The sequence below is a fragment of the Astatotilapia calliptera genome, chromosome 19 (genome assembly GCF_964374335.1).
Source record: "Astatotilapia calliptera chromosome 19, fAstCal68.1, whole genome shotgun sequence".
NCBI classification, from domain to species: domain Eukaryota; kingdom Metazoa; phylum Chordata; class Actinopteri; order Cichliformes; family Cichlidae; genus Astatotilapia; species Astatotilapia calliptera.
The window spans coordinates 23,958,130-24,224,819 of record NC_137440.1 but is presented as its reverse complement, the minus strand read 5'-3'; the positions used below and the strand labels follow the sequence as shown (position 1 = coordinate 24,224,819).

The window sequence follows — 266,690 nt, the reverse complement described above, 5'->3', positions numbered from 1 at the left end:
TTTAGAGTGATGAAATATGCCGACAGCTTCTGTTGATTATGTCACAAACTTGTGACAGGGTGAAAAGTACATTTACTCAAGCATTGAGAAACATTTTCTGCGGTTTCCCCCTTCATTCAGCACAAGCTGAAATACTATTCCCCTGAAATACGATTCCCCTGAACAGCTACCCTGAGGTACCCCTGAGCAAGGTACCGTCCCTACACACTGCTCCCCGGGCGCCCAGTGGCTGCCCACTGCTTCACTGAGTGAATGGGTTAAATGCAGAGAGGGATTTTCCCCACGGGGACCAATAAAGTACACTTTCTTCTTCTTCTTCTTCTATACTTTACGCCACTTACATACGTATTTATTTTGACACATTGCAGACATAATTACAAACCAGATCAGTTTACTATGTGTAACCTGATGTAACCTTTACTTTGTTTGTTTTTTGAATCAGTAATAATGTAGCAAGTCTATACAGGGGTGGCTGCTTACACATCTACATTGGGTGGATGCGTCTCTAACAGCATCACCATCAACACAGGAGCACCTCAGGGATGTGTCCTCTCGCCACTGCTCTACTCCCTCTACACTTCAGACTGTGTGGCCACCCATGGCTCCAACACCATTGTGAAGTTTGCTGACGACACAGTGGTGTTGGGTGCCATCTCCAACAACGATGAGGCGGCCTACATGGATGAAGTGAAGAATCTGGCATCATAGTGCCAGGACAACCACCTCCAGCTGAACGTCGGCAAGACCAAAGAGCTGGTGGTGGACTTCAGAAGGGGTCAGCACAGAGACTACAAGCCCATTATCATCATCAAGTGGAGAGGGTGCAGTCCTTCAAGTATCTTAAAGGACTGCACATCTCCTCAGACTTGACATGGGCTGCCCACATTCAGGTCCAGACCAAAAAGGCTAGGCAGCGCCTGTATCACCTACGACAACTGAGGAAGTTCAGGGTCTCTCCAAAGATCCTCAGGATTTTCTATACAGGCGCTGTGGAGAGCATCCTCACACAGAACATGACATCGTGGTTTGGGAACAGCTGTGTGAAGGACCAAAAAGCTCTCCAGAGAGTGATCCGTAAAGCAGAACGCTGCTGCAGGATTGCTCTCCCCCCGCTCCAGGACACCTACACCAGGAGATGCCGGACTAGAGCAGCGCAGATACTGAAGGACCCGTCCCATCCTGGCAACAAACTTCTGCAATCTGGTAGAAGTTTCCGCATCATCCAGGCAAGGACAGAGAGACTCAAGAGGAGCTTCTATCCCCAAGCCATCCGGGCCCTAAACACACACACACCCGCCCTCTCACATCATCTATAATTGACTGAGACAAGATTCTCTTCCAGACACTCTAAACCAAGGAACAATGTACATTCCAAATTCCTTTAATTTTAAATATGTTTATATTGTCTATCCTGTAAAATAGTCAGATGTCTATTCATATTAATGTACAAAATTCGCCTGCTTGCTGCTACTACTGCACATTCACCCAATGTATATACTATATATATATATATATATATATATATAATGTTCTTCCTCTACCCCCCCCCCCCCATTTTTGCACATGTCGAGGAGCGTGTCAGGCTACATTTCACTGTGTGTTATACTTGTATAACTATGCATGTGACAAATAAAGAACCTTGAACCTTGAACATGCTACTGTACCTTTCATACTTTTCGTACGTTTTTAGATTTCATCCCAATTCCTATTTAAACAATTGTAATTTTATTAATATTTTTGTATAGTTATAGTAGATGGTGGGCTGTATATAAAGGAGGTAAAAAATAAAAAATAAAGTGGATTATTCACTAATCTGCTCCCTGGTCAAGGTCTTTGGCAACCGGTTTGTGAGCAACAACCCCCCCTGGTGTCGGCTGGGGGAACTGAAGCGGCCAACACTGTACGTACAACAGCAGTGTGAAGATGGCGGAGGGTGAATTGAACGTGGATAGCCTCATCTCTCGGCTGTTGGAAGGTGAACAATTTGAGTTATATTTACTGTGTGTTTTGTGGGGAACAGGTGAAGGGTTCGGTGTTCAAAAAATGGGGTTTAAATAATATCCGGTAACTGTCGCGGTTGCCTCGCAAAATGCAGGAAAGTGTTAGCTGGTAGGGCTAACGTCAGTCCATTTTAACGCTATGCCCGGCTAGCTTCGGCCAACGTTACCGTTAGCTGGTCGTGTTTATAAACACTGCAAGCGCTGAAAGCCTAGCGTGTGTTTGCGCAGCAATAATCTGCGGTTACGTTTGGCAGATAACGTATCGTGTCGTGGCCTTTACTTTAGTGTGTAATTAAACTTTCGGTCTGCTGTGTTTGCGGCATTTTTCGTTTTACCCCATTTGCCAAATTATGTGGGGCTGATGTCAAGAAGGAGGGGCGGGGACGTTTTCTTTCCTCCTCGTCCTGCGTGCATAGTATAAAGTCATTGTTACTGTTGTAGGTTGAATCGTTGTACTGTTACGCAGTAGTATTGCAGCTCCCTTTGGTTTAAACGCGTTTGCCCCACATCCGCGGTGCTGACGGTTGTCATTATTTTATTTGCTGCCCCCACAAATTTTTGTGTATTAGTGACCTGGTTATTAGGTGTGCTCTATAAATAAGTGGAAAAGAATAATAATAATAAAACACAAATAGCTTTAATGGGTGTCGTTTATCACTAGATCCTGAATGAATCATAGCTGGTTAACTATTGGGTTGTTTTTTTAAATAAAGTTACCTTTTTTGGAGTGACTTGGTTTGGAGGTGTCTTTTTTAGTGGGTAGGTTGGTGTGATTCAGGACACTCATGCTCACATATTACCTTTATATATCTTTGTTCGCACTAAAGGTACATCAGAATTAAGAAACACACATGTGATAAAAGAATATTAGTGAAATATGTGTTTCTTTGGCTCATCTACAGGGATGTTTAAGTCATACTGTGTTCACAATGACGTTGTTTGCTTTTATACTTTGGGGAATTTTGGTGATGTCTAAGAATGAGGATATTTGGGCCAAGCAGAAAGAAGGATGATGGCTGACCAGCTGCTTCATAGAAGACCGTGAGTTTTCTGTTCCCCTGAGATATCCTTTGAGTCATAGCAGACCACTACAGCGAATTCAGCTGTCCTTGGCATACTTTCCACTGCTGTCTTTGACTCTGGGGGAGGATGCTAGGATAATTCTTGGTGGTAACTGCATCTCCCTGGGTTTCTTACCAGTTCAGATTTAAAGAGTTGTTTTGAATACAGAAAGGTGACTTTGAGACAGCTGTGTGTGTGACTTTTGGCCAACCATTTATCTCTGCTCAAAAGTCCTCCGCTGACGCACTTTTCCTTGGCACTCAGCTCCAACTGTGACTTGTTGATTACATTGCTCATATTTGTAATGCCAGTTGAACTTGGCATTTGACGTCTTTCGTAAGTGATTAGTTTGGTAATAATCTTTGCGGTCTACAAAAGTTTTTTATTTTATTATTATGTTATTGTCTCATAGATAAGTATTTGGTTACCCTTTCAGTTACTGATGTGAGCATCATAAATAGTTATAACTGAGTATTAATTAAGCAATAAATACATGACACATCTTCTTTAATCAAAGGTTTTGCCTCAGAGCTGATTAGAATACTAAAGTAATACAAAACACAAACTCTGTTTTCCCAGTGTTTACCACAGATTCCCAGTTATATATCAAGAGACTCATAATGGTCTTGTGTCAAGTTTCTGAAGAAAGCCCTTTGAAATGCCTTTATTCTGCATTCCAGCATAACAAAGTAGCTTACTGTTTGTTTTTCTGTGTGAGAAAAAGTGTCATTGAGACTGCTTATTCATTCTTATAAAACATGTGAACGCTCGCACAGTTTTGCAAGACAAACAAACAATGATTCTGATTCTGATTGTTGCAAAATCCTTGTCATTGCTTCAGTTTGGCCTTTGCCCCCTCAGTAGTATTAAGTACATAATCTCTTTTAAAAGTGCCAGCCTGCAGAGTGCAAGTGCGAACAGTAAAAGGTTCACTGTTAAAGCTGAGCAGGCTAAACATCCAAGCTTAACTTGCTCTGCTCTGATGAGGCTGGGCTGTTGAGGAAAGAGCCTTACTTCTGCGATTTCATGCTCCGCACTCTGAGAAGCAGATGGGAAATGTAGCAGTGCTGATTCAGTAGATGGAGAATAAGAAATATTAACGGAGGAGCCGTTGAACAGTTTTTGACACTGTGGATTTGGTTTATATTCCTGTGATTTACTCGCTTAAACTCAGATTTGGTTGGATTTCTTAGCTAATGAAACACTGAGAGTCAGGGAGTTTTACTCTCAGTGTAAACAGAATGCATATAAATGTTTATATATGTACAGAAACATCAGGCACTAAGCTTTAGGAATTCCACACAAACACATCAATTTGAACTGCTCCCTTGTGGGGTCATTCTGTGGTCATTCTGTAATGGTATCCATTAAATACAACAGAAAAAGCTACATTGAAAAAGGGTATAGAAACTCATTCTCTGACTAACATGCATTCGCTTCACTAGGCTCAGCTACCCTTTATTGGGCTCTTTTGTGGGCGTCTAGCTTAAAGGCAATAACAAAACACTTTTGTTTCCATGCAGAGAATATGCCTTCATGCCTTGCTTTGATTTGCTTTTTGTAATGTCAACCTAGGAGTTAAAAGAGAGTATTATGAGATCATTATTGAGTCTGTTATCCATTTATATTCATTTCAGCTTTTGTTCACAGTTACTACCATAACAAGTGGTTTTTCCTGCGTAAAGAAATGTTTGCCTCGCCTACAGGGTTTTTAGCCAATGCCAAAGGAACATGACTAGCGCCAGAATGATAAGAACTGAGAATAAAAATAGCAGTTGAAACCCTCTTTGCATGAGCTGTATAGCAGTTCAGCAAATTACCATTTAACAAGCAGAACGTACACTTAAATACTTTGTATCTTGACTTTCATCAACTCTCATTTAACCATAGCTGCCTCCCTCAAACGCATTCTTATGCTCTCTTCCACTGTTGCAAAGAAATAATTTTAACTACTTTTGTTAAATTAAGTTTCATTTTTATCAGATTGTCAGTAATAATAAGAAAATGCATAGATTTCTGTCAAATAGGACATTACAGTCCAATTGCCTTTACTTTACATAGACTAGTCACGCTTACTGTCGTGCGTAGTCATCTCCCAAAGGCTGATTCTATTACTGGTATGATTTTGCATAGCTATAATGCTGTGTGACTGATAATGTGCTCTTTATAGACAATCTTTAAGAAATATTCAGAAATATTACATTTTTTTTCAGACCTGAAATTGAAAATGTCAAATATATCAGGCACAGACTATTTCAAACAATATAAAACTTAACTTTTGTCTATTCCAGCCTCCAGATAAGATGGCAAGCAAGTAGTTCTTAAGTTATAATCTCACTTTTCATATCTTTGTCTGTTTCAGCTGCTGACTATAACCAGCGTTTGCATTTCTCACTCCCCTTTTTTATCGTTATAAGATAAATCTTCACCCAGAGCTGTGGCGGAACGCCAGAAAGTAGGCTTAAGCTACTGCAGCTACACAGCCAATAAACCCACACCAGTGCTCAGATGCAAGCTGCTCTCACAGAATAAGCAGCGTGTTTCTAAAGTATGGCTGAGAATAAGCAGCTATAGGCTACAGAATCATTACGCCCTCAGTTTATTGGCTTTTGTGATACTGCCACAAGTATTTTTCCCTTAGGTGAAGCATTATTCTGTCATGGCCTAATTTTGATGAAGTTTGTGTTGCTGGTGTTGTTTTGTTTTTTGGGAGTTTTTTTACACACTGATTGTTGATAACTCACTCACTTGACAATAGCACTGACTGTGTAGTTTGTCTCCTCCTTAGTGCGGGGATGTCGCCCGGGGAAGATAGTCCAGATGACAGAGGCGGAGGTGCGGGGTCTTTGCATCAAATCCAGGGAGATCTTCCTCAGCCAACCCATCCTGCTGGAGCTGGAAGCGCCCCTGAAGATCTGTGGTCAGTGTTTTCTGCCCTGACCTAACTCTCAATTAAATTGTTTACGAACACAGAAAATTAAAGGAACCTAAAAACATGGGCACCATTGATATTTTCTCTGTTTGTTTTCCCTTTGGTCCAATAATTGGTTTAACACGTACTCTATAGGTTTTGATTATTTTTCTGCGGCCTTTTGAAATGTCAAACAACAACATAATCTGAATTTTTAATGCTATAGTCTGGCTGCAAAGGGTTGGGTGCACTGATGGCAAACCCCCACTCTGCAAAGCACAGACCACAAACTTTGCATAGCCCACAGCAGCAATCTATTTCTTTGATGCAGCTCAGACTTATGTAACCAGACCGGGTAACACTGTCTTATCCTGGGTCATATAGTAAGTCACTGTTACTCTCTTGACTCAGCTGCTCCATGTATGTAACAGAGAATACATTCACACATATGCACAGATTACACACATACTATAGATAAATGAAAAACAAGCAGAGAAATACACTTTTACAAGTGAGCTTCTTCTTTCTGCATTTGAAATAGCCATCACTGTTGCTGTGCCTAACTGGCTCCTGCATATCTCTGCACACTCCCACATGCTTTATCTCATTCCTCCAGTGTATTGCAGCAACTTCAAACAACTCTGAACTGTCTATTACATGTGTCTGCCCTTGAAAGTAATACTGTATACCACCTAAACACTCAGCCTCAGATAGCGCTATTTATATTGTAAGTGAAGCAGTAAGGAATTTTAATTGAATGCTGACGTTGGTGGTGTCTATATGTCTAACATCTCAGTGATCAGTACAGCTAGCTTTACAAAGGCCATGTCTGCCTTTCTCCATACAGGTCTAACTTTGATGAGTTCTAGATGGTGCTGTTTGTAATTGTAACTTTATATGTTTAGTTCTTGAACCTATAACCTCAGGCTAATTAGCTGCCTTTAACCCACAGCTGTGATGGCAGGCAAGCACTGACTATAAAGACCAAACAGTGAATGTCTTCAATTATTTACTTAGGTCACATGGATCAGGTTCTGAACTTACTTGCACACGATCTCATCTGCTTATCGTAATTCTACTAGTGAATGTTTCCCAAGCTTGCAGCTTTGCCACTGTGTAAACTTAAACACAGACTTCTAATAACCATCATTATGAGGGTGAGGATTTTTATTTTTTTTTGCTACAAAAAATAATCTATGATTTAAAAAAAAAAACAAAAAAAACCCCCACCATCTTGTAATTAGAGTTGTCTGCAAAATAACCAAAGGGTTAGATTTGTTAATCAGTTGAATTAGTTGAAGAAAGACCACAAACATCAATGCTGTGTGCTCTGTGTATGAGCAGGCCTGAGGTAAATCGTAAATGTGAAACAATTCTCCAAATCCTTGGTTTATATTATGAGCCTCAGTTTCAGAATTATTATACCCCTAGCAAATAAGATACCTTTTATTACTTCTTGACTACAAGGAGTGATTGAGAAGCAGCACAAACAGTTCACAAATTGAAGAGAATAATATGAAAGTATTATGATATGAACTATGAAACAGAAATTGCTTACGATAATTATCTCTCTTTTCCATACTTGCCCAAAGACATGCTATCCTTGTGTGTTTTTAATGAGAGTGATAGAGGATACTTGAGCCCCTGTTTAGTTTAGTTATAGAGTAAGTTTATTATCCTTTTGCTGCAGCTAGAATAAACTCTCACACTATCCATGGAAACATAAAGAGGACCTAAAGCTATTGGAACTGCAAAACATCACTAAGATTTTACAAATTCTGCCAAGGTGCAATATAAACTTCACTTTAATTTGGTGCAATTTTGCTCTTAACGAGACTGTGGTGTTTGTCCCAAGTAGGGAGCACATTAGGCGGGTGTGTGTTGATAGTTAGTTAGAACAGAACACAAGATTGCACCACAAATCAGTTTCAATTGTAGACTTTTTCCTTTAATTAAGACGTCTCTAGTTTTCTTGATTAAAGACCCTGGATTAAGTTGATTGCAAGTCTGTCTGCGATGCTAAAATAGATTCTTTTCTTGCATTTACCATCATTATCGTTAAATCACAGAATTCGGCAAGGTCAGTCTTTAACCAGACAGCTGTTTATTTTGTTTTTGTTGAAGGAAAGTGGTAAAGGACAAACTTAAGGAAGAAGGGAAAAAAACATGTGACAGGGTTTGGCCTCAGCCAGTGGAGCAAGAGTGTTTCTAGAAGCAGGAGGAAACATTGCTGTATTAGGCTACTGTAATATTTTAAAGATCACGAAAACTTGATCTGTGTACTGTACCTGTTTTATTTACATTTGTTGTTTTTCTTTAAATTTGACGTGTGCGTCATGATCCCCAAGGTGATATTCTTACCTGAACACACTATACTATCGTTCGAGACAATAACCCTGTTAGCTTAGTGTTTACAAATATACTCTGAGCGGTATTATTCAGTATTCCTAAAACACCTGTACTCTAATGCTTGTACCACAAATGGACAACATAGCCCATGCTGTTGTGCACTGTTGTTTTTCTAAAAATGTTTTATGAACTTTTATATTGCGTTCTCTTGGAAGATAAATCCTGCTAATTTGTGGTTCTGCATTGTGTTTTGTTTTGTTTTTAGCTTTCCTTTTTCTGCACTGGTTTTGAACCCATAATCTCTGTGCTTCTACTGTCTGTTTGTTTTGACGGAACAGAAACAGGCCAAGTAAATAATTCACTCACTGACAACCTACAGTTTCTTGTAAGAGTGCAGGCAGAGGCTGCCCTTTTTTTTAAAAAAAACAAACAAACCAAAAAAAATCCTGCAAATTCACATTCATATCAGTATGTTTCATTTCATTTTTTTTTTCTTTTTTTTCATGTTAGTCATACAGTAGCTCTTAGTGTGGAATTGATCATACCGAGTGTAAAATGAACCTGGCAGACCTTTGTGAGCAAAACAAATACTGTATGTGACTTGTACTAATAGTAATTTAAAATATATTAAACTTGTACAGGTAAAATCTGGATATTCAGCATCATCAGTGGAGAAGGGAGAAATAAAAAGTTGCCATAGTATCACACCTCAGCTAAAGTTAACATAATAGTAAGCTATAGTTGACCTCCATCAGACATCCATCCATTTTTCTTCTTCTTATCCAGTCCAAGGTCATGAGCCTATCCCTGTCATAGGGCAAGAAAGAGGTAACACCCTAAACAGACACAACAGAGACAAACAGCCGTTCATGCCTATGGCCAATTTAGAATCAGCAGTTAACCTAGGATGCATGTGTTTGGGAACTTCAGAAAACTCAGTTATAAACCATCCAGGCACAGGGAGAACATGCAATTTCCATCCAGAAAGGCAGTGCTAACCACCATGTCACTATGCCACCCTCCACAACTCAAAATGGGAAAATAACAAACAAAAAAAATGCTGATCCCTCTCTTACACCCCAGCCCACCCACCAACTCCTCATGTCTCTCTGATGAGCAGGTTAAACTCCAGATATCACTTTAAAAACAGCAATTAAAGTGGTAGTTTGGACTTTTAAGAAGCTTTGCTGATTTCATACTGACAGCTTGTGACCTGGATTTTGTGCATTAATGTCTGCATTAATATGTAATTCGCTCACGTTTCAATATTGTAATATTAATGTGAAGGATTATGAAGTTGTTACTACAGTGTAAATGCCTTAGATCTTGACCAGTGGGCTGCATGTCTGGAGCAAAACTTTAAATAAATAGATAAAGTAGGAGGCTGTGAAACACAAGCCAGCCAGCTAAGAACACCAAAAACAGAAAATAACATACTTCCAGACTTAAAGCTATTCCATAAATTATTTATTTGCATGGAAGAATGTGCCTTTGCATGCTGTCCTAAGTGTAGGCCTGTAGCCATATACGATTTGGTGCCAGCCTTGGTTTGGGTTTTGGTGCATGGATGCCTGATGGGCACCGTGAAATAGGGGAAAAAATCATGCCAGCCAACCTCAATATGACTTCAATATAAAATTTACTTTTTCATTGGTCATTTTATTTTAAGGCCAGACAGCTGGACTGCTTAACAAGGGCTGTCATTTCATTGTAATTTGTGCCATGTTGTAATGAGTGTGGTGCATGAATTGGCTTTCCGTTTTGGTCATAATAAAGCCTGTTATTATGCAAACGCTTTTCTGGTAGGCCTCTCTGTAGTCATCTGTGTCTGGAGCACTTAGCCCAAATTAGAGCATCTCTTTAGCTGGTGCAAGAGGATATAAAAGGAAGCAGGTCTTGGCTAGGTGATGAAGTGAGTCTCCTCTGCAGAGACCCTGTGCTCTGGTGAGAGCGACTACCGCTCATCACTGCCTGTCTAAATGTCAAAGAGGAAGGAGATTGAGCGTTAATCCTCAGAGAGTGGTTAAAATTAAAGCAAGTTTGTGTAGATATGTGTGTGTGTGTGGATTTTTGGATGGATGTCCTTTTGTAATTAATGTGGATTGCGAGCGTTCTTTGCCTCAGTAGCTTACTTTGCGTGCTCTGGTGACAGTTTTAATGGTTTTTGTGTGTGTGTGTGTGTGTGTGTGTGTGTGTGTGTGTGTGTGTGTGTGTGTGTGTGTGTGTGTGTGTTGTTTGGCTTGCTCACGCAGTCCTAATATAGGCTCAGTCTTATGTCCCAACCAAACTACATGTCTTGCAGATCTTATCTTAAAATCCAAACAACTTCAGTGAGTTGTGCATGTAGGAGCCAGGAGGTAGAAAAACACAGCATTAAAAATATTTCTACACTTTTTTTCCCTCTAGGCAGACTTCTCCTCCTGCCTGTCTCTGTTTAACTACAACATCCTGCCTTTAAACTGTCAAATTAACACCCTTACTTGCCTGTCCCCTCATCCCTTTTACCTCTGTTTCAGGTGATATTCATGGGCAGTACACAGACCTATTGAGGCTGTTTGAATATGGTGGCTTCCCTCCAGAGGCAAATTACCTTTTCCTGGGTGATTATGTAGACAGAGGGAAACAATCCCTGGAAACCATTTGCCTTCTGCTTGCCTACAAGATCAAATACCCAGAGAACTTTTTCCTGCTCAGGGGCAACCATGAGTGTGCTTCCATCAACCGCATCTATGGGTTCTACGACGAGTGTAAGTACTAATAAACTGAGGCTTTACACAGGTGCAGTTCAGTTCTGAGAATATCTTTTGATTTCTTTCACCAGGCAAGCGCAGGTTCAACATCAAGTTGTGGAAGACTTTCACTGACTGCTTTAACTGCCTCCCCATTGCTGCTATTATTGATGAGAAAATCTTCTGCTGCCATGGAGGTGAGGGAGCTACCGTCGACACTCGCTGCCCTGAATCTGAACTGCAGCTTTTTATTAACCCGTGTTTGAAATAGCTCTATAGTTTCTTTAATCAAAAGCAATCTTTTTGCCTTTTTGTTCCAGGGCTGTCACCGGACTTGCAGTCGATGGAGCAAATCCGCAGGATCATGAGGCCCACAGACGTGCCCGACACAGGTACTGTGTGTACCTGCATGTTCTTAGATGTATGCTCGTACTTGACACTGAACATGTTCACTTCCTCTGGATTCCTCCCAGGAATTTAAGTTTATTTTTAAATAGAAAAAACAGCCTCGCTCTTCCTGAGTGTATGACTGTTTCATCAGTAGATCATCTTTGTTACATCAGCCAAGGTTTTAGCAGATTTTTCCATTTGTCTGTTTATTCTCTCCTTTCCACTTTTTTCCCCGCTTTGTGTTCCTCGGGTCCATCTATCTTCTACCTGTGTGTATCCCAGGTCTGCTGTGTGACCTGTTGTGGTCAGATCCAGACAAGGATGTACAAGGCTGGGGAGAGAACGACCGCGGGGTCTCCTTCACCTTCGGAGCAGATGTGGTCAGTAAGTTCCTAAACCGGCATGACCTGGACCTCATCTGCAGAGCCCACCAGGTAATTGGGAGTGGAATTGGGTACGAGTCTGATTGTGAAGTGAAAGTTCCTGTAGGCACAAAGCTAGGATATTGATTAGCCTTTTTCTTTCTTTTTTTCTGTGATTTAAAATTGTTTATCCATTTGCTTCAGTTATGTCCATCCTCAATTTTAATTAATGTTGTTGATGAGAGGACACAGAAAACAGAGCAGAAAACATCTATTAATAGAAGCTTTCTAATTTCCTGCTCCCATTCGTTCTCTGTATTCCTCCCATGTATTGTACATACAGGCACTCAGTTTATAATATTTTTTCTTGTTTGAAATATTATTATGCAAACTATGACGAGGCACTTTATTCATTTACGGCCTGGAGATAGAATAGATGTCTCTTGCTTAACTTGATCTCCTACCAGTGGAGTGGAGTGCATGGAGAAAGGTAAACAGGAGCAACACTTGTAGTATAAAGAGTCATCCACTTATGACACTGTTGCCTGTTGATTGTCACAAATAAGACTTTCTCAAAGTACTGATCATACAACTGAACAATCAGGAGACTGGTTCCTAAGTTACCCACGGTTATTTCAGCTCTGCATTTGGTTTTTCTTATTGATTTCAGATGTAGGTGGTTACGTACACTCAACCTTGATAGCAAACTTGGATTGTGAAACTAGCTGAAGGCCTGTTTCTTGGTATTGATTTTTTTGTAGGCGCTGGAATAATGTCATCTTTCTTTTAACAGGTTGTGGAGGATGGATACGAGTTCTTTGCCAAACGCCAACTGGTCACACTTTTCTCTGCTCCAAACTACTGCGGGGAGTTTGATAATGCAGGCGGTATGATGAGTGTTGATGAATCCCTCATGTGCTCCTTCCAGGTAGTGTGAAAACCATTTGCCTTTTTCGGGTGTTTGTGTGTGTGTGTGTGTGTGTGTGTGTGTGTGTGTGTGTGAACTGACAGTGACACATTTCTCTGTGTTTGTGTTTTAAAGATCCTAAAGCCCTCAGAGAAGAAGGCCAAGTATCAGTACGGTGGTGTAAATTCTGGCCGGCCCGTCACCCCACCCCGCACCACCCAAGCCCCCAAGAAGAGGTGAACATACAACCGTGGCTCTCCCTCCTCCTTCTCACCTCATACAACCCCCGTCTGCCGTCATGGCACCCCTCTGTAACTCCCCTGTATAGTGAAGATACAGGGCTTATCTAATTGCCCGAATCTTTTTTTCTCCTCCTTCCCCACTCAACCAACCCCCCGTCAACTCCACTGACAGCTCTTTTCTTAATGTGTACGTGTACATAAATTTGCTGTGACCAATCTTTTTCTCTTTTTTTGCCTGTTTGTTGGTATTTTTGATATTATTAACAAATAATCTTTTTTGGTGGTTTTATTTCTAATGCTTTGTTTTCTTTCTTCTCTGGTTTTCTGGGCTTCTGTGTTGTGTAAAGGAATGGCTACTCTGTTTAGAGCGGCAACATGACCAAGTCACCATAAATCTTTTTCAAAACAAAATGAAGGTTCAACGTTATTTTGCCTTGACCTCTGAAAAAGCCGAGAGAATCTTTTCCGTGTGTTTCAGTTCAGACTGCGGTTTCTGTGCAATGATAGTTCCCTAGACACAAATAACATTTCTTTTAATCCAGTTTAACATCTTAAACTCGTTACAGCATGTGCAGTGCACTTTGTGGTTGTTGTGCACAAGCCCATTTTATATATTTAACCAATGAGAAAGCGCAACTCCCAATGAGTAGCAGAGAATGTGAACAGACCGACTTGAATGAAATATAGAGGCTAAATCAGATGCTGCTGGCAGTGACACGCTCTACCCGAAAACAACGCCCTCTGGGCATCGATTTCTCCACTCTGTTAATGCCTCCCTGCGCCACAGCTCCACTCCCACACAAAAACATGCCGCTCTCCACAGAAAGCTGGCATTAACCTTTTCTTTGGTGTATTTAATATTTGTTCTGATTAGGATAATTTGCCTTCATTAAAAAAAAAAAAAAGATCTTGATTTATAGTGAAAGGTGAGCGAGAGAGACTTTTTGAATGTTTGAATGTCTGTGGTGGGTTAAGTTCTTGCAGAAGCATTTATGACAGTGGTGGGTTTTAAATGGGAGCAGCTAATATAAGGAGATTGTGCTCTGCAAAGCTGGATCTTTGTATGGAGAGAATAAAGATAAGAAATGTTAAACCACTGGCTGCAATTTCACAGGATTCTAAATAAGCTCTTACATTGTTTAAAAAAAAAAAAAGCTTGACAAAATGCCCCACAATATTACAAGTGTTTAGTTCAACGTGCATGTAGCACAGTGAAAACAAACACAAAGCTTTTTAGAAGCTTTGTGGGAAAATGCCAGCCGTCCAGGATAAACTGATCGAGTTGGGAGTGGGTGGCGGAGCAGGCAGTTTTAGCATCACTGTACGATTGTGTTGCCACCTGGTGTGTAAATACAGTACTACAGTTAAAAAAATGATAAGATTTCAAATTAGACACTTCAGGATGGAGCTTCATCATATTAGCAGTCCACACATGGGGTGTCCTTTGCTACAAGAAGGTACTTAGACACTGGCCAGCAATAAGCTTGGTTGGTGAGTCAGCTTTAGTGTGCTGCACATAAGGTGCAGTTGAAATTTTGTGAAAAACAGTTGCCTCTTTTCTTTCATTCTTTCTACTTTGTTTTGCTCTTTGTTGTATTTTTATGTTGTCTGTTCACATTGTTTACTTTCATTTCACTTAATTTATTTCCTAATAATGATAATAAGAATAAAATGAGGTGTTACCAAAATCTGTTTTGCAATTTGTACAAGTTTGTTTGAAAGTCTTTAAATTCAATAAAATGGATGGAACCTAAACGCTGTTTTTAAATTATTGACTGTAATGTGTGGGCAGCTTTTACACACTGTACACTTATTTGTCACAATATATAGTTAAAGTTTTATATTCTCCTGGCTTAAATAAGAGAGGGTCCACATTTGCGTGGTCATTTTGTCTCCTCCTCCATCACCCTATATCTAATATCCTCTGTCACACCAACCCTCTCATGCCCTCCTTCACTACATCCATGAATCTTGTCTGTGCCCTTCCTCTTTTACTCCTCCTGCCTGGCAGGTCAATATTCAACATCCTTTGTGCAGTATATCTTTTTTTTTTTTTTGTCAAGGGCACTGTTTCCAAACCATGCATCATAGCAGGCCTCACTACCCTCTTGTAAACCTTTCCTCTTACTCCTGCTGCTATCCTTCTGTCACCAATCACCCCTGGCACTCATCTTTACCCACTCCACCTTAGCTGCACTGTATTTCACTTCTCTGGTCTAATATCTATTGCTTTGGACATTTGACCCCCAAGTATTTAAACTCGTCCACCTTCACTACCTCTGCTCTTTGTATCTATATTGTTACACCTGCCTCCTTGTCATTCACACACATAATCTGTTTTGCATCTACTGACTTTCCTTTCTCTTCTCCAGAGCATACCTTCACCTCTCTAGTCTCTCTTAGACCTACTCTCTCCTCTCACTGCAGATCACAATGTTGTCTGCAAACATTAATATTTGTCCACTCTTGCCTGACCTCATCTTTCAGCCTATCCATCACTGCTGCAAACCAGAAAACCTCCAGAGCCAATCCCAGATGTCATCCCAACCCTACTTTGAACTCAAAGGTCACACCTTCCACATACCTCACCCCTGTCTCACTGTACTCCACCACCCTCAGATACTTCACTGCCACTCCCGAATTCCTATTGGCACCCTATCAAATGCTTTCTCTAGATCTACAAAAATACACAGTGCAACTCCTGAGCTTCTCTGTAATTCTCCATCAGCACTGTCATAGTAAACATCACATCTGTGGTGCTCTTTCTCAGCATGAGGCCATGCTACTGCTCATTGATCACCACCTCTGCTTAACAAAGCTTCATCAACTCTTTCCCATGGCTTCATGATATAGCTTATCATCCCTCTGTAGTTACTACAGGTCTGAACATTGTGCTTCTTCTTGAAAGTCCGTGCTAACACACTTCTCCATCCCAAACAAAAAACAATCTGGAAAAAAAGTCCACGGCTCTCTCTCCAAGTCTCTCCAAGACATCTTCATACCTCCACAAGTATGTCATCTGAATCAACCATCATTCCTACTCTTCATCTTCTTCATAGCTGGCCTCGCTTCCCTTCACTCATCCTATGCACTAACTAACTTTCCTTAATTTGTCCTCCTCTCACTCTCATTTCCCTCATTCAACAGCTCTTCAAAGTGCTCTACTCCTTTCATATTTTCAACACACCCTCTTCACTCATTCATACATTTCCATCTCCATCCTTTTGTATGCAGCAGAAGTGAACCAGTGTGGCAGTTTAGGCAGCTAAAAATGCCAAACAACTCTAAGGCCATTTCAGAGCCCTCTGGAAAAAAAGGCCTGAACACAATGAGGTCAGTGACAGAGAAAACAGTGAGGGTCCAAGTGGAGATGAGATGAGAGCCAAGCAACAATGAGCCATAGTACCACTTTCAGAACAATAAAGAAATAGCAATGGGGTTTTTATTTATTTGTAAACATGTGCACAAAATAATCTTCTTTCATAACCTGTGGAAACACTGCTGGAGGCTATCATCATCACTGGATATATTCACTGTCCACAGACTTCACATAGGAAAAGGTCAGATAAGGAGGAGTCCTCTGTTTCTCCTTTGGTTGTGTCACTGGTTTTTCCATTCAAAATGTCACTACCCAGATAATTCTGGAATAACATTTGATTGAATAATCACTCCAAACTAATTATTGTACATATTAAATGTTAAGATTATTCACTGAAACAAATCTGATCTTTGAAGTTAAACCACTGTTTCAAATGAGGTTTGTTGGTTTGAATAGTGATGTTGCATTCACAGAAATGCTTTGATTTACACAACATTACAATATGATATATAATTAACAATGAATATGCAAGGAGTGGAGTCAGTGAAGGTAAATGAGTTTAAACCTGTCAACCATCTAAAGCAATGGACAGTACACATGAGGACTAAGGGAGTGCAGGCAGCGCGGTGTGGATGAAGACAAGACGATAGACCTGCTGTGATGTTTGGTTTGTAGACAGCAGCCATCATGGGGTGTATCTGGGATGATCAGGAAGAGGAGTACAGAAGTCTGGTGAGGAACTTTGTCGCATGGAGTCACACAAACCACCTGCAACTCAACACCTCAAAGACTAAGGAACTGGTTGTGGACTTCGGGAGGTCCAGAGAAGGTCCACTGCCGGTTCAGATAGAGGGGGAGGAGGTGGAGGTGGTCAACAAGTACAAGTACCTCGGGCTGTGGGTGGACAATAAACTGGACTGGTCATGCAACACAGAGCACCTGTATAAAAAAGCCCAAAGCCGACTGTACTTCCTCAGGAGGCTGAGGTCTTTTAACATCTGCAGGAAGCTCCTGAGGATGTTTTACCAGTCAGTGGTTGCTGGAGTACTTTTCTATGCTGTGGTGTGCTGGGGGAGCAGCACAGCAAAGAAGGACTCATGCAGGCTAGAGAAACTGATCAGGAAGGCTAGCTCTGTGGTCGGCATGAAGCTGGACACTCTGGTGACAGTGGCAGAGAAAAGGACACTAAAAAAGCTGCTGGACATTATGAACAATGCTGGGCATCCTCTGCACACGGCCATAAACAACCAGAAGAGTCTGTTCAGTGACAGGTTGCTTCTCCCCAAGACAAGAACTAACAGACTTAAAAACTCCTTTGTCCCACACACCATCAAACTGTTTAACTCCTCTCTGGAGGGGAGAGGGAGGGGAAACAGGAGGACAAAGGAGGGGGGAACAACTAAGCTGTAGTGCCTCTTCACCTCACTGTACAATACCTTGTGCAATACTTTTTGTAAATAGTCAATGGTGCAAATAGACCTCAATACTTGAAATGTGCAATTCACTTGTATTTTTATTTTTATTCCTATTTATTCTATTTATCCCCTTCGTATATTTTATTTATATTTGTCTCTGTATTTATATATGTGTGTGTGTGTGTGTGTGTGTGTATATATATATATATATATATATATATATATATATATATATATATATATATATATATATATATATATATATATATAATATTCTGTAACTGTAACTTCTGTCGGTGCTGTGCTTTTTGGAAATCGAATTTCCCAGAGGAACCCACCCGAGGGATTAATAAAGTTCTATCTTATCTTATCTTATCTTATCTTATCTTATCTTATCTTATCTTATCTTATCTTATCTTATCTTATCTTATCTTATCATTCATTCCTGTGGTATTAATTTTATTATTTTCTGTAATGAACCCTCCACGGCGATGGGGGCGCTGTCACTCATTGTCATTCAGTTAAACCGCCTCTATGACTGTTGTTAGCTAAAGAGGAGGCAGCTTCCTATACCGCATGGATGGGTAACAGTGCAGTAGCAGTCTCAGGTCAGTGTGTTTGTAGATCTGTGACGTTTTCCAGGACAGGCAATAAACCAGAAGTGCAGGTTGTGTCTCGTCCTCTGCATCCCAGCAGCGAAAATAATTTATGAGGACTGGGTCGAGCCATTGGACTGGGTGTGTTTCATGTGAGATATGAAAATGTTTTAGTTTTAGTGCAAGAAGAAGCTAACTGTTAGGCTGTAGACGAATAAAACGGATGTCGTGTCAGCCCTGTGGTGCCTGTGTGGTGTTGACAAGTCTGAAGTTCAGTGCAGGTAGAGTTCATGTGGCTAATGCTGCTAGCTTTTTAACTGTGTGGTGCTAAGCTGCAGTAATGGACGTACTGTAACCAGCTATTGTATTTATAGTGTAAATAAAACTTGGTATTTCCACTTTTTTATTTGCTTTATTAATTAATAGATGGGAAATTACTTAGCTTTACATTATTGCAAAAATAACTAAAGCTGCAATTTTGTCTATTATTTAATGACTGGGCACTTCTGGGAAGATCAACAGACGTACTCACATCTCTTATATCATTCAATTTCTAGGCTGGGTAAACACTCTCCGGCTGAGCTTTACTGGCTCCCCATCCAACCACAGTCACTCACTGGTGTCTCAACAATGAACTATGGAAAGCCTCAAGCACTAACTGAAGAATGGCAAGATTTAAGCGCAAGCCTTGCATCACATTAATTGCTCTGGTGTTGCTTATACTCGCCATAACTGTGTTCTTAAGTGAGCTAATATCACGGGACTCTCCATTCAGCAGCCCAGCCGATATAAAGGGGTTTCCCAAACCAGAGAGCCAGGAAAACCGCAACAAAAAACCAGAGGAGATCAAAATGAGCAGCGCAGCTCAGTCAGACAAGGATGCAGAACTGGAAGCGACACTGAGGAAGTTCCCTCCTCCAAATTACTACCTCCATGCCTTCTACTACACGTGGTATGGAAACCCAAAGATTGATGGAAAATACATACACTGGGACCATCCACAGCTGCCACACTGGGACGTTAAGGTAGCTCAGGGATATCCACAAGGGAGACACAGCCCACCTGATGACATTGGAGCCAACTTTTACCCTGCTTTAGGGGTTTACAGTTCTAGAGACCCCTCTGTTATAGAGGCTCATATGCAGCAGCTGCGTACAGCAGCCATCGGTAAGACATCAAGTCACTTTTAATTATATACCACATTTAAAACAACAGGAGCTGAGCCAGAGTGCTTTCCAGGCAGGCAATGCAATGATGGCAAAATATGAATAAAAAGAAGTCATAAATAAAGTATAACAATAGAAATAACACTAGAAATAAAAGACCAGTAAGAAAAATTTAAACGCGTACGTGACTAAAAGCTAGTGAAAATATATACAGTGCTGTATAAAAAATATTGCTCCCTTCCTGATGTCTTAATTTTTTTCACACTGTACACATTTCTTAGAAAACATCTTGATCCCCAAAACCTTCAGGAAAATATTTTTGGAAGGTTTGAGTCCAGTTACATCTGGCATGAAACTAACACATTATTTTATTTTAAAAAAATCATGCCAACAGTCAAACACGGCGGTGGTAGTGTGGTGGTCTCGGGCGGCTGGATGACTTGCTGTAATTGTCGAAACCATGAACTCTGCTCTCTACTAGAAAATCCTAAAGCAAAATGCCCGGCCATCCTTTTTTTCCCTGAGGCTCAAAGAACCTTGGGTTTTGCAGCTGGAAAATAATCTTAAACACATCAGCAAGTCCACCTCTGAATGAAACAAAAACAAAATGAAGGTTTTGAAGTGGTCTAGTCAAATCCTTAAACAGGCCGTCCATGCGGGAAAACCCTCTAATGTGTCTGAATTTTTTTTTAAAAATGCAAAGAAGAGTGGGCCAAATTCCTCCACAGGGATGTGAAAGACTCATTCCTAGTTATTGCAAAAGCTTGATTGCAGTTATTGCTGCCAAGGTTGGCACAACCAGTTATTAGAATTAGGAGATAATAACATTTTTCACACAGGGCCAGTTAGGTTTGGATAGCTTTTTTTATTATTATTTCACCCTTTTAATAAATGAAATCATTTTTTAAAAAACAGATTTTTGCATTTATCCTGGTGTGGAAATGTATTTGAAGTCTGAAGCATATAAGGGAGCCAATACTTTTTCACCACACTGTATGTCTTTAGAAGTGGTTTATTGTCAGTTAGACATGTGCTTATGTGGGTTCACGGAAAATTCCAGCTGTTGTTGCCCTGGTGGCAGTAACAGCTGGAAAAGCCTGTTCGCCTTTGGCTTTTAGGCGAAAAGGTGGCGCTGAGATAAGCTGATGGAGGATGACCTCAGAGACCAGGAGGCCAAATAAATCAATGCAGTTAAGCTCAAACAGGAATGACATGTTGCCTATTCTTTGGATCATTCTGAATCTATGTAGTGAGCTGCAGACATTTATAGGTTAGTGTTTAGTTTTTCACACAAAATAAACATATTGTTCCCAACTATCAAACAAAAACTCTTCTAATTGAATTGTGTCGGCAGCTATGATAATAGTGACACACTGATACAAGGAAAGCCTAATAATATTGCTCCAGGCACACATTTAATACAGATTTATTACACATTTACATTAAATGAATCCAGTTCTCTTTATGAATGTCCATCTGGGTGTTTTTCTTTTAGATTTCATATTGATACTGTAACTGTTTATTTTAAGGTGTCATTGCTGTTTCCTGGTATCCTCCCAATATGAAGGATGACAACGGGGACTCAACAGACGACATTGTGCCTTTGCTGTTTGAGGTGGCTCATAAATACCACATTAAGGTGTGTGTGTAGAGATTGCAGCAGTTGCTTGAATGAAACGTCATTATATTCCTAATGAAAGGATTTGTGATTGTGATCCCCGGTGTGTGTGTGTGTGTGTGTGTGTGTGTGTGTGTGTGTGTGTTATAGGTAGCTTTTCACATTGAGCCATACAAAGGAAGGGATGAAGTCAACATGTTTACTAATGTTAAATACATCATTGAGAAGTGAGTAGTGATTTCGTCCACAGAGTCATTCAGATGTCATCATTAATGTTATCTGCATATTTAGATTCATCTTTCTATTCCTTTGACATCTGGTTGTTTTTCCCATCCCATCCTCCACAGATACGGAGAGCACCCGGCTTTTTTCAAGTACTTGACAAACACTGGCAAACTTCTTCCGCTCTTCTATGTGTATGACTCATATCTGTTGAACTCGGAGCAGTGGGCCAAGCTGCTAAAGCACACGGAGACCAACAGCATCAGGGATACCCCGTATGACGCCATCTTCATCGCGCTGCTGGTGGAGGAGAAAGACAAGAGAGATATCCTGACAGCAGGGTTCGACGGCGTTTACACCTACTTTGCCACTAATGGTTTTTCCTACGGTTCCACGCAGCGTAACTGGGCCTCTATAAAAGCTTTCTGTGAAGATAACAACCTGATGTTCATTCCAAGTGTAGGCCCGGGATATATCGACACGAGCATTCGACCCTGGAATTTCCAAAACACTCGAAACCGCATCAATGGCAAATACTACGAAACCTCGCTGAGTGCAGCACTGGAAGCCAGGCCTGATTTTATCTCTATCACATCCTTTAACGAGTGGCACGAGGGGACTCAGATTGAAATGGCAATTCCAAAAACAAGCCAGACGGTGTATCTGGACTATCTGCCCAACAAACCATCAATCTACCTGGAAATAACTCGCAAATGGGCGGCGATATTTGGTGGTGAGAGACGAAAGTGGCAGGAATGAAAATGACTAAAAGCCATAGCAGATGTTTATTCATGGGGGTATAAACAAAATGAAAGCTAAATGGAGTTCTGCTTGCTGAACGCAGAGCAAAATGCAAATGAAGACCAACTTTATGAGAAAAGCCAAATGATTTGCAAAGCCGTAGGCAAGTGAACCACTTAATTATCCTAATTTTGGCTGCGCTGATGTATGTCGTTTTGTTGCACTTGAACGAATTATTGTGAATTTAACTGATGTCTTATTAACGCTTGTTTGCACACCCTTGTGCATTTTTGCTATTCCTGGATTTTCACCAGCCGAAACAGCATAGGCATGTTTTGCAGTTCTGTGATCTGTGACTATATTAGACCCGAATAGAAATAAAGTGCACTCTGGAACGAGGCAGAGACACGAGTAAACAAAGCAGTCTGGTGGAATAAAGCTGTTGCCTCATTCTGCTTTCAACTCGGCTTCAGCCCAAAATACAGTACAAGAAAATAAAAAAACCCTGCAACATAGATTTTGACATTTCAAAGACATGTCAGTTTAAAATCTGAGATGAGTCATAATGATGCAAACAGCGGCGGGATGGAAGGATAGCAGTTCAGTTGTTGAAACAGATTTGTAGCTGAGGGAATGGAGGGCAAAAACAAAATTGGTTTTTATCTGTGCAGTAGATTGCCTTCTTATTTATGAGCTGTTGCCATGGTACAGTACAAGTCTAACAGATACTTCTCTTACTAGACGTGCTATCAGTGCATACAGCTGCGTGGCCACAGCTGTTTGGCTGCATCTGCACAAATCACGCATTATGTTAAAACTGCCCCCGCAGCAAAGCCATCTCTCCACTGAAAACATACAGTGGTCTTTTTATTCTTGCCTCTTAATTTTCAGCCCAGTCCTTCTTCCAGATCACTTGAACTTGTGAGAATTTTTGTTGGTGGTGTTTCGGCTTCCGCAGCCATGCAGCATGTTTACCCACAGGTTTATAAGCAAGCATGGCTGTGAAAGCCATTCAGCTTCAGCTTGGATTCCTGGAGCAGTTCACAGCAAGTTTTAAGGACTGCTATAGATCACTGTCTAATTGTACAACCCAGCATCTTCTCAGTTGTACGTCCTTGGCTGGCTGCGGAACATTTGCATCCAGAATTTGCTGACTTCTATTGGAATTTATTTTTGCCTCGATCCAGGCAATTTTCCCGACGCTCCCAAATCAGAATATTACTGCAACAGCTTTCATGCTTAAAAGTTGGCAAGTTATGTGTGTGTGTGTTTGCTTTATTTTTCAATTAAATGCTTTTTACTAGTTTTTCTTAAACGGTACCTTTGGTGATTGTGGCCAAAAAAGCCAAATGAGCTTCACCTGCACACAGCACTTGTTTTCCAATTGGCTCTGGCTCATCCAGGTGTTGCTTTGCCTACTGAAGTCAAACTCAAAGATCTCGTCTTCATGTCCTCTTGCCTTGCTGTTGTGCAAGGCTGCCTTTAATCCGACGCTGTGTAAGAAAAGTTTTTTGGAGTTTGACCCATGCAAAATCGTGTTGATGCACTTCTGAAATTTAGTCGTTAATTTTGAAATGAACCCTGTGATGATGACTCCAACTGTTTTGAATTACAACATTAAACCACTAGAGCAACCCCGTAAATGATTAATTGACTGGCTAAAAGAAATCACAGGGCATGCTCAAGGTTTAATGGGGCAAACTGCATCTGTGAGCCTCTGTATAGATAATTGAACCTACTTTTTTTGTAAGTTGTTTTTGCATGTGATTTAAGAATGCGAAAAATATTAAATAAACTCGCTGAAAATTAACAGAATTGTGTTTTTGGGCCTCTGAAGGTGGCTGTGGTGCATTATCCTCGCTAACTGGCAATCAGACTTCAGCTTTTACATCACTGAAAGATTAATTTGTACAGACCAATTGAGGTGAATCCTTCAGAGATGACTGACCTGTTTATTCAAATGAGAACCTTAAACAAACGATTAAAGTGTAATATGGTACTAAAGCGGAATCGCAGCATCCCACTCAAACTAGCGCTCCGCCACAGCCTGCAGCTGCATCCACGGTAAACAGAGCAAGGTAGCGCATGGGCAGCCAGCAGGGAATTATTCCACATCGCATCACATCCCTGAGCATACATGGCGCCCTCGCACACCGAGATATGAATTTAGTGTGCAAGCGAACGAGGTAGTCGCGATTTCCCCCTCTTTCTTTCTTTCTTCCCCCCTTTTTTTCACTTGCAGCCATCATTCTCTGCGTCGGTGTGCAGTAGCGGAGAAGATTCAGCGCACATTACTACAGTAGGTATCATCATTTTTTCGGGATCAAGACGATGGATGCGGGCTCTATTGCTGCAAACACGGCGTGCGGGCTCGATTTTTTATTCCAAACGCATCCACATCTTCCGTATGTTCCTATGTGTCTTTGAAAGTGAGGAGGAGGAAATGAGAAGAAAGCTTTATTTTGACTCACGCCTGTCGCGATGGTGAGTAAAATGCTTGGCTGAGTCTTTCTCCCCCCCATTCTTGCATCCTATGTCTGATCTTCTACCTGATTTTAAAGGCAAATCATCTGTAGCTAATTGCAAACGCCAAAAAGAAAATGCGCAAAACAAATGTGACAAATATAGACCGCTTCTCGTTTTCCCCGGGGTGTTTGATTGTACACTGCATTTTTAAATGTTTAATGCACTAGACAGTTCACACACTGCAGGGGACATGGATGTTTTTCTCCCGTGAATGTGACTTGTATTTCAAACCTTGCCCTCATAGCTGCAAATATTATGCCCACGGCGCGCTATTATCTAGGTTCTGTTAGTCAGCACTGGAAAATATTCCAGTGTATCTTTATTATTCCCATCAACTTCAATGCAGTGTCACGCCAAAAGACAACCATTTTAAAGAGTGGCTCCACTACAGCGTCACGTTTTGAAATGACCTTCAGTGCTCGGTGGCTGGAAATTAATTCTCACCTGAGATGGAGTGTCCGTTTTCAGCCAGTGCGGAGCTCCTTCCAGAAATTATGAGTTGCAATCTAAAGACAACAATTTTGGTGTACATGTGCAGCTTTAGCCTTTGCATACCCGTTACAAAACGCTGTTTGGGATTTGAGATTTCTGTGACTGATATTGCCACAGAAAATGTGTGACTGCGTTTTTTTCCTCCCCTTACTGCTCTCCAGCCACTTCAAACGTGGCCTCGCTGCAGACTACTCACCCATGCGGTGCTCTTTCTGTGTCCCAAATACATCACAATGCATTTAACAAAATCACAGCTATGCTTTTTTTAAAATGTGAATGAGCTGCAGGAGTCTCCCCTTAGTCTCATTTTGGTGGTTTAGAGATAGAAAGACATATCTAAATAAATAAATAAAACATTGTGCACCTTCTTTAAATAATCACATTGGAGACACTGGAACTTCAAAGGCCTGACCTGATCACTGCAATACAGGTCAACCTCCATCCTATGGGGTGTTTTATATAATTGACACCAGCACATCATGGCATGCATGGGATGCATCCTGTTAACCACAGAGCTTATCACTGCAGCTCACAGGAGGCATGGTTGAGTGCTGTAAGAGGATTGTCCCTACATGAAAATGTATTGATACCATAAGCCTTTAAAATGAGTGGCACTCATTTGGCTCTTATCTCAATCCATCTCTGACTTGTGTGTCCGCTTGGTGCATATCTGTGTAACAAAGTCAAAGATTTGGATGAAGCATGGATGCATGTTACCCTTTCCTTTGATTTTACTGATTCAGATATGCTTCAGGGATGCATGGAAGAAAAATCGTCTCTCAAGCTTTGATTCTGCACTTGGCATGTCAGGCTTGTGTGGCCTCTGTGCCAAATGCAGGTGTGCTGAGCCCCAGAGAGCTCTTCTATTCTTCTCAGCCTTAAGATGGCAGCATTCTCTTACAACACACAGTGGATACCCAAAATAACAACCTACATCCATGCCTAACTGGAAACTTTTAAAAGATATCTAGGACTATCTAGGACTACCTGACTATTTGTGTGAGAAGTTTTGTTTTGCCTTATACACTTGTTTGTAGAGATTAAGCTCATCTCTGCATGCATGCTGGAAATACAAGCTTTCTCTGTGGCGCTATGAAGTAGCTCAGTGGGCACAGAACATAGGGAAACCCACAAAGTAATGGAGTTTGAAAGAACCACAATTGAATTAAGAACTGTACAATGCCTAGCTCAGTCATGGTGAGTGTGTGGATGCAGGTATTTGACAGTTAGCCAAGCGATGACAGATATGCTTCTTTTTTACAAAAAGCCATTTCTCTGGCACTTGTCATGTTAAAGATTATAGACTGACAAATACTATAGGCCTATTAAAAAGTTTTATATCAACTCTGCTAGTACTGTCAGCTACTCTTTCTACAGTCTTGATACTTCTAGGAGCATTTTTAAGAGAACAGAACAGACCAAGACAGAGGAGGAATAACTAGAAAGCAAACAGTGACATGCTAGGTAGCTTAACTGGACAGTCATATCCCAAACCTCCATATGGTTCCACATGTGAAAAAAGCTATTTTCAAACCGGAAGTGCAACATGGCGAAAAGTCAAGGACATTCAGTGACTATGGGTGAAATTATCACTGCATGAAGTTAGTGGAGCCTGGAGTAAACATTTTTCAAATCCCAGGCAACTGACTGAAGTGACTACTAATGAGAATGCAGGATATCACTAATTAACATATGATCTGGTGGTAAATATGGCAACCAGAATTTGAAACATCCGCAAGCCACCAGCTGCCAGCTTTAAAGCGACACGCAACAGGAGAATCAGTTCCAGTGTGTACACAGCTTAAGGATGACAAAGTTTCTATGCTGGACACAGACAATAGTAAGATATCCAGAACAAAAGAGCATAACAGCCAAAACCCAAGTTACAACCAAAAGCAGCAACAAATAATCCTAACCAAACGCGATATGTTGTCGCAATATTAAGGTCCTACACCACAACAAGTTACTAACAAAGTGTTCTACAGTTTATAAGACAAAAGCCTTTGGGCACTGATTCAGTGACTCTAATGAAGGAGCCGATTACAAGTCAGGGACAAGCCAAGGAAGCTGGAGAACAGTCCTCCTACTCTCGCAACCAAAACCATCTAACTTAACCCTAGCCTTTAGGCAGTTAAAAGTAGGGGTTAAGTGAGTGGCAACTGGTTAAACCAGTGATCTCATCAAAACCACTGAGGTGTTCCCAAGCATATATCTCTACCCACATTAATGTAACAGGTGACTCAGTGGATTCCCTACACATAACCTAGTGTCTTAAACCTAGTAAGTGAGTTCAAGAACCACCACTGCACTAATGAACTCAAAGTTCATGAGCTAACAAGAATTGGCTAACGAAGCTCTCTCTGTCCAAGCTTAAAACCTGTTTGTATCCCCGAGAAAGATTTTTTTACACTACTGATAAAAAATAAACTTTCATAGGAGCCAACTAACAGGAAAGTCCAAAATAAATTCATATCACTACTAACTAGGAAAAAAGCCACTAAACTAATTTGTTATGCCAAGACTGATTATAGCATACCTGTGGTCAAGTATGGAGAGAGTAGGCAAAATGGGAGGGGTCATCAAAGTGCTTGCTTTTTGTCTCTTTTTCTGGCTTAATAGATTCTCTCTCATTTTCTCTTTTTGCTTGTATAAAGGAGGCATCATTAAGAAGACCAGTAAATTCAAGATCAAACACACTTCATTCAGTCATTAAGGATCGTTATTATTCAGCCTAAGAGCAAAGAAGCATCTTCTAGCTCCATCCTGCAATTTGTTTTCCTATGAGCACCGAATCACAGAGGAGGTTAACCCAAGCTTCGATCCGATGTAGGAGCTGTTCCCTCAAATTCCCACAACCTCTACTCTTGCTTGGATTTCAGCATTCAGTAAAATCCGCCAGGTTTGTATTGCAATATGTTGTAGGAGGCATCACAGTTTTATTTAGCAGTTTTATTTGAGCACCGATGCAAACTATTGCCTTACACACCACACAGTATATATTCATACCACTAAGTATTTAAAGGCACAGATTCTGTTCAGAGTCAATGATCCAGTAGACATTATTACATGTTGGTAGTATGTAAAGCCCGATAAGATGATCAGTCCTGATGTTGTGTCCTGCTGACTGTGTGGTATTTTTCTCTTTGGTTTGCCCTTTTTAGGACAGAGTATGCCATCTGCACCTTTTCACAGAATTCTGCGACCCCTTCTGCTTGGTACTTTTATACTGGGATGCTTTGTGACTCTGTTTTTGATGTATTTTAAACCATCTACAAGCTGGTTATCAGGTCCTGTAGAGTCAACAGTATCCACAGACCGGGTCAAGAACCTCTTCTCCACCAAGAGCGATAAAAACGTGACCACTCTGCTGATCTGGCTCTGGCCCTTCGGACAAACGTACGACCTGAGCGTCTGCAGCTCTCTCTTTAACATTGATGGCTGCTTCATCACAGCAGACAGGAACTTCTACAATAAGTCTGATGGAGTCGTCATCCATCACCGGGACATCAGCACTGACCTGTCCAATCTGCCGCCGCTGCAGCGACCGTCGTTCCAGAAGTGGATATGGATGAACTTTGAGTCGCCATCCCATTCGTCCCAGCTGCCTGGGATAGAGAACCTGTTTAATCTGACTCTCAATTACCGTCAGGATGCTGACATTGAAGTGCCTTATGGGTCCATCGTAGCAGCAGAAGGGGAAGAGGATTTTGTACCACCCAGCAAAAACAAGCTGATTTGCTGGATTGTAAGCAACTGGAACCAGGATCACGTGCGGGTGAAATATTATAATGAACTCTACAAACACATTGAGGTTCATGCATATGGACAGGCCTTTGGGGAGTACATCTCTGACCAAGACTACTTCCCCACCATCGCCAGCTGCAAATTCTATCTGGCGTTTGAGAACTCCATCCACAAAGATTACATTACTGAGAAACTGTACAACCCACTCTCAGTGGGGACAGTGCCAGTGGTTCTCGGCCCACCCAGGCAGAATTACGAGAACTTTATCCAGGGAGACTCCTTCATTCATGTTGACGACTTCAGCTCGCCCAAGGAATTGGCTGATTACCTGCTGCTCCTGGACAAAAATGAGGAAATGTACCTCAGGTACTTTGAGTGGCGGCGACACTTTAAAGTAAAGAAGGCCTATTTTTGGGCAGAGCACACATGCCTGGCTTGTGATTACTTGCGAAGGCACAAGGAATACAAGGCATTCAATAGCCTTGATAAGTGGTACTGGGGCGGTTAGAGATTTGAAGGGCTGTGTGTGAGGGGCTAAGCAGCCAAGAACACAGGTAAAAAAATTTCTTCAAAAAGGGTTTTCTTTATTTTAACCCTCAAAAAGTTCAAAAAAGACTAAATTCAAAAACATAAGTAGCAAGCCCATAAAAGAGGTCAACTAAATGTAACTCTACAAAAAGTAATTTTCAGAAGCTTAAACAAACAAAGTGGACATAACTTAACTCACAAACCACCCTAATTACAAAGACACAAGAGAGTAGCTTTTATAGTGGTTTGGCCGTTTACACACAATAGGGGGAAAACAAAAACACACTCTAATATTAACTAAGCACAGAATAACCTAAGTAAACCTAAAACATCCCTGTTCCTGATGAGCACATGGTTGGTCCTTCTGAGCAGGCCTATTGTTCTCAGAGTCCTCAGCCATGCCTTTTGCCCCCACAACCAGTTGGCCAACAATAAAAATTTAGAAGAAGAAGGTCCCTTTTTCCCAGACAGGAAACAGCCACCGCCCAAACCCAGGTAACTCAAAAAAAAACAAAAACATAATTAATATAACAGAAAACATTTTTAGAAAAACCACACAACGCTATTATGTGCGCGCCTCATAATATCAGTGTTAGGTTTAACCAAATGATTAATGAATTATATTAATGAAGAAAACTGCAAAACAAACTAATAAAGTGAACAAATGGACTGATTTACCCATGTGTGGCTGATGCCATCACACTGTGTGATTTTTGTTATGTTGTTGAAGGCAGTACTGTAAAATTTTTGTCCTTCAGTTAACACAAAGGTTCGTTGCTGTTCTGTCGTGAGCAGCTGAATGGTGTCTTTCTATTGGTTCAGAGGCCCAGTGACACATCTAGCTTGTTCTTTTTTTGTCCTTTGAATTTTAGTTAAGCCTTACTTTGCCTTTTGAGTTTTTAATTTATAATTTTTAATTTATTTTTTATGATTTACAAGTGCACAGTTTTTTTAAATTATTTCTGACCATGTTTTACTTAACATAACCTCATCTGCTGCTATTTTTTTAAATGATTTTGTCCTATTTTTTAGTGTGATTGCATGATTGTATAAATGTTCTGATAACATTCATGATGCAAGTTTTTGTTTTTTATTATCCCCTGCTTATGAAGTGGCACAAGCTGAAATTGGGGAAAGTGTTAGCTGGAGAAGAGGGGCTGACATAAAAGTGAAAATATTTATGTAATATTTATTCAAATGAGGCATTATATGATAAAAAACAATCTCATCTGTGCTAGTGATGAATTCACCTATGCATTGTTTACTAAACTCCAATGTGAAAATGGTTCAATAGGGTCATGTACATATTGTGTATTTTTGGAATTATGTAGCTGTAATTTTTTTCCCATATTTTTATAAGTTTGCATTTGCACTGCTAATCAAACTGTTATTTTCACATACTTACACTAAGGCAGATGGTCAATGTATTTGTAGATTGGATTTGGCGATCTTTACCTTGGTATCCGACAGAAGATGTCACTGTTATGTGAGAGGGAGGTTGCTAATTAATATTGCTGTGAATTGTTCATTGTCTTTTGTAATTTTGTCACGGTGTTTTGGATTCCATGTGGATGATGATGATAGAACAGCACAGAGCCATTGTACTGCAATATGAAACTCCCACACACACCTCCTCACATTGCATCTTAATTTGGAAAGTCTGTCATTTTTGACTGACTGCATTAAGCAGAAAGAGCACAAAATGAGCACGTAGTACAAGCATTTGCTTAAGCTCTTCACTTAGGTGCTGTACTCTCATCACACATTATAACTTAAGATGTGAAAGATGTGATCTTTATGGCTGCTGCAAGGTTACCCGTATTTTTGTATGAATCATCATACCTCAGTGTTGTCTGGGAGCGAGTGTTTCCATGTGATTCTGATTGTTTTAGCACTGCACCACACCCTTGAGACCACACTACAAAAAGACAGCTCGGTATCTGCATATATCGCAGATATTGCATCACATTCAGATGTTGTTGGAACGGCTAATTCATTGAACAATGCATTGCAACAGCACTCAGCAGCTATTAACAGAGATTTATGTTTTTTACAGAAAGTACTGTACAAATTCTTGTCAACATTTTATGCAAGATGAGCTTCTGTGTCAAAGTATAAAAACAGTGAGGTTAACATTTCTTCAATTTCAAAGGGACCATTGATGTAAAATAGGATGAAACCAATTATTTTTCTTATGGAGTACGGTTCCAAATGCCATAGTGGACTCTGTACATAAACACTGTAGTGAACTGAAGCAGGAATTGGATCAAACCAGCCCAAAACACAGATCATTCCTTTATGTCTAGCAGACAGTGGGAACTCCAGCAGCATTGTATATATTTTTCATGGTAAATCTCTTTATATCATGCAGTTGTTGTCTGGAAGTGACTGTGACTGCGCTGTACATTTGTAAGTAATGCCCGGTGCTTTGAGTGGCTGTGAATTAAGTTAAAGGGAGAGACACTTGAAAAAGAATTAAGAGCATCTGAAATGATGCTTTTAACGGTTTTGAGGTGGAAATTTTCATCAAGGCAGGCACTTTTACATTTGAGGAGTGATTTTTTTTTCTTCTTTGTTTATATTTGGTGGCAATCCTGTTGGCATGACCTAATTGAAAAAGTTGTGCCAAAATGCAGCAGAAATACAGCACTTTTATTCATTTCGAGTAGTGTGACTCACTGTGCCAGTTGTCGTCTTAGATGAAGCTATTGTGAGTTTATAAACTGTCCTCCAAGACCTTGGCACGTCCCACAGGATAACTATGAAGCTGCCAGTCATGGTTTCATATTGTACAGTCCAATCTCATGTATGAAAACAAAGCTTTCTTGTCCAATGTGGTTGGTGACTTTAAGAAAAAAAGTTTTTTTCATTTTATCTTTTTGGGCCGCATAAGTCTTCTTTATCTTCTCTCTCTTTTTTTTGCACAAAAACAAAGAAAAGGAGCTGCGGCTTCTCTGTTGTCCAGTTTGAATCTGTGAGAGGTTCACTGATGCACCCAGAAGTGATTCTCTGGATGCTATATGACTGGGTATCCCAAAAAAATTTGATTTTAATGCCAGTTCACTGAAATAATCTGTTAGTCAATCAATACTTTTTTTTTGCCAAATCATTGTATTTTGCCAAATGTTGTGTTTTACTGTATATGTCTGATAGTGTCAAAATGAAAATAAAGATATGGACAAATGAGCAAACATTTGTAAAGTGTACTGTAGTATTTCTTTATTTTTGTTTTTTAAAGAGATGCCTGATGTGTATTACATAACATAGGCTGGATTATGCTGAAACTGTCTGGAAAAAACATGTATGATGCTTGCTTTTAAACATTTTAAACAAGTTTATATATAAGTGGATTTATATATAAACTTGGCTAGCCAACATAGCTTAGCATAATGGCTGAAAACAGGACAACTCTGAGCTGAGCTGTACAAAAAGCAGAACAGCCATTTTAAAATGGCTGTTTAATAACCATACATTGGTTTCCCCTGTAACTATGCTATGCTATGCTAAGCTGAGCTAAGCTAAGCTAAGCTAAGCCAAGCTAAGCTAAGCTAAGCTAAACTAAACTAAGCCAAGCTAATGTAAGCTAAACAGCTGCTGACTGTAGGTTCATTTTTTTGGACAGAAATCACATTGGTATCAGTTGCATAATTCTTTAATTGCAGGATAGCAAAAAAAAATATTTCCTATTACAGTAAAGGGGCAATAAAGGGGTTCCTTTAGATCAACTTCAATGCAGTGTCAAAGGCAACCATTTTAATGAGTGGCTCTACTATAGCATCACATTTTGAAATGACCTTCAGTAGCTGGAAAGTAATTCTTACCAGAGATGGAGTGAAATGGAAGACTATTCATGCATCGCTCTTTCTGTGTCCAAAAAGTCATCACAATGCATTCAATATTTTAATTCTAAAATGTTAATGAGCTACATGTAGTCACAGTTTGGTGGTTTAGAGATAAAAAGGCAGATCAAAATAAAATGCAAAAAAAGTGCTCCCTCTTATGATAATCACAGTGGAGCCACACATTATAACTTAACAGGCTTGATCTGATCACTGCAGCTAAACCTCCCACATATACATATATTATTTTGTAATCTACTAAAAGTTCCAGTTTTAGCCAAATAATGAAACAGCCAAAATATCAAAAAGGGTCACATTAAACCTTGTAGATTGAAAGACACAGTAGACTTATTAAAAAGTTTTTATCTTACCTCTACTAGTACTGTCAGTTATCCTTTCTGCACACTTGATATTTCTAGGAGCGTATGTCCACACTGGAAGCAATTTACTGCAATGTGGCAACCAGAACCCACAGAAAGTCAAGGATATTCAGTGACTATGAGTGAAATGATCACTGTGTGGGATCCGAGATAAAATTTTTTGACTACCAGTGAGAACACAGGATATCTCTGATTGACATACAAATACAGTTACTTAAAATGGTGAGCTGATCTTGACAACACCATGGTGGATCCTTGGCGGATCCTCGGCTGGTTCTTGACCAATGAGATCCCCTGCCTGTGATATGTATAAAGCCACCACAAGTGTTAATGCCCCTAAACAGCACTGAGGAAAACCAGTGCTAATATCTTATGTATACACCAGTAGAGGTAGTGACAATGGAAGCTCATTCATTTACATCTTTCTACACTGCTTATTAATCCATTCTATGTTAAAGGGTTCTATAATTCAAAACACTGATATAGGCTAATTGGCAGCATACAATTTAGAGGATGTACACACTGAACAAGCGACATACAGCAGAAGACAAAAAGTGATGTCTAACGAGTTTTTGGAAAGAAAAGCATCTGGACTTCTTTAAGTTGCTTGAAGATGTTTCACCTCTCATCCAAACAGCTTCTTCAGTTCTAAGGTCAAATGGTGGACAGTCCCAGATTTAAGTCCTAGGGGAGTGTCCCCCAAGTCAGTCAAGAACCCCCTGTTGATCCTCTACATTAATCAGACGAGCCCAGGTGTGAAAACAGGTGTAGGCCACAATCAGCCTATGGCTGTATCCCAATTCAGGGTCTGCAGCCTTAAAGTACTCATTTCAAGGCCGATTATGTCACAGCGGCGCGCCGAAGGCTGTCCCAATTCAAAGCCTGCTCGAAATGCGGCCCTGAAATGTGTCCTACATTTCCCTGAATTTTAAGGCTGTGGCAGTGTAGACTTCGTGGCCCAACATATCCCAGAATGCATAGCGCGGCGGTGGGTGTGGATAATTTTGCTGAAAAAAAACGGCGGATGAGGGGCGGCCGAAGAGTAAACTTTAAGTAAGTACTGAATATTATGTCACTTATTTATGTGCAAATGTTTAATAACGAAGAACATTAAACATTACTGTTGGCCACATGTCGGCAAAGTTATGTGACATTAGTGACGTTTGTACTAACTTGATTTTAAAGCCTTTACTTTAAAATATACGCCGTTCAATAGCTGAGCTTAATCTTACAGAGAATGATCAAAGCTCATGTAGAAACAAACAAACAAATGAACCAAAGATTTTCTCCTTCATTTCTGTCAAACAAAGCTGTATGACACGTTATCAGCTGTTAGTATCATGGTTGCTAGGCAACCCGGGCAGCGCAACGGAGGCTAGACCGTCCCATTTCACAAGCCTCGCACTTCCGGCCTTAGCGGTCTTTGAGTACGCGGCCCTTGAGGATCGTTGAGGCTGCGTACTTTAAGGCTGCAGACCCTGAATTGGGATACAGCCAAGGTTTCGGGTGAACCCGCAGTGAAACCTAGCCCCACCCTATCATGTGATTTCCTGAGGTCAAATGGCCCAGGATGTGAGTGGGCGTTAAGGGGCCTGGGAAAGGATCTCAAAACTGGCCTTAATGCCCACTATTTAACTTCACTGTCACATGTTTCTATACAAAAAGTGTAGTCAAAATTTAAACTTGAATTGTCAGTGACAGGTGTATTTTAGATGTGACGCAAGGGCAAGTGAGAAAAAGAGCACTCAAACTGCGCACCAATAATGTATGTGTTTGTATTCTGTTCTAAATAAATATAAAAGAAATATGTGGGGGGTCTGTTCTAAAATTTTAATAAGATTTCAATTCATACAGCGTCAAAACACAACCCCAAGGTGCCTCAAGGGGCTTTTTATTGTGACGTAAAATATTACAGAGAAAACAAATAAACCGTTCCTCTGAAAATGATCAGTTAGCTGTTTAATAACTATTCTTTCAGGAATGTTAGAGAAAAGGGAAGTTTAAAGAGCAGTCCATGCAGGTGGGTTGTGATGGCTTTTTAAGTAATGGTTTAATTACTGGCACCTTAATGGATGTAGCCTATTATTAGAGATAGGTGACATTTGGGATTAAAGCATTTGTAGTTATTGAAGTTAACTCAGAAGAATTAATCAGAGTGCAAGAGTCCAAAAAATATTAATAGTGTTTAAAGCAGCTGTACGTAATGATGAGTCTGTGAGATGGTTACTAGTAATTTTTCTCTAATGGTTGAATTTTTATTTGTGAATAAATTCATAGAGCTCTGAATTTTTGTCAGTGCTGAAAAGAGAACTAGAGGGTTTTTTTTTCCTTTTTTTAAAAAAAAGGGGCAAAAAGCTCTTTTCCAGGTCTTCTAAACTACTGACATGCCAATTTGACTCCAGCTTATCTACTTTAAGGTGAACCTTTGACAGTTAAACCAGGGAGTACAGTGACTTTCAAGAGTTTAGGTAGCTGCTCTGCACTGTGTTGGCACATGGCATTGAAGAAGATAAAAGTGGAGGAATTATATCCTTCAACTTAGTCACAGCACTTTCAGAACGACATCTACTAATGAAATTTATTTCTCACCTTAGGGAAATCTATTATTGTAAAATTTAGATGTTAATAAAAATGATCAGATAAAGAGAAGCCAATTCATCTAATAACAGATTAAATGCAGAGTTGAGGCTGTCATTTTCAGCATCTAAATGGATATTAAAATCACACACTATAATTATTTTATCAGAACTAAGCACTAAATCAAATAAAACCTCTAAAGTCTAAAAATAAATCTGGGGTGAGGTGAGGCATTATAGTAGAGAGAACCAGAGCTTTGCACTTGCAACTAAAGGCAATCCTCTCATGTATGGAATCAGAACGATTAAAAGTCCTAGGAGCATCAGTCACAGTCAACATGCTTGCTTTAGAGATTCGATGCAGTTGTCTGCCACTAATATTAGTGTATCACCTCAGTGTGATACATTTTAATACTTATATGCTTTAAAAGGTATACTCCAAACACAACAACATATATTTGCTGCACAAAAAGTGCCCAATCTTTCAGTCACTAAATTAATACCGCAGTAGTTATGGATATATAAATGTGTCTATATATGTATGTACTGTATGTATTATATAAATATCTTTATAAGTGCAAAAACAGCACATTCTGACAGTTTAGACAGTTAACACATTGCATTTTAAAATGCAACAACTGGCTGAGGCCCTTCCCTGCTTTCCTAAGATTGACGATAAATAAATTAATAAATAAACACATTACTCATACAATTCATAAAAAGTATCACAAACAGTAGTTGTCTTGACACTAATTCTGACAGTTCAGAAATCATAAAAAGATCAGAAAAATCATGTATAATTAATCCAGTGGGGAAAAGTTAAAGTGTGATTGAAATTATTTTGAGTTTGAATCAACCATCAGCTATATTATTGAGGAATTATCTGCAGACACTATGCACTAAAGCACATTGTTTCCACATTTCTCTTATTTCATAAACAAAGTCTTGTTTAGCATTAACACATGAAATGAATGAATGAAAAGTAGTGATGTGCGATACCACTGATTTCCTTTCCGATTCGATACCAAATAAAATTCAGGGTGGTATCGACGATACTGATCCGATACCGATACTCTGTACAAAAACTTTTATTTATGGTATCTCAAATTATAGCATCATAATGATTACAGGACATCAGATTACTTGTTCTTATCACTTAATAATGCAGAGTTCATCATGTAGAAATAAAAAACCTGAAGTTGTGCTATTTGAACTGCTTGCCTGCTTGCAGCACTAAAGGACTCCGTGAGAGACGTCTGTCTCGCCCTAGCAGCACCTGTCCCTCTCCTCCTCTTCAGTTCGCCTCAACATACGCTCGTCATATTCTGTGATATGATTTACTCTGAAGTGTTTGACAAGGTCAGTGGTGTTGCGGCAACACCTCACTTTTTTGCCACATGTATCGCAAACCACGTCTCAGCTGTTTGTGGAGGTAAAATACGTCTGCACATGACTCCAATTATGCTCAGCCATTGTTATGAGTGCGCACGCCAAGGGCTGCCACACATTTATACAGCCGTATTTCGCACATGACTATGAAAGGCGGAAGAAGAAGTAGTTCCTTCGAATGTAGACAATCCGAATGTTATAGTTCCTTTCCACTGTGTTCCTGTTAATGATAAACTACAGATTTACCCTAAATTACTAAAATATCGATATTTTAATGTGAGAATCGATTCTAGAACATAAATGACTGGTATTGGAGGAATCGATATTTCAGGATCGATCCACACATCACTAATGAAAAGAATGGGCTAGTTTTGGATTTGCAGTGAAAACAGGGTGGAAGGTCACTACATAAGTCATAAGTCAGGTCAATTATATTTCTACTATTGACAATATTTCACCATAAAATGCTATCAAAACTTTTGGAAGCTAGAGAAATCAAACCTTGTGTGAAGAAAGTGCGCTCACTTAGAGGCACTCTACAACTAAGTGAAACGGGCGTGTTTATTGTGGAAAGTAGATACATCCCAAGAGAAAAAAAGGAGGAATCCAAGAAACTGGGAAACCAGTTCGATAGCGTATCTGTCAAACAGGGTTGATAGCATACCTGTAGCCAAATAAGGTGAGATTACGCAGTGTGGGAAGAGTCATCAAAGTGCTTTGTGTCCACCAGGTTTGTATTGTGATAGTGCGTAAAAGGCTTCACATTTTTATTTATGATATTCATACCACTAAGTGTTTAAAGCCATCGATTCTGTTCAGAGTCAGAGGTCCAGCAGACATTATTACATGTTGGTAATATGTAATAATGTCTCAAGATCACATATCGGGATCGCGTTACCAATGAAGAAGTATATTGCCGTGCGGGAGTAGAGCCGCTCCATGTCCAAGTCACCAAGCGTCGGTTCAGATTTGCTGGTCACATCCTTCGGCTACCGGACCCGAGACCTGCCCGTGTTGCAGTTCTGTGGAACCCGAAGAATGGAAAGAGATGGCGAGGAAGACCTAAAATAACACGGAGGAGGATTTTCCTTGAAGATTTACGTTCAGTCGAACTGTCATGGGATGAAGCAACAACTGCCGCGATAGACCGAGTTCAATGGCGTTCTCTTGTCGCCTGATGGGAGGATCTAAGTCTAAGTCTAAGTAAGGTAATATGTAAAACCTTAATATGATATGATGGTTAATCTTGATGTTGTGTCCTGCTGTCCATGAGATCATGTTCTTTCTCTTTGGTTTTCTCTTTTTAGGACATAATATGGCATCTACAACTTTTTACAGAATCCTGCAATTCCTTCTGCTTGGTACTTTTATACTGGGATGCTTTGTGACTCTGTTTTTTTGGATGTATGGTAAACCCTCTACAAGCTGGTTATCAGGTCCTGTAGAGTCAACAGTATCCACAGACTGGGTCAAGAACTTCTTCTCCACCAAGAGCAATAAAAACGTGACCACTCTGCTGATCTGGCTCTGGCCCTTCGGACAAACGTACGACCCATGCCTCGGCAGCTCTCTCTTTAACATTGATGGCTTCTTCATCACAGCAGACAGGAAGCACTACATAAAGTCTGATGGGGTCGTCATCCATCACTGTGACATCAGCCCTGACCTGTCCAATCTGCCACCGTTCAAGCGACCGTCGTTCCAGAAGTGGATATGGATGAACTTTGAGTCACCGACACATTCGTCCCAGCTGCCTGGGATAGAGAACCTGTTTAATCTGACTCTCAATCGAGATGCTGACATTGTAGTGCCTTATGGGTCCATCGTAGCAGCAGAAGGGGAAGAGGATTTTGTACCACCCAGCAAAAACAAGCTGATTTGCTGGATTGTAAACAACTGGAACCAGCAACACATACGGGTGAAATATTATAATGAACTCTACAAACACATTGAGGTTCATGCATATGGACAGGCCTTCGGAAAATACATCTCTGACCAAGACTACTTCCCCACCATCACCAGTTGCAAATTCTATCTGGCGTTTGAGAACTCCATCCACAAAGATTATATTACAGAGAAACTTTACAACCCACTCAATGTGGGGACAGTGCCAGTGGTGTTTGGCCCACCCAGGAAGAACTATGAGAACTATGAGAACCACGAGACTCCTTCATTCATGTTGACGACTTCAGCTCGCCCAAGGAATTGGCTGATTACCTGCTGCTCCTGGACAAAAATGAGGAAATGTACCTCAGGTACTTTGAGTGGCAGCAACACTTTAAAGTAAAGAAGGCCACAAGAAGGCACACATGCCTGGCTTGTGATTACTTGCAAAGGCACAAAGAATACAAGGCATTCAATAGCCTTGATAAGTGGTACTGGGTTAACCAGAGATTTGAAGGTCTACGTGGACCTTGTTATATTGTTGAAGGCAGAGCTAGTGTGTACTAATGATGAATTCACCTATGCATTGTTTACAAAAGTCCAATCTGAAAGGGGTTTAACAGGGTCATGTACTTACTGAGTCTTTTTGAAAATATGTAGTTTTCATTTGCAATGCTAATCAAACTGTTATTTATCTTTACATACTTACACTAATGCGAAATCAGGAGTGACTTCACTCCCAAGTTAGTGTGTACGAAAAACAGCATTTGTTTTTGTCCATAGCAAGGTAGAGTCATTCAGGTATCACAGGCAATATAACATAATAATTGCTTTTTGTGCTTAAAAAAGACATTCATGGCTTATTTAGTAAGTCGCAAATATACAATAGTGGCAGTACAGATTAAAAGTTTAAAATTTTATTACTGTGTACATTTAATGCAGCCATCATGGACCCTTAGTTTCGGTCTACACGGGCTGCTCCAACTATCTGAGAGGGAAATTCCACTTGAGGAGGTGTTCCAGATTCAAATTCCGACTGGGAACTCTAAAATTCGGATTTCCAACCTCTCCAGGCACGCACCATCAGACAGATGGTCATTATGCATTTGTAGATTTGAATTGGAGATCTTTACCCTGGTGGAATCTGACAGAAGGTGTCACTGTTATGTGAGAGGGAGGTTGCTAATTAATATTGCTGTGAATTGTTTATTGTCTCTTGTATTTTTGTCACAGTGTTTTGGATTCCATGTGGATGATGATGATAGCACAGCACAGAGCCATTGTACTGCAATATGAAACTCCCACACAAATTTGTCATTTCTGACTGACTGCATTAAGCAGAAAGAGCATTTAATGAGCACATAGTATATCGACTTGATTAGGCTATTTATTTGAGTGATGCACTCTCATCCCACTTTATGACTTCAGATATATAGACTGATATTGTTTCATGGTTTCGGGCAGACTTTGACATATGGGTAAAGTAAGTATTAACTAAGATCTAATGAAATTGGCTGCCATGTGAAGAAAACAGTGAAAGATGTGATCTGTTTTCATGCTTGCTGCAAGGTTATCTATGTTGTTGTATAATCATCATACCACAGTGTTGTTTGGGAGTAAGTGTCTGCATATGGAAAATGTGATTCTCGATTATTTTATTTATTTATTTTTTTAAAATATAGCGTTACACCTCATCCTTGATGTGTCCACTGATGCAAAATAGAATAAAAACAGTTGTTTTCTTATGGAGTATGGTTCCAAATGTCATAGTGGACCCTGCATTCAAACAATGTAGTGAACTGAAACAGGAATTGGTTTTTTATCTGTTTTTTGGGTGTCTTCTGTCTCCTTCATGTTCTCTCTCTTTGCTTTTTTTTTTTTTTTTTTTTTTGCACAAAAACAAAGAAAAGGAGCTTTAGCTTGTCTATCCTCCTGTTTAAATTTGTTCGTGGATCGCTGCTGCACCGGAGAGTAATTCTCTAGATGATATATGACCTGGTTTCCCTAAAAAAAACGCTGTAGTTTTAGGGGTTAGGTGGGATGTTGTTTCTCCAGAAGGTACCATTTGAGGCCAGTTCACTGAAATAATCCATTAGAAGTCAGTTAATTTTTTTTCGCCATCGTTGTATCTTGCCAGCTGCTGTGTTTTACTGTATATGTCTGATAGTGTCAAAAAGAAAATAAAGATTTGGACAAACTAATGATTTTTTCTTCTTTTTTCCAATGATGCTCGTTCATAATGTATTACATGACAAAGGATGGCTGGATTATGCTAAAACTATCTGGAAAAAAACATAATGCTTGCTTTTACACATTTGGAAATCCACTTCTATATGAGCAAGGTACCTACACACTGCTCCCTGGGCGCTGGATTGGTGGCTGCCCACTGCTTCACTGAGTGAATGGGTTAAATGCAGAGGAATAATTTCCCTAAGGGATTAATAAAGTATACATTATTATTATTATTATTATTGTTATAAACCCAGCTAGCCAGCATAACTTAGCATAAAAATTGAAAACAAACAAACTCTTGTAGTGAAGCTGAGCTCTATAAAAGCAGCACAACCATTTTAAATGGGGTTAAACAAATACCTGTTTAATCCCCATACAGCTGTTTCCCCTGTAACTATGCTAAGCTAAGCTAAGCTAGGCTAAACAGCTGCTGCCGTAGTGTCATAGCGTTTACACAGACATGACATTTGTATCAGTTGCATCTTGGCAGGAAAGCAAATAAGCTTATTTCCTAACTATTCCTTTAAATTTGTCTTATAAATATTATGTCAACATTCTCATTTTTCAAGTTAAAAATGAGAATTGGCTTGAAATATTTTGCAGGATGCTGCCTAATGTGCATTCTTGCATCTATATCAAATGTCATTTCCACACTCAATGCCCACACTGTTCTACATTGCCATGTAATGCAGGCAGCGGTATAAATAGCCATCCAAAAGCCTTGATAACTGATTGATGAGAGGGACGAGAGAGTGTTGTGGTGGTTACAAATCAATCTTCCGGCTGTTGTTAGTTACCCCATATCCTCACTGGTACTTTGGTATTTCCAGTCATCCAATACACCACGCAGAGATGACACAGTTTTGTCAAGTACCTCCACTCAACGCCACAGGTCAACATGGGTGTTGCTGAGATCAGTGGCAGAAATAATCCATCCATGTCAATTGGGGATTAATGTGAAAGTTCAGACGGTGGTGGGGAGATTGTCCGTGCCACAGACAAGGGTCACTGTCCCTAACTGTAGATTTCACATTTGCTCTGTTGCACACAATACAGAACATTTCACAATGGTCATATCAGAGATGACTTGTACCGATGAACCTGGAGGTAATTATCACTCACTTTGCACTTTGCATTTCCTTTCATCTTCCTTCTAGCCTCTATCCTAGTTTTTTTTTTTTTTAACAACCCCATTTCCAAAAAAGGAAGCTGCCTAAACTGTAAATAAAAACAGAATATAGTGATTAGGAAATCTCACAAATCCACATTTTTCACTGTATAAAACACAGAAAACTGAAAATGTTTAATCTGAGAATTTCTCCATAAGATTCTCCCAGAATATTTTGATGATATTATGCAGTCTAGACGATAACTGTTATGTTAGATGTAGTTTTTTGTAGACTGGTGAACCTCTGCCCACTTTTGAAAAACTATGCCTCTCTAAGATACCCAATACCAACACCCAAAACCAACACTGATGTGTTGCCAATTAACCTAATTAGTTCCAAAATTTCCCACCAGCTATTTTTTTAAACATTTAAATTCCTACCACACTAATGAGTGTGTGGGGTTTTTTTTTTATAATTGTCTAAGAATCTGAAGCATGTTTACATTACACTTGTTTATTTATGCTTCACTGCTTGTCTTTCAGTAAGCATGAAGCTACCATTACAGGACGGTGTTGCCGAACACAGAAGAAAGAAGAGAAGCTTTCTAGAAGGCATGTTAGAATTTAAATACTTCCAAATGCCTACAAAAATTCTAACATTCAGCACTACACTGTCATTCGAAGTGAAACGCTAACTTTACCTACAGCTGATCCAAATACCACAAAATAAGGCAAGTCACCAGAGAACATTTCAGTGGGTTGTATCAAAGTCCTTCTTCTACAAAGTCTCCGGGTCTACATGCCTAAGAGGTGACAATTCTGTCTCCTCTTTAGTAATGCGATCAGATTTCTGGCTCTGTAGCACATCTTGTCACTTGCTCATACCATGACTCACTTTGGTGAGAACTAGAGTGTGGATTGAGGAGCAGAGTTGGTGAAGGCATTACCCCGGCATTCACGGGGCCTCCCTGAAGGGGTGTAATGTTTTGTGAGATTGTAGACTTAGTAGATTGTATCTTCCTCCCCCCAGCGACCCCCCAGTGTGGCTATCCTGTTCAGTTAGAAATATTGTGTTGAAAGCAGACTCTCCACATGGCAGAAAAGCACAGAGGCCTGCTCAAAGGGCAGCTTTCTGTGAGTCCACTTATTAACTACTGGGGCAGCTCCTCATCTCAATCTAATGGATCCCACTTATGCTGTCATCACCATGCCAACCAGCTGTCAGCTTTGGTGCAGTGAGGCTTTTGTGCTTCAGAGAGATGCAACTGTGTCGTGTTGATCTGTCTCAGTCTACAACAAGTCACCACCTCAAAGGAGCCACCAAAGTAAATGCTTCTCTTCTTCTCTGCGATCATTTGATTATTGTAAAGCCTGAATACATTAAGATAAGAGGACACCTGAGTCCAGGTCAAATAAAGGCCTATTTATTGGGGCTTGACAGGCCACATAAGAAATCTGTTGGCACTTGCCCACTTGCTGACTTCAGAGGATTATGCGGGCAAAAAGGAATATGCAAGATCAGCAAGCTCTTTGCTTGGCAGAGTTGGCGCTGTCTGCTCTAGAAGTTAATAATCCAAGAGACAACAACCAGCACCTGCTTCCCATCAGATACAAATCAAAGCCACGATAATAAAATCACAACCATGCCTGCACAGATTATCAGATAGAGCTGCAATAAACAATAATCTCCGCTTTAATATCCAATGAATAACACTGGCGGTTGACATGCAATTTATTTCTCATGGTTTTCGTATTATGGCAACACACTCAGGGAGAGGAGTAAGAGTTTTTGTTTGGTGGAGAATATAGGTCACCTCCTCCCTGCCTGCGTGTCACATGACGACAGACATACAGAGAAGCAATGCAACAAAGATTAGAAGTTTTCGCAAGGCAGTGGCCGCACTGGTCCTACAGTTGGGTTGCTTGGTTTGTTTACATTTTGTGTGGCTTTTTGATTTGCAGCCACTGGTACTGTATGAAGAGCAGCGGGAGACAAGGATTCAATACAGTGATAACTTAATCCAGAGCACCAGACAATTTGGTGTAATCCAGTGGATCTGCTTAGAATTAAGAAGAACCTGAAGGATGCTATGACTTGAAATCAGAAATATATATACAGTGGGGCAAAAAAGTATTTAGTCAGCCACCGATTGTGCAAGTTCCCCCACCTAAAATGATGACAGAGGTCAGTAATTTGCACCAGAGGTACACTTCAACTGTGAGAGACAGAATGTGAAAAAAAAATCCATGAATCCACATGGTAGGATTTGTAAAGAATTTATTCGTAAATCAGGGTGGAAAATTAGTATTTGGTCACCTCAAACAAGGAAAATCTCTGGCTCTCACAGACCTGTAACGTCTTCTGTAAGAAGCTTTTCTGTCCCCCACTCGTTACCTGTATGAATGGCACCTGTTTGAACTCATCATCTGTATAAAAGACACCTGTCCACAGCCTCAAACAGTCAGACTCCAAACTCCGCCATGGCCAAGACCAAAGAGCTTTCGAAGGACACCAGGAAAAGTATTGTAGACCTGCACCAGACTGGGAAGAGTGAATCTACAATAGGCAAGCAGCTTGGTGTGAAAAAATCAACTGTGGGAGCAATCATCAGAAAATGGAAGACATACAAGACCACTGATAATCTCCCTCGATCTGGGGCTCCACGCAAGATCTCATCCCGTGGGGTCAAAATGATCATGAGAACGGTGAGCAAAGATCCCAGAACCACACGGGGGGGCCTGGTGAATGACCTGCAGAGAGCTGGGACCAAAGTAACAAAGGTCACCATCAGTAACACACTACAACGGCAGGGAATCAAATCCCGCAGTGCCAGACGTGTTCCGCTGCTGAAGCCAGTGCATGTCCAGGCCCGTCTGAAGTTTGCCAGAGAGCACATGGATGATACAGCAGAGGATTGGGAGAATGTCATGTGGTCAGATGAAACCAAAGTAGAACTTTTTGGTATAAACTCAACTCGTCGTGTTTGGAGGAAGGAGAATACTGAGTTGCATCCCAAGAACACCATACCTACTGTGAAGCATGGGGGTGGAAACATCATGCTATGGGGCTGTTTTCCTGCCAAGGGGACAGGACGACTGATCCGTGTTAAGGACAGAATGAATGGGGCCATGTATCGTGAGATTTTGAGCCAAAACCTCCTTCCATCAGTGAGAACTTTGAAGATGAAACGAGGCTGGGTCTTCCAACATGACAATGATCCAAAACACACCGCCCGGGCAACAAAGGAGTGGCTCCGTAAGAAGCATTTGAAAGTCCTGGAGTGGCCTAGCCAGTCTCCAGACCTCAACCCCATAGAAAATCTGTGGCGGGAGTTGAAAGTCCGTGTTGCTCAGCGACAGCCCCAAAACATCACTGCTCTCGAGAAGATCTGCATGGAGGAATGGGCCAAAATACCAGCTACTGTGTGTGCAAACCTGGTAAAGACCTATAGTAAACGTTATTGCCAACAAAGGTTATGTTACAAAGTATTGGGTTGTATTTTTGTTATTGACCAAATACTTATTTTCCACCCTGATTTACGAATAAATTCTTTACAAATCCTACCATGTGGATTCATGGATTTTATTTTCACATTCTGTCTCTCACAGTTGAAGTGTACCTCTGGTGCAAATTACTGACCTCTGTCATCATTTTAGGTGGGGGAACTTGCACAATCGGTGGCTGACTAAATACTTTTTTGCCCCACTGTACATATTTAAATGTATTACAAAAAACCTGCCTGAATTACTGACATGAAATTGTTATTTTGTGCTTAAAGCCTAACATAACACATATAGCGTAGGTAAAAAAAAATAGCATGGTGTTACATTATCCCTCAGAGGTTTGTAGATACCGCCTACATACACTGCAAAACCATGTACCAGCATCATCTGCTGATCCCAAAATGGATTTAGTACCAGAGTGTAATTCTAGATGAATTTCTTCACAAGGAGTGCTACTGGAGTTAATGTAGGGAGAAGACAAAGGGGAATAGAGTTCATCTACACAAAACTGCATTCCTGTCAGCCTCATCACTGTCACTGACCTTCCTGTGTGTGTGTGTGTGTGTGTGTGTGTGTGTGTGTGTGTGTGTGTGTGTGTGTGTGTGTGTGTGTGTGTGTGTGTGTGTGTGTGAGGGATTAAACCAGTGGGTCGGGCTGGTGGTCTTCCCAGGCTATTTTTATGAAGATGTCTGCTCCCCTGATCCTTTGGAAAACTGATCGGAGCATATGTTCCATGATTCAAATACAATTAGTCAACCGTCAATCAAAGACGTAGGTGAATTTAAATGTTTAAACAGGTAGGAAAGAACGAGAGGAGTAACAAGAGTATCGCTATTAGCAGGATGGTCACCATTTAAACTGTCATTACTGCTCCTCCTCTCTTATTTTGCTGGGGATGGATTGAAGGCCCACAAGCACGCAGCTTCACCCTTCTGAAGTGCTGCCAAGGTGCTCTCAATAGCCACTGAGAGGTCCTGGCAATATAGTTCAGTACCTGGCAGTCACAAAGCTGCTGGCACCTACTTCTCATAAGCCATCTGCAACTGCTTGTGTGTGTAGGAGGCACTGACAAAGGCCACAAGTGTGTCCAGACATGTTACAGCATCCAAATGACTAACTATCTCTGCTGTGGTACCACTGTCCAAGCTGATAATAGTGTGTAGAAAAGATTTAACATTTTCAAGCTCAAATCTTCTCTTTTAATGTACTGTCTGTATACATGTGAAACTGATTTGGAAGCCTTACATTATTTATATGGTGGTCAGTCATGTTTCCCAACAGTAATCTTCTTGTGCTAAAGTTGCAAATCTCTGCTTTTTTGCATTCGGGGGATGAGACAACAAAGAATAAATCAGTCCAAAGGCTTAGAGATCAGCACACCATCAACTCCCTTAAAAGGTGCAGAACGATGCAGTGAAGTATGCCCATTCTCCCCGGAGATCACTGCTAATAAGAGGGCCTGTATTTATAGAAGAGCCCCCCAGTGGATACCCCATAATCCTGCCTGACCCCTTTTCATCCCTGCCCCATCCCTGTGCCTCTGCAGTCTCTGGCTTCAGTCTCATCCTCACCCTGAATCAACTGAGGTAGAGAACTCTTTAATACAACACTGTTGTTTTTTTCCCCTTTAAATTATTTTTGAAAGAAGGGGAAATTGCTTGTCCTCTTTACTTGCTTGATGAGAAAGAGGATAAATTGCCTGGACTATTATTACTTTTCCCTATCTCTCCTGTTCTTCCTTATTGTTCATTTTTTTATCCTTCTGCTCTCTTTGACCTGCAGCTAAGAAAAGCAAATAAGATGCCCACCAGCGAGCGTTTAGACTGCCATTACTGCAAAGACTCCCTGCTGGGGAAGAAGTACATAATGAAAGATGACACGCAGTACTGCACTAAGTGCTACGAGAACTTGTTCGCTAACAACTGCGAGGCATGCTCCTTACCAATCGGCTGTAACTGCAAGGTAAGGAAGCAACAGTGTAGACAGTGAGAATAGTGTAGTGCGAGATGAGAATGTGAGGTTAGTGGTTTGAGTCTGTAGATGAGAAATGTGGAAGGATTTCAGTTTTAGAGCTGTTAAATGAACCATTAGCCTTACAGAACATCAATAATAATCACATGCAAAATATTTGCAGGATCTCTCCTATAAGGATCGTCACTGGCACGAGCAGTGCTTCAAGTGTGGCAAGTGCAGCCGCTCTCTAGTGGAAAAGGCCTTTGCCGCCAAGGATGATTTGTTGCTCTGCACTGAGTGCCATGCACAGGATTACTCCTCCAAGTGTACCACCTGCAAGAAAACCATCATGCCAGGTACATGCAGTGATGATGGTACTGGATAATGTCACCTGAAAGCTAGATCATAATATAGTGTTAAATATATATTCAGAGGTTATGGCTAAAATTTAAGGATAAGGCAGCAATGAATTGGTGAAACCTCTTAAAGTATCGACTTTGAAGCTACAATGAACAAAAAGATATGCCTGGGAAAATCTAAATTCAACAAGTTTTTATTACACACATTTATTACACACATTTATTTCTTATTGGGGAAAAAAAAGAGTTCAAAAGACTAGAATTTCTTCCTTTGCCTAAAATTCTTTCCAAGATTATTTCAGTTGCATCATCCCCTCCCTGCAGACAAAGCAGGCCAGCTTTGGGCCGCGGTGTGTTTCTGTCATAGAGGGACCATATGCTGACTAAGCTGCTCTCGTCCCGTGTGCCAGGTTCCCGCAAAATGGAATACAAGGGGAACAGCTGGCATGAGACCTGCTTCCTGTGTCACCGCTGCCAGCAGCCAATAGGAACCAAGTCCTTCATCCCTAAAGACACCGGTTACTTCTGTGTGGCCTGCTTCGAGAAGCAGTTTGCATACCAGTGCTCCGCTTGTAAGAAGGTAGGGTTACAGCTGAGTGGATTACGTGTATTGAGTGCTACAGTAAATCCCCCTGACTCTGGCATTTTTGTGTTAGTCACACTGCAGGGAGGAGAATAAAGAGAAGAAATGGGAATAGCACTGTATGTCTCTTTTTGCTAAGCGCTCTATTTCTCTTGCTTGTGCTTCTTCTAGGCCATCACAACAGGTGGGGTGACCTACCAAGAGAAGCCCTGGCACCGCGAGTGTTTTCTGTGCATTGGATGCAGAAAGCAGCTGTCAGGCCAGCGCTTCACCACCAGAGAAAATTACCCCTACTGCCTGGAGTGCTTCAGCAACCTATACGCAAAGAAGTGTGTGGGCTGCACCAAGCCCATTACTAGTGAGTTTTCATTCTACTCACATTTAAGCTTTTAAGTTTGTGTTGTCGAGGGAGTGTTAGCAACACAAGGTGATGATTTTACATTGACATAAATGCATGGCTCTCTGATGCATGCAGGTCTGGCAGGAGCCAAGTACATCTCCTTTGAGGAACGCCAGTGGCACAGTGAGTGTTTCACCTGCATGCAGTGCTCTGTGTCACTGGTGGGGCGTGGCTTCCTCACCCAGCGTGACAACATTTTGTGCACTGACTGCGGGAGGGACAAATGACCTTTACATGCCAGGATCACAGCTCTACCCAAATGACAACAACGCCTGCTGTCTGATAGAAATACTGTGGATCTACGAAAGTCTCGCACAAGAATGCCTTGCACATAAAAAGCCTTCAAGTGTCATTATTTTAGTGTGTTTGTTTTTTTTTAAAAAGAAGACATTATCTCTTGTATGTCACTCACACACACCCACACACAGATTTTAAAGTTAATCTGGCATGTATGTTTTTCTTGATGACAAAGCAATCATTAGCTGTCTGATGCAGTTTATTGTACATCTGTTGTGCCTAGATATAAACGTATCCACACTAAAGAAACAATAAATGATGCATGATTTTTGGATTTGCCTCAGGTGAAATATGTCTTGCCATATAGATCTTTTTTAGTACTGCTTTTGTTCATCTCATCATAACTTAATCTGCTCCGGGCCTTTTGTATATTTAACTCAAATTCCATAGTGAGGACAGAGGGCACAAAGTTCACTGTAACAGATATAGCTGCGGTGGTAGGTTTTTTTTCTGTTTTTATGACCACAGTGTCTTCTCTTAGTCATCCTTGGGGCAATCATCGCTATAAAACAATCCCCCTTGCTGTGTTTCTGTTGCCTCTTGACCTCATCACACCCATCTCACGGACATTGTAAACAAACTCAAACAAACCACGATCAGCAGATCGCTTCTGCTTGTCCATTATCCACTGACCAAAGTGACCGCTTCAGCCCTACGCGCATACCAAGAACACAAGAAGCCGTAACTGTGGCCACCTCAAAAATATCCATCTTCTTCACCATGAACTTGTAAAAGTTGGTTTTCTTGGTGAGGCTGTTGGATGAGTTGTGTAAGTGTCCTCACATGGCAGGATGAGCGGTAAAAAATGCTGACATAGATTTCCTGTCAGGATATAGTCACATGGGGGGAGTTGTAACTTTTTTACACTTCATAAACTTGTAGAGGAATTAGAGGAAGGTTGGACAACAGAGAGGTAGGAACATCTTACTGTGTTTAGCTTTGATTTAAGCATATATCAGTGACTTTTGAAAGAACTCCTTTTTCTTCTGCTTGAACTGCATCCCATTATTCAACATTAATACTTTTTTGCAATGGCTTTTAGTGCCTTCAGACAAGCTCACATATATGAAAAACGAGCAGTCTCGAAAGAGGACAAATCCTGCCTCCAGTGCCTTGAGTGCTATGACCAAAATGTTTACATAGGGACTAAAGATGCAACAGTCCAACACCTCATTCTGACAAGCAGCACAAATGGAGACAAGAGCCCTGGCCTGACCAAAATCAGAGAAGGTAGGGCAAGAAAACTAGGCTCAAGCAACTCTGTAAATCAACTGAGGGCAGTCCCACTTTTCAACCATCTGCTGGTCCTGTGGGACCGGAGCGTTACTGCCCTCAACATGTTTTCCTTAGAGCCTGTTCCTGCTCTGAAGAAGATCCAGCATGTGTCTTTGTTTGAGGTGTGCGACTCATTGCTCGCATCGGAGGGGACGTGTGTGCAGATGGTGACGTCTTCCAGCCGCAGGAAAGTGCTCCGGATCCATGTGGTGGGAGTGGACAGGTGGGAGGTTGTAAAGGAAGTCTCTGTGCTCCAAGACCCTGTGGCCTTGGCGGTGGATGGTGCAACTCTGTGTCTTGCCACCAGTGACAGGTACCTCCTCTGTGATATTCAGACTGGCAGCTGTGAGGAGCTCTTTCCTCATAATCACAGCAGGCAGCATGTTATCGTTACCTCACTGGGAGAAGGAGAATTCCTCTTGAATGGGCCCGAATTTTTAGGTAAGAGCTGCCAAAATATCCAACAGGCTTTACATTCATGTGCCATTATGCTTAGCTTCTAAAACAGCTCATTTCATATCACTCATAAGTCATTAATCCATCTAGCCAGAGGATATTTATTTTGCCAAGATATCATTTCTCCATTCTCATCCCTCAGGCATGTTTGTGATGAAGACAGGGATATGCCAGCGCCCTCCCCTTCAGTGGCCTCAGGAGGTGCTGGCAGCCGGGGCATGTTTCCCTTACGTCCTAAGCCTGCAGCCCGAACTGTTGTCTGTTTACAGCATGTTGGATCAGCAACGCAAACAGACTGTGAGTCTCACTGGAGCAAGGGGTCTACTTTCCACTTCAGGTAAATCCAGCGACATCAGTTTCTCATCTGATCCAGGTCAGATTAATCGCAAAGAGCCTGCTTTTGTTTTTAAAAGACGTAGTCATGTTTGTCTCAGTTTGCTCAGATATAGTCAGTCGTTCTTGCGCCTTCTGAGAGTTTCTAAAAACCAAAAGCAAATGTCCCCTCAGATGGTGTGTTAGTGTTCACAGAGAGAGACATTTTCAGCCTGAGCCTGGTGCCATTCGAAGAGCAGATCCAGGCACTTGTAAGGCACCAAAGGGTTGAGGAGGCCTTATTGCTGCTGGAAGGGGCTCAAAGCCGTCATACACTCGACTCATACAAGGTGAAACAGAATTTATAGGCACACTGAAGGATGCAAACTCACATCACACTGATTTTAAAATATAGCTTTGGCGTTATCAGGTAGCCTCCAAATCTTTTACTTTTGCTGCCTGCTTGTGTGCTGCTGTAGCTCCGGCTGCTTTGTACAATCATATTGACTTTCAGATTCATGCATTACAAACCCAACTAGCAATGCATAATATGGTTTGAATTTACCATTGATCAGACTGTCAAAGCATAGACTTGTTACCTTACAGAGAGTATACGCAGGTATATTCGATATCGATGAATGCAACTGAAGGCAGCAGATGGCGTTTGACTTTTAGCGTAATCTGTGCCACATCTCAGCTTACAGGTTAAAGATGAAGAGGCTAATTAACACAATCATGAATCATAGACATTTCCCATTTTTCTGCTACTTGTTTTTCTTGAAGTGTAACATTTTAGCCTCAAGAGAGTCACAGTGTCTTCTGCCTCAGTTATTTCAGTTCACATATTGGTGCGTTAAATATGCTCATACAATATGTGCCTGGTTTAAAAATAAGACTATTTTCCCCTCGCAGGAGCTACAGAAGGCCATCACTTGCCTGGCTGGATTTGCTCATTTTTACCAGGAGGGTTTTTCCCAAGCCAAAGATCTATTCATGTGAGACCAAACTCCCTCTCCCATAACAAAACACTCCAAAATACATGCTAAATAAATCTCAGAACACTGCTTTAAAGATGTGTACTTTCTGCTTCTTCCATATGTAAAAATGTATACTTATTACCCACTTGAACAGTAAAGGTGAGCTGGACCCGAGAGAAATCATCCGCCTCTACCCGGATATGTGTCTCAGCGAGGACTTTCAATCTCATCTTGATCAAATAAACAAGGGCAGAGATCTCCAGGTGCTCAAGAAGGAGGACAGAAACAAATTTCATCATTACCTGGCCTTCCTGGGAGATTTTCTCAGAGCAGTAAGGGGGACAGAGAGAGGCCTGAAGTGCAGTAAGGAAGTGGACAGCACCCTCCTGAGGCTGTATGTAGAAATGAACGATGATGAAAAACTCCAACAGCTTGTTGCTTTTCCCAGTAAGTGCAGTCTGGACCTCTGTGTCCCTGTTCTGGAGCAACACCACAGGTGAAAATGAATCATTATTAGTTATACAAATGATCTGAAATCACACCTATAAATCTGAATATTTTGCTTAGGACACAACCATGCTTTTGATTTTAGATTATTTATTTCAGATAATTTACTTTTTGAGAATCGTTTTGACTTCTTTTCTTTTTTTCTTTGTCTTTTACAGATTTTTTGCTTTAGGTTCCCTCTACGAAAGCCACGGGCTGCACACTGATGCAGTAAAGGTACACCCCCCCCCCCCCCCCCCCCAACCCCCAATCCAAAAAAACATCACATATGTTCACACAAACTTGATGTATGAAAGCAGTGTATTTTAACTGGTTGCATTCTTCCAGACTTGGGTGAAGATTACAGATGGCTTGTGTAAAGATTCTTCCTGCTCAGATGTATATGGACACATCGTGGCGACTCTCAGTCAGCTCAGAGACAAAGACACCGTGTGGGCATTTGCAGATTGGACTTTACAAAGAAACCAAGAGGTGCCTTTTTCATTTTTCACACTCACTACCAAACTGCAGAGGGCAGAGTTGTACAATACAACTATGTATTGCAGACATAGAAAAGTGACAAATTAAAGGAAAATCTGAATTGCTTTGTCTGATTGGTGGAATGGCTTCTTCCAGGACGTTGATACCCTCATCTGCAGTAGAGTCACTCAATGGTTAAATACATATGAAACTGTCTGAATCACCTGCAGTGACCTTTAAGGTTTGGTAGTGCATTGAACCACTATCATCAAAACACCAAATGAGGGGTTATCTTTAGAAAGAATCATATTCCATCCCTCCATCAGAGTCTGAGAAATGCTAAATAAATAAATGGTAAAGTGCATTAAAGCTGCTAAAGTGATTCATGGTCCCACTCCCATGCTTTACTAAGAAACAGTGAGGTGTTTTTTTTCCCTTTAATCTGTCTCTGGTCTACATAAACCATATACTGTATATGTGGACATCAACCAGTGATTTATGTACTCCTGTTTTGAAGCCTTGAGCTGATCATTTTGGCTGTCATCGTCTTGTTTTAAAGAAACTGAAGTTGATGACGGGTGTGGCAGATATGATTGAAAAACCAAGGGCCACTTTGTGCTCATATGGTAGCAATTTGTCAAACATAAAGTCAGTGGCAGAGCCAGAGGTTTTTTTATGTTTAAATTCTTGTTTTAAATGCCGATAAATCCCATAAGATTATTGGAATATAAATGTATCTGTGACTGTATACGTCAACAGCTCTAAATGGCACCACCTTTTTTGTAGAAATTGCCTTATAAACCAATTTGTAGTGATTAAATACATTTTACTTTATTTGATAAAGACAGGTGTGCAGATTTTCATCAAGCGCCCACCAGATGGTCAATTTGAAACACAAGATGTCCTCACATTCTTGGAGACGTTTCCACTGGCATTGATTTTCTATCTTGAGTACTTAATCCATGATTTAAATAGCGAGGTGGGTACACCAACAGCTCCTTAATCTAATAACCTAAATTAAATGCGCAGACATGATTGATGTAATCTGCCCCCAGGAAGAGAGCCATCACAACTGTCTGGCCCTGGCATATGTTACTCAGATGCTGCAAAAGGAAGATGAAAGAGTGAGGGTGACCAGAGGGAAGCTGCAGCAGCTGCTATGGGAGTCCAAATTCTATAACATCTCCACAGTGTATGGTGTGTGAATTAGTTTGCGTATTAAAATAAATCATTGTGGAATTAGCAGCAAGTTAAAGTAAACGTCATGATTTTTAACTCATTGCAGACAGAGTAAAGTCAACAACCCTACACCCAGAAAAGGCCATTCTCCTTGGTAGGTCTGGTGAACACTACCAAGCACTGCAGATGCTTGTACATGAGGAGAAAGACCTCCAGGCTGCAGAGGCCTACTGCTGCAGGGCAGCCCAGGACCAGGACTCACAATTCAGGGAGGTCCTCCTGCTCACTCTTCTCCAAATCTACCTGAGCTCCAAGGATCTCACAGGCGCAGCTGTGGATCTTCTTAACAGCCAACCTCATGTTTTTGCACTGGAGAAGGTACTCCAGCTCCTTCCTGAGTCCTGGTCTGTTCAACTGGTCTCTCAGTTTTTAGTCGTATCCCTCAGGGAAACCTTCCACCAGAGGCAGATGGTGAGATTGCAACAGGCTTTGGCCCAGGCGGAACTCCTGAGGCACAAGGTCACTTGGGTGAGTTTAATGATACAGTTCACATTTTTACTGCAGTGAACACTGAATTTCTCCTTTTTCTTTATGAGCCCTGTTGCACTTTTACTCTCTCGTCTGCAGATGCAGGTCTCAAAAACAAAGTTCAGAGTGGACAAGGAGCAGAAATGTAGAGTTTGCCAGAGAGAACTTACAGAACCACACTTTGTCCGTAACCTGCGAGGTGAGGTGGTGCACATAAGCTGCATGGGCTACTCTGCATTATAACAACAGACTTTTTTTTCTCACTGGACTTTTAAGAATCTCATTCATTTTTTACATTTCTGCTTCCAACCTGATGATTGGTCTGATCATAGAGCCAGACTCTACCAGAATCAAAGTCAAGGACAACTTTGCTACTAAGATTTTAAAAAAAAAAGTTTAAACAAAGGGATTCATCCATCCATCCATTCGCTTCCGCTTATCCTTTTCAGGGGTCGCGGGGGGCGCTGGAGCCTATCCCAGCTGTCATAGGGCGAGAGGCGGGGTACACCCTGGACAGGTCGCCAGTCTGTCACAGGGCCAACACACAGGGACAGACAACCATTCGCACTCACATTCACACCTAATGGCAATTTGGATTTTCCAATTAACCTATCCCCACTAACTGCATGTTTTTGGACGGTGGGAGGAAGCCGGAGTACCCGGAGGGAACCCACGCAAACACGGGGAGAACATGCAAACTCCACACAGAAAGACTCCGGCCTGATGGTGGAATTGAACTCAGGATCTTCTTGCTGTGCGGCAACAGTGCTAACCACCGTGCCACCGTGCTGCCTTAAACAAAGGGATTCAAACTGGAAAAGAACAAGCAATGCAGTTTTTGCAGGCAACCATTTTTAGACAGATTGTAGACATCAAGAGCAATAAAGTCAGTTGAGAAAAACCCTCAGGGGTGTATATTCACTGATCAGACAGTGGTATTTTACATGGAAACCACCTGTGGTCACCCTGATGACCAGAAGGAATATGGCCGTCCTCCACTGCTGTATATATACATCCCTGCCATCATGGTTTCCACTGTGTATATTTGTGTACACAGAGCTGGAAATAGACAGTCAACAACCGAGAGGCTGCACGTGAGAGACTTTTTTTATTCAGCACAAGCATTAATAAACGTTTATTACACCCTGAAATAGAAATCACAATTGCAGGTTTAAAACTGGAACGTAAACACTGTGGTCAAAGTTTTGAGTCACTTTAATTTAATAAACTAATTTTACGAGCAAGCAAATGACATGTCTGCACCATCTATAGAATATTTTTTCCCCAGCATCATTCCTGTATCATTAGAGAGCTTCCAAAAACTATCACACAAACTCCAGTGCGTCCACATGTACAGCATGGAAATCATCTGAACACTTAAACATATATCATTAAAGTCATAAAGTATTTGTCTGTTTGTGCTGTAATTTTGTCATTAAGGCTAACCATAGCAATTTCTTTATTCTGATGCATTTTGAGATAAGCGCTCAGGAGACGCCTAAAGCAGCAGCACTAACTCGGGCATGTGGTTGGACTGTTTAAGGTTTCAGCTGGAGCTGAGTGACTAATTGTAGTACAGATAAATGGGGAGGGGGGGGGGGGGTGGGGGGGATTTCGTTGTTCTCACTGCAGGTCTTAAAGTTCATTTGATGTTCCACAATGTTGGTCTTAAGAAGCGTTTTGGGAGCGTAGCTAGGATTAAAGGCTACACGAATAATACACTTGACTTAAGCTTTAACTTGAAAAGTGTCACCCTGGATGGATATATTTAACTTCAGGCTCTTATAAAAATGACGTGACTCACAAGACCCCAAAAAACTGTATTTTTAATTTCTTGCTTTCATGTGGATGCAGGAAAATTGCCACATCTCCTCTATCGGCTCCTTATAATTTTAACAATCTACGCATTTAGTTTTATATCATAAGCAATCTTGGATGGACAGCTGAAAGATATGAGTGTCCCCCCTCCCTTGATTCTTACTTGTTCCTCTCAGCTTATATAGACAGACAGGGAGGGCTGCTTCCATGTCATTGGCTGATCTTTGGGTTGTGCTGATGACCAGTAACCACTGGGTGGATCTGGGCCCGTGATTACGTCCACTTCTTTCCTTCTCACGGATATCCTCAGGGACCGTTAATGCTGTTTTGAGCACTTGTGGTGATGCTGTACCTCAAAAAATGTTTTTCCCACTTTGATTGTGTTGACCAATAGCCATAAGTAACCACAAGGTAAAAATACACAGGTACAAGTATGAATACGTCTTCTTCCACATAAACTAAGGCTGCAGAAAGAACATTTTGTGCATTAAAATGAGTTAAATTATTGTAATATTTCCAATTTGGTGCAAGCCTGGATCGTCCAGGATGGCACTGATGATCATTTTACATAAAAGAGGAATGGATTGGATGCAAACATCAGCAGTTATGGAGGAAAGAGTGGTAGGCATCCAGACGTTGGTCTCCCATTATAAATATCCATGTCACCACAAAGTCAGCAAGAGAGAGGAAAACAGGAACATTTTCTGCTTTTGCTTTTCTAAATTTAAGGAGGAAAAGAACTGTCTGATGTCTGGATTTTTGCATGTAGCTGTGTACATTGTTTTGGACTTTTTCTCTCCAACACTGTTTTTAGCAAATTAAAAATATACTTGACATTGTTTTGCCCCCTTGCTATATGAGAATCCTATGTTAAGGTGACAAAAAAAACCCTTTAAAAAATGTCTGTCCTCACACACGAAGTTTGAGGTCACGCAAAAAATGTAGCATATGACATAAATATTAATCAGAAATGTTGAAACTGACAGTAATTAAAGAGATCGTTCTTCATAAACCATTTAAGAATTTGCGCAGACATACACAGGCCCATTTTCAGAAGTCGTCACGCCAAAAACTGCTGATTAAAGACGCAATAAATTCTGCTAGCGGAGCATCTGGTGCACCATTCTGTTTGAGTTTAATCATAGTCTCAATGTATCTCAAAAGAAGGGGAAACTGCCAAAGGTTTTCACACAACAATATCAACCACTCTGCACACCAACACAATTGTGCCATAATGGGTACCATTTAATGAAACTGCCAGTTAAGGACCTGTGAGGCATCTCTGTCTCGACCTAGAGACTGATTTACTTACCCTCTGTCTCATTTGTGCAGCGGGGCCTCCCACTTTGTTCTTTTTTGGTAGGAGCCAAACTTTGCTGCTGTGTAACCTTGTAGGAGTATGAAATCCATCGTTTCAGAATAAAGTACTTTTTGGGGGGCGTTTTGATTATCCACTAGGCTGATGCTCCAGACACTCAACTAGCCAAACACATGATCAGTTTTAAGCTCTGCTAACATGACTAGAAAAGAGTTTAGCCTTTTATCGTGCTGAACTGCATTGCAGTTTGGCATTGGAACATAGGAGCATTACTTCTGCATTTATCTCTGTATGCCGTGATAAATGCTGATCTATTTATTTGATAAGTTCTGTATTTGCTTCCTAAGACTAATAATTTCTTTGAGTGATCTCGGTAGAAACTTACATAAATGACAATAAAAAGATTAAGCTGTTGTCTTAATACTAAATTAGTTACTTGTCCGCCCCTCACCCCAAACCAGTCATGGCAGTTGGCTGCCCTACGCTGAGCCTGGTTCTGCTGGGGGTCTCTTACTTTTAAGGGGTTTTTCCTTCCTACTGTTGCCAAGTGCTTGCTCATAGGGGGGTCTTCTGATTGCCGGGGATTTCTCTGTATTATAGTAGGGTTATACATTTACCTTACACTTTAAAGCGCCTTGAGGCAACTGAGCCCTTTGTCAGATTGGCCTCCTGTCTAGGGTGCACCCTGTCTCACACCCTATGAACCAAAATCAGAATACTTTATTAATCCCTGAGGAAATTATGTGGCCACAGTTGCTCCAAGACAGTAAGAACAGTAACTAAACTAAATTAAATAATACAATAAATAATACAACTAAATATATATGATTGAAATGGCAGCTGACAGGTTGATCCCTGAAGGATAAGTGGAATAAAATGGATGGATTGATGGAAACAACTGTTGTTGTAATATGTTGCTATATAATAAAAAGCTGAAATGAAGTGAATTGTTTATCCAGCTATCTATTTTCTTAATTACTTCAGTATTTAAGAAACTTAGTTGTTAATTACCTTAAAAGTTATGACGATATCTCTGTGTACTCCTCATTTTGGCAACACCTCTAAAAAGAGACTCTGTGGAACATTATATATTTAAAGTTATGAAAATTGCAGCAGGTACCTCACTTAACAAAGCCTCTGGGGAAAATGAATTTACTGTGTTTCTCTATGTATCATGCATCATATTTATAGCCAAAACCACAAATTACTGTATCATGTCCCTTATGACGTATTTTTCAGGCTTGGTGGTTGACAAGAGACAAGGAGAATCTCAATTTGCAACCTTTTTGGTAGCAATAATGGTAAGGTAGCAGAAAACCTAAACGATTGCACTTAAAGTCCCATTTTAACCAGCAATACTAATTCTGTAGATATAGCTGAACAAGCATGGGAATAAACAGCCAAAGAGGATGATCAAAGCATAACTTTTTTTAACTCCTAAGGCAACACTCTCATTTTCATTGCGTGCTACCTTGGGGGTTTGGCAGAAAGCCACTGGGTTAAATGTGCAGGGGGGCCCACTGGAGACACTGAGAGCAGAGACAGTGACCACAAGCACCCACCCTGCCCTGCTGCTCCAAGGCATGGGTTATATGCATCATACTGTGTCATATAGAGCGTTTACAAGGTCCATGCTGTTTCTCTTTACCTCACTCAGCATTTAAGTATTTTTATAAGGGAGCTATGATATATCTCAATTTTGTTAATAACTTTCATAATAATCATGTTTGCTGCTAAACTCTGAGCTATTTGCCTCAAGATAATTAGTTTATCTAAGAACTAAATAAAAATATAAGCAACTGGTAAAGGGACTGCACCAATATTTTGCAGGGGTACAAAAATTGAGAGGGAACAGTGAGTTTATTATCATCATTATAATTATTATTTTAGGGAAAATGGGGAAGAACTGAATGTGTTTTATATATCAAACACCTGCATTCTGCATGCATACTTTTGAGTCCATAAGCAATTTAAGCTCACCCGCTTTTATACGCCCACCATTAACTAAAGCAAACCACCATGTAAAATGTAAACAAATATTTTGTTCTTTATACAACCAGGTGATACAGAGCAAATATGCAGTACTATGTCTTGAACCATTCCTCATTTCTTCTTATTTTGTTTCCAATGACCATTTTCAGATGAATGTTTTTATTTTTTTTTATTTGTTTCTTTTGTTGTTGTTGTTTTCTTTTGTTTTTATTCCCATTTCTCTAGTTGAGTCTGAAAAATCCCAATGATGATATAGTTTGATAGACATAAAACAGTGATTGATTCCAAAAGAGCTATTAGCCGAAAACTTATCTCAGCATTGAATGCAGTGTGACCTTAAAAAAATCTCAAGACACTGAACAGTGTCTGAAAGTCATCACTTAGAAATAGGCCTTTTCTTGACACGGGATGTGAGAGATACATCTGGCTTTTCAATTGATCCACCTACTGAAGCTTCATCAGAAATGGTCTGGAGAGTGGCTGTCAAGAAGCCATTTTTAATGAATGGAAAGAGGGTGAAAAGGCCGAGGTATTACAAATTTAATAAGAACTGGACTGAAAATCAGGGCGAAACAAGTCTTATGCAGTGACGAATTGAAATTTGACATTTTTGTTTCAAATTGTCATCGACATCTACGGATGAGGTCAGACACGTGCAATAGTGAGCGTCACACCAGCTGCTGAGGGGATGGTCTGGCTCTCATGGTGCAAACTGTCATTTCATGCATCAAAACTATTAATAATACTTTGAAGCCTTGCTTGTGGATATTGCTGCAAATAAAAAATAACATATAAACGAGTAAAATATTTGGTTAAACACTTCAGCAAATCAGTTTCATGGTCTGCTTTATACTGCTTTGCCCCCATAACATAAATGTAAATCAACAAAGACAAGATAAAAACATAAAGATATCTTTCAATCCACCTTCCCACCCCACTTTCAAATAAACAGAAAGCCTTTTCAAACACTTCTTTCATTAACCTGAAGTCAGCCATAAATAGATAAATTCCGAAACAACTTAATTGGCATTAACTTAATGATGTGCACTTTGCGAGCCTAATGGCTCAATTTTGGATGAAGAATGAGAGTTGGGTTTGGAAAGTGTAAGCTGTTTGGCAGCTGCATGTGTTTACACTGCTCTTTTCTAATGAGAGAACTTCAGGTGGAGAGTTAAGTACTCAGCTCATGGGGTCAAGCTGTGCCCTTCCACCTGGTTTGTGGAATTTAGAAGCTCGTGTCTCACATCCAGGTCTATCAACTTTCATGTGTGGCCAGTTTGGCGCTCTGGGAACAGAGGCAAAAGGATCTGCTGAGTACTCTAAAAGCTGGCGAGAAACTGCAGTTTGGGCCAACTGCTTTATTGTTAAAAACTGAGTCATATAAATTAACTTTATCACATATAAGCTGAACAAGCTGGAGGTGATCAATTTAGTCCCACAAAAATGGCCTTTACTGTGTGAAAGAAACATAATTAAAGCCCTCAACAAAAGAGGGGACGTGCATACTGCACCAAATTAAAGATTTATCTGTGAGAGTGTGCCTTATGTGGTCTTTGACATTACTGATTACAGAGCACGTGCTACATCAAGTTACTGTTACTGTACCCTGGGAACGCTGAAACGTAAGGCCATACATAATTAGACAGTTAGCACCAATCCTCCCCTACATATAAACACTCCCTTCACCACAACAGATAGGCCAAGCAGTTAAAATTGTCCCAACAGCCCCAATATCGTCTCTTGGAGTCTGAAACACTCTGCCTGTGCTATCAAGGACTGAACTTACTGTAACCCACACAATAAAATCCCAAGGGGAGAATGAAATACAATACTCACCTCAAAAGACCTCATTTAATCGACTGAAAAGTCTCCACAGCGCTACAGCAGAAAAAAAATCCAGTGACCTATCATAAACTTATATTTAGCAATCAAAGCTCCAATCAGAGCACTGACAAATTAGGGGTATATTGTACTTAAGCATAGAATTACAATTCTATTTCTACAGATCGAACATCTCCGCAGGCATCGAGAGAAGGTTATTTCAAAGCTTTCATTAAGTCTTTCACGACCCAATTCTCTGCTGATGTGAAACAGCACAAAATCTCTGCAGTTTGTGGTCGCATGCACCAACACATACCCATACTTGAGAGTATTTCAAGAGTGACCAAGCATCACTTTGCATCTAAAAAAACGCAAAGAATTCTCAAAGAGTACAACATGTACTCAGACAAAAAATAAATAAATAAATAAACGCACACATAAAAAGTGTTTTTTTAAATCATTAATTTGGGTTGTAGTGTCCAATTTTCCTTTTCATTTAGTTGTTAACGTGACGTTTTCAGCAAACAGTAGCTTCTATTGTGTTATCAAAGTCTGCTTATTGGTCTTGGAAAGCAATATGCTTTTTAAAATGTGGTATAAATCAGATAAATTTCAAATTTCACTTGAGCAGTTTTATTTCAGTCTAAAGCCAATGTGTTAAATAAAGATATTTAAAAAAAAATATTACAGAAGTGCCAACTTTTCTACATAATAACTTCACCTTACACAGTCTGAAATTGAGACGAACGTTCTGGGATGTTTATTTGCCTAACTTTAAAACTCAATAAAGACCAGGTGATTTTTTTAAAATAACGTACTATACTGACTAGTAAAACCTTTCTTTTTGCCATGATTTTATCTATTACTCCACATAATGCAAAAACGAACTGGAACACTATTAATTTGAATACCAGAAATGTATTTATCCCTAATTTTTTTAGATTAGGGATTTGATTTTCTCAAAAAAAGCAAAGACGCTAAATTATCTTAACTAATGCCTTATTTCATCACTACATTTTTAGGTGAACTTTTTAAAAGGTTTGTAGATTTAGTTACTTGAGTATAACACTACTTAATTACTTCCTTCAGCTTTTTCTGGTCTATCGTCTGGTCATCGATGTCCTCTGTCAGTGATGGATTATTTGGTGAATGATGTATCCACTATAGCTTTCAGCATCTGCTCAAACTCCGTGGGTCCAGATGTAAATCAAAGAGCGGCCGTCATTGCGGGAAAAGCACAGTGAATCACAGCATCCTAAATAAAGCTCTCTAGCTTTCCTTTGTCTAAACACCAAAACCAACTTTCAGCTCTATAACATAACATTGTGTATGCTTAACATGTTGCTTAACGAAGCAACAAAACCATGGCAACAGCCACTATTATATGTATGAGTAAACCAGAGCGGGCTTGTTGTTAAAGCCCATAAAATCTAGGGTAGTGCATTTGCACGCTGTGTTTATAACCTGTGGCATAAACTGCTTTATATATTTTCAACCCTTTGTCTTGAAACTTTAGTGAATGTTAGATTAGACGAGAAAAAAGCCAAACTGGTCTGTGTTGTATCGTCTAAGCTTCCTTCTTATGGCTTATGTTGAGTCGCCTAATCTTACATAGAGCACATGCACAGAGTGCCAACTCTGATTAATAATTGAATTATGAATTAAAGACACTGCTTACATTATTACAAAGTAATAGATACATCTTTTTTTAAATCTCAAATCATGAATAAAACCAGAAACCGCCAACTTTTAAAAAGAATACTTTGTGTGAATGATGAACAAACTGAGTTTTCTGTAGTGGCTGTGATTTGAAAAAGCTGAGCACACCTTCCAGCTAGGACCTGATTTGAAAATATTTTTGACAAATAGTCTGTGCACCTCTGTATGACTACACATAACAGTCTCTTTTCTTTATCCCCAGGTGATTACTGACATTTAGAGTCTATCGCTGCATTTCATCACAGGGCAGAAATCCCAAAATGTCTGTGGAAGCACATTTCAGCTCTCCCGCTCTATCTGCACAAGCAGAAGGGAAAAAACAGATTTTCATAGTCTGCAGCTTAAGCTAAGCTCTCAGTTGGCGGCTGATGTCAAACTGGTGCAGACTGACAGACTGGAGCGACTGGGCAGCTTTTAATTCTCAAAAAAAAACCTGCTTATAATGTAAGGTTCTGGCACATTTCCGACCTTTAATTTGGAAGAGGGTGTTTCACAGTCATGAAACACTAAAGAGATAATGGCTAGTGAAAGTACAGCTTAGAGTAAATGCGTGTGTTGAGGTGTGGAATATAATTAGTCTAATTTCAATGAAGCAAACCGCTTGTCTGTGAGGTTACAGAGGGGATCAAACTCAACAGAGGGGTTTCGCACTGTGATAAAGTGAAAGTGAAGGGCTTTGAAATAAGAACACAAACATGAAACCTATCTCATTTAGGCTTTTAATCTGTCATTTCAGCAAGGAAAAGAGCAAATGTATGCAATTTTTGCATGACAAGGCGACAAAAGAGGCCAATCCAGTCATGAGAAATGCAATGTAATCACCGATAACAGACGTTTTCCAGTCACTCATAAATCACCCCTCACTTTTATGTCAAACATATAATGTATTTAGGCATACTGAAGTTCAAACTGAGCATCAGGACGGGGAGGAAAGGTGATTTAAGTGACTTTGAATGCTGGATGGTTGGTGGTGCTAGACAGGCTGGTTTCTAGCAACTAATCTACTGGGATTTGACCATGCAACTATCTTAAGGGTTTACAGAGAATGGTCCACAGAAAGGAAAATATCCAGTGAGCTGCAGTTCTCAGGAAAAATGTTGATGGGAGAGATAAAAGGAGGGCGGCCACACTGCTTCAAGCTGACAGGAAGGCAGTAACTCAAATAACGACTTGTTACAACCAAGGTATGCAGAAGAGCATCTCTGAATGCAAAACAAAAGCATAATGGAGTTTCAGTGGTGTGAGTGGGGGATATATTGTTGGCAAACGATGAGCATTTAAACACCATGGTCTACCTGAGCATTGCTGCTGACCATGCCCATTCCTTTGTGACCAGTGTGCCATCTTCTGATGGCTGCTGGAGCCTGCCACAAAGCTCAAATCATCTCAGAGTGGGTTCTTGAATTTAACAATGAGCTCAGTGTGTTTAAATGGCCTCCACAGTCACAAGTTCTCAATTCAATAGAGCACCTTTGGGATGTGGTAGAATGTTCTCATTATGGTTGAGTAGCTGACAAATCGGCAACAACAGTGTGTGATACTATCATCATGAACCGAATGGCCAGCAGGGATTGACCTCAGTTGTTAAAAAGAATTCTGATTGTATAGAAGTCTACAGGAAAGTAACTGCATGGTCCCAGCTGTTAGTTTTAAGACTCCTTCAATACAGCATCATACGTAAATTATTGTGCCACTGAGAGCAAACCAGACAATAAAGCAGGACAGGCTTTATGGTGTGGCTCCTCGATGACTGACAAATCACTACCAAATGAGCGTGCAGTGGTCTCAGGTTGTCAGTCAAATCCACCACCCACCACCTACTCATGGCATCGAGTTGCAAAACATCAAAACGGTGAAGGCCAAAATGCCAAATTAAAGGCTTCAAAACAACAAGCCCAAGAAACAGATGATCTCATGATGCCTTTGTTCATTTTTTATGACGACATCACTCTTATCGACTTGTTTCCAGTTTCAACAAACGCTGTAAAAACTTGGAAAAAGCTGTTCACACTGTTGTTCTGCATCAGACAGACAACGACATCTAATAACTCCTGAGCACAGGAAAGTATTGAGCAGAAATACTGTTAGTTTTTAGGAGTTAGCAGTAAGGCCAGAAACACTGCACTAAATAAAATGCTAATATTACACTGTATATTATGCAAAAATGCAAAAGTTTACTAATCATTACTGGCATTAATTTATTTAGGATATGTTTAAAGTCTGTGCTTGAGCACAGCACAGATGCACACTGCGACTAGCTTTCTTTGGTGATCCTGTGAAATTAAGTACAGTATATACCAATATACCCCAAATTATTAGAAAGTAATCTGTGTTTATATAAATCCACAAATTGACCTTATAAAAACCAGTCAGACGGCTGAAAATAAAATAAACATTCACTGCCCGAGTACTTACCACCTAAAAATGGCCAGTTTTGGCACACTGAGTGACATGCACGTGGCAGCACAATCTGCTAGTGAGGGGGTTTTCCATTTACGGGAAAACATGTCTGATCAAATGTTCTATCCCTTTATTAGAAAGCCACTTGAGAAAGCTGTTGCCATCTAAATGCGACTGCAAGAGTTTCCAGACAGAGTCCACCTGTCTGTCTGGAATAAGATGGGTTTCAAACAGCAGCGGCAGCAACAACCACAGTTTTACTCAACCACATGCTGTTGCAAACCAGAAAGTGACTAGACCAATGTAAACACTGTAGCAGAAAAAGCGCAGCAGTATTAAGACTGTAATTCTCTCTTCCTTCACCACAGGACCTCAGACTTCCACATTTGGAGATTTTGTTTGAAATACAGAACCGTAAATAGCTGAGAAAAAGACAAATTGGAAAGTCTTTTAAGTCTTATGTGTCCCATTCAGCCGAGTTAGCAGTTCACCTTGTGCCACTTGACTGTCCAGCTCCAACTCACTGCCATAGAGGAAGACATATATTTACAGGGTTTAAGAGAAAAGCCCATAACCTTGGAAAATAGTATTTACAGTAGATGCATTATCCAGAAAAAAGATTATAGAAGAGATTAACAGAGGCTCTTTGTCGGGAAAGAAGGTCAGAAACCCAAAATAGTCATCAGGCCTGTCCTAGAAAGATCCTGCAGCAAGCTGTCATTGCAGTTAAAGCTATACATGCTGCAATTGAGGGAGAGAGCTGGAAGTGACATTATAATTATTACGTTAACAGGAAAGGAAAGTCTTACATGTGGATCGGGCCGGTTAACAGGTCTCCAGTCGTGGTCACTTAAGACAGCTGCAGTGTGCCTAAATTACAGAGCACAATGACTCACACTCTTTCTGTGTTTAAGACCACTTGGCTCTGCTCGTGAGGGGACAAGCCCTCACAGTGAACTCGACTCTCCAAAGCGAAACTGATGGTTCAACAAAATGACAAACTCCTTGTTCTGCTTTGCAATGCTGGATGTATTACTGGCTGTAGGAAAAATAAATCATCTAGACCCTCCAAGAAGATTATAAAATCCTGTTTCCTTAGCTTCAATCCGCTGGATGTCACAGAAGCTCGGCTACAAGTCCTCCCAGCAGGCACCTAAGGTTTAGTCACGCAAGTAAGAATTTTATGTACAAGCGCACAAAAAATGTTATATGCCTCTAAGTTCTAAGCGTGCATATTCCTTGTACAGCATCTTGAACTCCAAGTTACCTGCAAAGCATTTGGTGTTTCAACAGCTCATTTCATGTAAATTTGGGTCTAATAGCTCCTTTAAAGATGTACTAAACCATGTTTTTTGTCAGGAAAAAAAGTTTAAATTGCTTGTAATTTCACAGCATCATGCAGAACTGCAGACACGGGCACTACATCATACAATTCTGACTAAATGTGGACATTTAGTCAGAATTGTCTATTTTAGGCTACAAGTTCTCTTACAGTTTCACTACAGATTTGTTTTGTCTAAATGTCAGGGACGGTCTCACATGACCTGTGGTTAGGCAAGTTTAATGCACTATATTTTCCTTTATAGTAGGCGATCAAACGATACACTGAAGAAGAAATACCTCGGACCCTTGCTGTGTCAGACAGCTTTCCATTTCCACAGTCCCGGCCAGAGATGGGCAGTAACGCGTTACTTGTAACGCGTTACTGTAATCGGATTACTTTTTTCAAGTAACGAGTAATGTAAGGGATTACTATTGCAAAAACGGTAATTAGATTACCTTTACTTTCCCGTAGGAACGCTGCGTTACTGCGTTACTAAAACCGTGAACTTTTTGCGAGAATGTCTCATGACAATGACGCAAGCGAGTGCGACGGCTATGGTAGCTCGTGTGTCAACAATAGAAAACATGGAGCGAGGGATAGAGTACGATCGTGCAGCATTTACTACTTGGAAATACCGACATTATTTTGAATTTGACTCTTTAAAAAGCGACAAAAACATAAGCGTACGTTGTACACTCTGCATCGGAAGAAAACTTCTTTCTACGTCGAAAAATTCCACTTCCAACCTGAGCAAGCACCTAGCACGCTGCCACAAGAATGTTAAATTGACAGAAAACCCCCAGGATCCCCTCACTGACGTGACCGCTGTGGCTACCACATCTACTTCCACCGGGCAAACCTCAGATGGACCCACTCCTGCTAAACAGGTTAAACTAGACGTAAGAGCGACAGGACTTAGTGCCGCTGAACTGAAGAAGCTTGTCGCTGCCTATATCGTCGAGGACATGTTGCCGATTTCCACTGTTGACTCTGAATCATTCCGACGCATCGTAGAAAAAATACCAACTAAAAGTGGTGTCAAGCTGCCCCAGAGAAAGTCATTTGTAGGATACCTTGAGAGAGAATATGACAAAATGAACTCTAACTTGAAGGCTACACTCGAAGAGGCAGAGTTTGTTTCCACCACTGCTGACATCTGGACGGTAAATAATAAAAGTTTTATGGGTGTAACAGTTCACTGGATTAATTCCACATTACAACACAACAAGGCCGCTCTAGCATGCAAGAGAATTAGAGGCAGCCATACCTATGATGTAATTGGAGCAGAGATTGAAGAAATCCATTCATCATATGGACTACAAGGCAAAGTTGTTGCCACTGTAACGGATAATGCATCCAATTTTGCCAAAGCATTCAGAGTATGTCAGCCCTGTCATTTGGAGTCTGAATCTGAAAATGAAGAAGGTGATGACGAGGAACCGACCTTTACTGATGTCATAGAAGCTCTTTCAGCTGCATCTGGTGATGCACAGTTCAGCCTCCCTCCACACTACAGATGTGCATCGCACACAATTAACTTGATTTCAACAAGCGATGTTGACAAACATCTAAATTCCTGTGCAGACACCAAGGCTGTATATAGGAGTAGCATTGCAAAATGTTCTGCTCTTTGGACTAAAGCAAGTCGATCAACATTAGCCTCTGAACAGGTGGAGGAAGTCAGTCGGAGGAAACTAATGGTACCGACATCCACAAGGTGGAATTCCCTGTATGAGGCCATTTCTAGAATCATCACAATTCCCTTGAATGAACTTAATCCCCTGTGTGTAAAACTGGGAATCAAGTGCCTTAATGAAAGGGAGTACCAGTTCTTGAAAGAGTACTGTACTGTGATGAAGCCCCTGACAGTGGCTCTGGACATCTTACAAGGGGATGAGTGCACCTACGGGGCTTTACTGCCAACACTCACAAGCCTGATGTCAAAGACCCTTGCCCTGAAAGATGACCTCTCTAGAATGACAGCCAGCCTTCCAGATGTCATTGTAAAGGTAAGATTATTATTAATTGCTTTGGGTGGATTTGTTAAATTTATTATACCATTCACAGTGGGTGGATGTTATACTTTGTTTTAAGCAGTGGGTACAATTATTAAAATGATAGAATAAAAGACCAAGTATTCACCCCTTGTTAAATATCAGGGACATTGATCATCATTAATCATGAATATTAATCATAATATCAACAAAAGCCTCAGCCAAAATTAAATCTCATACAGTATTGATAATAGAAAATATAGATGGTTTAGAGCTGTAAAGCCCACAAAATATTGACAATAGGTAATTATACAGTAAAATAATTTTATTCTTAGTTGCATCATATTGTATGTTACAGGCCATCAAGACTCGTTTTGATGCTGTTCTGGACAGCCAAGAAGGACTTCTCGCAGCGGCCACTTGTCCCAAGTTTAAACTTCGTTGGCTGAGAGATGAGCGTAGGAGAGAGTATGTGAAGGAGCTCCTGATAACAGAGTGTCGTAAAGCTGCTCCTGCAACTGAGAACACTAATGTGTCCCAAATCCCAGCCAGCCCAGCCGAAATGGACTTTTTTGAATTTCAGAATCAGCCCACAGAAAGCTTCTCAGCAGAAAAAGAAATAACTGACTTTTTAAGGTCAGGCTATGAGCTTGAGATTCTGAATCAGTTCCCAAATCTCAAAAAGATGTACATGAAATACAACAGTCCAACTCCATCCAGTGCACCAGTGGAACGGCTGTTCAGTTTAGGTGGATTGGTGCTTTCCCCAAAAAGGAACAGAATGTCTGATAGAAGGTTTGAGAAGCTTCTGCTGATGCGATATAACCACTGTTTCAGTCCAAAAGAAAACAATAAAACATAGGTCTTTTTCAGGGTTGCCACAAACTGAGACTGGATTAACAGCCTGAATGTAGCATGCAATAGCATTTTCTGTTTTTGTAATCTCAATATTATGCCTCTCTGCACTTTACCAACTGTTAAAAGATGTTTTTGTTAATTTTATTAATTTTATTTATTTATTTTTTGCTTTATTTATATGAAAAGATGTGTGTATACACAAAAATAATTTATGTTATATGCTGGAGTATGCAGAAATACAGTTTAAGCCTTTATTTTCTTAAAATATGGTGTAATGTGCAGAAATATGTTCAAATGTTAAACAAATTTATTAAAGTCAAAGACTGTTGAATTTAATTTAATTTTTGTTTGATGCACTGTTTATAAAGTTAAGATTAAAAGTAATAAACAATTTTTTAAAAAGACACTTTTCCATTTGATTCACTTTTATATGATGGATTATGCAGAAAAAATAGCATTGGCCCAAAAGGTCTATTGCTTTATCAAGCATTCAGGTAGTGTATCATGTTTTTTAAAAGTAACTAAGTAACTAAGTAATTAATTACTTTTGAAAACAAGTAATCAGTAAAGTAACGGGATTACTTTTTTTGAGAAGTAATCAGTAATCAGTAACTAATTACTTTTTTCAAGTAACTTGACCAACACTGGTCCCGGCCCATGTAAAGCTCTGGACAAACTCACTCAATACAAATGTTTTTGGATCCACCTTTGGCCCGTCTCTTCGAAATATTCTGCAAATATAAAGTCTGGTCCCAAAACCCCCTTAAACAAACACAATGAGACGCCAACTGCCAGCTTGTGTGTTCTCCTCCTGACTTATTCTGGGATGTTCTTGTGTTTGTGGATTACCAACAACAAACTCCAAAACATCTGCAGCGAGCCATTCGTCTGAATAACTGTTTTTCAAATAGCCAGCCAACTGAATACTTTCACATTGGTTTTTTATGGCAACGCTTCAGATTTTTGGTCACATCTGAGTTCAGTTTACAAACCAGCTGCATATTTGTCGTTTTTATAATATTTTGCAGAGGTTAGTGTGTGTCTTTCATTACTGGTTTTTCTGATGTGTCAGTTTCCGTTTGGTGATCGGACTTTATTTTTTTCTTTTCCAATTACAAACAATAAAACTCAATAAAATAAACAAAGCACAATGACATAACTCGGATCCAATGCTGCACTGACTCAGAGCAACTAAGGGGGTGAAGCCGTTACAAAAGACTGTGTATAAAAAAACTGGAATAACCAGTTTAATAAGTTTGAGCCTACAGTACAAAACAATATAAAACTCATTTGCAAATCACTATCCAGTGTGCCCCCAGTCCTGGTCTCAAGCAAGGATAAATGGTGCTGCTGGCCAAGACGGTGATGGTGGAAACTATGCTACTGTTGGCCGAATACAGAGGAGGAGAAGAAGGGAAGGTATGTTGTAAGGCAGCATGAGGGAAGGAAAGGTAGGAGTATGTTAGTGAGAATAGAAACTTTAAATGTTGGGACGATAGAGCTGCCGGACAGAAGGAAAAGAGGAAGAACAGAAAACATTCAAGGATGTAGTGAAGGAACAGGAGAAGCTTGTGTGACAGAGGAGGATGCTGGGATAGGGTGAGATGGAAGCAGATGACCCGCTGTGGCGACCTCTAAAGGGAACAGTCGAATCCATCCATACATCACTCAGGTTCACCATGAGGCTGAAACCTATCCCTGCAGACACTGTGTCAGGTCAATACTTCATCACGAATCAACCAAACCAAATAACAAACTTAAACCTTATAAGGAGAAAACTCTGTGTGCACTATTATTTTTACTGCAACTATATTTTATAGAAAGTAGACAGCACACTATTGTTTGTTAGTGTTTTATAATGTGGACTCGTTCCCATTTAGACACAGTTAGGGTTACTGTTTCAGGCCCAGTCAAAGTATCAACCCACACAGGGTTCATCAGCCAGCAAAACAAACCTCAAAACCACAGCGATGGAGCCACGGCCCCGGCATTGTTCTGGACACGCTGTACATTAAACTCTAGCTAACTTCCTGTGGCTGTGTCTTTATATAAGGTTTGTGAATTGTGTGGGTGCTAACTCACAGGTTAGCCCCAACACTTATTTTGAGACAGACATGGCTCTTCCCAAATATAGTGTACAGAAACAACACTTGTCTTGTCTCTCCAGCGGTCATAATGGCGCAGTGCTAACAATCTGCTCCAGCAAGTGAGGTGACATTGTGTTGTGTAAACATGGTTCTTGGTTGTCACTCTGGATTTGAAGCACACAAAGTGTCATTCCCCCACCACACGTTCAACTCAGATGTGATTATGAACAGACAAGACAAATAAATAATAAATCCACCTCTGCTCCTCCTGCCTTTCACAAGCACTTTCCTACACACACACACACACACACACACACACACTCTAACAGATTCTCTTGCATTCACTGATACAGACGGTGAAACCCTAAATTTTCACAGGCACGATGTAGCGGATTAGTCATTATCCTTAAATACAGGACTCTGCCACCTATGCTTAAGCGCTGAAAATCCCATTAAGGTCGTTTTATTTCGCTTTGATATCTTTAAATGATCCCACAGTAAACAGATAGTCTCAGCAGTCTGTCCTCTGTTTCACCGTTTGTTTGTTTCAATCCCCCAAAAAACAACCTCATGATAAAAACGATAACGAGCAAAGATCGCCTCCTCGCTTGAGGACACAACAAGCATGCGAAAAATATCTGTATGTTCTTATGACCTTTTTACCTTTGAAGTAAATTGGGTGCCCTGTAGCACCCCATAAACTGTCTGGCTGAGTACTCATTCAATTAGTTTCTGGCTGCTGCACTTCTGAAGGCCTGATTTCCTCTGCAAAACTAAAGAAAGCTGCCCGAAAATGACAGCTGAGTCAGACCTTTCTATAAGTAAACATACAGCATACTGAACTATGGAAACAGAAGCAATCAAATCAAGTAGCATTCGACTCGCTTCACTGGCAATAAGCAAGTCCTCATTTTCAGAAGTGCGTCTCACCAGCTTCAACAGCCAGAACGGCGATACCTTCACAAGCAGGCAGTGAGCACAAATTTCAAACTATTTCCAACTTATCGGCTTAATTACACAGCAAATGTAGTGTGTTTACGGGGGTAAAACACCCTAAAGTCAAAAGAATTTACGTTAGATTACCATGCGGTGTCTGGCTGAGGAAAGCTTTCATGTTAACACGTGCATGCGTTTACACCTGGCATCTGTCAAAGAACACCCAACAGGCGCTTTCTCATTCATCCCCCCAGTTTTTCTGCCTTTCTGGATTTCAAACTGGTGACCTCCCAGACACCAGCTCTCGTCTCTAAAGCTACCGCTGCCATTTTTCAGTTACTTTTACGCTTCCGGCACCATTTGGGTCCCTGTTTGTTTTCAGGACCCTATAATTTCCCCACCAATCACTCACATAGGCCCCTGTCAAGGCTGCCATTCATAAAGTTTAAAGTAGTTTTTAGTGGTCCGTGGAGTTTATTGAAACATTAAATTTGTATCCCAGCAGTGATGGTGTATCTTTAGCCTTTAACTCACGTGCTCGGCCCGGGCCCCCTTACATCAACCACCAATTATGTGCCTCTGCTGGGTGTGGGTTGAGCCTCGGCCAGAATGTCGAAGAAACCAAAAACATCGATTCCTAGGCAGTGGAGCGCACAGAAAGAGAAACAAAATGCGAAAAGCTTTCCCTCAAATACTGTTATCATTGCAGAGTACAGGCACAAACATCACCAGCATTGCCAGTAATGCTGTCCAGCTACTCTCTGGGGATTTTAGTGAAATCCACAGGCTGTTGTTAGATACGGATGAAGGCCTGAAGAACATGCAAGGCCTCAAAATGCCAGTTCATGTCCTCTGCAGAAGGGTCAGGCAAGAAACTTTGCCCTGTCATGGCTTCCCATGCTTGTTTTTATCCTTATTTCAGCCCATGTTTGTTTTGTGGGGCATATGAAGAATCTACAAAGAGTTATGCTCCAAAATAAGAGTTTCTGATTGGACACTAGCAGCAATAAAAAAAAGTATATATGAATCCCTGTGTTATGCAATAAAAAAGCATTGACATATGACTCCATTAATAATCTGAAACTGCAAAGCTACTAACAAGAGTTGTGAGACAAATATAGTGAAATAAATACTGCAATAATTATTGGATAGTGAAGTACCAAAAAAGCAAATACTCAAGAAGTACCTCAAATGACTCCTTAAATGACTGCTGTCACTAAACTACATGAAAAACAGCCATAAAATCTGTGCGATCTTAAAACAAGGAGCGATTCAGCTTTCACTTGCTCCCAGTGACTTTGGGCGTGTGCATAATTAGCTGTTTTCTCTGTTTTCTAAATTCAGTAAAAAAAATATTTGATGTCACATATCAAGGGTACAAAGTGACACAAAACTGAAAGCATGTGTGTGTTTTACAGTGGGGGGCTCACAAGGAATATAAGCACGAAGCGACGTCACTACCTCAAGTTTGAAGGCCGTTAACCTAATTCCTAATGGTTATTACAATGAGGCTTGCCAGCCACATCAAGCTGCTGCGGCGAAGTAATGAGAAGAGCAGATAGAGCTCTGCCATGTACTTTTCACAGCCTTCAATTCAGCTGCTAGAAGGCACAAGGACACTGCGTCCTTCTCGAATAAGTGCAGTGGCGTGTTAAGAAAAGCAAAAAAAATATATGCTGCAAGGTTATAAACAACATCAAAATTGCACTGTCAATTCAAGTCTTCCTCAAGCCAAAATGAGCTCTGGTTCCAAAGCGCAGCATGAGCCTTCCTGTCGCTTCACATGCAAATGCATGATGGGAGTTTTTTTTCATGCATAAAGAGATGAATCATTGTTTTCAGAACAACAGACTAAAAACAGAGAGCCTCTTTCGCATTGGCTTTGCCTTGTTTGAAAAAACATAAACTGAAATGATCTGAACCTAAACATACAAAATCCTAACTCCACCCTCCTTTGCTCTGTTCTTTCATCTAAATCTGACTAAAGCCGGAAAGCCTCGGCCTCCTCCTAGGGCACAAGCATAAAGAGATTTTAAAATAATAGAGCATAACTTAAAAAAAAATACATAGAACAAAACTGGTGGCACACTGATGTGGCGTTGGTGTGGCATTCACCAGTAATTTCATCAAAATAGAAACCTTCTGCTGTATATTTGCAGGAGAAACCTGATTTTCCAAAGCTGATGAAGCAAGACTAAACATGCACATTCAAAAGGAAAACTTCCAGTAGTGATAACTGGCTTAAGTGCTCTGCTCCTTCCAACTGAGACACACTTCAAGTAAATGCAATGTAACTTCTCTCTATCATTTTACTGCCTCTGGTAGTCAGTCTACACCTTTGCCGCGAGCTATCACTCCCAACTCTTTCATGAGCAAAATTTCAAATATTTGAAAATGAAGATCGCAAATTATATTACGTTTTATTTGACAGCAAGAGTGAACTTAAACAATACTTGCCAAACGTGATTAAGTGATATGAGCCGGGTGAAGGTAGCACTTTGGAAAATTGCAGATAATTTGGTCTAATTTACTAAAAAGGGGGTTCCAACAACCCATGTTGTAGAATCTTTAATTATATATGTGGTGGAAGATGCCAGTCACGGTCACATGTAGTATAGACGCCTTATGTAGAAACATTTTGAAGCCCTCAATCACGCAGTTCATCATCATTTCTGCAAATATACACATGTTGTCAGCAGTATGTATATACATTATAAGAACACAGGAAGAACATGTGCCATAACTGGCTGCGCCATTCACCAAGGAGATTTTGGGATGGGCCATGGACTACCCTACACATCGTTTATGGCTACTTGTGTGTTTGAGAACATGTGATTATTTGGGTGTATGCATTTCCTATGTGGCTGGGGTGAAACTGAGAAATTACAGTTGGAACATCTCAAAGTAAGCAACACAAGGTGGAGGGTGAGGGCGAGGGAGGATAATACTGGAGGACAGGAGTGAGGAAATACAACATTTTGACAGGAACTAGCTTTTATTGTAGGGATAGGACTGAAACCTCTGATGATGCACTGAGGCGGCCAAAAATAACAAGTGACCACAGGAGCATGGCCCCTTCTCTACAGCAGCGGTACCTCACTCCAGGGATAGGTGCTGTACCTCAGTAAAACCTGCCCTCTGGTGTTTAAACAGGAGTAGTGAACTCTAGTGTAGCAAACACTGCTACACTAGAGTGCATTTACAAGACTGCACAGAAACAAGCCCAAATGCCTTTCCCAGTGGCTCTTTATATAGATTTATTAGCTGTTTTGAGGGTGAAACACATACAAAAATATCCAAGTTAAGAAAAAGTGTTCATCTTGAAATAGAGGCTGAAATGAAATCTACTTTGTCCTCTATTAGTCACATAACAAGCTGACCAAATAATAATACCCAGGAAATGTACTGAACTAAATATACGAATCTCTTAAATGACGCCTTCACATCAGTGAAAAAAATATTTTTAGGTCATTTCAGTCAAACTCCACAAAAGCTACTGTACCTTTCATGAAGGCAAGCTTTCCCCACCACTTCCCTTGTTTATGTTATCATGCAGGCATAGAGGTGTCCAGACAGACGGCACAGGTAAAGACAAGTTTCACCAGTCGGCTGGACAAGATGTAAATTTGGAGATGAGACATATAGTGCACTATACATCCTCAAAGCACGCTTTGTGAAGCTATACAGGTGCCGTTACAGACCTACAGTAGCTGTCTGTTTTGACTACCTTAAGATATTTTCATATTTAGAAAGAGGAATTTTAACATAAACATGTCCAGAGCAGATTTTTAAATGCCTCCTGTAAAATGCCATATGCATGTAACCAAGATGAAAATGAAAGGTGTCCTTGTTGCTCTCGTTGAGATTGTTTTTGTCCATTGCAAAAGTATACTTTTTTATTGTTTTATAGTTCAGGAGAAGACAGAAATAAGTGATAATCATGTGTCTGGATATTCAAGACATGGAGGAACCCTGATGTGACATGCCCGCTTTGGGCAGATCTTTCTGCTAATTACAGCCTAGCTGGAGGAGGGAGGTACTTGAGTGGTGGGGGCTTTTTTTTTTTTTTTTAATGATGCGCAGGGTAGATATGGTATAAATACCCACATCATTGTACTGGAGGGCAGCATATCCTCAGTTGTGCTCCTACCCTAAGGATATACAGCAGCACCGGGAGCTCACTGGTGCTGAGGAGTTTGGTTCTTCTCGTTGGATGCTGGTATGTGAAATTTCCTCTCTATCTCTAGGGGAGTGCTGTCAACATCTGGGCTTTGTGTGGGCCTTCAGTCATTCCTGTGACTGGTTGGAGAAAAATAGAGCAACTTCTGCTGCCTTTTACCTTCATTTGTAATACATGAGCCTGAAGTGTGGAAATAGAAAATTGTGCTTTCTGTTCTTATTTGTTGTCTAGTATTGTTTCTGTAAGAAAGATTAAAGCATGTTCTTGTACCAGAAAAGTTTTCAGGCTCTCTAAAATTCACACTAATACAAACACTAAAGCTTGATGGCACTTTTTATACCTTGAAAACAGATGTACTGACTTTCTTCTTCTTCTCCTCCTCCATTGCAGGTTTGACCTTGCAAGATGGACATACGTGTAGCGACCATCCTCCTCCTTGTGGTGGCCTCTGCAGCAGCCCACGGAAAGGGTTACGTAGTGAGGAAGGTGATGCCTGTGAAGAGCCATGGTAAGAATACGCATCATTTCGCCCTGTGTTCAATCAGTTTGCGAGCTTCACAAACAGCCTATCAACTTTATGGGAGATCTTCTTCCATAAAGTTGGTCTTATTTGAGCAACACTGTATGGCAGGATTTCCTTACCTTCAGTGAGGGGGATAGCTATTTTGACCAATAGAGGTACCGTAAGCAGCCTGACAGATGATAGGCACAGCTGCACTTTACTTTGAAAGCTGAACTCCACCTTGCTCTGGGCCAGTGTTGCTCTCTGATTGGCTACAACAGGTTGCATGCCTCTCCAATCACGCAGTGAGGCCGGAAATTGCAGGTTATTTGCACGAAGCAGAGCTTGCAGGTTTTTGTTTTCCTCTAAATCACCAGATTAAATCTCCCTCTGTAGTTTTTGTAGCATTTCCTGTATATTTGTATCCTTATATTCACCCAAAGCGCTAGCTCCGTAGTGTAGTGGTTTAAACATTCCCCAAACAAGCAAAAGATCCCTGGAGGAGATAAAAAAAAAATCCTGTTAAGAAGGGAATCGAACAGGCGGAGCTTTTCTCTGTGGCGACCCCTTATGACTAAGTGAGCCGAGTTATTCACATTAGCAACAGTTTTATTACTTTATTTTATTCTATTTTGCGCACGTTTCACAGGAAGGCACTTTAATTCTGTTTACAATCTGGCAGAGTTATTCGCTCTATTTGTTAAGCAAGCGATTTATTTAATTGTTAACATGAGTTACGTTTGATTTTCTTTTCTTTTTATTATTTTGCCAAACACAAAAAGAGAGGTTGTGTGTTTCCCAAACGCAGTGCAAAATGTGAAGTGTCGCTTTTGTGTCATCAGCTCATTGCTGTTTCTATTTGAGAAAGTAGCTGTTATGGGGTTATTTTTAGTTTCACACTGACAATTAAAGTCCAGTCACCCAGTAGTGTGGTTTGTTTGGGTGCGCCTGTTTAACGCAAAAGTAGAAACATCTGTTTGGCTTTATCCAAACTAAATCAGAATAAGCCAAGGAGTGAGCCTTTTACACTCAAACCCATGTGACCACATTAAGGCAGCAAATAAAAAAGAGCTCCCTCTTATTTTGCTTGAGTAGCTCCTAAACAAATCATAAGGCTCTCATTAAAATCTGAAACCTGTACTTTGTATTAAAAATAGTCATTCAGCAGGTTACATGCAGCCATATTTCTTTACGTTATGCTTTTTCTGTATTAAAATTAATTATTAGAATAATACTAAACATGCATCTGTTTATAAGGGGTTGCTTCAAAATAAAATATGCATGTAACATCTTATAATATCTGTACATCAATAGGTGAGTTGTATGTGGGCGTATCTCACAAGTTAGACCATTGCTTCATTAGAGTTAAACATGCCCCGCCTTCTGGATCAATTAGTCGATCATGTTTCAGCCATTTTAAAAAATGAAGAACATTATGTAGAGAGGTTTTCTTAAAAGCTAAAATTCAGCTCATATTTGATTGCTGAAAGTCATATTGCTTGTGAACGCTGCAAAACTGATGCACACTCAAACACACTAAGCACTGAGAGCTGGCCAGAACATCCATGACCCAGCACTTGTCCCTTGAATGGGATGCAGTCAGAGTTACTGAACATCCTAAACAGACCCTAATTTGAAATAAGTGGTTGAATTTTATGCACAGACTTAAGGTATCCTGAACATACACACAGAGATTTCTTTCACTTTGTTACTTTGTGTCCATTTTTGTTTTTTGTTTTTGTTTTTTTGTTGTTTGCTAATGGAACTAATGATGGTTTCTCTTTAACTCTTCACAGTGGTGTCAGTGGCAGGTGAGCCTGGTCCTCCAGGTGAGCCAGGCCCCGAGGGACCTTCTGGCCCTCCTGGCCCACCAGGTGAAAATGGTGTAGGCTATGCTGGACCTCAAGGACCTCCCGGACCCCCTGGATCTCCTGGCCGCTCCATTGCTGGTAAACCTGGATCTCCAGGTGGTCCTGGCAAACCTGGCAGGCCTGGAGACTCTGGTGAGAAGGGAGATACTGGAGCCACTGGCCCTCAAGGACCTAGGGGAGTCCCTGGATCACCAGGAAGCCCTGGACCTGCTGGCCTCTCTGCTACTGGCAAGCCTGGACCATCAGGTCTTCCTGGAGCAATGGGACCTAGAGGAGAGCCTGGTCTGAAAGGACATCCAGGTATCCCTGGACTGCCAGGTTCTAAGGGTGATAGAGGGGTGGGAGCACCTGGACCTCAGGGTGAGACAGGACCTGAAGGGCCTATGGGTCCACCTGGAGCTACAGGTTCATCTGGAGTTGGAAAGCCAGGAAAACCAGGTTCCCCAGGTGAGCCAGGAAAATCAGGTAGCCCAGGTAGCGATGGTGCCCCTGGTCCCATGGGACCTCAGGGACCTAAAGGACACACCGGTGCCCCAGGTGTTGGTATTCCAGGTAAACCAGGTGAGAATGGTGCCCCCGGTCTGCCTGGTCCAAGTGGCCCTAAAGGCAACCAGGGACCTACTGGATCCACTGGTGCCCCTGGAGTGCCTGGATATGGAAAGCCAGGTGCAAATGGAGAGAAAGGAGAAAGGGGAGCTACAGGTAGCACTGGTGCTACAGGCCCAAAGGGTGAGCAAGGTCCAACTGGATATACTGGTGCTACTGGTGCAACTGGCCCAACTGGTCCTACTGGACCTCAGGGTGAAAGAGGTTTCACAGGTGCACCTGGTGCTGTTGGCTCTAAAGGTGACACAGGAGCAACTGGTCCTCAGGGACCTAAGGGAAACAAGGGAGATCAGGGAGCACAGGGTTTCCAAGGTAAGCAGGGTTACCCAGGACCAGCTGGTCCTGCTGGGGCCAGAGGGGAAACTGGACCCACAGGTGAAAAAGGAAATGGAGGTGCCCCAGGTACCCCAGGAGCCCCAGGTATCCCAGGCCCTGCTGGACCCAAAGGTCATCCTGGTCGCCCAGGTGAGCAAGGTCCCTCTGGATCAGATGGTGCACCAGGTTCAAGAGGACCTACTGGGCCTCAAGGTCCCGCTGGTGCTCCAGGCCTCAAGGGACACCCAGGTCTCCCTGGTGCCCCTGGCCCCGCTGGTTTGGCTGCTAAGGGTCTCACTGGACCTGAGGGTCCTCCTGGTCAACCTGGTGAGCCCGGCTCTGATGGAGAACCTGGCCCAGCTGGCCCTCCTGGTCCCCCTGGCCCTCCAGGTGAGGTTGCATTTGAGAAGGGCAAGGGCATGGAAGTGAGCGAGATTATGGTGAAGTCCCCCATGTCTGCTTTCACTGCAGCTCTGACCACCCCCTACCCTCCTGCTGGCAGCCCCATTAAATTTGACCACATAGTGTATAATGCTGAGAATCACTATGACCCTGAGTCAGGCATTTTCACTTGCCAGGTTCCTGGAGTGTACTTCTTCTCTTATAGCATCCATGTCAATGGAGCTCATGCCCTGGTGGCTCTGTACAAGAATGGCCAGCCTGTTATGTTCACTTATGATGAGTACAACAAGGGTTTCCTTGACCAGATGTCTGGTAGTGCTGTCCTCTTGCTCGATGAGCAGGATACAGTTTACGTCCAGATCCCTGACGATGAGGCCAATGGCGTCTTTGCTGCAGAGAATGTCCACTGCTCTTTCTCTGGGTTCCTCATCGCTTCAACGTGATACGTTGATTCAGTAGTTTCCGAAAGCCAACCAACTAAATTTGCCATTTCTCAAACTAAACTCCCTGTTCGTTTTTCCTCAACCTAACAGACAGGCAGTTCACCATTTTTGAGAAATAGTTGCATCTCGACTTGAAAACTACAAGAAATAGGTGCTTAGAAGAAGGAAAACTAATTTATGAACACAGGTGATCAGGGGTGGGGTAAGCAATCCACAATGTTACCAGTGAGATTTTAATGGAGACAGCATGTGAAATTGAGATGTTAAACTGTGTTATGTCCTGACTTTTTCTTTTCCATTCTGTTCCTTTTACTGACTTCAACTGGTGACTCTTAATTTAGTGTTTGTCTGCTTTTGTTTGTTTTTATACAACCTTGTTTTTTTTTTCTTTCAGTTTTTTTGTTTGGGTTACCAATAATCTTATTAAAAGTACCCTAATACTTTTTTCTGTGCAACCTGTTGTACTAAATGTGACTTGAATATATTGTGAAATGGTAATGGTCAAATTGACCGTTATGACGAAATAAGTCACCAAAATGCTGTCATGGAAACACAAACTGTTTTAACAGCAACATCGTTGTATCCCTGGACATACATTGTGTCATGTAAACCATAATGACCAAAATAAATGATGTCTTAATGAATGTTCTGTATCAGAAGGTTTTTTTTTATTTAGCAGCTCATTTAATTTGAAAACTAAAAAAGAACTCAGTTAGAGGCACATAAAACAACACAAAAACTGCTTAAGAAGACACACAGTCATAAGAGTCAACTCACTTTGAGTATTTTGTGAGCACTGGTTGAGTTCTGTAAAAAAAATAAAACCCTAATCCAATTTAGTTTTCCTGCAGATTCATAAATTAAAACAAGAAATCAAGTTATAATTGTGATCTGTGACAGGTTCAACACAAGATTAAGTTATTGTGAAAAAATACAAAAGTAATTTAATATAAATATTATTAATACTAAAGTTACCTAAGATGAAGCATCTTAAGTCAGCAACATGCATTCATCTACTTAATGGAAGCTTATTCCAGCTGACTACCACAGAAAGGCGGGGCGTACCATGGACAGGTATGCCCACAGAGACACAGGGATAAGATGAACAATCCACAGCGAGGCTCTAATCACCCAGCAGGTTCAAACCAAGCACTGGACTACCATGCCATTATTTGTTAGTAACAAGACGTTTTAATTTTAAGCACTCATATGGGTTTTGTAAGCAAAATTTTGGCTGACAAATGTGAAGTGGAAGTATCAGGTACTATAAAATGGATCTTCCTACCAACGTTACTGTTGGACTTACTGTCCTCAGTGTAATGTAACTTATATAATTATATATAATGTACATAATGATGTATTTCTATTCATTTGTGGTCATTTTGTTAAATGTATCACCATAAATTGGTATCCTGTGCACAGTATTAACTACATGCAGCACTGTGCAAAAGCCGCCCCTCATTTCTCTATATTTTGCTGAGAAAATGGGAAATAGGTGCAGCAGACATGTGCAAACATACATGGATATACAGTTTATAAGGGGAAAACAGAGTTTGAACATTTCTAACAAGCTTAAAAGTCAATATATGGTATGACCACCTTTATTCTTCAACACAGTCTTAACTCTTAGGCAATAATAGTAATTATTATTATGTAAGACCAACCATTGCTAATTTAGTCTACCCTTGAAGTTGAGATTCTCTCACAAATTTGCCATTGATCATATCAATTTAACCAGCTTGTAGTCAGTATATGTGTTTAAAAAGTGCTTAAAATTCACACATACTTCAGTGCAGTACATGGTCCTAAACAGAGGCTAAAATAGATTAAATAAAAAATCTCTCTCCACATGATGGCTACCAGTTGCCTGCTTGGCAGCCAAAGTTTACAAAGGCTACTCTACCATGCAAGCCTCAATATGAGAGTGCTGAATATAGTTTGGGTGTGGAATGAGGGACAGGGATGGTCCTTTGGCAGGGAGGCAGCTGTTTGATCTCGCTTGGGGGAAAGAGCGTGACAGTGGTTAGGTGAGGGGCCCAAGGGAAAGAAAAGAGAGGAAGCTGGCTGAAGTAAACTGCTGGGGATTGCCATCTGAGGGTACTTCCATTTGGAGATGGCCTGTGGTTGTTGCAATGAGGTGGGACAGCGCAGATGGAGAGCTGCCTCTGGCTGACTCCACAAGCCGCACTCTAAAATTATCTGCTGGGACTACGAAGAATAATTTACTTTGATATATTTTTGTTAGTAGGTTCACCTTGTATGTCTATCTATACAGTTGTGCATCTGTTTGGAAAGAAAGAAGCAACGCAAAGAGGAACCAGATGTTCTTGAGTAGGATGCAGAGAGATGTGTGTATGGCAGCATGTGAGGAACACTGGGTGTTACAAGAAGCAGCACGTCTCTCAACAACCTGACCAAAATGGACAAGCAGTTTAAGAAGCAGAAATAGAAGTATTATGTGTAAAACACACTCTTTTTGCGGTGGCCAGAGCTACGGTGTCCAAGGTTAGAGTGGGTGCAAAGGAAATAGAGGGTTTGAAATGTGCACGGGTAGAGCTGTGTGCTGCCAAAAAAACACCCTGCAGGAGTGTTTTGCTTTCTCCTCCACTCTTAAAAACATTCTGGTGTTTATGGGGTTTCATGGAAGGAATCTCGCACAGGCATCAATTCAGTCTATGCTGTTTGCGAAAGACACTAAACCTCCAGACGTCGTAAAAATGTTTGTTTCAAACACTATCATTTATGGTCCAAAACCAGAAACTCTGAGTTCGGATGCAACGCCACTGACCCTGAATCATGTGGCACAATTATGTTGTGTAGTTCCTTCATTGGTAAATCACTAAAAATACTATTGGGCAGCAATCATATCTCACTTTAGGTTCACTCCAGATTAAGTTTGTTTTAGGGAAAGAAATGTGCCTGTCTTAAACGCAACAAGGTCCTCAAAGGCCAACTTCACCAGCTAATTTATCATTACTTTTGCTCTAATTTAGTAAATGAGGTGAATATTTAAATAAGTGACCGTTGCCTCTTCATTACAAGGACTGCAGTTTTCTTCTAACATCTTGGAGTATTACCTCAAAGACTTTTGTCAAATTTAGTTTATGTTGATGTTGTGTAATGTATGTATGGTCGGAAGGGTAAGATGGCACTGGCAAAAGGTCAGCAGCCTTAACCTAATTTCCTTCGGGTCAACCTTCAGGATCAATAAAGTTTTATTGAACTGAGTTGAATTGAAAATCATTCCCCTCAAGGCTTCTAAAAGTAGGATAGGGGGCAGATCTAGACCCCTCTCCTGAGGAACTAGCTTACAGTTTGGATTTAGCAGACAAATACTTAGAATCCTAAATACAACTCATTGCATTAACAAAAAAGAAAAAAAAAAAAAAAAAAAGCCTTCTGTATGTGTGAAATCTTTCAGTGCACCACACGATGGTGCTGTGAAACAAAGAATCTGTATATCTGTGGCTACAGCAGCCGACCTCAGCTCTGAATACCAGTCTAAACTCTCCCACTCCCTCTCCAGATTTATGATGGGTATTATAAAAGGGCAGCAGTGGTGTTTTTATGCTTTTTAAACATAAATAAAGGAGCTCAAGAGTGCCAATCCACATTTTGTTGCTTTATTCTTCAGCAGTACTCACATATAAACTGAACACCTTAATACCAGTTTGCAGATATTGTTACATTTCATGTTGAATAAGGTGAGTTTCATATACAAAACAAAAAGAGAAAAAAAAAACAAAAAAAAAACCCCAATGCTGTTTAAAGACAGTACCCCCAACCACAGATTTATGTGCTTTCTTGTGTAGATTTTTAGGTATTGTAGGCATTGTAGTCATCACAGCTTGATGCGAAACTTGCTTAAAACATCTCCCAATTTTATTCAATCTTACAAATGGTGAAAAAACAAGAAAACTTCATTTACAATGGGTAATCTGTTAAAAACTTCAGTCATTTAGGTACATCTCAGTCATAAAACCAGTAATATCAAAGTCTATACAACGTGCATTACTACAGAGTTTGGAAACAGTGGAATCTAATGGAAAGTGATGAGCACCTACTGTTTTAACAGTTGACTAAATCTAGTTCATTCAGGAATGGTTTGTGTTCACAGGAGTGTTGAGCTTCAAGAGTTGTAAACAACTGTGCACTGCAATGACAACATTTAAGACTTGGACTTTCCCTTTAAATACCACAATGTGTCAGATCTTGCAGACACAGCTTTAGCTGCTACATCCAATTGCCCAGCACCAAACACTTTTGATTAAATATGTGTCAAATTCAGCAACGTGTTGACAGTCACGGTTTCATGTAGAAAAAAAAAAAAAATAGGGGGGAAAAAAAAGTAAAAAATTCCCACTCACATTTGCACTCTCACACTCACCCATATCACAAATGCAAGCACCAATAAGCAGTGAGGAAGCAGCACACTCTCCATTACACCTCCTGTCCATCACTGCCAGGGACATTGCAGTTATGGATGAGATGGTTGCAGAGTAGTAAACAAACACTAAAGCAAAAAAAACAAAAACAAAAAAAATCCCTGGTTTTAGACAAAGTCCTCGCATTCCTTCAGATGGGCTACATTGTCTCCTTCATTCTGTTGTCTGGTTCAGCAGGATTACTCGGCGGCAGCAGCGGCTTCTGGACTGGCTGCCGTTTCTGGCTCAGTAGGTGAAGCTTCAGCTGGCTTTTCCTCTCCTGCGGTTTCCTCTGCCTTCCCCTCCTCGGCCTTTGGCTCCTCAGCTGCAGCTTCCTTGGCTTCCTCGCCGGCCTCATCTGGCTTGGCCTCTTCAGTAGGTGCCTCAGATGTCGCCTTCTCCCCTTCGGCTGGTTCTGCTGCTGCTCCCGCACCGTCCTCTGTCGCCTCTTCGGACTCTTTCTTGGTCTTCTTGAAAGAGAAGCCACTGAGCTTGAAGGACGGTTTCTTGAAAGAGAAACGCTTTTTCTTCTGCTTGCCATCCTCGCTAGTAGACGGAGTGCCTTCCTCAGGTTTGGCAGAAGCTTCTCCATTTGTGGCGGCAGGCTCCTTCTCTCCATTGGCTTCGGCACCCTCTACCTTTTCACCTTCTTCTTTTGGTGCCTCCTCAGTAGGAGTGCTTCCATTGGCCTGCACTTCGGCTTTGTTGACTTCCTCTGTAGCAGGAGAGGTATCCCCATTGGTCTTGGCATGGCCATTTTCCTGGAAGAAAACAGAATAAAAATGAAATTACTGAACATGCACTTATTTAAGTTCATTAGGTCAAACACACTCATAAGTGTGTGCAGGGCTATCCCCTGCAAAGCCTGGTGTCCTGTGATATTTAATTATACTCACAGACTAGCAGTAACCAATAAGAAAAAGCTCCTTAAACTGCAACAACATCTGTTACCAGGAGAGTGACGACAGATCTGTGGCTTACAGCAGTAGGCTAGTTGCTTAGACGGTAGTACAACCGGGATCCACGAGGTGGCGTTCAGATTGAAGCCAGTGGAAACAACATAGGAATTCGCAACCCCCCCCCCATCATCTCATCCCTTCCTTTAAATGCCCCGTGTAGTCCACCAATGTGCACCATTTTTAAAATTTTCATGCACTTAGCTCATCCTACTCTTTTCTGCTTTTTATAGTTTGCGGATTCTGCGGCCCGTGTCTGCAACAAAAAAAAGAAAGAAAAAAAAAACCGTGGCTCATTTCGTCAATCTGGCAACAAAGGCGTGGTACCGTTTTTTAAAATGGCCATGCCACATTGAGAGCGGCCACAAACCCCTGCTGCACACATTTCAACCAAATGAATAAGCACAGGCGCAATGTTTAGACACAGGAGCCGCAGAACAGCTGCGATTATTTTACAAACAATTTAAAAAGAAAACGATTTTTAAATAATTCTGCGATCATCACTCACTGGAATAGTTGTGCAGCAACATTCAGGCATTTTTTTTGTAGGATGAATTAAAAAAAATACATTTGTGTATCAATTTAAATGATTTCACTTAAAAGTTTTAATATATAGTTTAAATGCGTTAGAGAAAATAACCTGAAACTGTGCATTTGCCGGTGAAAAACGTGCAGGCCTACATGTGGCCACTTTCCCTGAAAGCCGGTGAGCGTGGAGATGCGCTACAGGGAACATTGAGCACACCATTGACGCAACACATTGCTAAATTGAGGCAAAATTCCGCGTGCGCAATTAAGATCTGAATCATTCTTTTCAACAACAAAAAAGCCCACAAAACTACCTGTCCGTTCGTTTTTGCTGCAACGGCTGCACCTTCTGCTGGCTGTTCCACGGCGGCTTCCTCTTTTCCAGCGGTTTTGGAGATTTGTGCTCCCATGCTTTTGTTCCAACAAAGGGACCCAACCGATGAAATGAATGAACAAAGACCGCAAGCTTCCTCCCCAGAAAAATCAAGTCAAAAGCCGACTCCCCCTTCTGCAACCGAGGAATCAGCACGGAATCACGATGACCACAAAGGGACGTGCGAGCGCTTGCACAAGGAAAAAGTAGCTAAGGTGCGAAAGACGCGAATTCTTTCGATTTTTTTTCCCCGAACGGAGTTCCTTAATGGAGAAATTGGCCCCGCCGCAAATGAGATGCGGAGTACAACGCCCAAGTCCGCTGATGAATGGGCAATGGGGCTATGACGACAAAGCAATCCGGTCTCCACCAATCAAAAGTCCGAAATCCCAAAGAGTGGGGAGGTCATGGAGTGGCTGGCGGGGAGGGGCGGGGGGCACGGACAATAGGAGAGACACAACAACATGGCTTACAACTTGTTTTTTCTTTTCTTTTCTTTTCCCAGAAACTTGATGTTCCATGTTTTGCTTTATATTGAGCACAAGGTTTAGATTAGACATATCTGATGATTCTCCCCTGGAAAAGTGCAAAATATTTGCTTGCACATAAACATGGCCACTGATTTGCACTGAAAAACGTCTGTTCTCTGTACCGGTAAATATTTTGTTTTGTCTAATTTCTAAGTGCATGATAACGGCGATTGTGTGCAACACAGCAATCATGTATATTTTTTACATATGTGTAATATTTTATAGAAAACACGGCTTACACTTTAGCCTAATTTGGCTGCAACAAAGAGCCCTAAAACTGTTCATCACAGCTTGTAAATGAATGCAAGCCCTCCAAACAACAGTATGTTCTGAAGGCTGGGTTGACTAAGCATCACTCAGCTGGTCTCACCTTATGTCATCATGGCACCCTACTGACATACGCCCCACTCAGTAAACAGACATCCCCTGTTACTATAAGACCATGTGCCCAAAACTTCTCTTATCCCTCTTCTTGCATAATAGTGTCTTGTCTGCTCCTTGCAGCGGGAGCATCCCAGTGACCCAGATATAATGAGAGTTTATGGCTCTCTGCTGCTGTCTGCTCCAGCAGCCTGCAGTGCTCTAACTCCACCAGCAGCCACAAGTCTCCTCTCTCTGCTAGAGCTGCATGACCCACATCTCCATGGTTACTGTTAGTCCAAAATGGCTGCAAGGAAGAGGCAGTGCATTTGCTGAATAGGGCTTTAGAGATGGTGACTCTGGGAGGTGGAGAAGCAGGGTGAGAGTGGAGTGAAGACAGCCCGGCAAAGCACTCAGCAGTTTGTGGATTAGGGTGCCTTCTTTAACCCACCCTCAGCAGCCTAACTAGGCCACACTCATTGTTGTTATATTTTGATTAAATGCAAAGCTGTAGCATAATTATGATGAGCTGCCATAAATATGATAACATGGGGAGAAAGCATAAAGATGTTTGTTTAACTTTCATTCTTTTTAACAGGCCACATTTTTAAGTCAACATCTACATTTATCAGTATCACAGTTTATTGTGATCATTTGTTTGCTTTTGTCAAATTCATAGAGTAGTTACACTATCCTAGTTAAATAAAAATAAATACAAAATATAGAGTTTTAGTATAAAAGCACTTATTTCTTTTTATTGTTAATAGCCATGCTAAAACCCAAGGGAGTATACAGCTCACATACAGAACCATGAAGCATTTTAAGCTCATTTCCAGTAACAACTATTGCTATCCTGAGTTTTTTTTTTTAATGAATATTTCTGGTCAGACACATATAACAGACAAAATGTGAGTTTCTTCATATCCTATTAAAGCTGAAGAGCTGAACCAATTAGCCAGCTGCCACAAAATATGGATGAAATTTGAAGTCTGTATAATTACGGCGAGCTGTTCTTTTGTTTTTTTCTTTATTTTCTTAATTTTATTGTCTTTTATTTTTATTCATTTGGCAGTGGCAGGTTTGGTTTTTAGCTCCTGTCTTTATGTCAGAGTGTATATGAGCAAGTCATTATTTGTGACTACTGTGAATAAAAATGTTATCATTTTTTATAGATAGCTGATAAATACTAACAGCTGAAAAACTGAATGAATGTTAAGTGAATGGAGGAAATTTATGAAATTTATTTATGAAAATATCCAAATCATTTGTCATTAGTAAGAGTGACATGAGGGTGCTTATACATTGCTTACCTGGGCAAACGATGGTAACAGGATGAGGAGAAGGCAAGCAAATGGAGGCAGTTTTGTGCTCCTGCCAATGTTGTACTGGGAAATCCTGCGATCTGACTTTCATGTGGACGTTGCTTTGACATGTACTGCCCACCTTCTCTTCACAGCAGCAGCATTTCTTGATAGCAGTGCACCCACACAGTGGTTTGAAGGCTATGGAAAAGAGTTCAAGGTGTTGATTTGGCCTCCAAAATCCCCAGAAGTCCAGTCTGTAGTCAAGTTCACAGACCACAGGACAACTTCAGAGCTCTTGTGGATTCTGTACCTCAGCGGGTCAGGGCTTGAAAGCACAAGGGGACTTACACAGATGATTGATGGATGCACACTGAAACACTCTTACTTTAGTGCAGTACGCATGGAAACAAAAGTACTGTAACTTTATTGGACTTCCCTTCAAGTGCAATATTCAGTGTAACATTGTCACTGTGATCATTTTAAAACCTTTTATAGAAGTCATGTGATTGATTTAGACTATAGGTGTCAAACATAGGACCTGTTGGCCAGACCTGCCTTGGCAAAGGGCTGAACAGCACTTGTACTTAAAGAAAAGGGAGCATGGTGTATGTGTAGATAAAATTATTTAGGGGAATCGTTTTTCTGTTATCATCCACTTGGATTGTACAGATTGGATTGTATTTGGACAAGGAACTAAAAGGAATTTCACACATCTTGATTAGATTGTATATAAGGGTAAAACTTATGGCAGAGGTAGCCTGAAGATAGCCTGAAGTTTCACAACCCAGTGGATGAATATCTGATTTCCCAAAAAGCTCATTCTGTTCATCTGGACATACAGTTGTTTGTATGTGTGTGTTTTGGATGAATAAGTGTTTTAATCTGTCTTTTGTATAGACCTAATTTCCATTTTTAGGTAGCGTACAGAATGTTTTTTTCTTTCTGTTAAAAGGGAGTTTTCCTTCCCACTCTCGCCAAGTGCTTCCTCATAGAGTGTTGGGACTGAATGGGTTAACAAGTCTGAAACTGAAGGAATGCAAAGTAAATGGAGGTTAGAGGTCAGCATTGGGATTCATTACTAAAGCATAAGTGGTCAATTCTGAATGACTACTGTCTTCATTGCATGTTTAATTTTCACAAAACATTCCCAATCAATGCTGAAATTTTGCTGGTGTGTCATTATCGCAACAGAAGAGAAACACATTTTCATGTGTGTACTGTATACTCTCTGTCTGATATTCATCAAAATAATAATAAAAAAATATCAACAATTATTTAAAATATTTTTAAGTCTTTCAAACAAAAAACTCATGCAAACTATATATAATTGTATTTATATAATATAATTGCACTGATCCCTTTAATTATTTCAATAAATAAAAACGCTACAGATGTGTTGAATTTCATTTTGCATCATATCTGTGCATCTGTGTTTTACTCGCACTAAAAGGCGAAAGAAGCTACTAAATAGAGCTCTACGTTACTTGAACAAAAACAGAGAATTTGCCAACCTTGCCCCGTTTTTCAGTCATACTCCAAAGAGGAGGAGGTGCCCGGCCACACATTGTAATCTCTCATTGGAGGAAAGCGGTGTCAGTCGAAGCTACTGGTCGGTGTGGATCCGCATCAAGCGTACGCAATAACATCTGCGTCAAGACAACCAGAGACAGACCCAACAATAAAACACCATATGCTGCCCAAAATAAAACCACCCTAGCAGTTTACTTTTCTAAATAAGTATTTTAGTGGCTTATTATTGTTTGAAAGCGATAAGAAGTAGTGGAACTACTAAATCTTGAAATACCTTGAATTAATTTTGGTTCCACAAACATGCCTTTTAGCGTTGCTTTCGTGCAATATCGATTTTTACAAAAAGCTTTGCCAACCAGGAGATTTATTTTGATAGTACTTGGCGGAAGCTGCAGTTTTACTGTGGTGAACTTGACCCCCTGCGCCTTCGTCATCATCCGTACACACGGCGGCGACAGGAGCTCCTGTATCGGCAGGGACGGGTCTCCCACCGCTATTCTCTGTCTGTGCGGAGGAAAAACACTGACAGAGAAGAAAGACGACCGCGAATTTCCTCCACGAAGCTCCCTCTGGAAACTCCGATGGATTAATTTGATTTTTCTGCGGTGAGCGCGCTTTTCTTTTTCTTCTGTTGAATTTCAATTGGTGCGCCAGCCTTGTCCCCTATTTTGCGCTGTGGAAAGCGAGTTGAATTCATCTCGAGAGGGAGAGAGGCAGAGAGAGCAGATGAGATAAATAACACATTTTGAGTGGCTGCAGTCACGCCAATCTTTACTCCGAGTCTTCCTCGGAGGGTTGGCTTTGTGTGGTTTGCGTAAACATTGCCCTCGTTGAGGAAAAGACTGGGAGAGCGGTGATGGTGACTGTGGATGATGTTTTGCAGTGATTCTGGAGAGGGGGCTCTTGTGTTGCAGCAGGGATGGATGCGCTGCAGAACAGAGCTGACCACTGAGGCCATGCACACACACACACCTAATAAACGCCAGGCTGGCCTTCGGACAGCCTCTTAATTGTTTAACTCCACAGGAATTATCATATGCTTTGAGTTAATTGCATTGCCACGCTGCTAAATATCCAATTAAAGCTGTTCCAGTCGGGTTATCTCATGTGTCTGGAGGTGCAGCCATCCATCTTGTGAGCAAACACTGGGGATGATATGTGTGAGCTAACCCCACTGTTACCCATGTGCAATAAGTTAGTCAGCAGTTATTGTTTTGGTTGTTAAATTGTTCAGTCAGCTCCCTGAAGGCCTGAGTTCAGCCTGCCTATGAATGAGTGCACAATTGGTGTGCATGGTATGTATTAAATTTGAATGAAAGGAGTTGGATGTTGTGCTTCGTGGACCGTGCACTTTTCCCCCTTCAGGCTCGCTCTCCCTTATACAGTTCAACCTGCTGGCGCATAATCTGCCAAACCTGAAATAAGTTATAAAGAAATGCAGATGCTTTTCAAAATAAGGCTCAGTTGATAACTTTAGTTTAAGACCATTTTGTTGGTTTTTAAGATTTTTGGAAGGTGTTGGTTTGTTTTGACATCTACTGTGATGATTATCATTGTAAAATTAATCTGTCAAGCAGCAGAAAATAAATTAGCACTTAACTGTAAAATCATCATTAAGCCACATTTGAAGATATTTTTCTAGTTTCTAAAATGCATTTTCCATTATTCTAAATATTTAGGAAGACTTAGTTGTTTGGGGGTCTGAAAAAAATCAGGTTTCATTGATGGAAATTGCAGTGGGTATATTTTTTTGTATTCTGATGTTTTGGGCACTAAACTAATGAGAAGTGTAAAACAGCCACACATTTTTAGCATTTTTTTTATTAATAATATAAATAAATCAAACAAGTTGCAATTTATTTCTTTTTTTTTGGGGGGGGGGGGGGGGGTTGCATCTGCTAATTGGCTTATCGTTGTAGATCTGCGTCCAGCACTTGTGCGCCATGTGGCTCGTGCCAGTGTTTTACACTTTCCATCAACTCAAGTGCGATTTTTAGTTCTGCCAGAAACCTTCCATCCTCCGTTCCTGTAAACCCACCTCATCATGATTTCCACTGGATTCTTGCATCGACCATTACCCTCCACTGGCACAAGATTTGGAAAGAATAATTTAAACCCTCAGTTCAGACTGTCAGGCAGAAGCAGCAAGAATCTGCTCTGGTATCTGGATAACACTTTTTTCCTGTTTGGAAAGTGTTCACCTAGTCTGCACTGGTCTCGCTGACTGAATAGACATACACAATGGGATCGGTGATTTAACAACATGACTCAAGAAGCTCAAGTATAGACACTGTGACACTAAAACACAGCTAGGCTTAAACCCACACGCACGTACTGTATGAATCTCAGCTGCGTGTTTTATAACTAGCTCTGTTCATTCAGCACACGAAGAATGCTTTGAAAGCTTTAACAGTGTTTCATTGTGCTCATAATCTTGTAGCAGAGTGAAAAGTGGCCATTGTCTCGTTGTTGATACACTGAATGAACTCGGTTGTCTGACACAAGCAAATGTTGTAACTATTCAGAGAATGGCAGCCATAAGGAGGAGATTGTCAGCGTTGTACCAAATCCAGCAAACATAACAGTGGGTTTCACGTGCATTCAAATGTCACACAGCTTTTCTTAAAAAGGAAAAAAAAGATCCTCTGTTGGTTCGTTGGTCTCGTCTTTGTTCCATGATCAGAACGTTGAATTATGGAGTTGAATAAGGTCACAGTGAGTGCGATGCCAGTGGGAGGCATGTGGGAAGTTTGACCTTGTTTTGTGCCTTGTCAGTGATCTGAGTGTAAAAGGACCCCCACACTTCAACTTAAACAGGATACCTTTTAAGAAGATGTGTTGAATTGCAAAATAGACTGAGGAAAGACTGTATTCTGGAGGGATTTGTTAGTTCGTAGAGGTTAAATTATCACAACATTGCCAGATGTAATGCTCAATTGACCATAATTTCCACAGTTTATTAGTCAAAGCCACGTTTCAATTTGTTTTTCTAAGCTGAAATAATATCTTGTAAACTTGTTACCATTAGGTTCACATGTAGCAATTACTCTGCAGACTTGTATGATTATTTTATATTGTAGCATTAAGACTTTATTGATCTCCAGAGAGTGAGAGATTAATAAGGTTACAGCATTTTAAGGAAAATCTAAAAACATAAAAATTACTTAAAATGATGAAATGATTGAAGGACTTGCTGAAGTCAGTCAGTTGCACGTAATGTTACATACTTTCCCTGAGCTCAAAGTTATGCACAGATAGATACATATTTCATAATCTTGTAACACTTAGGAAATCGTCAGATGTTCCCTTTTTAGAAGCTGCAGATGTTACACTCATTCTTACGTAATTCTTAATAAAATAATTGTTGCTGTTTAGGGAATTTCAGTCTTTTTTTTTTTTTTTTTTTTTTTAGTCTTACACATCCAATTATCTTTTTTGTTCTTGCTCGTAACACAAATCAAACTGCAGATATATTTGTTTTTCAGGCCTGACTGAGTCTCTCCTGGTAAATCCATCAGTTAGTCTGTGCGACCCTGACATGTCTGTCCTTTTAATATAGTATATTGATTGCAGCTTTACTCCAAATGACCCACTATCTCATTATGGCCTCCAGCGCTATGACTGTTGTTATGGATGATTAACACTCGAGCTTGTGCGGCATCAAAATAAAGGCTTTCATTTGGGTAAATTAATTTCCAGTTGAGCCGAGCGGTTGTGACAGATAAAGTAAAGCTGACCCCGTTGCTGTGTGTTCGGTACCCATTCAAAAAAAACTGCTTGTTCAGTGGTGCATTTGATAAAATAGTGTGAAAGCCGATAGTTACTAAAAACAGGTTGTGGATTTACCTGTGGTGGTAGGCGTGATGGAAGTCACTGCAGAGGGTGTCCTGCAGCGATATTCACAGATATTCCTAAATTTCCTCACATTTTTTGATGTTTCAGTTTACATATGTTCCATGAACACCTCATTTATGGTCAGCTTCTTTAAAAAAAAAAAAAACCTCAACATTTTAACACAGATTTTGTGAAAATTAAAAAATTAAACCAAAAACACCAACAGCAGAAAACTGTAATTTATTGTCCACTTGAGGCTTGCTCTAAAAGGAGTTGGTTTCAGTCCAATTTACAGCTGATGGTAAATGGTAAGTAGCAAAAACGTTTTAACACGTTTTTGGTGAAAAACTTGAGGCCTCTCACCTTTTCCTTCTCTTTGGCTTTTGAATTAACTCTTACAGCACATTGCAATCTTGTCCCCGAAGGACCCTCCTGATCACGCCATTGTCACTCTCTCTACAGCAAGCTGCTCATTTGGGTCTGAAAATAGCGTGATGATTGCTATTGCAGAGGCTGAGGTGGTCATGCAATACCCAGGCTGTGCCATGAAAGGGAACAAGCCCCGAGGCTTTGACGCCATCATCTGCTGGTTTGGTGTGGGGGGTTTGAGTAGACTTGCGTGTGTCTGTGTCCATCTCCACCATGATGAAATGCAGCGAGAGCACCAATCTAAAACTTATGTTGTGATCTCATACGTAGTGTTGACTCATGTGTAACCGGAGAGCAGAAATGTATCTATGATGAACGCTCGTGAAACTCTTATTAAATTACCGTGTAAATGTGAAAAGCTGCTGATTCACCGACTCATCTAAAGGATTCTTTATCTTGTAAATATGAGATTATTAATTGGAATCGCAACACAGACATGATTTAATGTTTACAAATACACACTGTGCAATAAAAAGACCACACAGGGAACATGTATGAATACTATATTAAGGCAAAATGTTATAGATTCTGTGCAGCTGAATGGTAAATGTATGCTAAAGCTACAGTAGTCCCTAGTCTTTTTAACTTGAAGAGCAAGATTTTCATAATCCCCACAGGCAGCACAACGACATGAGATTTCCCCTCATTTACTCTGATCCCTGCAGGAGTGGAGGCAGTGCTATTTCAATCACTTGAGTTGAAGAGAAAATCCACCAGAAATCAGACTTCACCTGCTCAGTTAATATATTCTGGTGCTACGTTAGTCTTATTAACGCCACGTTTAGAGGTTTTTGTATCGACGGGGAAGGTGAGTAAAGAAATGCAGTAACTATGGGAAGTTAACATTCGTGGCCTTGATATTGTTTTTCTCTCTGTTGTGTATTCATAAGAATTTATTTTTATTTTCAATGCCTGACTACCTCAGGTCACCTCTGTCATTCGCGTGGACTTCGGGCACGGTCTTGTTAAATACAGTCATGTGATAGTTCCAAGTTCTAAAACGAAGTACCCTCATGATTCAGTAGTTTGTAGTAGAACAACCTTTAGAAGTTATAACTTGAAGCAGACGTTTTCTGTATGACTCACTTTCTTACATCATTGCGGTGGAATTTTTGCTCAATTTTCTTTTCAAAGATGGTTCAGTTCATTGAGGTTTTTAGACATTTGTTTATGCTCAGCTGCCTTAAGGTCCCACCACGGCATTTCAGTCAGACTGAGGTCTGGACTTCGACTGGGCCGTTACAACACTTTAACCCAAATGGCCAAGCTTTAGCTGTCAGACAGATGGCCTCACATTTAACTTTAGAATACTTTCATATGCAGAGAAGTTCATGGTCGAGTCAGTGACTGCAAGGTGCCCAGGTCCTCTGGCTGCAAAACAAGCCCAAATCACTCCCCCTCCCCCACCGTGCTTGACAGTTGGTGTTTGTGCTGGTACGCCTCGTATCTCCAAACATGGCTCTGTGTGTTATAGCCAAACATCTCTACTGTCCTTTAGACAGATGAGACCACTTCTGAGGCCACTTCTGTTTTAGACATTTTGTAGTTTGTTCAGATTCAACTTTGCAAACGTAAGCTGTGCTGTCATGTCCTTTTTAGAGAGAAGAGGCTTTTTCCTGGCAACCCTTCCAAACAAGCCATACTCATTCAGTCTTTTTCTAACTTTACAGTCATGAACTTTAATATTTAATAGCTAACTGAGGCCTGCAGAGTTTTTTGGGGTTTTTTTGCAGTTTCTCCGACCATTGAAGAGTCTGACCTTGGGCTGAATTTACTGGGACGTCCACTGTGGCATTGCATTACCCACACACCTGAATGCTTCAGTTATATGGACAAAACGTTTTCACATAACTGTACATTCATAGCTTTCCTGGCCAAATAAATACTGTAATGTCCCAAGCCGAGTGACAGTACTGGATATGTGGTTTTCTTTGTTTTTGTTTTTTTTATTTTAAATTATTTGAATTGGACTGAAATCACGACGTGTCCCAGTCCTCCTTTTTTCTTTCTCCATACAATTTTGAGCCCTGATGAATTCACACTCATCGCCACCCAGTGTTAACTTGGTTTGGAGGCCGTCTTTGGTTACTGTCAGCTGTCCCGATACTAATGAAATCACTGCAACATGTTGAAAAGACACGTTTTGAACTCAACTGTGGAAAATCAATTCATTCTGCTGTGTTTGTAGTACTGCTGCTTCTTCTCCTCAGTGAATTGTTAGAGCGGATCCCCTTTTTGTTTTATATCAGTTCTCAGATGTCGATTAAAAAGTCAGAAAATACCCATCACAACATCCTGAAGTCTTCATTTACTTGCTTTGTCCAGCAAAAAAAGATAAAACAAACAGCAAAATAGGGCTGCCACGATTAGTCGACTAGTCACGATTATGTCGACTATTAAAATCGTCGACGACTAATTTAATAGTCGACGCATCGTTTGAGGCTTTGTAAGATCACAAAGGACGCAGGAATGAGTAGTAGGATTTAAGAGTGTAATAACGGACTGAAACAGAAGATGGCAGCACTGCATGTACAAGGATGCCAGCTGCCGTTAAACCCCGAAGAAGAAGAAGCTGTGTCCCAGAATTCATAGCAGCCCAGCGCAGTTGTCAATAATGGCGGCAGCTAGTTAGTTTTAACTTTACTCTTATTATTCTTTCTTGGTCACAAAATAAACGTTTAACATATTTTCAGGCGAGAATGTAGCTGTGTAAACCTCAAATATCTGCTCAGTTTATCAAGACACCACATATTTTCAAAAGCGCTCCGACGTTTTCGGAGACGTCTGTTACCCACTAGCTCGTTAGCTAGGCGGGGGCAAGGCTAACTAGAGCCGTGAGAACACCGGACTCCCGGCAAATCGTTTTCAAACCCACTGCCGTCTTTCGCTAGTCAGGTTAAACATATATATAAGTCACTTAGATAACTTAAAAATGTTAGTGTTTGGCTTTCTTTAGTATTTTATTTGTTCCTGAGTAAATCGGTTTGGCTGAGATTAAAGTTATAGTTTTTGCACAGCTAAAACTGTCAAGCAGACAGCTGATTATCAGAAGTGTGAGACGCTGGAGAATATACTCCGGTGTCCTGTTATATTTTAGAAAGCAAGGAGTTTATTAAACTTCACCGAAACAATCTGCAAATTTCATTAAAAATTAATAAACTACCATCTTGTCTTTATTTTTAGTTAGCACAAACACTTCAAGCTGTAAGCTAATGATAGTTATATAAGACCAGATGCTGCTGGTGCAATAAGCTGTACGCTGTACATCCAATGGATGATGATCTGATTAGTCGACTAATCGCAAAAATAATCGGTGACTAGTCGACTATCAAAATTATCGTTTGTGGCAGCCCTACAGCAAAACCAAGTGTGGAAGCACTGAAAAGTCCACGTATTCGCTTTGAATATTGCTTCATTGCCATATTGCCATTCATATATAGGATTTTTACATTTAAATATATCAGCTGTACTTTAGAGCAACGTGCTGTAAATACCAGAAGATTGGAGATATAAATATAGATGTCAAAACAGATTATTTTATATCTGAAGGATTATTGGAGACGCAACAGCAGCCGTGCTTCTTGTATTTCTGTCTGCGGTCTCTGCTTTGGTCAGAGCTTATACTGTAATGCTGCTGGGCTCGTTTCTTCTTCTGCGTATTTTATGGGGTTTTATTGGCAGTAATGAATCACAGTGATGTCGGTCTCTCTGCAGCAGTTACGTCCTTTTGTTACTTAAGCAAACTGGAGCTAAGCTGTATAGTGTGGCAATAATGAAATCCTGTATACAGAAGGAAAACTCAGTTTTTGGTGTCAGAGTCCCTCTTGGTACTTTTTCCATGCAGGCAACACAGCAAGGATTTTTCTTGTCGAATGAATGAATGAATACAATTTTATGCAGCAGAATTCGTTTTTCTAGCTGGTTAATCATCAGCTGTAACGTGATCTTTCAGAGAAATCTGACCTCAGACTTAGCTTCTTCTGGACCAAACTGCTCTCTCTGAAGTATAATAGATAAGCATTGATGGGTTTACAACAACTTGCACTTGAAAACCACTTTTGGTGTTTTGCAACTTTGCAACAACAATAATCATTTCAAGATTTTGACACTGCACCATCATGTGACCTCTTCTCAAAGAGGGCATTATTTCCCGTTCATCTGATACGTTCATGCATTTTCTCCTCATCTACATATAGTGCTTGACTTGTTACATTCTGCAGCATTTTCTCCCACTGTGCAGCAAGTGACACATCTGTTTGCACTTTTTGCCTGTGCAGGCATTAAAGTTTCTTGCTAGTAAATGTAAAACAGGCCTGAAGGGTTTGATCTTATACTGTGTAGCTTTGCTTGTAAGCATTAAGCACCAGTCCTTCAAAAACAAGCCTGTGGTTCCTGCTTGTTTTCTGCTTGGAAAATAGTTTCCTTAGAAAGACGTGCTTATTTTCCAATATTAGCAACATTACCTGCTGTATAAAGGCAGATTGTGCTTTTTGGGGGGTTATACAGCTGGGGTAAAGAGCACTGGGATGATTTCCCTTGTCCTCGATCTGTTGCAGTGTTGACTTTTGTTCCGAACACCACCTCTCTCCGTTCACCGACACTGTAAACAAGTATGTTTCCAATTAGCTGCCTCTGAAGTCAGCTGCCTGCTTATGCCATTGAAAGACAGCGCTGCTGCCGGGGCCCTCTTCTTAGACATGCTGAACCGGTTTCACGAGCTTCCAGGGCTTAAAGGGGGGGTTGGGGAGTGGGACACGGCGAGCCGAAATGTTCATTAACTTAACTGGGTCTGCAAAGACGGTAAGGCTCTTTTTAATTGACAAAGCAGAAAGCAGGCTGTCTCCCTCATTTCAAAAACTGGTTTATCTTTGCTTTAGTGAGGACAAATGTTCCATCAGCGCGCGTGTGCGTGGCTCCTTGTAAAGCAAACAAAAATAAAGTAAATGCTCTCTTGTAAAGTCAGTGGCTCGGTGTAGACTCTTCTCCTCAGTGTGGTCATGCAATCAGATGGAAAAGTAAACTGTGATAAGTAGGGCCATTAAATTGTTTTACGGCCAGTTTAACTGGATATTCTCAGCATAAAGCATTAATGCGAGCGTACATATGCAGCGGTCATATTTACCGAGCACATACAGCTGTGGTGCATTGTGTTCCTCCATTTAATTAGTAATGCATCTTTTAAAGCGTCGTGTTTAATTTCAGCCTAATTGAAAGATTTTTCAGAAGACTCTGTGGAGCTCTCAAAGGAAGCTCTGAAATAATGGGAATATTGAATCATAATTTCCCCAGTGGAGACGGCTTTTGAGCTATTATTTTACCTAAGTGCTAATTCCATCTCGCTCTCTTTCTCTCTCCACCCACAGACAGTAGAGAATGGGCTGTGTCCAATGTAAGGATAAAGAAGCAGCAAAACTCACTGATGACCGGGAGACCAGCCTTTCGCACAACTCGGGCTACCGCTATGGGTCCGACCCCACTCCGCAGCACTACCCCAGCTTTGGGGTCACCACCATTCCCAACTACAACAACTTCCACAGCGCAGCCTCGCAGGGAGTCACTGTGTTCGGAGGAGTCCACACGTCCTCGCAGTCTGGGACCCTGCGATCTCGGGGAGGCACAGGTAATATTAGACTGTGAATGAATGTGAGCTACTTTACATGTCTTAAAAATATTTGTCACCTTTTAAAGGGCTAATGTGCATAAAAACTGCAAATAAACGGAACATTTGCATAATTTGAACCTGAAAAATACATCCACGGGGAGAACATGCAAACTCCTCACAGAAAGACCCCGGCCTGATGGTGGAATTGAACTCAGGACCTTCTTGCTGTGCGGCAACAGTGCTAACCACCGTGCCACCGTGCTGCCCTGAAAAATACATGAATAGAAAATATCACATTTTAAAAATGATATGAATTTGGTTGCCCGGAATAAATTCACTGAGTACCCTGTTGGAAGATAAACTTACACGCTGTTAAGTAATGGGTCAAATTACAAATAAAATGTCTAATTTAAACTGTCTAAAAATGTCTCTGAAGGCTGCTAGCTGCCGGGTAGGATGGATCCATTCTTTCATGTTGTTGTGTGCTTACAGAGCCAGGTGGCTTTATGAGTTAGTGTTGTTTTCTCGTCAGCTCAAAGCAGTCTGGCTATTCTCCTCTGACCTCTGGCATCATCAAGACATTTTCACCCCAAGAACTGACACTCACTGTATATTTTCTCTTTTCCGGGCCATTCTCTGCAAACCCTAGAGATGGTTGTGTGGGGAAAATCCCATCAGGTCAGCTGTTTCTGAAACACTGTGACCAGCCCATCTGGCGCCAACCACCTTTAAGTATTCAAAGTCACTTAAAGTCAAAGTCACTTAAATGACCCTTCAGTTTGAACTTCAGCAGGTCATCTTGACCATGCGTACAGGCCTAAATGCACAGACTTACTGCCAAGTGACTGGCTGATTATAGATTTGCATTAACAAGTGTATGGCCTGTGAATATAGATGTTTAACAAAAAAAACAGCTTATGTTGGCTTGTCAGCTTTCTGTTCTCAGAATTACAGGCTCAACTTAAATAACGGGTGAAGTTCGTGGCTTGTGTGCCATTTACTAAATGAATAAGTGAGCCTTCTCTTGTGTGTAGTAGAGCCTCAAAATGAATAGAAATGCCCTAAATTATGACCAGTTCTCTGTGAAGAACAATGACAGAGAGCAGACTTTTTGCTGAAGAGCGCTTCAAATGGGGAGAAATAAGCTTTACACTCTTTTGCTCGAAATTTGAAAGCTTCGTATCATCAGATTTATAAATCGCCACCATCCTTGCTTTGATGTCTGTGACGTACTTTGAACCCTTTTTGCGGTTGAATAAAACCAACATCTTTGAAATTGCCGTCGCCAGCTCGCATGAACAAGAAACTACTCTAAGAGGGGGAATGAGAAATAAAATGCATGTCTAATTTGTACAGTGAAGACTTGAGGCATAAGAAACTGAAACTATAACAGATGTAGAGCCGAAACTTGATCTGATCTGCAATGACCTCAACGGACAGTGTGCAGATTTGGTCGACATTAGGATTGCAGCTTGGAGGATTTAGATCAACTCAGAAAATGAACACTTACAGTTTTAGGCTTATTAACAGATACTGGCAGATTTTTGATTGGCTTCCCTCATCTAGACCATGATAGCACCAAGTAGTATCTATATTTGCTCGTTAGGTCTGCAGTTTTATGTTAGTTAAGTAGGCATCACAAGTCAGTTAATAACAAAAGTTGTTTTTGTGAAATCTTTTTTACCCCATCAACTTTTTTTTATTATATTTTTTGCCTTTTTAGAGTCTAAGTGCTCCTTTCTTGTTAAACTGAGATCATACAGCTGTCATTAAGGTATCAGGACATAAATCCAAATCAGTTAGTGGCAAAGAGTTTGCTTCTGTAAGCTAAGCTTTGTGTCACACCTGTAGCAATTAGCTTTTTAATATGAATGTTTTACTTTATTTGAAAAAATAAAATGTCCCACACAAGTCCTTAAAAGTAAAACATCACCATAAATCACAAACTGCGCTGAAACATCTCAAGAGTCTCCAAATTGTTGCTTTTATTTAAAATTTCTATAAGCGAAAAACTCCCACAATTCTTTTTAAGTTAGCGCTGCTAGTGAGATGTTTGGAAAGATAAAAGAGTAGAAATTTGTTTTGTTTCTAAGGTGAAAATAATGCAGCAGATGGGGTGTAAAGAATAAACAAAGAAGGCAGTAATATTTATTGCCGTTACATAAGCCCCATGTGTTAGACAGATGAACGAACCCTACAGTAAAAATGGAATGAAAAACCCACCGCCATAATATTTCAGCCACATAACCGCCACATGCAACATTTTTGTTTTGCGGCAGGGGTGACTCTCTTTGTGGCCCTTTATGATTATGAAGCCAGGACCGAGGATGACCTCAGCTTCAGAAAAGGGGAGAGGTTCCAGATCCTCAACAGCACGTAAGTGTGAAAACATCTGCATGACAGCACCAAAAGGGTGGTGGTTGTGTTTTCCTTCTCTGGTCCGGCTGTAACAAACGTTACACCGGCACCAATCTGACAGACTTAACCGGGTCTGTGAGGTTCTTGGATTCTCCTCACTTTTTGTGTAACTACAGTGATTTGTGTTGCTTTATCGCATCTTTATAGGAGAATTAAACAGTCAGACCATACTTGCGGGCTGTGCGTGGGCGTTTCCCATGGTAAATGCTGACTGACATCTGAGAGCCTCTGTTCTGTCTCCCTGTCATTTTGTGTTTTCTCTTTCGCTGAATCCAAACCAAGCATTTCCCCTAAATCCAACCAGTTATCTCAGCTACTCATGACAGTCAAACTTCAGTCCCTAACTCCAAACGGAATGGGAGGTCCTGCTGGAAACATACACTCACCAGCCACTTCATTAGGTGCACCTTCAGAACTGCCTTAATTCATTGTGACATAGATTCATCAAAGTGCTGCAGAGAATTTGGTCCATATTGACATGACAGCACGACACAGTTCTTGCAGATTTGTTGGCTGCACATCCATGATGGGAATTTCCTGTTATACCACATCCCAAAGGTGCTATATTGGACTGAGATGTGGTGACCGTGGAGGCCATTTGAGTACAGTGAACTCGTGTTCGAGAGCCAGTTTGAGGTAATATGAGCTTTGTGACACCAGACATTATCCTGCTAAAAGCAGCATGTCAAATATGGCGCTTAAACAATGCGCATTTAGTGTTTAGGAGCCCACCACTAACCTAAAGTAGATCCGCGTTGTTTACACCAGATGTCTGTCCCTTCTCTTCTGACCTCTGGCATCAACAAGGCATTTTCCCGTTCAAACCATTCTCTGTAAATCCTGGTTGTGCGGGAAACTGACACCAACAACCATGCCTCGTTCAGCGTCACTTAAATCCCCTTTCCTCCCCATTCTGATGCTCAGTTTGAGCATCAACAGGTCGTCAAGACCACGTCTACATGCCTAAATGCACCGAGTTGCTGCAACGTGATTCGCTGATTAAATATGTGTGATAGAAAGCAGTTGAAAGGTGTATCTAATAAAGTGGCAACGAGTGTAATTCTTTTTTTAAACCAGGAAATGGTCTATAACAAAGGGGAACCAACAAGCTATTGCTAGAACATTTACATATAAATAATATATATTTGCACAAGGTTGGAGGTGATTCCCACTGGATATTATTTGGGATATAAGAAGCGCATTTGTAAATGGCCTGTATTTATATAGCGCTTTACTAGTCCTTAAGGACCCCAAAGCGCTTTACATATCCAGTCATCCACCCATTCACACACAGGTGATGGCAAGCTACAGTGTAGCCACAGCCACCCTGGGGCGCACTGACAGAGGCGAGGCTGCCGGACACTGGCGCCACCGGGCCCTCTGACCACCATCAGTAGGCAATGGGTGAAGTGTCTTGCCCAAGGACACAACGACCGAGACTGTCCAAGCCGGGGCTCGAACCGGCAACCTTCCGATTACAAGGCGAACTCCCAACTCTTGAGCCACGATCGCCCCGTGGCGACAAATGAGCAGACTGTCCGAACATTGTCCTGAAAATTATAAAGCACTCAAATCATAGTTGCGACTGAAGAGCTTCAGCTGTAGTCAAATTTATGAATTCAAAAACTGAGTTTATAATTTTAATTTCAGAATGGTTAAATCACATAAGGGTGGTCATGCACGGGGGTCTCTACATTACAACTGCTTTGTCTTAGATTTGCACTAAAACAACAGCATTCAGAGTATTAAGAAGAGTGCGTTTATTTCCTTAAATGTAGTGCATCCACTCTGTTTACACGATGAGTAAATGGTGATCTAGCTCTGTTAAATCCACCCTCTCATTTTTCAGCGAGGGAGACTGGTGGGAGGCTCGTTCTCTCACTACAGGTGGAACTGGATACATTCCCAGCAATTACGTAGCTCCTGTGGACTCCATCCAAGCCGAGGAGTGAGTGAAACTTTTTCATTTGAGCACACGCTCTCACACACAGCCTCCACGGGTCTCCGAGGCACGGCAGCTTCATCACCAGAGAGCATAAATATTTCAGAAGTCAGCTCATTGCCTTTGTTAGATGTGACATGGTTGCACGCACAGTACAAATAGAATATTTAGGAAAGCACTGAAAACAAATTTCCCACATCTTTTTTTCCATTTCTCCTCCTTCCTTCAGCTGGTATTTTGGTAAATTGGGTCGAAAGGACGCAGAGAGGCAACTGCTCTCCAACAGCAACGCCAGAGGCACTTTCCTGATCCGTGAGAGCGAAACAACTAAAGGTACTCAAAACGAGATGGTGACTGTTTGAACGCTTTTAAACTTTAGGAAAACTGACAGGTGTTTGTACATAAGTAAAGGAGCACATTAAAGTGAAAGTAAGTAGAAGCAAATTATTTATGGATAAACCTAGAATAAGCCGTGAGACTAAAGATTGAATAACTTAAAATAACATCACAACCAATCTGTTCTAGGAGCCTACTCTCTCTCCATCCAGGACTGGGATGACGTGAAGGGAGATCACGTTAAACACTATAAAATCCGCAAACTGGATAATGGAGGCTACTACATCACCACCAGAGCCCAGTTTGAGACACTCCAGCAGCTAGTGCAGCACTACTCGGGTGAGACTCTGCTGCTCAGTGTGTACAAAAACATCTTAATGGTATATTGTGTGTGGGATTTTTTTTTCTTCTTCTTTTACACTTCCACATTTCTCATGTGACCCCAAATTGCACGGTCATTTCAGCCAGGGCTGCAGGCCTGTGCTGCAGACTGATCGTGCCGTGCCACAAAGGCATGCCTCGTCTGACCGACCTGTCTGTCAAAACCAAAGACGTGTGGGAGATCCCGCGGGAGTCGCTGCAGCTTATTAAACGCCTCGGCAATGGGCAGTTCGGAGAAGTCTGGATGGGTGTGTATCTTATTCCTCAAATTCCAAAAATTCCATTTTGACTAGAATGCCATTTTTGAACTTGTTGTGATTTCTGAGTGGATTTAAGATTTTGGGGAGGGCTTGGGTTGTTGAACCCTGGGAAAAACAAAAGCAAGTTATTAGAATATTTCTAGCTTTATCTAATTCATCAGCATTAAAATAACATTTTGATTCATTTCTCCCATTAAAAAAAAAATGTATCCATCTGTGCACGCTCTTAACCGCTTAACCAAATCAGGTTAACGGGGAAGCTTGGAGTCTGTCCCAGCTGTGACTGGGTGATAGGCAGTGTGCACTCTTGGTACAGAGAGAGACAGCCAATGCATGTATTTGGACTGTTGGAGCTCCTGAAGCAAACCCAGAAAATACATGCAAACCTCAGTTTTAATTACAATCTGTTATGTCATACTCTGATACACTTAATGCAACTTTCAGGGAGTATTTGTTTCTAGTTATGTGTTCTACAGATTAAGTTAAAAGAAGCATGGCCTGTTTGTTTTTTCTTTTAATTAGACTGAATGTCACATTTTGGGGTTTTTCTTCTCAGGTACGTGGAATGGCACCACCAAGGTGGCAGTGAAGACTCTTAAGCCCGGCACGATGTCACCTGAGTCCTTCCTGGAGGAAGCTCAGATAATGAAGAAGCTCCGACACGATAAGCTGGTGCAGCTCTATGCTGTGGTGTCCGAGGAACCCATCTATATAGTCACAGAGTACATGAGCAAAGGTAGAGGCTGTTTTAACAGTGTCATCATTGCATACATGCATTCATGCATGCACCTAAATAATGTTGCATTTTATATATATATATATATATATATATATATATATATATATATAAAAATAAATAAATAAATATAAAAACGATCTATCTGCATAGGATGTAGAGTATGTCTCCCAGTTTGCTGTATAGCAAATGAAGTTTATTTCACATTGTGACTGTTGGGCAGGATGCATTTGCGATGGAAAAACAGATTTTCAGTTACCACAGCAATACCTAACAAACATCTCACTAAGATGTAACATTCTAGGCAGAAATCCCAGAACTGATGCAACATTAGCACAACGTGATGCTTGTAATGATGTGGCAGCCGAAGAAAACAAAAGCCTGATATCCTGACTGTATTTTTTTTTCTTATCTTTTCAGGGAGTTTGCTTGATTTCCTGAAGGACGGCGAAGGTCGAGGCCTCAAACTGCCAAATCTAGTGGACATGGCGGCTCAGGTGTGAAAATCTTGATGCTCAGAAAACATGTTCCCAGGGAAGGATGTTTCCTTTAAGAGCTTAACTGACTTTAATCATCTCCAACTGTTCCCAGTTTAGTCATTTAATCTCAGCACTGCTCATTTAAAGTCTTTTGTTTTGGTGATTTCCCAATTTTTCACACACTTTGCACAAATTCCACGTGATTTATGTTGTTTACTGAGAAAGTAAATGTATATAAAGCAAATCTGTGGGCTTTCAGTTTAGAGAGATGCTTCACTTTTGCTGTCCCACTTTTTTAGGGTGATAACATTTGTGTAAATCTTGCTTAGCACAGATTTAATGACCTTGAAGCTATACATTGAGATGATGTTCAGTAGGAAAAAAACCCCTCAATTTCCCAGGTGGCGGCGGGCATGGCTTATATCGAGAGGATGAACTACATCCACAGAGACCTAAGATCTGCCAACATCCTAGTCGGAGACAGCCTGGTGTGCAAGATTGCTGACTTTGGTCTGGCTAGACTCATCGAGGACAACGAATACACAGCAAGACAAGGTAGGCTTCACTCCAACACATTTTCATGAATCCATTGCTAATGCCTTCCTGCTTGTTTAAACCACAAATGAATTAAAATGACGTTGCAACAACACACAGTACAGAAACTGCAACATAGGTTCCAAACTTCAAAACTGAAAAAACTTCCTGTCCCTGTAAATGTAGAATTTATTGTATTTGTGCGTACTTTCAAAGATGAGCAGCAGATTTTGTGTCAGAATTGAGTAATAATTCAGTCACTTTTGAAAATGCTGACATAGTACACACACCTGTGATCTATGTGCTGATGAACTAAGATGAGATCTATGGATCACCTGGTGTGAGTACACACTTAAACTTTCTTTGTGTTTATGTTGCTTAGACATTGTAATAAAGACAATATATGACTACAGACCGTGCTTGAGAAATGTCTGTTCAGTAGCAAAGTTGTCCAGTGGTGGTTTTCTACTAGATTTCTTATGTTTCAGTGAGTCAGGTCAATTATTGACTACTACTGGGAAAAAGATTAGAAGCTTGCACATGTTTTGTCTAACTCTGTTTCTGTAGGATTCATTAAGTTCCCTGTAAACTGCCATCAGAGGAAAAATGTTGGTGGCTTGGCAAAAGGGCTTATTCCATCCAGTTTCACACACGAACACACACACATTTGTGTTTCTGTAACTTCAGAGGACATTGCTTTAACCAAAATGAATTTCATGGATACAAAACTTAAACTTTCCTGATGTTGACCCCTGACCTCTTCACCTTAAAATGCTGTTACTGACAGACTCATGTCACAACATGAGCACTTAGAGCATGCTGCTTTTCTTTTTGAGCAAGAATTTGTCTTGATGGAACCACTGGAAAGCGGATGCACGTGTGGTTAGCGCAAAGACAACCAAAGATGTGTTTATACAGGGGTACGGTGCCGGACTTGAGACCTCTTAAAAGGGCACTTGTTTTACACGAAAATATGCCGCTGCGATTATTGTTTGAAGGATGACGAGGAAGCAGCCAAAACCTGATTCACTCCAGTGTTGTTTCCCCCCTGAGTCAGACGTGAACCACACCAGGAGGACTTCAAGCTCTGTTAGTCACTCTGTCAACATGTTCAGTCACTCATTTGGTAGAAATGAAATGTTTACTTGCTCGACTCGGGCCAAGTGCAAACTGACACGGAGATGGATAATGGAATGGTTCCGTTATTTCCCTGGTGGGATGTAATGATGTCCTTATGTGCCTGCACTAATCAAATCAGTGAAGGGAAAAAAATCAGTACAGTGAAGACTGACCTACTTTAGTCTAGGTTTTGGTGGAAGCCGCTGCTGTGTATCTTTGTGTATATCTGGAGGGATGCAGAAGCAAAATAATAAAAGTTTGAGACTGTTTGTGAAATTAATATCACCTGAATTTATTTTAGGTGCGAAGTTTCCCATAAAGTGGACCGCTCCTGAGGCTGCCCTCTACGGGAAATTCACCATCAAGTCAGACGTGTGGTCATTTGGTATCCTGCTGACAGAGCTGGTGACCAAGGGCAGAGTGCCCTATCCAGGTGAGAGTGCTGAGCTTGAGGGTTATGTAATCACCTCTCAAAACCAATCAAACGGCTGCATTCAGTTAATGCAGGCTGTGACACGAGACTTTGCATGATTTAAAAGGAAAAAAAGCAGTAGTTAGTTGCATAATGCATTATACATAGAAATGTTCCAAGCTAATGAATGTGAATTGTTCCAGTTTCACTGACATTATAATTCCATTTTAACCTTTATATAAGCTGTCTAGTGTCTATGCGATGATTGCTGCGATGTTTTCAGTTTCCAGTGTAAGGCTTAAGGCGACACCACTTCTATGCAAAGCACTATTTCTTCAGTTCAGATCAAAACGGAAGGCTCTTTCCCGCCTTGACTGTTCACATTTTTATGCTAATCGACTATTACCCCCATCTTAATGTCACATTGCAACCAATAGTAGGTGCAGGAAGTCATCTACTAATCTGTTCCACGATACTGAAACTCAAAAGCAAAGTCTAGAGTAATGCAACTTATGGAAACGGCACAGAAAGACTGCTTACAAACTTGGTGATTTGATGGCAGCACAGCCCTAAACTCTCACTCTATGTGCACCTTTGTTCAGGCATGAACAACCGTGAGGTGCTGGAGCAAGTGGAGCGAGGCTACCGGATGCCGTGCCCCCAGGACTGCCCCTCGTCCCTGCATGAGCTAATGCTACAGTGCTGGAAGAAAGACCCAGAGGAGAGGCCCACCTTTGAGTACTTGCAAGCCTTTTTGGAGGACTACTTCACTGCCACTGAGCCTCAGTATCAGCCAGGGGATAACCTCTGAGCGCCGCGGCCCTCGTCTCATGTCGTTTCACCAAAATTCCACCAGAGGGAGCCAGACACCACGCGTTCTTTCTCATTCTGCGGCTCTAATGGTTTTAAAAGCTGGCAGACTCGCTTTCCAACCTTCAGACGTCATACAAACAGGACAGAGGGGTGCAAACACAGCAACGTGACTATCAGAATTAGAAGTGACTGTCATGGATGAACGACATGAGTTCTGTTGCGTAACGTGTATGTAATGTAAATACAAATTGCTTGTTTACTTATTATCTTTTTTCTGTTTTGTATTCCTTTTGATAATTTGGAAATGTGTGATTTTTTTTTTTTTTCTTCTTCTTTTTTTCCATTTTTAAATGTAAGGTTACATTTGTTATGGCTCATAGAGAAGTGTGTGAGGCTCACAAGCTGGTTACAGATGTAGGAATAATAATTGTTGGGAATAGTTAGACACTGTGGACCAAAGTGTATCTGAAAATTAGTTTTTTTTCCTTTTTCTGGGAGTCCACTGACTTTTTTCTTCTTTTTTTATAAGGTTAATGTAACAATACTTTTCTCCTCTTCTCAAGGACTTTAGATGTACTATAACACCTGTTCTTGCCTTTTCTTGTTTAGTAATATTCTTATAATGTAAGGGAATGCCTTCATGCTTTACACACACTAACTCAGTGCATCATGGGCTCTTCCTCCCAAAACTGTATGCCATCTGCACTAATATTGTGCATTCATTGCATTCCAGCTTCTGCCAGTGATCTTTTTTTTAGGACTGGCTTAAAGTGACTTTTAAGTTGAGCTTTACGTAATTCAAATGAGGACTGAACTCCTCTCTAACTGCAATCTTCGTTCAGCTGACTGCTTAGTATACTGACAGTATTTTTAAATGTATGTTGCAGATGGCAGCAGGCTGTGTAAGACTTCCACACTGTCTTTATGCTTCAACAGCCAAACAAACTGCCACTTACATGATATGAATGAAGGATGTGTACCTGTGTTTGTCCCTCCATAATGTGTATTTGAATATAACAGTTTGTGAGACCAAATACCTTTTAATTTCATTTTAAGAACATTTCAGCCAGTTAAGAGACGCGAATAATTGATTATTTCCAGGCATTAGGCTTTGGATAGCATTTCATCTTCCTTTACTATCAATCTCCTCTCACTCTTGGTGTGTAATCACATGACAATGTGCCATTTATGTGTATTTATGTTGCTCTCCACGGGTGTAAAAGTCAGCAGAAACTTTTGTATCACTCCGTTTGCCCTGAGTTTAGTAGGTATTCAAAACTTTTGGTCTCTATTTATTGTCTCTGTCTGTTCTGCGTGCACAGCTGTTTTTGAAATAAAGAATCCTGCCATTACGACGCACTATTTAACACTGTTTGTGAAGCTCGTCTGACTGCTCCCATTCTCAAGAAATTTCAGGTTCTCAGCAACAGGCATGGTGAATAAGCAGACATGACTATTGAAAATGACAGAGTACAAATGAGCCTGTGGTTTTGTTTTTTTTCCCTCGGGATGAATTTCACGCAGATGACAAGGCTGAATATGCAAATCATCGGATACATGTATGCCCTGAAGCCAAATATCAATCAGATGCATAACCTAAGCCTGTTTTATCCCACGCTTTGTTTTTTTGTTTTTTTAAAGTTCTAATGTGGACTGCTTATAAAAAAACAGTTTCACAATTAAAAAAAAAGAGTTTAAAAACAACTAAATTCCTTACTCATGCAGGCTTTCCTGTCCAATCTGGCACAGGCATACAGACTGCATTCTTGGCTCTGATTGGACGCGCAAAGGCGTGAGATATTTGCATATAGTAGGTTCCAGTGCAAGTCTGTGCATCCACAGGAGTCCTGAAACCAGACTTTTAACAGGAGGGTGATGCCTCTCTCTGGTACTTAACCATAGACATGTTTATGAGCATGAACTTTCGTGTTGTTGTTTTTAATACCTGCAAGTAAATTAAGCTCGATCTATTGATTTTAACACAAGGAAATGTTTGTTTTACACATCATCTAATTTGATGTGGTACAGGATGTGTCTCAAGCTGAGATAAAATGGAGAAATCTGGAAAGGAGCCAAAGCTAGAAAACAGCTTTCAACTTATGAACGCTGGAGTAAGAGAAAATGAAATGGATCGACCGAGATGCTGCATGAATGCAGATTATTTCTACCGAAGCCCAAACAGATGCAGAGAAATGAATCAAGAGTTTTGCGAGCAGAAACTTCATTTTATGCAGCATGTGGAGATGATCCAACCCAGAGTACCAGAAGATGGAAGAGAAATATCTTCCAGGATGAATCTACATCATCAGTCTTCTGATGACTGCTTTTCTCAAGGAGCGATGCCGAATGGCACAAAAAGAGAGTGCGGCTGCTGGGAATGTGGAGCAAAGCGTTGTGGAACAACTGAGCCTGCAAATGGAAACACAGCGAGGTAACCATGTTACACTTTTAGGGAGTAAAATACCAGCACACATTTGATTAGTTAAAGCATTCATTTTCAGAGGGGAGGATGAATGCGACGCTCAACCTCAGAGTGATTTAGAAGAGGAACTCGAGGCTCCTTTGCCGCTGAAAGATGACAACGAGTGGCAACACTGTACTCCCTTTTTACTTCCCCACCACGACGTGCATAGCTGCGGTAAGGAAAGCAGTTCTGTGATCTGTTGTGATTCTTTTATTTGTGTAATTAGATAAAAGAAACCTTGAAAGAGGCTGTGAATACTCTGTATGTTTGTAATACATATAGCTATGACACACCTGTAGGGTAACACTTCATAATGTGGCCTGCGACTAAGAGCACTGTTCCCCTGTAATGAAATGGAGTTTTAACGTATTTAATTTGAAATTACCAACATATACTTAAAGGTAAGTACACTAGAATAAGGGGCTAGCAAGTATGCTGTACTTCGGGGCATGTGGCTGTATTATGGAATGACTTAACCTTGCCTAACTTCTGAGTACTTTACAGGAAAGGTGTCAAACTTTATGCAGTAAGTAATTTTAAGTACAATGCAGGTAAAGTAAAGCAATTGAAAAATAGAAAAAACAGAAAAATGTAAAAGAAGTTTTAAATATTAGGATGAAACCTGTTGTGAATTTAAGGGTTGTGATTAGTATTTACTGTTTGAGGTAAAGAAAAAAGATGCTTATTTACTCTTGATTTTGAAAAAACTGCTTTTACTGAAACACTTTCAACAGACACTCCCATAGAAATGTTTAAACTGTACACAATGACCTTCGTCATATTATGAACTTAATACTCTGCAGGAGAATGGCTGTGTAATCTCAACCGATACCATCCTCAGTCACGTCACCTCTCTGCTCCTTTCCAGCACTGGACACCTCGGAATCAACCCCAAAATGGGTAAACACAGCTGACGATGTATTCAGAAAACAACATTTTTTACATGTATGGTATATTGATAAAGGTTGGCAAGATTATGTGAAAGATGTTGGTCTTCGTATATTTTTCTTTCTTGCTGCTTCAGGCTCCAGTTTCATGACCACTTTAAGAATAACATCATGGGAAGTGTCTCAGTTAACGTCCCTCACTTCTCACTTCCCACTGTGGAGGATGTTTCACGGGTCAGCATGCTGAATGTGGGCTCAGCAGGAGCAGAGGAGTCCGCTTCACATCCACACGGGAAAAGGAAGGGCATCCGTTTGCCCGATGAGTGCCGTGAGTCACTTTTTTTGGCACTTTATTGTCTCTGTAACAAGGAATGCACATTTAAGTGTTAACGGAACAGATTAATTAGTATCTTAGAGACATTTCGTCGCTAGCGCAGAAACTATCTACTTAGCACGTAAACTGAAGTAATATTTATTTGTATTGTCTTTATAGATTCACATTTAAAATAAAAAGCAAGCTCAAAATATTGTAAGAAAGCTAGCTTTAGGCTATATTTTTGATTAATTTTTCAAATTTATAATATAGGAATGAGTTACTTAGAATAATGATGAAGATATTTTTGCTGACCACATTTTTTATATACATTTTTTTTTTGTTTATTTTTAGAAATCGGTGACCCAAACCCAGTGGTAGCTTAATTATTTTCTCAAAATGTAATTTGATACCAAAGGCAGTCAGGATAAAGGTACTTCACCTATCTGATCATTTTTATTTGCTGCTGTTTCTTCTTTTTTGAAACGTTTTAAGTCACAGTTTGGCTTTGAACACTTGCACTAAATGAAGCATCAACAGCCAAACCAGTATGTAACAGTATAGCAGAAAATACAAGTACGCTTATATTAAGCTGACACTGAACATAAAGCTTTAAGATTCTGATTGTTTGGGTTTTATTATCTTGCCTCTTCTCAGGAAACGTTTTCATCACTTACTCTTCGGACGTGTCCTCAGAGATGGTCCCCTTTGTGGATTTCCTCACAAAGCAAGGTTTTCGACCGGCTGTAAGTTTCCACCCTGTGTACACTATCATTCTGTAATATCATTAAACACTTTGCTCACAGCACTAACCTAAATTTCACAGATTGACTTATATGACAGCTCCATTAGATGTATGGACGTCAACAAGTGGACAGACAGTTACCTTAAAGATGTAAGTAATTATGAGAATTGTGTGCGAAGTTATATTGTTACCATAAATTGCTGCAAGTATCTCTACAAGTCTACCTTTTTAATACTCCTTACTAGGCTACACTATTATTTGCACAGGTCTTGTAACATATGTTTTTCTATCTTATTTTTAAACTATGACTCTAGCTTGATAGTAAGTCTGCTTTCTGTTAGTGTTTATGTAGTTATGTGGTTGTGTGAGCTCCGGAGAATCTCAGATTCCCCCTGGGATTAATAAAGTACCCATCATCAAGATCAGCAAGTGTGTTACCCTCTATAACAGATAAAATGATATTTCATATTCCATGTTTTTGCTGTATCTGTGTTTATTTCAAGTTACTTTTGTATGAACACTGTCTTTTTATTCAGTGTCTGAAATTTCTGTCTGTTTTTTTTTTTTAACAGCCGTTAACCCTTATTATTATCGCCATCAGTCCAAAGTACAAGGAGGATATTGAAGGACCTGCAGTTGACAGCCATGGTCTACACACCAGATATATCCACTCAATAGTGAGGATAAATCAGCAATGGAGGAAATACTCAAATACTGTATTTTAGCAGAGGAGTTAATTCTACACTGAATTAGAAAATGCTATTAAAATATTAGAGTTGTGATACTGCGCAAAAGTCTTGAGCCACCCTTAAATTATTTCATTTAATTTCTTTAGAGGGCCTTGAGCAATAATTCTCCAGGCTTTCTGAATGGCTTTTTTCTTTGGACATTCAAGCATAAAAATGCATTTAACTTGAAGGATGAACCAGCGTTATGTCTACACACGACAGAGAGCTTAGCAAAGAAACAATTTAAAATTGTATCTTTAGACACTTTGTTACAAACACTATGTCAAAACATAAGGACTAGGCTTAAAAACAGATCTATAGCAGACTCAAGGATTTATAATCCTTATATACATAAAAAAAAAAACGTTTTCACGTTTCAATGAATTGCTGCAGCAATTTCCAGTCGTCCTAGCAAAATATAAATAAATGGAGCTGACTCCAGACTTTTTCCACAGTATTGTTATTTAGAAGTGTTCAGTATGTAAAAGAACATTTATTCATTTTTTTCTTAACAGTAAGTTTTATGATTAAGTTCTTCATTCCTTTAATGTTTATTAATGTTTATGAACACAAAAAAATAATGTCATATTTCTTTACATAAATAATATGCAATAATGCTGACAGGTAAACTTAGAGTATTTTATTGTATATTTAATTTTGCCAGATGCAGAATGAGTTCATCCAGCAGGGGAGCTTGAATTTTAGATTCATCCCGGTTCTCTTCCTTTGTGCATCCCAGGTCAGAAAACATTTCCCATATTTATCCCTTTGCATTTATCTTATCTTTATTATATATATATTTTTTAAAAACTGTGGAAAATCTCGACAGAAACATGTCCCAAGCTGGCTCCAGAATACTCGCGTGTACCGCTGGCCGCAGGACACTGAGGATTTGTTACTGCGACTGCTGAGGGAGGAGAGATACGTGGCTCCTCCTGTACCTGTGGAGCTCAGCTTATTCATCAGGCCTGTTACCATGAGCGACGCAGCTACACTGTAAACAAACAAACTGGTGTTCGGGCATGTGTCTGGGTTTAATGTTTCTGCTTTAAAAGCTACATTTTGCAGTAAGTTTATTTTACAAATCCACAGTTTGATCCAGTTTAAGTTGAGATATAAGCTCATGTTCCAAGTTCTATTTTATGTTAAGTGCTGTTTTTCAGATGACTCAATAAAGTTTTTTCCATGTATTTAGACACATTTCTCTGGTACATTTACTATGTAAACATACGCAGAATATATTATATAATAACTCTGAATGGCATTCCTACCAATGGTGTGGCTTATTTGCACAGGTGTCACCTTTTGGAGGTATTGGCCTGTGGGAGACTTTCTTGGAACCACCCACATACTTGTAAATGTCCAGATTACCTTCTCTCTCTTTGCAGCATCCCCCCCTCCCCCTCCTTCTCATTATTCACTCCACAGCAGTGTTTGCTAATCACAGTGTTATACACAGCGCTTTTGTTGCTATTATTTTTAATATTTTCATGGTTGTTTATCATGAAAGCAATGTTCTTAGTTTAGCATCAGGATTAAGAGGGTGGCCTTTTTGTTGTTGTTGTGGTTTGGATTGGATTGCTCTTTTTACTGTGTGAAACTATCTAACTTTAATGAAATTATATTAAGACTGGCCAAACCGACCAATCTAAAATATATTTGAATAAAACAGAACAGACTTTATCCAGAACTTTGGGGTGCAAATCAGTCACCCTCCATCACTTTAGCTGCTACTCGGGTTTTTCAGATGTCCAATGTCAGTGGGATTTTCATTGTGGTGGTTTTTTCTCAGATGGAAAACATACTTAAAGTCATATCAATCATTTTGTCAGTATTTTATACAAAATGTCAATGCTAGCAGAGACCACTGAATTTAAGTAACTACCGATGATTAATTTATTATGTTCATGTGAAAAAAAACCAATACTGGAAATAGGAATTTTAAATAAGAAATGAACTTTAAGCTCTGTTGCCTTGAAGACACAAACCATGGATCCCGCGTTGCAGGTATTAAAATAAATTAAAATAAAAACCTGAACAACTGGAAGAAGCAGTTATGGAAAAGATTTAGGCCACCGGGGGGGAAACAATTCTGACTTCTTTTTTCTTTCGATGGCCCTAATCCTTTTCCATAAGCAGTTGCAGTTTTGGCTCCTGTTAACTTTTGTCAAACCAGGATCAGGCTACATTTATCCATGATTCCTATTAATGACCTCTTGCAGAAAAACATGCACTTATGGACCTTTTTATGGACTTTTTTTTAATCAACTAGTACTAGTTCTGAAATTACTCAAAAGAAGCTGTTTTAACCTAACTTGAAGGTAGAAGGGGGGGATTTGAAGGTAGTTTTCATCTGAATTGCCATTAATCGTGGGCCTGTGATTTGTTTTTAGTGGACAGAGTGCTGCAGCAGCCAGTAGGGGTGCTCAATTCAGCCAGCTGATCTTGCACACCCTTGAACGTCCAAAAAAGGTCTGCCAGAGCGGCTGGTGAGCAGAGCTCCAGCTAAGAATAACCTGTATTTTCTGGGCGGATAGAGTTACCTTGCAGCCTTCCTGCTCTCTGCACTGGCCTATACCCATGTGAGCCCCCAGAAACACTGGGTGAGATATTGTGCATTTCCCCTCACCCTGCCCAGCCCTGTGCTTAGCTTGGCTGATTCTTCCCCTGTGTCGCTTTACTTTGCCCCACTGTCCCCAGACCCCCTTTTTTAATGCTGCCTCACAGGCAGCTCCAAATTCCCCAACATATGTAGGCTTTCAATTCATGCTTAATTTTCCATTTTCTACTTTTTAAAACCTTGGACAAGTTCCACCTGTGGATGTTATGGGTAAGAAGACAAGGCTGTGACGGTCCAAGTGACAATGGAATAATTTACCACCTGGGACACTTTTTTTTTTTCCTGAGAAAGTGGATTCAAACTGGATTTACTGGAGCCGTCACCAGTTAATTCTTCATGAGGAGGCTTTGTCTCCAATTTAAAGTATCCTACCTGAGATAGTCTACACGTCACAATGGCTGAAGGTAGGGTTGTTACACCTGGGTCTTCAAGCACAACTGTTCAAATAAAACCTTTACTACAGCACAAAAATCCACAGTAATAAATTCTGCATAACAAATAAACGGCAGTGTTTTGATAAGTTGTGTCCTCTGACGATGATGTGTCGAAAGTTGGTTGCTATAAATATAAGCTATCAAGTCACCAGAGTATTCGCATTGCTCTCCTGTGACAGACTGCAGCTGCAGCTGACCTCAGCCAGGGTGGTAGACCTCAAGCACGTCAAAAGGAATATACATAAATAAATAAAAGTGTGAAAAAACACCTGCAAGTCCTGCATTCACAGTACTGTGTAAATGTAAGACACTCTTAGATCATGCTTAAATGTGCAAAAGTGGTGTTAGTGGAGGAAAAAAATCGTCTTCGTCTGATATATTAATGCAGAAGACTGCTGCTACTGATCCACCAGTGTCTATAAAGAGCATTTCCTTGTGACACTGTAGACCTGCTTTTCACTTATATATGTACAGTTTCTTATTGCAGTCAGCAAGTTTAGACAAGTGTTCCCTATTCTGTATGCCTTTGTGCTACTCTTTGAATCGTTAGCCGTTATTGTAAAGGCATCAAAAGCACTGTAGAAAGCTGATAACAATAAATAACCTGTAAAGCTTTATAATGCGCTCCAGCACATAGTCTTTTCTTATGAAGTGTATAGTGCATATTGGCTACTCTGTAAACAAAGCCAATGCTCATAATTACTTAATGTTATTACTTCAGTTATCACCAGTTTTAAAAAGCACATTTTAAGATCGAATGTTTTTGGGTTTGGGGTTTTTTAACAGCGAGTGAACTTGTTGTGTTTTCACAAAAAATGTAATAACACGATAGTTACTTAGAAAAATTGCACAGCTCTAAACGATGCTGTTGATTGAAGAGTTGAGTTTGCGTTTGAGAGGTTTTTTTCCCCCGTGTCCTACACGCTGGAAGCAAGTCGTCATGCATCGAACATTTTCAGAGTTCATTCAACTTGGACCTTGAGTGAAGGTCTCCCTGACGCCTGACATTACAGTAAATCAGTACAGATAATCTTACACTCTGTGCACAGCATTTAATGATGATAACACTGTTACTAAATGCTGCCTTGGGCATTTTTCACTGTGCTAAGCCAGTCTAAAGTGTGTCAGTACATTTGGAAAATGTCACTGCTAAAATTGGAGTGCCCTATCACACCATGACTTTTCTGATGACGTTTAACATTTCAGATTAATATAAATAATAAGGAAATAAAGAGACAGTATAGGGTCATGGTAAAGATGAAAAATTATATATATACAACTAATAATGCACTATGTGCGCAAAATGTCTTCCTGTCATGGTTTGTCTTCATTGTGTAGATGAAAAGACTTGAAAGGTTTAAGAAAATGGGCTTTTATTAAGACGCCAGGGCAAAATCATTGTTACGATAGTGAAATTACTGAAAGATGGCGATAATATGACCGAAAAAGACTTACGCAACAATTGACAGATCTGATAAAACATACATAGTTTGCACACTTTGTAACAGAGGAACAAAACACGGAGAAACACTTTCACTGTTATTAGGAGACATACAGAGATTTCACAGCTAAAAGTGTAATGTCAGCTCCCTCTGGTGGACAAACTATGCAAGTGTGCAAGTTCTTGCTACCAATCACTCATTATAGACAACAATAAATATGTGTACAAGCAGACATTTAATTGTTTTATCAGTTCTGATCCATATAGGTTTTGCACATGATCTGCAGTGGATATTTATAAAGAACTGAAACCCTTGTGGTTACTTTAGCAGTGCAAGAATATCAAACATTACAAGCACAAGAACAAAAGCAGAAAGAATTTGTCAGACTAACTTTTGTCTATTTATGTCTTCCACATATAGTAGCCAAATCAGCCTCCCACGCTGCAGCCACTGGGTCCAGTGACGGAGCAGCAGCGCCACAGACGAGCTCTCTCAGATCCAAAGGTCTGGGGCTGCTCAACAAGGTGAAAATGTCTGTTGAGCTGCTGATTGCCCTTGCTGCTCTCCTGTCCTGGCTGGTTGTAGGTGTGGTGATGTTTGACTTTGTTGAGTACAAAGCAGTCCCCGGTAAGCCACAAAATCTAAAAGTGTATGTCCCCAAGTCTTTTAAGCCATCAGTTATGCAGAATCTGACCAACATGTTTGCTATCATCGTTAGACATCCAGCAGATCATAACGGACCCTGTCCAGGCCGTGAACGACGCCACTGATGAGTTATCCAGTCTGCTCAATAAGTTTCAAGGTAGTGGGGAATTTATCTTGGCACAGTTTTTATTTGTGTAAGCTCTCTAATGCATGACTTGCTGTACTTTTGCAGAATGCGCACCGGATTTAAGTGACCCCATGTCAGCTGCCAGATACGCAGCCGAGGAAATATCAGAAGCAAAAGATGGGTTTGTTCGATATTTGTCAGATGAAGAAGGTATGACCGCTCACTCCTACCAACACAAGCAAAAAAACAAAAACAAAGACTGCTTAATAAGTACAGAATAATCTTCTGAAACCACAGGGAACTTCTACCTCAGCTACATTGACCCTGTGGTCATTGGTAGACAAGCTTTCCATTCAACGAATGACTTCATAGGTGGAGCACTGGGTTCCTTCAGGGACACACTGTGTGCTGTTGTGGATACATCACTGGAAACCATAGAAGATATTAAAAAAGGTATGTAATTTATACTTGAATCCTTTTTCTACTCAAGACTGTTTTTCTCTTGTTTCACATACAGTTAATGAATGAATAAATCTGTCTTTTTTTTAAATACTTGAACTAAACTTTAACTCCCTTGCTGGTTTGTAACATTATTAATTAATGCAGAATGTACTTACAAATGCACTTACTTTGCTATTTCTTTTCCATTCAGGAAAAACTGATCTTGGCTATATTGACCCTGTAATGATAGGCAGAGGTGTCTTTAATGCTACTAATGAGTTCATGTGTGGAGTGGCGAGCTACATCCAGGATGTGCTCTGTTCCATACTGGACACTACACTGAATGTAGTGAAAGGTATTTGCGCTCTCTCGTTTAACCCATAACCTCTTAAAAACAACATAAAAGAATATCTATCTAACACAATTTAGAGAGTTTGCTTTGCGTACTTTCTGTCCGTATTCATTTCCTGTTTGTGTTTCTCAGGAACCGTCGACATTAGCTTCATGGACCCTGTGGTAATAGGAAGAAATATATTCCACGTCACAAATGACACAGTGAGTGGAATATTTGGCTACATCCAGGACGTGCTCTGTGCCATCGTAGACATGATACTGGATGTATTCAAAGGTATTCAGTGCCTCCATATTGTCTCATTTGTGATGTTTGTGGCTTAATATTTACAGTACATCTTATATTCTGTATATACTGCTTATGCATTTTACAGACTTTATTAGGAATGTATTTTTAGATCAACAGTAACTCTTTTTAGCTTGTTATGGATGTTGTCCACTAAACAAAAACTTATATAACTTATCTAACTTTGACAATGCATGCTTTTATAAGGAAAATGTTGGCCTTAAACACATTTTTCTAATGTCTGTGTAACTGTCAAGTACATGTATGTTTAATGAAGTACTTTACTGCACCTTTGACCTGAGTGTGTGTTGTCCTCAGGAACCACTGACATTAGCTTCATTGACCCCGTGGTTATTGGCAGAAATGCCTTCAGTGTTACTAATGACTTTGTGAGTGGACTATTTGGCTACATCCAGGGCGTGCTCTGCGCAGTCTTGGATGTCATACTGGACACGCTAAAAGGTACACAGTCTGCCAAGACATCACCTGATACAATGCACACACTGCAGGTTTCCCAGACTTCACGAAGGATTGTTTTATTTTCTCTATTATTTTCTCTGTTGGTTAGATATCCAGCATACCTTGGGATTTAGCCCCGTGTCAGTTTTTAAGTCAGCAGTAGAAATCACCAAAGAGCAGACAAACCTGCTTGCGAGCTACATCTCCTCAACACTGATTGGTGAACAAGGTCTGTTTTAGCCTACGTCATTATCAGAAAATTGGTTACATGTTATCCTTACGGCAGCTAAGCTGATTTTCTAAATAAAGACAAAGCAGCTTTTATTCACTGTCTGGTGTTTTTCATTTTCAGGAATCATGCCTGAAGTGTCCATTGACCCAATGAAAGTTGTTGAAGATGCTGTGTCAGAGCTCACAGACAAGAAGGATTTGCTCTTAGCTTACATGTCAAGCATGATTGTTGGTGATCAGGGTATGGCTATTAGTATTAGATGTTCAGTACTATTAATTAGGAAATATTAAAAATCCATCTGCTAAATATTTTCTATGTTTCAGGGGAACCTGTCACCACCCCAGGTGTAAATGTAGTAACAGAAAAAGGTTTCTGCTTTAATCCACTCAGAAATATTCTGATAAACATTTATGATTGGCAGGTTTTCACAAAATGTCTTTGTTTCTTTTAGATGAAGCTGTACCTTCCCCATCTGATATCAATTTAGTAAGAAGGAAAGGTAATGACAGTATTTCTTCTGTTTTCCATTGCAGTAATACAGAAAAGGAAATATTACATTAAAAAAAAAGAAGCTAAGTGTCTTTTTCCATGTGTTAATACAGGGAAATTTCTGCCTCCATTTGAAAAAGGTAAGAAAATATCTTCGTTAAAGACATTTAAAATGTGCTTTTAAACTTGCGCAATGTGTGTTGCAAGCAACTAGACTGCATAGATTTTTTGATTTTTGTTTGTTTCTTGCATGTTTGTACAGACTTGTGTTTTTCAAGGGACATTATTCAATCTGTTTTCAAGTCTGCCTCATGGTATGCCTTACTGTTCAGTGTAACCCTGAAGATCTATGAAACTGCGTGCCACTGTGTTTGAAAAATACTCGATTTGTACTCATTACATTATAGCATGGACAAACATGCATCATATCTGTTCTTCATTCTGTTATTCTAATTGTCATTAAGCTGCTACATTGTTATGGATTGGTTTACTTCATTCCTCCCTTTCTTTGTCACACTGACCATTTGTTGTAATATTTTACAGAACTTCGCAGTGATATGTCTTGACTCAGTCATCATGTTTTTCTGTGTAACATTGTGCATGACCATGTGTGTCCTTCAGACTTGCATTCCTTTGTTGCTCTTTCTCGCATTTTTTGTGCCACTGACTGGTTGCCTCCTGTTTTTGACCATTTACACTGTTGTCATATGTATATCCTTGGATCGTCCGGACTGGATTGCATGTGTTTTTGTATACTTTTTACCTGTGCATGTAACTATTAAACACACCACATGTTGCAAAGATAGCATTCACAATACTTTTACACTGTATTTACCATTGTAGCCAGTTTTGATACATCATGTTCCTTTGGTCCTGTGGTTTTATATAAACGATTTGATCCAGCCAGCTCCTTCATTAAGATCATCACGGCACTGTAGCCTAATTTGATCAAGTACTCTGCTGTAATGAGTGGCTAAACATATAGCTCAGCTGCAGTTTGTACCAGCTACTTCAGGAAGTTACAAGGCATTTAAAAAACACTTTAAAAGAAGCTAAATAGAAAAGAAACGAGATATAAAATAATTCCTGCTTCAATTTATGAAGCAATTTTAAAAATCCACTAACTGCAATCTGTGGTGTATTCATGCTGTAATGTTGCTATGATTTTGCACCATTAAAATCACCCTATAAAGAAATGAAGATCACATAAGAGGGATGATAAGGTTCGTAATACAGTTACAGAGATCATGCGTGCTGCCAAAGATGAAGCTGCTCCTGCTGCAGAGATAAAAGAAGACTCCAAGATGGCACCCACTGAAGCAGATGTGACAGAGGAAGATGATGGTATTCACATGATTTTTGTTTCTTTCTTTTTTTTTAAGTCACATTAATTAAGTTAAAAACAGACACTAAATTTATTGCTATCACATCACTAGCAAGACACACTGAAGAACCAGAACTGAGACCATCACTGAAGGAGGAGGAAAAGCTTGATGATGACACCAAGGAGGAGGAAGAGGAAATTGGAGAGGGTGATGATGACGAAGTTCAAATAAAGGATAATGCAGAACAATTAATAAAAGAAAAAGAGAATAAAGAGGTGATAGAAGGAGGAGGTGATGGTAGAGGTGAAGACCAAGAAAAGAGAGACACAAAGACAGATGAATTTGCGATAATTGTAAATGATGAAGTGATACAGCACAAAGGGGTGGTAGAAGATGAAGAGGTGCAGGAGACAAAAACCAAAGACATTTTGGTAGAAGATGATGAGGAGAGCAAATCTGAAGAAACTATTGTGGATAAACATGAGAAAACAAAAACTGAAGACATTTTTGACCAGGCCAGAACTGACGATGCTTCAGTAGAACATGAGGAGGTAGAAGAAGAGGCCAAAACTGAAGATGATTTGGCAAAACATGAGGAGGAAGAAGAGGAAGCCAAAACTGAACATTATTTGGCAAAACATGAGGAGGAAGAAGAAGCCAAAACTGAAGATTATTTGGTAGACCATGAGGAGGAAGAAGAGGAAGCCAAAACTGAGGATTATTTGGTAGAACATGAGGAGGAAGAAGAGGAAGAAGCCAAAACTGGAGATTATTTGGTAGAACATGAGGAGGAAGAAGAGGAAGAAGCCAAAACTGGAGATTATTTAATAGAGCAGGAGGAGGAAGAAGAACCCAAAACTGAAGATTATTTGGTAGAACATGAGGAGGAAGAAGAGGAAGCCAAAACTGGAGATTATTTAATAGAGCATGAGGAGGAAGAGGAAGCCAAAACTGAAGATGATTTGGTAGAACATGAGGAGGAAGAAGAAGAAGCCAAAACTGGAGATTATTTAATAGAGCATGAGGAGGAGGAAGAAGAAGCCAAAACTGAAGATGATTTGGTAGAACATGAGGAGGAAGAAGAAGAAGCCAAAACTGGAGATTATTTAATAGAGCATGAGGAGGAGGAAGAAGAAGCCAAAACTGAAGATGATTTGGTAGAACATGAGGAAGAGGAAGAAGCCAAAACTGAAGATGATTTGGTAGAACATGAGGAAGAGGAAAAAGCCAAAACTGAAGATTATTTGGTAGAATATGAGGAAGAGGAAGAAGCCAAAACTGGAGATTATTTAATAGAGCATGAGGAGGAGGAAGAAGAAGCCAAAACTGAAGATGATTTGGTAGAACATGAGGAAGAGGAAGAAGCCAAAACTGAAGATGATTTGGTAGAACATGAGGAAGAGGAAGAAGAACCCAAAACTGAAGATTATTTGGTAGAACATGAGGAGGAAGAAGAGGAAGCCAAAACTGGAGATTATTTAATAGAGCATGAGGAGGAAGAGGAAGCCAAAACTGAAGATGATTTGGTAGAACATGAGGAGGAAGAAGAAGAAGCCAAAACTGGAGATTATTTAATAGAGCGTGAGGAGGAGGAAGAAGAAGCCAGAACTGAAGATTATTTGGTAGAACATGAGGAGGAAGAAGAAGAAGCCAAAACTGGAGATTATTTAATAGAGCATGAGGAGGAGGAAGAAGAAGCCAAAACTGAAGATGATTTGGTAGAACATGAGGAAGAGGAAGAAGCCAAAACTGAAGATGATTTGGTAGAACATGAGGAAGAGGAAGAAGCCAAAACTGAAGATTATTTGGTAGAATATGAGGAAGAGGAAGAAGCCAAAACTGGAGATTATTTAATAGAGCATGAGGAGGAGGAAGAAGAAGCCAAAACTGAAGATGATTTGGTAGAACATGAGGAAGAGGAAGAAGCCAAAACTGAGGATGATTTGGTAGAACATGAGGAAGAGGAAGAAGCCAAAACTGAAGATTATTTGGTAGAATATGAGGAAGAAGAAGAAGAAGCCAAAACTGAGGATGATTTGGTAGAACATGAGGAAGAGGATGAAGCCAAAACTGAAGATTATTTGGTAGAATATGAGGAAGAGGAAGAAGAAGCCAAAACTGAGGATTTGGTAGAACATGAGGAAGAGGAATCCAAGACTCGTGATATTTTGGCAGGATATGAAGAGGAAGATAGTGAGCTTCCCAGTATTTTGGTAGAAGCTGAGACGGAGGCAGAGGAAATTAAAACTGAATACATTTTTGAAGCTCAAGAAGAGACTAAAATCAGAGACGAGGAGGAGGAGGAAGAGGAGGAGAAAAATGAAGACGTAGTAGAATATGAGGATAGTGGGGAGAAGGGGCCAGAAGAACCTATTGTAGTAGAACAGGAAGAGACCAACACTGAAGAGCCATCAATGACACACCTTAAAATACTGTTATCTGAGAAAATCAGTAATGACAGCGCTGTACCTGAATCTGCTGATGGTGAGGAGGAAGAGAAAGAAACTTTTTTTCCTGTTTACGAGGAGGATAAATACTCCAACATCCTTGATGATCATGATGAAAATAACAACAACAGCGAAAGCAGAAAGACTGAACCTAAACGAAAGAGGAAGGCCGATGTTACCCTTGAGAGATTTGGAGGACTCAAATTGTCTCACAAAGCAGAAGGCCACAACAAATATGAAAAAGGTACTAAACTCTTCCCCTCACATATTTGTCATCATGTTTTTCATTATGAGGCTATGAAAATACATGATGCATGTATTAAGTAATGTTGTGTTTTATGTGGAATGGCAGTGTTAATTTACATGCTCTTTGAATAGTTGGTAATGACAGGACTAAAGTTATTCAGACCTAACATGTAATGTGCTGAATGATTCATTTAACTTTTTTTTAATTTTTAATGTTTAATATTTTATGTCACAGTTTTTCTTCTTTGGGCTAAAAATGTGTGAATGTTTTTTCTAACTTTTTGAAACATCAAGTATTGGAAGAGTATTTTATGCCACGTATTTTTCTTTTTATAATTGTCTTAGAAAATCACTATTAGTAGTATTACTAATGAAGATATGGTAATAATAGATATTTAAAAATACACCATAAACATACCCAATGTTACATACCATATATATATAAGAAAAAAAAAAAAAGTATTTGGCACAAATTTGTAATTTGTCTGCAATTATTTGAAAAATACCCTGCCTGCAATTACATTTGTTCAACTTTATATTTAAGCTTGTAACAGATATTTAAGCCAATATAAGTAACATAATGAAGTAAATGCAGAATAAACACAAAGAATGTATGCTTAAATTCAAAGAGATTTTTAATAGTCATTGTCAATCTAACACAGATTCTCTCCTAACAATAGAAATATAAATAACAAAATGTAACACTTTAATGCTGAATTTCAAAAGGGTGCACAAAAGTCAATATTTAAAACACAAAAAGACAGCTGAAAACCCAGAGTGGTGAACATTATTCTCTCCAAAGCAGCAATTTGGCTTAGTCCTTTACACTCAGCCAGTTATTGAGGCAGACTATTTTGTTGACATCATCTGAAGACAAAGAAGCACTCCTCTTTTGAATGATGTGACCTGAGAGTGAGAATAATCTCTCACAAGGCACTGTGGTTGCAGGGGTTGACAGGTATTTGCATGCAATAGGTGCCAGCCTGGCATGTGCTCCTTCTCTCTTTAACCACCACTGTAGTGGACACTCCTCTATGTCTATTTTGGGCTCTGCTTTGTACCGATCCAGACAGCGATCTATAGAGTCTTCCTCTTCCTCTGAATCTGAATCTGAAGAACCCAGCAAGCAGATGGCGATCTTTCTCTTTTTTGGTGATGGTTCCTCTGTTGTCTGAGCAGATGGTTGGTGTGCATGCGTCTCTGCCATCACAAGGTCATGTAATGAAGCCCACACCTCTCTTCTTTCATCTTTGGAAACACACTTAAGGTCTTTAAACCTGGGATCAAGGGCAGTAGCGATCTTCAGCCATGTCAGATTGATGCTGTCCCTCCGCTGAGCTAGGTCTGTGGTAAAAACCTTCTTAAACCTCAAAACGTAGACTGGGTCATCATCTGAGAGCTCCATAACCCTGAACAAATAACACAAGGCTGGCAACACCACGGAGCAGGAGACATACTGCTTCCCCCCCAGCAGTTCGGTCACATATCTGCAATAGAAAGAACAAAAGTTGTAAACAAGCCTATATTTTTATATTAATCACACAGAGACAAACTCACAGAGGTGGAGGGGGAGAACATACCTGAAGACGGAGCTAGAACACAGAACACAAAGGTAGACGCCCACACACACATGATAAACAAAATGATTTACCTGCAAGGTTCAAGTAGTTCCTCCAGCTTTTGCAGTATGTCAAACTCCTGGTCGGTCAACATAGTCACCATGCTGTTTTGCTGAGCCAGGATGGTGGTCAGCACAGATTTGTTTCTCTGGATCCGCTTGATCATCTCTAGGGTGGAATTCCATCTTGTTGGAACGTCCCGAACAAGTGGTTCTGTTTTTTGTCCATGTGCAACTTGCTGTTCCTTTAATTCCTGAGCGTTCGCTGGACTCTGCTTAAAATGTCCAACAACCTTGCGACATTTGGCCAGAACCCTTTCAAATTCACTGTCGTTAAGAGAAACTGTGATCGTTCTTTGCAGAATGTGGGCCGTGCAGGGCATGTGTTCAAATGGAAGTAGTCTGGCGGCTGCAACCATGTTACGAGCACTGTCGGTGCCAAACGTGGTTAACTTGTCCTTAATTTTCCATTCATTTGCAACACTCAGAAAATGGTCAGCACACGCCTCAGCACACTGTCGCTCTTCAGTTTTACTCACTGTTAGTGCAAACGATTGTAGTGTCCAGTCGTTATCAATAAAATGCGCCGTGACGCCAGAGTAGTTATCGTTGTTCACCGAAGTCCAGCGATCTCCTGTGAGAGCGACATTCCTTACTTGCACAAGCTTGCTGGACCGCTGATCCCTCTGGTCCTCATACAAAGTGTGCAGTCTCGACACGATGGTTCCTCTCGAGGGAAGATTATAACGCACGTCTCCTGATGCAACGCGAATGACTTCTCTCAGTCCATCATCTTCTACTATGCTAACTGGTCGGCAGTTTTTAGCTATCCAAACAACCAAAGAATTGGTTAGCTTTTCACTCACATGTTTTGTTATCCGTCCACGAGCACCATAATCCTGAGGCGTAGATTGGCAAGATCCCGTAGAGGTGGATTCTGGGTGTTTTGCTCTCAGGTGATAGCACAGAGACGAATTGCTTCTGTGGTACCTGAATTCAGCTTTGCAAATTGTGCACGTTACTTTCGTTTTGTCCAACAAGCCGTTAGGCAACTTCTTAAAGTAAAACTTCCCCCCCAAAAGCCCGTCCTTATCCATTGTTGCGTGTTTGCTTATAATAGCGTGGTAACACTTCTTCTTCGTCTAATTATTTCCGGCAGGCAAAACGCCAGAATAGCACAATGCTGCCCCCTCCTTCAGAGCTGCCGATGAGTTAAAAGGTCTTGTATTACAGGGGGAAACTGCGTTATTATTTTTTTTAACGCGTTAAACATTTCACATTAATCTCAAAAAATTAACTCGTTAATTTTGACAGCACTAATATGTACAGGTAATCTTCTGTATATGAGCATATGTCCTAGAGTGGGTTTCATTAAGATCCCATAGAAGTATTTTGTGTGCCCAATCAATTTTCAGGCAGACACACAGTGATAAAGTTGTACATTTCCAAAACATCAGGCTGATTACTTTTAACAGTATGACGACGATATTGTGGCGTGTTTGTAATCATAGTTTTTTTAACACTGTGATGCTTCTAGTGCTTTTGCAAGCATGATTATTTGTCATGTTAACTGTATTACAAGTCCAGAAATTAATTATTGTATGCTGAATATTTTTGAATATTTCTGTATGCTGTATTTCTGTAATATACTTTAGTTCTGAAAGAAGCAAAGGAAAGACATGCAATAGAAGAAGTTAAAGATGGCATTATTAAAGGTACATTTTTTGAAACTGTGCATGTCTTTGATTTTTCTCAGCTTATTTTTTTCTAATATTAAATTGTAAATATTTGTGCCAATTTGCCACGGATAATCTTGTGAGGATGCATTGCTGCTTACAGATCTCAAAGCTGCAGCCCCTGTGATGGAGAAGAAAAAAGATAAGGAAGCCAAAGAGTTTGAAACAGTAGCAATAAAACCAAAAGAAGTAAAACTAAAGGAGAAGCCCGAAGTTGACACAAAACCTCTTAAACTGAAAGAAAAGAAGCCCAAAGGTAATAACGTTATATTTTGAAATTACAAAATACTGTTCAGAAGTATAAATAGACTTACAAAATATGAAAAATAAATACAAAATATATACAACCAGTACAAATGTATACCAGTAACTTCTCCACACAAATGATATTCCCTACAGAATATATTAAACTGACACCTAAATTGTTGCTTTTAGAAGAAGAGCCAGTAAAGAAGCTGCTCAGAAAAGATTTAAAAGAACTGCCCAAAGAAAAGAAAAAAGATGTCAAACCTAAAGATGAGAGGGAAGTGAAAGAACCTCCCAAAGGAAAGGACGAGGCGAAAAAACCAATTCACGCAGTGGTCAAAGCAACAAAACCACCTAAGAAGGAAACAGATCTCAAGAAGATTTCCAAAGAAAGGAAGAGGGTAATGAAACCAGCGACAGAAGAGGAACAAGTCAAAAAACCTCCAAAAGAAGAAAAGGAAATCAAGAAAACACCTAAAAAAGAGAAAGAATTAATTAAAGCTACCAGAGAAGTTAAAGAGGAAAAGGAACCAATAAGACAAATAAAGGAACTCAAGAAATCACCCAAAGAAGATAAAAAGATCAGAATACTAGAAAAAATAGAGACAGAAGTAACCCAACATCCTAAAGATGAGAAGAAACCACCTACAGTAAAGACAGAACTTAAGAAACTTCCTGAACAAGACAAAGACTTGAAGAAATCTCCCAAAGAAGAGAAGGAGAGAAAACGTCTTAAAGAAGAGGAAAAATCTCCCAAACAAGAGAAAAAAGTTAAGAAACCTGTCAAAGAAGAGAAGAAAGAGGAGAAACCTCTTAAAGAAGAGAAACCTGAGAAGGAACATCTCAGAAAAGAGAAGGACAAGAAGAAACCTCTCAAAAAAGAGAAGGAAGAGAAGAAACCTCTTAAAGAAGAAAAGGAAGAGAAGAAACCTCTTAAAGAAGAAAAGGAAGAGAAGAAACCTCTCAAAAGGGAGAAGGAAGAGAAGAAACCTCTTAAGGAAGAGAAACCTGAGAAGGAACATCTCAGAAAAGAGAAGGAAGAGAAGAAACCTCTTAAGGAAGAAAAAGAAGAGAAGAAACCTCTCAAAAAAGAGAAGAAAGAGGACAAACCTCTCAAAAAGGAGGAGAAACCTCTCAAAGAAGAGAAGGAAGAGAAGAAACCTCTTAAGGAAGAGAAACATGAGAAGGAACATCTTAAAAAAGAGAAGGAAAAGAAGAAACCTCTTAAGGAAGAAAAGGAAGATAAGAAACCTCTTAAGGAAGAGAAACCTGAGAAGGAACATCTCAGAAAAGAGAAGGAAAAGAAGAAACCTCTTAAGGAAGAAAAGGAAGAGAAGAAACCTCTTAAGGAAGAGAAACATGAGAAGGAACATCTCAGAAAAGAGAAGGAAAAGAAGAAACCTCTTAAGGAAGAAAAGGAAGAGAAGAAACCTCTTAAGGAAGAGAAACCTGAGAAGGAACATCTCAGAAAAGAGAAGGAAGAGAAGAAACCTCTTAAAGAAGAAAAGGAAGATAAGAAACCTCTTAAGGAAGAGAAACATGAGAAGGAACATCTCAGAAAAGAGAAGGAAGAGAAGAAACCTCTTGAAGGAGAAAAGGAAGATAAGAAACATCTTAAGGAAGAGAAACATGAGAAGGAACATCTCAGAAAAGAGAAGGAAGAGAAGAAACCTCTTAAAGAAGAAAAGGAAGACAAGAAACCTCTCAAAAGGGAGAAGGAAGAGAAGAAACCTCTTAAAGAAGAGAAACCTGAGAAGGAACATCTCAGAAAAGAGAAAGAAGAGAAGAAACATCTTAAGGAAGAAAAGGACGAGACGAAACCTCTCAAAAAAGAGGAGAAACCTCTCAAAGAAGAAAAGGAAGAGAAGAAACCTCTTAAGGAAGAGAAACCTGAGAAGGAACATCTCAGAAAAGAGAAGGAAGAGGAGAAACCTCTTAAGGAAGAGAAACCTGAGAAGAAACCTATCAGAAAAGAGAAGGAAGAGAAGAAACATCGCAGAAAAGAGAAGGAAGAGAAGAAACCTCTTAAGGAAGAAAAGGAAGAGACAAAACCTCTCAAAAAAGAGAAGAAAGAGGACAAACCTCTCAAAAAGGAAGAGAAGAAACCTCTCAAAAAAGAGAAGGAAGAGGAGAAACTTCTTAAGGAAGAGAAGGAAGAGAAGAAACCTCCCAAAAAAGAGAAGGAAGAGAAGAAACCTCTTAAGGAAGAGAAACCTGAGAAGGAACATCTCAGAAAAGAGAAGGAAGAGAAGAAACCTCTTAAGGAAGAGAAACCTGAGAAGGAACATCTCAGAAAAGAGAAGGAAGAGAAGAAACCTCTTAAGGAAGAGAAACCCGAGAAGGAACCTCTCAGAAAAGAGAAGGAAGAGAAGAAACCTCTCAAGGAAGAGAAACCTGAGAAGGAACATCTCAAAAAGGAGAAGGAAGAGAAGAAACCTCTTAAGGAAGAGAAACCCGAGAAGGCACCTCTCAGAAAAGAGAAGGAAGAGAAGAAACCTCTTAAAGAAGAGAAACCTGAGAAGGAACATCTTGAAAAAGAGAAGGAAGAGAAGAAACATCTTAAGGAAGAAAAGGAAGAGAAGAAACCTCTCAGAAAAGAGAAGGAAGAGAAGAAACCTCTTAAGGAAGAAAAGGAAGAGAAGAAACCTCTTAAAGAAGAGAAACTTGAGAAGGAACATCTTAAAAAAGAGAAGGAAGAGAAGAAGCCTCTTAAGGAAGAAAAGGAAGAGAAGAAACCTCTCATAAAAGAGAAGGAAGAGAAGAGACCTCTTAAAGAAGAAAAGGAAGAGAAGAAACCTCTTAAAGAAGAGAAACCTGAGAAGGAACATCTTAAAAAAGAGAAGAAGCCTCTTAAGGAAGAAAAGGAAGAGAAGAAACCTCTTAAGGAAGAAAGGGAAGAGAAGAAACCTCTTAAAGAAGAGAAACCTGAGAAGGAACATCTTAAAAAAGAGAAGGAAGAGAAGAAACCTCTTAAGGAAGAAAATGAAGAGAAGAAACCTCTCAGGAAAGAGAAGGAAGAGAAGAAACCTCTTAAAGAAGAAAAGGACGAGACGAAACCTCTCAAAAGGGAGAAGGAAGAGAAGAAACCTCTTAAGGAAGAGAAACCTGAGAAGAAACCTCTCAGAAAAGAGAAGGAAGAGAAGAAACCTCTTAAAGAAGAGAAACCTGAGAAGGAACATCTTAAAAAAGAGAAGGAAGAGAAGAAACCTCTTAAGGAAGAAAAGGAAGAGAAGAAACCTCTCAGAAAAGAGAAGGAAGAGAAGAAACCTCTTAAAGAAGAGAAACCTGAGAAGGAACATCTTAAAAAAGAGAAGGAAGAGAAGAAACCTCTTAAGGAAGAAAAGGAAGAGAAGAAACCTCTCAGAAAAGAGAAGGAAGAGAAGGAACCTCTTAAAGAAGAAAAGGACGAGACGAAACCTCTCAAAAGGGAGAAGGAAGAGAAGAAACCTCTTAAGGAAGAGAAACCTGAGAAGAAACCTCTCAGAAAAGAGAAGGAAGAGAAGAAACCTCTTAAAGAAGAGAAACCTGAGAAGGAACATCTTAAAAAAGAGAAGGAAGAGAAGAAACCTCTTAAGGAAGAAAAGGAAGAGAAGAAACCTCTCAGAAAAGAGAAGGAAGAGAAGAAACATCTTAAAGAAGAAAAGGAAGAGAAGAAACCTCTCAAAGAAGAGAAACCTGAGAAGGAACATCTCAGAAAAGAGAAGGAAGAGAAGAAACCTCTCAAAGAAGAAAAGGAAGAGACGAAACCTCTCAAAAGGGAGAAGGAAGAGAAGAAACCTCTTAAGGAAGAGAAACCTGAGAAGAAACCTCTCAGAAAAGAGACGGAAGAGAAGAAACCTCTCAGAAAAGAGAAGGAAGATAAGAAACCTCTTAAGGAAGACAAACCTGAGATAGAACATCTTAAAAAAGAGAAGGAAGAGAAGAAACCTCCTAAGGAAGAAGAAAAGAAGAAACCTTTAATAAAACCCATTGAAGAAAAAGAAATTAGCCATCCTTCAAAAGAGAAGAAACTACCTGAGAAAGGAGTCACGAGACTGCCCAAAGACATTAAGAAACCATTCAAAGAGGACAAGGAACCTCCTAAAGAAGCGATAGAAATTGGGAAATCTCCTAAAGAAGAAAAAGTAGAGGTTCCTCCCAAAAAAGAGAAAGAAGTGAAGAAACCCTCTAAGGCTAAAACACCACATATAGAGGAGAAAAAAGTCACCCACCCTCCAAAAGTAGAAAAAGAGGAAAAGGAACCACCGCTAAAAGAAGAAGAGACAAAAACTCTTAAAGAAGAGAAAGAAGTTAAGAAATCTAAGGAAGTACCTTCCGAAGATGAGACGGAGAAGAAACAACCAAGAGAAGAGAAACATTTCAAAGAACAAAAGAAATCCCTTAAAGATGAGAAAGCAGAGAAAAAATTACACAAAGAAAAGGCAGTCTTAAAAACATCTAAGGAAGAGATGGTTGAGAAAGTAGAGAAGGAGGTGAAGACCACAGAACCAAAAGAAGTAACAAAACCTCCAAAGGAAAAGAAAGAAGTGAAAAAACCCTCAAAGGATGACAAAGAAGAAATAAAACCATCCATGGAGGAGAAAGAAATTAAACCTATAAGAGAACAAAAGGAAAAAGAAGTTAAGGAACAATCTAAAGATGAGGTTCCATCCAAGGAAGCAAGGGGAGAAATACTTCATCCAAGGAAAGAAAAGGAATCAAGAAAGCCTTTGAAAGAAACAAAAGATCAAGAAAAACCACCCAAAGATGCTGAGCAAGTAAAGAAGATTTCAGAAGAGCCAGAAAAGATCATCAAAGAGAAGAAACCAACAGCAGAAATTTCTAAAGAGGTGAAAGAGGACATAAAGAAAGAGAGACCTTCTAAAGAAAGGGCAGTACCAAAGGAGTCAGCAAAGGAAAAACAAGTAGTTAAAGAACCAACAAAACCTTCTAGAGAGGATGAAAAAGAACCAAAGAAGCCTATCAAAGAAGAAAGAGAACTGAAGAAGCTCCCCAAAGAACCTGTCGAAAAGAAACCTTCCAAAGAAAAGAAAGAGGAGATTCACAAAATAGAAAAAGTTAAAAAGCCTTCCAAAGAGGAGAAAGAAATCAAGACTCCCAAAGAAGACAAAGAACCTGTGAAAAAAAGAATCACAAAGACAGGTACATGTACAGTACAGAGGTTTTATTTTCATAATGTAAAGATCCACAACACTATTTCCTCTGATTGGCTGCCCCTCAGAAACAAAAGATTTGAACAGTGAGAAAGAGGATATTAAGGATATCATGTCTCTATCGAAGAAAAAGAAAAAACTCATTTGACTCATTACAGTAAATATCTTTAAAACGTTGTTTGTTCTTTTGGATGAATGTTGTTGACCCGTAAGAAGAATAGTGATGTATAGTTTTCATAACAATATAATATTTAGATGCATTTATTTTGTGGGGAATATAATTAATCCGTTTTCTAAAAATGTTTGAAGCAGCTTTTCCTTTTTACTTTAGAGCCCAAAAAGCCTGTAAGAGGAATTAAAATTGTCAAGAAGGAGGTTGCATCTGTTCTTAAGAAGGAACATCTCAATGTTACAAAAGCAGGTGAGACTATGCTGGACTATTGGTTAATATATGTAAGGCATGAATCACCGCATTTTCTTGTTTTCTCTGCAATGTGTAAGTTAAAGCTATTCTGAGGGAGATATAATGCCTCATTGATTTTTCAAGTCATTCAAGAAATACATTTAAGCATGTTCTAATTCGTACTTTGTTTGCTGACACTGACAGTGTAATGCCTAATGAGAAAAGATTTTCATGCGGAATATAAAAAAATTAAAAGAAAGTGTTAATGCATAAGCAACAATCTTTAGAAATCGATGTCTTATTTTCCACTAGAAGCAGCTCCGAAGGAGCCTAAGAAGGAGCCAACGCTAAAAGTAAAGCCTACACCTGTAAAACCAGGTAAGGTAAATATGATGATGGAGTTGAAACACTGAAAATTAAACTCAAACAACACGCCAAATCTAAACATATTTTCATATTAGAGCATAAAGGTAGCACTAGTAAATAAAAGAGGTAATGCTGCTAAGCTATTACAGTCTCTGCAGCACTTTACTGATATTTTATTTGTCTGTTGCTCAGTTTAATAAATTATATGGAGCAGTATACTTAATTACTAGCAAATTACATATTCTTATCAATTCCTGTGTTATTTTCTGTTTTTAGATGCTGAGGTTACAAAAGAAAGAGTAAAACGAGCTCCTTCAGAGAAGGGTAAATATACTTACCTTTATGACAGTGTCAAGACTTAAAGGCAGAAGAGTCACAGGTCTATGGAATTAAGTGGACACTACTACTGACACCTGCTAACTCTTATGGAGAATGTTCCTGTGCATCCGTTTTATGAATATCACTAACGATTACGTTCCAGATGTTTTAAAATCTGAACTGTAAAAATAACCAATCAAAGCCAGAGTTATGGTAAGTTTATGCACTTGTGTTGTGTCACAGAAGCACCAAAGAAAAAGGCTAAAGCACATCCTGCAAAGAAAGGTAATGTTCACATATTACATTGATAATCTTCTGATCACCAAAAGATAAAATGATTGCATTATCCTGCTGTTAAAAAAATGTATTTTTCATATACAGAAGCTGTTGCTCCAAAAGAAAAGCCCAAACCAGCGATCTTGGCTAAAGGTAGGTGTGGTGCATATTTTGATGCACAAAGAAACACCAACTTAACTATACAGGCTGCATGCAAATCTCACAAATAGTTGTTTTTTTCTTGACAGAACAACAAGGTACTGCTAGAAATGCCTCACTGGTGAAAGAGAGGGTTAAAATTGTGCCTATGAAGAAAGGTAATCTACTTTTATTTTATGTTACACTGATTTCAGATTTTTGCATCCCACTGTTCCTAATGATATTCTCCGTAACCTGATGTCTGTTCTTTGTTCATCAGTGGCCAAGATGCCAAAAGAGAAAGTCAGAGCTGTCTCTGCAAAGACAAGTACGTACAGTATATCATGTCAATGTCAAAGATCAAAATTTTAATAACATGAAAGAGGTCTGGATGTCATACTGAGCATCACGTTCTGTGTTTTTAACATCAGCTGAGGTTTCAAAACAGAAGCTCAAACCAGTTGTAACCAAGAAAGGTAAGAAACAGTTATCATTGAGTTTCAGTATTGTCCTGTCTTTCTCCCCTGAGCCTGGTCCTGCTGGATATTTCATCCTCTTAAAAGCAAGTTTTTCCTTCCCACTGTCGCCAAAGCACTTGCTAATAGGGGGTCATCGGATTGTTAGGGTTTGTTTTCTTTGTATTATTGTTGGGTCTTTACCTTACAGTATAAAGCACTCTGATCCAGCTGTTATTGTGATTTGGGGCTGTATTAATTAAACTGAACTGAATTATTGTGTAGCGCTGAACCTAAAATTTCTTTACTTAGAGCCAGCTCCAGTTAAGACAAAACCAGCCCCAGCTAAAGGTAAGCTGATGCTAACCTTTCCTTTAAATAGTTTTTGAAAGTAATCAAGCTTTTGATTTTCACACTCTTTTCTCTGTCACAGAGGCAGAAGCACCACACAAAAATGTTACTCTAACAAAGGAGAGGGTGAAGGTGGTGCCACTGAAGAAAGGTGCATCTCTTTGTTTAAGCAGCTGTTCTTGTGTGATTACCACCATGCACTGTTATTATGTTGTTGTTGTTGTTGTTTTTTTATATATATTTTTACAATTATTGAATACTTTCTGAATGTTTCCAAACATAACCTGCCAACTTTTTTCCTCTCTGTTAGTGCCTGTAACTCCGAAAGTAAGAGCCAAACCAGAACCAACCAAAAAAGGTAAAAATAGTGACTGAACATTTTACTAGTCAAATAGTATCTACCAATACTAATACTAATTCCAATACATAGATTTAGAACTTAACAATGTTTTTGAATGTGAAGTTTTTGTATTTCTATGCACGTTTTTGTATTTTTTTTATACAGCATCATAGTTTGGAATAATCACCTGTGACTGTAATAATAGAAACCAGATTATTGTCCTCTGCAGTAAACTGGACCTTATGTTTTCTGTTGCTATTGTTTAGAAGCTGAGGTTCTTAAGAAGAAGAAAGCTGAGCCAGTGACTCCCAAAAAAGGTATCCTTTTAGCTTTTCACCTCTTTCACAGGTCTTATTTTTCTTTTAATTATCTAACAGGTAGAACAGCAGTATTTCAGTGGTTTCTCACCTTTTTATAAATATAATTCAAGTTAATTGTAGCATTTATTATTCTAGCAGCTGTTACCAAGACAAAACCATCACCTGCTGAAAAGAAGAAAGGTATACAGCAGAATCGTGTGTTGTTTTGCTGTAGAAACATCACACGCAGCACTGTGCTGATATTAATTCAGTCATGTTCAACCCACGTCACATCACGACTGATTCGCTGACATGTAGCTGCTGACGATATGCTTCGCTGACACATGATAATGACCCAACTAAAAATGCTCAAAGTATCATAATCTGCTTTTATTTTGCTTAAATTATTATGTTACCGCTGAGTTTTGTCCTTTTCAAGTTGGTCATTTTCATGTTTCAGCATTCTTCAATACATGCTTGATTGACAAACTAAGTATGAATGCTGTGTCACAGTGTCTTATTTTCTGCAAGACTGAACCTAAAATTTCTTTACTTAGAGCCAGCTCCCATTAAGACAAAACCAACCCCAGCTAAAGGTAAGAGCAGACTTAACTTTGTTAATCATAATTTTAAAATGTACTCAGGCTTTTGATTTTCATACTCATTTATCTTTGACAGAAGCACCACACAAAAATGTTACTCTAACAAAGGAGAAGGTGAAGGTGGTGCCACTGAAGAAAGGTGCATCTCTTTGTTTAAGCAGCTGTTCTTGTGTGTTTTTATACCAACTTTCTAAGTTCAGAATACTTTCTCAATGTTTCCAAACTCAAACATTTTTCCCCTCTGTTAGTGCCTTTGACACTGAAAGAGAGAGTTAAACCAGAACCAACCAAAAAAGGTAGAAACAGTCATATATGAGAACATTTTGTATTCAATTTTAATTATTTATCTACAGTACTGTGCAAAGGTGTTAAGCCGCCACTCATTTCTATATATTTTGCTTCCAAAGAACCAGACTATTATGGAACTTTTTTTTAAGTCCTGTGTCTTTTCCCCTCACCCCCAACCGGTCAAAGGGGATGACCCTTTGACCGGTCCAGCTGAGCCTGGTTCTGCTGGAGGTTTCTTCCTGTTAAAAGGGTTTTTTTCCTTCCCACTGTCACCAAAGTGCTTGCTCATAGGGGGTCATCTGATTGTTGGGGTTTTCTCTGTTTTCTCTGTATCATTGTTGGGTCTTTACCTTACAATATAAAGAGCCTTGACACAACTGTGGTTGTGATTTGGCGCTATATGAATAAGTACATTGAATTGAATAAAAAGGCACCTTACTCAACTTAACTCCAGGGTTGACTCAATGTTACGGCTACACATATCAGACAATTTGGCAAATTATCTTTAGATCCTTTGCTTTCGATCAACCAGAACACCCGTATAGGTGCTGGAAACTTTATTAATGGTCTGGTGTAAAAACAAATCATTTGTTCTAATTTTTTTAGTTAAATCTACAAAGAAAAAAGTTTAAAATAAATAAATAAATAAAAGCACAGTACTCTAGATTTTAACAGTCAGACTTTAAACAGCATTTTATTGTCTTTAAAACAGTTTTTGGTTGTTGTTTTGGATGACTGATGTGGACCTGTAAGAAAAATTCATTAGCATTAGCTGTACTCACACAGAAGGAAACCTACATTGAGCCTAAAAGGGAAATGGACTTATAGGCTTTATTTGTTTTGTGGAGGATAAAAATGTTTCCTTTTCACTTCAGATGCCAAAAAGCCTGTAAGAGGAATTAAAATTGTCAAGAAGGAGGTTGCATCTGTTCTTAAAAAGGAACAGCTCGATGTTACAAAAGCAGGTGAGACTATGCTGGAATACTGTTTAATGTAAGGCATGAGACACCACATTGTCTCATTTTCTCTGCAATGTGTAAGTTAATGGTTGACGATATAGTGTCTCATTGATTTTTCAAGTCATTCAAGAAATACATTTAAGCATGTTCTAATACACACTTTGTTTGCTGACACTGACAATGTAATGCCGAATGAGCCTAAAGACTTTCATGAGGGATATAAAAAAATCAAAATAAAATTTTAATTCATAAGCAACAATCTTTAGAAATCAATGTCTTATTTTCCACCAGAAGCAGCTCCCAAGGAACCTAAGAAGGAGCCAACGCTAAAAGTAAAGCCTACACCTGTAAAACCAGGTAAGGTAAATATGATGATGGAGTTGAAATCAATGCCCAAAATCTAATAAAAGTCAATATAAAGAGCCTTGATGCATCTGTGGTTGTGATTTGGTGCTATATGAATAAATAAACTGAATTGAATAAAAAGGCGTTGTGGCTTCACATAACAGACAACTTGACAAAACATCTCTAAATCCTTTGCTTTTGATCAACCAGGAGACCTGTAGAGGTGCTGGAAACTTTATTACTAGTCTGTTGTAAATTAAATCATATCCTCTACAAAAAGTGCGAAAAATAACACAGCACAGTATCTAGATTTTAACAGTCAGACTTTTAATAACATGAAAGAGAATTTGAATTTTATACTGAACATGAGGTTCTGTGTTTTTAACATCAGCTGAGGTTTCAAAACAGAAGCTCAAGCCAGTTCCAATCAAGAAAGGTAAGAAATAGTTATCATTGAGTTTCATTGTGTCTCTGTAACACTGAACCTAAAATTTCTTTACTTAGAACAAGTTACAGCTAAGCCAAAAATGTGTTCAAGCTTTTGATTTTCACACAATTTTCTCTGTCACACAAAAATATTTTTCTGAATGTGAAGTTCTGTTGCTATTATTTGTTTAGAAGCTGAGGTTCTTAAGAAGAAGAAAGCTGAGCCAGTGACTCCCAAAAAAGGTATCCTTTTAGCTTTTCACCTCTTTCACAGGTCTTATTTTTCCTTTAATTATCTAACATGTATAACAGCAGTATTTCAGTGGTTTCTCACCTTTTTATAAATATAATTCAAGTTAATTGGAGCATTTATTATTCTAGCAGCTGTTACCAAGACAAAACCATCACCTGCTGAAAAGAAGAAAGGTATACAGCAGAATCGTGTGTTGTTTTGCTGTAGAAACATCACACGCAGCACTGTGCTGATATTAATTCAGTCATGTTCAACCCACGTCACATCACGACTGATTCGCTGACATGTAGCTGCTTCGCTGCCATGTGATAATGACCCAAGTAAAAATGCTCAAAGTACCATAATCTGCTTTTATTTTGATTAAGTTATTATGTTACTGCTGAGTTTTGTCCTTTTCAAGTTGGTCATTTTCATGTTTCAGCATTCCTCAATACATGATTAATCAATAGATTGAGTTTATGCACTGTGTTGCTTTAGTTTTGCAATTAGCTATCAGTGATAACAGTCATCACTCTTCTCATATGACCTCTTTTCTTCCCTTTCTCTTTAGAAGCTGAGGCTAAGCCAGTTCCTGCTAAGAAAGGTGAATTGCTTACAATCCATGGTTATTATTTATTAAAGTGAATTATTATTAACACTTTCATGCTTTTTTTTTTATCAGAGCCAGAGGTTACAAAGGAAAAACTGAAACCAGCTCTTGAAAAGAAAGGTATATGTTTGATTTAAACTCTTTAAATAGTCACATATTCTATTTCTGTTATAGATCATACACACTCTATACTGTTTAAGTAGTTCTTTAAAAAAAAAGTTGAAAATGTTATTTTTCCCTGTTTTACAGCTCCTAAAGCAGAGGTCGAAGCAAAGAAGGAAAAGATTAAATCCCTTCTAAAGACAAAAGGTAGACTGCCATTGTCATCTGCATGTAGATGCTTTTTATTATGTAGTACCATTAGAAAACTATCACAAAATAATGATAATGGTGTAGATAAACACTGATTATCTTTACATATCATACCTTTTTGTTTTATTACTCAGAGCCAAAAGTACCAGAGGTAAAAGCAAAACCAGCTGTAAAAAAAGGTAATTTATAAAACTCTTTGGTGTTATGGGCAACAAGTAGAATCATTGTTTTGTTCTTTAAAGACTGAGCAAAGACTTATCTAGGAATCCTCTATAGAAGAAATCTACCAGTGGATTAGATTTAATGTGCAAAAACAGATCGTTGGCTCTATCGCAGCCACATGGACCCCCGAATACTCCACAAAGTCAGAAGCAAACCAAAGAAAAGTAATTTCTACTAAGGAAAAGGAATGTTTTGTATAATTAAAATTACATAATAGGCCTATTTCATATCTGAAAAGATGACAAAACAAACTAAAAATGTGTTCTGGCTGTTTGTAGAATGGACTAAATCAGTAATTTAAAAAAATAATTGAAGCTTTCACACTGCAGAAAGTGGTTTGAGCTGCTATAAGTATTGTTTAAAAGTAAGCTAATTGTGGCTTCTGCAGTAAAATTCTTCAGGTTGATTGCTAAAATCTGACCAAAGTTGTTCTTTTACAGAACTGGAAACACCTAAAGAAAAGGCCAGGCCTGCTGCAGTAAAGAAAGGTACAGTGCAAAGTTTTACACTTTATTTATGACACTGTGGGTACAGGGCTTTACGGCTACGTGTAATGTCAGGATACTGTCACAAATTTGAGATTTTCCGATGTCTTAAATACACTAAAATACTTCCAACTGTATGATTTATCGATTGCATTTTTGTCCCTGATGGCACAGCCATGTTGAGGGAAAAGACCAAACCAGCCCACGTGAAGAAAGGTACATGTGGTGCTTCAGTGCAGGCAGCACTTCATACTTCATGTAACCATCAGTGGTAATCTGATTACAACATGAAGGCCCCTCTAAATGTAGATAAGTAACTTAGAGGGGAAACAGCTAGTTTGCTTATAAAAATTAAGTAACCGTTAAACACGCTGCTGCTGATAGTTGAGAAGATTTTCTTGCTGGGTGTGAAATAGTCAACCAGACATCTAAGTAAAGCGCTTCAAATGAAAATCCTAAATTAGCAAAGATTATAGGCAACTGAATGGCCAGCAAGGAAATGATCTCAAAGTTATTTAATCTGCCATCAATAAAATATTTATAGGTTGATGTAAAAAAAAAAATGCTTCACAGTAATTTTTACACAAAGCATGCATGCAGGTAATTAGCACAAATCTGAGAATGTACTGCCACTTTCTAATAAGGCCTCATACATAAAGGATTTATAGGTTGTAACTACTAACTTAATCATGAATAAATATTTTCTAAATAATTTCTTTAAAAATGATTTATGAGCTATGCTTGGAGAACACAGAGTCTGAGAAATCTGGCTGTTGATGTATTTCGTTATAATTCTGTTATGACAGTTGACAAAACGTTATCAAAATCTGTAGTTAAACTATAAAACCAAGCAGATTTTCATCTATATCACACGTGGCTCTTTTTTTTTATTAATTGCGAATTTAAAAAGCCACGTTTTCACAACCTAGCGCTCCCAAGTTGTTGTTGTTGTTTTTTTAAATATATGCTGTCACCAGACCAACAGACACTTTATTAGATACACTTTGCCAGTACCATATTAAGCTCCACTTAAGTGCAGCCCCAGACTCAGTAAGGTGCTGGAAACACTCCTCAAAGATTTTGGTTGACGTGTTAGCATAACAGTTGCTGCAGTTTTGTCAGCTGTACATCAATGATTTAAATCTCCCATTCCACTACATCCTGAAAGTTGTTTATTGGATTGAGATCTGGTGGTTATGGTGGCCGTTTGAGTACAGTGAACTCATTGTCAAGATCTGAGCTTTGTAACATGGCAAGTTGACCTGCTGGAAGTAGCAGACGGTGGGCAGATGGGCAGACGGTGGTCATAAAGAGATGGACATGGTCAGTAACAATACTTAGGTAGGCTGTGCCATTTAGGCAATGTCCAGTTGGTACTAAAGTGAAAATATCTCCAATACGATTACACAAGCAGCAGCCCATTCTTCTCCATTCTGGTCCTGGTTTGAACTCCAGAAGGTTATCTGCCTATATGTCTAAATTGCTGCCTTGTGATTGGATGATTAGATATTTGCTTTAATGAGCAGCTGGACGGATGTACCTAATGAAGTGAGAGTGTATATACCAAGCAGTAGCACATTATAAATCTTAAAGGTTACTTTATTAGAAAGTGGTTCTTCATTTAACATTTTTCTCTGAGCTTACTGGGCATCACTTTTCATTCTGCGCATTTGCTTTTCATAAGCGTTTTTAAGTCATTCAGTTGCATTACAACTGCAAAAAAAGAGCCCTCTACCCTTTACTGAAATTTTCAAATCACTTATTTTAAAGCTTCACCTTTTTCTTCCCTCCAGTAATTTTTATGCATAAATGTTGTGTATTTCATGCCTGTTTGTGTTTGCTTCACATTTGTGAAACAGAGCCTCGTGTTTTAAAAGAAAAGATAAAGCCCATTGCAACAAAGAAAGGTATGCAGTCAGCTTGGAGAAACTAAAATAAATGTAGAACACGCAGTCACTATTACTGAGTTGAAACTGCTGTTTGATTAATTAGTGAACAGGGTGAAAATAATCCGCGACTATCTTAATATTCAGATGTTTCTCAAGCGAAATATGTTTACACAAAATTCACAAACATTTTCCTTTTAAAAAAGAAAAATGTTGTGTTTTCTTTTTGAGAGAAAACACATTTAAATTATTCATGTAATAATAAATTTTTATGTCAAATACATTCAAATTAAACACTTGAGAAAAAGTGTTTGACTTTTTTATGTCTTGCTGCCTTTTACAGAGGACAGGGTTCTCAAAGAGATACAAGAGCCTGCAAAGAAAGGTTTGATTGTGACGCCCTTCATTTCTGAGTATTCAAAAAAAAAAACTACATTATAGCTTTTATTGACTGTATGCAAAACGTTTGCAGGAAAAACTGCTGAGAAGAAAGCTGATAAGGAGGAGAAAGTTAAAGGTATCACGTTGATCCTGTAATTTAGAGTCATATAACACTTTATTGATTTGTAGTTAACATTATGTTCATATTTTAACAGTGGAGCCGTCTCTATCGGACAGCTTTCTCATGGAAGGTACGTGCAGATTTTTAGAACAAAATGTTGCAGAGCGCGCAAATTTCAGGCATTTTTCTCTCCAAATGCTAAAGGAAAGGGAAGGAACATACTGTTCTTCGCTGTTTTACCTCTTTACAGATGAGCTGCCCTACTTCCAGTGTTTCTTTGTGGATGAGGACGAGGCCCAGTTTCCGTTTTACGCCTTCTCGCCGCTGCAGATTTGACACGTCAGTCTGTGGTCTGACATTTACAATTTAGTCAAATTACCGATAAGGACGAGGTCACTTCACACCCTGTACTGTTGAAACACGGGTGATGCTGTTCGCCTTCAGCAGAAATCTCTGCACAGCAGAAGACGACAGGTTATGAGATGGACCGTTATTTTTCTCTTTCCAGAATTGGTTGAGCTCTCATACCAAATACATGCAGTCAGTGTCATTCCTTTTCTTTTCTTTTCTTTTTTTAATATTTTTTTAAGTAATAATTTCTTTTGCATATTTTAAATAGAGCAATTTACTATTTCACTTCTATGGATTCAAAGCCTTTAATATATTTACAGCTTACTTTATTTTCTCATAAAAGGTCCAGAAAATGGTGCAGTATTTTTAAAGTAGCTACAAAGTGTAGAGTAGTTTACACTGTGAGGTTAACAGGGTACAAAACTGCCACAGTTGCTACTCCAAGACAGACCTTCTTAGCCCACATTTACTTGAACAGTGGTTTGCGTTGTAATTGTACATCTCTGTGGCGTCTTTCTTGATCATGTTGCTCATCCCACCCTTTATAGCACTTGTTCATGATTCATTCTCAGTTTCCTATTGTTCTTCCCAAATGGAGACACAACAGATATCATATCATTACTGAATGACTTTTTTACCTTTTATTTTTGTTTTATGCATCAAAAGGAATGACCATGCACTGTATATGAGAGCTCCCAATCTTGCTACCTGAAACATTTAAAGTCTTATCAAACTGTACCATCTGGATATCTGCACCAGCTCCTCGTTATTATATTGGTGCTAGTAAGAGGCATTGCCTAAAATCTCAGAATGAGGATTGAGTTCAGTTTTTGTTCCTTTCAATCTATCAAAAACATCAGCAAATCAAGCGTCAGATTTATTCTGCAAATTCCTTGATTGACCAAAATCACACTGTAGCTGACTTTGGTCACTGCTGTTGCACTGTGTGCACACAGTAGAAGCTAACGTACTGTAGAAACCTATAGAGCAGGTTCCTTTAAACAAGAATGCAATCAATATTGCCTAAATATGCTATGGCAACATTAAGATAATATTAATGACAACTGTATAATGATATCTCAGATTCATGCTGCTAAAATGCAGCATAATACAAACAGGATTTCTGTTATCTGAATATCCTTTACTTGATAATGTCTGATGAACACAAAAGCAATGTTGGCTGAGTCTAATGTCAAATTTTACATTGTTGATTGCACCGGCACACCGTGTGATCACATTATAAGTCGCTGCAGAAGGTGTCACATGTTTGGACAGGTGATCTCAGATGTAAAACATTTCTCAGTCTGCTTTTAGCAGCTACGTATGGCTACATTGTTGCATTTGCTCCATATGTTGCACAGAGAGCAGTTTTTACATCCTGTGTCGCTAATCCTGAAGCTTATATATAAATCTGCTTATCTTTTAAAATGATACCAGTGCACACTTTGTCAGTCTAGGAATAATGAAAGCTCACACTCTGCAGCTCTCAGTGAGCTCAGAGTTTAATAGCGATTCATGAACTGATGAAGTTTTGGACACTTTTTACAAAACAATTTTGATTATTGTCATTATTATTATTTATGGTACCAAAAGATAAATAAACTTGTTTAAACTGTATATTAATGACTCACGTTTACCAGGTGAACATGTGCAATACTTAGATCAGCGATCAAAGCGCATTATGTTAGTCTAATAGTCTTTTAATGGAGTATGCATGATGTGTGTGCCTTTGTTTTATGCTCTTATATTTTTATGTGGTTTCCTAATAGCGCGAACACTTGAAGACAGGAATCAGTGAATTTGATGATGTGTGCCAGTGTCACTGTATGGTGTCGCTGACATCATACACACTGTGTTAAAATGCTCTTGATGTAAATAGTTAAATATACAGAAAAACTGATTGTTTTATCCCTGATTCATTATTCCTGAAGCGGCTCTTCATCTTCAGTAAAAACCACAACGTGTATCATTTGTCACTTAATCCCTTGCGAATAGAACAATTAGGCATTAAAACATAGCAATGCAAGTGTTTTGACTTTTCTTTAAGCATACCAACATTTCTAACACAAAAATGGGCTGACGTCGTTTTTATACTGTATACTTTATGTTTAATGCATGAAGTTTTTTTGTAACTATCTAAATGAAAGTATTTCAGTATTTCACCTCAAATCGAGATAAGTATAAAGAAAGGTGTCTGTTGTGCAGTAGGGGTCATCTCTGGGAGCAATTTTATTTTTTCCTGTAAGAAACTAGGAGTCATTTCAGGATCGGGCAACTGTATCTGACATGTAGGAGAGAAAGGAAAGGTCCAGAAAAACAGCCAAGCAGAGATCAAATTCACCGGGAGACTAAACGCACGAGCAATGAAAAGCATTAGCGAGACGGGACATCGTGGTGTTTCTTTTCATTGTTGTGCTGCTGATACTCACATGTACTTCCCTGTTAAACCCACTGATCCCAGCGTGATGAATTCCCTGCAGGACTGACCATGTGATTTCAGAGAGTTGATGGCAAAACATTGTCATCCGGCTAATCCCCAACCTAACCTCTAACCTGATTATAGACGTTTTTAGCATCAGCAGTAAAGAAAAAGTGTAGTTTTAAGCCATTTGCATAAAACAAGTGTTAATCTACTTAAACTTATTAATAAAAACTGACTTTTCACCTGAATTTCAATGATTATTAATATTAAATGTAGTGAAATTTGATTAAAACCCATTAATACAAGGCTAACCTTTATGTTATTAAGCCTCACAAATTATATTTATTACTTCAGGGTCTTGCCTGTGTTCTCAATGGTAGCTACACTCCTGATCAGTGTGTTTAAGTTAAAGATTGTAGCAGTTAGACAACTGAACCAAAGAGGATATACAGTAGATGGTCAGGTCTTTATACTCTATTTCCCTAATAAGGCCAGGGAGGGGTTACTACAGGTCAGCTTACACCACTGACACAGATTCCTCACTAAGAGGAAACTCCCGCTGCTCTCCCAGAGTACAGCAAACACTGCAGACAGAAGACGCTTAACTATTATCTGTCTTTGTTTCTGCTACACAGAATGTGATAATCTCCCTTTTCTATGTGATTATGCCACTGTGAAATATTGAGAAAGTAACTCCCCGTGAGCTTGTCTTCTCACTGCATGCAGCCTAAATGCTTTTCAGTGTTGTATAACTGGAGCATAAAGACAGACTTTAAATCAATTCATCTGGCCACTGCTAAATGAGTTCCACTCCAGTTACCACAGCTTCTTTGTGTTACGGCCTATTCAAAGGTGGCCAGAAACTGAACAGCGTGTGTGTTGAGATGAGAAGAATGGCCACATGTAGTCAGTGTTCAGTAGGCTGGACACAGCACAGAGCTGAAAAAGGGAGGCTTTAGCATCTTAAAATGTAGGAACTAAAACAGTGTTAAATAATATTTATATTAGAGATATAAAAACCCACAGCTGGACAAAGGTTTGCTGGCAAACTCTAACACTAGAGTGACTATTGCATCCAAACTGTCTACATCCTGCGTGGTGTCCTGTCTTATCATCACACCAGTGACAGCATTTAGTCACGGTTGGTCCGCACAGCATCGAATGATGCTTCTACGTAATGACACCACAACTTTAACCGGATTATCTTGAGACGAGTGACATCACCACCCCCACCCTCCCCCTAGCTTCTCGCCATCTCTGACCATCTGGGGGTTACTAAAGGGCATTCACACAGCAATTTCAATGGTTAGACTGGCCGCTGGTGCTGCATGGTCGGCTCCAGCCTGCACAGTCACCCTGCAGCTGTCACCTGTAACAGACTCTGACGGGGACTGTTCCCACGATTGAAGCAGACATATATGAGCAGAAATGTGGAATTGCATTCAAAGGAAAAATGCCGTAAATAAAAGTGAGTAGTCTGTCCTGTTTCTGATGAACCTTTGAGACATTGAGAAAGTTTAGCCCAGGAGTTTATTTTCCCTTTTGTTGAGGCCTTCACAAAAGATCTTACAAAATATTTATCTCATGTTCAAACAAGTGCAAATCACAGCAAAATGTCAAAACACTTTTTTTACTTAAAAAATAAGAATAATAATAAGGAAAACAACATTTCCTGATAGCTGGAATGATTTGCTCTTTCAAGTAGATGTTGAAAATTAGGCTTTCTCATACGTGCGGACGGCCTGGACTCCTTCAAAGGTTAACGTCTGGAGGCAGAAGAAAAAAGAAAATCTGTTTTAGACAGACTGGCAGTTAACATTAGCACCTGATTATTCAGCAAGTATTTCAGTCTGTTGCAGTCATATGTTATGAGTTGCTGCATATATGCAAAGACAAGGTGAGGCTGGTTTACAAATAAACCAGCCTCCCTGCAGAACAAGATGCTTTCAAAGGCCTCTTAAAAAAACTGATGTAATCCCAGCAGAACAGGCGGTCTTACCATCACCATCTTCCCATCCTTGATTTCTCTGACAAACTTGGTCTCTTTGCCATCCCACTTCTGCACATGCACAAATTTATCTCCATCCATGGAGAAAGTCGACTACGAGCAGAAAAAAAAGAACCTTTTTTTATTTTTATTTTTTATTTCGGACCAGCAGAAGGAAATCATCAGTGATCACACCCTCAAGTTTTACATATCTTACTTTGACATGCCGGTCATCAGGCGTGGTCTCATCAAACTCCTCTCCCAGCTTGGCAGAGAGCTCAGTGTTCCTGAAGGTGCTCTGAGTTTTCACCACCACCTTGTCTCCATCCTGGCTGATCACTACAGTTGGTTTGGTGACATTACCCACTTGTCTCGTGGCAAAGCCAACGCCTGTCAAAAAAAAGTTTAAATAAAGTAAAAGTTTAAAATAAAAGTTTAAATATTTAATAAATTTTAAAAATTTTAAAAAAAATCACGGTAACTGTACAACAGGCGTTTTTTTGCTCACCGAGTGCCTTCATGTAGTCATCAAAGTTCTGGCTGTCGACCAGTTTCCATGTAGCGCAGAAAGCCTCAACCATTTTTGCAGATGTTGTTGGTCCACTTCTGTGTCACACTGTCAGAGTGTCTCTTGTTTCCGTGGATTAAATCCTGGAGCCGCAGAAGCGGGCCCGCCCCTCTTACGAATACGATAACGGAGAGTGGTTACGTAAGCAGTGGCGCGAAATCCTGATTGGATCTTCCCGAACACTTGAAGACTGTGATTGGTCAAAATGGAACGCGCTCTTAATGTCTCGGTGTTAAAGGTGGGACGCTCAAAAAATCTTGGAAGGGCGGCAGGGTTGTCACAGCGGGTAGTTTAGCTAATATAGCGGATTTTTACATAAACTACAAAGAGATTTGAACGAGGGACTCTCGGATGTTGAAATATATATAAATATAATAATTTCCCATTTCAGCTGCTCCCTTTTGTCATAGCAGATCATCTACCTCCATCCCTATCCTCCTTTATCATACAAACCCTCTTTATAGTCTGCTTCCTCTGTCCAGAATATGCACTATTTATGTAAATATGTCGTAAAATGTGAGAACATGTAGAAAAATGACCGGCATCAGCGGTTTTGTAGTAAACTGTGAATGAGTACTTTGGTTGTTGTTCATATCTGTCTTTTTGTGCCTAGCGGCTGAGGCTGCAGGTATTTAAATACCTCAACTTTTTAGATTTTGGTTTATAACTAAATTTAGTTTAAAAACAATTAGACATAATCTCCCACAGCCTGTGGTGATGATGACCCTGCAATAGCTACTTGTTGTAAAAGTCACAGGATCCTCAAAGCACTAGGGTTTATCCTTTGTTATCCCACTGGATAAATCCATAGGAACTATTCTGCAGGACACAGACCTACAGTGTAAAGCATGGACGTAGCATCCAGATCGGAAAAATGAAGCTAATGTCAATGTACCTTAAACCTGCCCTTCTATCTGAAGGCCACCAGATGGTGATAGATTTGCTTGTAAAAAGACTTTCGGTCCTATAGAAGTTTTTGGGAAACCAGCTTTCTGACTTAACGTCTGTAAACACTTTCCCGCTAATTTTATCAAGTCTGTCACTCATTTTGGGACATAATGGATAAAAACCAAAGTGGATTTAATAAATATTATTTATACCATGTTTCAAAAATGGAGAATTATCTGGTTAATCCTAATTAATTAGTAGGAAATCCTAATTATACTCAGTGGCCCTTTAATGTTTGCGCCAGATCTAAGATTTACTAAATATTTTTAGAAAAGGAATCCATAAGAATCAGTTTTAAACTAACAGATTACTGATGTAATAGTAGTTATTTGTCATTAACATGACTGGTAATTATGATTGTATACCTTTATTGTTCATAAAATACTTTCTGCAAATACAGTCCGACATGAGTACAAACAGTTGTCCACTCTTACAATACAGTAGATCAGTCCTTATCAATGACACCAAAGATGTAATCATTAACACTAGTAAACGATACCACATTATACAAAAAGAAGTCCATCTATTGCTGAGTATATTGTAGAACAGTTTTATTATCTGCTTCAAATAATTTCTTTTAAAAAAAAGAACAAAAACATTTCTACTTGAAAAATCTTGGCACCGGTCAAGGCCAGATTAATGAACGAAGCAGCTTAAAAAAATCTTTTGTGTGAAAATTAAATCCCCATCATATTTCATTCAACAATGTAATTATTTGTCGCTTCTTTCAAATAACTTATCTAAAGAGTCATTTTATAAATTCCCTGAAGTTCACAAATATTGCAAGCAACTAAAACAATTAATGTTCCACAAAGACGCTTCATGGGTCTTTACTTCTACACACTCAAGAAGAACAGTTCAGCAGTATGTGTTTCTGCTCTATACAGCTAATCTGAATGTGAAATAAAAAGGTAAAAGGAAGATCATCCTACTTTAATCTTCACCTACAAAAGTCTGGATAATGTTTCAAATATTATTTATTTTCCCATTATACTTAATTAGATGCATCATGTCACACTCAGTGTTAAGGGCACAGAGTCAAAACTTTTACCAATGCGTTATTGCCTAAATACTTAATGGTACTTTACAGCAATGGAGGAAATAAAACGAAATAAAACTATGAAAACCAGAAAAAGAAATGACAGGGCAGAAGAGGTAGAGAGAGAGAGAGGCAGCGTGAGGTAGGGAGGACAGAGCAGCACTAAGGCTTCTCCACATTAAGGCCTGTCTCTCCTCTCCTTTATCAACCTAAAATCAATACAGCGGCTGATCCAGAGAAACATTTTTGCTCGTGCTGCACAGTGACAGGTTAGTTATAAAAAGTAGTCACTTTCTATACAACAAGTTCCCTATTAAAGAACATTAGAACATATTGAAGGCAATTGCCTACTGCACTGGCTGGTCACTCAGAACAATTTATTGAAGAATACCAGAATATTGATCACTGGCATGTGGCTTGGGTATAAATTTTGACCTGTACTGGCTGTACTGGCTCATAATTAACAGGAGTTCCAGTAAGCACATGTGTCAGTTCATAATTGCCAGTCCTGAGTGGACAAAACACTCAACAATTTGCCTTTGAGAAACCAAGAGTGTCAGAATATAAAATATGATCCGCACACCAAAAAACAAACAAACAAAAAAAAAAAACAAAAAAAACAGAAAGCAGACTGATTTATCATATTTTGAAAGTCTGTAGAGGGAGGAATCAAGACAAATATGGATAATCCATTCAAAACAGAAATGTTGCATAGGAACGATGCAAATCAAAGTCAGTTATAACAAAACAGCAAATCAAAGTGCCAAAAATAAATTCCTTCTCTTTGTCCGTCAGAAAGTTGAGAAGTAGGAAGCGGTTTAGGGTTTGATTTAAGAGATTTGTGGAGAAAGTCAGTATGCAAACAGTACTCGAAAAACAAATTGCACAAGACTGATGTCAGATGTCCGAATTGCAATGTGGCATCTCACAGTGTGTGCATGTAGTATCACAGTTCATTGTGATCTATACAAATGGAAGAAGGACGCTATCTGAATTCCCCAACACTGATTGAGAGTGCCACCTCTGGTTTCCTGGATTTGGTCTGTCCAGCTTTCTTAAGTGATTCACCAGCGCCTGCAGCCTGCCCTCTGAAAGTAAGCAAGAGTCACAAATAACATAAAACATAACAAACACCAATGGACACAGTCTTTATGGATTGCATTATTGCTGTAAAATGACTGAGTGAAAACACTAATATTAATTTCTCATTAAATAAGAAGCATTTTCCCTGCTGTTACATGTATCCAAGGGCTCTCACCCTTTCCTGCGTTCCTCAGCCTCCTCTCTGAGCCTCTGCTGGCCCTGCTCGTCTTCCAGAGTGATAAAGTTCCTGTTGTTGTCAATCAAAAGATTCTGAAAAAAGTATGGAAAACAGACTGAGTGTCTCTGAAACCAAAGCAGAACAGAGTTTATTAAACAGGCATTTACCTTGACGCCAATTGTGTCACCATCTTTGAGGTGGAACGGTGTTCCCAGGAGTGATTCTGTTTTTTTCTTCTTCTTCTTTTTGGAGACCTGTTGGGTCTAAGAGTTAAAGACAAACTACTTAGTGAAGGCCAAATCTAATTTCATGCACAAAATAGTGCATGCAAGAGAGTGCAAGTATATACAGTATCACCCCCAACCAGGTTCCTACTCAAGAACCTTCCCTCATCTAATCGTACCCAGTTGGAGATTTCCTCCCAGATGTGTTTGTCTGGCTGGTGTTTGGCCAACAGCAGAGAGTCTGGAGAGAGGCCATAGCGTGCAGCCAGACAAGTGCGTAAAGAGCGAGGCGAGGAATCGTGGGTCGCATTCCAAACCAGTTCCTCTGAAGGGTAGTAAGACCTCTCTCCTGGTATTCCCATTTTAACATAGAGCAGCACGTCTTTTGGCCTTGTGAATAGGAAACAGTTAAAGAAGGAAAATTATTTTAAAAAGTTACTATAAAACAAAAATGTGCGCAATAGACACACTTCATAATGAATTATTTAGATATTACATTGGGTTAGGTTTTGTAAGAAAAGAGCTGTAACACAATACTTACCCAAGATCTTCCTCTTTCAGTAGTGTCTGCACACAAAGGTCTGCACCACTGGTCAGCTTCATCTTCCTGAAGAAGGAGAAACCAAAAGGATAATAAGAAGGAATCACTCAGTGACCTTCATCTGTCAATAACAAAAAACAATCCTCTGACCATTAATGTACGAATGAGAGCACAGCATTCAGACCTGAGTGTGGCTTGCGGTCCTCTGAGGATTCGGGCTAGCTTCCGTCCCTCCAGCTGCCAAACACGCATGAATCCAGTGGTGGGCACACACACTTCCTGAAGGGCAGGCAGCGTCAAAACCTAAAAGCAAAGTGAGCATGTATTTCATCTGAAAATAGCTAACTATAAGAGACAGTCAGCACATACACAACCAAAACAGTTCACCTGAGTTTTGAGGTCCTCCAGAGTGGCCTCATCTGATATCTCTATCTGCCCCACACGTCTGAGCTCTGCAGCGTTTCCATTACATAAAGGAGGTAACTGATTGTGTGTTGTTCCTGCAGGCATCTGCCCGTCAGCAGGCCCGTTCTCTGTGTGATTAAAATCTCTTTCCATGTTTTTTGGATGCCAGTACAGCCATATAGATATCTTTAGGAAACCCTGATGGAAAAAACAAGACATAAAAATGCTAAAGCACTACATAAAGCTATAACACATCATTAATCCACAATTACATTCAAAACACTGAAGTACCTTCGAAGGCAAATTTCCTTCTGTGACAACTAATGTCTCTCCATTGCTGATTTTCAGCTCTGACAGAGAAGCATCCTGAGAATCAAAGGCCATAAAGATTTATTAGTCATGTGCACTGGAACATATGTGGGTAACTTCTACTGAGTAGATGATATCAGAGTAATAATGAAACTATTTTACTGTCACTTAAACTAATTGCAACATTTAAACAGTGAATTAATTAAGAAATTGTCTTCTTCTTGGTGCTCTACCTATCTCTAGCATCTTTCTCTGTCACACCAACCCCCTGCATTTGGATGGTTGACCTCAAGTATTTAAAATATGTGCATATTCACTGTTAAACATGTCTCCCTTTCATTCACACGCATGTATTTTCCATCTTGCTTCTACTAACTTCCATTCCTCTTCTATCTAGTGCATGTCTCCACCTGACCAGTTCCCTACCCTCACTACAGATCACAATGTTATCTGCAAACATCACAGGCCGTGGAGACTTCCTGTCCACCATCATCACAAATAAGAATTAGTCAATTAACAAAAGGTAAGCAGTATTGTATTGTATTGACTTATTACAATAGTTCTCCACTTATTTACCTCATCCATAAGTGGCTCTCCGACCTCTTCACACCAATCAAGCCTCCTCAAGTGCCAACATGTGCCTAAAAACACATTTATAAATAAGGAGATCATCTTTGTGAGAAGGAATGCCAAATTCACAAATGCTGAGGCTAAAGCAAATGCAAACATACATTAGGAAAACCAAAGTAAAAAAAAGTGTTTTACCATCAAGTCCAACTGCGTCCAGCATTGTTTTTAGACACTGCAAAGAAAATATTACACATTTTTATTCAGTGCAGAAAAATTTATGAGCATGATGTGCAGTTTTATTTCCTTACCTCTTTAACAGTGCTAGTCTTCTCCACAATTATGTCCATCTCCATGCCAGCAGAGGGAGCTGCACCCACAGTAAAGTGCAAGAAAAGCTGCAAAGCAAAGTGTAAATTTCTAAACTTCAAACAAGCTTTTTAAATGTGCCATGATTTGTTTTTGTCGTTTTAAATTGCAGGTCTTGATTAAAGGTTCTGCAACTTTGTTCAGTGCAGCTGCAAGTAAAAGAGACGTCATTGAAGACTTCAAATAAAAGACACACCTGCGATGCCTTGGGGCTAGTACCCGGACAGAGAGTCAGTGTGGTCATGAGTCGCACCCCTGCATCCCGAACGCTCGACTCTTCACACACTGTCAGGCAAACGAGAATAGGACGACACAAGTGCGATTCATAAACGTGTTTTAAGATTTCAAAGGCACATGAAGAGAAGAAAATTAAAAGCAGGGGGGAGTACCGCTTCAACTTTTTAATAAGGGAAAACTGTAAAGGAAAGCAAATCTAAATATTTTGGCAAAATGAGGGGGATTTCCAACTCTAAGTGATCTGCACTATTAAAATTACCCTGAGGTAACAAATGACACAGTACCTGGAGGAAGGAGTTTCCCTGTGCAGTCAGACTGCCTCAAACAGTACTCTGCACCTGGTCAGTAAAGCAGGAAAAATGGCCAGCTTAGGAGCGTACATTTAAAAACCTTACACAAAAATACACTCTGTAGCTGCCTGAATAGAAACTTGGAGGAAAAAAACATGTGTTACGTTTTGTGTACTAAAAAAAAAAAACCAAAAAAAAAAAACCAGCAGCTCTAACTCAGCTATATGTAATATATCCAACATTAATGCTAATAATTACACCTGTGCTTTTCCTGCTTTGAAAAAAATCCCAAAACTTGTCTGTTGGTTACATAGCTGGTAAATTAAAGATATAAAAAGGTAAAAAAAAAACAAAAAAACACAACAACAACAACAACAACAACATAAAAACCTGTGTTAAGTTTCTAACTGTGTAACAAAAAGACTCGATTTGACTTCAAAGTGCCACTACATAGGATAATAACAGCATCAGGTGCAATGACTCCAGACATGCTCGCAAAAGTATGTGCCCAGTTTGAATATTGTATGGACATTTGCCATGACTCTGGACGGGCACATATTGAGCACTTGTAAACATAAGTTTTGTATCTAAAACTATATTCAGGCATGTATTTTACAGGTTCCTGCAAACTTCTAACTCCATTACTTTTAACAAAAATATGGCTATTTGAAATTTGAGCATTCTTTTTGATAAACCCTGTACTTTTAATATGAAGTATTGATGTGCTTGTGTAGTGCTGCAGTTTTCCATAAGTATGCATCTTGCCTGGGGTTTGATCCCCTAACTGCAGCTCCTCTATGGCCCTCAGTTTCACCTCAGACAGCAGCTGTGGGAAACAAAAATCAAGTAATTTTAGATATCTCTTAAATAAAAAGATATAAAGGAAGTAGAGAGAGCCACAAACAAACTACTGACCATATTTCCTGCGGCTGGAACCTTGATTTTCTTAAAATTCTCCTCTTCCTTGTTCCCTTCACCTCCTTTCGCAATAGGCCGGAACTCCACCTGGAGCCAGCGGCAGTCAGACGGTGTAGTCACAGTGACAACATCTCCATTTCGAGTGAAGATGCTAAAGACAGTTGGGAAGAAGGTTTTAAAACAAACACATAAAGAAAACCTCCATAATGCTTAGCACATGATAGGAAACTTACCTGCTGTCAAATGACTGTGGCTCCAGCACCAACAGTGCATCTCCATCTTTCAGCGACAGCTCCTTCAGTGTCCGCTGCATGTCGTCAGGGGGGAAAACTCTCCATCCACTTGACCCTCCACCTTCTCCTGCCTCCTCTTCCCTTTTTTTGCCTCCCTTATGTTCTTGGCACAGCAGGCTTTCTTTAGGTTCCCCGAGTGAGTCCCTCACCTCCCCAAGAGTCACACCACCAGCAAACCCTCTTGCCTCCCTCTTGAGCCCTGGACCACCATTTTCAAAACCTTTTCTGTTCTCCTCACTCTCCACATCTTCCTCCACCTCTTTATCCACATCATCACCTAAAAAGGGACGCACCACAGTCAGCAGGACAGGCTCCCACTCAGCCCCAGTCAAGACAGATGCACCACACACCTGAAAAGATCATAAAAACATTTTAGATGCCAGTTATCGACCAACAAAGCAGGTGATGAATCATGCCTCTCCTCACCTCTCTGCCATTCCACACAAACAGCTCTGTGTTTGTGCAGATGCCTGCACTGTACAGGGAAACACTGTCATCTGTTCAGAACGAAAATAGAGTGTAGTTACAAAATAAATAAATCACTACCTTCTATCTATTTAAGCCTTTATTTAAGGTTCTAACCTGTGAGTGTACTGTAGAGGTGTAAACCTGCTGGAAGACTCTTGGCCACAGTCAGAGCCATATCTCCCTCCCAGAATTCCTGCATCTAAACAAACAATTTATTGTTATTGTCACCTTCAGGACCTCAACATAGAACAGCTGTTGATTTCAGAGGTACAATACCTGATAGATAGCTAATCGCAGGTCTCCCACAGTCTTTCTACGGTCAAAACTCAGAGCAGTGCTGCCGCTTGGTTTGTTCCTGACTGGTTGCAGAGCTCCATTTTCTAGCCTATAAGAGGGAGCCAGGTGCAGACGCAGCTCCAGTGTGTTATTAGTGGCTTCAAACTCTTCACTGCAACAAAAGCAAAGAAACTCCTATGAATAACTTGCATAAGTAGCTCAGATTTCTCATTTTTTCTATTTGTTGTTTGGTTTAAATTTAAGATACAGCTGGACTGTCACGATTGTGAGTCAGATACTAAACAGCTTCAGGTGAACTGATGAGAGCATCATGTATAAATTTATTCATTTCTATACCGCATCTGCTGTAGTCTGATATTCTCCTCCTGAGCCATCTGGATGAGGTGAGAAGGAACTTTATATTGGGGATTGTTTAGAGCTGGAAAAGAAAGTATAAAACAATTAGCTAGTCTTTTTATTATGACTTTTATTACTACTTGTATCTAGTCATTTAGATTAAATCAACAATTAACTGATCCTTATATTAACAAGAACCCTCTGAACTCTAACTTCACCTCTCCCCTATTTCCTTCCCTTGTCGAACTAAGCGGATATAATCTTTCCATTACAAATGCAAAATATGGTATTCATTACCTTCACTGGGCCTGTGCAGCTGTGTTTTTCTGTAAAACAGCATGTAGGCGCTCTCTTTGCCCTGGAACTGCTTCTCTATGTCCGACTCCCTGATGGAGGTCACAGTTGAGTCATTGAGGTCAAACCAGTGGCTACCCTGCTGACAGACAGGAGGATGCTCCGTGAGAAAACAGGCATCAAAGTAATCACAAGATGTCTACCAGGAATCTGAAGAAAAACAAACTTGAGGCTTCAAAAGACTTGAGACTGGACTGTAATTTAAACCCTGCATTCCTGATACAAAGCTTGTTGCTTTAGTACCTCTGGTTCCGGTTCTGGCTTCTGGTTTAGTGAAAGCTGTGGCTCAGAAGCTCCCGAGACTGGAGCTGGTGAAGGATCAGAGTTTGAGGTAAGCTCTGCGGGGCTGGGGAGCTCAGTCGCTGGGCTTGGTGGGTTTGCCTTAAGCGCCACTCGAGTGCCATTGGACACCATCATGAAAACATCATTGTGCGACTGCAGGAACTAAATTATAAAAGACCAAGCATTGCAACAGGATTCAGGATTTGCATGCACACAAAATGACATAAGCTTAGTTACATAGTCAAAACCTGAAACTAATGATACCTTGCAAATGGGTCCATACTGTTTTCTGAACTTTTTGTTCCATGATGAACCAATCTTATCCAAGAGTTTCTGGCCCAACTGGTCCAGCAGGACACTCTTTGATGACTCCTAGTGGACAGCAAAGACACAGCATTTTATTCATCAGCATCTCAATGCTGGTCAAAACTCAAAAAATGAAAATGAGAATTACGATTTTTCATGCAGTACCTGGGCAATAATAGTGGTGACGATGGACAAAGGGTCATCTTCATGAAGTTTTGGCTCCAACACTTCCTTAAACTCCACTTTAGCTTTCTTTTGAGTTTTAGGTTTGCAGTCTTCCTCCTGACAATGAGAAGCTTTTCTTAATTTGCTGATAATAGTACACAAAGAAAATCAATGTGTATCATATTCTAAAATATTATTCCAAGTACGGGCGGTTAGTATACTGTCAGTGGAAAAAGAAAGTACACCCTGATCTCCAGATCTTAAAATTAAGCAACCTGAGATGAATAATAACATGTGACATGTTATCGGTGTCATTATTAAGAGAGTAAGTAGCAGCAAGGTCCTCATAATCAAATGCACCTGATTAAATGATTACAGAAATGTAACCACCTCTATAAAAGCAGAAGTTTTGACAATTGGTGCCTAAACAATTTCCAGACAATCTGAAACCCATAATTCTACAGTGAGAAAGATTATTCTCGAGTGGAAAACATTCAAAACAGCTGCCTTCCCAGGAATGGACACCCCAGCAAACTTACCTCAGGGTCAGACCCTGCAATGCTCAGAGAAACTGCAGAAAACCCAAGAGTTACATCTCAGACTCTAAAGACCTCAGTTAGTGTGCTAAATGCTTAAGCTCATCCCAGTAGAATTTAAAAAAAGACTGAGCAAGTACAGCTTGTTTTGGAAGGGTTGCCAAGAAAAAGACGCTTGATTCTAAAAAGAACAACACAGGTTAGGTTTGCAAAAATGCATTTGAACAAAAGAAAGAAATCAAAGTGTTGCAATGACCCTGTCAAAATACAGACCTCAACCTGACTGAAATGTTGTGATAGGATTTCAAGAGAGCTGTGCCATAATGACTGCCAACATGAGTGGGCCAAAATTCCTCCACAATGATGTGAGAGACTGATAAAGTCAATTGCTTCTAAATGTTGTTCTACAAGCCACTGAATCATGGGGTGTACTTAGTATGCATTTTGGCTTACTTGCTGTTAAATAAATAATGACACATTAATAATATATCATGTGTTGCTGTTCATCTGAGGTTGTTACCGCAGACTTGTTAAGGACCAGATCATTTTGATCATGTTCTGATATGTAAAAACCTTTGAATTAACAGAGGGTGTACTTTCTTTTGGCTCATCTCTTTTTCTCACCGGTGGCTCCCATCGACCAAGTTTATCCACATCCTTGATGTAAACATGGTAGTGGCCACCATAGCAGCCACCCTTATGGATGATGACAGAGAAGAGCTCATAGGAGTAATCAGAGTCATCTCCATCAGCCTGTGGGAGGGGGGAAATATAACAGTAAAAGCCATTTTAATGCAGCAAAGTGTGTTTCATAAGCTAAATTTTAAATTTCCCAAGTACCTGTTCACAAAAGGGTCGTAGGTTGATGGTGAGGGGGAAGCTGTAACGTCCTGTTTCCTTGTATCGCTCGCATTTAGCAAAGTCAAAGCTGAATCTCAGTAAAGACATAGTCATGAATGGAGGGAGTTTCCTTAGTTTAGCAGACTGGATAATAAGAATGGTGAGAAAGAACAAATTACATATTGTTAATGTAAATAAAGTGGAAGAAATCATTGTAATGTCGAGCATGGTAAAAAAGTACAAATGTTTACTGCATTGTATTCTTCACTGCTGTATTTACGCTGTCTGAAAATTGGCACTGACCTTGGCAGCAGTGACCAGTCTGTCACACTGTGCACAGCGGTATAGGTTATTGCCCTCAAACAGCTCTTCTGCCACAAACATGTTCCACAAAGCGTCTTCCAGACTAGGCAGACCACAAACACACACTGTCAGGTCCAGGAAGTCCTCCTGAAGAAGACAAACAAATTAGGTTCATTGATTATTGTTCTCTTTGCATTTAAGACGCATTTTATTGCATCGTGTTCTGTAATGTCAGGAGTTTGGGTTTGCACACACACCTGTCTCTGGCTGACATTTCCACACTCCTTGCAGACGATACTATTGACAATGGTTCCATGGTAGAGACGGTGAATAAATGTACTGCCACTGGTGCCCACAAGAGAGTGCTCCAATGCACTGAACAAAATCCTGTTCAGCTCCTGCACATCATGCTGATTTGTTCCCTTAAAAAAACAACAACAACGTGACAACAGAAAAAGAATCAATTTAGGAACAAACAAAAAAAATGTGCCGCAGATCCAATACTACCTATAAATAAATAAATAAGATTCAATCCAGCCTTAGTAAAAACTCTTAGCAGATTCAGTGTTTACATTTCTGCCCCCTGCCTTATATATTTATTACATTTACTTGTATTATTGTTGATGCTAATTTATTTTTTTCAATATAATGTGGCACAAGTAACCCTGGGTTTTTGTGAGATGATGCTGAGAAATGAAAAGAAAAACAATGGGATGCTTGCTCATTAAGTTTTAAGGCAATCTGTTTCATGTCGTTTTCAACACAACATAAATACGTTGCTTGTCTCTGCAGCGTCCTCAGCTGTAATGCTACTCTGCTGCAGACAGTGACCAGTGCTGTAAACACTAATATCACAAGTTTCTATGTAAAAACTATGGATGACATCATTTCTAAATTATTTCTGCATTATGGTTTGTAAATTGAAAAAAATACCAAAACATCAGTGACAATAAAAGAATAATAATGTTAATTTATATGTCTGTTGGACCCTACAGGTACATTTAAATCTTTAAGACTTCAAAATATACAGTATATTTTAAACTGCACTAAAACTGTAGTAAGTAAGGACGATAGCAAGTCACTCTTTATTTTAAATCAGTAAATAACACACAGCAACTTATTTGTTCCAACATTTTTACCCGAATACGCGAATGATCTCTCCAGCACGTCATATTTCAAAGGTTTTAGAGCACTGCTTCAAGTTTAAACATATCACAGAATGTACAGTTTTCACTTGAACGTGTGGTTTGCATGCCCTGTGGCAAATTCTGTTTCTTTCTGTTCTTTCTTATTGTATTAATTTTGCTTGTAGGCAGCTGAACAGGCTCCAGACAAAATGGAATTCCAGTCTTGGGCTGATAAAAGTTAGTGTGTCTAAAATCTAGTTTCTGTTAACTGTCACATGTACACAGAATTAGATTGGTAGGTCCACAAAAGTGGAAAAACAAGAGGCAAAGTTGAATCTGAGGACAGCGAAGCTACAGCACAGACTGAGTTTTCTATGTATTAAATCTGAGTATTTCTATGGAGGCAAATGGTGGTGTTTATATTGTCCAATTATGAAATACTGATGTAAGATTATCCTTAAATTTGCAATTGATTCTGGAGTTTAACTTCAGTAAGTATTTCCTATCAGACTGATGTCAGACAGCTAGCTGCCCAGCAACTACAGACAGGGTTAGGGTTAAGTAAAATCTGCATTCAATTAAGATCCACGGCATCCCTTCCAGTAAATATATACCACTTTATTAGGTACATGTCTTTAGTACCAGGTTGGACCTAGTTTTGCCTTAAGAACTGCCTTAATTCTTCACTCCACTGATTCAACGAGTTGCTAGAAATATTCCTAATTCCTAACAATTAGGTAGTAAATAAACAACACTATAACAGATGTTTTTAGCTGATTAGAAGATCCTTTTGAGATCACATAACTACTTTTATTGTTTGCATGGGTGATGCCCGGAAACTTTCGTTATATTCTCAAACAGGCCTTTGGTTCCTTGTTAAGTTTCCCTGTTCCATGTACTCGTGGTGGTTCCAGGTAGGATTTATGTAAACAAAGAGGTAACTATGTGCCATGAGCTACGTAAATGTGGATTGTGTAATTATGGACAGACACTACCTGACTAAACTAATAACCCACAGCTACAGGGAGTCCAGAATTATTAGGCAAATGAGTATTTTGTCCACATCATCCTCTTCATGCATGTTGTCTTACTCCAAGCTGTATAGGCTCGAAAGCCTACTACCAATTAAGCATATTAGGTGATGTGCATCTCTGCCAAGATGCCACTTGCCACCAGTTTGGCCATATTTCAGAGCTGCAACATCACTGGAGTGCCCAAAAGCACAAGGTGTGCAATACTCAGAGACATGGCCAAGGTAAGAAAGGCTGAAAGACGACCACCACTGAACAAGAAACACAAGCTGAAACGTCAAGACTGGGCCAAGAAATATCTCAAGACTGGTTTTTCTAAGGTTTTATGGACTGATGAAATGAGAGTGAGTCTTGATGGGCCAGATGGATGGGCCCGTGGCTGGATTGGTAAAGGGCAGAGAGCTCCAGTCCGACTCAGACGCCAGCAAGGTGGAGGTGGAGTACTGGTTTGGGCTGGTATCATCAAAGAAGAGCTTGTGGGGCCTTTTCGGGTTGAGGATGGAGTCAAGCTCAACTCCCAGTCCTACTGCCAGTTTCTGGAAGACACCTTCTTCAAGCAGTGGTACAGGAAGAAGTCTGCATCCTTCAAGAAAAACATGATTTTCATGCAGGACAATGCTCCATCACACGCGTCCAAGTACTCCACAGCGTGGCTGGCAAGAAAGGGTATAAAAGAAGAAAAACTAATGACATGGCCACCTTGTTCACCTGAGCTCAACCCCATTGAGAACCTGTGGTCCATCATCAAATGTGAGATTTACAAGGAGGGAAAACAGTACACCTCTCTGAACAGTGTCTGGGAGGCTGTGGCTGCTGCTGCACGCAATGTTGATGGTGAACAGATCAAAACACTGACAGAATCCATGGATGGCAGGCTTTTGAGTGTCCTTGCAAAGAAAGGTGGCTATATTGGTCGCTGATTTGTTTTTGTTTTGTTTTTGAATGTGGAGATGTTATATTGGTTTCACTGGTAAAACAAAAATAATTGAAATGGGTATATATTTGTTTTTTGTTAAGTTGCCTAATAATTATGCACAGTAATAGTCACCTGCACACACAGATATCCCCCTAAAATAGCTAAAACTAAAAACTACTTCCAAAAACATTCAGCTTTGATATTAATGAGTTTTTTGGGTTCATTGAGAACATGGTTGTTGTTCAATAATAAAATTATTCCTCAGAAATACAACTTGCCTAATAATTCTGCACTCCCTGTAGTTATCATGTCTTTACTGACTGTACCAAGTAATAAGTATGAAAAACAGCCCACTTCCTGTAACTGTAGAGACACTGAAGAAGAATTTTGGATCAAAGAAAAAAAAAAACTGTGCCAAAGCATTCTTTTGTCAGTTTATATGTTTTGATGACTCATTGTCCTGGTGCATCAACCAACATCTCCTGAGATCATGCACCGCCCTATCCTGACAGTCTCCTGTAAAAGGTATTGATCTACCATTGTTTCCTCAACTTACTGCAAGGCATCCGGGCCTTGAAGTAGCACAGCAGCCCCAAACAATGAGTCCCAGAAATGTGTTGGAAAAACACATCTTGCCTCGACTGTGAGGAATCATTCAGTGTGTTCAATAAAGACGTGAAAAGTACAAGCTTTGGTCTGTTATAGGTTTACTCTCTTACAACTGTGGTTGCCTGTTCTCTAGTAATTGACATTACTGGTGGGTAAATCCATCACTTAGACATGTAAATCAAGCCTCGCTTTCTCCTCCTCCATGAAGCAAATAAAGTGCACATACCTCACTGCTGTTCCAGCCAAAGCTGTCAGTAAGGCCAGCAGTGGACGCACTCTGCTGGTCCACTAGCAACAGATGGGCAAAGAGCCTCTGAAGCTCCAATGGGATCACTCTGACCTGAGGAGAAGGAGAGCAAACCTCATTAACTTTAAAAATAAAAAAATAAAAAAAGACCCATGGAGACTGCACCTACATTAACCATGCATACACATACTTTAGCCTCTGGTTTGTCTTTGTCTTCCAGGGATCCTAATTCGTCTGGCACCAAACTGAACAGCTCCTCTGCAAACACACACCACAAAACAAATATGTTAAACAAACTATGTTAAATTGTCCCCTTATTATTATGAGCTGTACTGGAGGGAGGATCACTTGTCCTCACCTCTGAACTCGGGGGTGAAGAGCAGGGTCTGGAGCAGAGAGTTCAGATAGCAGGTCCCTCCCTGGTTTTTGATGCCGCACAGATTGCTTCTTCCTCGACGTGGAGGTGGCTCATCTCCCATCTTTGAAACTCTTCCCTTGGAGGAAGTCGAAGAGAAGCCATCCTCTTCCTCCTCCTCAAATAGATTCCCAAACATGCTGCGTTAGGGGGTTTGTGTGGTTATTATTCCGTTGTGTCTCGCTTATGCTGGGGTTCAGCCTTGCAGTAAAGCGTGTGTTAGCACTCCGACGTGCCCTCTTGCTATCTCATCTTGGTTTTGCCGAGTTCTCTGTTGACAATGGCCGGACTGACTCTGAAGTAAGAAGACTTTACGGGACTAAACATTGCGACTAGTACCGGATGAAATTTGCAGTCGTTTGGGTAGCTCAGCACGCTAGCAAAGCACCGACACCAACGAGCAGCTGACAGCTCAGCGAAAATTGAAAAGAAAAAAAAAATCACACAGTCGGGAACTGTGTCACAACGACTGGGAAAACAACGTCGCCTTAATGAAACTCTAACAGTTTTTATTATTGAACTTTTACACAGCATCCCTACCAAAATAAGCCATTTCTTCTTCTGTTTGTCGTAAAGCAGAAAACAAACGAAACGTAAATAAAAATACCGTCGTTGAACAGTGAGCAGCCATGTTTCTTCCTGACCGAGAATGAAATGATGCATTATGGTTCTTGTAGTACCAAGCTTGGTTAATGCGCACACAACAGTGAAAGTAACTGAAGCTCTTTTCCATAATTAACCAGTTTAATTTCTGCGATTTTATGTAATTTTATGATACAGGTATGGATAAAGCCCACGTTTCATATCTACGTTTTGATTATAGCAAAATAATTTTGTGTAAAAACTACAATTCCGGCAAGTCTATGCTTTGAGGTTAAGCATGTATTATGTGATTTGTAGTCTTTTATAGACCAACATCTTGTGAGTGTCAGAGCTCAATGGGTAATTATTTGTCTAAGGAAAACTGTACCAAATAAATGATTAGCTACAAAAAAAACTTCAATAAATCATCATTCAAATATTAAACATTATCTGTTGGTATAAACAACTCTTATTCCATACATAAACACAATAATTATAGTTTATTTAAATTTCAATAATTTACTATCACTTTTCATATACAATTCATGCAGCCAGAGGCAAAATATAACAACAAACAATACACTTTTCTATTTAAGAAAACATATTACAGTTAGTAAACAAAATAATATTAAATCACAATGTTCTTACAGAGAGAGAGAGTATATAGAAATTTGTATTAAGTTTTGTCACACGATACACACAAATATATATTAAAAACAGACTTTCTTTGGTCCATGTGATTTTTTTTGTCTTAAAATGAGGTACATCAGTGGTTAACATATCACTGTGTGGAGGGTGACTGTATGCAGGGCTGATCACTGCAAAGGTACCCCAGCCAACACCCTGAGGGAATTTCTGAGCAGACAATAATTTAAAAAGTCAATAAAATTTCAATAATTAATGTAACCATTAAATGACCTTTTTAAATGACCTTTTGCAAATTATTTTCATACATGATAGATTGTGTACAATTACACAGATGCAGGACACAAAGCCACACTTTTTTTGTTTGTTTGTCTAGTAGGTTTTCAGCATGAACACTTTGGAGAGCGGTGCCTTGGCACTGGAGTAGATTAAATATGATTCTCCTTTAGCGCTGAAAAATTCCCAGTCACTGCACCCGATCGTTGGCAGCCAATGAACAGGAACGAATCCTTCATATCCCTGCCACCTAAAAGCAAAACAGAAAAGATGAATCCCATTAGTGCAGTATTTCCATCTGCTCTCACGGTAAGATAATAAATCAATATTAGAATTGTGTGTGTGTGATGTTTGAGATGGTTTCAAGGCGGATACCAAAAGGCAATAAGGTGGACTTATTTCACATTGGGAGGGGTGCTGTTGACAAGTTGAATACCTGTAGAGAATGCTGTTGAGAGAGTAGGATTCTCCATTGAAGGAGTTAGCAACAACCAGAAAATATTCCTGCCCAAGGCTGAAGAACTCCCAATCCACTGCACTGGAAAGAAAGAGGAAGGTATGTGGAGATAATGAACAGATAAAATGACAGCAGACGCATCAAGAAAATGTTTCTGAGCGTGTGTACACCTGGTAAGTATTATCTGGTGATTGAACATCTATACCTGTAGGTGACAATGTCCTGGAAGCGGACAAACAGCTGTGCACTCATGTCCAGTTCATAGATAGTGGAGTTAATGGTGTACTGACTCGGTCCATTACCATGGAGTCTGTGTCCATTGGCAACAACCAAAAAAACTCTGCTGTCAATCTGGAACATTTCCCAGTCTGTGGCACAGAACGTCTAAAAGAAACAATCAATAAATCAAATACTTTAGCCTTCAAATGGGAAACTCGTGGCACACAGAAGTTAAGTAAGTTGCATATTGCTGCTGATGAGAAGAGTTCTGCTGCTATTATATTTTACAGTGCTAGATGAAACTGCTGATACATGCAGGATCCAGTTTCAGCCAAAACAGATGGCCTCGCATTTGTGGCTACAATACTTTGGTATACAGAGGAGTTACCCAGACCTTCTGGCTGCAAAACAAGCCCAAATCATCCCTCCTCAACCACTGTGCTTGACAGCTGCTATGAGGTGTTTGTGCTGATAACCTGTGTCTGATTTTGTGCACTATGGTCAGATATCTGCACTTTGGTCTCATCTTTCCAACGGATATTCTTCAAGAGATCTTGTGGTTTGTTCAAATGCGACTTTGCAAACTTAATCCGTGATGCCATGTTATTTTTTAAGAGAAGAGTCTTTCCTAGCAACGTTTCCACTCAAGCCATACTTGTTCAGTCTTTTTCTAGTTGTGCTGTGTCTGAATCAGAAATGTAACTCTTGGGTTGTTTTTTTTTTTATTTCTCTGAACAATACACAGTCTTGCTCCAATGCTCCAATCTCGGGGTGAACTTGTTGGGACATTCTTTTGACATCCACTGGACAGCTTAAAATATGACTTGGACTTTTCATTTACTTTGTTCCAGGAAATATTATAAGCCATTAAAAATGGCTCACCCCATGATAGATTTATCCAAGCCAGAGTCACGAAAACATTACCTATGGCGCGCCATCCAAAACTGAAGATACTTAAGGAGGCGTGCCGATGCTTTTGGATTTACGACTCTCTATAATTAAAGCATATGCCAATAAACAAAAAAAGCAAAGATATATGGTCCACCTTTTCTCTGAAGACATGTCAAGCCTTTCATCAGTTTGTAGATAGATGGTTCATTAAATGTGAGCATTTTCAGAGTGAACTTGTCCTTCTTTTAATTCAACGTAAATGAAAGCTCTGGATAGGTGAGATCCAAATTGATAATATTAAATGTAGCCAATGGGCTAAAATTATTTTGAGCTAACAGACTCACTTTGCCTCTGTGAAATCAAAGAGCCAACATGACTAAAAGTATGTGATAAATATGTTTTCTGCCCCATTTTCTTTATTATTTCAGTTAATTAATTACCAGCAGCCCTGAGGTGTTCATGTACATCCTCACATCTCGCATGGGGCGTTCCCCTTAATTACACAATTCCTCCTGTTTTCTCTCGAGACTATTAATGTGTCAACACTCTCACATCAGATGTGGTTTGATTCAAATATACCATTCACTATCAGTAACACGTCAAAGCACCGTTATCGCTCAAGCAAATCATAGCAAACCACATACTCTATTTTTTAAGGTAGTTTTTCATAATCATCAGATACAGATCTCATCAGGAGAAACCAAAGCCCAAATGGTCAGAAGATGACTTCCTGCCATGGAGTGGAAACCATGCCGTCCTCAAACCCACTCAGAGTTTTGAGGGGTTTGTAGCGAAGCAGCAAACAGCTGATAGGAAAATATTTTTAGTCTATTTGAGCTACTTTCAGTGCGCCCCAGGGTGGCTGTGGCTACAATGTAGCTTGCCATCACCAGTGTGTGAATGTGTGTTTGAATGGGTAGATGACTGGTTGTGTAGAGTGCTTTGGGGTCCTTAGGGACTAGTAAAAGCGCTATATAAATGCAGCCCATTTACCATTTACCATTTTACATTATTCTTATCACAAACCTTAATTTTCTGGAACACCTGGAAGTTTCCATTCACCCAAACGTAGATGACGGAGTCTAAAGAAGTGGTCACGCCATCAAAAGCATTGGCGACCACCAGGAAATAGTAAGGTCCGACAGTGAAGAACTCCCAGTCGTACGCCCCTGAAGTCTGGAGCATCTGGTGGACCTCAAAAGACTTTGATAATCTGTTCCACCTGTATATCACACTGTCTATAGTGTGATTCTTGTCACCTAAAAGCCAAACAAGCAAAAGATGCCATGCCAGACACTGTGGAAGTTAACGGGTAGTATAGGTATATATTTATATTACCTTGTCTATGATTAGCGACAGCAAGATATGTATGTCCATCTATATTAAATGCCTCCCAGTCTCGGGCACAGTGCGTCTGCAGAGTCTGGAACTGCACAAATCTTTTTCTCCTTTTGCTCCACTTGTAAATCACAGAAAAGTCCGCCTGTGAGTCTTTGTTAAATCGCCTGTCTCCCCCAGAATTAGACACCACCAGATATATCTACATTAAAAACAACAAAAGAGAAAGAGTATAGGTTTAAATCTTTTAGTAGGATTAAAGTGTGATTTTTCCACTAACTTGTCACACCTTATTGCCCATGCTGAAATGCCTCCAAGCCAGGGCTCCGTTGGTGCTGATATTCTGATAGAGTTGGAAACCTGTTTTAGTCCAGAGATACACAGCAGAGCCAGATGCCGACCGATGAGCCATAGCAGCCATCAGACCCATACCAGGTACCTGGAACAGCTGGAGATTGGATTTTTTTTTCACAGCGGGTTTATGTACAGGAAATCCCAAATGAAAGTGAAACAAAAGTATCAGACAATAAAGTATCAGACAATAAGACCTAAGTAAGTTTCACAGCAAATGGTGGATAAATACCTCTATGTCGTGGGTCTCTGAGCTGGTGGTGAGCACCTGATGTTCCAGCACATAGTCCAGCCTTTTGCGATCTGTGTTAATGAAAATGAATGGTTTATGTGATTTTATTTCATAGAAACAAGAACAGAAACAGTGGTAGTTGGAGTCTCACCTTCTAACACAGTGATCCAAACTGTACCGTCACAGAGGTAGAGGCCCTTTTTGAGGGGATTAAACCACAGCTGGCCCTGTAGCTGCTCCGAGCATGACTTCTCCAAGCCCACAGACACTCTAGCTTCAGTTTCTGACATATTAAAAACCAGAAAGCAATCAAAGAGGCAAGCAAACATGCAATGTCTTATTTATACTGAGTAAAAATACATGCATATGCAAATTACCATAGGTATTCCCATGTCTATCATCTTCTGCTCCTGTGGCTGGCAGGTCTAAAAACAGTGGTGGTACTGACAGAGCTGCTAGCTGGGGGTCAGAAGAGGGGCAGATCTGATGGGTAGCATCTGAACCTGGCACCAAAACCAGCTGTCGCAGTAGACCCTGGATATGTGGTCACAGAAGAGGTAATCATTTCCGAGTTCATGGCATATCCTTTACAAATCTTATTATAGTCTGAAATAAAGAAAGGCATCTTACTGAAAACAAGCCCTTCCACAGCCCCCGACTACCAATGTGGAATCTGGATCCCTGAATGTTGAGGTCTGAAGGGAAAGGCCTGGAGGGAATGCTGTTTGCCATAAAAGATATACATAATTATTTCTAATAGGTGGAGTAAGTTGTTTTTCTTCTGTAAATGAACTAAATTCTCTATAATTAAAGTAGTTCACTCTGTTCTTCTCATTCTAGGACTCAGTGTGAGACATGAACTGTATTACATGTACAAGTGCTGTGTGGGTGTTGATATTCCTCCTTTCGGCGTGCCAGAGGGAATTTCCACTAAAAAACCATCTATCACACACTGTCAGGCTACTGTGATATGGCTGCAGGGCATACGCAGATTTTGAGCAGGACCATTTTATTGTGGTGAAGGATCTACTGCGCCTCAAGGCAAAATCGGAGGGAACAGAGTAAAGTGGGAAACAGACGTATCCACCCAGAGAACAGAGAAGAGAAAGAGGGGAGAGAAACTGAGCTTACATTTCCACTGGTGAGCTGCAATCCACTGTGAGCTTCACGTGATGACTACCAATGGCTAAAACAAGAGTGTGCCACTGGCTGTCAGCCAGCTGGGTGCCTCGAAACACCCAGTGCTCTACAACCCCTCTGTGACCTTTATAAAGGAAGTGCAGACGCTTTCCCGAGAATTTAAGTCCAAGAATGAGGCGCCCATCACTTTTGACTCTTGTCTTCTGACTGTGTTGCTCTTCTCCGGTGATACTTGACTCTTTATTGCTTTTCAAGCTGCTGCCTCCATCGTTCTCCTCTTTGTTCTGATCCACTGGTCGTCCTTTCGGCCCCATCAGAGAAAACACATATTCATTCCCCTGTTTGGAAAAACAAGAAGGAAGCCCAGACACACTGAATTTGGCAGCGGACGATGCTAACAAAGTGCATACGCTTTTTAATCAAGAATGGAGTTTTTTAGGTGATGGGTAATGAACTATGTTGCAATTTGAAACACTAAATTGCACTAGAAGAACAGACTTGCATGTAAGTTTAATTGCAAATAAATCAATAGGCAGTAAATATGAGCAATACCGACATCTGTGTCAAGTTTAGCAGCGTATGCATTCATCTTTCTGTCAGGGTTAATATGGCACTGTAACAGGAATTTCTGTCAAATCTATTCTGTGTTTTGGGTTTGCAGAGACACAGTCTTTCTATTTATGTAACACACAACATCTCCTCAAGCAAAGCAGGGTGGAGTGGTGGCATCTATTATTTTACTTAAGTAATCAACTGTTATTACTTGCAACATATTCCTATTTTCACACCCCTGCAGTCATTAGTACCGAGGCGTTTCAGTCAGATGCTCACCTTGGGTGCACTGTCGGAGACTTTTAATGTCAGAACGATGGAGAATTCCTTGGGGAAGAGGTCACAGTTCACCAGAATCTGGGAGGAGGGAAAGCTCAGTGCAGTATCAGGGCTTGAGAAATGAATCCCCCTCACCCCGCCGGCCTGCTTCATGTGCACCCCCGGCACAAGTTTGGATGGGTCCCTCTCAAGGACAAAAGATAGAAGATCCAGGGGAAGCGAACCTGAACAAAATATGCAAATAAAGACTATGGCAGTGAGTTTTATGGCCAAACTTTAAACTTCCTCGTGTTGCGAAAGTAACACTGCAGAATTCCTGGGATGATTAATGGGTTAGAAAAGAATAAAAGCTGAAAGTTTTTAAAGTGGATTTAAACAAAATCGCTCTCAGGCTGCAGTAGAAGTAATCTATTCACCGTACTTCACACTTTCACTCAACTTCAGTACATTAGAATAATTTAATAACTTTAGGTTTTGCAATGAAAAGTGTGATTTGATGCTTTATTGTAAAAAAAAAAAAAAGAAGAAAGAAAAATACCTAAGAGCATATAAAGTTTGAGCTGAAATGATTAGTGCACCAGCAGGATTACTTACTCTATATACCTTAAGTGCTGAGTGTGGTAGAGCATCTTCAAAACCAGAGGTTTGTTTTAAAGGGACACGAGTCAAAAAGGTCAGGATCCACAGGAAACTAATAAATTCCTCAATGTCCCAGTACTACTGCCACCACCACACCCTGGAGTGTGAGAAACAGCCCTAGGTAGTGGTGGGGTTTTATGAGACTTCAGTGGGTTTGTTATTTAATTATTTTTTTTAAAAAGATACTCTTTCCTAAGCAACGATAACAGAAAAATAATAATACTCCCACACTGATGAGACATCACGTAAACATGCGCTGTGTACGTCCTAATATTTCAATGTGTACGGGATTGTTGTGGAATCCCAACCACACCCAATGTCTGTACTTGTTTATGGATGTTCATTTAGGTTAAAGTGGCATGCACGTCCACACAGAGAAGCACTCCTACTGTACTGTAGGCAGATGCAGACAGCTGGAATTACCAAAAAGTATTTTAGCTAGAGGGGCTTCCTGGGTTTTAGATGAAACAGTAAGCCATTCGCTGTATAATAATTAACTAAACATTACATGTGCTGAACTCAGCTGAGACTGGAAGAGATAAAATAGAATAAAAATTGAATAATACCTGTACATTGCCTCCATGTTTCTGTGGCTGTCTCAGTTACTCTTAACCCCAGGAGAAGGAACGGCATAAATATCAGCGTTGACATTGCAGAAAATCGGTTTGTTTCAGTTTCCAGTTGGTAGGAATGTCTCCATACTGAAGGTATTTCTTTGCCTATCCTAAATGACAACACACACCAGAAAGCTGTGTACACTTCATATTGAGCCTGCTAAGAATTCCAGCTCCAAACAAAAAAATGTCTATGAAGAAATTCGGGTGACAATCATTAAAGTCACACTGGTAACCTAAGATTGATGTTAGGAGTAGGAAGTCCCAGAGCATCCGCGCTTGGAGAGATCCATTCATAAGTGTGGAAAAACCTGCACCTGCAGCTCCTTTTAAACTCCGGACTCATGCAAATCACTAAGCACCCTGTCAGTCATCCGCACTCAACCACAAATCTGATGACACAGACCTGCCAGAGGGGTGAGCTGCACCACTTTGTTAATGTATACGTGTACGCTCACAGACAAGCAGACAGGCACAATATCTGAATGTGATCACATGAAAAATGATTGATTAAAGGGCTTTTTTTATTGTTATTATTAAAAGGCAATCAAAAGAAAACAACAACACTTGCACGAGCTTTGGTCAAGCAGTGCATCCAAGCCGAGCTTTTACTATATTAGTTGTGATCGCACTTTAGTGTATGTTCAGGACATCTAGATGCTTCCTGAAAGCTCTGCAAGTATTGAAAAAGTAATTATGTTTCAAGATAGTAAAGCTAAATAGTATGCTGAACCACATATATGTTTTGAATTAGCAAAATAGTATTAACATAAGCAAAGACTGTAATGGAGAAAGTACTAAGAGCAGCTTGGTCAGATAGTTTTTGCAATTAATACATATTTGCATGTATGTCAACCTGGGTGGGCCAAGTCAGTCACAGTGGAGTACCTGAAAGTGTACAGTGCCACTCAAACTCGACATTCATTGATTTCCTCAAGTCTGTTTAATCTTATTTTGATGGTCACCAGGTGCTCATGAGGAACAGCGGCATGTCTGCTTGTGTCAGATCTCTCAGAACCATCCGGCACATTTACAAGGCAAATGACACAGTCTTTCTTCTTCCACCCACATTAAGATTATGGACGCCACAAATATCAAGGATGCAAAATACATACCAGTATATTTTCCTTTATCCATTCATCAATCTCTCTTACTGCCAGGAACAGCAGTTACACCCCTGAACCCGTTTAGATGAAGAAAAGCAGATGCAGATTGTCCACCGGTGCCTGATTTTCCTTATTCCTGGTTTGACTCATCGGCCGCTATGATTAATCTTATCACTGTTCCGGTTATACTGAATGCAAGTATTCACACAGACTATCAGATGAGATGCCACGTTCTAAATTTGGACCTGGGTAATAAAGACGATGGTGAAGTTTTAGATGATAATCAGTGTTTGTCCTTTTTTAACTCATTTATCTAAATTTAGTCATCTTTTGTCTACTACATGAAGAAGTGTGCTTGAGGACCACTTCAGAACCTCATTTTCTGAAACACACTTCAGCTAAGTTTACGGTTTTTCCCACTACTTTCATGTTTTTATGAAAGCAAAGCTTTAGCAAACCCAAGACATGGTATTGGTATGGACCAGTGGTGCCACCTAATGGTTACTTTTGCACATTAGAAAGCAGGTTTTCGGTGCTTTTGGATCCTTAGCTCCCATCTGTGTGCATCTGGGTACCCAAATTTTACCCCTCCCTTCCCTGGAGACAGAAAAGGGGCTTTAAGTTATGTTCTTTAAAACAAACAGATTAGCTGGTCAAACACAAAAACAAAAACTTGACATCAAATCTGAGTACCAAACTATATTTATTGTATACAGTAGTAAAAGACCACAAATAATGTACAAATCAGTAGAGAAAACATAACATGACAAGACCTGGTCCCCGTTCTTCGTACTTTACAGTTTAGCTCAGCTGACCTTTGTCCAGCTCACTGGGTTCTTGAAATGCGAGCGGAAGGCTGCTTGTTGGCATCGTAAAGTGTGCTCTTACTTTGTGTGACGAAAGCTGGAATCATGATTGCTGACTGGCTTGTGCAGATGCATGTCGCACAAACACTCAACATTTCTCTGTGCAATACAATATTGACAGATGCTTACTGATGGCTGTGCAAGGAAATAAGGTTTCATTTCTCAGTACTGGCACCAACTCTTAACTATTCATATAAAAGATGAAAAACATTTACTGTAGTAGCTGAAAGTGTTCAGACAGTTTTTAAAGCACGTATTAAAACCTACATTTCATTTTGTTGCAGTGTGTTTTTAACTTTGAAAGGTGCAACCTTTTCTAATAACTTGAATCCAACTAACTTCAAAAAAGCTGGGTTTTTCTTTTCAGGATTTGAGCTTAATGAACCGTGGCTGAACTGGGGGGAGGAAAGGGGGAAAAAAGAAATCCTAGCTCATTTCAGACTATTTACATTCAAAGATAATTTGGTTACCCACATACGAAGAACGGGGCCCTGTAGGTACAGAACACTTGTCTCCCAAACTCCAATGGCTGACCTCCTGATATGAAACGAACTGCATGCTTCACTCTCCAGAATGTAAAAATAGTGAAAGACGCTCATCACCACTTGAAAGACTGCCACTGTAACAACACACAAGCAGACAGCATCTCAGCAGCTGGCACAGTAGTGAAAAGTGTCATTGGTGTCTTTTAGCAAAGACAGTCCAACTTTTGCTGGATACCCTTGCTCAAACTTGAACCTGCTCCTCTTCAAAGCACATCTAAAACTCAGTGTTCCCGTTGGCCTACTTGTGCTAGGGCAATACAGGGGATGAGACACCTGACCTAAAAAAAAAACAAAAAACATTCAGGAACCTTTCAGTTATTCCCACTCACAGTCCACCCTCTACAACAAGCAGACCTGCTTTTGAGATCATCACAAGGACCGGTCACTAGCCCACTTTGGAAAAAAACAGAACCAAAAAGAAAAATGTTATGTATTTTGCACCAAGAGATTCTTTACACAATCAAACGCCGACCAGCTTACACAGTGGATGCACTTCTGTGATATAGATGAATTCTTTCCCCTGAAACAAGCATTTCTGCATAAGCATATATCCATCTGTACCGCAGACACCCACAGTCACTCACTGAGTAGCCATCTAAGAGGAAGCAAACACTGATGCAATATAAATGCCTTTAAATGTGACAGTTTTCACCTTGAAGTTGGCTTTTTAAAGAGAAGCACGTCAAATATGAAGCAGACGTTCTGTTTTTGGAGTATTGGTCCAAGTCCCACAACATTTATCTAACACCCATTCTGATACTGCTGTACAGGAGGGGGAAAAAATGTCGACCATATGCCCCATGGGTGTTAATGTTTAAAATAACAGACGAAAAAACTAAAATTAACATTTACAAAAGAAAAGAAACATTGCAGAAGCACCTAAAATGCAAAGAATTAAAATTCATTTAACAAAACAAAAAACAAACAAAAAAACGAGTCACCATTCAGACAACAAACACACAGAAAAGCAATGTGAAATGGGAAGCATGTGTGTATTATGTTCAGATAGTGCTTCCACTTCAAACCATTTTTATGCCCACTGACAGTGACCCCTGGACAAAACACTTGCAGAGCCTCGCATTCAACCCTGATGGATGAAAACAGTGACAAACTACTGGATACTAAGCTTTCACTGCACAGTGAACCAAAAGCAGTGACAAACCAGGAACAGCTGTGATGAGTTGTTGGTCCAATCACAGCCAGCGGTGCCAGAAGGAAATCTGTGTCCTGATTGGCCAGCAGAGAGACTGTTGACACACAAAAGTTCAGTCCTGACTGAGACAGCACATAAACAGCCAACGAGGCCCCCCGCCAACACCTGACGAAAACCATGACAGACATCTTTAAACTGAAAGAATAATAATAATAATAATAATAATAATAATAATATGAGGGGAGTGGTGGGGAAGGGATGGACAGTGAGATGGTTGAGGGCGTTGTCTGAGGGTGGCCGTCAATGAGGTGGGTAGGGCTTAGCAATGGCCGCCTGTCTGCTGCTGGAAAACATCTATGGTGTCTTCATCTTCCATTTCCAGCTGAGAAAAAGATGTTCCATATATTAATTATTTTACAGTATTGCAAACATATTCAATTTATTTAGGGGACAAGTGCGCTGTAATCTTAAAGAAACTGAATGTGTTTCAATAATGGTTACAAGTGCATAATAATCATACCTGTGCAGGCGTATCCGTCTCATTGATCGGCTGGCCATCAAACCTGAACCTGATCTGCCTTATTGAGAGACCCTGCAGATGAAGATGCCGCCTTTCCGTTAAAAGAACAGCAAAGTTAAGTGTGCATGTAATCATGCTGCTTAAGAACTTACAGCAGCTTACCTGTCGTTCACAGTATGCCTTCATTAGTTTACTGAGAGGTGTGTGCCTTTTTATTTTAAACTGAACCACCGACCCATCCTGCCCTGCAACCTTGAGGTTGATGTGGTCATTCTCAGTCTTTACTCCTTCCTGTAGAAACACAATGGTTTAACACTTGATAAACAAATGGATTAGCAACCACAGTAATGCATAGTACGTATACGTTTTCTTTAAAGCGACATCCACAATACTGTTAGCCTTGCTAGCTCAGACATACAGAAAGTAAACTAATAGGCATATAATCCCACAATTTTAACAGCCGTGTCACAAAACACAGATGTGACTTGTGTTGAATTACTGCCATACTATTCAGTTGATGCTTTGATTAAAACAAAACGTACATTGGAGCTCAATAACACAGACATGCTACCATATGCGTTCACACAAGGCACTCACAGGCGCTAACGTTAGCATCATTAGCTCCGGGCTAGGCTCAGAACCACTGGCGAGTTTAGCTACCGGCTAACGCTGCTAGCAGTTTTGTTATGAAGTATTGTGGTACAACAAGCAGCACAACGAAAAAATTAAAACAAATAAAATAAAAACTACCAGAATACCATAGTCACATCAGTTTTTAAGGCGGTGCGTCACCTCCATTTGCGCTCTTCTGCCACTGCTGCAGTTGCGGCATTTGCGGCGTTGCGGACATAGCGTGGTCCCGTTTCGACAAAGAAAAAAATCCGCAAATAACAATCATGGTGTAATTGACATTCCTGCTCCCAACCTTTTAGACCCCAATTAGCGGGACAACATCCCTCCCAAACTCACCTACAGTGAGCTGTGTGAGCGCATATAGACGCACATATGAATGTGCGGGTACTCATTCATTTGCGAAACAAACACTGCGCCGATTTAGAGAAACGTGCAAACCAGGCCATTTTTAGATTGCACATATAAGCGACGGTTTCGCAGGAGCTCGCCTCAGCCATCATAACAAGCAAGCAGTTATATAAACCTCTATATATTACCTTTGGCTTTTCCTCTGACATCTCGGCAGGATTTCGCGTTGCAGTTTACAGAATAATCTGCTAGTTCGGCTTTATTTGTCTTTCTGCCGCCTTCTGTCCTCTCCTCTGCCCTGCTAACGGGTGCGCGCTTCAGACCGTTGCTGCAAATAAGCCATTGGCCCTTAAAACACCACGTGGTTGCCAAATCGCGGGAGCGCGCGTCTATGCAAAAAAAACTCGATCACGCGAGGAATCTATATGAAAATCTCTTATTGTGCGCACAAATTAAACCAAATAACGAGCCACCTGTAAGTGGTAGCTATTGAAGTTCTGTAGTTTAATTTCCATTCATTTAAAATGTTTTGTTTCCATCTTAGTTTAGTTTAGACCAGACTTCAGAATTGGTTAAGCTCTTTAATGTTTAAATATCCTAGTGTATTATTATTGTCATTTTTAATAATACTTTGACTCTTTTAATTTAATTATATGTTTTAAGAAGTTCAGAAATACAGTAGTGGTCAGAAGTTCTTATACACTCATTATGGGCATGAAAGTCATGATAATTTGGGGCTTTTAATAATTTCTTTGAACTGTTCTTTTTCCAGTCAGGAATGATTAATTTACAGTATGCATCAATCTGATGCACAACTTTGAATTTATTTGGGATTTTCTTCAATCCACACAGGGTCAAAAGCAGAAATACAGACTCAAATATAGACATCAAATCACTTAATTCCCTTAATAAGTGCTATTCAATGTTCTACAATATCTATCAGTTTAACAAGGTGAAGGCCTGTTTACTTTTTGTTAGTGATCATGTTTGAATGCAACTGGTAGTTTCTTCTTTCCAAAAGGTGAGCAGACATCATATTAAACCCTATGGATTAAGAATGTAACTTGTGTTCATATGTGTGAAGGCAGCAAGTGAAGCCTATTAGCAATATAGTGTATACACTTGAGCCTGTATGTGTACTTTTGACACTGCGTGGATTAGATAAAATCCAAAATAATACTGATGATGCCATAGCCCTGACACTACACACTGCCCTGTCACACCTGGAGAAGAGAGACACGTATGTGAGAATGCTGTTTGTAGATTACAGCTCAGCATTCAATACCATCGTTCCCTCGAAGCTGGACAGGAAACTGCAGGATCTAGGACTGAGCAGCTCCCTCTGCAGCTGGATCCTTAGCTTCCTGTCTGACAGACGCCAAGTGGTCAGACTGGGCAGCATCACCTCATCCCCCATCACACTGAACACTGGTGCTCCACAGGGGTGTGTACTGAGCCCTCTCCTATACTCACTCTACACCTACGACTGCACAGCCACTAACAACTCCAACATCATTGTGAAGTTTGCGGACGACACTACAGTGGTGGGTCTTATCACCAATGGTGATGAGACGGCTTACAGGGAGGAGGTCAGCGCCCTGACCCACTGGTGTCAAGACAACCATCTCACCCTCAACGTCGCAAAGACAAAGGAGTTGATAGTGGACTTCCGGAGGTGCAGAGAAGTACACACCCCCATCACCATCAACGGCGCTGCTGTGGAGAGAGTGAGCAGCTTCCGGTTCCTTGGTGTACATCTGGCTGAGGATCTTACATGGTCAGTACACACAAACAAAACAGTGAAGAAGGCGCAGCAGCGCCTCTTCTTTCTCAGGAGACTGAAAAGATTCGGCATGAGCCCCCGCATCCTCAGGACCTTCTATCACTGTGCCATTGAGAGCATCCTCACTGGATGCATCACCACCTGGTATGGCAACAGCACCGCCTACAACTGCAAAGCTCTCCAGCGAGTAGTGCGGTGCTCTGAACGGATAATTGGAGGTGAGCTTCCCTCCCTCCAAGACATCTACAGGAAGCGGTGCCTGAGGAAAGCGGGGAGGATCATCAAGGACTCCAGTCACCCCAGCCATAAACTGTTCAGACTACTTCCATCAGGAAGGAGGTTCTGCAGCATCCGGTCCCGTACCAGCAGACTGAGAGACAGCTTCTTCCACCAGGCCATCAGACTGCTGAACACGTCATAGACACCTCAGCTTCACTACTGGAACTTTAACATTATGCACTCCATACTGTACAGTAATGCCACTGTTTTGCACATGTCTCAACTCTGTATATTTTTATATATTTTATTTATTGTTTACTCTATTTAATTTGTAAAATATGTGTACACACACACACACACGTAGAAAAATATTTAGTATACACATCCAGAAATGCATATACTATTATATATTGCACATATATTTATTAGTTTCAGATGTAGCCATTCTTGTATTTTGCTTGTTTACATTATTGTATTTTGCACAACTCTGTTGCTTGTGAAGCTCGCACACAAGAATTTCACTCACATGTGCTGTACCAATGTACCTGCACATGTGATGTGACAATAAAAGTGATTTGATTTGATTTGATTAAAGAAAGGGGCAATGTGTGGGGCAATGTGGGAAGTACTGGTAACGTTGGTATAGCAAATTTTTATATGTTTAACATTAAAAACATAAAAACTATGCAAGTCCCTCACTGGTTTGGCATTGGTTCCCAGCTTCCTGGCAAAGTAAATACAACACAGTGTCTGTGAAGGTTCTCAGTCATCCAGGTCATCGTAGTCAAAGGAGCTTGCAAAGAAAAGCGTCTGGACTTCTTTAAGTTGCTTGAAGACGTTTCACCTCTCATCCGAGAAGCTTCTTCAGTTCTAAGGTCAAATGGTGGAGAGTCCCAGATTTAAACCTAGTGGGAGTGTCCCCCCACAGAGGGACAAAAGGACCCCCTGATGATCCTCTAATCGCCTGAGCCAAGGTGTGAAACTGGGTGTGGGTCCCAATCAGCCAGAGTTTCGGGTGAGTTTAGAGGATCATCAGGGGGTCCTTTTGTCCCTCTGTGGGGGGACACTCCCACTAGGTTTAAATCTGGGACTCTCCACCATTTGACCTTAGAACTGAAGAAGCTTCTCGGATGAGAGGTGAAACGTCTTCAAGCAACTTAAAGAAGTCCAGACGCTTTTCTTTGCAAGCTCCTTTGACTAAATACAACACAGATAAATAGAAACTGAAGTTTATTTTATGGTCTAACCTTTAACTTTCATTTCATCTCATTTTCTCTGCTTATCTTGTTTGGCATCAGTACTGATGCATCCATAGTTCACATTTCTTTATGAGCTGTGCTGACTAATATGTGGGACATTGAGTCAACTAGTGCATGCCCATGCTACAGTGTAATTGTCCCTTTTGACAGCAAAATCATGGCCTTACTTTAACCCACTTACTTGGTATATATGTGTTACTAATAAGTCCTTTAGTTACAGGTAGTCTCACTGCGATGGAGATCTTTTTCAAGAGGGAAAGGAGTACCAAAAAATCCCCTAAAACATACAAGAGCACTCACAAAATCTAGTGTAATAAATCTAGTGTAGTATATTAATCTTTTTGTGTTTTTGCGTTTTGAAGTTATATAATCTTGTACTGAAAAAATAATGTTTTAAAGAGCTCAAACAAAGAAAGTGCTTATATCCCCCAATGACTAATATATCACTTTAAGGAGATGATCCAATGGAAACTAAAGCTTTTTCCTAATTTGTGTGACCCTGAACTTTAACCTATGGCCTTGAAGATATTCTAAAATATATACCAAACATAAATACCACATTACAGTGGTGTATTTGATTATTTTTACCCATATGACTGGAGCAGAATTAACTGAAATCTTTGGCTTCTATAAGCAGAAAAAGAGATTTTAAGTCAAAGTTAAGTTTAAGTTAAATTCGTGCAGTCTGTGACTTTGTGACTTTATGGTGTCATTGTGATGTCGAATTGAAAAAACAAGAGCATTCGGAGAGTGCAACTCACCCTGAAGGGCAAGGACTATACTTTTTTTTACTATACTAAAAAAAATAGATGTTTTATGATGTTTTTATTATAACATGCTGACATCAGCCTGCTTTTATTACAGTGCAGCAACCTCAGCCTGCTTTTATAAAGACATAATGCCTGACCTTTGACCTATGACCTTGAAGCATTGAATACTAAAATAGTCTGTTTTATTATCTTTACCTATATGATTGCAACACAACTGACTAAAATTTCTGGCTTCTATAAGCTAAAAAACCTTGAGATTTAAAAATATTTTCATTTTCAGTGCGTGATTTTGCAAATCTTTATGCTGTCACTGTAACACTGTAGGGCATGGTATTTGGGGGAGGGCCGGGGTGGGGTGGTAGGTTGTACAGCTCTCAATGGCCTTTTATATGATATATTACTCGATATTGTTTTTTTGAAAAACTTTTCTGGGTCAACTTTACCTTTGCGTGCTGACAATGAAGGTCAAGGTCAAATGCTTAGCTAACCTAGGCTTGCATATTTTTGTAAAGACAACCCATTAAAAAAAATAAGGTAATATGAAGAGCAATATAAAGATTTTATTGATTTTGGCATGACCTTGACCTGATTTTCTTGTAAATTAAATCAGCTCCGGCTGTTACTGGTATACCATCACACAAAATATGAAAATGATACCTTGAAAACTGTGGAGTCAAGATTGCTAACAAACAGACAAACAAACAAACAGAACCATGACACCACCAGGAGAAAAATCCAGACAGACACTTAACATGAAATCAAAAAATGCAGTTTCACAATTTTTGTTTTCTTTGTAGCTCATTTCATAGGCAGCAAGGTATTCAAATCCAGTTTCTCCAAGACCAGTGTGAATGGGAGGTGCAGCTAAAATGTCTTTCAGCCTTCTAAATAAATAAATCCCACTCCTTCATATAAGATACAACGGTGAGTAAGTGTGATACACAGAATCAAGAGGCTTCTGGGGAGACGGAGAAGCATACATATAAACACTGTCACCATAATCAGACGCAGACAAAACTCTGGATGTTCACTGTGTACAGTGATGGTAATTCAGAATGCACCTGTCCCTCCTCAAAAGCAGACTCGTGAAAATTCCACACAGGTGCTGGAAAGCCGAGTCCATTTGTCTTTCGGGAAGCATTGAGCACTTGCAGTCTATAATGTTCACGGCGCCATGGTCTGTCGTTTTCTGACGGCCTTTCTCTGTCCACGCTGGTTTCTCGCAGTCTGCGCAAAGCTTGTGCGGACCGGTCATGGTCCAAGCGATGCACCTTTTCCTCACTGGTTTCGCGCAGTCTCCGTGAAGCCTGAGCCAGTCGATTATTTTGTAGGCGATGCTCCCTCTCCGAACTGGTTTCTCTCAGTCTGCGCAAAGCTTGAGCAGACCGGGCATGGTACAATCGACGCTGCCTTTCCTCGCTGGTTTCTCGCTGCCTCCGTGAAGCTTGAGCCAGTCTGGCATTTTGCAGCCGAAGCCGTCTTTCCTCGCTGGTTTCTCGCTGTCTTCGTGATGCATGAGCCAATCTGTCATTTTCTAAGCGATGCCGTCTCTCTTCGCTGGTTTCGTGCAATCTCCGTGAAGCTTGCCCCCGCCGCTTATTTTCCAGGCGATGCTCCCTCTCCAAGCTGGTTTCACGCCGTCTTCTGGAAGCCTTAGCCAGGCGGTCATTTTGCAGACGTTGCAGCCTTTCCAAACTGGTTTCCCGCTGTCTGCGCGAAGCTTGAGCCGACCGGGCATGGTACAATCGACGCTGCCTTTCTTCGCTGGTTTCGCGCTGTCTCCGCGAAGCCTGGGCCAGTCTGGAATTTTCCAGGCGAAGTCGTCTTTTTTCGCTGCTCTCGCGCCGTCTCCGCGAAGCTTGGGATACTCTGGCGTTTTCTAAACGACGCTGTCTCTCTTCGCTGGTTTCTCGCTGTCTTCGTGCAGCTTCTGCTAATCTGGCGTTTTCCAGTCTAGATTCTCTTTGATGCTGAGATTCAGTGGCCCTGATTTTCTTCTTCCGCATGGCATCCTTACTGCTGCGGCAAGAGCCTTTCCTTTTTCTAGGCATTGTGGTGATGTGACCCTCTCAAGGCCCCTTGACACAAGGAGCGACATGCGCTGCACTGACCGCTGGCTGGAGCGAATTTTTCTGCTGGCCCTCTGCTGCGCTCTGCCGGTACGTCATTTTTTGCGCCCGCTCTACGTTTACTAGATGCGTCTGCTGCTTGTCAATGAAAACCATGCGTCTCTCATCTACAAAGGAGAAGGCATTGGCGTTGAAGTAACCGTACTAGTGAAGAAGAATGTACTCAATGACCTTAACTGCACATGCCTGCAACAAATCTGTGTGTGTGTGTTCGTCTGTGAACTTCTACTCAATCAGGAGTTTGATAACACACAGGCACGACTCAGGGCCCCAAAAGTTCTTATCTATATCAGATGTCATGAGGTCATCATATTGCCTAGCAACAGACTAACAGTGAACCCATTTTCCTTGGAAGAAAAATATAAAGAAAGCAGGAGTGGCTAGAGACTTTTGCACAGTATTCATAACATAAATGCTAAAAAAATTGGTGGTTTTAGCTTGTTGGTATATCACCATCAAGTTTGACTGCATGTTGGTGGAGTTTGCAGACAAACAGATTTGGTATAAAATACATAAAACAATGGGGCAAGGGATACAAGTGCTTTGCAGACCATTAAAAAGTGGAATACCTGGTCAGCCTAATTAAAGATCCAGACTTTGCCAGTACATCAGGTCCTCTGTGCCTCTTCGTTGTTTTTTATTTTACATTTTATTTCACTTGATTTAAGTAGTCGATAAGTTCATAGTTTTTCATGTTTTGAAATATGGTTTTATTTTAGCATTTGTTTGTTTTGAGGTAGACCTCCTCCTTCGTGCTCCAACAGGGCAATGACCCCCCCACTCCATGGCCTTCCTAGAGCTTCAACCTCGATCATACTGAAAATCGGGCAACAATGCTTAAGAGTGTCTTGAAACCAAGTTAAAGGAATTCTGCCATGAGTGTTAAAAAAAATCTATCCAGAAATATGCCAGAAGCTTGTTGATGGATAAAAGTGTCTGATTGACGTGCAACTTACCAAGGCAGATTTAAACAAATAGTGTGGGTCTATGTATACCATATGTATACGTGGTACAAAGTCGTAACTCGTGGTGAGCATACGTAATCTTCTGACTACAACTGAAGATCATTGATTTTTTTTTTCTTTTAAGGAATAACACATCTTTTAATCAAATGTTTGATTTATTGATAAACTGTACAAAACATACAGTATTTTATAAAGGTAGGTTAACATGAAAGCTCAATGGGAAATAAACATAAACAGTGTTACTATCAGAATTAGGGATCAGTCTGAAATCTTTTATTTAAGTTCTTTCATTATGTTCATTTTGACCTCATATATTCAGAATATATTCTGCAAATGTGATTGGTTTAAAATTCGTTGTCAACAGTAGGAAACAGCAGCAGTAACACAGTAATTAGATTTCAGAATGGGGAAAAAACATTTAAAACAAGATAAAAGTAAAATCTCAGCAGCAAAAACAATGTGAAAATGTACAATTACAACAGAAGCTAAAGGAAAGAATATTCCAGCAGCCAGACTGGACTCCTTCCATTCAGTACCATTAGACTAAATACCCAAATAAATAGTAGATTAGCAGATTAGTATCTTGAGTCACAGGATAAATGACAAGTGTTTGGAAAAATACCAACACTACATATCTCTTCTAGCATTTGGTTCCAGCCTCTTGGGTCATTTCAGTAAATGTAGGATTCTTTGAAAGCTTCATTGACCAAATGACCCTGATCTATTTAAACTACTTTTCTTACATTTGATTTTTTATATCAATTACAACAATTCTCCAATCATGTCACTTCAAGACAGCTCATGGATGTCCTCTGTCCGCAGTTAATAATCTCAGTTGACAAATCCATTTCAAGAAAATCTGGAGTATGGGTTTTGTCCACTTAGACCTGGAAAACATTAAACAATCAGTAAGAGTTGCCCTGATTTAAATAAATCGTTTGATATATTCACGCAAAATGGTAACTATGAAGTCAATGCCAGATTACGGTGAACGTAGCTTAGCACGGACAGGAGTAAATGGCTAGCCTCGCACTGTATTGTATCATAGCTAAATAAAAACTTACCAGCCTCTCTTAAACTTTTATATTTAGCTTTATGCTATACACCCATCAGCCATAACATTACAAGGACCTTAGCAGGAACATTTAGGTTGTAGGTTGGGCCTCCATGGATCAGACTCCAGGAGGTGCTCTTGCAGGATGAACTGGAACAAGTCTTGCGACTGTGTCTATCTTTTCTGCTCAATTAACCCTGATACTATGCGAGTGCCAGTGCAGAAGTAATTACTCATTGGTGTCTTTTGAAAATCATTCATATTATAGCAGGCCTGCAAAGTTAACATAGTGTTATGTGTTGCCCACTGGGGTGATTTCCACTCAAAGAAAACCTGGAGGACATAATCTGATGCTTTCTCTGAATTTCTTGCAGTAGCCAGTTCCATATCCATAAACATCTGAATTTCATTAGTAGAAAAGAGACATTTAAATAGTATAGCTCTGAACTCTCTGGACCTTATGGACACAGTCAGACAAGCTCTTTTTTCCCCTCCCCAGCAGTTATGCTAAACTGGGCAAAGTGCCTCATACTGGTAGCACAATACAGAATCAACTTTCTTAATCACGCGCTCTCATATCTACTAAATGACATTACAGGTGTAAAAAGAGCCACATTTTGTTTTGTAGAGTAAGTCATAATTTAGATGCTGTATAGGTAGCCGATTGCTGACACACACAGACTAACAAAGAGAAAAGCTTACCATATTTCTGCCTGATTTCCTGGTGTCTCTGCTTCATCTCCGCCCTCCTGTAAAGACAAAACATTCTTCCATAAGTCACAGGGCGACGACTAATGATTTTTCAGAATGTCAGACTCGTGGAAACAAACCAGTTTGGGCTGATAACAGTATGACGTCTGCATTTTTCCCCCTCGTGTGTGTTGAAAGAAAGCGATGCTAATCATAGCTATCAATGCAAAAGGTAGCCGGTGTGTCGCACCTAGTGCAACTATTACAGAACCAATAAAAGCCCAAAATGTATAATTGTTGTTTAGAGGAAATACAAGTAAAGTATAGAGAAATAACTCCAATTTGTATGTGTTTATAGCAAATATTTAATGTTAGCTGAGAGAGATGCTGTTCTATAGGAAGAAACTTGGTCATAAAGACGTGGTGCTGAACTGTAGTTTTGTTTTTTCTCATGATTTTTGAATTTTAATTATATAAACTAGAGATTTAGGCAGCAATTTAGAGTCCACCAATTCTTTAAAGCCACGTTTTGTTAAGTTATAGCTATGGATGTATCAAATACAGAGACCAACCAGTCATAGGGGGTGAAACAGTATTACAAAACAAAACATGATATTGCCACCTTTCGTCCTGCTTGGTTCTCAGCTTATTGGCCTGCCGCTGCATCTTGGCCTCAGACCTGCTAGATCTGAAAAAACAAGACCAGTGTTAGATTTATGTAGTAGAAGGAAAAGATTGCTGATTATTACTAACAAACTCATAAGAAAGCAATCATCGCAAGGTATGTTTAAAGAAAAGCAATTTAGTGGCATTCCTAGTGTGAATAAATGTGGGCAAGTGTTGTGAGTTTAAGATGGGGTTGAACCCTGCAAACGTAGAAAACTTCTTTTTTTTTTTTTTTTAAATTACCACACTTTTCTGAACTGAATCAACTTTAGTTCAGCCTTAACTTAATAAAACAGCATCTGAAAGTCAAAAATGGTGCCAGATGTGGATGACCTATGAATCAGTCAACTGCCAATTGCTTGACAAGGGGGTCGAGTTAAAGAGTGACAACAGAGTCCAGCAAGAACAGGAGAAGAATGAGAAAAGAGTAAATCAAAGAATAAAAATATGCCATGAAAAGCACAGACAGGCTCCACAGTAGACACATTTCACTGATTTTAAACAGTTTCACTTCAGCTCTTTGTAGTTATAATTTCACTTTTCTCTGTGGCTGGCTCATGAACCAACAACAGCAGAAGCAAGAGTAGCCCACAGACTGGATGTGTCACATGTTTTTGACACAGCCCCAATCCACAATAAACACTCTCTGCAGGTAGACGGGCAGTACCTGACTGCCTGCAGACTGCCTTTGTGCTACTTCACGCTCACGCATAAGCGGAAACACTCCCATTTTCAGGATTGCTTACGTGTAACATAATCATTTAATTGAAGGACTTGATGGGTAGTCAGTACATATCTTAACCTGTTGCACACAACTAATAATATAATTGCTACAATGTATTCTACCAGCATCACACTGGCTGGAATGAGAGGGTTTTGTCAACCAGAGCTCACATTACACTTACCCGATGTTCTCACACTTGCAGCAGCAGAACAGACAGACCAAAAAGGCAATGATAAGAATGCCACCAACCACTGACAAGGTGATTATCAAGATCTGGAAGTTCACTGCAGACAGAACCAGAGTGACAATGTCATTCAGAAATCACAAATTTATCTTCCAGATAGAAAATTCTTGTTCTTCCTCCTTCATTAGGTTGCGTTTAATTTCCTCTTCTCAAACCAAATCATTCTACAGATGTACTGAATAAAACGTTAATGTTTTTTGACTCACTGATAAAAATAACAAGGATCAAAGACAATTTTAATGTTTAATATGCAAATGTACTTCTGTAAAAAGTTCTGCATCAAGATTTTAAAGATGTAATAGTACAAAAGCATGTGGACAAAATGAATGTTAACATGAATGGGTTCCTATTTTACTACCAAACTATTGGATAGCACGCTTTGTACAGGGAGAGGCTGTCACGGTGAAACAGGATAGGGCTTTCCCCCATCCCGCTATTGTCTAAAACGTATCTACACGCTGAAGCACTTATTCAAAACAAACAACCCCAGACGCAAAATCCACAAACATGGAGGGGTTTTTTGTTTTTCCACTCTAGTGATTTAGTGAAACTTTCATCTACAGCAAATCAGGATAAACTGTTCCAATCTTCATTTGTGAAAAAAATAAGAATTATGAAGATGCAGGATCTTTTAATCTCTATTTGTAAGTTTTGGGGGGTTTTTTAGGGAAAAAAATAGTTTTTTTTAAGAGAAAGAGCCTTTAAATATAACTATTTAGTTTTTATTTATCCTTGGCACGGTGCTGATTGGGAGCCTGTTGCAGTAGCTCTTGTTCCAATTTATTTATTTTGAAATTATTTCATAACCTACTAAAGTGGATTTTTCTTGCTCCTTGTAGTTTATGTGGAGGTGAAATAGCCTAACAAGCCTACTAGTGGTTTTTCGTATCACTACAATTTCAGCAAGTCGCAGAAAGGGGCTCTACTGCCCGGAGCGAGGCCTGTAAACCTGGGGGACCTATGAGGAAAATGATGGAGACGAAGCTGTTACAGCCAGCATCATGGGGAATGTATGTGGCTGCCCAATAACATGGATTAGTTCAGTGAGCTGATTAAGAGCAGAGGGAACACAGTGAGTGTTGGAGTAGCAGCAAAACACTGTGCACACAGTGTGACTGTACCTGGCTTCAGGACTTTAGTAAGATGTGTTATGTGAAGGGATTGCACAATCCCAGACATTTTATCTGGAACACTGAAGTGCTAGCTGTGGGAATGAGTCCATGTTATGCGTAAAGGGAATTAATTGTTGCTGTTGCATTTTGATGCTGAGGTCAGCCAAATGACTGTGGCTATAGATCCTCTCTGCACCACTTAATTAACACCTCATCTAACATCTGTTTCAGCTCAGCTGCCACAAGGACAGACACAGAAGTTCTTTGCTACCTCATACCACAATACATGCCTTCATTTTAGGTTTAACCTCCTAGTATAGTATCACATTTAGATTTTAATCCATAAAGCACTTGACTTTCTTGTATTTTTCATTTAACCTGAGCTCCTTCTTTGGAGTAATTTTTAATTTTCCAATTTTTTATCATGATTGGACTGATGCAACACAGTAATTTCTCAACTTCAGGGACATGTAAGTATTTTTGTCTTATACAAGAATATCGTTTATTAATTATCACTAACACACAGAGAAAAAAAGAAAGAAAATCAGCAAATAAGCTTCAGTCGGACAGTGTACTGGACAGCATATTTAACGACTTTAATTCAATTAACTAAATGTTATCAATGTGATCAGCTTGTGTGTGTGTGTTTTCTTACTCCAGCAGAGTCCCCATCGTGCATCATTCAGAGGGCAGAGCGCATGGGGTGGGAGGATGGTTCTCACTGGATATGTTACACATGACTTTGTTGTGATGCACCACAAGCACTGTTTAAAAAAAATGTGCACAATGTCCCTATTAGTTAAACAGAAAAACAAAAAAGGAGGTATGCAGGCTAATTACAGGAAATTACCTTTTTTAGGCTGTGTGTGATAGGCACACACAGCCTAAAAAAGGAGCAAGGTGAGAATTCATGAGATCAGTTACTTCTCAAACCAGTCAAACAGGTCTGGGTTGGAGGAGGAGACATCTATTCTGACCATGCACACACACAGAAACTCTGTTAACCCAAAAAAGAAATCAGCCAAGCAGAAATAAAACGCTCTCTCAGCGAACTTACCGTCACATTTTTCAGACATTCCTCACAGCTTGTCCCGTTTTTCAACTCACACACTGTAAGTCAAAGAAGTTAATACAATCGAGTTAAAGGACATAATGGGCAAGGTGGAAACATTTTGCCTCAAACGTCAAGGCAAACATGACTGCAAAACTTGTCGAGTTTAAATGAAAGCACCATGAGGAGCAGATTTAAAAAGGCCTGGCATGTGCCCACTCTGGTTTTTGTAACTACTGGTAATCCTCCTGGGACATTTTCCATGGCGACTAAGTACAGCAACTACACAGCCTGTGGAACCAGTCATGTTATTATCAGCAGACATACACAGAACAACAGCCGGGTTTGTGCGAGTGAAGCCATGCATCTGTAAAATGGAGAAACAATGTCTCATATTTGTGTGCCACAGTTTCTCTTAGTCTCTGCTCTGAAACAATCAAGCACCCCAGGGGCTGAAAAAGAGACTCCTTGTTCCTGTTGAGAGGTTTCAACAGTTTTCAGAGACAGGAATCTTACACAGACACAATTCTACCAACAAAGTTGTGTTTTTATTCCTTTTAAGCTTAAATGTGGCCGGTACGTAAGGTTATCTAATATATTTTATAATAAATAGTTTCAGTGTAGAAAATGCAAACAATGACATTTTAATTCTAGATGTTTGGGTGCTTTTCTCCTCAGTTCAAGGCTTATGAAACAATGCTTTATGAATATAATAGCCCTTAAAACTGTTGTGACTTTACTGAACAGATAAAAGACTCACATTCGGGGTTTTGAGCAACCTGCGCGTAGCTATAAAGATAAAAACAACAATACTACTAAAAACAATAATAATAATAATAATGAATTAGAAAGCAGCTACATCTGATCAAAAACAAAAAACAAAGATTTTCAGCTTAACTAATTCTTCAGCCCCCACATTCACCGATTCATTTCCTACCGTTCTCAGGTGTGGACGAATCGGCGAAAACGCTCGCCAGGCCGAAACCAAAGAGAAGAACAGCCAATAATATCCGTAAACCCATCATCCAAGACCGTAGACTCAGATTCTCCTCCAATTTTTTATGTTTCAGAAGATTTTAGAAGACAGTGTAAGCGCAAAAGGAGGAAATGCCTCGGCTGCTCCGACAGAAGTCTGAAACCTGAGAAGTGAACTTGCTGGGAAGGAACCAAAAGCAAAATCCTGACGCACGCTCTCTTTACGCACCCAAACAGACAAAAGAGGGAAAGGCGTTGGCAGAGCGCAGTGCATTTCGATATACGTCATTTAAACTATGCGCTGAATAAACGGAGTTTACAAAAATAGCTGCTTTGACACACACAAAAAGTATATTTTTAAAAAGTCACAGTTAAAACATTAGCTTTTTTCCTGATGGATCATACCTTTTTACAGCTGTTTCGTTTAATCCATTCATTCCCAAGCTCTGTGTTGGCCTCCCACAGTAGGAAAGTGACTCTATAACAAATGCTAACACATAACAGCTAATTGTTGTAGAGGACTTCATGAGCTAGATGTTGTTGGGCAGCTTAGCTCCCCAGCTCTTCTAAAGCTTCCATATTTTGTTTCAACAAATTAGATGATAAACTTCATGAAACGAACAGGACATCCAAAGGCAAAGAGGTTTGGAGCCCTAGTGCCAGCACATGCACAGCTCCCTGAAAAACTTCCACTCTGTTCAAAAATAAGTACACAAAGATCACGGTAAATATAGGACCATTTTCAATAATTTATTAAAGCATAATTTTGTAAAGCCAGTTACAAATAAAAAAAGAACACCACACATATCTCTCTCTTTCTCTCTTTTTTTTGTTGTTCTTTTTGTTTAAACAAGCACAATGTTTTACTATGTAAAGGTGATAATAAGCGTAACACAAGATAAGAGTGGGCCCCACTTTGGCCGCCTGCGGCTGATAACAGGACCCTTTGTGATGAAGTTGCCCTTGAAGACAGATTTGTAATCAGAATTTCCATTAAGAAACATGCTGATCACATTTCAGCAACTACAGGGCAAGTTCTTCTTACTCAGTGTAATATCAGTGACAGACAGAACCACAGATGTAGAATAACCAGATCTCACAGCTCCAGGGTCCTCGGGATTTATGGCTTGTGAACTTCAATTTTTCAGTTTTTCACTCCTTTTTTTTTTTTTTTTTAGATTAAACTAAATTAACCAAAAGTTCAAAGTGGAACCTGTGAGTGAGTTCTGCTTATTCTAAATCTACAGGCAGGATCCCAGTGGGCTGTGTGTATGCTTTCAGGCCGTAGCTATGATTAAAGACACTGAGGTTATTAAAATTTGGAGAATTTTAGCAAATCTCTGCATTGTACACTTACAACTTTACATGTCGTAGAGACTGATTTCAATATTCTTAGACTTTAAATTGTTATATTTAAAGAAGCAATTCAGGTTTTTTTTTCATTAAATCTGTGGATAAATTTATTTTTGGTTACTGGGCAACACTTCAGAGGGGTTGGAGGGGTTTTGGATTCACAGCCTCAGTTTTTCTAAAATCATCGCTGCCACCCTGTAGAGTATGTGATGAACTAGAAAAACAACAACATATTTCACCTGAAGAACTTCACTTTAGTGTCTGGTGTGAAAAGCCAAACCAGATCTGTCTTTGGGGCAAATCCTGAAAATCTTATTGCCACAGAAACAAGTTTAGAAACTTCATCTAAACCAGATAAGACAAATAACTGGAGCATGTTGTCATGCTGGACGGTAACTTTCCATGCTATGCGAGCACTCCCAGTGGATATCTGCTTTGTGGGAACACTTTGTTTACAGTGCTCTCTGCAGGTGTTTGACATGAGTGCCATCTAGCTGCAATGCACAGCATCAGGTGACCTCACTTCGAGTCCAAAGAACACACGCACGCATGCACACACACACACACACACACACACAAAGCAGTGATGAATTTCAGCATTCCAAGTGCACAATTAAACTTTTTCCAAGCCCGTGTCCTCACAGTGTCATATCTGCTTCTTGTACACTGATGCCGAAAAAAAAGAATAATCAAAAGCATATTTTCATTCTTCCTGAACAAACTTTGCAACACATACAGCACAATAGGAAATAAACAACCCCTCAACCCTCCCCTGATATTCCATGCTTTTCCCGTTAACTCACAATTACAACACCATTCTTCGCAAAAGTTACTCATGTAAATTCATCTCTTTTTTTCCAAGGAATACAGTAGTATCACTAGTATCACTTCAGTAGTATCGCTTCTCTTTTCCCTTCTCGTATCCAACAGTTTACGCCATTAATACACTCACACACACAGCAGCAATGCAGACACAGCACTTTAGGTTGGCTAAGATAGGGGGAATACAATAATAACAGTATTATCAGTAATTGTTTAAATAAAAATCACATGTTCATAAATAGGCTAAAAACACAGACAAACAAGGTTGTGTGCATTTTTGCTTAAGTCTCCTGATCTCTGAAGAAAAAAATGAGAATAGCTTGAGCAGATGAGGATAGACAGGATTTCATGGCTCCAATTAATTCTTCAGAGTGAGTCCAACAAATAACAACAATGATAAATTCATCAAAATGCTCTTAGAAATATGACCACGATACCAGCCAGACTCACTATAGTCTGTTTCCTTTTTTTTTTTTTTTTATCTTACTCTTACTTCTCTGTGAGTCACATTAATGGCACAGCCAGTGTACAGTATTGGCATCATATTCAGACATACAGTGGTCATTATTAACACCAATCACTTGCATGTATCTTACATGGCAGGTGTCACATTGCATTTAGTATGGCATTTATATACTGTACAGTGCAGCGGCCACCAAAAATGTAACAATAATTCTTATTATAATGTGTGATATACGATACAAAATGATACATGTTTGTTCAGTTTATGTGTGCACGTAGGCGAATATACACATTTATCCAGCTTGTGTGACATGTAGACATAAATAGGGAAAAGTTTGTTGGGGGGTTTTCTGGCCATTGTTCTGGATATTGTTCTTGCAGAGCCAAGTGAGGCTCGTAGCCATGCACATACTTTGGAGAGCATCCAAAGTAAATCTTTCTTCTCTGGAATATTTATAGGATTTTTTTTTTTTTAAATACTTAAAGCCGCTTCCTTTGGCTGAGTTTTCTTCTTGTGGCCACACAGTGGCGCTGACGAGTGAGCAGGTGAACACTATGTTGTTTGGTGACGAATCACCGAGTCCTTTTCCTCAGACGTGACAGAGCTGATATTATCGATAACAGACAGAGAAAGCAAGCAAGAACAAGAATTTAGCATTTTAACTTAACAGCGACCGCAAACAAAGAGTGAGGATATATAAAGAGAAAGAGAGAGACTCGGAAATTAGAGGAGAAGTGAGATAGAAACTAACAAAACTGAGAAAGTGTGGCTTTCTTCTGTCTGGCAGTGCAATGGAGGTTGGAGGAGCCACCTGGGGCTGACTGGGACTGGGTGGCTGCTTTGTGCTTGTTGTTTCTGAATTTGTCCAAAAACGGAGAGTTTGGTGTGTGCTTGAACATCTACATGCAGGACTACTGCTGAGGGTTATGTATTTGATGGGACAGCCCCCCAAAACAGTTTTTTTTTTCATGCTATTTCATGTTACGTTATTAATAGATCTCCAGGCCAGTTGAGTGTGCATTTGGCTTCTGTGTCCACTTTTTCCCCATTTTTGTAATTGATGCTCATTCCCTGCTCATGATTCAACGTGGGAGGTTGAGCTGGTTGGTGCGACTGCCCTTTATAAAACACAACCAACCAATGCAAGGAGCCAAGGCGTCTGGTGTCACTAGATGGATGAACGAAGAGCTTTGACTGGCTGGGAGAGATCACCTGACCCAGGCACTGGCAACACTGGACACAGACATGATGCTGCAGCGTTTCTTCACCATCATGTTGATGTAGGCCCGCATAATCTTGGTGATCTCGCCGACCTAAAATGTGAAAAAGGAGATTAGTACATCCTAGATAAGAGGTATCAAATCCTACGCTGAGAAAATACGCTGAGGGGGGGTGATTAGACAACGAATGATGAGCTCTCACCAGTGGAGTCTCAAAGTACATCTCTCTCTCATCCACGATGATCTTGTAGGTGCAGGGCTGTGACGCTCCGAAGAAGGTGATGTGTTCGTACTGGAAGGTCTCGAGCGGTTTGGGTTCTCCTCGTTTATACACAGACACGTTGTCAGCGCTCACACCCAGCCACAGATCATGAGGGAAACCTCCCTCTTTACACTAGCAAGAGAGGAGAGAAGGGAAAAGAAGCAGATCAAATTTATTTGTACAAAGCTCCAAAATTGATCTTCTGAGCGTTTTTCCTCACCTCCACATCAAATAGAGTGGAGCCATATCCTGGCCACTCCTTAATGATGCTCATGTATTTCAGCATGGCCTGATGCTGCGGCATGCCCTGCAGACGAGTCCACTTCTCGAGCACGCTGGTCCGTGTTGCAGACGTCTCCTCCTTCACCCACATCTCAAGCATTTGCTCATCCTCCATCTGAAACAATCAGCGAATCCTCCGAACTATCATGTGTATATTTATTTATTTATTCATTTATTATTTAGTATAGCAGGAGACGGATTTCAGTGAACTTAAGATGCAGAATTGTACAAATCACTTTTGCAAAGTAGAATTTTAAAATGAAGTAGCTATATTTTCTTTAACTTTAATGAAAAGCTACTTTTTCCTCCATCACTGACCTTCTGCTTCTTCAGTGAACCAGTCTTGAAACTTCTCCTAAGGGTGCCATCCAGGAAGCTCGGAGTCTTTCGTTTCTCTACGCAGGGCCCGACACCACCTTGTCCTACTGCCACGCCTTTTCCATCTACAGCTCCAACACCTCCAGCCCCTCCAGCTCCACCTGTGACCCCCACACCCGGTTTGGTGGAGTGCAAAATGCGGTTGCGCAGACGTCCAATTGGGTAGACGCTCCCCAGGCTCCACCCGGCTCGACCTGCCCCATCACCGTGGAGATACTGAAGACGTAAAGCGGCCAGGTGCTGCAGCGTTTCCTCCGAGGCCGGGAAGTGACCACTTATCAAAGATTCGTGCGCCTGGGAGAGAGAGCAAGACAGTCTGCATTTCTGACACTTATATTTCCTGACTGGATCACATCTTCAGCAGGAAGAGAAAATATCAGGCTCAATTGGAATTGCGTTCAAATACTGCTTTTGTAATCTTACTAAAAATGAATACACCTAGTCATACATTCATGCCAGAGAACCAGCGAGTCAACAGCCACCACTACATCGTTCATGTAGGAAAGCCTCGTTTTACTTACAATCTTTAGGTCCTCGTTGATTTATCTGTGTATCGTTCCCCAGTTTGTTTAACCCAGACTTAGATTTTGATTGTTGTCAGGTGTCAACATTAATTAGTTTTGGTTTCTGGTTTTTACTCCTTTGAGATTATTATGGCTTTGTTCTTCATTCAAGGAGCTTTTAGATATAAAAACTACTTGATGTCACACAGTTTCTTACAGCTAAACCACAACAGAGGTCATATAATTTGGCACGATTACGAATTAAGAGGTTAAATAAGACATTTTAAGGGCTTTTTAATTCCTTTCATTCATGTTAAAAACATTGGGATAATCTTGGGACATTAATTTGAAATTTAACAAAGAAATGTTGGGGTCAAGAGCAGTTTCTTCCAGCTCAGAACTATCTTATTATCTTAGGAGGATGATGTTATTATCTTTTTCTTCACTGTACACTGGAGTTAGTCAATTATCTATCATCTATTAGTTATTCCAAAATTTACAGAAACATCCAGTATAAAGTGGCACTGTTTGTGTTTAAAGGCCTAAATGGTCTTGAACCTACATAAATGACTGGGTCCCTGACGCAGGATTTTGAGTTTTCTTAGTTTCTTTTTGGATCAATGTTTTTTGTTTCATCTGAATCTTTAGTTATCGCATGGTTTGGGTTTATGAGTAATGTTTGCCTACTGTAGAGTTGTTGCTTTAACTTAGATTTGTTATATCATGAGTCCAGTTTTTCTTTCTTCTGTTTAAGTTTTCTTATTTGTGTTCTTGCTCACTATCTGGTTTCTGTTTTTGGTGATTCATATCATTTCATGCTTTCAGTTTATTCCTGCCTCACCTGTGTTCCCATGTTAAGTGGCCGTCTCTGTGCCCTGCTCACTTCCTGTTTTACTCTGGTATTTAGTTCACTCCTGTGTTTGATGTTTGAAGTTTTACTTCCCATGTTTTGGTATCATTCATTTGTTTCACCTGTTCCTTATTTTCTCCAGCTGTGTTGCTGTGACCAGATTAATCCCCAGAAGAGTTATTGCAGTTTACTTTTTTCTAATTAGTTTTTATTCTTATTTCATTTTGACTTTTTAAGTACAGTGTACTTTCAGTTAGTTTGCTGAGTGGATTTTCTTGTTTCGGTTTAGTTTTTATTGTTTGAGAATGGTTAGGTTTATTAGTTTCAGTGTAAGTTTTGGTCTTTTTAATTATCATTGTATGGTGGACATATGTCAAAGGCAAGATTTAGGAAAATCAGTAAATATATTACAATAAAAACACAGAACTTTTTCATAGCAGTTGATTTAGAGTCTTGTTGATATCCAGAGTCTGAATAAACAGATACATCAGGCAACCTGTAATAACAATTTTGCTAAGCTAACAAATACTAAAATTAGCGATATTTCATCTATATTTTTATTTTACAGTGACACGGTGGTTAGCACTGTTGCGTCACAGCAAGAATTCCTGAGTTCAATTCTACCATCAGGCTGGGGTCTTTCTGTGTGGAGTCTGCATGTTTCCCGTGTTTACGTGGGTTCTCTCTGGGTACTCCAGCTTCCTCCCACAGTCCAAAGACATGCAGTTAGTGGGGTTAGGTTAATTGGAAACACTAAATTACACATAGGAGTGAATGTGAGTCCGATTGGTTGTCTGTCTCTATGTGTTAGCCCTGCGACAGACTGGTGACCTGTCCAGTGTGTACCCTGCCTCTCGCCCTAAGACAGCTGGGATAGGCTCCAGTGCCCCCCGCGACCCCGAAAAGGATAAACAGAAGCGGATGGATGGATACAAAACTGTTTCAGATCGTTTTGGTTTTTTTAAAGTCTAGTTTTTATTTTTGTTTAGTTAGTTTTAGTTGTTAGATCACTTTTAGTTAACTGTAGTCACCAGTATATTTGAAGCCTCAGGTTGCCTTATTTTTCTGCCCTGTTGTGCTTTTTGTTCTCTGTTTGTTCTCTTTTGCCTCTTTATGTTTCCTCCTGCTTCGATTTATAGACATTGTTGTCCGTCACTTGCTGAACTTCTTCTTGTGGATTTGGGTCAACCTTGACACCAACCCGAGACACCCACACTGACTCAAGATTATTAAGGTTTATTTCTTAATAACTTTTGAGAAGCTTCTAGAAGCTGCTAATCTCTGGAACTCTGGAAGACAGGCTGCTGTTGTGTTATTATGTAGAAATATTGTGAATGTGTGTAGGATTAAACTTTATGAAAATTTCATTAATTTTATTCTAAAGCATTTTGGTTTTAAAAGTGCTATACAAATAAGATTTCCTTGTTTTCTTTCGGACATCCTTTAGAGTTTTTTACTCATGCCTGATCTACCTTCTGTTCTTCTTCAGCAATATTTTTTAAAGCTCACCTTTTTTGGTCTCACCTGCTTCTTCTTGTGTCAGCATTTAGGTTATCACTTTGAGCTAAACATAATAATTAGAGTAAATCTCACCTGTTCAAACATGAAAGCAAACTCCACTCCCTCTTTGGGCATGCTCTCTACATCCAAGAAACAGTACAGTTTAAAGTAGAGTTTCCATTCTCCTTCCTCCTCCTCTTCTTCACTGCCTGCCAGTCTGAAAAATAAAGGAAAACATGCCATGCGTTACTGCAAAGTGTACAACAAAGACACGGTTAAATGGACGGCAGTGTTTGTTCACAAAGACTCGGATACCTCTCGAACTTGGCCAGAACATCTGCCACAATCACTCTGCTCTCCAGAGCTCGGTCTGTGAAGCTGTTGTGCTCAAACAGAGAAAACAAATTCTTGCTTTCCTCCATGGCCAGACCTCTGATCAGCTTCTCTACAACCTGCAGTAACAACATTCAGACGGCGTTTAGTATTCCCATTGAAACTGATTTATTTCATCTTGAAAGGGTTTTTCAAATAATTCAAAGATCACTTGCAAATCACATGCACCCAGCCTCAGCTTTCTCCTTCTATTCAAGGTTAATTTTTGTTCTTTTATGTTTAAGATGAGCTAATGCGACTGCAAGTCTCCAGATATAGGTGTGAGTGATGGATCATTACACTCAATACAAGTGTAAAATGAACACACTTCTAACTTTATCTTACAGGTGTGCATTTTAAATAATGCATTTCAAAGAGAAATATGTTTGTGTATCTATTGTGTTTATGCACCTCTCCAGCAGTGGTGTGTGAGTTGATGGAGATCTTGCAGGAACCTCCTCCATGGCAGTAGACAGTAGTGCTCATCTCCTGCCTCAGCAGCAGGGCGGCGATCTCCTCCTGAGAGGGAACAAACTCACGAGTTTTGGTCTTCTTCAGGGATTCTCCAATGAAGGTGGCATACCGCTCAATCTCCGCGCCTGGATAACGCTCACGTATCCTGAGTTACAAATACACAAATATACACAACACATTTACACGCATGCATTTTATGGATGCTTTGTGAGGGAAATGCTATCCCTAATGCAGACGCTCACCTCTTGAGGTGGAAGCGGAGGTATCTGAGGATGGCTCGACTGGGTAGGAAGGTGCAGCTCATGCAGGTGAGCAGATGCCAGTGTGCACGATTGGCTGGACTGTTAGGCTGAGGCACATGATTGGTCTGCTTGATCACCTGGCAATAAACCTGTGGGGAAAAGATTTTTATCAGAGTGTAAACAGCTGGAAAACTGAAAGAATATTCTATGGGAAATAAAATATTCAAGTTTTATTCTGAAAGTAAATATACAAAAGTACCTCATCCCTGAGAGGGCGCAGGTCCTGACAGGTCTGCAGGATGCCCTGAATGATGGGCACCGTGTCTGCCAGTGTCTCCATCTCCTGTAGTGAGTTGAAAACTCGCACGGCCTCATCCTGCAGACTGGCGTAACCCTGCTGCCTTTGTACTGCACGGAGAAAAAAACACGTAGGTAATCAATTAGGCTAAAGATGAGAACAGTAACATCAAGAAAGATTACATTAAAGGATGACTGTTGTGCCAATGTCAGCATTTTAAAGTGTTAAACATGTTGTCTGCATGTTCTCCCTGTGGCTGCCCGTGCAGGTTCCCTTCTGAAGCTCCTGTTTGTGGACACCAATTGTTATCACAGTCCAGAGAAATGCTTGTTAAATTTAATGACAACTCTAAACTAGCTCTGGCTGTGGATCTGTGAGCTTGTCCTTGTCTAGCTCTATGTTAGTCCTGTGATCCGCTGGCGACCCCTCCTGGGTATACCCAGTTTTTCACCCTATGACAGAACTTTTACTCCATTTTACACTTTGAGTGGGTTTTTTTGGCCTCTTTAATTTCCTATGAAACAGGAAGTTGGGAGCGTAAGAGGTTTCTCTATTTCACTCACAGCTGGTGACCTCTCCGTAAGGGAGGGGCAGTAGAGGCGCATGCAGAGGATGCTGTGTGTATCTGAGGATGGGGTTCCTCCTGTACATCTGCTCCACTATTTCTGGGTTCACACTATTTTCCTGAGAAGACACAATGGTGTAAAAAAAATCATCTTAAAGACACACATCTTCTGATGAATTTGAATTTACTCTGTCTATGTGAGCGTCTTACCTTGATGTCTCTGATGAGCTGCAGAGTTGGTGTTTCTATTGGGGTCTTGCTGTCTATGACTCCCTGTATAGCAGCTGTCCACCTCATGGCTTCATTCAGCATCTTAGTATAAAGACGGTAGGAATGCTTCCTCCCGTACACGATGATGTTCCAGTAGCCTGTAAAAAAAAGAGGGTGGGTTAAATCCAATAAAATTATTTCTACTAACATCGTGATTAAGTTTTATGAGAGTTGTGCAATAAATCCTTTTAATCTAATTCAATAAAACCAGGGTACTGGTACATTTATCAAGTCTATAATTGTAAACTGAGACACCGGCATATATCCCTAACCTCGTAAGTATAATCCCTGATTAAATGTGCCCTTCTTTCCCGTTCCTTTCATTTCTCTCTGCTCACCTGTCTCCCTGTGCACTCGTTCATCCGGCTGAATGACAGAACAGAGGGAGTTAAGGACCAGAGTTCCCATCTTGGAGGAGTTTTTCTCTGAGCTCTTGTAGTAATCCAGGGAGTTGTGGGTTAAAACAAACCAGCGCTTCTTCAGCTTAAGGGAGGTGCTCTTGGCATTTGTCTTCATCTCCTTTTGGAGCCACCCTGAAGATGGAGAGGAGAGGGAGGCAACAAGAGGAAAAAGAATGTAGAAAATATTGTGATACCTAAACCTTTACGTTGAAGATAGACTGTTTTAAAAATGACAGTATGGTGTTTTTAGCGAAAATTAAATACAGATAATGCGTATAGTTCTAACATCTATAAATGGCCCAATATTTTCTTGCTTAAAATATTCCCAAAAGTAAAAAAAAAAAAAGTAATAAAATATAGAAAGCACAGAGTTGCATCTATAAGTTTGAAAATATCCAAAACCCTCACCTCTGACAAGGAACTCCTGTCCATCTATCCTGGCATCTCCTTTGGGTTTCTGCAGCAGACTGATCCAGTGATGCATCTCCTCTGGTGTGTCGCTGTTGCAGTGGATCACACGATTGGCCGTAATGATGACGAAAGAGTTTGGCCTGAAAACATGAACTATGAGGGTAAGTAGCAGCCAGGTGTTGCTAACAAAATGCACTTGACCAATTGATGATCAGCAAGCGTGACCACCTCAATATAGTGAGAAATTCTGCCAGGTTTCTCATATGGACCATTCAGGTATTGACATGATGCCACAGAGGAAAAATATCAGCATTTATCTCAGAGATAGAACTGTTGCTGCCAGTCAGTCTGAGTAGGCAAACATTGATTTCCAAACAATTTGGAAACCATGGTGCTACAGTGAGAAAGATTTCAAGTGGAAAACATTCAAGACCGATGCCAGTCTTCCCGCGAGCGACTTCATCTCAAGCTCAGATAAAGCAATGTGCACATAAACTGCAAAAATTAACACTCTACAGACCTCAGTTATCATGCTAAATGTTAAATTTCATGACAGCACAATTAGAAGAAGACTGAACAAGCCTCTTTCTTTCTAAAAAGAACATAACAGTATGGCTTAGGTTTCCACAGTTACATCTGAACACACAACAAGAACAAAGTCCTTTGGACAGATGAGACTAAAGTGGAGTGTTTGTAGATAATGCACAGTGGCACGCTCGGTGAAAACCAATCACAGCAAATCAGGAGAAACACCTCATAATAACTGTCAAGCTTGGTTTTGGAGGGGTGATGATTTGGGTTTGTTTTGCAGCCACATGGTGCAAAACAAGCACCTGTGGCTGCATTGCATTTCTTTAGTGCTGATCTTGGCACTAAAGTAAGTCTCAGGTCTTGTATAAAGTTGCTCGTCATTCTTTTCTACTAAGTTCTTCATTCATACTCCAACCAGAGAGAGAATTTCTTCTTCTTCTGCATATGAGGAGAACATCAGCTTCTTTTCTAGCTGATCAAACTTACCGATCAGGGTTGTCTGATGCACAAACGGAGTCAATCAATCCCACATCAAGAGTTCCCTGAATGAGAAAGGAGAGCATTGTTCAAACTGAACTATTTGTCTTAATAAACCAATCCAACTCGTGACTGTTCACAACCTTATCTGTATCGTTTTCGATAAGAAAACCATTAAAACAATAATCACCTACAACCAATTACAAGCTATCGAACATGCACATTTTGTGGGAAGAATATTTTCAGATCAGAGGAATTTACTGATTCGTGTTTTTAAAAGACTGACCACAGCATTTTTGGGGTTGGCCTGTTCATGGGACATCTCCAGCAGCTGCTCGGGAGTGCACACTCGCACCTTACTGAGCACGTTGAACCACCCACTGCACAGACGAAGAGGATGCCATCATGTTAAAGCTATGAAATCAGACAGGGATAGGTGCTTGTTTTTATTATTAGCAGTCTATGGTCAAGTCTACGTCATACCTCGCATCCTCAGGCGACTCTGCGAACACTTGGTATGTCCTCTCATCTGTCACAATGTTCAGAGCGTTCTCCTTTTCATGGTTATCCACAATCTCCCTATGAAGTCATAAAAAGGACACTCGTTTGAGAAATTCAGGTTCTGTCTGGACCAGTGTACCAGAAATCAAGAGAAAATTTCCATTGATCCAGCGAGAAGCTGAAGAACATGCCCGAGCTGCATACAACACATTTTAAATCAGTAAATTTCCATTATGATCTGGTCTGCTTGAAACATGTTTCTGTATTTGCTTGTGATTTTCTGTTTGTTTTTTCTTGAGTTTTGCTAGCCACACAACTCTAGACAAATAGTGAAGAAAACTTTGTGTGATTTTCTGGTGGTGGGGTTTGTCAGAAATCTTACTTGGCTGCTCGGATGTCGATGGTTCCCTTGAGTTTCTCCTCACTGTCGTTGTCGTAGTACATTAGCTTACTGTCCCTCAGAACAAACCAGCGCATCTTCCAATTCCTGCAGAGAAATAAGACACCATGAGCACTCTTCATAAGCTTAATATTGCCCTCTCAACCTTTCTATTTAACAAGATCACAACTACATCTCTTTCCCCAAAAAGAAAACCACCAACTTTTACTCTGAACACATACTTTTCCTAAATCAATTACCAACTAATTGAAGAACCACTAAAAGCTTAATACATTGGCTTTAATGTATTGTAGTGAACTCCTGCAGGGGGTTTAATCCCTATAGTTACACAAATACTCAACGGCATTCAGAACTACAGACAAATTAACCCATTCATGCGGATTCAATAAATCTGTGACTTTTAAGCTATTTACATTTAAATAAATCAAGCTAACAAACACTGTGGTGTTACATGAAGCTGTCATACTGTATTATACTTCACCTTTTATAGAATTATGAGGAAATATGAAACATTCAGTTACATTTTAAGATCTTCTGCTTGGCAGTGTGGTAGGATCTCACAGACCCATCTTGTTGACATTTTCTGAACAGCTTTGTAAAAATCATCACATCATCAGATTGCGCTGAGCTGTAATAGTGCTTTTATTTGCAAAGCATGCAGGCTTCGCTCAGTAATAACTACAACAACCTCCGTGACAGAGTGGACAGTCCTCCTCCTTTCTTGTAGAGCCAGCCTGACTTCAGAGACTCTTGTTTGGACCGGAACCACATGAAGGTCTCGTCCTTTAACACGCACCAGCGCCTCCTCCATGGGATCATGAGACCAGCTGAGGGAGCACAATTGGGAGACATAGTCAATTAAAAAAAAGGTCTAGTGGATAGGATTTGGTGCCCACACTGAAAGAGCAGAGCTATGATTATCTGCTATATTTAATAATGCAAGTGCTATAGAAATAGATCAGAAACACCAGCTCTACAAAGAAAAACATCTATACCCTTCATGTATAGGTAGCCGTGGAAATATGGTGGCCCATTTCCATTGAGCAAAGTCACCCTGCCATTTGTCACTTCTTCATCAGTGTCCATCATGCCATCATGTTCATCATCACTGTCCGCATACTGCAACATGACACAAGAACGTTAGTGACCTGCTTATGCTTTTAATAATAATTACTTTTATTCCATAATGAGATAGCACGCTAACAGTTTATTACAATGAGTTAAAATGCACTGTATACTCTAGCTGCTCATACATATCTGCGTGCACGCTTGTGAGGATGCGTGTAAGTGTGTGTCCTCACAGAGTCAGAGCTGCCTCTGTAGGACTCGATGCTGGCGTTGGTGCAGGTCGACTTCCTGGGGTGTTCCTCGTCCGCCACAGTCGCGCTCCCTCGGTTGCTTCCCGACACGGAGCTGTCGTCTCCGGCGGTGACTGACCCCTCTTCCTCTTCTTGGTCGTAATCTGATTCTGTGTCGGCCGGCATGCTGTAGATCGGCTCCTCGCCATCTACGAGGCTCTCCACCATGCTCACTTTCCTTTCTGGCTCTTTCTTCTCCTCCTCTCCTGGTGGAGGCGGTGGTGGAGGCACAGTGGTGCCATCTCCGGGTGGAGGGAGGGGAGGTGGAGGAGGAATTCCACCCGCAAGCATGCTGTCTGATGGAAGGGGGGGCGGAGGAGGTGGTACAGGGGGCACTGTTCCCTCTGCAAAGGCAGGTGGTGGAGGAGGGAGTTGGGCAAATATTTCCTGATCCACAGGAGCATTTGTCTCAGCAGGGGGAGGGAAGTCAGGCAAGGGGATACACTCCTCCTCAGCATGAAAGCCTTCGTCTACATCCTCTTCTTTGGATGCTCCTCTGGTGGTGCTGGCACCTTTTGGAGCTTTCACCTCTGCAGCGGGCTTAGCCCCGACTGCTCCCAGTGAGGGATCAACGCCTCCAAAGTTCAGGAGGTCGATGAGCTCCGTGGCCTTGCGCGATGCCTCCTTTTTCATCCGCTTGAGCTCAGCGTCCCGGCGCAGCTGCAGCTCCTGCTTGGACGACTCACAGAGCTGCGACACTTCATCCTCCCTCTTCTTCTGCAAGCGCTCAATCTCTCTCTCGAGCTGCAGGATCTCCTCCATTTGGCGAGTTTCATCCTAAAGAGCAGACGAAAGGGTTAAAACACTCCCATTAATGCCAGTGAAGATGCTTCTGAAGGCTTTACCTTTGCATCTGCTCCCTCCGCTTCCTCCGTCTCCCCTTCGCCCAGCGTTTTCTCCTTCTCCTCTTCCTCCTTTGTCTTTTGCTCTTCTTCCTCCTTCTTCTTCTCCCCTCTCAGTTTTCGAACGTGAGCACGCGCCACCTGACCTCGTCGGTGTTTCTGCAGCACCACCGCTGCCTTGCGCTGCTTCACAAACCGTTTGCGTTGGATGTGCCTTCGTAAGTGTTTCTGGAGGGTGACGACGCTGGCACGTGCACGTTTGAAGTGCTTCCTGTGGATCGAATAACACAAAATTCAAAGCAACAAACATAACTGGTCCCAAAAACATGACTTCACGTCACAAGATTCTTACTTAGCAGAAAAAGTGAGTAGGTGGGCTCGGATTATCATGGCGGCTTGGCGGCGGACTTCATCTCTGTCTTTCTCTAAACGCTGCTCCAAAGACTCCTTCATGAACACCTGCAAAACAAAGAGGTGACAACAGTTTATAGCCAGCCTGTTAAACAACCTTGATATGAGACACTGTACAAAACTTTGCCATTTTAGATCTCCAAAAGGTAAAAAAAAAACCTCACCTTAGTCTTGCCTAACTGCCACTCCTTCTTGGTCTTATCATATTTGGTCAGAAGGTCTGTGGTTCTCTTCTTATCATCTCCTGCTGTCGGCACCTTTTCTTTCAGAATGATCTTATAACTGCCATAAAAATGTAACGTTAAAGAAAAGAATTGATACTTTTAAAAAACAAATCACAGATATAGAAAAATATGTAAGAATGTAGATTTAGAGATCTTTACCGAGAGAAGAAATCTTTGAATGTTCTGCGAACTGGGAAGCCAGCACGACGGATCTTCACGGTCTCCAACATCCCAGAATACCTCAGCTGATTCAGCACGACCTCCGGGTCAAACACATTTGGAGTCTGAAAGGATGATACAAAGGATTTAACACGTAACCTTGATATAGTACAGAATAATACTGTCAGATAGTGATATTAACATGAATATGTGAGTAGATAAAGACATTGGATAGAAAAAACAGACCTTTTCCATGTTGGGCTTAATGCAGCGAATGAAGAAAGGATTGGAAACACTCAGAGTGGCCATAAGAGCGTGAAGAGAGTCCTAAAGAGATTAAGAAAACAATAAATACCGATACATCGCCATAACAATCATAACTACCATTCCAAAAAACCCCAAAAACATTTTCTTTAATGCGTTTTAATTATTCTCTCAGTTCAAGACCCTTAGTTAACAGTTAGCACCAACATCATATCACTCACCCTGAACTGGGAGCTCACTGTAGGTTTACGCCGGGCTGTTCCCATCTTCTCCTCATTGTTCCTGCTGCCGACCTTTTCAAACAAGTCGTAGATGAAGTCCAGTCTATGAATCGACAGAAATACAAAGGATGAAACACACGCATCTGCTAACTCATGTTAGAAAACGTATTACAGGGTACATCGGGATAACAACAAGGAAACTGGCAGAGCTGGAAAAAATAAACAAAAAATCCACCACAGTGTGTTTGGATGGTCAGTTTCAAAGCTCATTAGAAGCTTTTAGAAACACTTTTTTCATATTTTCAGAAACTAATATCCATTATTTTGGTTATTGTTTGGACTTCAGCCCAATAATTCATATCAGCTTAAAACAAGGCAAACAAAACATGGATTTACCTTTAAAACCCTTCTTTCTTTGAATGACTGGTTAATTAGACCTCTGAGTCCTAATTAACCATCATATCTGCAGATATTACCTGCTGTCCTTGAGCATGTTCAGGATGTCATCTCTGAATGTGTCTCTGTTCTTCTCCAGGATTCCTCTGACATCATAGAGGACCTGTCGGAAACAGATATTATAAACTACACTGACTTTACAACACAATGATGGCGTGCAGCAGGTCCGTTCTGAATAAAACTCACCTCTCCAGCATAATGTTTGATACCAAACTGATGATCAGCAAGTCTGGGCTTGACATAGTAAGGGTTTGTCTGCAAAAACAGAAGCATGGCATTTAACATAAGCTCAGCATTTAGTGAATTACGCATAGAGGTCATTAGGAGATGTGTAAATAACTCACAGAGTGTCGGCTGTGCAACTTCTCCAGCAGAGTGAAGTCTGTTCCTTTGGGGAATCGGCTCTCTTCATTCACTAGTGCCAACAAGCCCAGTTTCTAGGACAGAGAAGGAGGGGGGAGGGGTAAAGTGGTGTTATTGCATCAGTATTATGAAATCAGCACCACTTTCTAAGACATCGGCCCCACAAATTATTAGATTTCCAAAAACAGATCTGAAGGAGGCACCCAAGCTGGTCTTTAGTAATGGTGAAGTACTGGAGTTTTTATTTCAATTCCCTTCAACGGACTGAGAAAAGATCATGCACTCAAAAACTAACATCTTCATTACATTTATGCTATGAGTTATAGCAAATGTATTTTTTACCTTCTCTATGAGGTCAAGACACTCGGCATTGTCCATCCAATCAATTGCTTCCCACTGAACACCTTCCCTGTGGAGAGTACAACAAAATATTTATGCAAGGAAAAAGAAAAAGGTCATATTTAAATTTACTCTTCCATTCCCTTTTCCTTAAACACTTTAAAGTCCGCTTCACAATCCGAATGTCTTTAGGTTCCATATTCACGTACCGGTTGTACTCCAGCTGCTCCAGAGAGAAGATGTGCTTGTTGAAGTACTCCTGAAGCTTCTCATTGGCATAATTGATGTTAAACTGTTCAAACCGGTTGACCTACAGGCACAGAGGCAGGGATTGACTTACAGACATGTCATGGTTCTGTGTCGTGAAACAAGCTCAACTTTGTCTGGATCATCTGGATCAGTGAATCTAAAAATGGCGATCCTGCATAACGGCAATCACAAAGCTGGTTATTGTGTGGCTCAGCTAACTCTGGGTTCATGAATCCAGCTAGTAGCACGTTTCCAAAGTATTCCAGTTTTGCCAGAAAAAAGAGAAAATGCTTATTCAAGTTCTTCTTTTATTTTAAGTGTCCTAATTCTGGCTCTTTGCTGTATCATTATGAACAAGTAATGCATTTGCTAATCTGTTAGAAGTTAACCAAGCAGAAAGGAACCCTATACCCTCTTCTGTGGTTTCCTCTGCCTTAAAAACTCCACCATTAGACTGCCATTTAGTCTCATTCAACCGCTGTTTAATATGTTTGTTTATATGGGGGGTTTTTTGTGTCCACTAATCAGATGGCAGATCCGGTCCTGCTTTGGTCCTATCGAGCTTTCCTGCTTCTGCAGCTTTCCCTAATTTGGCTTTCCTTCTGTCCTCTCCTTGGCTTGGCTCAGATCATCTCAGTGCTCTCCTGCAGTCAGTACTCAACCTGCCAGCTCCATATTATTTCCCTTCTGCCTCTCTGCCTTTTTATCCCCCTGGTCTAAAGAGACTCAAAAAATACTTTTGTAAATTCTTAAGTTTTGTTAATAAATTATTCTCTGTTACACCTGGCCTCTAATTTCTGTGTTTTTCGTATAGCTCTTTCTTTTATAGAAAAGAAAAACCTTATTAGTAAGCTTTTTCATTTGTCTTTGTCAGAATCCTATATGAATGATAACTCAGTGTTTCAGTGAAGTGATTAGTCAGTAGTAAGAAACTCATTAATCTTGCTTAGTAACAGGATGAGTAGCAGCTGGCAGCTTAGGAAGCGGAGGAGAAAATTCATGACCTCAAAATCAAAATTTGCCAAACAGAGGGAAGGTCAAAGCCCTCACCTCAAAGTTCTCAAAGCCAAAGATGTCAAGGATGCCGATGGATTTGAAGTTTTCCTTCCCCTTAATCTTCTGATTAATCTTGAGGATGATCCAGGAGAAACACTGGGAGTATAACGCCATGGCGACAGAGTCCCGGGAATCAATAGCCTGCAGCAATGAGGGGGAAACCCAAGGGAGGAATGAAATGAGTAATGTGACTATGTCAGGAAGAGGCAGAAATCAAACATGGAGGGGTAAATTAAAGTGTGTTTATATGCATGTGTGTATAGGGACCTGCTCAATAGTAAGTGGGGAACAGATTTCCTCTCCTCTGAGGATTATGGAGCGCTGAGTCATGACTTCAGACAGCTGGAAGGCATCCAGCCCCAACAGCTCACTGGCATTGGTAACCACTGGAAACATGGGCAAAGACATGTTAAACATCTGGAACGTTTTCTATGTCTACCTCGATTTTTATATCATCTAACTCACTTTCTATGAGCACTTCTCTGACCTTGCTTGGTGGTGATCTGAGCTCCTCCTGCAGTCATGAACTCAATGTTGCCAAGTTGTAAGACTCCCGACAGCAGCTTAAACATGTCTCTGATCTCCTCCTCCGTGAACTCCAAGACCTTTAGCGCCTCCTGTGCAAAGACGAGCACGGGGAAAGAGATTGTGAGCACTTTCTCAGAGCCAAAGGTTCATTGATAACATTCACATCCCAGAAAAAGGTTTGATGGAGGGGAAAAGATCTTTATTTCTCTGAGGCTAACCTGCTCTGCTCTTAAGACAACAATATGTCAGTGTTCAACAAAAAAGATTAACAGTTTTATGGCTGTGAGGACATCAAACTTTACAATCTAAGGCCACCAATCCTCCCTGCTATCATCCTGTTAGCATTGGAATCTCTCTGCTACTTTTGTAACTGGATAAAAAAAACAATAGATAACAATAGAGAACTGTTCTTACAGACCTCAGTACATCTACTTGAAGAACTGAAGACAAAATCAATACTGACCATAACACTGTTAAACAGCTCTTTGTCATTTAGACTCTTGTCCTTAAGACATCCTGATTGGCTGAGGTAGTGGTAAGATTCAGCGGGATCCTCCAGGAAGTAGAGGCCTGCAAGAGCAAATGTATAATGTGAGCAAACGATATGTATTCACAGGTAAAAGTTAATGATTAATAATGTTTGTCCATCAATATTTATTCTTCTCTATTATAACTGAAATCAAACTATTTTTACAATAACTTCTCACATGAAGCCAAAAGTGTAAATTGGATCATTGAAAAATAATAAAAATAATAAAAGCTCGCTGTTGATATTTACGCTCGCACAGCTTCTTACTTTTTTGCTCTTTACTAGCTCCTGCCAGCAGAGCGTAGAAGATGTGGTAGTTTCGCTCTCCGGGGTTTTGTCGTACCACGCGGTTCTACAGAAAAATCAGGGTAGCAAAGTTTCCATGAACATTTTATTGTGATTGACAATGTAAGACTGACACGTGACTCCTAATAAATTTGATACGAGGAGGTCGAGACATCCTTACCTTTTCAAGTAAATCTGACAGGAAGTGAGTCAAAGAAATTCATCATTCATATAATTCACCTTCTAAGAATCAGAAACATACATTTCTACCACAACTTTTTATGCGTGTATGCAAAAACAAGCACCCGTTCAATCATACACAGGTGTAAATTTCATGCAGTTAGATGTATTGTGCTTTAAAGCAAGGATACAATCTATGACGCAGCCTCCTTGGATGTTGCCGCTCTCAGAGAAGTGAAGTTGGATGAACTTCCCAAAGCGACTGGAGTTGTTGTTGTAAACAGTCTTAGCATTACCAAAAGCTTCCATGATGGGACTGAAAAGGGGGAAAAATTATTTTTACAGTATTTTTTTTTTTACCATATGTTTTCCAGAAAAAACTTCAACAAATTCGACATTTTAAGGAGAACATAATATCCATATGAGCTCAAACCGTGCTCACTTAGCACTCGCACAGTTGTAATCCTGACACTTGGATTTAAATGATATGAAATTTCAGTTACACAAAACATTATTCTTTGAGAACTTAACACCCTGTTAGAGATGTAAATAAAAGGCTTTAAAGTCTCAAGTAAAATGAGCTGGTAAAATCCCAAAGAAAAGGCAAAGGCCATAAGCAGGCCTTGAATGGCTGCCATCTTTACCATGTAAGCTGTTAATCTGATATATAAAATGTGTAAAACACACACTCCTAATCCCGTCCTTTTACTACTTACACAAGTAGTCATTACAGAAACTTAGACTTCATCATATTTTCTGGCGTTAGTGATTATTTCTTCACCACAGCCTAGCAGGTAGCACGCTCCATGGAAAAGATGCTAACCCACTGACTTGTTTCTTGGCATTTCCTGAAGCTTGTCATGTTTACTTCACTGATTCGCATACCTGCTCTGTACGATGGCTTGCTCCACACGCGTGCTTTTCTCTGAGGGAGGAGTTCCGGCTGAGTTCTGGCTCATCACTGACAGAAACTGCAACAGCAGTTTGGTGCTTTCAGTCTTCCCTGCTCCTGATTCCCCACTGGAGTACACATACACACAAAGACACACATAGCCCAATTAAATCCTACACACAATGACCTTCACCGACATTCCCGTATCTTGAACCTCTCCGGTTATCTAATTGGTGTTGCAGGTTGATAGACCTCAGAGATATTCAGCCTATCGTAATCAGGCTGAGCACAAGTGAAAGCATGATGGGATGGTGGACACTAGAACCAGATCAGGCCACTTAATCATGCGAACCAATAACCCTACTTTAATTTGGAAGAGGAAATTGTATTTATTTTCAAAACAAAGGGAGACACGGTCATGATCACAATCTATTTGTTCTCTAGCTTGGTCTTGAATATTGCTCTGTCTCGCATTTCCAATCAACCACTGACATCAATATGTCTGGGATGCAAACCACTTCCACTTCCTTAAGCCTTTACCTTGATTTTTCATTAGGTCTAATAGCTGTCAGTGTTTCACTATCTATGCACAGGCTTCAACTACAAACAGGCATAGGAACAGCAGGATTTTCTGGGAATAAGCATACTAGAAATAGTAGACTAGAAAGACAAGATTTAGGAAACAAAGTCATGTTTTGATAGCTTAGTAGAGAAAGATAGAGGGATAGATGGGTAAAGAATTCCCTGAATGTCCTCCATCATTACCTGATGAGGATGCACTGGCTGTCGTGGCGTTTCCAGATGCAGCGGTAGCATTCATTGGCTACAGCAAAAATGTGTGGAGGGAGTTCCCCCAGATGGTGCTTGGAGTACAAGTCCACCCTCTCTAGGTCATACAGACCAGGGATCTGCTTGTATGGGTTGACAGCTGCCAGGATGCTGCCGATGTTAGTCTGAAAACAGCGAAGGAGAGACATTTCAGGTTCAGTGTCTGTATCATCTTTCCTTTCTTTTTATTATTTGATTATATTTGGTCCACGTTTATCCACTTTCTATATTCATATGACCTTATTGGCACATTTAGTGGACTATCCACATATAAAATAGTGCTAAAGGACACAGATACACATGAGTGCATGAGAGCGCAGTAATACAGAAAGCAGACTCACACAAGAGAAATTCTTTTGATCATCTTAAGGTAAATCCGTATATGGACAATATTTCATCATCTAGATTAGGCAGTCTAGATAATCTAGCTGTCTGGTAATCTTCCAGGTTTCCAGACTTTTGAAAATTTCTGTGCATCAGCATAAAAGTGATCAAAATGTAAAGACTGCAATGCATACTGATCCCACAGTTTGGAGGAGAGGGCATTCATGTGTAAGGATGCCTGGGTTAGTGATCAAAAAGAAACTTTTATGCGTTTTATTTCCTATCTGCATTGTAAAACGCGCATGTATTCAAACCACAAGGCCATCAAATCAAGTGATGTTGCAGATTTTAAACTGCACTATCGCACCATAAAGTCATTCATATGGTTATTTTTTTGCAATGAGAATGATATATGCTGTGAAATGGTGAGCAGGGATATGATGCTTCTACAGTTAGTGGGCTTAAATATCAACATATGAAACAAAGCAGATAAATTTATTTCGTAAGAAGAAAAAATAGAATAAATCCTGCCAATGGCGTGAGACTATTTAGGTTCCTCTTGCTGCAGAATCACTAAATGACCACCTGATTTAATAAAACATGAAAGTTTTAGACAGTTTCAATAAGGAGCAATTTTCAGTCCTCCTAAAGAGCTAAAGTTGGCCTGTCCTAACCACTGACAATTTCATTTCATAGCACTCACTTCTCTCTCCGTCTTTTTCACTTACAGACGGGGAGGCCTGATGAGTGGATTTGTGTCTCTTTCTAAAAGCCTCACTCGTGTAAGCAAAGGAGAAGGAGGTGTGTGATAATATAAACACACATAATGGCCCTGCACAGACATAGACATAGACACACATGGCTCGCTGAATGCACTCACATAGATGCAATCCTTCTGGTAGCGTTGGTAAAGGTTGTGCATGATAGCGGCTTCGTGCAGCTCCGCCAGTGCTGACATGTCCTCCACCCCATCGATGCTTGACTGGTGCATAGCGTACACTCGCTCCCTGGTGACCTCGGCCTGCTGCAAGTAAAACACCTGTATACAAGGAGACGTAAAGATCATCACCCAGTTTTTGACTTCATACTTTGGCATGAAATAATACAATAATATTCACAAGTGTTGTGAAATAGCAATCTAACAGCAATGCAAAGCAGCATATGTGCTGATTGTGCAACACTGACAGTCACTTGGAGACAACAAATGTGGATAAATCGAGACTCGTGAGACCAGGTAGCGTTGAATCTGTGTGAATTTCAGCCTCAGTTTCCCATTCTTAGTTGACAGGAGTGGCAACCAGTGTGGTCTTCTGCTGCTGAAGCCTTGACGTCTTACAGTTTGACATGTTATGAGTCCAGAGCTGCTTTTCTGCCTAGGTTATTTGTGCTATTCAGCCGTTATTAAGGGAATTCCTTTTAGTAGTTTTTTTGTTGCTATTGCTGTTTTTGTAAGTTTCTTGAGTCTAAAGGTTTCTAGGCCAGTTTAATTATATTTTACCTTTTTTTGTTATTGTTGTTTTTGAGCTAACATAACCTGTCACTGGTGTAAAATAGGTTCATATTCACTGTAATGAAATTAGAGTAAATGTAGTCCCCAAAACTAGAAATATTCCTTTAAAGGCTTTTGTTTGTAATTTAAAAGGAAATATTCTAATAAATAACACAGACCAAAACTGAATAACTGGCTAATCAATGTTTCTGACACAAACAAATACATGAAAGACTCCAGCATTCCAACGTCTCTCCATTTTTAGCATTACAGGCTAATTGTGATGCAACATGATGAAAATCCACATGGTGAGAATACAGAGCCTCACGGCTCCCTTCAGACCCCCCATCTCATCTATGTCATCCATTGCCATGGCAACTAGAGAATTAGGGGACAAAACGGGTGGAGAAGCCGGCTGTGGGAGGGGAGGAGAAAGAAGCGAGAGAGGAACACCGTGAGGACAGAAGCAGAGAAGATGAGAGAGGGCAATGGATCTGATCTGGAAGGACATGACAAGTGAATGCAGCTCAGTGTGTATTCAGGTCAGGCACATGGATGCTGCTGCCACAATTCCCATCCGTCTTCCTCACACACGGTGCACAGACGCACACAGGCTGTCATTCTACTTCAGCGTAAAGGTCGCTCATTCACTCCAGCGAAATCAGCCCGGCCAAGAATAGAAACCACGGCCTTTACGATACTGGGTCGTTAATATGTCATCTCAGTCTCACAGCCAGCCTCCACCCTGAGTGAGCTTGCTGCTGTAACAGATGTGGTGGAAGTCTGTTGAAAGCGGCAGAAGGGTGAGCTGTAGGCATTCCGACATCCTGTTCTTAAATAAATCTATTTCACTCCAGTGACGCTGCCTTGCACTGCACAGAGCTGTTGCGTGCCGACGACTCTCTCAGGGCAAAAGAAATCATCCCATGCCAACTGTTTGTTGCATGTGGCTGACAAAAGAAACCTGTGTGCAATATGCTGCCGTGTTTCCACTTTTCTCTCTCTGAAATGCCAAAACATCAGTTAAAGTATCGCAATGCTAATGAAGTCGGTAACATTTCTGCACTCACTGAGCTGTAAATGAAATGACCCAATTGTACCTCACCCTCCATTATAGAAGGCATGACTCATGTATGATGACACGTGCAGCTAACAGCTCTGCATCTTTACTGTGACCCCATCCATTTAAAAGGCCCTGTGTTCTAAATTGGATCAATTTAATGTTACGTGCTGTAGAATGCTTTATGCATGGAAAAGACTGCCTGAGTGTTGACCCTCTTGCTGCATGAAGCTGATGAAGAGGATTGTGACCAGATAACGTAGTATAACTTACTAATATTTTATAATTTAAGAACTCAGCGTCATTTACTTTCTTGCTGAGAGTTACATGAGAAGATGGAAAACATCTATGATATATTTATCTGAATGTCTGAGTTATTAGTCTTCACTTCACTGCTTTGATTTTGGGACCCACTGCTCTTTCTTCCCTATTCACACTTTGCACTGCTAAAGAATCTCTAAAGCTTCATTTTATGCTACCTGCTCACGACCAAACAGACCAAAAAAGGTAGCAACCAGCTGCTAATCATAGTGGAGCATTTAAGAGCTAAAAAGCCAGACATTTAAAAGCTCATCGGAGACCAGGGATGAATATTGAACTTAAATCCACCCTGTGAATGAATGATGATGTTGATCCATATCTGACCGTATCTGTTTTCTCTTGGTTTAATTAATGCTACGTCCTGCTATTTTCAACCTTTGAAGCTGATCTATGTGTGAGTGTGGTTGTGCTATCATCACTGCCTGATGTGTGAGTTAGACACACGCTTGTCTACGAAATGAGATGGACCATCGTGCTTGTTTGTCATGATGTGGACAGCTGTGCACATCCATATTGCAGATATTACAGGCAGACCTTTTTTTAAAAATAGAAAGATGAAAATACTCTTGAAAGATCTCCACTCCATAAAGCTTTTCTTTCCACTTTTTTCCATTACTTTCTCATCCTATTAAATCATGATCTCCCACTGTTTTTTTTCTGAAGTTCTCCATGTCTTCATGTCTTAAACATCACTTCTGTCTCTCTCATCTCTCTTTCTCTTTGTATGTCACCCGTCTTTTATCCCTCCCCCATCATTTCTCGTGTCTCTGTTCCTTCGATCTCGCCTCTCTTATCGTTCCACTCTTCATTAATTTACCTCCTTCTCTTCTATCTGCCCCACACTGCATTTTTCCTTTCCTTTTTCCTCTCCTCTGTATTGCTGTTCTCGTCGTCAATACTGTTTTCCTTCAGCTTGTTTTTTATACTTCAAGTCTTTCCAGTATACTTTGCTATCTATCTGTGTATGTGTATCCCTCACAGTGAATCACTTAATGCCTAAATGGCTCAATCTGAGACCCCCGTCTGTAATTGAAGGCACACCGAGAGCCTTTTCAATCAGAAAGTCAAGCACGCCTGTGCAATCCAGAGTAAATTACAGTGGAAGGGAAGCTAAGACTTCACACACACACAACACTAAGAAAAAAAACACACCAGGTCAACAGAGAAGAAACACAAATGGATGCCTGCATGTTGTATTTACATAGCTATATTTGCATAACTTATCTTCATAACTCTGACCAACAGGAATATCCAGCAGTAGTCTTGAAATGTATTAAAATAATCTTTGATTTTGCTCTTCTGGATTTTGAATATTTCTATAAATTCTAACAACTTCCTCATACAAGTCTAACATTCCTGTATAACAGGTTAGCGGGATAGCACTAAAAAACATAGACATGCATTCAAACTGTAACACCTGTGACATCACTCCTGCTCTTTTATTTATTTTTCAGCAGCTGCTGTGACATTATTTTAACATTTCACTGTGCGTCATTGAGATAGCTGACCTATTCTCTACACTGGCTGAGTTTTATCTGTAAATGTGCAGAATTACGTCAAACTGAAGTGAAGGAGTTTACTGATTGTACTGTTTACCCTAAGGACACATATATCCATATAATATTGGAAAAAGAAGCTCTACAATAGGAAAATCAGTGAGTTAAACTCATGCACCTAATCTCCTTTTAGGTTTTTTTTTTATTTGAGCATACTCTCTTCCACAAACTGCAACTTGTATATAAATGGTAACCTATTTTTTATATTTGTTCAGACTGGTTGTTTTATATCTATATTTAATTTGTATGGAGCTGAAAGAATAAACTGCCTACAGGGTTGAAAGAATATTCAAACGAGCCACAATCACATCCTCATAACATACAAGAGAAAATGGCAAACAAATGGCAAACTACCATTAAAGGGGGGAGGGGATTGCTAAAATGTATATTTGAAGAATTTCTTAACACAATAACTAAACAAATAAATTCCTGGGATACTTTTCTGCAACATATAACTGGTTATGAAGCCAAAAAAAAAAAAACCCAGCATTTAAAGCAGATATTCACAAGTAATTCAGGGAGATGAGATGCTTCAAATTTGGAAAGTGTGTCAGTAACTGAAGTAACCTGCAGCTGAAGTGAGAGAGGGGGAAAAGAATTTTGCAGATGTCTCTGTTTTCTTTCATTGCCCTCCAATAGGTTTTAACACACATTCTCTACATGGAGCCTATCTGCACATTAACCCACAAAGAAAATAGGTACGAACACACTCAAACTGTGCTGTGATGCAGATGCAGATGTACGCACGATAAATCTGACTACCCAGAGAGTCTAAAATGGGATAGTTCATATTCAATAATTCATCATCCAGAACAGGAGCAGAAGAACAGCGAGAGGAAAATACAGAGATAGGCTGAAGTAGAAGTAGAGGATGGTTAACTAACTCTTATCTGTCTTCACTAAGACAGGAGTGGGAGATCATACTCGGCGAGAAGGTGGTCAGAAAATCCCACCACAAAATTTGAAAAATTGTTTTAGTCCATCTCTGAGTACTCTCTGACTTCACAACACCTAACATTCAGGCCTACACTCTGCTGAAGACGCCAGACTTAAAATTGTGATTCACAAAGATAGTTATCTGATAAAACTACTTTCCTAAAGTGGCTGAGTAGTATTGTTTTTAGAAAACTTGCACCAAATTCATTGCAAAGAAAGCCTATTGGGATGATCTCAGACTGAAAATGACAAAACAGGTTAGTATGATTCACTTTTTCAGAACACTTCTTCCCTTTTATCATTTTCTTTGCCATGTAAAGACATTTTTAAGCTCACACACATATACATGCAGTGCTTCGAGTCTTTCTGTAAAACTCTCTGATGTCTGAAGCTGCTTTGCATGATTGAGGAGGAGAGCCGGAGGAGACGAGCCTCTTCATCTGACTTCACATATTAGCTGCAACCACAGCGAGGAGATAAAGATGGAGAGACAGAGAGGAAGAGAGCTGTGAGCACAGTGACCTACATATTCTGTAGACCTCTATTCGCCAGTGCAGATTTAGTATCACATAGTTCCGTACAGCACCTGCAGGTCTCCTCACTGACCTTGGATCTGAAGTGTCAGATCTAAATGAGTGCAGTTGGGATGAGCAGGTCTTTAGTGTAATCTGATCACTGAAATCAAAGTACACTGTGGGCAACGGCAGCCAGCAGTGCTTAGCAGTGCTCGTTTGCTAAAAACTATCAAGCCTGCAGAATATGAAGAAGGATTTTTAAAACATTTATCAGCATTCCTGACTACAGACAACATTGATTTGCTTGGGTATGAGTCAAGACAGTATTGGGTGTAATGCATTACATTATAATGACTGGTTTTGCTTTCACACTACTGTAAACATTTTGCATTTTTAAGGAACACGTTACTGGACTTAATTCAGTAACTGCATTACATTGTTACTTGCTTTACAAAGGTTCTTCAGTTATCTGCACAGCAGGTGGATAACAAGCTTTTTTCTTTCTGTGCTATAGTCAGCTTTATTGTAGTAAAGCAACTATATCAGGAACAGCCACATTATGCTGCTAGCAGAACTTCAGTTCTTTGCAAGCCCCTGCAAAGACAGCATGTTAACACAAAACTAAACAGGAACACAGAGTGATGATGAAGCTGAGTGAAAGCCGACCACAGCTCAGCAGCCAGAAGTTCAACAGGTAACAAAAGCAGAGATAATCAGTCAGGCTTGGAACCTTCGTTTCTTCCTGCTCATGCTGCTAAAGTGGAATCACAGTGGAAGTCTCAATGTGCTGGTTTTCAGCGTTGTTTTGTGATGTCGGTTTTGTGTTCATACATAAAAACTAAAAGAAAGATCACATAAGTGAGATTTGTAACAAGGATTTGTGTCGGTGTATAGGACTGTAGGGTAAGGTTTTACGTTAAATGTTTTTCAGGTTATTTTATGTAGTAATGAGAAAATAAGGTAATGAGAAATGTAATTTTCTCCTGCAAGTAATTAAATAATGTACTGCATTACTTTTTAAGGAAAAATAGGATTTGAGTTTGAAGAGGAAACACTAAAATTGTGTGAAGCATGTGATTGTAATTTGTGAACCACCCTCACAAACTAGGGAAACTACGGAGCAGCGGTGCTAACATTAGCATCAGTATGCTAACATGGCTTCAATAATAATTTGCCTTGATCGCCATCTGAACAGTTTTGCAACTGGCATCAAACATAAAACAGAGCCAACACCCATGGAGATGATTATTTTACTAGGTGACTATTATAAAATCCAAATAAACTTGATGAATAAATTTGCCCTGTCTTAAAACATTACTTTATTCCACAGAGCCAGAATTAGCACTGAACATGTGTTCTAATCAACTGGACTGACTAAAACTGGACTAAAAATCCTCCTTTAAAAATTAGCACTCACACTACCCTATAGGGGGTCTCCGCCTTGCATTAATAAAGAACACTGCAGTGCCTGGAAAGGTGTGAATAGATGAAATGCAAGTGAGTAAGACAGATACTTTAGCAAAATGTGTGTGCGTTCATCCGTATTTTTGTGTGAAATTATGTTAATCTCATTATGTTATACAGAGCAAGTGTGTAACTACGGGGATCCTCAGAGGGTTAGAAATGTGAAACTGAGTAGAGGAAGTGGGTCAGGAGATCACAACAACACTAGCTTTCTTCCGTGGCGAATCGGCCCAAACATTTCTGAACTTTTCATTAGGCACATTTGACCGAGTACGAGGGAGGAGTAGTTGTGCGTAGTAGTGCATGTGTGCGTGTGTGTTTCTAAGTATGCAATTGTTGTGTGTGTGGACAAGGAGTGCTGCATCCCTGCAGCATGTTCTGTGCTCGCGTGAGCTCTCGCTGCAGCTTTCACGCTAGCTACTGAAATCCAGGTCACACAGCACACACAGTCCATAAATCATCGCAAACGTAACCTGAGTGTGCGTGCATGTGTGTGTGTGCTATATAAGTGTATGGCAAAGGTGCCCGGTGGAGGCAGAAAATGTAACATCCCCCACTAAAGAATATATAGGTAGGAGCCCTTTAATCATATCAAACACCAACTAACAGGATATTCAGAATGCCAATGGGAGCTCTTTGAAATCAATTGCAACTAGTTAAAGTGCTCGATTTGCTGTATGTTTTATCTACCCATTTTTTAAATTACCCAGTTTCCCCAAAGGTTCATTCATTTTTTGCCTTATGTAGCCTAACGTTATCAAGTTCTCTACCAAGAAAACTATTCAGACTTAAAGGAAAAGGTGGATGTTTTTATCAGTGCATTTGGATTGGCTTAGCTCTAACCCTCAGTCATGGTCATAAGTTTGTCATGAGGTGAGAGATGGGATGATACTGCAAATTCAAGAAACTCAAATGAGTTTTCAGGAATAGTTCTCCAGTCTTCTTGAAGGACTATTCAAAGCCCTTTTAATGTTAAAATGACTGATTCGTATACTCCCGGTGTGCTCAACACATTCACCCAATCACACCAGCACTGTCTTCTAGGTTTCTTGGTGCTAGCTAACAATTCCTAATTGATACACATTCATACTCCAATGAACGCATCAGAGAGCAATTTGGGGTTAGTATCTTGCCCGAGGATACTTGGCATGCAGACTGGAGGAGCCAGGGATTGAACCACCAACCTTGCAATGAGTAGATGACCTGCTCTACTGCCTGAGCTACAGCCATCCCGCCTTTCATTCTGTTTTCTTTCAAGATGATCCGAGACTCCTTCAATAATTTTGAGGCAAAGGTTCAGGGGAGGCCAAACCATGACTAATATTGCTTCAAGTTTTTTGTCCCTTTTGGAACCACATTGGTGGAGTTAAAACACTATTTTATGTGTTTTAAACTGTGTTGTCTTTGGTCTACATAGATTCAACTAAAGAAATAAGAACAAATGATTTGTTTTGTGACAGGCTGCTAATAACAAAGTGCTCAAATATACGGTTTAAAACTGGAGAACTATTGCTCTAGACCACTCTACAAATTTACAACAGTCTGGCTCTTTGAAATTGGAATAAACGGTTATTTGGACCAATAATAGTGCTTTACCAATCCAGATTCACTCACATAAACATTGATACAGCACCTTAAATGTCTCAAATTCACGCTGTCGCCAATTTAGAATCACCTGACCTGCATGTCTTTAGACTGTGGGAGGAAGCTCACACAGCCACAGGAAGAATGTGTAAACTCTTCGAGCTGTGATGAAAGTGCTATCTCCTGCTGCCGGTGTTTCTAATCACCACAGTTACATGAGGAGTCGGTTTATTGAGATGAACAGCTGAAGGCGCTGTTCCATTAAGTAACTGCAGAAAAATAACACACAACAAGATGATGTAATTAAAGACTGCAAAAGTGTGAACAAACAATAATAACCCTCAAGGTTGTTTCATGTATTCCTCTGAGAAAGTGAGAAAGGTTGTGGTTTTCTCAAATCAATATAATGCCAATACATGGAGAGAAGGCTTCAGTGAGTGCTCGCATTAAACACTTCATGTCGACCTACATCAGAGTTATTTGAGCCCTTTGAGTTTACTGCATTAGGAGATTTTTATAGCTATTATGTCTTCAGCTTAGTGTACGGCTGTAGTTTGTTTTCGTGGGGTTTCTAGCTTTCATAACAGTTGAAAAGACCTAGTGTTGCTATAGTTTTTACACCAAAGAGCATTGAGAAGTGCCACTGACCATATACAGCAGGGGGCCCCAACTCCAGGCCTTGAGGGTGAGATCTAAAAACTGCAGGACGCCGGCCCTCGAAGCCTGGAGTTGGGGACCCCTGATATACAGGAACATAAGTAGTGGGCCACACCCTTTAATCTTTATATTCAGAGATCCTCCATGATCAACTCTAAGCTGTGTTATTGCAGAATGGAAGCATTAAGGAACCACAGGCAGACCACATAAAGTTTACAGGTCACTGAGGTGCGCAGTGCATAAAGTCCATCAATTGTCTGTTGACTTCCAAACCTCCTCAGGCATTAATATCAGCACAAAAACTGTGCTCCATAAGCTTCATGGCATCAGTTTCCATGGCTTAGCTGCTCCTGTAGGTGTAATGTGTAGGTGGTCCAATATTTTTATACATATAGTGTAAAGATAAACCCTAACTCACCTGTAGGCTTCTTTATACTGTAGGCTCACATGTGGAGGGGGGTTGTGTTCCATGCCACTAACTAAACTAACAAGTGTTTCATTGTTAAAGCGTAACTTGATGGCATGTATAACATAGCAAAAAAATCATAAACCTGCAAACTGCTGCAATTTTCTTTACTTTCAAAACAAGGTTAGGATTCACTGTGCTCTGCAGTCATTCAAATCAAACATTTATTTCTGAGCAGGAGAACACGGTGCAGAGCTGTGGGAATGAATGAATAGGGACCGTGGGACTGTTTTCATGGGTCAGATCCTGTTGTTGTGGGGTATAACCCCACCATCCTGCTGATTCTCCATCAAATATTCATCACCTCCTGCAGAGTCAACATTTAAACACCATCATCTAGCAGAGAAGGGGGGCAGAGAGATGGATGGGGCTTTAGGGAGGTTAAGGACATTCATAATCCAGAGCAAAGAGAATGCCTGCTCCTATAACTGGTCCTCTATTTTGGGAAATCCCTGTCTGTCTCTCCTGGGCCACTGAACAGAAACACTGAAGTAGTTGGATCAGAAGTGGAACAACTTCAAAAGCATGAATTCATTGTACATCTTTACTGTACATCTACTGTGTTCTTGTAGGGCTGGAAAAGGAGGATTAAGACTCTTGATTTTGGAAGGAATAAACAAATCTATTATTACCTCCATCTTTAAATGGAGAGCAATTGGAGAGCATGCGTGTGTGTGTGTGCGTGTGTGTGTGTGTGTGTGTGTGTGTGTGTGTGTGTGTGTGTGTGTAAACATATTAAATCCAAACAGCAATGTGTGCTTGTCCTTGATCTAACACAGATTAGATGAGCGCAGACACACACACACACACACAGATTCACACAGACACACACACGAACACACATTTATGATGAGATTTAAACATTCAATTCCATTATTTTGGCAGTGTGCGTGGCATCAAAAGGTTGAGGTTGTTTTTTTTGTTTTGTTTTGTTTTGTTTTTTTAGATCAGCCGCAGGCAACCCCATCCTTACATCTGACCGTTTTCATCTACACTCCCATAATGCCTTCTATCTATTCTGGCTTTCCTCTGATAGCAGAATGTGTGTCAGCGATCCAGAGATGAATTTTGAATATGTATGAGGAGGAGAAGGCGGAGGAAGAGGAGGAGGAAGAAACTGGGGCAGGGAAAGTGGAACATCATGACCAGGAGTTTGCATTGATCAGCACAGGAGAAGATGTACCTACACAGCTGCTTCACCTTCACATCAATGATGAGCGGTGTAATGCATGGTTGTATATGGAGGGTCCTAATCAGACTTTTGCTCACTCATCACAGTGTTGAAGACAAAAGAGATCAGAAAGACGGTCGTGCAAAGTGTGCATTTCATACCTCCCCATAATCTGTTGTGACCACAAGGGTTCCATCTCCACAGGAGTTGACGGTGGCTGGGAGCAGCTGCTCCTTCTCCCTGACCCAAACGCGGGCACCCTGTAACAAGCACACAAATCACATATGTTAAGCAGCCAATAACTGCAACCCTAAACAGGTGAGATTTTAAATAATTCATCTTTTTAGCTACTTTGGTCAGCTCCCTTATTCACAAGGGGTCACCACAGCTGCATGATTGATTTGGCAGATTTTTCCAGCAGATGCCCTTCTTGATGCAACCTCAAAAGGATTTATATCTCCTCTTGCATCTTGGAATCAAACTGGAAATCTTTCACTTGTTAGGAAAATATGTAACTGCTAAATCTTGTTGCCAGGCTAAAATTCATCTAGATAAACTGTATTGATGTAAGCTGTGGATAATTATTTATGCTTTGAGTGACTTCAAAGCATAGTTTGGCTTTGCTCAGATATAAAGTATGTACATTTTGTTTTAAAGCTAGTTTTTCAAGCTAGAATTAGTATCCCATCCAATTAGTATCCACACCTAATTTCTAACATGGTGAAGCAGGAGCGCTTGCAGTTGGTGTCTTTATCTTTTTGTGCAAGGAGTTTATTCATGTTCAGAGGAAGTGTACTATTCCTAAATATTTCTAAACAGACAAAGCCCTCCTTCACACAGTCACTGACCTCTGACCTGAAACCATAAACAGAAGGACAGTGCAACAGAGGACAGATGAGTCAATGGAGCGACTGAAGCGCTGGAAAAACAGGAGGCACACCATACGTCCACTTGTACAGTTTAGCTTAAACTGAATCGCTTGTGAGTTTACCCAAGCACTGCCTCTAAAACAGGTCCAAGAAGTGGTGTCAAATGTAATCAAAACAATACTTGAATAAAAAACGTTGCTTATTTTATTAACGACTAGAACTCCAACCACGGGGCGCCTGCTGGAGGCTGGTGTCGTGTTACTACAGTATAAAATATATCCTCAGACAAGAAGCTATTAATGAAAAACACTTTACATCAATAAATACTTAAAATGTGCTTACAGCTGAATACGACTACTATTCTCTGCACTCTGTTAACTGTTTGAATTCAAAACAGAGGAAGTTAAAATAAAAGGTTACACTGTCAACAGAGAAAACACACAGTACTGTAGTTTGTTAACGACAAAATCTCACTAGAGAGCTGAATTTTGTGCACTGAAATTAATTTAAACTATTTCTTTCTACATTGTGCTCTCACATGTGGAATGTGTGGAATGGTTTTTTTTTTTCACTTTTTCTGACAAATTAGTCATAATGATGGTGATGTTTGTGGGTGTTTGAATCACATTCACTGCACTCTTGTTGATGAGTCCACCTTTTAAGTGATGGTGTTATCCATAATGTATGAATTTTCTTGTAGTTAGAGCAAAGTTTCGTGGCATAAGTGCTCCAGTCTAAATCCTAAGCAGAGGCGTGAGTCCTAAAAGGCTCGGTGGACCAGCAGATGTGTGCATATGAATGGCGTGAGCAGCAGAAGACAAATGGAAAAGAATTGTTTTAGCAACAGATGGTGCCACAGCCCCAAGCATCCCCTGACAACCTTTATCACTTTCTGTTTCCTCTTCCCTCTCTCCCACTCTCTCTTTTTGGGTTCTTTCAATCCCTCAGTGCCACACATACGCACACGGATAATAACAGAAACCCAGTCATGCCTCAGGCTATGAAGCTAACCAGGCAGAAACCAGTCACACACCAATACAGTGTGTTACTTATGCACACAAATGGGTTGCTTAAGGTGAGGCTTAGGGGATAAAATGACTGAATCCATCTGAAAACAGACTTTAAGGCTGTTGGCTTTTGCAAAACATAAACCCATCTATAGTTGATCTTCTGCACTAGTCTGCAAAAAGGTTTCCTTCACTGTTCTTTGCACAGCAACTCTCTCTATATATAGCGGCCTTGTTGCTCCTCTTTATCCTCTCTGTCTTTTTTCCTGTCAGATTCCACCGCACTGAGACATTATTATGACCTGATGACCTACTCACAGTTCACTGGTACTCCACCACATGTTTTAGCTAATAAATTGGCCTTTGAGACAACTTAATCTTCAATTACTGGTGCTGTAGCGTCTGACCGGAAGCACAGTCATTGTGTAGGTGAGTTTAGGCAAGGCAAGGCAAGGCAAGTTTATTTGTATAGCACAATTCAACAACAAGGTGATTCAAAGTGCTTTACAGAGACATTAGAAACAAGAACAAATAAAAAGCATGATTTAAAATTGATTAAAACAAGCAAATAAACTAACTAACTAATTAACAAACAAACAAACAACAGTATATAAAATCAAAACAGATAAAATCAGAACAGTAGATAAAATCAGTAGTTAAATGTAAGTTTTGAAATTTAAGCTTAAAGTGTGGATTTGGTGCTTTATTCAAATGCAGCTGAGAACAGGTGAGTCTTCAACCTGGATTTAAATAAACTGAGTGTTTCAGCTGATCTGAGGCTTTCTGGGAGTTTGTTCCAGATATAAGGAGCATAAAAGCTGAATGCAGCTTCTCCGTGTCTGGTTCTGACTCTGGGAACTGATAAAAGACCGGATCCAGATGACCTGAGGGATCTGGATGGTTCATACTGGGTCAGGAGGTCATTGATGTATTTTGGTCCTAAACCATTCAGAGCTTTATAGGCCAGCATCAGAACTTTAAAGTCTATCCTCTGACGGACAGGCAGCCAGTGTAAGGACCTCAGAGCTGGACTGATGTGGTCCACTTTTTTGGTCTTAGTGAGGACTCGAGCAGCAGAGTTCTGAATGAGCTGTAGTTGTCTGACTGATTTTTTAGGTAGACCTGTAAAGATGCTGTTACAGTAATCAAGCCTACTAAAGATGAATGCATGGACTAGTTTTTCCAGGTCCTGTTGAGACATCAGATCTTTTATCCTTGATATATTCTTGAGGTGATAGTAAGCTGACTTTGTTATTGTCTTAATTTGTTTTTCTAAGTTTAGGTCTGCATCCATCACTACACCCAAATTTCTCGCCTGGTTTGTGGTTTTTAGATGTATAGATTGAAGTTCTCTGGTGACCTGTAATCGTTTTTCTTTGGCGCCAAAGACTATTACCTCAGTTTTGTTTTTGTTTAGCTGGAGAAAATTGTGGCACAACCAGTCATTGATTTCCTCAATGCATTTACCAAGAGCCTGTACAGGGCCTCGGTCTCCTGGTGACATTGTGATATATATTTGTGTGTCATCTGCATAGCTGTGATAGTTTATTTTGTTGTTCTTTATAATCTGTGCCAGTGGGAGCATGTAGATGTTAAACAGAAGGGGTCCCAAGATGGAACCTTGGGGAACTCCACATGTGATACTTGTCTGCTCAGATGTGAAGTTACCTATTGATACAAAGTATTTCCTGTTTTCTACGTATGTTTTGAACCAGTTTAGTACAGTTCCTGAAAGACCTGTCCAGTTCTCCAGTCATTTGAGTAATATGTTGTGGTCAACTGTATCAAATGCTGCACTGAGATCCAGTAAAACTAAGACTGACATTTTTCCACTGTCTGTATTCAGACATATGTCATTGAACACTTTGGTCAGAGCGGTTTCAGTGCTGTGATTCTGTCTAAAACCTGACTGGAAGGCATCGTAGCAATTATTCTGTTTTAAGAAGTAACTGAGCTGTTGAGAAACTGCTTTTTCAATGATCTTACTTAAAAACGGGAGATTTGAGATCGGCCTGTAGTTGTTCATTTGTGTCTTGTCAAGATTGTCCTTTTTCAGTATAGGTTTGATTACAGCAGTTTTTAGTGATTCTGGAAACACACCTGATAATAAAGAAAAGTTGACGATCTGTAACAGGTCTGACTCTAAAGTCTTTGAGACCTTTTTGAAAAAACTTGTTGGCAGGACATCTAAACAGCAGGAGGAGGAGTTCAGTTGACCTAAGATGTCCTCCAGGTCTTTGCTGTTAATAGGTTGAAACTGTTTCATGGTGTTTAAACAGTTTTTTGGTGGACACAGTACATATCCTGGATCTGCTGTTGATGTACCAATTGCTTGTCTAATTTTTTGGGTTTTTTCAGTGAAGAATTTGGCAAAGTCATTGCAGGCCATGGTCGAATGAAGTTCAGCTGCCACTGACACAGGGGGGTTTGTTAGCCTGTCAACTGTAGAAAATAAGACCCGAGCATTATGGCTGTTTTTAGTGATGATGTCAGAGAAGTAGGACCTCCTTGCATTCCTCAGTTGTAAATTATAATTGTGAAGTTTCTCTTTATAAATGTCATAATGAACCTGGAGGTTTGTTTTTCTCCATCTGCGCTCAGCTTTCCTACACTCTCTTTTTTCATTTTTCACCAGTGTGGAGTTTCTCCATGGAGACTTTTTCCTTCCAGAGATAACCTTCACCTTAATGGGAGCAATAGTGTCCATTACATTTAACATGTTAGCATTGAAGCTATTGACGAGCTCATTGACTGACCCTCTGGACAGGTCAGGTGTTAATGGGAAGACCTGGTTAAAAATTGCACTACTGTGTTCAGTTATACACCGTTTTGTGATCACTGTTGTTGATATATTTGTATGGGCTGAGATTTTACTTTCAAAGAAAACACAGTAATGATCAGACAGGCCCACATCAGACACAGTAACCTTTGAAATGCTCAGGCCTTTGGAGATCAGTAGGTCAAGAGTGTGTCCTCTATTATGTGTGGCCTCTGTTACATGCTGAGTCAGCCCAAAGTTGCCCAGAGTGTTACTCAGGTCTTTAGTCCCTTTGTCCTGAGGGTTGTCCACATGAATGTTAAAATCCCCAGCAATAATTACACAGTCAAAATCAACACAGATCACAGACAGCAGTTCACTGAGGTCATTAAAAAAGTCTGTGCAGTATTTGGGAGGCCTGTAAACATTAAGAAACACAACTTTGGATGGGGCCTTCAGCTGTAAAGCCACATATTCAAAAGACTGAAAACTTCCAGGAGATAGCTGCTTACATTGAAATGATTCATTAAATAAGACAGCAAGTTTATATCTCATACAGACATAAACTCACCTTATGTGAACCAGAAAGCAATGAATGTTTCTGCTTTCTGACTCTCTCTCTCTGTCTCCTCTTTAAGCAAATTGGTCTCCAGTCCCAGATCGATATGCAATCTCATGGGCAAACTAAGGGGAGACAGAGGGTTATAAATGACCTGCCAGCACCAAAGCCTCCACTCAGACTCATCCTCTCCTCCTCCTGTTTGTGTCCTCCTCCCCTCCTCCCATCTATTACTGCCCCAGACAGACAGAAATAGCCATGCATGACAACAAACACCAAACCTTTCTGTGGCCTAATATCTATGGCTGTAACATCGCCTTTAACACTATGCTTCGCATTGTTTCTCTGCTCCATGAAATTCAAACCAAACCACAGTCAAACAGGCCCCAGGCTCCGCCCCATTACCCTTTCGTCAAGCTCCATTAAGCGTCTATTGTCACTTTACCCTCAGAGATGACCTCTGACCTCAAGTCTTACATCCGACTCTATAACCAACAAGAAATGCTAAAACAATAGCGAGACATCTTTCCTGTAGAATGCTGTGACAGAAATACAGCAGCATAATTTCAAGTACAGCCAGGATATGTATGATGATGATGATGATGATGATGGCTAATGCATGAGTGTGTTTTTTTCTTCTGTGAGCCCCAAATCTTCTTTTTTTTTTTATTCACAACTGATTGATTGAACTCAACACTTTTTCAAATTGTGAATTATTCTTATCAGAATTCTGGCCTTAATCCTCTTCTGAGAAAAGTCACAATTTAGAGATTAAAGTCAGACATTTAGGTATAAATTTAGACATATCCAATGAGCGCTCAGCTATACGTATGTTTGATAGAGGCCCTTTTGTCTGTTCAGGCAATTACATGGACACCTGTGCCATATAATTAAGGCTCTTCCCATGGAGATAGTCTCTGATGAAGGATCTCTCCTTCTGAGAGGAGCTCTCTCCAAAGCAAATGCTGAGTGCAAACATATGACCAACATCCGCAGGAATGGAATCACTCATTAAACCTTAAATGTTTTTCACTGGTCATGACATAAAGCTATGCTCTGTGGTTAACACGAGCTGAGATATGTGATCAACTTAAAAAGAAGCTGTTGACTGTCATGGCTGCATTGAGAAGAAAGATAAGAGACGAAGAAATAAACCCCTCTGGTTCATATGAATCCAATGTAGCAACAAAGGGTCAACTGTAGACAACGTGTTTCATGACTCCACCCTTTAAAGATTGTTTTTGTGCATTTCTGGACTTCTTCTATCATTAGTGCTGCTTTTTTGGTTTTGGTTTTATATCATTTTTTGTGGTCAGAACAGGACTTAGAGGGAGTGATCTAAAAATAGCTGCAGAGCTGGGAGACGTTCTGAGGGACACAGGAAGGGGATTTTAAATCATGCATGATTTTGGCTTGTAAAAGCACCATAAAATTCTTTATGTAAGCATACTCAAGAGCTGTGCATGTTTTACAAACACTAATGAGCCCGCGCTAACCTTCTCAACAGACACTTTTGGTCCTGATGCCCTGGCTATCTGTGAAGTTGTGCTGTTTTAAGCTAAATGCACATGCACAATGGCACATGTTGGTATTAGCAATTTAATGTTTAGCTAATTTAAAATACAAAGTTTAAGTGCGAGTTATAATAATATTGGACTGGTCCATCTTCAGAGGAAACTGAATATCAGGACACTGAAAAATGTTCCATTGCTTCTTGTAGATGTTCAAACTGGACACACTGACAGTCAGACTTTGACTTTGACTTTGACCAACAGCTACAAGACTTAAAAAATGGCAATCAGAAAAAGGTGAGATAAAAAGTCAAACTACACATAAATAAATGACAGCTTAAAGAATGAGAGGAGTCACTGTGGGGCAAAGTCACGTCTGACAAACTCAGTGTAAACTAAAAGGACAACAGAGGAGAGGAGACAGACAGAGAGGGCAGACAAATGGGGAAAATGAGGACAATGAAGACGAGGGCAGGAAAACAGCAAAGTGTGTAACAAAAGGTTACAAGTACAGGAGGTTGAAGAAGACACAAAATGACAGAAACGAGACACGAATTAATAAATGATGCCAAGAGCAGATGACTGCTCAGCAGCAGATAAAAGGAAAAATAAAAACCAGCGTGGTTTTTTTTTGGGGGGGGGGGGGGGGGGGGGGGGGTTGTGTATCTGTGTTTGTAAAAACTGTCAATCCCTTTCTAACCACAAGCATCAGGTAGTAATTTTTATTAGGCTCCAGGATGAAGGGACCACTTATGGCCTGGTCCTCTGTGATTTTGTTAAATAATGTGACAAATCTTCAGTTAACACTAGGAAGGCCCAGAGCCCAGCCATTTGGCTTTTCTACCTTTAAAACCCGGAGAGCAGCCAAATGGCTGGTAGGCTTTTAGCTAAGCTTTAGCTTCAGGCAAGTGGAAGCTAAATTGGCTAGTCATTCATATGTAAATTGGGTTGTTACCTGGGAATTCTGGAGGGAGGGGAGTGGGGGTGTGTGGATGAGGGGGTGGGGGAGCTGCTAAAAGCGGTGAGCTTCCTTTTGTTTCATCTTGATGCATTCTCAATCATCCAGGGAAACAAATCTCCAAAAGTCACCAACTTGGAGTGTTTCAGTTTGCCATCTTAGGGAGAAATCAACACACATGGGTGTATGTCCTTTGTTGCTGAGATTTATTGATAAAAACAGTACAAAAAATCAACCATTTGTACACATTTTTACAAATAATTATAAAAAGTGAGTGAGTACATTTCAACATTTTCAGCAATCACTCACAATCCTGGCACTGCCATGGTATCTGTAGTCTGCATTTACCTTGGCTTGGCTTCCTGATCAATTGTCCACTACCAAAAGGAAGCCAAGCCCTGCCACCCTTTACAACAAAACAAGGTGTGATCACATTGATGCCACAATGGACGACTGATCAATGCTCCACTACCAAAAGGAAGCCAAGCCCTGCCACCCTTTACAACAAAACAAGGTGTGATCACATTGATGCCACAATGGACGACTGATCAATGCTCCACTACCAAAAGGAAGCCAAGCCCTGCCACCCTTTACAACAAAACAAGGTGTGATCACAGGGCTTGGCTTCCTTTTGGTAGTGGACAATTGATCAGGAAGCCAAGCCAAGGTAAATGCAGACTACAGATACCATGGCAGTGCCAGGATTGTGAGTGATTGCTGAAAATGTTGAAATGTACTCACTCACTTTTTATAATTATTTGTAAAAATGTGTACAAATGGTTGATTTTTTGTACTGTTTTTATCAATAAATCTCAGCAACAAAGGACATACACCCATGTGTGTTGATTTCTCCCTAAGATGGCAAACTGAAACACTCCAAGTTGGTGACTTTTGGAGATTTGTTTCCCTGGATGATTGAGAATGCATCAAGATGAAACAAAAGGAAGCTCACCGCTTTTAGCAGCTCCCCCACCCCCTCATCCACACACCCCCACTCCCCTCCCTCCAGAATTCCCAGGTAACAACCCAATTTACATATGAATGACTAGCCAATTTAGCTTCCACTTGCCTGAAGCTAAAGCTTAGCTAAAAGCCTACCAGCCATTTGGCTGGTGGCGGGTTTTAAAGGTAGAAAGGTAGAAGCCTGGGACTGCCAGTGTTAACTGTAGTTTAAGTTATTAACAGTTAATTAATTAACCCTGTATCACTATATATAATTAGTTAGTTAGTTATAGTTCCACCATAACGTTATGAAAATGCCACACGAGTGAACTGTCAATATGAGGCAGAGAGCACAAATCAAAGAGCAGCAGAAAATCCTAGAAAGTAGGATTATCACAAATATGTAGTAAATTTGTATGTGAACTGGAGAGACAGCTTCCTTTGCCTTTTTCCTTGCAAAAAGCATTCTGATCTGTCGTCTTAGCGTAGCGCTGCCTGTGTTGGAGACCTAAACTGTGTCAGTAATATTCCATTAAAGGTGATAATACAATCAGGACAGCGAGGCTTTTAGCAGATTATGGCTGCTGGAAGGAGAGCAACAGCATGTGTTTATCCGTGCGGTCTGTGCATGTTGGTGTGTCTGTGTGTATCCTTATGTGCATGTGGGCTAGTGGGTGTCACTGGCCTGTACATCTGCCGTTAAAAGGGATTGCAGTGCAGATTCAACACTGCAGGTATAAATAAACATCTGAGCGTAAATGGAAACATGATCACAGCAAAAAACATTAAGAGCATATTAATTTATCCATAGTCATATACCATGAGTGTCTTTTAATTTAGGTTTTATAAAATGACTCCAGGTCATTTTTTGAAATGTTGCAGGGGCATCATTATTATAATTATAATTATTTTTATTTATTTATTTTTATCCTTTTTATTATTTGTAGGAAACAAAGCTTAAAACTAACACTTTTTAAATTGAAATTGGAAGGTTCAATGAGAAAGTTTGGGATATCAGTTGTCGCCAAAAACCCTTTTTAGGGGAGTTTTCAAGACACAAACATAATCAATATCTACAAAGGTTTTTTTGGAAGAGAGCTAAAGAAATATGGGTGTCATCTGCATAGATATTATGAGTCTCCAGGTGCTTTTAAAAGATTTCACTTTGAGAAAGCATGTTCAAATGAAAAAAGGGTCCAAGAATCGATCCTTGGAGGAAACCATATAGCATAAGGTAACAAATTGTTACATGAGTGGTCAAACGTAACCCCATGTGACCACTCATGTGGGGTGGTCACAGTTACTCTTGCAAAGAATTGAAGAATTCCCTCCTCTTTATCTAGAAGCTTGTATGTTCAAATGTAGTCTCTGATCACTCAGGTGTCTTGATTCATTCTTTTTGCTTTTTAATGAAAATCTTGAAAAATCCATATTTTCTATGCAGTTGAGAACAGAATATGTCAGCGGTCTACATTCTGTAGTCTCTGCCATCTTTTGTTACCAGTGCTCTTTAGCAATTGTTGGATACCTATGTTGGCACCTTGAGGATAATGAGCAATGAAACCATTAGAGCCAGGTCAATGTATCACAAGACTGATAACTTTTACAATATTAGCTAATATAAGTGTATTAGCTCTATTAGTGTTGGCATTTGTAACAGCTAACAAATGAAAATACAAACAATAAATAAGACAGGTGAGAAACACCCTTTAATGTTGTTAAGAGGATTAACATTGCATAGTCTGTCCACTTGCCTGATGCCAACATGCATTTGGAACGGCACAAAGACAACAACTGACAAACATAACTGATCTGAGCAGAGCATAAATAACTCAAAGAATTACCACACATAACAAAGGTTACAGAAATCTGTTTAGGTTTTGTGCAGCTGAAAGAAAAACATAGTGGCCAAAATACCAGAATATCAGATTTTTAAATCACCAAATATCAGTATCAGCATTGGTCTTAAAAATCTTAAATCGCTTGGGCATTAGAAACCATTTTAACTATGACAGATCTATGTATAACAACATCAGTCCTGGTTACTAACATCATCTCCACCAATGGAAAACACTTCATCATTCAGTGTTTTCCCATTATATGTATGTACCAGGATGCCTGTGTTTTTAATGTAGTGTATATGTATGTATCTTTATAGAACTACTTTTTTCTGGGGAATCTTGGATGATCGGAACACATGGGTGGCTGCTAATTTCAAAACAATCTTACAGGGAAAAAAGAAAGAAACCAACATTCCCATAGTTGCCTGGGATTTTTTAAAGTATGGTTTAGAAATTACCTCTACGTGATTCCTTTTCAAAACTTTTTACAATTAACAAAGTGCCTGATTTCTATCCCCCTGTGTCCATCCAACTAGGATGGCAAAGGCACTTATGCAGAAAGATCTTTACGTCATGGATTTAACCTGCAGTCCATATAACTACTGGACAGCAGAAATGCAACGAGTTTTAAGAACATAAGTGCCCTTTATTTCCTGCTTGGCTGCATAGCTGTTATTTTAGGAATATCTGAAGCCTTGGACAGCTTAATTCCAAAACAAACATGATTTTCTGAAGGTAAACTGGATCAAGGTCTGCTGTTAAATTACAAACCAGGAGCAAGTGTGTGTGTATGTAAAGTACAAATCCTCTTTGAGCTCTGTGCTAATTATCACATTCTCTCACATCTTGGATTAAACTACAGTCACACCCCCACTAACACCCTGGCAACAGGACTCCACGGCAACAGTGTGGAAACAGGATACCATGGAAACAGCCTTTCTCCTCTAGGCACTGGTAGATGCTGGGAGTTGATGTCCAGGTGAAGGGGGTTGCGATCTGATTTGAATGTTTTCAGCACAGTTTGTATGTTTGTTAAGCAAAAACTAAGTCAAATTTTAGAAAACTTGATGAAGGACTAGGCTGTTACCAAAGAACACAGTAAATGTTAATACTGTTCTCACAGTTTTGTTTAATTTTTTTTAACTGTTTTTAACTTGTCTTAAATATCCTTCGTCTGTGCTAAAGCTTGTGTTTTATTGTTATTTTTATTGTTGTTTGTCTGTCAATCTGCCACCATGATTACACAAAAACTACCAAATTTCAGCAATGAAGAAGCTTAGCAGGGTTGAAAGAAGACCTCTTGGTGCAGATCTCTATCAAGGGATAATTTGCTTTCAGTGCAGAATTTTTGCAACTTGTCATCAGGAGTATGCAAAATCTAAATGAGCAATTTTCATGACATTTCTAGAGGTGAACCATGGTCAGAGGAATAAACCCTGCATATCTAGATCCCTATAGTAAAAAATTGCAAAACACTGCCAATGGCCTGTGGGGATTTTTAATCATGCCTAATGTTTTTTTTCTTCTTCATTCCTCTGCTCATTAGGGGTCACCACAACAGATGATCTTCCTTCATCTTATCCTCTCCCTTGCATCTTCTTCTGACACATCAACGATCTGCATGTCCTCCTTCACTATATCCATAAACCTTGTATGTAATCTTCCTTTTTCTTTCCTCCTGCCTCAATGGCATTACCAGTCACAGTCCCTACATTTAAAACTCTTCTCTATAGCCACCATACTACCTTCCCTTCTCTGTCGCTGCCTCTAAACGTGCCTACCCCCACTCCTCTTCCTTTGTTTTCACTCAACAACAGCATAAGAAATCTCATTCTCAACGATCCGCATGTTTGATTTGGCAAAGATTTAACACCAAATGTCCAGTACAGAGAGTACACTGGCTCCATGGTTTACTTCATGGCTGTTTTAATAATGATTAATGGTTGTGGAAATGGTTCAGATTTTTGCCAATTTAATTACAACTTAATATGTATGATATCTGATATCTGAGTTTATCGTAATAGCATTAGAATGTTTTTTGACATTGGACAAACCAGACAAATTCATTTGGTTTAGAAATCGAACTGCTCTGTTGGTTTAGGACCATTAGTCCAATCAATCAAATTGGGCACAGTCTAGTCCAGAAGCCCATAAATATAATTAAAGACTTTTAAATCAGGAAAGACAAAATACAATAGAAATTATGAAATATGCTAGGTTTCATTTATTGTTACCCAGAAAATTGTGACATTTGATAGTTGTATACTACCATAGCATCATGGGAAATGTAATTAAATTCATATCTTGTAACATAGCTTTATTTTAGATGAGGCAGAGCTGTTTCACCTACACATGCTGGGGGGCGGAAACAAAAAACAAAAAAAAGAAGTGATTTAAAGGAGAAAAAAAGATAAAGTGGAAACAGAGAGGAGAGAATAGAGAAAGACAGAGCTGCCAGAAGGGGGATGGAGGCTGACTGAGCAGCTCTTAAAGCGGTTGGTTGAGCGAGATGGAGAAGCACCAAGAGAGTGGCCGCAGGGAGAGAGAGAGCATCAGAGGGAAGGGAAAAGAAGAGAGAGAGAGAGAGAGAGAGAGGGAAGCAAAACTGATGCAGCTCCAAAGCAGAACAAATGTGTTTGGAGCTGCTGAATATAGGTCACACATCTCCAGTGACTGTTCCCTTACCTCCACTGAACCAGATTCCTGCAGTATGCACTTCATACCAAATCCGGCATAATTTGTACCACAATGGATTGGCATGGGCTCTGCTTAATTTACCCTAAGGTTTTTTCCATGAACACCCATTGCACGAAAGAAAAAGGACCGATTTTTCTTTTTCTGCAATTAGAAGACACTTTATGCTGTTCAAGCTGCATAAAAATGCTTCCATGAATGTTTCACTGCATATGTGCAAATTGCCATGGAGAATGCACACTGAATATTACATTTTTATAATCACCCTCATAGTGTGAGAAACCTTTTATTGCTCCTCAGCTACTCTCGGTACAGGATACAGCGACCACTCAACAAATTGAAAGGTAGTAAATAAAGATTTACTGTTTATTCAGTTACACGGACAAGCAAGCGAGACAGAAACAGAAGGGTCTTTAGTGAATATCAAACTGGATAAAAACAAATGGCACCAAAGCTGTTCCTTGTCTATTCGCACATGCCTATCTCACAGTTATTGGTTCATTTCAGCTTTACACCCGTTCAAATCTATTACACGTGCACTGACACGAACGCAAACTATCACCTCTGAAAACAAATGTCACCCAACTCACTCATAAGCACATTTAGATACTCAAATTTAGATACTCAAGTGCTGACAGCAAAGTACTCAGCAGTCATCATGAAGCAGCTCCAGGGAAAATTATTTTTGATAAAACTGATAAAACATAAAACTGTATGTATAGAATCTATTAAAGACAAAGCACTTAAAATGTTTGCTGATTGTGCTCCAAAACTTCCAGCTTCTGTAAAGCCCAGTCAGGTTTACATATAAACAACAGAACTGAAGCTAAGACATTTTTTAAAGTTTTTAAAATTTTAACCCAGTTTAGGAAATAACTTGTTTGAAACTAGCTAAGAGTATCTAAGAACTTAAGAAGCACTTTTTAAATTTAAAAAACACTCAAAATACCAGATGGAATCTGCACCAGGAGTAACAATTTGTTTTTTTTCAGCCACCATAACAAGGAAGTGATTGGGTTCTTTTCATATTAAGAGTGCATAAAGTCACCACAACTGCCATAATTGACTACTAACCAGGCCAGTATGATTATGCGGGGATTATACAGTAGTCTAATACCACCTGATATTTCATGCTTGGCTGGATGGCCATCACATTTTCTGCCTGGGTTGAGAGAGACAGAGACAGAGCGGTCAGTTGTTCACTCTTTTTTTTTTTCAGCGATCCAAATGGAGGAATGCAGGGGTACAGGATGGAGCAATGAAAGCAGAAGAGGAAAGAAACTAAGTGGATGCTGGACAGACACCTCCCAGAAGGATTGATTACTCAGCACCCGACTACTGCATGAAGTCATGTTTCTGGGTAGCAGCTTATGCATGTCTGCAGGGCCTCGTAACTCAATAAGTCACTCCATTTTCAGATCTAATGCAGCCTTTCATAGTCTGTGCAGTGTGGGGCTGCTTTATGGTGGTCTGTGAATCAATGCTATGATCAATATATTACAGACAAACTGATGGGAAATGAAGCGGGAGTGTTGGTTTTTGTGTTTTGGTGTAGTTGTGTGGTAATCTGTGGGCTTATGGTGGTTATGTCATGCAGTTTGAGAAGAAGTATGATCAGCAGTGATTCTTATAGCTCTGGTGCCCAAACATATACCCTCACAACCACTAGCACATGGATACACACACACTAATAAATTGCATGACATCACTGCCAATGTGAGAGGCATTTAAACCCATATCAGATTAACTTAAGATGGAGGGAGGATAAGTAGCTTGGAGAGGATGGATACTGGCATCGGAGTCAGTGGACGAGACTGTTTGGGTGCCTGAGCCACTAAATGGGGGGTCTGAGGAACAAGACACAAATGAAGACAGGGACTGGTAGGAAGCTTGTATCTCCTGATTAGGGTGTGAACATGTACGGCAAAGGACCTATAAGGAAAGAAAATAAAGCAACAGACAATGACAGCCTAAAATGCTTACAACTCTGGATCAGATTAGAGGAAAATGAGACTGGTTTTGTCATCTTAGTGGGAGAGTGGGAGATTGATTAATAACCAATGTTTTACTTAATTTTCAATTACAAGGGCAGTTAATTTATCTCCCTCCTGCTTCACCTATTCGGTCTCACATACACACAAACACACACACAGACATATCCCTTGCACTGCTCCTCCTCCCTCCTCTTTTACCTTCCTCTACCGGCCCAAACCCTGCCATGGATCCGATCTCTATCCCATTCACAGCGCAATTTAAAAAAAAAAAATACACACACACACACACACAGAGTGGGTCTGTTCGCGGCAGCATGCCGTGGTAGGGCTGTTGCTGAAGGCCAACACGGTTTACCCTCCCTTAACAGATTGGCTTTAATCCGGCAGTCATCCTTATGGATGCAAAAGCCCATGTCAGCTCCCGTTTGGCCAATTTTTCTGCGGCTCTGCTCTGAATTAATTCACCAAGCCGGTAGTCAGGCCCTGATCCTCTGCAGTGATAATGAAACAAACGGTGTTTTTCCCCCAGATACATGAAGACTATAACATATAGTGGGACCAGGCCTTCCTCTGGGTTTTGGGGGGGCGGACGGTGAGGATGCTTCTGCTCGACGGAAGCAAAGCGGCACCTGCCATAATTGACGTGAATCAAAATGAAACCGTATCTTGCAGTATAGACATGCAGCGGTGTAAATCCAGGCATCATCACGCCATTAATGTCATTCATGTTTATCTCCGTAACCGTGACACAGATTCTCAGTGGCCTTACCTCTGCAAAAAACGCCTCCATCCTGCCTACTCCTCCCTGACGACTCGCGCCCGGCCCGGCAGAGCGCAGACACCGGCTCCGGTCTCGGGTGCGCAAATCTCACCAACTGAAGAGTGAGCCTGTTTGTCGAGATGAGGGAAAGGTAGCAGTGCCTCTGTGTTGGTGTTTCCCATTCAACGAGCGTTTATTCTATGACCTCCGAAATAGCCCAATTTCTCAAACACACCTCAGCTGCGTCCACGCTCTATGCGCAAAGAAAACCACACATGAGAAAATTCCACGGAGGCTGAGAGGAAAAAAATGAAAAATGTCCACGCCAGGGATCCGTCGGAGGAACGCTAATTGAAGCGCCCCGGTTTTCCAGGTCTGCCTGGTTTGTGTATCAGCGTATGTGTGTAGATATATGTGTGTGTATGTGTGCACGTGTGAGGATGTGAGTATCCTGCGTGGGGTTGCGAGAGGACCAGTCCGGGGGTAGGATGAGCTTGACGCTGTCCACTCGCACACACCGATGGGGCGGTGCAGACACAGCCCCCTCCGATATAAAGCACACATTATAAGCTCACACGTACAGATGTGCAAGCAAACCTTAACCAGCGCTTTTGCGGTCACAGACAGTCCACCTAGAGGTGAGATGACGCTTCTGTGGTTGTTGACAGATGAAAGAACCTCTGTCCCTCTTGGTCTAATTACTGATGATCATCCCGAACCAGATTATCCGGCTTCATCCCATCACGTCAGTGTTCATAAAGCAATGAGTTCCGGAAAAAAAGAAAGAAAGAAAAGAGTATTTTTGTTTTTATAAATGAAATAAGATGATAAATGCTGGTGAAGCAGGTTGCCTTGTTTGGAGAGATTAGGTCTCTTATTTAAAAATGTGTTCTGTCAAAATGCTCGAGAATGAAAAACTCAAAGCCAATGTAGACGGTTTCTTTTTGTTATAGAACTACTTTATTTAAAAAAATTAATGTGTTAATGTATTGTAATGTATAGTTTTTTTATGTCTGATCTTTTTCAAAAGCATGTGCCGCAAAAAAAATCATGAACAAAATTATTTGAATTTTATTGTCTTGTAATTTCATTTACCAGTGAATCACAAGATGTTGCTATTGATGTAGCTCCCAGAGTATTAGTGAGCATTTGAGTAATAAAGACATCAGATAGATTGTATAAAACCTGTTACCACAGCTGTTACCTTCTGTGCAAAAATTTGCTTGTGTATCAAGAGTATAAAGTTATTATAACCATTAAGGCCATGAATACAGACAAGCTGACATGGAAGTTTATAAAGCTGAATAAATGATATCTAAATTAGCAATGAGGCAAGTGCTGTCAAGAGCATTCATGCTTTTCCAAAACCAGTGCACAAAGAGAAAGTGGGGCCAGAGGGATTGGTGATGGTGGTGGGGGGCATTGCTATATAATCTTTCTTTCTTTCAAAAAAAAAAAATGTTGCTTGGTGTATAGGAGTAGGCTTGGTTACAGAATCAGTCAGAGCCCCTGCCCCCAGGCTGAAAAATGATATCTCATGACACACACTCACACACACACACGACCATAACAGTGAGGGTGAAACATCCCAAAATCAGAAAGAAAAACCAATGAAGTCTCCAAAGACCACAGTTTGGTATAAATAAACAGACAGCTGGTTTATGTGATGTGGACCGTGTGAGGTTTTTATTCTTCTTTTCACAGCACCAGGCTGCAGGGGCCAGGTGCAGCTTTTAGGAGCCCAGCAGGCTGAGGCCTCTCTTGGGTAAAGCACAAGCTCAGCCTGTTCCCCACGGAGCCCTGGAGGTATAGGGGTGGAGAGGCTCCTGTGTGCATGCTTGGAAGTATTATTTAGCTGTACCCTCCGTCTTCATCAGAGCAACAGCTCAAAAACTAGACCCGCCAGCAGGGCCCCATGCGCGTTTTGTGTTTGTGATTAGACACATACACACATGCATGTACACAAACACTCAGGAAATGAGACCCAATCTTACTGATCATTTCTCTGATCTCACTTTTGAAAGAAAAGGAACATTGGTACTCTGGGACTTTCACCTGATTTTGAGCATCAATTTTACACCTAATGACTGGGGTTTGTCACACTAAGACAGTTCAGGTAAAGTTAAGCAAAATGGAAATGATTAGTTGATTTATTGATTCACTGATTAAATGCTCAGCACAAATTGATCCGAAAAATGTTTTAATTATCATCTTTAAAATTTACTAAAACATTTTTTCTACTTCCAGACCATCAAATGGGAAAAAATTCCTGCTTCCTTCTGTTTTTTTTTACTGTAGTTGAAACTCTCAGGTCTCAGATGTTGCAAAAGGGCTTCCACAAATGATCTCTTAAGCAAAATAAAAATGTCTATGATGAAAAAATCTGTTGTTTATTGTTTCCAGTTCAAGTTTTAACTACACAACACACTGATCTTCTTTTTGATTATCTGTCAGCACTAAACCCCTCCTGGCTGCTACATGAGGGTGATTTAAACAAACGCACTGACTGTATTTTTGATTTTTACATGGGAGTCAATAGAGCAAAAGTAACAGCTACAAATTTGCCCAGAAAGATCTCTGATGCGGAAAGACAGAGGAGTCGTTGCTGTTCATGACCCAGCAGACTAACTCATCCAATGTTCACATGTGTACAGGAACACACACACACACACACACACACACACACACACACACACACACACACACACACACACACACACACACACACACACACACAAGCATTGAAATACACAGACAAGAAAGTATGGGCTATTAAATTCTCATTACCATGACAACACCAGGACTGAGTGACCCTCAGCAGTGAATTGTGGGATAGATTTTGTTCCCTGCAAGTCAGGAGCAACTCTGCTTACTCATCTGACCACAGCTTCATCTCTTTCCCCTTGATGTCTCCTTCTCCTCTTACTGTTAACTGAATATTTGTGTGGGTGTGGGTGGGTGTTGTGGACAGATCATCAATAAGTCTGATGGTACTCTGGGTGAAAACTGGTTAAATACTAAAGGTGGTCATACCAAATATTGACTTTCAAGCTCATTTGTATTGTGAAAACTCAGTTTTTACCTTACATACTGTACTTCCACCCACTGCACCTATTTGCCACCTTCCAAGACCGGATCAAGACTTTTGTGTAATTTAACAATTGAGTTGACTGAGTGTGTGCATGTCATATGTTGCATGTGCTAACAGGCATCACTCCCGGTGATACATGCAATCAGTTTTATGAGCAGAGCACCCATAAATCTTTCTACATTTATTACCATCTTTCATTTTAAGTCTTTGATCTTCTGTGACCTCCCCCTCTCACTTTGGATGTGTTTATGGTTGTCTGAAAGGACACGTTGATTGAAAGAGCTCCAGAGAAACTCCGCGTGAAATGTCCCAGTTGATCATCAACCCTACTTTGTAGTGATTAACTGGTAAAATGGGGCAATCCAAAATAAGGCCTCGGGGCTATATTTAGTTCTCAGCAAGTTCTATAAATGGTCACACAAAGACAAAAAAGCATTGTGTGGTCAGATACATGGACAGATATGCATCACAGAATAGTTTTTAGGTTACATGGGATCACAGGGAGTATTTAGTCAATGTTTTGTATTTCTTTAAATATTTATGAGGTTGCATTCTTACGAAAAAATTCATTTTTTCTCTGATGGAGCAGATGGGTCATCCTTTGAATCCACCTCTATATGATAACGTTCAAGCTTGTGACCAGGATAAACTAAGGTTTTGGGTTTTTTTTTTTAGTTTATTCTGGATTTTTCCCATTTATGATGTGACAGTGATTTCACAGACGTAATATTCTTCACTAACAATCCCTTGGGTAAAATAAAGGAAAAGTAAAGTAAGGAAAATGTATGAAAAATGGCCTGCGACTGATTTACCACTCTGTCTCCAACATTCCCATTATGAAGAAGGCTTTTTGTTCCAGATATTACTGCAATCATCCTCAAATATCAGCAGCTGGGTATGTTGGGTGTGGCTGTGTGCAGGCAGGAATAGGACCCAAGGTGCAGACTCCGGAGACAGACGTGAACTCAAAAAGGCTTTAATTTGGTACTCAAAAATATAACATAACTGAAAAAACTCAAAACAAACTTAAACCAGAGGAATGCCAGAACACACAGCTAAGAAAACGGTAGATCACGACACAGACACTAAGAAACACAGGGCTTAAATACACAGAGGGAGCAATCAGGAAATGAGTAACAGGAGGGAAACACAGCTGGGGCAAATCAGAATTGACGAGACCAAAGAAGCGTAAACTGAACACACTGAGAAAAGACGGAGACCTTCAAAGTAAAACAGGAAACACATAACACAGACTGAACAAAGACACAGACTCACATGCAGGCACTACAAAGGGAACAGAGACGTGGGAACAGGGCAGACACAAACACTGACTGAACACGGGGATATAGGAACTTAAGATACACATAGACGCGAACTAGACAAGGGGATGCAGGTGATAGGGGAGACAGAGCAACTAAAGAAGACAGAGACCTAAGCCATAAGACAGAACTCAAAGAAACCAAAAACTAGACAGTATAAATAATATCATAAACTCAAAAACCCTGGGTCGACGACCCAGGCATCCTAACAGGGTAACCTTTAGGAGTTTCATATACAATCTTTTATTTATCTTTTAGTCATCAAATATGTTAATCAAATTAGGTTTCATCTCTTTATTAAAACAGTCTCTGACTTGTAGATATTTAAAGAAATAATTTAACAAGTGGGCATGGTGGTTAGCACTGTTGCCGCACAGCAAGAAGGTCCTGAGTTCAATTCCACCATCAGGCCGGGGTCTTTCTGTGTGGAGTTTGCATGTTCTCCCCGTGTTTGCGTGGGTTCCCTCCGGGTACTCCGGCTTCCTCCCACCGTCCAAAGACATGCAGTTTGTGGGGATAGGTTAATTGGAAAATCCAAATTGTCACTAGGTGTGAATGTGAGTATGAATGGTTGTCTGTCCTTGTGTGTTAGCCCTGTGACAGACTGGCGACCTGTCCAGGGTGTACCCCGCCTCTCGCCCTATGACAGCTGGGATTGGCTCCAGCGCCCCCCGTGACCCTGAAAAGGAAAAGCGGTAGCGAATGGATGGATGGAATTTAACAAGTGGATAAAAGACTCGCAGCCCTTGTTGTTAGCCAGAGCCCTGTAAGATCGTATAATGTGCCCACTGGCTATTTTTCTTTTATGAAAATATTTAAACATGTCTCTGTCTTGCAATAAATCACCAAAGTATTATTAAAAGTATTATTGCAGTTGCAGTAAAGTATTATTACTGCAACTGTAGCAGTTTTGTTCACATTTAAATGTTGGTTTGCATGCTTTTACAATAATAAGAGATACACACACAGGCTTGGTGTAAGGAATCTGAGGTTATTAAGTCTTTCTAATTTGATTTGTTTCAAATTACTCATAAATATCAAATCTCTGCCAGCAGAGGACAAATACTTATTTTAGCAATGCTCACTGAGATACTCACCAACACATAAAGACAAACCCAGTTAAAATCAGACACAAAGACTTGAAATACAAAGCCTCATTTGACTCAGAAACCTCTTTAAGTTAGCGCTAACAAGGTTTTGGTTTGTTTAGCAACCAAACTATAAGAGAGAGCTAGAGTTTCATAATAACTAATGATTAAATATAGTTGTAATGCATAAACACACACAAGGAAAAAAGAGATCAAGGAAGAAGAAATGCTCAGTGCATTCTGGGAAGCCCCCCCAGTAGCCTAAGTATATTGCAGCATAATTTAGAGACAATTCAGGCGCACCTGAGTCAGTCCTAACTATAAGTTTTATCAAAAGTGAAAGTCTGCAAAGTATATGTCTTATAAAATCTCTATAAAAACAGCCTCTTGCTTGCATTTTCTTTCAGCCTCCATTTCTCTTTACATCTGTATTGATTATTGGCTGCACTGTTGGTGATGACCGTTAACCTTTTAGTTTAGTAAAAGGCTTTCTGTCTAGTGTCCATTTGCATGTCTGGCTGCACAATATTAAAGCATTTACAATGCACGGACAACAGAGATAAGAGTGCAGACTGCAAAGACAGAAAAATGAGTAACGAGTTACAAAGCAATTTTCCTGTAGTATCAGTAGCTAAGTTAAGCTAAGGTACAGCGGAAATAATAAATACAAAGAAGCTGAGCCACTGTGGTTCTTCTGAGAGATGATTCGTGCATCCTGGTGTCAGAGTTCACTCCTTGGGGATGGTGAACAGAGGAATGAATGCTGCATTCATGAATTCATGAGCACTTTCAGAGTGATATACATGTGATGTCACCTGATCTGTATGAGTCAGGCAACAATGTTTGTGGCCCTGAAATCATAAATCCCAGAAAGAAATATGTTTTCATATTTCATTTAAGGTTTGAGGGTGGTGGGCTGGCCTCTTGTAAAATGTACAAATATACATGTTTAAACTATCAGCAGACTATTTCATTGATTCCTGCTGCTGTGGGCTCTTATAGAGAGATCACAGTCTCTTCCAATGAGCTGTGATTCCATTGATACATAAATTTATTTTTAGATATACATATTTTAATTTTTACATTGTATCTGGCCTGACTAACAGAAAAGGCAGGGATTAGGATTGTTTCTATTCAGGTTGCACATGTAACACGAGCATATAAAACAATCTAAGCTTGTCAGCATGTCTCCAATTTTGTAAAACGTGAACAGGAAATTGATATCAATATGATCTTATGTGCATGTTGTTTTAGGATCTTGAGTTTTCAAATCATCTGTTGAAATAAAAATGGGTGGACACGGGTTCATTAATGTGATTGAATATGTGACTTCATATAAGATGTTTCAACATCAGTTTATGTGTAGATATTTAGGCTACGTGCAGCTATATTAAAACAATATGTAAGTACATCTATTATTTTACAAACCCTAAAAGGCATTGCACTATTAGGCCTCCTGGACATTTTGCAGAGATGTTTGCAGTGTAAGGTTGCAGCCTGTGTGAATTGCAAACACCCCCATGTGTGCAGATTTATGCCAGCTGTGTTGGGTTTACATGCATGCATGTACAGAAAGGGGTTCGATCTAATTAAGTCGCTTCAGAGGGATGACTTCATCATGATTTCCTTTCTCCCTCCCCCTACTCAGACCCCGCCACTGCCACACCCCACTCATGCACCATTCATATTACATGGCAGTAGGATAGCACGTCTTTGAACCAAATTAGCTGTCATTGCAACCCCTTAATTCCCAACAGACAGTGGGGGTAATTTAATCAGTCGGCTATAGCCTGCAGGAGAGCACGCATGCAGACATCCAAATTCATACAATAGAGAAAAATTATTTTATCATCTGTCTCTTGTGACCACACAAACAAATGCTTTAAGTGAGTCTGGGGAGATACTTTCTTCTCTTTGCTACATCAGCCCCGCCTTTGGCAACTTTTCCTGTACACCTGTCAATAAATAAAAAGAAATTGAAGGAGTTCAGTAGGTAGAGATTTTCTCAAGATTATTATCGCAGCTTTTAATTACTGTCCATACTACATCTGTATCTCAGTTAATGTTTAGAGTTCATCTGAGCTTTGTTGTGACCGACTTTTTCTACTGGATTAAGTTAAATGAAGCCTAATCCTAATGAGCGCATTTGAAATTACCCAGATCGCTATAATAACTGGATTACATGGGCTCCCCCTCATTTAAGACACCCCTCCTCTTCTTAAAAATATCAGGGGAAAAAATAGGATGAGATGGGTTGGGTGAAACTGACGAGACTGAAAATGGCTGAAAAGCAATAGGACGACTTTGTGTATTTGAGCATTTCTTTCTATTGTAACTCTTTGTGGTCTTTCTAACTTAAACAGACCCTTGTCTCACAAATTCAGGGAGTGGACATTGGTTAATGAATCTGTCATTATTAAGTTAAACACACACGCACACAAGCACTGGTGTTAACAGTGTAACTAATGACACATGCACTGAACAAAAGCCCAGCTGTCACTCTAGAGGCTTAACAATTATGCATGAATATTCATGGCAGCCACGAGAGCGACAGAAGGTGAGCTTGGCTTTGCAAAGCGTGGTCTTTGTGGAAGTCAGTGTGGAGTCAGCTCTTTCACCTCATCTCCTTTAGCCTTAACAGCAGCTTTAGGAGCCTGTTATTAATTTAGTATGGTTAACAAAACATGTCATAACTTCTGAATTAATGCTAAAAAATAATTTAAGAAAATAAGAGTCAGAATCTGCTTGACTAACAAAGTTAGAAAACCTTGCACTGATTTGCTCTCAGTCATATTATTATTGCTAAAAATGGAAATTCATACGGAAACCCGAATTATGGCTTTCATTTTTGAAGATACCTTAAACGTTTCTCTATATTAAAACTGCATGCAGCTAAAACCAGGTGGGCAGCTTTATGTATTTCTTTATCAGGTTATGAGGATCAAATCACACTCTGACCACAACCTGCTAACATTAACTCCAAGGAAAGGTAGAATTGTCTTAAACGAACTGCTGCTAAGTAGTGATTTTGTTTATTATTACTAATTTTGATTGACATTTAATGACAGTTGTTCTAATACATTTGTTAACCATTGATTGGGTTTCATTTATGTACGTGTATTGTTTTTCTGCACAAACACATACATATGGGCACTGTATATTTTTATGTATTAAATTTTATTGTATAGAATATACAATTGAAAGAATAAATGAAAAAAAAACATCACAGCATGACTCTACTTTAAACGGCCAGACGGTGGTAGTAATCAGCCATTTAATTAGAGCACGTTGACTACATGGTGAATCGTTTAGATAGGCCGTGTCAGTATGAGCCCGCCTCTAGGGAAATCCGATTGGAAGACGTTATGCCATGAGAGAACTCCGTTTCTTATTGGACAAGATACCCTTCACTCCGCGGTGATGGACTCCAGACGGCTAGCTGTTTCGAAAATGAAACTGGCTTACCTCTGACTTTGATAGGTAAAGACGAGAAAACGAAAATAAAACGCTTCTTTAAAAAATTTCAGGCGATTCACTCTTGCGGCCGGACACAGCGGAGGCTCAAGACACAAACGGTAAGGATAAGATGATGCGAGAGACGGGGGGACATTTTTTTGGGAGTCAGGCCTTTGCTGTCAAACCACGACAACAACAACACCTGATTCGCTTCTCCTATTTTAGCTTCAAGCTAATTACGGTTTACTTACAAGCGAGTGTAAACATGTGCAGACGTGATTGTTGACCCCCTCTGACGAAATACTGCTTAATTCTCTGTCCAAGCGGTTTGTTGTGGTTTTAGATAAGACAAGCAGGAGAAAGGCTCACAGAAAACTGCTCCTCCTTTTTTTTCTTTTTTACAGCGGGATATGTTCAGCAAATACCATACCAGTTCGGGGCGTGTTGTACTGGAATGGGGGTATGTATATTTCGTATTTCCTGTCATAGATATGTCTATATTTTTTTCTTGGTGTATTTTTAGGGGCCTCTTATAAGCTACCTATAAGCAAAGCATTACACCACAATGTGTTGTTTATCGTGTGATAAGCCACAGCTTACATGTAAAATAAGTCTTTCTTACGTCATGAGGAGTGTTGGTCTTCTTTTCATGTAATTTTTGTGGGGTTTTCTGGGGGCTTTGGGCGTTGGTGTCACGGCTGTAACACAATAGTCAGACCAAAGCTTGAAGGACTGTGTTTTTGTTTGGTTTTACTTGGTCATTCGGGTATATATTACTTTGTGTCGCATTCAGACATTCTAAAATTGTTGCTGGTATCTAATGCATAAAGATATTGCCCTATCTGCTCTATGGACATATTTTATATATGCACTTTAGGCCAACTTTTATCTGCTTCCAACATGTATCATGTAAACAGAGTGCATTTTGACCAGTAGACCTAGTTTTGAATTCCCGAGTAAGTACCTACATTCATCTTCTGTCTGTGATCCTGACCTTTGGCCTTCCTTCCGAAGGGTCAGCAAAAATGGCATTTATCTGTACAGTCAATAGGCAAGGCAAGGCAAGGCAAGTTTATTTGTATAGCACAATTCAACAACAAGGTGATTCAAAGTGCTTTACAGAGACATTAGAAACAAGAACAAATAAAAAGCATGATTTAAAATTGATTAAAACAAGCAAATAAACTAACTAACTAATTAACAAACAAACAAACAAACAAACAAAACAGTATATAAAATCAAAACAGATAAAATCAGAACAGTAGATAAAATCAGATCAATAATGAATAAACCAATAAAGAGTTATACTTGAGGTTAATTCTGGTGGACTTTGTGGATGTTGTAACCTGTATAGCGTGTTTTCTATAATGTATGGGTCTCAAATTTAGTTGATCTTTAACCAAGATATGAGGTGTGGTCGTACATATGCAGTGATATTTATGCAGAAAATGAAACTTAGCAGTGAAACCTGGTCACGTTCTTTAAAATTTAGAGCCATAACTCTCTCCCCTCCTTTCTACAGTCTGTAGCAGCAAGTTTGACAACTCGGTGAGACTGAAGCTGCTGTCGGTATGGCACACTTTGACACAGAATACCAGCGCCTGGAGGCATCATACAGCGACTCTCCCCCGGGAGAGGAGAACCTGTTGATGCATGTGCCTGAAGGAGTTAAATGTATGATACACATGCACAAATCACAAACAAATATAAGACTTTTTCAAAAACGCATGCCCCTTTTGTCTTATATTCACAGTGATGCCTCAGAATAACAATGTCACTAACTGGAAACAACTCTTTTGCAGCTCAATGGCACCACATAGAAAACCTGGACCTGTTTTTCCAGAGAATATCCTTTGAAATAATTTTGGCACATTTCTTGCTCACCACATTCTGAATTGCGCTGCACTTTCTTACCGCAGATGGATTTAGGATATTCCTTAACACTTATTACGTCTATAATCTGCATCAAAAGAATGGATTCACTTGTATGCTGCTCGGAGAGATCTTTGAGCTGGTGTATGTATTCTCTCCATCACAAGTTGTATTTTTCAGCAAATTTAACATTAACTTTTATCTGTAGAGTATACTGTGTCTTATGTCTGTCTTCATATTTTCTATTTCTCCCTGTCTTTCTTCTTTACCTGGCACCGCTCGCTTTCTTTCTCTATGCAGTCAGCTGCTGTTTGTGGTTGGCTTTACAGTGTTCCTTGCTAACTGTGTGGATTATGACGTCCTCTTTGCCAACAAGTTTGTAAATCACACCGATTCGTCTAAAGTCACCTTGCCAGATGCATTCCTCCCAGTGGATGTCTGCAGTGCAAGGTGAGTCTAAGACTCTGTATTTGTTAAAATGTCCTTATGGTGTCTTTTGCATAGACAGTGCTCCAGCTGTAGTTCAAAACAATAATAATATTTACCGTATGCTGTGCTTGGTGGAGCCCCTTAGTTTATTGACTGCCTTAAACTACACATTTTAGTCCTTCTATCTTTGAGACAGCTTTTTCTGATTGGTTGCAACACCTCAAACAGAAGATTTAACAGCAGGTGGGTGGGGCATCTATACTTACAGCCATGGCTTTGTGTGGCTGAGATGACCATGTCAAGGACATCTGCCCTAAATGATGTCATACAGAGACTAGATTAAAATAGAATATCTGACATCAAGCTTTTAGAGCAGTCTGAGGTTTATGTTTACATGCTGATGTTTTGACCATTTTAGATATGAGAATCCAGACAGAAAATGAGGAAAACATAAAAGGTCCACTTTAAGTCTACCTTAAATCTTCACTATATTATCTTCAGAAAATATTGTAAAATAAAGCCTCCAGTTTTCTTTATTTTTCTGATAAATATGACATTTTGTTGAAGCACTGCTTCAATACTGGTAAATAATAACATGTCTTTTGGTCTACAGAATCCGAAACAATGCATTTGTGATCTTTGTGCTGATAATCTCCGGGGTGTTTTGGCTACATCGGCTCTTTAAATTCATCTACAATGTGTGCTGTTATTGGGAGATCCGATCCTTCTACATCAACGCCCTTAAAATGACCATGGTGAGTTTTTTGTGGGACAGTTTGTCCTGTTGACATTAGAAACCCCTAATAATGTCTGTTATTTTTGCCAAGAATAAAGCCCAATTCCTAAGCTTTATAGTGCTTTTGTGCTTCAGTCAGAGCTCCCCTATGCAACGTGGCAGGAGGTTCAGGCCAGGATTGTTGAGATCCAGAAGGAACATCAGATCTGCATCCATAAAAAGGAGCTGACAGAGCTGGACATTTACCACCGCATCCTCCGCTTTAAGAATTACATGGTTTGTATATTTGCAGTGAAATGTTATTAAAGATTTTGGTGGATGAACACCTCCTTTCAGACATAACAAAATGATGTAACCTCAAACCAAACCTTTCTTCCTGTACTTCTCTAGGTTGCCATGGTGAATAAATCACTCCTTCCTGTGCGATTTCGACTTCCTGTACTTGGGGAGTACGTGTTTTATACTCGGGGTCTCAAATACAACTTTGAGCTCATCTTCTTTTGGGGACCAGGTCTGTCATCAGTTATGCATGTGTGCTTTTGTATACGAGTTATATCCTGTGTAAGTAATTGATCTGTTTATGAGAAGAAACCTTTATTTAAACTCTGATGATTTTGATTGTTTTCATTCCTGCAGGCTCCCTGTTTGAGAACGAGTGGAGCCTGAAACAGGAGTATAAGAGGGGAGGGAACAGGCTTGAGCTTGCAGACAGGCTAGCCTCTCGTATCCTGTGGATCGGCATTGCAAATCTGCTGCTGTGTCCAGTCATTCTTGTGTGGCAGATCCTTTATGCCTTTTTCAGTTATACTGAGGTAAATGGTTTACATATGAATTAACTAAGCCATTTCCTTTTGCATTTAATAGTGACGACAGTGCTTTGTTTTGTTTTTTTATCTGTGTTTGTATGTAGGTGATCAAGCGAGAGCCTGGCTCTCTGGGGGCGAGATGCTGGTCTCTGTATGGTCGATGTTATCTGCGTCATTTCAATGAGCTGGACCACGAGCTCATGTCACGCCTCAGCAAAGGCTACAAGGTCAGTGCACCAACTCATCTCCTGCACATCTTTGATGCTCATACCTACCTTCTTATTTTGTAAAAGCTATGATTATAAAGGCTAATCCGTAAATCTGGCAAATCTGTAAATATATGAGACCAATTGGGATTTTTCCTGTAGATAAGAGCAAGGAAAAAGATTTTTCTGGTGCTTCTCATTCATTGCCTGTAGAGTTAATAATCAACCCCATTTCCTCCTCCTTTCTTCCTCTTCTTTGTACTCTGTTCCTGTTTCATTCAGGCTGCATCCAAGTATATGAACTGTTTCCTTTCACCACTGCTCACAGTGGTTGCCAAAAATGTGGCATTTTTTGCCGGGTCTCTTTTGGCCGTTCTCATCGCCCTGACCATCTATGATGAGGACGTTCTTGCAGTGGAGCATGTGCTCTCATCAATCACACTCCTTGGAGTGTGTATCACAATCTGCAGGTAAGGACTGATGGTGAAATAATTTAATGGGAAGTCTGAATAAGATAAAAACCTAAATTTAAATGTGTTCAGTGGAGAAGAAAAGTAAAATAAAGGGTAGAAAGCAGAATAGCAAGAAACCGCTAATCAGTCCAGCTGTGTAAAACTAATTGAAACTTTATAAATCTATAAAATACTAACAATATTGTAAATTAAATTGCATACATCTGCTACAAACTAAGACTATAGGACCCAAATCTCATCATGTAGAATATCAACCATTAACCCCGAGCCATTTCTTTATTGCCCTTTTAAAGCTACTCATAGTTGTAATCCCTTTAATGCTCTTTTGCATCTCGTTCTTCTTCCTACTTATGCAAGGAAGATGGATTCCTTGCCTTAAGCAGCTTCTGGCTCTTTTACATCTGAATTCCAAAAGTTAATTTGACACAGTTAATTATTTTGCGCTTTCAGCCATCCAAAACACTGAAAAAAAACTATGCATATGTGTAATTTATTATGAATGAAATTAATAATTTTTTAAAAATATCCACTTTTACTTTACTTAAACAGTTCATTCTTGTCTAATATGCATCTGTTTTCCAAAGCTTTGTGTCATCATACATATCTCAGTAAATGTGGAAAAAAAAGACCGTCTCCACCACTTGTCTTTCTTTCTCTACAGGTCATTTATTCCTGATAAACATATGGTGTTCTGCCCTGAGCAGCTGTTGCGGGTCATTCTGGCTCATATCCACTACATGCCTGATCACTGGCAAGGCAATGCACACAGATACGAGACCCGAGACCAGTTCTCCCAGCTGTTCCAGTACAAAGCAGTGAGTACAGAAACTTAACTATGAATAAACCTTTCTAAATGCATTTATTTTTTCAAATTATACACTGAACATGTCATTACCTGAAAACTGACTGAAGGACAATTAATGGAAGCCAATCATTGTTTTTAAAAAACAAAAACAAATTATGTACACATGTTCTGCTCCTGCTTACTTCTGCCATGCTCTGCATGCTTTTTCCAGCCATTCTTTTGTAGATTTGCTGGTGTGTTTGGGAACTATGGCCTGTTGCAAGGGACGAGCTTTAGCTTGAAACCTCATATTTGACGCTAGAATACTTTGGAATACAGAAACATTCAGGCGCTCACGCTTGCTTATGATCAATCAAGTGCATTTGATTAGCAGCACTTGGCCGCCGCTTACCCTTTTAAGTGATATGGAAGCAATAAGGGAGCACATAGGTATTCATACACTCCTCCTGCATTTTGGCTTCGTTTATGTTAAAGAAATAATGACATGGTGTAATATCCCGTGTTTTTGTAGCTCATCTAAAGTTACCTCATTTTAAGACTTGCTGAGGCCCAGATTATTTTTATTACTTCCTGATATGTAAAATCTTAGAACTGAGAGAAGGTGCACTTTCTTTTTACCATGAAAGGCTTCTGAAGATTTTCTGCTATTTAGCTATTAATTACCAGAGACTATGGCCTGAATACACACACCACCCACCGCTAATAGTGAGCTTCACAATCACTGTCATTTGCATTCATGTCTCGTAGGGATTGGAAAATTAGCAGATTCTAGCTATTGACTGTGGGGGTCTTTAGTCCCATGCTGAGGAGCATATTATCACTGCTTGTTAGAAGTAATTTACTCTTCCCTTGAAGATTTTTAGTGCTGAAAGCAACGTTGAAGTTTAAATTTGAATGTGTTCAAAAAGAATAAATTTAGCATAACACTTTCCTCGTTTTCAGTGTGCAGTTTACGCTTTGTTTTCCTCCAGGTGTTTATTCTAGAGGAGCTGTTAAGTCCAGTGGTGACTCCCATCATCCTCATCTTCTGTCTAAGGAGAAAGTCTTTGGAGATCATTGACTTCTTCAGAAACTTCACTGTGGAGGTGGTTGGGGTGGGAGACACCTGCTCCTTTGCTCAGATGGACATTAGGCAGCATGGACACCCTGCGGTGAGAGACTGTCACAACGCAGCCAATTTTATGACTAAATATGTAGATGTAAACACAAAGTGTTTATGTATAAACTATGTGGTGTTATTGATTGATAATTAATCCTCCCTTTGTAGTGGATGTCAGAGGGGAAGACAGAGGCATCTATCTATCAGCAGGCAGAGGATGGGAAGACGGAGTTATCGCTGATGCACTTTGCCATCACTAACCCCCAGTGGCAGCCTCCTCGAGAGACCACACACTTTATCAGCCAGTTGAAAGAAAGAGTTCACAGAGAAGCCACAGGGGCTCCTTCAGACACACATCCAATGTCTCTGTCAGAGTCTGAGGTAGGCTGATGAACTACCATGCATACCCAAGTATGAAAGTGGTGATTAATTAATGTAATTACATTTTCACTGGTAAAAATTTATTTTCTCTGTTGTCTTTTCTTTCTTTTTTAGCCACGGAGTCTCATTGCAAACCTCTTGACAGGTCCCTCCACACTGGCCTCAGTTCATTTTGACCGGGATATTTCTTTAGCAAATCATGCAGCAGCTGGCATAAACGATGGGGGGTCCGCCTTACGCTCTCTTTCACCAATTAGCAGCAGCCTCCACTTGAGAGGCAGCTTAAGTGCAGCTCACAGGGCTGCTGGCCATACTAGCAGAACAATGGCAGGCTCAGGGTAGGAAAGATACTCTTTCAGTTATACTAAACTCATGTTCTCCTTCTCTTTGCCATTTCCTTGTGTCCAATTTTCTCCACATTTGTTCTCTCCTCCGGTAGGACCGACGCTCGAACTGTGAGCTCAGGCAGCAGCGCATGGGAAGGTCAGCTTACAAGTTTGGTCCTATCAGAGTATGCCTCCACTGAGATGAGCATCCATGCACTTTATATGCATGAGGTATGTGCGTGCATAACAGAGGTATTATGAATATTTCACAGATCTCATCCATCTTTATCCATCCTCATCTTTCTCGCTTTTATTCCGAAGCTCCATAAACAGCAGTCTCGTGGCGAGATGTCCCGCCATACCTGGCACAGACAGGAGAGCGATGAAAGCAGCGACAGCATCCCAGATGAAGTAAGGAGCGAACCCATTCCCCATTCAAGAAATTTCCCTCGATCGCACACTTTCCCCACCACAGTTCCCAGTCCTAGTGCCATTCCCACTTCAGCTTCAGCCACCAGCAGCACCGCTCTGGGCCAGGAGAGGCCAACAGCACAGAGCAGCAGTCAGAGACACCACAGTGGACCTACAACTGGTATCTATGTTTTTGGTTGCTTGGTATTCTTTTTAATGTTATTAATTTTAAGGTTATTATAATAAATCTTTACTTTTGCAGTAGCATTATTACAATGAATGGAAATATAAATTAATAAACTTTAAGAAAATGTGTTCATTTTAGGAAGAGGTGTGGGAGCTGTGTCAGGACTAATGTGAAAATTTGCCTGCAGTGGAAATACTGTAATTCTTCAGTTCTACTTATAAACTGTATATAAAAGATAGATGTAGAGTCTGGAATTGAAAAGAAAGCTGATGCAAAGTGCTTTAAACCTGCATCCTTTCAAAAGGCCATAAGGAAGCGACTCAAAAAAGAAGCCAGTTGTGGAGAAGTCACAGAAGTGTGTTAAATCTTGACTACCTGTCTGTTTGTTTTGAAGACCCGTTTGGTACAGGGGTAAAGATAGTGAGGTCAGCACGTGTGCCAATGGGGGGATGGGCAGAGGATGGTCAAACAGCGCAACGACACCATGAACCACTACCAGAGGAGAGTTTAGAGGATGAAATGCCTCCTCACATACACAAGGTGAATGCTCTTTCTTTCTGTGTGTGCTATTGAATGTTAATTTGTCTGTATTCACTGCAAGTAAATGAATATTTTGTTCTTTCTCTCACTTTAGGTTACATAATCAAGCCATGTGAATACCTGCATCTGCCCTTCTATAGAGCCCACAACATTGATCCTCATCCAGACCCTTTTCCAGGACTGAACATCTGATCTGACATAATGCAAAAGCAGTAAAACCATCTGAACAGGTTTAGATAGTTATTGCCTTTGGTCATTCGAATACTTTGTGACTTTGCGACATCAATGATATATTTAACAGGCATTTGGAGTAAACATGTTTATCAGAAGAGGACCTTCAGGATCAAGTTATTTCTAATAGCCACTGTGCACATCAGATTACACTACACATATTTAACATCACGTGGGATGAAAGTGCGTATGCTGTGGAGACACAGTGCTTGTGAACACCAAGCACTGCTGGAAAGTAAATAGTTTGCCCAAACCAGACCACAGCAGTCCGGACTGTGCTGTCGACCACTTTTGCAAACATGATAACATGAAATAAAGAAAATGAAGAATGTCTCCATAACAATGAAATGTGTTTAGACAGATGCTGTTAAAAACAGAGACTTTCATTGTGTATATTTGTTCTTGTACTGATAGCAGCAGGGTGTGGATTATACCATATACTCTGCATTTCAGCTTGCATTTTGCCTCTTGGAAAAAAAGTATGAAGATCTCAACTCTTATAAAATTCACATAATATTTTTCATATCATCTTTTAATTTAACCCTTTTCTGCATTAATTGCTTTACAAGAGATTTTTCTAAAAATGTCCCAAAGCCCAGGAATCTGGATGCATTTGCACAAATTGATGTTTGTTTAAAAAATGAATTGTACTGATTTGAGTTCTGCATGCAAACATGCACTGTGTTATCAGGTTATTTCACAGCAGCCCAGGGGAATATTGAATCCATTTTGATGTGTTTGCAGACACTTTAAAATCTGATGTCACCCATTTTTTCCCCCATTTAAATATTTGTCAACAGACTTATAGACTAATAGTTCAGTAGAAAAACAAGGCTGTCAAGGCATGTAATATTGACTTCTGCCATACTAAAATCTCCCAAAGTGCATGGACATCACATATTCATCCTTCTGGAAAGTTCAAACTTGATGGCACAGCAAGAAACTCTACCATATCCAGTCAGAGCATGGAAGCACTCTGTTCCCCATGTCAATAAGCCAGGTCTTTACACTGGGAATGATGCACTTTAATAAGTTGCTAATGCAGAGTGTCACTTAACTTGGATTGTTTTGCATCTGTATATTTTCGTACACATATTGTTAAATTATTTTTATTTTTCAAAGGGATGTGCCAAGGTGATGATGAAGTACTGTCGATGGAGACTGAAGTGATTAATGTTAATTTGAAGGTGATTAGCGTTTTTGTTGGTTTATATTATAAATCTTGTAAAATACCAATTTGTACAGCTGAAAATTCGTCTATTAAAACGATGCAATGAGTTTGTGTGTGCAGTGAAAAACAAACTACAAACATGATACTGGTGTCAAGCCAGCCTCCAATTCAAGACTTGCAGTCAAGCCAGCCTCCAGTTTGTTTTACGTTCCCTGTGTATTCAAAGTATTACGGGAATGGATGTGGAAACCGGATTTCAAAATAAAAGCCAACTTCGAGTGAATTAACAGATATGTTAAGAACATAATAACATATAATTTAGGCTTCTTTTTTTTACAAACTCTAATGTTAGATCTATATGACACAGCCTTGTACCCTAATTGTGCCCTGTCACTATCAAGGCCATCTTATTTTGGATTTCAAAGTAAAAGCCCTGTGAATCTTCATTTTTGAACTACTCTTTCAATGACTTAATAATGCTCTTAAAAGCAAAAGTCGTATTTCCAAATACTATTTGAACTTTATATCAACACTTTCCAACCACAGTCTTTTTACAGTGATACCATATCAATATCAAGTCAGTCTGATTTTGCCTTTCATAGTAATGGCCCTTTGAAATTGTCCATAATTGACTTAATCTTCTAACGATTCAAAATGCTCTAAAATGAAAAATTCTTGTTTCCACAGGGTAATTCCACCTTAGATCAACAGTATACAGCCCCACAGTGATACCATATCAATATCAAGTCATTCTGATTATGCCTTCCAAAATAAAAGCCTTTTTAAATTGTCCATAATTGACCTAACTTTCAGTGATTTCAAAATGTTTTAAAATGGAAATTTCCTGTTTCCACAGGGTAATTCCACTCCAGATCAACAGTATACAACCTCACGATGTTACCATATCAATATCAAAACATTCTGATATTGCTTTAAAAAATAAAAGCATTTTCAAACTGCCCATATCTGAGTTGCTCCTGGAACAATTTCAAAATGCTCTAAAATGGCACATTCCTGTTTCCACAGGGTAATTCCACTTTAGATCAACAGTATACAGCCCCACAGTGATACCATATCAATATCAAGTCATTCTGATTTTGCTCTCAAAAATAAAAGCCTTTTCAAATTGTCCATAATTGACCTAACTTTCAGTGATTTCAAAATGCTCTAAAATGGAAATTTCCTGTTTCCACAGGGTAATTCCACTTTAGATCAACAGTATACAGCCCCACAGTGATACCATATCAATGTCAAGTCATTCTGATTTTGCCTTCCAAAGTAAAAGCCTTTTCAAATTGTCCACAATTGACCTAACTTTCAGTGATTTCAAAATGCTCTAAAATGGAAATTTCCTGTTTCCACAGGGTAATTCCACCTTAGATCAACAGTATACACCCCCACAGTGATACCATATCAATATCAAGTCATTCTGATTATGCCTTCCAAAATAAATGCCCTTTCAAATTGAGCATATACGGCCTACTTTTTTGACGATTTCAAAATGTTCTTAAACAGAATTTTGCTGTTTCCACAGGATAATTTCACTTTAGTTCAACAGTATACAACCTCACGATGTTACCATATCAATTTCAAGTCATTCTGATTTTGCTTTCAAAAATAAAAGCATTTTCAAACTGCCCATATCTGACTTGATCCTGGAACAATTTCAAAATGCTCTAAAATGGAAAATTCCTGTTTCCACAGGGTAATTCCACCTTAGATCAACAGTATACAGCCCCACAGTGATACCATATCAATATCAAGTCATTCTGATTATGCCTTCCAAAATAAATGCCCTTTCAAATTGAGCATATATACGACCTACTTTTTTAACGATTTCAAAATGTTCTTAAAAAGAATTTTGCTGTTTCCACAGGATAATTTCACTTTAGGTCAACAGTATACAACCTCACGATGTTACCATATCAATATCAAGTCATTCTGATTATGCCTTCCAAAATAAAAGACTTTTCAAATTGCCAAGATACGACCTACTCTTTTAAAGATTTCAAAATGCTCTAAAAGTGAAAATTGCTGTTTCCACAGGATAATTTCACTTTAGGTCAACAGTATACAACCTGACGATGTTACCACATCAATATCAAGTCATTCTGATTTTGCTTTCAAAAATAAAAGCATTTTCAAAATGCCCATATCTGACTTGATCCTGGAACAATTTCAAAATGCTCTAAAATGGAAAATTCCTGTTTCCACAGGGTAATTCCACCTTAGATCAACAGTATACAGCCCCACAGTGATACCATATCAATATCAAGTCATTCTGATTATGCCTTCCAAAATAAAAGACTTTTCAAATTGCCAAGATACGACCTACTCTTTTAAAGATTTCAAAATGCTCTAAAAGTGAAAATTGCTGTTTCCACAGGATAATTTCACTTTAGGTCAACAGTATACAACCTCACGATGTTACCAAATCAATTTCAAGTAATTCTGATTATGCCTTCCAAAATAATGGCCTGTTGAAAATGCCCATAATTTACCTAACTTTCAGTGATTTCGGAATTCTCTAAAAAGGAAATTTTCTGTTTCCACCGAATAATTTCACTTTAAATCAACAGTATACAACCTCACGATGTTACCATGTCAATTTCAAGTCAGTCTGATTTTGCTTTTCAAAATAAAAGCTTTTTCAATTTGCCCATATATGACTTACTCTTGGAGCGAATTCAAAATGCTCTAAGATGGAAAATTGCTGTTTCCACAGCATAATTCCACTTTAGATCAATAGTATCCAACCCCACAGTGATACCATATCAATATCAAATCAGTCTGATGTTGCCTTCCAAAATAAAAGACTTTTCAAATTGCCGATATATGACCTACTCTTTTAAAGAATTCAGAACGCTCTAAAAATGAAACTTGCTCTTTCCACAGGATGAATCCATGTTAGATCAAAAGTGTACATCCACACCATGGTACTACTACGTTTATATTTTAAGTCTGTGGAAAGATGTCATTCTAAATAAAGAAATTACAAAACAGCTTGCAAACCAACCATGACATCTTTCCACAGACTTAAAATATAAACGTACTATCAATTACAACCTAGTGGCAATTTCAGCTTCCTTTTACATCATCTTTATGATTCAATTCTGTCATAATCAATTGAGTCTGATTTTGCTTTTCAAAATGAAAACCCAATATGTGTTGAAACAGCAATTTTCATTTTTAAAACATTCTGAAATAATTGAAAGAGTATATCACATATGGACAAATTCGACGGGCCATTAATTTGAAAGGCGAAATCAGACCAACATGAAATTTACATGGTTTTACTGTCGGGTTGGATACTGTTGATCTAAAGTGGAATTATCCTGTGGAAACAGCATCTTTCAATTTAAGAGCATTTTGAAATCGTTAAACGAGTAGGTCGTATCTTGGCAATTTGAAAAGTCTTTTATTTTGGAAGGCATAATCAGAATGACTTGATATTGATATGGTAACATCGTGAGGTTGTATACTGTTGACCTAAAGTGAAATTATCCTGTGGAAACAGCAAAATTCTTTTTAAGAACATTTTGAAATCGTTAAAAAAGTAGGTCGTATATATGCTCAATTTGAAAGGGTATTTATTTTGGAAGGCATAATCAGAATGACTTGATATTGATATGGTATCACTGTGGGGCTGTATACTGTTGATCTAAGGTGGAATTACCCTGTGGAAACAGGAATTTTCCATTTTAGAGCATTTTGAAATTGTTCCAGGATCAAGTCAGATATGGGCAGTTTGAAAATGCTTTTATTTTTGAAAGCAAAATCAGAATGACTTGAAATTGATATGGTAACATCGTGAGGTTGTATACTGTTGAACTAAAGTGAAATTATCCTGTGGAAACAGCAAAATTCTGTTTAAGAACATTTTGAAATCGTCAAAAAAGTAGGCCGTATATGCTCAATTTGAAAGGGCATTTATTTTGGAAGGCACAATCAGAATGACTTGATATTGATATGGTATCACTGTGGGGCTGTATACTGTTGATCTAAAGTGGAATTACCCTGTGGAAACAGGAAATTTCCATTTTAGAGCATTTTGAAATCACTGAAAGTTAGGTCAATTGTGGACAATTTGAAAAGGCTTTTACTTTGGAAGGCAAAATCAGAATGACTTGACATTGATATGGTATCACTGTGGGGCTGTATACTGTTGATCTAAAGTGGAATTACCCTGTGGAAACAGGAAATTTCCATTTTAGAGCATTTTGAAATCA

General features: G+C 40.0%; 18 protein-coding genes and 1 pseudogene across 26 annotated transcripts; 11 read left to right on the top strand and 8 right to left on the bottom strand.

Annotated features, from left to right (window-relative positions):
- Positions 1–1,820: 1,820 nt before the first annotated feature.
- LOC113012140 (serine/threonine-protein phosphatase PP1-beta catalytic subunit-like) lies at positions 1,821–14,707 on the top strand. Its single transcript, XM_026152156.2, has 8 exons — positions 1,821–1,975; positions 5,851–5,982; positions 10,839–11,069; positions 11,144–11,248; positions 11,372–11,443; positions 11,724–11,875; positions 12,597–12,731; positions 12,846–14,707. Exons 1-8 carry the CDS (start codon positions 1,924–1,926, stop codon positions 12,948–12,950), a joined length of 984 nt encoding a protein of 327 aa, XP_026007941.1. The 5' UTR covers positions 1,821–1,923; the 3' UTR covers positions 12,951–14,707.
- A 3,529-nt stretch (positions 14,708–18,236) lies between these two features.
- manea (mannosidase, endo-alpha) lies at positions 18,237–23,839 on the top strand. 4 transcript variants are annotated; one of them, XM_026152145.2, is made up of 5 exons: positions 18,237–18,294; positions 18,840–19,449; positions 20,978–21,087; positions 21,217–21,293; positions 21,414–22,449. In XM_026152145.2, the coding sequence occupies exons 2-5, from the start codon at positions 18,948–18,950 to the stop codon at positions 22,045–22,047; spliced, it is 1,323 nt and encodes a 440-aa protein (XP_026007930.2). In that variant the 5' UTR covers positions 18,237–18,294; positions 18,840–18,947; the 3' UTR covers positions 22,048–22,449. The 4 variants fall into 4 exon arrangements, with proteins under 4 accessions (XP_026007930.2, XP_026007929.2, XP_026007928.2 ...); XM_026152144.2 differs by having other exon boundaries at positions 18,265–18,434; XM_026152143.2 differs by having other exon boundaries at positions 18,288–18,423.
- A 245-nt stretch (positions 23,840–24,084) lies between these two features.
- On the top strand, positions 24,085–29,436 carry LOC113012137 (4-galactosyl-N-acetylglucosaminide 3-alpha-L-fucosyltransferase 9-like). Its single transcript, XM_026152148.2, has 3 exons — positions 24,085–24,513; positions 27,702–27,946; positions 28,209–29,436. The coding sequence occupies exon 3, from the start codon at positions 28,217–28,219 to the stop codon at positions 29,297–29,299; it is 1,083 nt and encodes a 360-aa protein (XP_026007933.2). The 5' UTR covers positions 24,085–24,513; positions 27,702–27,946; positions 28,209–28,216; the 3' UTR covers positions 29,300–29,436.
- An 8,905-nt stretch (positions 29,437–38,341) lies between these two features.
- Positions 38,342–41,296, top strand: LOC113012702 (4-galactosyl-N-acetylglucosaminide 3-alpha-L-fucosyltransferase 9-like; annotated as a pseudogene).
- A 6,376-nt stretch (positions 41,297–47,672) lies between these two features.
- Positions 47,673–50,097, top strand: fhl5 (four and a half LIM domains 5). Its single transcript, XM_026152707.2, has 6 exons — positions 47,673–47,817; positions 48,014–48,193; positions 48,366–48,540; positions 48,954–49,123; positions 49,298–49,484; positions 49,602–50,097. Exons 2-6 carry the CDS (start codon positions 48,032–48,034, stop codon positions 49,751–49,753), a joined length of 846 nt encoding a protein of 281 aa, XP_026008492.1. The 5' UTR covers positions 47,673–47,817; positions 48,014–48,031; the 3' UTR covers positions 49,754–50,097.
- Positions 50,098–50,234: 137 nt separating this feature from the next.
- Positions 50,235–56,925, top strand: LOC113012471 (transforming growth factor-beta receptor-associated protein 1). The gene is made up of 11 exons (XM_026152706.2): positions 50,235–51,539; positions 51,697–51,891; positions 52,062–52,216; positions 52,779–52,861; positions 52,998–53,339; positions 53,509–53,566; positions 53,678–53,821; positions 54,654–54,788; positions 54,865–55,006; positions 55,095–55,516; positions 55,616–56,925. Exons 1-11 carry the CDS (start codon positions 50,855–50,857, stop codon positions 55,757–55,759), a joined length of 2,505 nt encoding a protein of 834 aa, XP_026008491.2. The 5' UTR covers positions 50,235–50,854; the 3' UTR covers positions 55,760–56,925.
- A 20,881-nt stretch (positions 56,926–77,806) lies between these two features.
- Positions 77,807–82,746, top strand: col10a1a (collagen, type X, alpha 1a). The gene is made up of 3 exons (XM_026152929.2): positions 77,807–78,002; positions 78,354–78,471; positions 80,262–82,746. Exons 2-3 carry the CDS (start codon positions 78,369–78,371, stop codon positions 82,100–82,102), a joined length of 1,944 nt encoding a protein of 647 aa, XP_026008714.2. The 5' UTR covers positions 77,807–78,002; positions 78,354–78,368; the 3' UTR covers positions 82,103–82,746.
- Positions 82,747–85,711: 2,965 nt separating this feature from the next.
- On the bottom strand, positions 85,712–88,734 carry marcksb (myristoylated alanine-rich protein kinase C substrate b). The gene is made up of 2 exons (XM_026152037.2): positions 88,325–88,734; positions 85,712–87,287 (listed from the first exon to the last, which is right to left on the bottom strand). The coding sequence occupies exons 1-2, from the start codon at positions 88,418–88,420 to the stop codon at positions 86,727–86,729; spliced, it is 657 nt and encodes a 218-aa protein (XP_026007822.1). The 5' UTR covers positions 88,421–88,734; the 3' UTR covers positions 85,712–86,726.
- A 3,802-nt stretch (positions 88,735–92,536) lies between these two features.
- On the top strand, positions 92,537–112,769 carry fyna (FYN proto-oncogene, Src family tyrosine kinase a). Its single transcript, XM_026152192.2, has 12 exons — positions 92,537–92,712; positions 101,734–101,990; positions 104,252–104,348; positions 106,240–106,338; positions 106,562–106,665; positions 106,858–107,007; positions 107,133–107,297; positions 107,866–108,045; positions 108,466–108,542; positions 108,926–109,079; positions 110,479–110,610; positions 111,192–112,769. The coding sequence occupies exons 2-12, from the start codon at positions 101,744–101,746 to the stop codon at positions 111,398–111,400; spliced, it is 1,614 nt and encodes a 537-aa protein (XP_026007977.1). The 5' UTR covers positions 92,537–92,712; positions 101,734–101,743; the 3' UTR covers positions 111,401–112,769.
- A 474-nt stretch (positions 112,770–113,243) lies between these two features.
- LOC113012209 (E3 ubiquitin ligase TRAF3IP2-like) lies at positions 113,244–117,729 on the top strand. 2 transcript variants are annotated; one of them, XM_026152265.2, is made up of 10 exons: positions 113,244–113,290; positions 113,431–113,833; positions 113,904–114,040; positions 114,670–114,766; positions 114,891–115,081; positions 115,724–115,812; positions 115,893–115,961; positions 116,384–116,488; positions 117,204–117,278; positions 117,369–117,729. In XM_026152265.2, the coding sequence occupies exons 2-10, from the start codon at positions 113,454–113,456 to the stop codon at positions 117,537–117,539; spliced, it is 1,314 nt and encodes a 437-aa protein (XP_026008050.2). In that variant the 5' UTR covers positions 113,244–113,290; positions 113,431–113,453; the 3' UTR covers positions 117,540–117,729. The 2 variants fall into 2 exon arrangements, with proteins under 2 accessions (XP_026008050.2, XP_080149908.1); XM_080293782.1 differs by lacking the exon at positions 113,244–113,290 and having other exon boundaries at positions 113,693–113,833; positions 114,735–114,766.
- A 1,385-nt stretch (positions 117,730–119,114) lies between these two features.
- Positions 119,115–149,028, top strand: LOC113012701 (uncharacterized). The gene is made up of 50 exons (XM_080293699.1): positions 119,115–119,563; positions 121,456–121,662; positions 121,754–121,837; positions 121,913–122,017; positions 122,105–122,260; positions 122,460–122,603; positions 122,733–122,876; positions 123,204–123,347; positions 123,454–123,573; positions 123,697–123,816; positions 123,900–123,944; positions 124,028–124,075; positions 124,179–124,205; positions 125,302–125,409; positions 125,502–128,081; positions 131,357–131,416; positions 131,541–131,693; positions 131,873–136,825; positions 137,168–137,257; positions 137,552–137,617; positions 137,882–137,929; positions 138,167–138,208; positions 138,305–138,352; positions 138,448–138,516; positions 138,618–138,665; positions 138,769–138,813; positions 139,105–139,143; positions 139,226–139,294; positions 139,454–139,501; positions 139,750–139,800; positions 139,939–139,983; positions 140,340–140,378; positions 140,461–140,523; positions 140,633–140,680; positions 141,548–141,637; positions 141,923–141,988; positions 142,368–142,412; positions 142,595–142,645; positions 142,784–142,828; positions 143,206–143,238; positions 143,317–143,364; positions 143,494–143,553; positions 143,691–143,735; positions 144,219–144,266; positions 144,438–144,479; positions 146,123–146,170; positions 146,493–146,534; positions 146,622–146,666; positions 146,746–146,781; positions 146,902–149,028. The coding sequence occupies exons 1-50, from the start codon at positions 119,554–119,556 to the stop codon at positions 146,985–146,987; spliced, it is 10,896 nt and encodes a 3,631-aa protein (XP_080149825.1). The 5' UTR covers positions 119,115–119,553; the 3' UTR covers positions 146,988–149,028.
- Positions 128,701–130,861, bottom strand: LOC113012122 (E3 SUMO-protein ligase ZBED1-like). The gene is made up of 2 exons (XM_026152126.2): positions 129,735–130,861; positions 128,701–129,570 (listed from the first exon to the last, which is right to left on the bottom strand). Exons 1-2 carry the CDS (start codon positions 130,796–130,798, stop codon positions 128,898–128,900), a joined length of 1,737 nt encoding a protein of 578 aa, XP_026007911.2. The 5' UTR covers positions 130,799–130,861; the 3' UTR covers positions 128,701–128,897.
- A 1,907-nt stretch (positions 149,029–150,935) lies between the features above and the next one.
- fabp7a (fatty acid binding protein 7, brain, a) lies at positions 150,936–152,115 on the bottom strand. The gene is made up of 4 exons (XM_026151931.2): positions 151,920–152,115; positions 151,629–151,801; positions 151,424–151,525; positions 150,936–151,190 (listed from the first exon to the last, which is right to left on the bottom strand). Exons 1-4 carry the CDS (start codon positions 151,990–151,992, stop codon positions 151,140–151,142), a joined length of 399 nt encoding a protein of 132 aa, XP_026007716.1. The 5' UTR covers positions 151,993–152,115; the 3' UTR covers positions 150,936–151,139.
- Positions 152,116–153,278: 1,163 nt separating this feature from the next.
- usp40 (ubiquitin specific peptidase 40) lies at positions 153,279–168,639 on the bottom strand. 3 transcript variants are annotated; one of them, XM_026152212.2, is made up of 31 exons: positions 167,556–168,639; positions 167,388–167,455; positions 167,177–167,290; positions 163,525–163,689; positions 163,268–163,414; positions 162,965–163,108; positions 162,749–162,877; positions 161,589–161,705; positions 161,382–161,489; positions 161,079–161,279; positions 160,779–160,917; positions 160,482–160,563; positions 160,125–160,296; positions 159,963–160,047; positions 159,807–159,877; positions 159,321–159,730; positions 159,085–159,238; positions 158,935–158,995; positions 158,164–158,217; positions 157,839–157,927; positions 157,585–157,671; positions 157,472–157,508; positions 157,283–157,347; positions 156,689–156,763; positions 156,380–156,595; positions 156,177–156,295; positions 155,993–156,058; positions 155,631–155,841; positions 155,395–155,490; positions 155,225–155,319; positions 153,279–155,054 (listed from the first exon to the last, which is right to left on the bottom strand). In XM_026152212.2, exons 1-31 carry the CDS (start codon positions 167,749–167,751, stop codon positions 154,952–154,954), a joined length of 3,876 nt encoding a protein of 1,291 aa, XP_026007997.2. In that variant the 5' UTR covers positions 167,752–168,639; the 3' UTR covers positions 153,279–154,951. The 3 variants fall into 3 exon arrangements, with proteins under 3 accessions (XP_026007997.2, XP_080149907.1, XP_026007998.2); XM_080293781.1 differs by having other exon boundaries at positions 156,177–156,271; XM_026152213.2 differs by having other exon boundaries at positions 160,779–160,914.
- Positions 168,640–168,675: 36 nt separating this feature from the next.
- Positions 168,676–176,167, bottom strand: LOC113012768 (thrombospondin-type laminin G domain and EAR repeat-containing protein-like). Its single transcript, XM_026153095.2, has 13 exons — positions 175,780–176,167; positions 174,575–174,798; positions 173,735–174,081; positions 173,234–173,324; positions 172,981–173,137; positions 172,755–172,886; positions 172,604–172,674; positions 172,310–172,468; positions 172,021–172,222; positions 171,709–171,941; positions 169,778–169,956; positions 169,552–169,653; positions 168,676–169,365 (listed from the first exon to the last, which is right to left on the bottom strand). Exons 1-13 carry the CDS (start codon positions 175,862–175,864, stop codon positions 169,212–169,214), a joined length of 2,136 nt encoding a protein of 711 aa, XP_026008880.2. The 5' UTR covers positions 175,865–176,167; the 3' UTR covers positions 168,676–169,211.
- Positions 176,168–177,617: 1,450 nt separating this feature from the next.
- On the bottom strand, positions 177,618–181,342 carry sumo3a (small ubiquitin like modifier 3a). Of its 2 annotated transcripts, XM_026152685.2 has the most exons (4): positions 181,187–181,342; positions 180,180–180,308; positions 180,018–180,089; positions 177,618–179,879 (listed from the first exon to the last, which is right to left on the bottom strand). In XM_026152685.2, the coding sequence occupies exons 1-4, from the start codon at positions 181,205–181,207 to the stop codon at positions 179,817–179,819; spliced, it is 285 nt and encodes a 94-aa protein (XP_026008470.1). In that variant the 5' UTR covers positions 181,208–181,342; the 3' UTR covers positions 177,618–179,816. The 2 variants fall into 2 exon arrangements, with proteins under 2 accessions (XP_026008470.1, XP_026008469.1); XM_026152684.2 differs by having other exon boundaries at positions 179,225–179,879; positions 180,018–180,308.
- A 6,917-nt stretch (positions 181,343–188,259) lies between these two features.
- pttg1ipa (PTTG1 interacting protein a) lies at positions 188,260–194,893 on the bottom strand. Its single transcript, XM_026152785.2, has 7 exons — positions 194,602–194,893; positions 193,671–193,723; positions 193,269–193,377; positions 191,439–191,541; positions 190,490–190,555; positions 189,880–189,926; positions 188,260–189,010 (listed from the first exon to the last, which is right to left on the bottom strand). The coding sequence occupies exons 1-7, from the start codon at positions 194,687–194,689 to the stop codon at positions 188,973–188,975; spliced, it is 504 nt and encodes a 167-aa protein (XP_026008570.1). The 5' UTR covers positions 194,690–194,893; the 3' UTR covers positions 188,260–188,972.
- Positions 194,894–195,368: 475 nt separating this feature from the next.
- On the bottom strand, positions 195,369–244,313 carry myo10l1 (myosin X, like 1). Of its 2 annotated transcripts, XM_026151793.2 has the most exons (43): positions 243,844–244,313; positions 228,103–228,201; positions 217,603–217,761; positions 216,336–216,523; positions 215,564–215,698; positions 214,870–214,994; positions 214,680–214,693; positions 214,481–214,565; positions 214,148–214,254; positions 213,644–213,773; positions 213,424–213,542; positions 213,151–213,297; positions 212,061–212,161; positions 211,855–211,921; positions 211,494–211,586; positions 211,336–211,404; positions 211,170–211,252; positions 210,694–210,796; positions 210,455–210,535; positions 210,209–210,333; positions 209,990–210,107; positions 209,767–209,873; positions 209,418–209,685; positions 208,516–209,349; positions 208,210–208,333; positions 207,903–208,041; positions 207,197–207,301; positions 206,797–206,892; positions 206,600–206,693; positions 206,323–206,378; positions 205,303–205,445; positions 204,832–205,026; positions 204,434–204,591; positions 204,222–204,342; positions 203,620–203,768; positions 203,361–203,509; positions 203,056–203,263; positions 202,588–202,724; positions 202,366–202,489; positions 199,360–199,713; positions 198,980–199,156; positions 198,700–198,891; positions 195,371–198,590 (listed from the first exon to the last, which is right to left on the bottom strand). In XM_026151793.2, the coding sequence occupies exons 1-43, from the start codon at positions 243,862–243,864 to the stop codon at positions 198,486–198,488; spliced, it is 6,204 nt and encodes a 2,067-aa protein (XP_026007578.2). In that variant the 5' UTR covers positions 243,865–244,313; the 3' UTR covers positions 195,371–198,485. The 2 variants fall into 2 exon arrangements, with proteins under 2 accessions (XP_080150015.1, XP_026007578.2); XM_080293889.1 differs by lacking the exons at positions 214,870–214,994; positions 215,564–215,698; positions 216,336–216,523; ... (1 more) ...; positions 228,103–228,201; positions 243,844–244,313 and having other exon boundaries at positions 195,369–198,590; positions 207,900–208,041; positions 214,481–214,693.
- An 8,430-nt stretch (positions 244,314–252,743) lies between these two features.
- Positions 252,744–262,568, top strand: atg9a (ATG9 autophagy related 9 homolog A (S. cerevisiae)). The gene is made up of 20 exons (XM_026152336.2): positions 252,744–252,907; positions 253,193–253,248; positions 254,311–254,462; positions 254,591–254,634; positions 254,740–254,804; positions 254,961–255,110; positions 255,703–255,844; positions 255,961–256,101; positions 256,216–256,336; positions 256,462–256,637; positions 256,736–256,858; positions 257,120–257,307; positions 257,972–258,125; positions 259,087–259,266; positions 259,383–259,595; positions 259,710–259,933; positions 260,035–260,152; positions 260,243–260,513; positions 260,914–261,059; positions 261,154–262,568. The coding sequence occupies exons 3-20, from the start codon at positions 254,360–254,362 to the stop codon at positions 261,160–261,162; spliced, it is 2,568 nt and encodes an 855-aa protein (XP_026008121.1). The 5' UTR covers positions 252,744–252,907; positions 253,193–253,248; positions 254,311–254,359; the 3' UTR covers positions 261,163–262,568.
- Positions 262,569–266,690: the final 4,122 nt, after the last annotated feature.

Bases quoted from the DNA above. Each gene is read 5' to 3' on its own strand.
- marcksb (XM_026152037.2), bottom strand. From the start codon at position 88,420: ATGGGAGCACAAATCTCCAAAACCGCTGGAAAAGAGGAAGCCGCCGTG. The intron at 87,288-88,324 runs GTAGTTTTGTGG...GTTTTCTTCCAG, and splicing joins CAGCAAAAACGAACGGACAG to GAAAATGGCCATGCCAAGAC.
- LOC113012768 (XM_026153095.2), bottom strand. From the start codon at position 175,864: ATGTCAACGCTGATATTTATGCCGTTCCTTCTCCTGGGGTTAAGAGTA. The intron at 169,957-171,708 runs GTTTGTGATAAG...TGTTTCTTTTAG, and splicing joins AGGTGTTCCAGAAAATTAAG to ACGTTCTGTGCCACAGACTG. The intron at 169,654-169,777 runs GTATAGATGTTC...CTTTCTTTCCAG, and splicing joins CAGGACATTGTCACCTACAG to TGCAGTGGATTGGGAGTTCT.
- fabp7a (XM_026151931.2), bottom strand. From the start codon at position 151,992: ATGGTTGAGGCTTTCTGCGCTACATGGAAACTGGTCGACAGCCAGAAC. The intron at 151,802-151,919 runs GTGAGCAAAAAA...TTTTTTTGACAG, and splicing joins TGACTACATGAAGGCACTCG to GCGTTGGCTTTGCCACGAGA. The intron at 151,191-151,423 runs GTAAGACCGCCT...TTCTGCCTCCAG, and splicing joins AGGATGGGAAGATGGTGATG to ACGTTAACCTTTGAAGGAGT.
- col10a1a (XM_026152929.2), top strand. From the start codon at position 78,369: ATGGACATACGTGTAGCGACCATCCTCCTCCTTGTGGTGGCCTCTGCA. The intron at 78,472-80,261 runs GTAAGAATACGC...AACTCTTCACAG, and splicing joins GATGCCTGTGAAGAGCCATG to TGGTGTCAGTGGCAGGTGAG.
- atg9a (XM_026152336.2), top strand. From the start codon at position 254,360: ATGGCACACTTTGACACAGAATACCAGCGCCTGGAGGCATCATACAGC. The intron at 254,635-254,739 runs ATATCCTTTGAA...AACACTTATTAC, and splicing joins TGGACCTGTTTTTCCAGAGA to GTCTATAATCTGCATCAAAA. The intron at 256,859-257,119 runs GTCAGTGCACCA...TGTTTCATTCAG, and splicing joins GCCTCAGCAAAGGCTACAAG to GCTGCATCCAAGTATATGAA.
- fyna (XM_026152192.2), top strand. From the start codon at position 101,744: ATGGGCTGTGTCCAATGTAAGGATAAAGAAGCAGCAAAACTCACTGAT. The intron at 104,349-106,239 runs GTAAGTGTGAAA...CTCATTTTTCAG, and splicing joins TTCCAGATCCTCAACAGCAC to CGAGGGAGACTGGTGGGAGG. The intron at 107,008-107,132 runs GTGAGACTCTGC...CGGTCATTTCAG, and splicing joins GCTAGTGCAGCACTACTCGG to CCAGGGCTGCAGGCCTGTGC.
- manea (XM_026152142.2), top strand. From the start codon at position 18,948: ATGGCAAGATTTAAGCGCAAGCCTTGCATCACATTAATTGCTCTGGTG. The intron at 19,450-20,977 runs GTAAGACATCAA...GTTTATTTTAAG, and splicing joins GCTGCGTACAGCAGCCATCG to GTGTCATTGCTGTTTCCTGG. The intron at 21,294-21,413 runs GTGAGTAGTGAT...CATCCTCCACAG, and splicing joins GTTAAATACATCATTGAGAA to ATACGGAGAGCACCCGGCTT.
- sumo3a (XM_026152684.2), bottom strand. From the start codon at position 181,207: ATGTCAGAGGAAAAGCCAAAG. The intron at 180,309-181,186 runs GTAATATATAGA...GTGTTTCTACAG, and splicing joins TGTCAGAGGAAAAGCCAAAG to GAAGGAGTAAAGACTGAGAA. The intron at 179,880-180,017 runs GTATGATTATTA...TCTTTTTCTCAG, and splicing joins AGACGGATACGCCTGCACAG to CTGGAAATGGAAGATGAAGA.
- LOC113012701 (XM_080293699.1), top strand. The intron at 139,295-139,453 runs GTGCATCTCTTT...CCTCTCTGTTAG, and splicing joins GGTGGTGCCACTGAAGAAAG to TGCCTGTAACTCCGAAAGTA. The intron at 146,535-146,621 runs GTTTGATTGTGA...AAACGTTTGCAG, and splicing joins ACAAGAGCCTGCAAAGAAAG to GAAAAACTGCTGAGAAGAAA.
- LOC113012122 (XM_026152126.2), bottom strand. From the start codon at position 130,798: ATGGATAAGGACGGGCTTTTGGGGGGGAAGTTTTACTTTAAGAAGTTG. The intron at 129,571-129,734 runs GTAAATCATTTT...TTTCTATTGCAG, and splicing joins GAACTACTTGAACCTTGCAG to ATATGTGACCGAACTGCTGG.
- usp40 (XM_026152212.2), bottom strand. From the start codon at position 167,751: ATGTTTGGGAATCTATTTGAGGAGGAGGAAGAGGATGGCTTCTCTTCG. The intron at 161,490-161,588 runs GTACTGCATGAA...GCTGTCCACTAG, and splicing joins TCACCACTATTATTGCCCAG to GAGTCATCAAAGAGTGTCCT. The intron at 159,731-159,806 runs GTGAGGAGAGGC...TGATCTTTTCAG, and splicing joins TTGTGTGGAATGGCAGAGAG to GTGTGTGGTGCATCTGTCTT.
- LOC113012209 (XM_026152265.2), top strand. From the start codon at position 113,454: ATGGAGAAATCTGGAAAGGAGCCAAAGCTAGAAAACAGCTTTCAACTT. The intron at 115,082-115,723 runs GTGAGTCACTTT...GCCTCTTCTCAG, and splicing joins CCGTTTGCCCGATGAGTGCC to GAAACGTTTTCATCACTTAC. The intron at 117,279-117,368 runs GTCAGAAAACAT...AAATCTCGACAG, and splicing joins TCTTCCTTTGTGCATCCCAG to AAACATGTCCCAAGCTGGCT.
- LOC113012140 (XM_026152156.2), top strand. From the start codon at position 1,924: ATGGCGGAGGGTGAATTGAACGTGGATAGCCTCATCTCTCGGCTGTTG. The intron at 11,249-11,371 runs GTGAGGGAGCTA...TTTTTGTTCCAG, and splicing joins AATCTTCTGCTGCCATGGAG to GGCTGTCACCGGACTTGCAG. The intron at 11,444-11,723 runs GTACTGTGTGTA...TGTGTATCCCAG, and splicing joins CACAGACGTGCCCGACACAG to GTCTGCTGTGTGACCTGTTG.
- LOC113012137 (XM_026152148.2), top strand. From the start codon at position 28,217: ATGCCATCTGCACCTTTTCACAGAATTCTGCGACCCCTTCTGCTTGGT.
- pttg1ipa (XM_026152785.2), bottom strand. From the start codon at position 194,689: ATGATGGGTTTACGGATATTATTGGCTGTTCTTCTCTTTGGTTTCGGC. The intron at 189,927-190,489 runs GTGGCAATATCA...TTGTCTTTACAG, and splicing joins AGAACCAAGCAGGACGAAAG to GAGGGCGGAGATGAAGCAGA. The intron at 189,011-189,879 runs GTAAGCTTTTCT...AATGTTTTCCAG, and splicing joins GGAAATCAGGCAGAAATATG to GTCTAAGTGGACAAAACCCA.
- fhl5 (XM_026152707.2), top strand. From the start codon at position 48,032: ATGCCCACCAGCGAGCGTTTAGACTGCCATTACTGCAAAGACTCCCTG. The intron at 48,541-48,953 runs GTACATGCAGTG...CCCGTGTGCCAG, and splicing joins CAAGAAAACCATCATGCCAG to GTTCCCGCAAAATGGAATAC. The intron at 49,485-49,601 runs GTGAGTTTTCAT...TGATGCATGCAG, and splicing joins CTGCACCAAGCCCATTACTA to GTCTGGCAGGAGCCAAGTAC.
- myo10l1 (XM_026151793.2), bottom strand. From the start codon at position 243,864: ATGGAGGCGTTTTTTGCAGAG. The intron at 211,405-211,493 runs GTGAGTTATTTA...CTGTTTTTGCAG, and splicing joins AGTTGCACAGCCGACACTCT to ACAAACCCTTACTATGTCAA. The intron at 210,536-210,693 runs GTGAGTGATATG...TAATCTCTTTAG, and splicing joins CAGTGAGCTCCCAGTTCAGG to GACTCTCTTCACGCTCTTAT.
- LOC113012471 (XM_026152706.2), top strand. From the start codon at position 50,855: ATGGCTTTTAGTGCCTTCAGACAAGCTCACATATATGAAAAACGAGCA. The intron at 51,540-51,696 runs GTAAGAGCTGCC...CTCATCCCTCAG, and splicing joins GAATGGGCCCGAATTTTTAG to GCATGTTTGTGATGAAGACA. The intron at 51,892-52,061 runs GTAAATCCAGCG...ATGTCCCCTCAG, and splicing joins GGGTCTACTTTCCACTTCAG to ATGGTGTGTTAGTGTTCACA.